The following is a 244,846-nucleotide window of genomic DNA, read 5'->3' as shown; positions in this document are numbered from 1 at the left end:
TGACATCCATTGGGATTTGACGGCGCCCATCCTGCCATTTTATTCCTAGAAACTGGATCTCTTGCGCAGGTCCCTGGACTTTACTTCGCTTAATGGCGAAACCAGCTTTCAGAAGGATCTGAACTATTTTCTCTCCCCTTTCTCAAAAACTTCCTCCGCTGTGTCACCCCATACAATGATGTCATCGATGTACTGCAGATGTTCTGGAGCTTCACCCTTTTCCAGTGCAGTCTGGATTAGTCTATGGCAAATGGTGGGACTGTGTTTCCACCCCTGGGGCAGTCGATTCCAGGTGTACTGGATGCCCCTCCAGGTGAAAGCAAACTGTGGCCTGCACTCTGCTGCCAAAGGGATGGAGAAGAATGCATTAGCGATGTCAATTGTAGCGTACCACTTGGCTGCCTTTGACTCCAGCTGATATTGAAGTTCTAGCATGTCTGGCACGGCAGCACTCAGCGGTGGTGTGACTTCATTCAGGCCACGGTAGTCTATTGTCAGTCTCCACTCTCCAGTAGATTTTCTCACTGGCCATATGGGACTATTAAAGGGTGAGCGAGTTTTGCTGATCACTCCTTGACTCTCCAGCTGACGGATCAGCTGATGAATGGGGAGAAGGGAGTCTCGGTTGGTACGATACTGTCGCCGGTGCACCGTTGTGGTCGCGATTGGCACCTGTTGTTCTTCAACCCTCAGCAACCCCACAACGGACGGATCCTCCGAGAGACCAGGCAAAATGGACAGCTGTTTAATTTCTTCCGTCTCCAAAGCAGCTATGCCAAAAGCCCACCGATACCCCTTTGGGTCCTTGAAATAGCCTCTCCTAAGATAGTCTATGCCAAGGATGCACGGAGCCTCGGGGCCAGTTACAATGGGGTGCTTCTGCCACTCCTGCCCAGTGAGGCTCACTTCAGCCTCCAATACACTCAGCTCTTGGGACCCCCCTGTCACTCCAGAAATGCAAATGGACTCTGATCCTTTGAACTCTGATGGCATTAAAGTACACTGTGCACCAGTGTCCACTAGAGCTTGATACTCTTGTGGATCTGACGTGCCAGGCCACCGAACCCACACCGTCCAATAAACACGGTTGTCCCTTTCCTCCACCTGGCTGGAGGCAGGGCCCCTCTAATCCTGGTCAGAGAATCTGCTGCTCACCTGCTGTAAAAATGACTTGGAGGTCCCCTCCAGAGGATCGGAATCAAGATCAAACTGTCTACCTGGTCTGGAGAGCTGGCTGCTGGAAACTGGAGTGGCATTTTTCCTAACAGAATCCCCTTTTGTGATTGTTTTACCTTGCAACTCACGCACTCACGCCTCTAGACTTGAGGTAGGTTTTCCATCCCACTTCCTCATGTCCTCTCCGTGGTCACGCAGGTAGAACCACAGGGTGCCCCGGGGTGTATAGCCTCTGTATTCCCTCTCCTGAGCAGAGAAACGCTTGCCCCTAATAGCTGAGACACTGGCCCGCACAGGTGGGGAGTAGGACATATTCCTGTCTAGTCGCTTGACCAGTTTCTCCACAGCTGAGACAAGGGAGGAAGAGAGACTTTCCTCATATTGGCGGAGTCTGACAGCCACCTCATCCACTGTTGGTGCCTCTTTACCCTTCCAGTCTACTACTGCCAGTGAGTTGACATATGAGGAGGGTGCGCTCCGCACAAACTTCCTCCACATGGATTGTGAGCACTGGAGTTCATCTGGGTCTGTGGGTACCTGCTCATCGTCTGTGTCACAGTAAACCAGCTCCTGCACAGCTAATTCCCTCAAGTACTGAATACCCCTTTCCATATTGGTCCACTTGCCAGGATAACATACAAAATCGTCACTGAAGGGGTATCTCTCCCTCACGCCTGACAGAAGTCTCCTCCAGAGGCTGAGGACTTGTTCCTTTTTCCCAATGGCCTTGTCAATGCCCCCATCCCTGGCCAGGGATCCCAGCTGCTTGGCTTCCTTGCCCTCTAACTCCAAGCTGCTGGCCCCGTTATCCCAGCACCGCAGCAGCCAGGTAGCAATGTGCTCGCCAGGGTGGCGGCTGAAATCTTTCCGCATGTCTCGCAGCTCGCCCAGGGACAGGGACCGGGTGATGATCTCTGTCTCCTGCGATGACCCTGGCTCATCGTCATCCCTCCCGGAGCGATCTGCTCTCTTTGCATCTTTCTTTAGTTTTACGGGGGCGACTGCTACTGGCACAGGAGGGTCATTGGGCTCAGTCACTGTGCCTGTGGCTGGAACTGGAGCTGGAGCAGCTGCTGTGCCCACTGGGGGAGTCGGGACCACGCCAGTGGCTGCAGCAGCCGTGGTGCCAGTCAGGGGGGCTGTGACTGCCTGCTGGGCTGGAGGGGCTGCAGGGCCGGCTGGGGGGGCAGCGCCAGCCACAGTGCCTGCCGCTTCGTTTCCCCCCCTTTCCCCTTTAGGGCACTGAATCAGGTTGAACAGGGCTCGGTAGGCATGGGCCAGACCCCAGCACATTGCAGTGATCTGTGTCTCTCTCGAGTTCCCAGGGTGGCAGCACACTTTTTTCAGATATTTTACCAGATTGTCCAGATTCTGTATTTGTTCAGCGGTGAGTTTAAAACACACCGCAGGTGCCCACTGCTCTAGACACCTGCCCATGCTGTCCCACACACCCAGCCACTCACAGCTATCCGGCCCCGGGGCAGATCTCTGCAGGATGTTCTTAACGAGTTGTTTAACCCTAAACAAAAGTTGAAACCCATTCAGGAGGCAGAACAAAAGGAGAGTGCTGCCCTGAGCATCCCACGGGTACTCGAAATTCTCAAAAGCCGTTAGGACTAGCCTGAAGGGGGGGGGAGGGGGGGGGGGGGCGAAAGAGTGGGGGAAGGTATCCCCTCTGTTTTTCCCCACAGATTGGGTTTGATTATTCACAAATCCTAAGACATAGGATCCGAGGTACGGAAATGACCGCAGTGCCGCATGCAAATACAAGCCTAATTTCATGCACATTGACGTTATCATGTCATAAGTCGACATCATACAGTATAGCAAAATCATCACCCTGATCCTTTTCCCCGAGGTAATGAACAGCACCACAGGGAAAACATAGTGCAAGTACGGATTCAAAAACCACAGCCATCTGATCACAGACAGAAACATTTTTACCGGCGACGATTTAACTAACACAGAAAAATGTGTATAACAAATTTAACAAAATCTAAGAAAGCAGTTTTAACACCCGCTGCTCAGCCCTGCCGTTATCCCTGCCCCACGCTTGGGCGCCAAATTAAATGTTTTGGTTTTGGCTGCCGCCAGCAACAAAAGCGCCACGCGGCCGCCCCTCCCCCCGCCGCGGTGCGGAGGAGAATGGAAAGAAAACAGGCAGAAAACTGGTGTGTCGGGATAAGGGCAGTTTAACAGAACAGCAAACAGAGGGAACAGTAACAACGATACAGATAAGGAGAAAACACGACAAAAACAGACCTGCTCTCTCGGACCGCACCGGCGCCGCACGCTCCCAAGCCGCGAGACAGTTCCCGCCGCGCCGCCCCCCCCCCACCGGAACCCAGCGTGACATCACAGGGTATGGAATACCGGGCTCTGTTTGGCCAGGTGGGGTCAGCCCCCACCCCCCAGCTGTGCCCCTTCCTGGAGTCCGGTGAAAATTAACCCTGTCCTGGCCGAACCCAGGACAGGGGGTTTGTTTCTGGAGGTCGGTAGGTGAACATGCTACCACTTGTAGCCATGGTCCATCAAGATGCATTTATGCTGTACCAACAGAAGCAACGCTTCCTCAGGATCTTATTTGTGGTGCAATAATGACAATATTGAACAGTCTATAGGTTTTCCCTTTTTACTCTCCATTTCAGTGATTTGTGTTTAAAAAAAAGCTAAGGTTAGACAACTGTAGATTGTTTTACTAATTGTCGACATTAGACATCGTTTACTGCACTCTCACAATTCACTTTCACTATAGCAGACTGCAGCTGCAATTCCTCCAGCACGGAAAGCGAAAGGCAAACCTGCCTGACTTTGGACTGCAAGCCAGAAGCAAAACAAGAGCCCTTTGCGGACTAGTCCCCAGGGTCATGGCAAGCCACTGCAGCAAGGTCAGCGACACCAAGCTGAGAGGTGTGGTTTACATGCTGGAGGGACAGACGGATGCCGTCCAGAGGGACATGGACAGGCTTCAGAGGTGGCCCCATGCGAACTTCATGAAGTTCAACAAGGCCAAGTGCAAGGTCCTGCACGTGGGCTGGGGCAATCCCAAGCACATCTATAGGCTGGGTGGAGAACGGATTGAGGGCAGCCCTGTCGAGAAGGACTTGCGGGTGCTGGTTGATGAGAAGCTCAACATGACCTGGCAGTGTGCACTCACAGCCCAGGCCAACCATATCCTGGGCTGCATCCCCAGCGGTGTGGGCACAGGGCGAGGGAGGGGATTCTGCCCAGACCTCCCTGGGAGTCCTGCGTCTGACTCTGGAGCCCTCAGCAAAAGAAGGACATGGAGCTGTTGGAGTGGGTCCAGAGGAAGCCCCAACAATGATGCGAGGGCTGGAACTCCTCTGCTGTGAGGAAAGGCTGGGAGAGCTGGGGCTGGTCAGCCTGGAGAAGAGAAGGCTGTGGGGAGACCTTAGAGCAGCTGCCAGTACTTAAAGAGGGCCTGCAAGAGAGCTGGAGAGAGACTTCTGACAAGGGCATGGAGTGATAGGACAAGGGATAATTGCTTTAGACTGAAAGATGGTAGATTTAGATTAGATATACAAAAGAAATTCTTCACTCTGAGGGTGGTGAGACCCTGGCACAGGCTGCCCAGAGAAGCTGCGGCTGCCCCCTGCCTGGCAGTGTTCAGGGCCAGGTTGGACAGGGGCTTTGAGCACCCTGGTCTAGTGGAAGGGGTCCCTGCCCGTGGCAGGGGGGTGGGAACTGGATGATCTATAAGGTCCCTTCCAACCCACTCTATGGTTCTAAGTGCAACCAACCTTCTTCAGCCTCATACACCAAACACCCACCTCTTAGTACAGCTGAGAGCCACAAGACATATAAAATATGAGAAAGCCTCCGACAGAGCTCAACAGGTGCAAGACAGCAACGGTTCCTAACAGTCCCCCTCTCCACTGCAGGACACAGCGTGGCTATAGATTTAGGCAAATCAGCAGCATTAAGTTCACAGTCCCATTTGGATGGCTGCCACCTCCTGGTATGGACTCAGGTTACCCAGGTCATAACATTACCCCAGCACAGAAGCTGCAGCTGAGCCCTTCAGAAGCCCTAAGGTGGCCTTTCAATTTTAATCCAAAGCATTCCTCTAGAACTGCCTACAACACACTGGCACAGCCAGACGTACAGGTGGGCATGCAGCAAGACCCTCTGGAGATCTCAAGAGGGCTGAAGCTAGGTGGGATTTGTGCAACTGACAGGCCTTTGCGAAGCCCTGTGGGGAAACTATGAGCTGGAAAGGTCCCTCTATATCTTTCCTTCACCTTTTTATTTGCTTTGCACTATTACCAAAAAAAAAAAAAAAAAAAAAGAAGAAAAGGCTGTTACTTGCCTATCTTTAAGACACCAATGCTACCTCCCTAACTTAGGAACACTTCACATCCTGCACAGTGAGAGCTAAAAACATGGTGAGTCTTGACCCAAATCTACACATTCTGCGGGCTGGGCTTTATAAGCAGGGTGAGAAGTTCTGGGTGTCCTGTAGGATCTATGAGGTTTCTGCCAGGGCTCAGCACATTCCCCCCAGGTGCCTTCCTGTGTGCCTGATCTCACCAAAAAAGCCCCCAAATCCTCCTGCAATACCTCTCAACTCCATCACATGTTTCTACTACACATGTGTTTTGTTGTTTTTATCTGTGGAAAAAATCAGAGGCATAAACAAGACTACTTTGTTCTTAGTTAGATGTCTAACTTCCCACCTTTAAGCACAGTGCTCCATTCCAGACAGACACCTCAGTTCAGGGCTTTCACTGCCACAGCTGTGCACACATCTTGAGCTGACAGGGAGCAGGGGAGAAGATCAGCTATCAATTAGAAGATTAGTTCCACAAAAGCAGGGCCAATCCAGGAAAAGAGGGCTGTGTTCTCATTTTCAGTCCTCACACAAACAGCAAAAAAAATTATTTAGCATAAGATAGAAGCATCTAGTTGAATTCCTACTTTAACTAGAAAATATTTAGGAAAACATAGGAGGAAACCAAAGCTCACACCTTGAATTAAAAGTTTAATTTCAGAAAAAGTATAATATTTTTCTTAAGCATGTTATTCATGTGTATTTCTCCTAGCTGGCCATTGTGTAGCATTGCATGCTCAGTGACAAATTGTTCTCGCCCATCTTTTGGGAGAGCCTTATCTTCAGTAGTGCAGCAGATTGTGACACCAAGAGGCTACAAGCTATAGTAAAAGCCTAGCAGGATATGAGTGGAAAGGTAAGAGTCTTACCTATCACTTTCCCCCACATAGTTGTCCTCTTGCTAATATTATCCAAACACTTAAGAACCCAAGAGACCATGAAAAGGTGGCTTAAGTATTTAAGAGAAGATTAGGAAGAGTCAGCTCTCCCATTCAATTTAAATAACCTATTGTCCACAGAACTCAGTGCAAGTCTCTTGGCTGGTGCGTGAGCATGCAGGAGTAACAAAAGGAAGGCAATCAAAATATTGCAGCATTATTAGAAATACCAGAGAGGAAGCCAAAACTACGGGAAAGTTATATTCAGCTCCTCACTACGAACACAAAAAGAAAATGTTTCAGACTAAAACATACCTTTGACGTTCCCATTAACTTCAAATTCTCTTAAGTCAAAGACGAGATAAGATTTTAGCAATAAAATTACTGCATGCCCTAAACAATCAGAGAGAGACCACAACAAGCACTGGAGAACCCACAACACCCTCAGCTACCTACCCCACTTGTTGCTCATCTACTTTAATTAACTAGCCCCAGCTTTCCCCCCCCACCTTTATGTAGCCAAAGATGGTGATTGATTGGAAAGCCATTTTCAAACAGGCCAACCACAGGGTGAAGAGGCATTGCAGGCACACATATAAATCTTCCATCCCTCCTCAAGCTCTTTCTTATCAGCTAGCAGTTCTTTCTGGGGAAGCAGGTAGTAAGTACTTTTTGTGCTGTTTATCAGAGATGAGTATAATAGTTTTAGCTTTTAAAATGCATGCTATTTTTTTAAGGGATTTAAAGAAGGAGCTTTAGTGCTGTATTCATGTTTGGAGGCAGCATGCTGTTTTCTCTATACAAGATTCCTTCTATTTTGTAGTAATATTGCTTCAACTTATAAAAACCCTAAATAGCTTAAGGGGGGGTGGGGAGGCTGTTTGTTTATAGTTTCATATCTTTAGTCCTAACTTTATGTAAGTTATCTAATGTACCTGGAGCAGGAGAAAAGGTAATGTACCTGTGCATCGTTATTGCATCTTTAAGATGGGCACACCAAGTTTTCTTACCAGTTATCTAGCCTGTAGCAAACTTTTCCCTAGCTATAGTAGTTCTGGAATCTCTTGTACTCATAGCACTGAATTTCTGTGCTAAAACTAATTCTGGCTTAGGGCTGGATTTTGCTTCACCAAGGAGAAATACATGAGAGTGCAAAAGTCAAGAGCAGCAAATCTGGCATTAAAGTAAAAGGATTTCTGCTAACTTGTGCTCTGTTGTTGGCTGTTCCCAGGTGGGCTGGCAAGCATCTAATTCCCTAACCTGTGTGTAGGAAAATCCCTGCAGTGTTTAAAATCTCAGGAGCAACTTTTGCCCCCTCTGTCTGCCCTAGTAATTAATCGGCTTTGATCTTCCTGCCTCCACCTGCAGATGAGATGCTGTTTTGCTGTCTAGAAAGCGTACGCGTGTTTCCAGGATTGCTGCAGCAGGTGGATGCTCGCTGTTGCTCTGTCAATGTTCCTAAGGTCTTCCCCCTGCGAACCCAAGCTGGGGGGAACAAGTCTCTCGGGGGGTTTAGAAAGGGCAATGAAGTGGGTTATCAGGTGCAAGAGCCTTCCTAAGCGTCTGCTTGTGGGTTACAGAGGCCAAGGTGAAGTCTGGGGGAGCGTCAGGCAGATATCCCAGCTCTGCGTGTGGAGAGACGCAGGGCACTGAGCCCCAGCTCTTCCTTTCCAATGGTTCCCCAGCAGATAGCAACAAAGCTCCCCTATTTGACGACCTGTAAGTATTACCATGTGGTAAGTGCTAGTTGAACAACTTCTAATGTTTCTTATTTCTTTGGGGTTGCAGTACTGCTGGGAGGCGGCTCCCCTGCTCCTGCAGCCAGCCCAAATGAGCAGGGTTTTCTGGAGAAAAGCAGCCTGCGTTTTGGCTCTGGTGAGCAAAATGGCCTCCAATGGGCAATCTGCCTCCTGCCCTGCCTGCGCAGCCTTTGCTTGGGCAACGTGGGGCATCGCTGCTCCTTGCCTTCTCTCAGTAGTGACAGTGATGAGTGGCACTCCGGGCCTTCCCCTGCTGAAAAACCCCTTCGTGGTTATTAAAATGAAATAAAAGCTCTCATGGCAAGGCGGGGGGGGCGGGGTGCCTGCTGAGCAGAGGGCAGGACGGCGGGGAGCGGCCGGGGCGAGGCTGCGGGGCCGGGCCGCGGAGCGAGGGGGCCGGGCCTACTTCGATTGCCGCCACGCTGCCGCAGCCCGCAGGGTAAGAGCCGGAACTCCTCCAGGCCGCGCGGAAGCCGCGGCCTCGCGTAGTCAGCGGGCGGCGCGGGGAGGCGCCTCGGCCGGGCGCGGCTCTACGCCAGGCCGGGGCGGAGGGAGGCGGCGGGGCGGGGTGCGGGCTGGACCCCGGCGGGCGGGGAGGGGAGAGGGGTTTCCCCGCGGCCCTGCGAGCCCGCAGCATGTGCCGGGGCTGGCGGCTGGGTAGGGCCGGTCCGAGAGGCAGCGGGTGTGCGGCGGCGGGGGGGGGCGGTTCGGGCCTTCCCCCGGCGCTGGGGTCTGGGAGGAGCCCAGAGCTTTTCAGCAGGCTGGAGTCGAGTCCAGGCCGATGGGGACTGGAAATAATTGTGAAAAGGCAGGTGGCTTCTTGTTTCCTTCTCGTGTTTTGAATGATAGCTTGTTTGGGGATTTGCAGCTGTGAGCTGTAATTAAACGGCCAAGCTCATAGTTGGTATGTAAAAATGAAGTAAAGCTAGTTTAGGGCACAGTGCTCTTCTGCATTTCCCTCCGTGTTCCCCTCCTCCTCAGCACCCGTAGTGAGAAACGACTAAAGCCCCAATACATCTGAGTAAAGGAAAGTGAAACTGAATATGCTGTTGAAAGGCGGTGGAACTGGGGAGAGGAGAGATGAAATGTGACCTCCATGAACTTGACCACATGCTTTTCCTCAGCGGGCTGCTGGGCATGAGAGGAGGTGGCTGTGGCCCGAGGTGCTGCGTGGAGTCAGGGGGAAGCATCAAGTGTTTAGGTTGGCCGTTCTTTGTCCTGTTTGCTTCCAAAGTTTTTCAACCCCTTCAATTTTAATCCGTTTTTTTTTTCATGCTAAGCTGTTTTATAACACTTAAGATCATTGTAGTTTGTGTCTGAGGGAATGGCATGGTTTGAGGGATGCTTAAGATGATATGCTGAGGGCTTCCCTCTCTCTTGTGACACTTTTGATTAAATTATTTTGCTTAAATGAACATCTTAGTTTTGAATAGATCGCTGTCTGGCTGATTTCTGGTTGGCAAACTGCACTTCTGCCTTGTGTGCTCTATACTGTGCATTGGAGCAGATTGGCAGCAGGCTCGCTGGCTCTGTGCAGAGTGTGCTTGTGGCAGTCTGCTTTATCCACTCGGAGCACAACACATCGCGCTGCTTTCTTCTTTAACATCAAGCACAAGTTAGCATTGACCACAGATGCAAGAAGTCTCCTCTTCTTATCTTATTCTTTTTTATGAAAAAACTTATTGTTGTTTTTTTCAGTAGGGAAAGCCAGGCATAAGGATTTGCAGTGGCCTGGCAGAGAGCTGTAACGTTGAGCCAAGAAAAGGGTTTTGCTTGCGGGCTGGTGTTAAACCTCACACCAGGGTCTCTGCGGGCAAAGGGCTGTTATTGGGGGGTGCCAGCGAGCGGGCTCCCAGCACTGTGCTGGGTTTGGCAAAAGAGGGGTGGAGGTTAGGTGTAGTGGGTTGGGAGGAGATGGGAGGAATGGCTGTGCTTCCACTGAAAGCTGCCTTTGCTTGTGGCTCCTCCCTCCCCGTATTGTGAGAGAGAGGGATAAATACTACTGTAATCAGATGGAAATATTTCTGGGCCGCTTAGTTGATGTGTATAGCTTGTGGTATGTTCTCTTTTGTGACTGAGAGATACTAATTTTTAAGTGTTTAGACCTGTCTAGTGAGCAGAGCATTTGGAGGTGAGTGAAGAGCCAAAGCAGCAGCCAGCTCTTCTTCACTTTCCGTGTAAATAGCATGAAGGGTGGTGGAACCTGCGAACCTCCCGATTTCAGGATAGCCCCCACTTATTTTCCTCATGGGTGGATGATTCCATGAAGCATTTCTCTCGCATTCTGGAATACAGAGGTTAGGCAGGAGAAACGTTTATTTTTTAAAAAAAAATTTGACTATTTATATATATATGTATGATTGGAGTGACGTTGTTTCTTCTCTGCTGTCCACCAGGTTGAGGGTCAATCCAAGAATGAACAAATGCAAGAAGCCTTATGTTGACCAGACTACAAACCTTGAAAAGTTCAGTCCTGAAATTCTTTCTGAAATTGAGAAGCTTTTTGCAAAAAAGTTTACTTACAGTAAGCCAGTGAATGATGAATGGCAGCTGCCAGATCCCAGTGATGCTTTTACATGCGATCACAAGGAATTCGACTCTCTCCTGGCTCTGAAGGACTCAATGAATGAAGTGAAGAATCAACTGAGTGATAAGAATCTGTATGAATGGCATCAGCACACCTCGTTTACCAATAAAGCGGGGAAAATAATTTCTCATGTGAAGAAATCTGTGAATGCTGAGCTGTGCACCCAGGCCTGGTGCAAGTTTCATGAGATCCTGTGCAGCTTTCCTCTTCTCCCTGAAGAAGCTCTTCAGTATGGAGAACTGAATTCTGTCCACCTCTGTGAAGCCCCAGGAGCTTTTATTGCCAGCCTCAATCACTATTTGAAATCCCACCATGTCCCTTGCGACTGGAACTGGGTAGCTAATACTCTGAACCCGTATCACGAAGCAAACGACACCCTTATGATGATCATGGATGACCGTCTTATAGCAAATACGTTGCCTTGGTGGTACTTTGGCCCAGACAACACCGGTGATGTGATGACGTTGAAACATCTAACAGGGCTTCAGAACTTTGTGAGTAACATGACCACAGTTCACCTGGTAACTGCTGATGGCAGCTTTGATTGCCAGGGCAACCCGGGTGAACAGGAGGCTCTCGTCTCACCCCTGCACTACTGTGAAACAATCACTGCGTTAATGATCCTGGGTGCTGGGGGATCCTTTGTTCTGAAGATGTTCACGCTGTTTGAACACTGTTCCACCAATCTGCTCTTTCTGCTTAACTGCTCTTTTGAGGAGGTCCATGTCTTTAAGCCAGCCACTAGCAAAGCTGGGAACTCGGAAGCCTATGTGATATGTCTTCGTTATATGGGCAGGGAAAGCATTCATCTGCTGCTTTCTAAGATGATACAGAACTTTGGAACAGAAATGGTCAACAAAGCGCTTTTCCCCCAACATGCACTACCGGAATCTTTTCTGAAAATACATGAAGAGTGTTGCGTGTTCTTCCACAAGTGCCAGGTAGAGACTATCTCGGAGAACATCCATCTTTTTGAGTACATGGAAGAAGCAGAGCAGACAAAACTGAACAAGTTAAGAGACTGTGCAGTAGAGTTCTTCATGCAAAGGCTTCATATGAAACCCATTGCCAGAAATAACTGGCTTGTCAAGAAATCTCAGACTGGTTGCAGCATGAATGCAAAATGGTTTGGGCAAAGAAACAAGTATTTTAGTACGTACAATGAAAGGAAGATGCTGGAAACCCTGACATGGAATGATAAAGTGGCAAAGGGCTATTTTAATCACTGGGCTGAAGAACACAGTTTAAGTAATGCTGGTAAAATGTGTGCCTTGGAAGGAATTTCTTCTAACCTTGAGTGCAGCTTGTGGTACATTTTGGAAGGAAAAAGACTACCAGTGGTAAAATGTTCTCCATTTTGTGATGGTCAAGTCTTGGAAAATCTTAATGAAGCTATGAACGAATTGACTGGGGGGAGACTGAAAAGCAGACCACTGCTGCAGACTTGTCCCTCGTGTGAAGTTCTGCCTGGGGAACTGATGCTGGCAGAAGTGTCTGATCTTTCCAGGTGTCATCAGGAAGTCCTAAATGAAAGATGTAGTGACCAATTCAAGTGCCTTGTGGTGGACTTTCCATCCCTCCGTGATACCCAAAGCCAGCCTGGTATGGAAATGAAGCTCCTGAATTCAGCCACGCTGCTGACTTTCAGCTTCTCTTTGCTGTATGATGGAGAACCAAAGTACCAGCAGCAGCTCTTGGAGTGTGTTCTGCATTCGTTGAATCAGCTTACAATAGGAGATGCGTTGATTTTGCCTCTTCTTTCTTGTTTTACACGCTTCACGGCTGGCCTGGTCTTCATACTGCACTGCTGTTTCAGACACATCATGTTTGCTTGTCCGACCTCCTGCGAACCACTGAGGAGTTGTGCTGCTTTGCTGTGCGTTGGTTACCGAGGCCTCCCAAATCCAGTCATTGAGTATCTGCAGCATCTCAACAAGCTGATGAGCTCTTTGCTAGACACGGACTCTCCACAGCAAGTTTTGCAGTTTGTGCCTATGGAGGTGCTCCTCCAGGGCAAGCTGTTGGAGTTCTTATGGGATTTAAACACAGCCATTGCAAAGAGACAACTCCACTTGATTGTGCAAGCTAAGCAGCAGCAAATGACTAGCAGTATTTCGCTTTAAAATAATTCGAGTTGAGCAAGTCGCTGCTGCTAGACCTTGTTTCACAGGCAGGCAGAAGGTGTTAAAAACATTGTTAATGTGAAGGTAATGTTACTGTAAAACCTTGGTGTGACATTGTTAGCATTGGGAGGATGTTTTGAGCTAGTGATCCCACTTGCACTGTATTGGCCTGTCATGCAGGGTCTTAATCTCAGGCATGGGGGACTTGGGAGGGACAGCGACTGAAGTGGAGGAGCTGTTTCTCCTCTGTCACAGCTCTCCCTGAGCAAATTTTGTTGCGTATCACCTGGGTCAGAGCTGTGGCCTTTGTGATGAGAGGTAGTGTGGTGCTTTATACCCGTTGCATCAGGCCAGGTCATGGGGGACCTCGTTGTGTGGCATTAGCCCTCTTTTGCAGAGCAAAATGTGGGAGTTTCGACGCACCTGCCTACTTGGCCAGGGTTTGTAGAAGCTGTGATGAGAGGTTTGGGCCGGAATGTTCAGCAGCATGCAAGCCTGATGTAAGGCTTAAGGGTTAAGACTCTTGTGAGCAGGCAGCTGTCTCAGAAAAGCTGGGTTAAAAATGACTTCTGGTAAGCAGCAGCAGCAGAAGTGTCCAGGGAAAGCTGCTCTTTGGTTTTAGTTCTGTTTCTGCCAAGAGCAGCAGGCTGTATGGTTTTTCACAGGTTATTGTGTGGCTTTGTCTCCTCATCAATGAATGGGCTGTTGCAGAGTTATTATGAAGTGGCTTATGGGTCCTCTTTAAAATAATTTGAGAGTCCTGAGTGAAAATGAAGACTTGTGTCTGTCTATAACAGCAACTATTAATGAGGAACTGCAAATGTTTTTCAGGCTAAAACATGATCAAGTGCAGCGTTGCGTACTGAGAAATGTTTTGGGTACCACTGGAAGAGCTTGAAGGAAGTATATAGTGACTTTCTTTGGGAGAGTATGATTGAGATTGCAATTGATTCCCTGTAAGGAGAAAAATGGTGGAATTGGTCACTGACTGTTCCTTTAAGGGAGTCAAATTTTATTTTCCACATCACTCCTTTGAGAGCTGAATTTTGGGGCCTAACTTGTGTGCATTAACAGTTTTAAGCTAGTAGTTTACATGGAAAAATCCGCTCAAAGGGAGAAATGATGTTTAAAGGAAAAATGGCTTTGCTGTTGATATGTGCAAGATCTTGTAAAAAAAAAGGTCGAAAGAATAGAGTTAGTAAGAAGGAAAATAGTCTCCTGATGAATTGCTGGTCACCTTCTGGAAGCACTTCTAATTAGATAATGTGGGAGCTTGAAGGATAATTGATTACTGGTAAGGATTAAAAGCACTGCTGAAAAAGTGTTTTGTCTGGAGGTGCTGCACATTTAATAGGCTTTCTTGCCACGTTGATCGGGGCAGAGTTGAATGCATTGAACAGTTCATTTTTTATTGAAGAATTTCATAGGTGGAAGAGTTGATGGTTCAGGTCTGACTAATTCATAACATTTTCTAAAAATCCTGCTTTTTACAGTTGCACACAAGTAGAAGCTGCCTAACAAAAGCTGCTGGGATTGGTCATTGTTCATTTTGATCTATTTAAACGAACTTGCTCTTTTTGCTGTGAGCTGAGTCATGCTTCCTCAGACTGGGAAGGAAAGGAACAGAGGCTGCAGACCGGGAGCTTTATGCACTAAGAGCTTCTCCTGTAAATCATTGTTGAATCTGTAAACTCAAGCGTGCAAGCAGGGCCGCAGATGAATTTCATTGAGGAGTAAAAAAGAAATACTGAAAAGCAGAATAAAGGACGGGGGGAAGCAATATTGTAGAAGAACAGATGATGAGACGGTATCAAAGATCATCTGTAAAAGCCTTCTTTACCAGAAACAGAAAGCAGGAGAAAGATACTGTCCACCGGAGACACCCCTCTGTCTCTGCCACTGTTTCAGGGTGATTAATGCTTTGGAAACTCCCATGGAGCTGAAGTATTTGAAAAGGCTTCTCTTAAAGTGGGGTAAATGCAGTATTTTGTGTGCACGGGTGTGCTTACAGGGTGATATCTGCCATGGAGGCACAAGTAGCCAGAAACATCTCATCTAGTCCTTACTTAAATAACTTGTTTTTTTTAACTAATGTTAGTCCAATATTTTTAAATTACTATTTTATAGGTAAAGTGAAATCCTGAGGTGACCGACAGGCTGTGAGAGAAAATGCATTTATTTTTTCAGACTTTCCTTGGTCTGTTCTGTATGTCTGACAAACTGCGCAGGCTTCCTGGACAGCCCTCCCAGCCCGTTGGTCCCTGTCTTGTCAGACAGTATTCCTTTTTTCCTAACTTTTTAGGAGAAAACATTTCAGATGACCACAAATCTTCGGGGGGAGTTGGGACTGTGTACTTGGAGATACACTAAGCTGAGCTAGTGGGGAAGCATGATCCATCTGTTTGGAAGAACCCCCAAAAAATGTCTGCAAGTCTTCCCGCGGAAGGTCAGGTCTCTAAACCGAAGGAAATCCAATGTGCTGTGGATTCCGATGCCTGATTTGCTCTGGAAGTTTGTTGTTGGCAGACATGGGGAGAGGACAGGAGAAATGCTTTGATGGAAGCTACTCCTGTTAAAAAGAAAGGATGTGTTTTGGAGAGTCTTTTTTTATTATTATTGTTGTCTTAATGGCAGGAGTTTCAAAGTGAGGAATGACACCTCCTTTAATTGTGAGAATCCTGCGTTGTCCCAGCTGCCTTGAGACCAACGATTTCTTGCAGAGAAGTGACACTTAATTTCTGTGGAGACTTTTGGAATATGTAAGAATGCATGGGCAGCATGTATTAACCTTTGTGGAGAGGGTCTGACAACTCCCACCTTCATCGAGGCTGTCAGGTTTTGGCTGATTTGATTTGATTTTGGGTGACACCGGGTGAAGTGTCACTGTATCCTGACTGCTTATAAGTTGGTTTTTTTATGTGTTTTGAAGATGAACTGGGTATTGATTTTCATAATTAGGAGCTTCAGGTTTCACACAGGGGAAGGTGGAGGGGATGGAGAGAGTAAGTTGGTTGTGATGTGATCGAGATTCCTGCAGACTTGAGGTAAATTTAATTTTGCGGCCCTGCTGTTGCAAGTTTCCAGTGAAGGACCAATATCTAGGCCCAGTGATTAGCTATGAGCTACATCATGTTTCTGAAACTTTCAAATCTTTTGTTTTAAACCAGCAGTAATGCTTTGAAGTCAGTTGCGTGAGGGTAGAATGAAATGGGTACTCCACTAGGAGAAAATGCTGGTGGGTTTTTTCTTAGGTTGTGCTCCGTTAAAGTTAAGAGACTTGCTTCTTCTTTTACTAATGTTGTATTGTATTTAGATTCCTTTGGATGTGCACAGATTGTATGTGTTCTTGGCACTGGCTTTCTGATTTCATTTTTACAAAACGTAATGAGATTTATAGTATGAAATCCAGTAGCCTATTAAAATAATACTAATTGATGTCTATTCATCTTAATTTATGCTGAATCTATCAAATTACTGGTTGTGAAAGTAGATGTAGCGGAATTGTATTCTATCAGAAAAACAATTTAGGACTTGACGGGAAGGGATTAATATTGCCTGTATGGAAAGTAGGAGAAAAGAAAAACACACTTTGATTTCTGGCCACGGGGCAGAATCGTGTCAAGTCCTTGATTCCCTGGAATCACGACTTCCCCAGTAAGCTGAAGCCTCAGAGCCTCCTGTTACCATCCCTAAAAACTGCCTTTTGACACCTTTAATTTATGGTTGATATTCAGTGTGTTAATTTTTAGGGGGGAAGCGGGGGAGATTCTGTGTAACTTGTGTTACGGTTTTGGGTGGTGTGAAATGCGTTTGTTGCTCAGTACTTGTCCCCATTTCCCACTTTGAAACCAGAGCCTCTGAATTTCAGCTTCTAGCCTTTGAATATCAGTCTTTTATTTTCAGCGCTTTAGCGAGTGAAGACTGATATTACAATTTCCTTGCCAAAGTCTGGTAGTGGTTTTTCTGTCTCATTCGTGCAACTATTTTCAGGAATGCTGTGCTGATATCTGTGGTTCCAGCTCTTTGTGCGCTTCAGCCGCTTGACAGCACGATCAAATGGAGCTGTTTGCGCCAGAAATGCGCTCGGCCTCTGGCTGTTCATTGCTCACTCTTTAGGCAATAATTTGGATTGCTGTTGAGCCCTCTCTTGTGACTCCTTATGGGTCCGGAGCTGATTTGAAGTCTTAAGAATGCAATAGCCTAAAAGAATTGGCCCGTGGCGGTAGACACGTAGAACAAGCAGAACTTTTAGGAGACATTTGGATGCAGGAAGCTTTTCCACCAGGCAGGAGAGGCTACTATAACATGCAGCTGATGGGGTTTGCTAGCCTTTCCTTGCTAAAAATTACCGAAAAAAGGCATTGAGGCATAACCACCTGTACAAGCAGTTCACCAGTTGTGTGCTGCCTTTCTTGTACGCAAGGGTCTGTTCATGTCTGCGTGTGTGGGAACCCCCGGGTTGTCCAGGTGTGAAGCTTTTGCTTTGTCACTAATCTGTTTGTGCTTTTGTTTTGAGGGATGTATCTATTTTTCTAAGCAGATGAAGGAGGTGTTGGTTTACATGGCTATTGCATGTTTTCATTTGGTCTGCAAATGAGTATTAAAAACCTTTTTTTTAAAAAAAAAAAGGAAAGGAGAATAAATGTTATTTGGAGAAAATAAAGTACTTTATTTTAGATTTTAAATGTTTACGTGTTTCTTTACCAAGCATGGAACAACACAATGAAGCGGAGTAGGAAGAAGCACGGGGAGGTTTAATGATTGATTCTTTTTGAGCCATGGTTCCCTTGTCTCACTGTTTGGATCCATCCTTAATGAGCGAAGGATAGAGGGGCGTTGGAGGAGCCAGCTCAGTGGGGGTGGTGGTTGGTTCTCTTTTTTTAACTTTACCTTTGCAATTTACAAGTTCAAAGAGAGACTTCGGTTGCGGACGTGGTCAAAGCAGTGTGTAGGATGCTTGCAAACAGTTCCCTTGCCCTTGACACTGAGTTTTGCAGTCTCTGTCCCTTGGTGTGGTTGCTGTAACTTGCTTTAACAGTGAGGGGTTTCTTATGCATCTTCATTTTCTACTGGCTCTGACAGGTGCTCTGGTAGGACAAGGCTGTTGTACTCCGTACTTTTGTCTGCAAAGTCTGTTATTAATCCTTATCCAATTTTCTTCTTCCGAAGCACTTGCCTGCACTGCATGGTATTATTAAGGAAAAGCTGTGTGCCTTATTCCGTGGGGTTGGCTCTGCTGTACTGACAAGGGTTCCAGCTGATTGTCTTCAGCTTGGCTGTCCGATTTGTCATGAGGCTTTTGGCGAAGTAATTTTGGTTTCAGTTATTAATGCTAATGTTTTTTTCATTGCCTTTCTGCTTTGGAAGCGAAGGAAAACTCAAGATCAAGGAGATGGGGAAGACCATTCTGTGTCCTAGAGGTACGAGATGGCGCAGGAAATGTATACTGTTCCGATAGCTTTATTTCCTTAGAGCAAGTAGGTATTTGCTGGGGAAGTCTTTAAACTAGAAGTTGTATGTATGCTGAAATGCAGGACAGCGTTGTCTCGCTTGATTTTGGTGGAGCTCTGGGCTGTAAGCGTTGTCTGTTGATGTCAAAATGTACTTCAGGGGACACAAGGAGTTTGGAAGTGAATGGTCTTTGAAATGGGGGGCTGGGTTGGAAGAGCCCTTTAGAAGAGGATTGTCAGGTTGATATTGGTGGAAATATTGTTTAATGTGGTTTTACTGAGATATAGGGAAATGTAAATGCTCAGAACTGTATTCTAAGTCATAAACAGTTCTGTGAAATATTTGCATTCCCAATATGACAGTATAAAAAAGTGCCTAAAACCATAGGAAATGGCAGCTCAGAAAGTAAAGAGATAATGTGGGTGTCATCATTTTGCTGCTACAGACCTTAAAAACTGCACATGGGACTTCTTCAGTCCTTAAAGTTGATTTTTACACTACATTATGTTGATTATAAATCTTATTTGAATTTTGATAGATTTTAATGTGCTGGCATGCCTGCCAGTTTTTCAGCTTAAATAGGTGGCCTTGAAATCTAAGCCAAATCACTGAGCACAAAGCAAATTGGCTCTCTCCCTGGCTGAACAGATATTTAGCAAATTCTTTTATTGTGTTATGTTGGGTCCTCAGTGTCCTCCAGCGAGACTGGGGAGGTGAAGTTTTACCTGTAATACAACTGAGGTTTGAACTCGTGCACTGCAGTTAGTGGCCCCTTCTATTAAAACAATATTTTTCCTACATAGGAAATGTGAAGATGTCTATTAAAGTCCACAGTACTTTACCAAATGAGGGTGACTGTTGCTTGTTAAAGAATTGATTTGTCTAAATTGGGGGATAGCAGGGAAATGTTGCTGTCACTTGGTGAATTGATTTGTCTAAATTGGGGGATAGCAAGAGAAGGAAATCAATATTCAAATCTTATTTGTTGCTGAAGCCAGAGATCATTATCTGCATAGCTGAGAGATGGGTGGATGAATGCTGCCTGATACAAACGAAAGCTCATGCGGAGGTGCCCGTAGGTCCGAAGCTGTCAGGTACCTGTGCCTCAACATGATCACCCAGTAGCCAATAGGTAATGAAACCTCGGTTAGACTAAGGAATGAAGGGACTGTGGTGGTGAGGTGCCTTAATTTAAGTCTTTAGAGAGTTAAGGTGATTAAATACTTGCTTTATAATCAGTTGACTGCCCCAAGTTGATGACGGAGCACAGCTTGACGCCATCAAGTTGAGATGTAATGAAATCTATCTTGGGGTTGCAATTAAACTCCGCTCCAAGGTGGCTACTGGATAGCTGCGTGTTCCCTCAAATAATGATGCTCTCTGACAGGCGAGCATTTGGTGGCGGAGCGTGGGTCTGCGCAGGGCTGCTGCTGGTGATGGCTGAAACCCGGGAGCTGTCTGAGCTCCCTCCTTCATTGCTGCAGTCATGCTGATGCAAGTTACTCAGCTGTGTAGCTGGAGTAAACCACGCTGCCAGCCATGTAGCAGCCTGTAGAGCCATGCAGGGAACGGATCAGCAGCACAGGACGTGTTTGGGATTAGCGTGCCTGGGATGGCCCTAGGATTCCTGGCTGGGAGAAATGGGGATGTTCAGCAGCAGAGGCTTGTTGTCATACCTGAAAAACACACAGCAGCCGTGTGTCTCTTGGAACTGGTGTTGAGTGTTGGCAAGAACTGGAAGGGACCCGAGACCAGCTGACATACTGGGAGAGGAGAACTAGTTCCAAAACTTAATTCTGCTCTGTGGGAGACCTTCTGCACTGGGGAGGCTAGTCCTCGGTTAGGGCGAGCTTGTACTTCGCGTGGAAGTAGGCTGGGTGTTTAATAACTGTCAGTGCTATGGCCTTAACTATAAATCACAAAGTAATTGATTTCAAGGTGTTAATGAAATTTAGATTTATAGAGAAGTACAATTATGCTTAAGATGCAGGGTTAATAGCACTGGCACCGAATAAAACCTAATTTGGCTTTGTTTCCATTATGAAACAGGGCAGTATAAGCCCATAAATTGTATTTATGTAAGTGGCTTGGCTCTTAATTGTGTGACTAGTTTTGTGAAAATTCTATACTTGGGTAGGTATTTCAGACTTAGAAACCTGTTCAAAGGTCTGGGTACTTGTCCAGCTTTCAGTTCCAGCATCTTCCACATGCAGTAAGTATCACTGCTCTGTGTGAGAAAACGGAGACCAGATTTGAATGGTACTTGATCAAAGTTCTGGGGAGAGGGCGGCTGAGTAGTGAGAGGGTTAGGCTTGAGTGGGAAATTCAGCCTGGCTGGTTTCTCAGTGGGTTGCAGAGGGGACAGGACAGCCATTGCCCGTTAGGCTGGATGCTGGGACAGAGGAGCTGGTGCAGAAGTTACAGGCTTGTTCCGAGTCCTGATGTGATCCTGATAAAAAGTGTGTTTAGCGTGTGTACCAGACCTCGGAACAGGTTTGGGTCTAAGCACGTGTGGTGGCTGGGGACGTACCTGCTGGAGTACCAGTAACTGGCTTCACTCGTCACATTGCGCTCCGCAGTCTTGAAGTGACCTGAACTGCTTCCTGAAGGAAATGGTGAGAGCAGCAGTCTCAGGAGCGTGAGTGGAAGTAATGAAGCAGTAATTAGCAATTAATAGAATGTGGTGAAACTTATAATTTTAGTAACTGCTGTGCTGGCCTAGAGGTCTGGGGCTGAAGTGAAAGTCCCTTGGAAATCTACAACTCTCACGCTTAATTAACATAATTTCCTTTAGACACCATCTGCTCTCAGAGCCAGCTTGTATATTTATTTTTTTCCCCCGAAGGTAGATGAGGTTGTAAGGACTCCACTCCTATGGCTTTTTGCAGCAGAGATTCAGTTGAAGCCAGGATTTGATTATGGGGACTGAGATGGCCTTCGTGGCCGATGTATTGTGTGGAGGGCAGAGTTCTGTTAAAATAGCCAGCAGGGTCTCAGAAAGGTGCTCGGATATAGGAGGAATTGGGGAAAAATGTGGGCAGAACCTCCTCTGTAATTTGCAGAGGGTTTAGTCTTGTTTCCAGAGGGAGAACAACTGGAGACTGCTGTCTGTATGCTCTTCTCTTCCCCTTCCTGCCTCAAGCCCCTCTGAGCCGCGTCTGGAAGATGTCAGGTGTTTTTAGGAGCTGTGACAGTGAGAGGCAAGGATTTCTGAGCAACTCTTCTCTGGATCACTCACGACTGGCAGACCCCAGGGTCAGAGGCCAGTAGCTCTCTTCTGAGGAGGAAGGACACCTGTAGCGGTGGTGAGGCACAGTGGGGAAGCCGCTTGCTCCTGAGATCTCTTGTGTCACTTGGCTTCATGTGCTGGTTTGTGCCTTGCTGCACACGAAAGTCAGCTCAGGTCAGAAGCCAAACCAGATCACTGCTCCTTGCTCTCCTAAAGGAGAGCCTCAAAAATGGTCAGATAATGAAAGCAAATAGCCAGGGAGCACCTGGCTTCCCTCAGCCCCCACCATGTTATTTGGTGATGGCAAGAGTGAAGAGGGAGTCAGGAGAGTCGTGTTAGGCTGAATTGTTTGTTTATTTACAGCTGTGGGAATGCCCTATGGACTTGAACAGAGCAAAACACTTTTCAAGCAGCAAAGGTGAGAAAAAGAGACATGGGAATTTTGGAAGACGCAAGTGCAATTGTAAACGTCAGTCGTTGCCACTGAAGGGTTGTATTAAGGATTCAGTTTTGTCTTGTGTAAATCAGGTTTAATTAATAGAGCAGATGCACCGACAATGCGTCCGGAAATGAACTGGGGGAGAAGAGAAGGGAGACAGCTGGTGCTGGTAGATGTAAATATTTGCTTTTTGGGAAGTGAAGCTCTGCAGAAACTTCAGAGATTCCATTTCAAATTCAGAAGCCTGTTTCTTTTGCCTGTGAAGATACATGGAGCAGAAAAAATTAGTGAAACCGTAACGCTTTGTTTGCTCTAGTGTGTGTGATGTAAGAAGCAGAAGTTGCTGGAACGGGGCCAACCCATGAAATCTTGGTTCTGACTGAAACATGAAGGCCTAGCCTCTCACGGTGTGGGATGCATTAATTGGAGAGGAGCTGTCTGTGCACCAGGAAGCTTTTCCCAGCCTCTGCAGCAGGATAAGCACGGACAAACCCCTACGCTTATTTTTTGGCTCCTCAACGAAGGGCCGGGTGCGGTGATGAGCCTCGCCGGCAAGTCTAGCGGAAGAGGTGCGTAGATCTGAAAGTGGCTGCTGAGGTGGTGTGGCGGATGTGGATGGGGACACTGATCTTCGTGTGAAGCTGAGGGTTGGAAAAAAGCAAGGCATGAACTGAGGATTTGCGTGTTTTGGTGGGGCCCCCCGCAGTTCTGCTGCTGTTTTTGAGGACTCTGCTTGAACTGTGGAAGAACAATCAAATCCTCCTTGCTTGCTTTCCGTATTGGACTTTTTCATGACAGCCCTGGCAATTCGTGTTATGATTAGGAGAGCTTTTTGTTCTGTTTTGTTTGTTTTTTTTTTTTGTTAGTGCCTGTGACTGCTAAGAAGAATTGGAAAACACAAACCTAAACCCACCAAATACAACAGTAAAAAAACCTGTAAAAAACAAAGCAAAACAAAAAACCCCACACTTTTAAAACAATCCATGACTGGAGAGCAATGCTGTCCAACCTGGACCTGGCAGTGCTGGAGAAGGAAGACAAGAAGGAGGAGTTGATCCATTTTCTTCTTGGTGAACCTGACAGTGGGGATGGGAAGGATTCCTCTAGGTAGGAAAAGTGGTCGCGTGGGGGATATTAATGCTGATTGCAGCTGAGGAGAAGGCAGATCATCTTGCTCAGCAGTTTTGTTTGGAATAGTGTGTCTGGATGCCTGGCACCCGACCTTGTGTGTGTATGTGATGCTCTTGGGTTTTGCACCTCGATACTGAGAGTGCTCCATAGCTGAGGGAACACCTCAACCTGGCAGCACAGCACGGAGCTGGGCTGGATCGGGGTGGAGGTGAAGCTGCTCTGGCCTTAGAGCTTATGGAAGGAAGCTTGCAGGTGTGAGTGGTGCTGCTGCTGAGGGCCTTGGGTTTTCCAGACCCTGGGGAGCAGATTCTTGCCCTGTCTGTACTGGTTTGTGTTGTGAAAGCTTGCGTGCAATAACACCTCACTATCTGTTGCTTCTGTTCCAGAGCTCTGCTGTCAGTTATTGAATACCCTATTCCAGGTTACTGTTGTCATTGTCTTTTCCTTCATCCTTAATTAGCCCAGGGGAGCAGCAGGTGTCTGAAGGTGATGATGAACATGTGATGGCTGGGAAGAGGCAGCAGGACCCCAGGCAGTGAGAGATTTGTTCGGGGTTCAGTCTGAGGTGAAGCACCCGCCACCCTTCAGAATGGCGATTTGTTTGAAGCTGGGTCAGACAGGGTCACCAGGACATCATGGAGCTCAATTTTGATTTATAAAGGGACTTTCCACTCTAAACTCCAGGCAAGTAAGCAGTTATTTCTTGGTATTTCAAAAGCAGTTAGAATCTCCTTTACTACTTTTGTTGTTACCAGGTGTTAAAGGGGCAACTGACAGGCCCAGTGGCCTGGCTTCTGTCTCCCTGTCTTCCATGTCACACATGCTACCCTTGTGCATTTAAGCTGTGTGTGTTGCTGAAGTGTCTGCACCCGTTCCTCTCTATCCCATTGTTTCTGAAGGGAAAAAATGAATTGTGGATGGTCATGCTTTCGGGATGGGATCGTCAACAGGTAATGGGATATGCCTGAAACGGTAGTTTTGAAGGTATGCGGAATTACTGCAGAACCAGAGTTCAGGGTTGGAAAGTCAAAATGTTTTGACAGCAGTGGAGAGAAGGATGCCAAGCTTTCAGCTGCGAGCCTGTATGAACTGGGTGTGCATATACTCAAAGGCATGGCTGCCTTGTCCCAGCCTGCAGAAGTTAGTGTGTAGGAAAGCCCTTGGTTAGTGGAATAATTCTCTGTTGTTGAGGATTTCTGGAAACAAGATGGAAGAGGTGTTATGCTTCTGTCGGACTTACTTATTCCCTCGCTACAGCCAGGGTCACTCTGACTATGTCCTGAGGGTGTTCCTTTCTAGTCTTGGCCTTTGATCTGAAGTTGGTCTGCTCAGTTTTTGTGCTCCTTAACGGTAAGGTAGTTCACGGCAAAAACTACATGTCTTCATCTGAGTTCACGCTGATAACATAATTCATGATTATTCTGGGGCAGGGATTGTCTCTTTTATGCTGTTACAGTGCTTGTTGCAGAGTCTGGTGTCTGGTCAGGGTGACCCCAGCTCTGGAGATGGGTGATACTCTGCTGCTTACCTGTCTGCGAGCCCAAGTGGGACATCCCATACCATAAACCTGGGATCGGTTTTAACCACACAGTCCTTGTTCAAGGAGTTATTGAGGCAGGACATTAAAAGCAAATGAATCTCGGGTGGCTCTGATGTTTCTGACCTGGGAAATCTGTTCCCAGCATGATCTGGCAGAGAGTTAAGTGTAGCCACTGATCTGTTGTGGTGAGCTGTCTGGAAAGTGGTTCTGTGGAGACACCCCCCTCCTTGCTAAGAAGAAATGGGAAATAGCTGCTTAGTTAAGAATTATTTCTTACTACTATGTGCTGCGGGTACTAGCTGGGGGACTAGATACCCCCTGTGTTAGGGTGGTACAGACCCCTGACTCTGGGCTGTCGCAGCACAGCCAGTCTCGGGGAAGGTGTAGGATCAGCCCTGGATCTGGGCTGCAACTTCTTTCCAAATGAAAATGAGCAAAACTGCATGCTTTTGGCTGAACTCGGTGCTCTAGGAGAACTAGTTAAGTGGCTATAGCAAGCTGAGGGAGAGGGCTCTCTAAAACAGGTGCGATCTGTGTTGGTTACTTAGGGATGCTCAGGCAGTAGGAGGGGAGGGCTGTGTCTGCCTGAATCAGGGGAGGGAGCACAGCCCGGGCAGTAAAGCAGGGGTTTGAGTGGATGATGATAGCTTCAAATGCTTGGAGCTGCAGAGTGTCTGGACGCATGGAGGTCTGGAGAAAGCAGAGAATGGGAACTGCTGGAGTCTGGGACTTGGAGGGCGATGGTAAAGGTGCCTTTGGGCTCAGTAGGCTGAGCGCAGGGGGCTATGGCAGGTGGGACAAGGCTGTGCCTGGGGAAGGGACTTGTCTAAATGCACAGCTACCTGACCTGTAGCCACCAGCTTCCAGGAGCACCATGACAGTAAAGCCTTGCTCTGTAGGAGAAGCAGGAAGCTTTGGAGGCGGTGCTGTGGCAACAGGAGTGCTGTAAAGCAGCAAGAGGGAGCAATATGTTGAATTATGCCATCAGACATCAGACTTCTGATGTGACAAAGGGAATCACTAGAGCACAGGGCAGAGGGCACAGATATCTGTGGCCTAGGTGGCTTGTCGGGGAAGCTGATGTTTGTCAAGGACTTGACTTGCCTGCTTCCCACTGAGCTTTGCGATGCAGATCTCAAAACTGACTCTGTTTAGCTGGAGCTCTGCTTCAGAGCTGCACTGCTAAACCTCCTGGAGAATGTACCCGCAGGGGGGACTGTAATTGCCATGTATTTTGACCATAATGATATGGGGGAAAGAACAGGGGCAGCTGTAAGGAATAAATGAGATGTTATGTCTGATGACTCTTGGGTCTTATTTTTCCTGGGTGTTAGGTCTGCTGTGGAAGGCAGGAGGAGGGAGCAGGAGCCTGGGTCTCCTCAGCTGTGCGGGTGCCCCCCCCCCCCCTTTTTGTTTTTAATCCTGGCTAAGCAATGGAGTGCTTGTTAGAAAGCAGGAATCCAGAAGGGAGACCTGGGGCAAGCTCTTTGCTAGCAGAGCTGTGCTGAGCTCTGTGCCCTTGCACCAAGAGGTGATTTGCTCCCTGCGGAAGGGAAGCCATTTGCTCAGTCTCCTCCCTGTCCTTTTTTCTTCAGGGAAGTGGGCAAACCCCGAAGAAGATGGGATCGCTGGTACAAAAGGTGAGTCATGGGGAGTTAGTTTCAAAACTCAGATTACCTGTATAAAACCAGAGCAGAAGGAAAAGGTTAGGGTGACTGAGCTTTGGTTTTAGCTTCTGCTGGGGCTCTGACAAGCCTATGAGCTGTTGTCTGTCCTGCCATACACGACTGTGAGCGGCACAGCCTGCTCTAACACCTGTCAAAGTGAGCATGTCGGATCGGGAGGGAGCCCCTCTTCCCCAGGTTCACTGGCTGGAAAAGAGCTTGGTGTCCCTTCCTCGCCCTGCCTGGGAGCTGTGGAAGTCGCCTTCAGGAAAGGAGTCATCTTGGTCTGCGTCTGGGCAGCAGAATGGGATGCTTACTGGGTGACACAGAGGCAGCTCTAGAGCGAAGCAAAATACTAAGTAATTTTTTTGATGAGTGTTAATTTTCATTCTGATTTCACGCCATCTGAACTGTGTTTTGTCGAATCCTGAGTGTCCTCCCCAACTGTCCATCACTGACTCGTGTTTTGATGGCTCTTGTCACAAATAGTATGGTAACAAGGTCTTGGTTATTTTCTCTTTCCTTTTTTTTCCCCCCTTTGAGAAGTCTCATTTGCTTTTTGCAGCTGTCCTGACTCTCTTCCCCCTATCCTTACTGGGAAGCAGTGTGGCAATTAGAGCTGGCCACCCCCGGGAGGAGGTGTGCTCTGCTAGCTTTGAGAGGGTGTGCAGCACATCTCCAAAGCTCTGCTGTTTTCCCTGTGCAATGGATTTTACTGTTATGCCTTTCCAAGTACATTAACTTCTGTACAGGTACAAAAATATCTAGCTCATGGATTGGTTTCACAAAGCCTTGGTTCTTTTAATCTCTTTTGGGTTTTCTTTGTCGTCTTTCTCCTCCAAGGATAGCTGTCAGCTGACCTGGCTGTCTCAGAGGTGATGTGAAGGCATCTACCACTTCAATGTTGAAGTGCCAAGCAAGAGCAGAAAAAATAACAGGGGCCTTGCTTTTTCTTGGAGAATTAGCTCCAAGAGAGCGTAGTTGTAGTGCCTGAGAGGGGCACCTCTTCCGAAGGGATGGTGTGCCTTTCAGATATGAGTGCTGCCAAGCCTTGTCCCCCGGGCAGACTCGGGTACTGCAGGCCCCATGGCTGCTGGGGGGCTTGGGCCGAGTGGAGCCAAGCAGGGGTTGATCTGTGAAGGAAGGAAGGTTTTGTGGTGTGACTCTCATCTTACTGAAGCTGCTTTTGTTACCGTTTCAGAAAAACAACCTAGGGCTGACTCAGACCTAGAGGCTTGCTGAAGGTACCAAAGAATGGGGAGTTTAGAAGCTGATACCGAATCTGATGGACAACCTCAATGCTGTGTCTTTAACTTGTAGGAGGTATTTTATTTTGGGTTTTGTGTAAGGTGGTATAAAGCAATTCCATGCAGCTGGAAGCTAGAGGCAGGGCTAGTTATTTCAGAGCTTTGAAGGTCTCCAGTGATAGCTGTCTCGCTGCTGCAGTGGTTTCATTTTGCTTTGGAAAAACTCAATAAAAATGTTCCTTTTGCTTCCTTTTCCCTGAGGTGAGAGAATTTCTGGAAGTCTTCTGCTTCCTGAGTTAAGGAATGTCTTCATCTCTTTTCCCTGAAATGAGCTGAGTGCAGCTCCCAGGAAGCCGGGGTTCGGAAGCCTGGGAGCACTGACCTGACAGGTCTGAGAGGACTGCTGACGGCAGGGCTGGACTGCAGAGGCGGCTGCAGGTACTGGAGGGAGGTGCTGATGTCTCGGTGGGCTGACCTTTTTTTTTCGAGGATGCTGTACTCTGCATACCAGCTGCTGATAAGCTGTTGGCAGGGCTGATGGCCCGTCAGCCTACGTTCTCAGAGATGAGCCCACCGGAAGTGCCTCGATAGGGGCTTCGCTGCAGAGAGCTTAGTCGTATCTTGACAGCGTTTGACATTTCCCAGACAATGCTTAAATCTGCCAATTGATACTGTTTAACGTTCTCTCTCAGAGCCTTCCAGTGGCGGTGCCTATAAACTTTAGTTTTCCCTTTAAAGAATTATTACCTAAAGCTGCTATAGTTTTGGCGCTTGCCAAGTGCCGCTGATGAATCTCTACGTTTGTTGCTGTCGGCTTTTACATGTTGCCGTTAATTAGGATGTGTGCTTTTCTGGCTAGGGGCTGATGGACAGCTCTCTAATGGCCAAATCCAGGAGAAAAATAGAAGGTTTACTGTATCACTTCTTGTACTTGAAGGAACAATCCTTTAGCTCAGGTTTCTCTCGCCTAAGAGGAGAGGCTGAGGGAGCTGGGCTTGTTCAGCCTGAAGAAGAGAAGGCTGCGGGGGGACCTAATAAATGCTTATAAGTATCTGAAGGGTGGGTGTCAGGAGGATGGGGCCAAGCTCTTTTCAGTGGTGCCCAGTGACAGGACAAGGGGCAATGGGCACAAACTGAAGCAGAGGAAGTTCCAGCTGAACACGAGGAAGAACTTCTTCCCTCTGAGGGTGACGGAGCACTGGAACAGGCTGCCCAGGGAGGTTGTGGAGTCTCCTTCTCTGGAGATATTCAAGACCCGCCTGGACAAGGTCCTGTGCACCTTGCTGTAGGTGACCCTGCTTCGGCAGGGGGGTTGGACTAGATGACCCACAGAGGTCCCTTCCAACCCCTACTATTCTGTGATTCTGTGAAATCTTGGTGCTCAGTGTGTGTTACAGCTCTGCTTTTCTGAGTCTGTGAACTGGGTTTGCTTATGGCTGAGACTGAGGAATGTGATGTGCTTTCTGACTTTCCCCCCTCATGGGACTTGGGTGCTTCAGGTACTCTTTTCTTTCCTTCCTTTTTCATCAGCCTGTTTGCCACATGCTCTGCCAGGTTGTTTGGGACTCTGGCCTCTCTGCTGTTTTCTGGCTGAAACCCTTTGGTTTCCATAAGCCACTGTCTGTCTGGATGTCCATCTCTGGGTGGTTTTGGGAGACCAGAACTTACTGTTCCTAGAACATAGGTAACCGTGACAGACACTGGGATGTGCCCTTTCTGCTTTACTGCTCAAAGCATCACCTTTAGTTTTTTTCAGGAAAGAGAAGAAGCACAGAGAGATGTAGCACAACGTATCAAAAAGAATCCAACTCTTCTTCCCTTCTTCCCCACTTTGTCACAAGAGCCAGTTCAGCATGAATTGCTGGCGTGCTGACCCTCTTCTCCTGGCATGAGTCTGGAAGCCTGTGTCTTCATGTGCTTCATACTGAGAAGCTCTTAGTTTTGAGAGTCTTTGTGGTTCTTCCATCGTAACGCTCGGCTTCTGTGGCAGGTCTGTAACCAGGGGCCTCTCTGCTTGCTGTTCCCTGGCAGCACCCCATGGACAGAGGAATGTGCTGGTGTTTATGCCGTGGCCTCAATGACTGGCCGCCTTGGTGCTGTTGGATTGCAAGAGAGCATGAAGAGGAGGTAGGTTTCTTACTAAATTTGCAGGACAAAAGATAAAGGCTGCTAAAAAAGGTTGCTTTTATTTCCGTGGGATTATTGGTCCATTGCACATCTTCAGGCACTTTTATGTGCTAGACAGATAACCTCAATGCCTTTCTGCTCTACCCTGGCTTCCCGCTTTGCTATGAAGCAGCTGGCATTTTGGTCTCGGGCAGTAGTTCAACAGATGGCTGCTTAAAAACAAATACCACTGAAAACAGGAGACTTTTTATTCTTTTCAAGCAGCCAGTGACTTTGAAGGTGTGTGCTGAGGTTAACTTCCAGAGCAAGGGCTGCAGGTTCATGACACACAGTATCTCTGGGAGGCTGTGCTGTAGTTGAGGACAAATGTGTGTGTCTGGTAACTTTAAGACAGGTAAAGGCTGCTGTGACCCCGAGAGGTGGGCAGTCTCCATGCTGAGAGACATTTGACACTGCTGGGTGCATCCCTGCGTAATCTGATTTAACCTTGAAATTGTCCCTTGAAATTGTTTTGTGCAGTGGGTTGGACGAGAGACCTCCTAAAGTCCCTTCTACCTAGATTTTTGCACAGCTCTGTGCCTGATCCCACTGATGACCTGTGCAGTCTGCTTTGAGGAGTGGAAGGAAGAGAAAAAAGTTTTATAAACCACATTGAAACGGAGCACTGTTCCTGTCTGCTGTGAGCTCTGCCGGGGAGCAGATGCTAGCTGCCTTTTCTCTCAGATGAATTTATTTTGCTGGAAAGACAACTGCTGCTGTTGTGAGGTTGCCAGATGGACCTGTATGTAGACTTGGGGCAAGTGGGAATGTCGTGGGGGGAATTTGAGAAGGCAGGGAGCCCATGTAGGCAGCAGCTCCTGCACTGCCAGGGGACCACACAGGGCTCTGGGGGGATGTTCTGGGGAGTTCCCTGTGTTGCTTCTCTCAGCTGTTTCAGGCTTACCTGGATTATGACCTTAATGAGAGAGGGTTTCTTGTGGGCACATATTCCCAGGAGAGGTTACACTTGATATCTGACCTTTGTTTTTGTTTCATGCCAGGTGTTTCTAGGCCTTGAAATTTTGCTGTGGGCTCAAATGGACAGTTAAGGAGGATGAGCATAGGATTAGTTCCCTGGGAGACAGGATGTGTGCAAGAGTTGCGCGCTCTCGTAGCTTTTGTGGGAGACAAACAGGCTTTGTGGGCCGAGAATAGCAGGACTAATGATGGGCGTATCTAGAGGGGTTATGTGCCTTCAGAGCTCTCTGTAAATGTCAGCCAGTTTGCTGCCCTGCAAACTCTGCTTGCTGGGAAGGAGAAATCCTGCCCTCCCAAATGAACGCTCCTCCCTGACTGCTTTGCTGCTCGCTTTGCCAGCGAGACAGAAAAAAGGGCAGCCCTTCTGTGCGGTGACTGTGAGTTGCACAGAAGTGCAGGCCAGCAAGCATGAAAGCATGGAGGGGCTGGTCTGACCTCGCTAGGGTCCCTTCTGGAGTCGTGGGCAGGGAGGGACCAGTGTGTCCAACGAGGCAGAAAAGCTTTCTGAGCAGTGGAGAGGAGTGAAGGAAGCCCAGGGACCCATGCTACTGTTACAGACCGAAATGAAGGGAGGTTTGTTGTTTTATCTGCTGCCTCTGCCTGGGGAGGGAGGGTTTGTGAACCAGCAGAGGGGGGAGCTGTGCGGTTGGCAGCTGGAGCCTTCCAGAGTCAGCCTGCGAAGCTGTCACTGCTTTTGCTCAGGGAGAAGTGTTATTCACGAGCTGGCTTCCTCTGACCAGTCTCATTGCTGGGCTAATTGCCCAGATCTGCTCCTTAAAGAGCTCCATCAGGTCCCCTTGCAGCCCAGCTATTCCTTGTGAAGGTTTGATGTAGCTAGCTTGGTTAGTCCCAGATGTATCTTTAATGAGCTATCATTTGTAAAAGGAGTTCTCGAAGCTGGTGAGACCAGAGAGTAGAAAAAAAAAAAAAATCTAGTTTCCAAGCAGGGTTGGAAACCTCTGCCTTGTAGTTGTAGGAAAATTAAACCGAAGCCATCTTTCTCTGCTCAACCCAGCGAAATGTGATGATCCTGACTAGGAGAAATTTGCATCCAGTTTCTAATTAAAAAGGTGGGAGCAGCAGCCAGGGAGGTTAAAAGAGGGTATCTGCCTTGAGGCTGTGCTAAGGAGGAACTGTAGATATTTGTTTCTCAGAAGTTCAGCTGACGGATGCCTCTAGAAGGTTTTTGGTGCTTGGGCATAATTTTACTTGCCCCGTTCTGTTTTTCCCTAGAGACGGAGGATGCTGAGGGCTGAAGACAGCAGCTGCATGCTCAGCATCTGACCCCACAGCACAAGGGGAGTGTGACACCTTGTGTTGTCTATGGCACAAGGCTCAGCTTGTAGGCAGCTGCTGGAGAAAGGCAGATGCGTGATAAACATATACCTTAATTTTCCTGTGCTGTGTCATCTGCATTGCAGTTCTGTCCACAAACCTGAGATGCTTTTTTTTTTCCCCCCCTGCCTTTCAGGACTTCTGCAAGTGCAGGTTTTAAAGATAAGTTGACCTGGCCAGTATGCTGTAAGGATATGGAGAAGATAAGATTTGTCAGTAATACTTTTTGTTCCTGCCAAGTTAGTCTGGTAAAAGATACCATTTCCTACTAAGAAAGCTTATTCTGTATGTTGTTAAGACCACTGGGCTGCTCAGATGTTGCAGAGCGAGAGGCTAATTACAGAGGGAGAGGCTAGGTGAGCCTCTCTGTAGTATTCACAGCCCTGTGCTGGATGCCAGTTGTTTGCTAGCCCTTGTGACTTGTCCTTTTCCTGCAGAAGTGTTGCTGAACTTGCCTCGCAGGTGGGAGAGCCGAGTCCCTGGGGGATCAAACACCTTGCCTGGTCCCTAGCAGAGCTGTAATTAGGTTAGTGCAAATTTGTGACCGTCACTGTCATCCTTGGTCCGTCTTATGTGCTGCCTCTGGCAGTGGGGGAGGAATTTTTTTTTTTGCTATTTACAGGAAATAGGAAAAGGGTTTGGGTTGATTAAGGAAATGGGGATGGCTTCTGCTCTGTGGCTCGATTGCTCTGGGAGTCCCCGTGCTGGTTTGTAAGGGAAGGTTGCAGGGCTGTCTCTGTGGAGGAGCCCAAGGGGCATGCTCCGGGGACAGGAATGAAGCAAGCGCCTTGAAAGGAGGGGTGGTGGATACAGATGTACCTCTTCTTGAGCTCTTGGTTATAGGACATCACCTGTATCTGCTGAGGCTTCCTAGAATGCTCGAATACTACAGGCTGTGAGATTCCTGCAGGGCTTGCTGGGGATCCCAGCTCGAATACTGGAACTTTGCTCCCAGGTTTGCTGGTGCCTGGAGGCAGAGGCGTGCTGGAAAGGCTCGGATGTCATGGCTGTTTCAGCCAGCACACAGCTCCATGCTGTTGGCAGGGACGGGAGGATTCCTGGACATGCACAATCCGCATGTGTTGTCTTTACTGATTGCAGATGAATTTCTTCCTGACAAAAGAAACTCTTATTTACCTGCTGTTTATTGCCCACCTGAAATCTTCCTCATTTCCCGCTGGCCTTGTCCTTCCAAGAGCAGCCAGTTGTGCTCCTGCCAGGGTGGGGAGAGGGATGGAGTCCGGATGGGGTCAGTGGCTGGCAGCTGACAGCTTTTTGTATTTCCATCTGTCCCCTCTCTTCCCTTTCAATGAGATCAGGTGCCAGAGTGTGCTGGGAAGACTTCTCGATGTGAGGGGAAGTCACAAGTGGGGTACCCGGGTCCTTGCTTTCATCTTTAGCAGAGAGAGGCTGCTCAGATCAACCCTGCATCCTCCTGAGCTGTTCCTGTGATGGACCGGGGAATGGGAAACCAAAACTCTGCAGTGAGGCTGACAGCTCTGCCCTGCAGCTCTGGGCCCTGCAGCTCGGAGATGCTTGTGCTGATGGTTGCAGAGATGCAAACCTGGCTGTTCCTGGACCCACTGAGGTGCCTGTCTTTTAATCTTTTATCCTCATTTTTTTTTTTTAGGTGGCCACTGTCTTGTCTTTTAAAATCCCAGCTGTTTTAAATGATATCAGTGGCTTGACACTTGCTTGTCTTGCCACCTCAAACTTCAAATGTAGCTTTGGGGGTCCGTGCCAGGCGCCTCCGGCAGCCCTGCTCCCAAAATGCGAACGTCTGCAGATAGCTCGCAGGCAGAAGGAGCTAGCCTGGAAAGCTGTTGCTCAGCCTCATCTGCCCATGGCACTGCTCGCACAGAGGCACAGACACTGGGGCTGCTTGCTTGTCTTGCCACCTCAAACTTCAAACGTAGCATAGGGGATCCATACCAGGCGCCTCCGGCAGCCCTGCTCAAAAATGTGAACGTCTGCAGATAGCTCACAGCCAGAAAGAGCTAGCCTGGAAAGCTGTTGCTCAGCCTCATCTGCCCATGGCACTGCTCGCACAGAGGCACAGAGACTGGGGCTGCTTGCTTGTCTTGCCTCATTCTTTCAGGCCTCTGGTGCTCCTGACACAGATCTGTCATCTTTTCTGACCAACCACTCTAACTTCATGAGTGGCTTCACTCCTGCTTTGTGTTTTGAAAGGTTTTTACCGCTGCTTTTGAGGCCATATGTTTGTCGTAAAGCTGGTCTTTCATGGGTGGGAAGGTTCCTCTCAAGGAGAATCTGCAGGAGGTGTTTGGAGCTGTTTCTGTTGTTGGTTCTTTGGTTTCATGGTGGCTCTTAGAATGTGTGAAGGATGGGGAGAGGTTCAAGGGAGCAACTGGAGGTGCTTGTTTAACAGTTGAGCTTGGACAATGTCTGTGGAAAATGAGAATATGCCCCTCTGCATCCCAACATGTGATGTGCTAGGAGTGAGCATGGAGACCTTGATTGCATAAAAGCTGTAGAGCCTGACAGTACCTCCACAGCAGAGAGAGCACAGGCTCCTTTAGGGATGCACTAGGTGCCCTGTTGAAGAATCAGAAAGCCCTGGCTCGGATTCTAGCTCAGGTCGGTCTCTCCATGGCTGTTCTTTAACAAAAACTCTTGCTCTTTTTGGTAAAAGACTTTCGGATACAAATACAGTCAAATATTTGACTAAGCAAAAGGCAACCCAGTAGTCCCTCTGAGCAAGCCAGCAGTTGCTTCAGGATTTTGCTTGGGTTCAAACTCTGCAGTTGTGGCTGTTGCAGGGTTGTATTGGACTTGTGAAGGTGACTTTGCGCTTTATTTTTTTTTTTTCGCTTGGTGTCTGCTTCAGTTTGTAACATCCTGGTACCCGCAGACTGCCCCAGCACCTCTGCCTACAGCCCGGTGTGCTGCAGGGAGCTGGACTGGCAGCAGCGAGGAGACCGGCTCATCCCTTCAGCGCCTCGCCAGCGATAAAGAACACGAGCTACTCCTTTCACAGCGCTGCTTCTGAACATGCTGTGGTGCTTCGTGGCTGCTGTGATTGTGCCAGGTGCTCTGCGGGCTCAGGCTGAAACGCATGTCATGGGCTGGGTTTGTCCTTCCCTGTGTCCTGCTTATGGCTGCATGTTTTCTAACCTTTCTCTCCCTCGCTTCAAATCACAGAACCAGATGCTGGTGTTTGAAAGTGCCCTGCAGGTGAGCTGCCAGGCCTGCTGTGGGGCTGTGGATGAGCGACTTGCTGCAAAGCTAGGAGCCAAGGAGACCAGTCCAACTCAAGTTGTGCCTGGAGAGCTTTAGATTGGATATTATGAAACATTTCTTCACTAAAATGGTTGTAAAGCGTTGGAACAGGCTTCCCAGGGAAGTGGCTGAGGCACCATCCCTGGATGTATTTAAAAGATGTGTGGATGTGGAACTTAGGACTGTGGGTTAGTGGTGGAATTGACAGTGTTAGCTTAGTGGTTGGACCCGATGACCTTGATGGTCTCCTCCAACCTGACTGATTCTATTCTATGATTCTATGACTGCAAGTGGAGCTGCCAAGGGATGCCAGAAACTGCAAATGCTGAGTGAGCTGTTTATGGACCAGGTTAACCACATGAGGATGTTTTTTCTTGGTCTGGAGAAGCTGGAGGGGAAGGCTGGCTGTGGCCTTTAGTGTGGTCCCTGGAGCTGACTGTGGGAGGATCTTGCCATGGGCGCTCAAGTATTGTGATGGTTTTAAATGTATGTGATGCCAAGTAGCAGAGGGCTGCTGTGTGGTCAGGCTCTGAAGGAGGTCCTGTATACTGGGGAGAGGAGAGTTGGGGCCTGGTAGTGCCCAGTCTGTAGTCCCCTATGGCACTGGGTGGGATGGAGGAGGCCCTGGCAGGATCCTGGCAGCTGAGAAGAGCAGCTGGGTGTGAGGGAGGAGAGACTGACCCCTGCTCTACCTCTGTGACTGTGAAAGACCACTAAGCCCTGGTCCTGCAGTGTGGCGGTACTGCAGCATGTTTCTGTCCTCAATATCATAGGGACTGAGAATTTTTTTAGCTGCTGGAGGAAACTTGAGGCCAAGACTAAGGATTAAGGTGGTGTCAGCCCCAGGAACAACTATGGAAGCATCCTGTAAGTGTGCAGGTGATCAGCACCCTTGACATCTCTCCCCTTTCTTGTTTAGGCTGGGATGCCATGGCGGTACCTTGCCAAGTCAGGCCCGAACCTCCATCCAAAAATCTACCCATCGTCCTGTGGCGTGGTCTCCTGGTGGTCACAGCCTCGGTTACTGCCTTGCTAACCTCCACGCCAGAGATTTCCCTCGAGCTGTGGTTAACTTCTTGAGGATTGTGGATTTTCTTCTGCGTTTACCCAAAGATAGCTGGCTGGATTGAATGGTTTCATAGTATTAAGGAAAAAGAAAACTTAGGAGGCATTGCAGTTGTTGGGGTTGAGGACTTTGTTTTAAAAAGCGGTGAGGAAAAACCAATTTACTCTTTTGAGATCTCATGGCTGCACGGCTTAAGTCAGGGTCTCCAAAATGTAGGCATTTGAAATATTGCCTTGATTTAGAAAAGGAGTAAAGCAGCGGTTCGGGGTTTGAAAGTGAGATGTAAACTAAGCAAAAAGTGAGGAAACAAAATTGATTCCCAACATGGGAATAAAAAGGGAGAAAGCAAACGCAGGGCTGTGCGTTGAGGTCTGCGCTACCAACAAAATCCATGTTCTCCCCTGCAGTCTGGGATTGCATTGCTTGGAGGGCGGCTGGGGAAGCATGGCTAAAAGGAGCCAACTTTATTTTTCTTCTCAGAAGAAGACAAATGTGAACTCTGCTTGGACTAAGGAGGATTGTGGGCTGCCTGTTTGGGGCTTTATGAGGCTGCAGTTAGGGAAGCGATCTCACTCCAGTTATTCGGTAGGAAATGTTTTGATGGCATCTAAAAAGACTGTGTGCAGTCAGTCCTTTCTTCGAGTGCTGGAGTTCTTCCTTCACGGGTGAAAATGGGGGTAGCGAATGCTCCCACCTGATTGTGCCAGCCCATCCCTCCCCTCCTTGGATTCTCCATGCAGCCCTGGTCTTTGCCTTTGCTGTGGCTTTTGTGTCCCCTGCCAGGCACCAAACGTGTCCGGTTATTCTGTGGGTTTGATCTGGCGAGCGCAGCGATGATGAGAGATGTTTCTGCTGAGCCTGTTTGACACGTCCCCAGGGGCTCTGGTTTTGGTGTTTGGAAGGCAGACAGTGCCTGTGCCATCAGGTCTCGTCTCGGAGCCTGCAGCAGGGCTTGTGGGGGATGCTGGCTGGGCAGCAAAGGAGAGGTTGTTAATGCGAGATGCCTGCCCTTTGCCCTTGGCTGTACACTGGTTTGTTTCTGCAGGAGGGTAAGAGCTGTGTGAACAGCATTTCCCAGGGGGCGGGGGGAAGGATTTTCAGCCCTGCAGAGCAGCTCCCTGTGTGGACGAAGAGTTATCTGTGCCTCTAAGGAGAGAAGGGCCGACAGGCTGGTTTGGTCAGACCCTGCTGGGATGGAGAAGGGTGGCTTGCCTGAAGCACCGAGGTGCCTGGCTTGCTTCTGTGTTGGGCTGTGTGTAAGTGCGATGCCCCCTCTGCTTTCTCGGGACCAGCTGCCATCTGTGCTGCTTGAGACGGGTCCTTCTTTGAGTCAGGAATGCAGGCAGCCAACTGAGAGCCAAGTGTGAGTTGGGAATGGTGGCTCCGAGCTGGACTTAATGGTGACAGTTGAAAGAAAACAGAGGTGAGCTGGTGGGGCAGAGAGTGTTGGCGAGGGAAGAGGGGCTAGCTGGTCCCTGTAGGAGCCGAGATGGGTTTGGACAACCCCAGGAATTAAGGAGACGGGGCAGCGATGCGAACCCTGTACCTCCTCTGAGCCCATGGTCCTGAGCATCTGTGGTGGTGTGCCTTTCAGCTTCTGGGCTCTCCTTTTGAAAGTGTGGGTCTCCTCTGAGGGAGGTGGCTGATGCTTCGTTTTGTGGCTAGCTTGCAAGCCTCCTTTGAACTGATAGGCCCTGTCCTGAGGAAAAAGCCTGAAGGAGACTTGGTCTTCCCTCCGCTTCCCTGTCTCAGCTACGCACGTGTACCTGGGCAGCAAGCTCTGAGAGAGACGTCGTCTGTCTTCCAACTTCTCCATCTCCAAGCATGGTAAAGCCCAGAGCTGGGTCAGAAAGCGGTGGCTGCAGTCTTCTGCATCAGGCAGGGTGTCTGAAGCGTGGATGTGGGATTGCAAAGTACGTACACCCATAATGATTTTGATTTTGGGACCGTTGCTGTTCAGAAATGGCAGCTTGGCAGGGCTGCCTGCAGTCTGTAGCAATCAAGAGCCATGGTTATGGTGAAGAAACTATGGGCCAAGCTGGCTGTGGCCTCCCTGTGCTCAGCAGCTGAGGGGGGTCTGGCTGCAGTGACGTCTCCCCTCTGCGCTTGCTGGGAATGTAGTGTATTCCTGTCCCTCAGAGTTCCCGTTAGCTGGAAAAAGTAATGACCTGCAGGGTTCGCCTTCCCTGCCATCAGAAATGAAGCAGCTTTGGCAGAAGGTGTGTGTTTTGCAAAACGCCAGAGCCTCCCCAAGGGCTTTGTGAGCAAAAGCAGAGAGAATCAAATAAAGCCGCGCTGTGCAGAGAGCAATGGTCCTCGCCTGCTCGATCACCCCAGCATCTGCAGCTCCCCTATCACAGGGCTGCATCAGCTATTCCCTGCCACCTGCCAGGGTTTTGTCTAGGTGTTCAAGGCCCTGGCAAAGGGAGGGTACCTCCCTCAGGGCTGGGAGCAGGTTGTGCGAGGGTTGCCCAGGCTCTCCCTGGAGTGACGGGCACTGCGGGGAGACTGAAGAGCCTGGCTGAGCCAGGGATGGAGCTGGGGCCCGCTGGGTGCTGTGCTTCGCTAGCCTGGGTGGCCGAAATGAGCTCCTGCAGACTGCCTTGGTGTCCCCTTACCAAGCGGTGGCCTCTTTGGTGCTCCAATTTGGAATTTCCGGAGTGAGAAACCGTGTTGCTGTGTGTGCTGCTGTGGTTGCCCTCCAGTTGATGGGCTTGGGTATGTCCAGCCCAGGGCCTGGCCGTAGCAGGTGGAGATATGAGATGAGGGAGTTGCGTATGGCAGTTGGGATGTGGGAAGAGGAGCCAAGGAGAAAAAGGCTTTGGAGTCAAGGCATGTACATCAAAAAATGTCAGGAGATGTTTCTCCGTGTCTGGTGTGTTTGAGCTCCCCTGTCCCAGGCTTCTCTTCTGCTGTGGACTCTGCTTTACCTTGGATCGAACCTGTCTAGGAAAAGAAGCCTGCCTAAACCTTGTGCAACATGTATGAGATCTTGCTGGGTCTTCATCTAGGTGAGAAAATATGAGTGAAATAACCAGGCTGTGGTATCCATATCACAATGTCTGCCTGGTGGAATGGGGGTGAATGAGCCGCCCTTGGCTGATCCGAGGCTGAGGAGGAAAGTCAGTGACTAGGAAGAACTGCTGGCCACGTCTGGCCCTGGCTGCCTGACCTCGGAGCCCTGTGTTTCCCTCCATCAGTGACATGCTCATCTCCATAGCAGCTTGGGGAACATAAGGGAAAAATGAATTGGCCCATAGGTAGCGTGTAACTCCAAGGTCAAAGCACGGTGGGAGGAGGGAGAGCTGAAGTCATTGCTCATGCTGATGGCACCAGAGGGTGATGGGCTGTGTACAAGGGGTGACTTTCTGTTGCATGCATTTGTATTTTCTTGCTCGGTCCTTGGAAATGGCCGAGAACCAGGTGTTGCACTCCGTACCTTTCCTGTGGCCCAGGGCGAGCCTTGCCTGAAGGCTTGCTGCTCCCTGGGAGCACAGGGCTGCTGGGTGAAGCATGGTAATGACTGTGGGTCTTCCCAGGTCTGGTTATTTAGACAGGAGCCTTTCTGTCTGAGGCAGTGTGGGGAGGGTGACTAGGCACCATGTTCTTCTAGATAATTATTTCACACTTTGCAGTCCTGTGGCGTTTGCCCAAGGCTCGGAGTTCGAGGTGTCCTGGAGTGATTCTTGGTGAAATACCAGTGATGCTCGCTATGAAGCAGGAATTAATCTCCAGATACCTGACCTGGAAATGCTGCTTTTTGTCATCTTATGCAGCTTCAGTTATCTGCTGTGGTGGAAACAACCTGTTCTGTTTTCGTAGTTGCGGAAGCATCTTTGGCCTGGAAATGAACATGAGGGATTGGAGCAAAACTCAGCAAGCACTGACCTCCCTTTAGCTGTGTGTCAGACCCTGCACAGGAGCACTGGGGAGAGGTGCTGGGGTGAAATGTGTCTCTCTGAGCAGACCGCAGGTGGATGGAGCTCAGAGCCCCTCAGTGAGGGGGTGAGGGGGAGCCTGGGTTCGGTAGAGAGTGTAGAGCTGTGTCTGTTGGGCTGTGCTTCTCAGGGTTGATTTATTACCGTGCTTCCCTGCGAATGACAAGGTGGGTTGTGCTGCTTTGTGCATCGGTGTCAGCCTGTGCCAAGAGCTCTGCCATGGGCAGGCTGGTTGGTGCGAGGTGCCAGCAAAACAGGTGAGCTGGTTGAACTGGGATCCAGGTCATGACAAAGCGTGCAGGAGAGAAAAGCAGATAGTCCCTTTTGAAGGCAGTGCTGGCACCTCTGTTGTGTGAGACTTGATTTTTAGGGTCTATGGACATGCAGGATGTTTCCAGGCGGTGCATGGCTCTCCCTGTGACCAGTCCTGCACGCCAGCTTGCTGTCATAGACCCGGGAAAAATCCTTTGGCTTCTGCTGTGTGTTTCTTTGACTGCTTCTGTTTCAGGATAAGGCACCTAGGGATGTGGCTGCGCTGAAGCTGGGGGTGTGTGTTGGAGGCAGTTTTACTGCGTGCTTGCTATGGTCATTGTATTCTTTCTCTGAGCTTCTGTTACTGCTTTGAGATAAGGCCCTGCTAGCTTGGTATCTCTGGTGTCTGCGCCCCGAGAAATGAGGGAAGCGCAGCTGGTCTCTGTTGTCCTGGGGCAGGAGTAGCTGGGTGGGAGCGCCCTGCTGAAGCTGTGAGAGCTTCAGAAGCGGTTTGGTAGGCCTGGGCTCCTGTGACGCTTTCTGGGTCTCTCCTCGGCTGTGCCGGAGCAGGGGGATGGCAGGCAGCCACTGCTCCTCTGTGGGGTCCGACTGGGTGCGGAGCATCCCCATGTCCCCTCTGTGGCTGGGTGCGGAGCATCCCTGTGTCTTCTCTGCCTCCACGGCCGCCATTGTGTCCCCAGGCTGCCTCCTCCCCGCTCCGCGTCCCTGCTGTTGCCATGGTGGTGTTTGGGCTGGCCCAGAGGCCCTGTTGCTTGGGGAACGAGGGCAACAGCCCGGCTGGCAGCGGGGATCCAGCATGTGAGTAGCCCCTGCGGTCTGGGGATGGTGGGGGATGCTGGTGACCACCCCTGTGCTGGGGTGATGGTGACTGCGTCCCCTCCCCGGGTGAAATATGGAGGGTGGCTTTTGGTGCGGGTGCACCGAGGCTGCTCAGCCTCAGGGTCCCGGGAGCTTGGGGGGGGAGGGGGGACGGCCCCTGCCCCACACAGCGGTTCTGGGGGCATCCATTGATGGAGGGGGGAGAGGCGACCTCCGTTCTGCCCAGCATCTGGCAGTAGGTTGTGCTCGCCCTCCTGTGGGATCCGTTCGCCTGCAAGGAAACTGCTTTTTTGGAGAGGCTTTTAGGGGTGGGGGTGCCCGTGGAGCAAAGCGGGGGCTCTTGTGCTGGCTGAGGCACACCCGGAGGCTGCAGCGGTCTCTGTATGTTGGGGACGGGGAGCTGGAGCCCCTTCTTCCTCCTCCCCCGGGGCTGGACAGGGAGCAAGCTTTGCGTCCTGAGAGAGGAAACTTCCTGAATTCCTTCCTTCCTCCCTCCCTCCCATGGGACGAAGATGTGCCTGCATCAGGCTGTGCGTTACATGTGGGGAGGACGGAGGCTGCCTGCCTGGCTACTGCTGGTCTTGCCCCCCTCCTCTGGCACGTGGGCCTATGGGTGTTTTGGCCTTAAATCTGTGCGTTGCACGGTGTGTCAGTGAGGGGTGAGATTATTCTTGCTCTGTCTATAAACCGCTGCGAAGGCTGATGATGAGAAATGCCACAGATGGCCTAGCATGAAGTGGCTGCAAAGCGAACTCGCACTCACTATGCTTTCCTTGCATATTAAATCCGGAGGTTGTTTTCTGAGAAGCGATTCCTGTGGACATCTAGGGAAAATACCAAGGCTGGACTGCCGCAGGAGGGTGCAGATTGCTTGTAACGTGCTGTCCAGCCTTGCCCCTTGACTGAGGGATGGGAAATAGCTTGATGAAGCCCAAGCCTGCTCCGTACGGCCTCAGGGTCACAGCCAGTGCTGCAGGATTACAGTGGTAATCCACTAATTAAGGAATATTTACTACTCTGGCAGCCGGTCATGTGTGGATGGTTGGGTGTGAGGCTGGAGCCAGCCCAGGTGAGGTGGAGGGGTGGTGGGATTCCTGCTGCTGTGTTTGGTTGGTTCTCTGTCTCCAGTCTGGCATCTTGGAATTCGATTAATGTTTATGTCCTTCCAGAGGTTGAAACTCCTTCATGAGAACTGGGCATGAGCACACGTAAGTGTTTCACTGAGAAGGCTTGGAGATTAAATGGGCTTGTTTTGGATCAAGGTTCGTAGGAGCATTTCCGATGCCTCGGCTGGTGCCCAAGCTCTCGGCGTCCTGGCTGGTGACGGCAGCTGGTTGGGATGTGAATGTCGCACAGCCGGTGCTCCGCGCCGCGAGCTGATGCTGCAGAAGCTAGGGATGGCTCAGAAAGGGAGAGAGGGTGTTTTTCAGGGATGCTGGCAGGGCCCCTCGGTCCAGCTTGGGTGTGAGGTTAACTGGGAGATGAACAAATCGCTGCGTGTCAGGTTCATGTGCTTTGAGCCCCTGGGGAGTACAGAACTGTTCATTCTGTCTTACCCTAGCCTGTAAAGGAAAGCTAAGTGGCACGTCCAAGCATTTGCTGCGGAGTAAGATACCGTGTGTGGAAACAATCCGATATCAGTAGGAGTCGTCCTAGGATTCCCATGAACTTGGGATGAGGTCTTGACATAGCTCCTAAAGAGTGGTCCTGCTTCACTGACCTGCTCCTCTGGACTCACCATGGCAGAGTCAGCTCCGACCTCACCCGTGGCTGCTTGCTCCTGGCCTGGGGATCCCCACGTCGTCCTTTGCCTGCTGCTTTTCCCCCTAGCTGCAGGGAGGCTCTGATGCGTTGCGGACCAAAGTGAGATGTGGTCCAGATGCCAGGAAAAGAGTGAACAGGGAGTTGCAAAGTTAGGATAGCAGAGATCAGATGCTGGGAGAGGCAGCTGGGAAAGGGATAATAGTACTGTAAATACCTAAGGCAGGAGCCACAGTTGTGAATTTTAGTATGTGGTGCTGGGGAATCTCCAGCAGACCCTTGGAAGGGAGCTTGGTCTGTCTTGCTGCCAGCTGAAGCTTATTAAAAGAAAGAACAGGAAGGTGTAACACTAGGCTCCTATGAATTATATCAGCTATGGTAGAGCTTTTGTAATAAATTGCAGGATGACAGTACCAAAGTGATAAAATACAGAGGGACTGGAATCTAAAGGTGACAGGTGAGGCTGCCTGGGTAGCAAGGCTTGATTTAGAAAGCACTCGGCCACTTAGCAGTGGGCTGGATGGCGAGAGCTTAGTCCTGGAAATTTGGCTTCTCCTTTCCTGGCTTCCTTGAGATGCTGTTGATACGGTAATTATAACTAAGCAGGTGATTTCTAGGCAAGAAATGTGATCTTGTTACTGAAGCCTGAACAGGGCAAGATGATTTAGCTGGAAAAAATGGTTCAATAGCATCCTGATTCTCACTTAACAGATCTCCTGTCTTCACTCTTCCAGCAAAGAGTAATAGAAAGGCAAATTAACCAATTACTCCAGAGAGAGATGGTTTATCTTTGTGGAAGGAAGAAGAAAGAGGACTTGTGTGTACCAAAACAAGATGTAGCCACCAGTCTGTGCTCCTGCAAGAAAAGCTGGGTGCAGTGTATTATAGTACAGAGCGTACTGAGGTATTTCCAGCCTTGAAGTCTGGAGCGAAATTGGTTGGTATCAGACCGGCTCGGAGGTTGGTGCCGCTGCTTCAGTACAAGTGATGTGGGGTCCTTCGCAATAAGAGCGTTGGCACAAGGTGTGGTGACAGCCACGGGATCTGTACAGACAGGAAGCTGTGCCTTCGTATGAAACTTGGTTTTTTTCATAACATGCATTAAGAAATGTGCTGTTTATTCTTAATTTCCTGTCCCTTTCAGCACGGTGTCATCAGGGAGCTGTTCAGTTTTATTTTACAGAGGGAAGCTGTTGGATGTATGCACAAAGGGATTTGGGTGCTTTAGGCCGTATCAGAGTGCTCACATCAACTTTTTCCTCAGCGTGGGTTTTGCCAGGCTCGTGGGCACTGAAGGGCCCCTCTGTGCCTGATTCTGTGCTGTGAGCCTGCTGGACTTTCCAGGTCCTGGCATTAGTGAGCTCGCATCAAGCCCTGCCTCATGCTTACAGATACTTTGTCTGTATGACCCTAGCCCGTATCCCGAGCCAGGTAGCATTCAGAGGTTAACATTGCTGCCCTAAAGAGGTGAAGGTGCTTCTCTTCACTGCCAATGTAGCTCATGGCCAAAACCACTCACAGGGGAGCAGGGTGATCCTGTGCAGACCCTGCTTTTCTGCCTAGCCTGAAGCAGAGTCTGTAGTAGCTGTGAGCCCACATGGTGAAACAAATCTTCTTCCTTCACTTTGAAGATGATCCTGATCTCTGTTTCTTCCTCCAGAGGCTGCTTGTGTTGCATGTTGAACAGTCATTAGCTAAAAGGCTTTGTAATCCGGGGAGCAGGGCTCCCCAGCCAAGGCTTTTCTTCCACTCTCAAGCATCTTAGCTGCTAGCCTGCACATCAGGCTTTTCTTCACTTGATTTCTCCATGCAGCTCTGTGAGGAGATGTGGAAGTGAGATTGTCTGGGCTGGTGAGCAGGGCTAAGGAATGGCTTTGGCCCCCTCCGTCCGCCTGGGAGGACGGGAAGGCTTGGGCTGGAAGAACAGATGGTGAGTTCCACAGCAGGAACAGAGCTGGGCGTGGGAGCAGGGGTGTTGAGGCTGAGGGCAGGTCGAGGTGCCGGTGTCAGGTTTGGCATTGGGGTGTGGAGGTGCTTTCAAGCCACGTTCTGGGCTCCCCAGTTCAAGAAAGATGAGGAGCTACTGGAGAGAGTCCAGCGGAGGGCTGCGAGGATGAGGAGGGGACTGGAGCATCTCTTCTACGAGGAAAGGCTGAGGGAGCTGGGCTTGTTCAGCCTGAGGAAGAGAAGGCTGCGAGGGGACCTTAGAAATGCTTATAAATATCTGCAGGGTGGGTGTCAGGAGGATGGGGCCAGACTCTTTTCAGTGGTGCCCAGTGACAGGACAAGGGGCAACAGGCACAAACTGAAGCAGAGGAAGTTCCGTCTGAACAGGAGGAAGAACTTCTTCCCTCTGAGGGTGACAGAGCCCTGGCCCAGGCTGCCCAGGGAGGCTGTGGAGTCTCCTTCTCTGGAGATATTCAAACCCCGCCTGGACGCGGTCCTGTGCAGCCTGCTCTGGGTGACCCTGCTTCGGCAGGGGGTTGGGCTAGATGACCCACAGAGGTCCCTTCCAACCCCGAACATTCCGTCATTGCAATCCTCCTTCACGTTTCTGGGGTGGGCAGAGGGGGGGGAAGGTGTGGATCTCCCCCCGCCAGCCAGAGGAGGTGGGCTGGGGTGTGCTTCCTTGTGGCTGTGGGTCTGTCCTGCCTGTGCAGGGAGACGTGGCCTGTTTCTTGGTTCTGCTCCTTTCCCCCTCGGCTGGGAGGTGGATGCCTGTGGGCTTGGGGGCTGGAGGATGGGGGGAGCTGTGAGACTGGGATGGGGGGTGTCGAGGTGGGAAGCTCTCTGAAAACAGGCATTGTGGGCATGATGAACAGGGTTAATTTCAAGTGAAATGAAATTACAGTTAGAAAATTGGAATGAATAATCCAGTTATTCTCCAGACCCAATAATAAAATGCTGAATTCCAGATTAATGTTCTATCATCCCCATCAGATTTCTCTCTTGAAAAATAGTTATTTCGAGCGTTAAATCCTAGCTCTTGCTGCAGCATGTCCGTTGGACAGTGCTGTGCTCCCGTGTTTCTGGCAAGAACAAAGGGGAAATGGCAGCCTTGTCGTTTCCGAACACTGTAAAGGGCCCAGCACAACAAACCTGCCCAATACTGTCGCTGTTTGGGGAGTAAAGGAATGACCTTATCGCCTGGAAGTGACTGGGTGAAGGGCATGGTCATCTTTGTATAGATGATGTCTTGCTGTATGCAACGAGTCTGCATAAAACTGGTGAAGTGGAACAGAAGGAAGCAGGAGGGAACAGGATCTGTGATTTCCTTTCATGTCAGGATGTAAAAAGCTTAGGGCAGAGCTCTGTTCGAGAGCACTGGTCTGTCAGGTCCCAGAAAACAAGCTGTTTCTGGTCCACTTAACCAGAAAGGGAGGGGAGAATTATTTCTAGTCCAAAGTAGTCCTTAGCTGTGCTTGGATTTTAGTGCTTAGCTGTTTATCTTGGATTTTTGTCGGTGGTTGAGACCCGCTCTGTGGAGTTGTCTTCTCTCCTTGCCCTCGCTTGCACACCCACTTTGTGCAGCGCAGATGGAGGGGCGGTCGGCAGGCTGGGGGCTAGAAGAAGAATGGCCCACCGACCCGTTAACCTGTGCTGCTTGCGGGATAAGGATGTGGGAAAAGAACTGTTGTTAGGATAAAGTCTTCAGTTGCCCTGTTTTCACATCTATTACCTTTATATTTGAGCTAGTTGCTCATGTTCCTTTAATGGTTTAATGCTTTTATTTCTGCGGTTACAGCCTCTGCCTGTAGGGAGCCTGGAGTCTGGGTGTTAATAAGTAAAAATTAGGGTCCTTATTCTCTGTGGAGGAATGCTCTTGGGCGCTGTGGTAATTTCATGCCTGGAAGGAGTCATGTTTGCTGGATGTTTTTTTGTAACTTAAAACAACCAAATTAGCCTTGAGAATCTATAGTTCTTAATCAGGGTATTGAACTCTGTGCTCCATTAGTTAGAAACCTCACCAGGCTCCTGGCGCCCAGGGTGGATGTTTGGTTTGCAGAGGAGGACAGTGGTCTGCCTTTGTCACTGCTCGGGGCAGCAGCGATCCCTGGGTTTCAGGCTGTTCGTAACACTCTGAGTGCTTCCTGGGGTCGGGCGCACTGTCGTGTCAGTTCGGCTGCTCTTGCAAAATGAAGTGACTAAGTGATGTTTGGCTTCCTTCTGTTCCCACCAAAAGACTGCTAGAGAATAATAAAGGGCAGTTTGGATATTAGTAGAGATTTGTTTAATAATTCCAGTAAATGGGGTTCCAAAAGTGCTGGAAGGGGGGAAGGTGAGAAATGCCAGCAGACCCCCGGTGTGTGTCTGGCTTGTGGGACTGCACCCACAGCAAAACGCTGTTTTGGCTCAGGGATTGTTTGTTCTAGGGTTTGACTTCTATGAATCTTAACTCTGTCACTTAAATATGGTCGTCTTCATGAAACGGGGTGGGAAGGCCTTATGTTCTCCACTTCTGAAGGATGCCAGAGCCTGGAGACACAGCTGTATCCTTGGAGTCTGCCGTGAATGGGATTATAGAATTTCAGAGTCACAGAATGGTAGGGGTTGGAAGGGACCTCTGTGGGTCATCTAGTCCAACCCTCCAGTCCCATTGTCGCTCCTTCTAGGTGAGCTGAGGCATGGCCACTGGCAAGCTCCGTCGCCCCAAAATGTCCAATGGGTTCCAGAGCAACGTGGTAGCACCTCGTAATCCAAAGCTAGTCAGAGAGGCAGAGGAGCCTGTAACTGTAAGTATCTGCTGTGGCTAGGTAGGAGCTGTGGTAAGGCTGGAAACTGCCCCCGTGTCCCTGCTGTGCCCGTCCCTCCAGTTGTCTAGCAGCATGGTGAAGCTGGGCACCACCTCCCCATCTCTTCACTGCCATGCTGCTGTTGGAGGTGGCCATCATGCTGCGGTGGGGGATGGACTGTTCTGCTTCGGGGAAAGTCCAGAGTCTCACCTGGATGGGCCAATGGAGCCAAGTTAAATGAATGTGCTGGGCATTGCTCTGGAATAGATGGAGCATGAGCGTGTGCTGCTTTCTATCCTTGTTGCTATCGTGGGCAGTAACATCTTCTGTAATGTAGGCCTAGTTGCAAGTGCTGCTCCGACCATACCTCTGGGCAGCTGGGCATGTGGTGGGTTGCTCCAAGTCTGCTTGAAGACTCAAGAGACGTGGCTGGTCCCACATAGACTAGGTTCCAAGCAGCTCTTTTATTGTGTCTCGTATCCTGCGTGGAGAGCAGATCCAGCCCCGCAAACAGCTATGGAGTCAGGGCAATTCCTCCTTCCCATCTACACACATCCCCTTTGCTGACCAGAGGTGACCCAACACTGAGGCTCTGTCAAGGAAATATCTCTGTGTACTTCTGTGGAGGGGTCTGTGAGGCCAGAACAGAGAGAAAACAAGTGCTAGTTAAAAAGAGAGAACTCCCAACTTGGACGCATTCCTCTCCACCTCGGTCTGGGCACAAGGCTGCTTTTCTGCTTTCCTTCGACTCACCCAGCAGTGATGTCTCCACATGTGTGTTGGCTGTGAGCATTGTGCAAGGATGGAGCTGGGGGAGTTCTGGTAACTCCTCCCCGCTCCCTTCAAAGGTCACTGGCTTAATCCAGCAAAACTAAAGAGGAAACAAATGCCTGAAGAGCAGAAATCCCCAAATGTGTCACATCAGATCATGAAGGAGAAGCTAATGGGACAGAGCCACTCGGTTAGAGCATGTGTATTCTGCTCTGTATTATTAATTTACTGGTGTTAAATATTTCAGCAGGTAGCTTATGGGACTTCCAGGACTACCCTAGTGGCGGGAATCACAAATTATTCATCAGTGGCACTTGAACAAGGAAAGCCTTGCTGAGCATAGGCAGTTCTGTAGCTCTTGCTGGTGTTTTGTGTTTCAGCTGACTCCCGTCGCCTTCCTGAAGGAGATGTCTCTGACCACCAAGCAGAGGCTGGCCAGCACTCGGGAGATGAGGCGGCCCCAGATTATCCAGCTGTTAGACATGAGTGAAACCTCACATCAAAAGGTAGCCTTTCCCTGCCCTTTTCCTTGCTGTTTGTGACATTTGGAGAGAGTGCGTGCTTGTGGCAGGCTTGCCTCCAGCGTGTCGAAATACCTTGCTGACGGGGTCCTGTTGTCCTTTCAAACTGCTGCTGGTGGCAGAGTTCCTTCTGCTGGGGGAAAAGAGATGCTGGAGACCTGATCTGTGCTAAGCCAAGATAAATAACCTCTGCTGAAGTTGGTGGGCTTTGCTGGAGTTGAGCTGCTGTCTCTAAAGCATGGTGCTGGACGAAGGCTGTGGTAGGACACAAGGGCATGAGCTTGCTGTTTTCCACCCTCCTGCTGGCAATAGCCACTGCTTTGGTGCTGTCACATGCTTGGGGGTTGTAGGACTCCTTCCATGGCAGCAGCATTGGCCTTTGCAGGCTGAGGGCCTGTGCTAATTACTCACAATTTAACAAAACCAGCTGCGTTAATGCTGTTGAGTGGAACAAGATGTGGGACCCTTACAGGGTGTGAGGTTTGGAGGCTGCAGGATCCTGCCAGATGGACAGGGGAATCGCCCTGTGCAGTGTAGTGGGTGTGCTTTATCTGGATCAATGTTTACTTAAATGTGTGTTTAAAGCTGCTTTTCAAACAGAACTGCTCAGTACAACACACAGCCCAAGCGGGTAGATTACTGACTTAGGCTGTTGAGCGGAAAATTGCCGGGGAAAGACCTGTAACAGATTGGTTAAGGGTTGCCCCAGACAGCATGGGAGGTTGGGAACGCAGCAGAGGAGCATGCAAATCGCTGGCTGTACGCTGCGGCTGCTGGCTTCGGCGTGGATGGGAGATCTGGAGGAGCAGGAGACCTGCTGACATCTTCCGAGCACGCACGCCGATGTTGGAAGACGGGAGGCAGAGCGGGGAGGAATTTTCTCAAAGTAATGCCTCTGTAAATATTTTCAGTTTGAATACATTTTCAGATGTGCTTCTGCAGTAGCATTAAATAAAACAGCAATTATAGAATAACGGTAAAGCATCAACTTAAAGCTAGTGGAAGAAGGAGATACCAAGTCCAGTCTTACCCAAGTTGCCCAGTAATGCTGAGAAAAACGCTGAACCTTATCACCATCCAGCGTTTATCTCATTTGTCTTTTTCTTAACTTCTGTGTTACTTTTTTTTTGGCCTTACCTCCTCTGGTACCCTTCTCTTCTTACTGGTTTCTAGGCTTTATATCAAAAAAAGATATTTGGGGCTGTGTGGGACTTGGTCTGTGTCTCAAAGTAAAATCATCCCAAAATTGTTTCTCATGGAGTCTCATGTAAACACTTGGGGTTTTCTTGCTCTGTGAGTGCTCGTGGCTGTCTCGGTAAGTGCTCTGGAGCTGTGTGACCACACTAGCACAAGGCTCTGCTGGAGGCAAGTGCTGCCTTGTGTTTTGGAGAAGGAAATCTGGAGAAACACCTACCAGAAGAGCTGCTTAGCTTGAGCCTGCTTAAGGTGGTCCAGAGCCTTCTGATCGGCCCTGAACGTGGGTGACTGAGCTACTCTTTCCCTAGAGTGAGCTGGGCAGATGTACTGACCGAGAGACTTTACTTCAGTGGGCATCAGTGTAGGATCCTTGTTCATGAATCTCTCCCCAGCAGCTGAGTCTCTCACTGCTGTCTGTCTTGTATCTCCAGTTCTCAGCGATTGACCTGGATAAGAGCTTGTTTCAGCCTTGCCCATCAGAGGTGGTGTTTCAGAGCTACGTCCCCTACGAGGTCTATGAGGTGCCACTGATTCTGAGGAACAAGGACAAGGTAAGCGCTGTGATGCGGAGGTTTACCACTGTACTGGAAGAGGAGAACAGTGTAATTCACGTGGTGTACAGCATAGCACGTTACCTGCTGCAGCACAGCGCACCCGGAATGGAATGTCTCGTCACCTTTATTTTGCAAAATCATAGAATCATAGAATGATAGAATGGTAAGGGTTGGAAGGGACCTTAAAGATCATCTGCTTCCATCCTCCTGCCATGAGCAGGGACCCCTTCCACCAGCCCAGGTTGCTCAGAGCTCTATCCAACCTGGCCTTGAACACTGCCAGGGAAGGTGCAGCCACAGCTTCTCTGGGCAATGTGGGCCAGGGCCTCACCACCCTCATGGGGAAGAATTTCTTCCTAATATCTAATCTAAATCTGCCCTCTTTTAGCTTAAAGCCGTTCCCCCTTGTCCTATCACTACACACCCTTGTGAAAAGCCCCTCTCCATCCTTCCTGATCCTTCCTGTAGGCCCCTTCCAGGTACTGGCAGCTGCTCTAAGGTCACCCCAGAGCCTTTTCTTCTCCAGGCTGAACAGCCCCAACTCCTTCAGCCTGTCCTCGTAGGAGAGGTACTCCAGCCCTCTGACCATCTTCGTGGCCCTCCTCTGCACCTGCTCCAACACATCCATGTCCTGCTTATGTTGGGGGCTCCAGAGCTGGACTCAGGACTCCAGGGGGGTCTCATGAGAGTGGAGTAAAGGGGCAGAATCCCCTCCCTCGCCATGCTTCTCTTGATGCAGCCCAGGATATGGTTGGCTTTCTGGGCTGCAAGCACACATTGCCAGCTCATGTTGTGAGCTTCTCATCCACCAGTACCCCCAAGTACTTCTCCTCAGGGCTGCAATGGTGTGGACTCTTCCCATGCTGGGGATTCTCCCCTGATTGTGGCCGTGCGTTGGCAGTATCTAACCCAAAGAATCTTTTGCAGTGAGTATCCTTCCCCTTGAAAGCCCTGGATTGATGGGAATGTTGAGGGCTGTGCTGTTAGCTACTCTCATGCTTCATCTCAAGAGCGTGCAGCCCGTTCCGGTGGCTGCTTGCTTATTCTTGGTTTCTGGCAGGACACCTCTGCCTCTTGTTGCCTGCTTTTTTTGTCTGTGCAGCTCGCGGTCAAAGCACAGGGCTTGGGTCTTCTCCACTTCGTGCTGGAATGAAGTTATAATTAGCAGTGTAAGCCCTCCAGGAAAGGTCTTTTGAACCAGCAGTGGAAACAGACTGATTTAGCAGAAGCAAAGGGAGGCTTTTAGGTGCCGGTTTAGGCTCAGATGAATTCAGTTCTGCTCAGGTTTCTCTAAAACATAGTGGCTCTCTGCTTTCCCTTTGGAGAGCCCCAGCACATCCAGAGTAATGTGTGCTTGAAGGTCTCCACCTTTACTTAAAAAATTTTGTGATTATTTTGAGACTTCCGAAGAAAGCTGAGAAGGGAAAAGTAGAAAAATGTCAGCAGTCTTGTTCCACTGTAAGGAGGAAAAGGGAGACCTTTCAAATTTCAGCAGGGGAAACGTTTGCTCGAATGAGGCATGTGCCAAGAGCAAGCTGGTGGGAAAAGGTGGGAGGGAGGAAAGGAGCCGGGTTTGATGTTCTCTCCCAGAGCCCTTTCTTGCATGCAAGGGTTTCCCTTGATACGTAACAGTACGTGTACTGGAAGTAGAGGAAGGTCAGGAAAAGAAAGGTGTAATTAAAGATACTCTTCTGTAATGAAGAGTAAGACGTATGCATGAGAGGAGGGCAGGGTGGGAAGGTGGAGGTGTGCATGAGAACAGGTGAATTAACCCCCTCTCCATATCTGCCTGTTGGGGGAACCAAACAGGTGGACAAAACGAAAAAGCTCATTGCAGATGGAGGAACAGAAAGAGAAGTCAAAGTACATCCCGAGATAACACGTTTTGACAGGGACACGGCTGGAAATGGAAGAACTTTGGTGCAGGCGTGGTCCCTCGGTTACTCCGGGAGGGTACTGCACCATTCCTGGTCTCGCATTTGGCTTGGGAATATTGGAAAGATGCTGCGTGGATGCCATGTCATTCATGTGGTCCACGCTGATTCTGGGCCTTCTTTTCTTTAGGTATCCTCTTTCCTGATTAAAATCTGCCTCAGTTTCTCTTCTCCTATGACTGTGCTTTGTTCCCACTATGTCTTTTGGCTTCAGCTACTCCGTTATCCATGTGGCACTTCAAAATGTTTGTCTCTGCCAAGTACCAGCCAACAGGCAAACAGTTCATTAGCTCTATTCATGCTTCCTCAAGTGGAAAAGAACATCTGCATCAAGATTTCTGCTAATCCCAGTAAAAAATAATGAACTTGTACAGCTGCACTTTGGGATTGGCATGCCCTACAAGGGAGAGGCTGTGTGTGAACTGTTGATTTTTTGTTTTTCCCCCAAAATGAATTGGCTTGGCAGTTAGTAAGACCTTAACTGTTGGACAGCGCTGGTGTAAAAGATCTGCTCGAAGGAAAATCCTTGGCATATTTAAGTACACAGAGACAGAGATGATAATCCCAGGGGAGGTTGTTGCATTCTAATTTTGTTGGCTTTTGTTGACATCCTGGAGAAAAGCAACATTGTGGTCCATCTCAAAGTTTTCTCACCAGTTTCCCAGGTTCCTCAGAATCATACGCACTTACAACTGCACGGTAGCCTGAGGTTGTCTGCTCAGTAAAAATCCAGCTGACAGCAAAGTATATTCCAAATGGAGGCTCTGGAATCATTCAGATACAGCAGTGCTTCGCTAGGTCCTCACTGCTCTTAGCTGTGTGGTGTCATATTGCTTTTCTGTCTTCATGCTGCTTCTCACCACCTTCAGAGATGTTCTGGGTGGCTTTTGCTGAAGGTCTCAGCCACGTGTGCTTGTGCACCAAGGGACCTGGTGACCAAAACGTTTGTCTGCAGTGTGACAGTGGCTTCTGGAACTTGCTGCTTCAGGGCATTGCCGGGAGGAAGGGCGTTTGGAGAGCTCCGGACTGCCTTGGCCATGGGTCATCAGGCTCGGGTGGGTGGTACAGAATGAACCTCCATTTTTCCCAAGTTTGTGTGTGTTGGTTGTTGATCAGTGAAGCTGCCTGGCAGTCCAGATCACCTGTTTTAGACTCTGAGATGAGATTTGGTGCTCAGGGGTCGATATCTGTGTGCTAGAGAATGCCTGTTTGCTGTCTCCATGCTTGTGGTATCCCAAAGGGCAAGAACTTGCAGTGAGGTGCCTGCAGGACTCTGGGCTGTGGGGAGGGATCCCCAGAAACCTGCCTTGCCTGCATGGGCAGCTGCCTGGCTACAGTCACCAGGCAGCAAGAGCCTCCGGAGAGCCGAGATTGGTTTTTAAGAACGAAACCACGCTGTGAGTCAGCGCTGGTCATGTATCTCAAGGCAGGAAATGCCTTTGAAGCCCATAATTGGTAGGCACAGCCTGGGGGGTCATCTGGCTTTCTGTTGTTTTGGCAAGTTGGCTGCTCTCATCTTCTGCCTCAGCCTTTCCTTGTGGGGTGTCGGTCTTCTCACTTGCTTCTTTACAGCCCCCTTTAAATTCTCTCAGCCATCCCCTTGCTTCTGGGGTTGTCTCTTTGTCTTCCTATGCTCTTCCTTTTGCTCTTCAGGTTTGCTTTTATTCCCAGTAAGGCCACAGTGTCTGCGGTCTCCTTCTCGTAGTGGGCTGCTTGCATGACTCTGTAGCACCACAGCTTGACTGCCACACTGCAACCCAGTATGTCAGAAGGGAATTTCTTCCTTGCCCCGGTATAACAAATACTGTTTTGCCTGCAGGCAATACATTCTTCTCCTAGAGGCATGACTGCATGGAGGTGTGCAGGCAGGTTCTTTGGGCTTGTGGAATATGGGGATGACTTGATTCAGGTATTGTATCTGCGTCCTGCTGGTGTCTTACATGCTTGGTGATTCCTTCACAGCATGCTTCTTGTCTTGAGCTCTTTTGCCTGGGCAGAAGAGATTCAAGTCTATCCTTGTGTATTACATGCATGTACCTCAAGAGCTAGAAGTGCTTTGGAAAGGTGTTTAAGGAAGGATGTCACCAGGGCATGGCTGGGTCTTGTCTTGTCATGTTTCCGTATGACTGGGAAAATCATAGTTTCATGTCTTGCCTGCAGGTTCCTCGGCTGGTGAAAGTCGTCTTGGAGAGCTCACCTTATTTCAAGTTGATCAGCCGCCATGATGTGTGCCATAAGGTAGCACCTGGCATGTCTTCAACTTTCCGCATTCTTTTCACCCCGGAGGAGAACAAGGTGAGACTGGAGGTCCCAAGAGGTTGGTGCCTTCAGGGGAAGTTGAACCTGCAGGGCTGGATTCAGAACAAGGCAGCTGGTGTAGGTTGTGCACAATGGTTCTGGTTTCAGTGAGGTTGCACTGGGTCTAGAACTGGGGGAAACTTTCCCCATAGTCGAGATGATGCTCTCCCAGGCTAGAAGCCGTTACATGTTTCAGACTGTTTTTATCCTTCGGTGCAGGAACATTTAATGGCTTCAAGGATGACAGTCTACTGTGGGGTGGCCTCTCAAGGTGTTGGTTTCTGGTATCTGTCCGTTGCTGCATAATTATGGGTTTGCTCTGCTAATTATAAACTGAAAGGTCTGTTCAGAAGAGACCTGTTATTTGGAGGACCTGAAGTGAACCTTATCAGAGTGAGGACCACCACCTTTGACAGCTGGAGTCACCTTAATGTAGATCATGTTGGACGCAGCATTGAGATGGCTGAACATCATGTCTAAAGTCGTCGTTTTTCTTTGCACACTGGCCCTGCTGTGAGCTCTGTTCCAGGCTGTGGTCAGGCAGTCTGCAGCTGGTCATGTCTTGGCATTGCGTGGTGCAGCAGGGACTGACGGGCTGTGCTTGCTTTCCCTGAGGAACCTGAGCATTCAAGAGGGAAGATGCATGTGGAACAGTAGGAAAAAGGCAGGGAGATGTATGAAGAAGTTTAGCCATCTCTCTCCTCAGTGGTGGGGGTTTAATTATCATGGGAAGTACTAGAGGAATTAATAGATCCGGAGAGCTTTTCTCTTTCCCATCTGGCAGCCACTTCCCTGCCTCACCCTGGCTGGGAACAAAGATGGTGCTTTTCATACCCTGTGTTTTCAAGCCTTGCAGCTGTACTGTCCCTGAGGGCACCTGCCTGCCTGCGATCCAGCTGTGAGCCTTGGGGAGAGGGAGGGCTGTGCCTGTAGCTGGGAGCCAGCCTGGCACAGATGCGCTGAGCTCCGATGTCCTTAACTCAGCAGGAGGTTGGTGTGCTGCAGGTGACTTTGGGACACGGGCCTGGAAGAACATGTGTGGGATGAAAGGACAGGTACAGTCTGCAGGCAGACATGTTACCCTGGAGCCTGGGGCTGGTTGGACTGGGGTGGCTGTGTTTTTGTGTGTGTTACTGTGGCTGCTCTGTCAGCCAGCACCTATTCCATGCCAGCCATGCAATGCTCTTGCTTAGAAGTTTGAACATCAGTGCCGTGGCAAGTCTGATCCTCAGTGCTGTGATCTGGAGGCTTTTTAATGCAGAAAGATTTGGTAGGTGGCATGGAAGGGAGGAAGTGTTGCAGGGAAGCAGAGGCAGGCAGGCTGACTGCTGCTGTCAGCATCCTGCTGCCTCCTGGCACTGTTCTTGGCATGGCTTTGCTGGAGAGGCAAGGTTCGGGAGTAGCTCTGAGCCAGCTGATGTTTCTGCACCGGGCCAGAGGTGTGAGGTCTCTTTGGGCACAGCTGTTTTCTCATCTTCCATTTGCTGCATAGGTTTAGTTGAACACTTTGTCCTATCCTTAAACAGCATGGATATGGAAATCTAAAGAGGAAATGCCCTGTGGTCCCTAGCTCCCCATGCTTGTGAAATAATCTGTTCCTTTGGAGGGACTGAGAAATTATTGAACATCATTAATATTTAGGGTAAAAATTATGTTGGCCTAGGGCAGTTCTCCAAACTACCCAAGTGACACAAGAGCTTGATCTCACTGAGGAAGGCTTTGCAAAGTGCACTGGTGCCTTTAAAATGTGATTTATTAGTATTAATTGGTGTTCGTTTTTGGGGTGGAAGAGTTAAATTGGTGCCCATGAAGGGCAAAGTGCTGCTCTTCAAGTTTAGAGGCAGCAGACCAACACACGACCATCACAAACAGAAGTAGGATGGGAACCCCAGCGAGCACTAGTGTCCGATACGTTGTCCCTTATCTTGCCTTTGAACTGGCGAGCTTATGGAGGAGGGACCTCTGCCAGCGAGAAGTCCTCTGTGCAGATGCGGTGATGGCTGGGCAGTTTCTGCTGAGCTGGTGATTGTGCTCCTTGCAGGGATCGTGCAGGGCATTGGGAGAGGGGTGCGTGCCGCTGTGGGAGGAGCACGGGGAGAGGGGTTAGACAGCAGAGTCAGACTTCTGTACAAGTTGAACTGTTTGTCTTGTACCTGGTGGAGCGTGAGTCAGCGAAGTACCGGAGCGCTGCAGCTCAGCTGGAAATGCATTGGTCGGGTGGTCAGCTGCTGCACAGCGCCTTGAAGCCCCCCCAGCGAAGGGGCAGGCTCTGCGAAATGGTGCTGTGAAGCCCTCTGCCTCGGGCGTGCGGCTGCTTGCCGTGCACAAGATGTGCCTTTTGGTTGTGGAAGGCTTGCGAGCGCTACCTTTGAACAACCTCTGCATCTCTGCTGCTCCGTGGTCCACAGGGATGGTGGGTGACCCCGTGAGCTGACCTGCGGGTCCAAACCCCGCTGTCAGGGTTGGAGAGCCCTCCTGATGGGGACTCGGTTTCTGTAATTCTCTGGCTTTGAATCTGCTCTTCCCTGGAGTAAGTCTGACTTCAGTGAAGTCGTTCCTGATTCATGGGAGTAAAATTGCGGCTAAGCCCTAAATAAAAGGACCATGTGAGTTGTTAGTGGCTGAAATGCCATGTGACGTGCCGCCCTCGCTTGAAAAATGAACGGTTTCCTATTGTCTCGCAGTCGTTTGGGACTGTGCCACATGATTGGACTGTCAGGGAGTAAATAAATAGCTGATGTGTCCCTTTGTTTATTGGCACTTGCGTTATAAGTATGAAATGCTAATTTTTCTGCTGGGCAACATTTCCAGTTAGTTACTCTTGCTGCTCCTGATTTACATGTCTGTTTCATGGCTCCGGTTGTACAGTGTGGGTGTTCTCGTGCCACCCCGTGTTCCTGGGTGTTCTTGCATTATGGTCTGACAATCTCTGCCTAATTGGAAACCATTGTGGAACTGACTGGCAAATAAACAACAGACAGAAATACTTATATTTGTGTGTCCTTCAGGCTTATTAATAGATTATCTTAAAGGAAGAAGAAATCAAGAAGCATATAAAAACATGGCACAGCTTATTCTGTTTTGTCCTCTTGCTCTGTAGCAGTACAATATTTTCAGGTAATACAAGTTCTGTCTGTAAGGCTTGCAAAATTCATTAATGATGCTCAGTGGAGACTGAATTAATGCTCATTGACTAATATGAGATATGACAGGACGAGGAGTTATTGCATTACTGAAATGAACTCCTCTAAAATTCAGTCCAGCCCTGCTAGATGTTTTGTAGCACACAGAAGCTGTCCCAAGTATACGTTTAAGATGACTCTTGGCAGGAGGAAAGAGGTGGAAGATCAAGGCAAATGGCAAATTTCAAATGGCCAATTTCAAAGCAGCCTGTGAGTTGGTAGCTGAGGGAGGCGGGAGACAGGAGTACCCCTTCTTGTGTGAAGCTATCTTTGTCCTCCAGCCTCCCTTCTCTCTTCTAATGGCCCTTGTTTTCCAGCCTTTATGGTGCCGTGGTTTCAGCAGGCATCTTTCCCTGCTTGACTTACTCTGCCACCTCATGCTGCAAGGATCTCTTCTTTGCAGTTGTCTGGTGTGGGGAATTCAGCGAGGTGTTTGGGATCAGTTGTGCAGCAAAACTGGCACCTGAGTGTGCTGGTGTACTGGGCAGTTAGGGCTGGTGTTGCTGTGCCAGTAATGAGCGTTAGCTGGCGTTTGCCAAGAGCCTGGAGTGATGTCTCTGATAGAAGCCGTTGCTTGAGTTGCGGTGGGTGCTGATTCAGAGGCCGGTGGTGATAGCTGGGAGCCTGGAGGTTGTAACTCGCTGCTTACCAAAGGGGAATGAGAGAGGTGGAACTGCCGTACAATCATCTGTGCTTTCCTTGCAATCGAGAGAGGAGTTGTATGAAGGATGAAGTCGTATTTTCATGAAAATCTGTAGCCTGAAGCTGTGTCTAAACACAGCAGTCTTTAAAGCATAGACGTAGTGCAACCCGTCTCTCACCCAGGCGCGTTCGTTTAGAAACCCGGTTTGAAACAGGCTGCAAAGGGCTTGCAGTTGGAAAGTAAAACAGGGTTTTAATCTGGTTTCAACTGTACCTGTAGACTGTGAGTAAGGGCATAGCAGAGCTGGTGACACAGGGCAGTACTACAGTGGAGAATTCAAGCCTTATCTTCTTCCAGGGGAGCAGGATTCAGCTTTCAAAAGCTGAAGGGACCATGGGCTCACAGCAGCCTGAGCAGGCAGCTGCTACCTAGCACCCTTCTTCCCTTGGGTTTCCCCCCATTTGGCCCGATGCTGCCTTCAGTGTGGTGCGAGGTCTCACTTTGGGGTCCCAGAGCATGGTTGAAGGGTTCAGCCAAGGCTTGTATGGGAGGTGACATCCCGGGGTGTCCCTGCAGCAGGGGCTTAGTGCCCGACATGCATCTCTGCTCGTGCGTAGACTGAAATGGCAGAGAGGCAGTGTTCTCCCTCAGGCAGCCATAGTTGTTTCCGTGAGGTCAAATCCTGTTGCTTTAGCCTTGCCTTCCCATACCGGGAGAAGTCCCTTTCCATGTGCGTTGCTGGGCGGGCAGTCCCCATGCCCCTCGCTGGTGACCAAGCGGGGCAGGCTGCTGGTGCTTGTTTGGGGGGGGAGGTGGTGTGATTTATTCCCTGGACTCTTATTCACACTGCTATTAATCCACTCCTCAGCAGTGATGATGGCTTGAAAATTATTTCCTTTTTCTTCCCTCAAATACCTCCAGTTGTTGAGGTTTCTCTTTTCTTTATCCCCCTGCTGATCTGAACTCCTCGCGTCCTCCTGTCTGCCTGGCATCTGGAAGGGAGAGATAAGTAAATATGGCGTGCGAAGACTTAATCAGGCACGCAGCTCTCCATTGGATTTACAATGCCTTTGTTATGGTAGCGCGGCCAAAATAACAAAAAAAAAAAAGTAAATAGCATTCTTCATTTGCGAATGCAGCTTCTGAGGATCTGAGGAGTCCAGGATGTGAAGTACCCAGATAATAGGTGCCTGCAGTTCAGACGGGCTGCCCATAGCTTTTATTTTAGAGGGCTGAGGCTGTGCGATTGAGTACAGAATTGCTAATTCAGAAAGACTTGCTGAAGATGAACCGCGCTCCTGAAATGTGATATTCAATTCTGTCAGTCGTTTGCTGCAGTTCAGTTGCTGTTATTTTGCCTTCCAAATATGAGAAGCTAAAGCCCTTCTGCAATTTCCAGCGTGAACACTTGAGGGGTCTTGGAGAAAAGATCCTTCTTGATTCTTTTTACATCTGGGAGGTGACAGCATCTGTTAGTGGAACTTCAAACCCCAGCCGAGCAGGTGGGTGATGGGCACTGGGTGTTTCGGCTGTGCTGAAGCAATGCCCATGTGTCTGTGCCTCGTCTGGGTGCCGTCAGTCCCTTTCGGGCGTGGGGAGGACGGGTGTGGGAGAGATGATCCCTAGCGTGGAGGAATCCACGTTGCTTCTGGTTAAGGGAACTTGCTGCTGTGTGCGATTCCTAAGTCAAATTGTCTGCTTGCTGCTTCAATAATCATAAAAATACCAAACGAGTTGAAAGCACTGAGGAAAAAAGATCATGAAGGCAAGTGAATGGTAAGAGGCAGAGCTTTGATCAGCTCGGCAATAGGAGAGCTGCTGGAGGTAGAGGCTCCTGGCCCTGCTGCAGCAGTTCCACCGCTGCTTTCAGCGGGGACAAAGCGATGCTTCCAGCAGAGCGATGCCACCCCGTGCATCTGGAGATAGATCTGCGCATCCCTACAGACACATGATTCTCGTGATTTGATTCACCTTTCTTCTGCTAAATGCCAGACAGCCGGGGCGGACTGTCTGGCCGTTTTTCTGAACAAGCTGGTGATTTGGAACAGCACAGCTTGGGTTTGCTCTGGTAGGGATGTCTGAGGGTCTCCTGTCTGCAGCTCCTCATCCCACCTGCCTCAGGCAGGCACACTAACAAGGCATCAAGTCACTTATGCTAGAGACCATACAAGAGACATGTGATTATAAATGCTTATAAATACCTGCAGGGTGGGTGTCAGGAGGACGGGGCCAGACTCACTCCGGTGGTGCCCAGCGACAGGACAAGGGGCAATGGGCACAAACTGAAGCAGAGGAAGTTCCGTCTGAACAGGAGGAAGAACTTCTTCCCTCTGAGGGTGATGGAGCCCTGGCCCAGGCTGCCCAGGGAGGTTGTGGAGTCTCCTTCTCTGGATATATTCAAGACCCGCCTGGAAGCGGTCCTGTGCAGCCTGCTGTAGGTGACCCTGCTTCAGCAGGAGGTTGGACTGGGTGATCCCCAGAGGTCCCTTCCAGCCCTGACCGTTCTGGGGTTCTGTGATTAAAGCATCAACTGTGTCAGAATATGCAGCAGAGAGAAAGCAAAGCTATTGCCTGCATCCCCTGAGGCTAGGATGAGATGTAAAGGGAAAGTGAGATTAGACGCAGGAATAACTCTCTTGAAGTCTAGGGTAGAGCTGGAATGGGCTGCTGAGGGGAGGGGTGGAGTGGTTAGTTGTTTTAAATGCTTGTCAAACATCTCCGGAGAATAGTTTGGGTATAGACTTGAGCCAGTTCCAGGGTGGCAAAGTGGTGTTAAGGGTGTGTGTCCCCAGCCTTGTCCTTGTAATCCTGTGGGAAGGGGTGGGAAACACACACATACCCTACATTCACCTGGCATTAAAACAATTGTCATGTCCAGCTTCTGAAGCATCTCACCGGGGACTGACTGTTGATCACGCATGTGGCAAAGTGCTTTGGAAAATGTCCCTGCACATCCCCTGCCAAGCTTCAACGATGTGGCTGCCTTGCTGGGATGGGAGTTAGTACTGTGGCACAACCGGGGTCTTAACAGTGCCTTTAGTAGGCATGGAGGTGTTGGGTGGATGGTTGGGCTTGATGATCTTAGAGAGCTTTTCCAACCTATGATTCTATGATTTAATAGTAAGCAGGGGTGATGGAAGCAGATTCTTGTTACTGCTGTAATTGCTTATGTGAAATTATTCTGTTTTGGTGCCTCAGAATCAATGTATGGGATAATTTTGCCTGGTTCTGCTGTGAAAAGCAGAAGAATCAATGGAATTGTTTTTTCTTTGCAAGCTAACAGCCCTGTCCAACTCATGCTGCTGGAATGAAAGGTCATTAACATATCAAGTACTACTACGTTACTGAATGCTTCTGTCAGTCATAGAAAACAGCAGTTTTTCTTCTGCCGTGGGGATGGTGCTAAATGCACTGTACTGAGCCTGTTTCTTTCCCTGCAGGATTATTTCCACCAGCTCACCTGCATCACCGAAAGGGAAAAGTTTATAGTGCCGATCCGAGCTATAGGTGCCCGAGCTATCCTGGACTTCCCCGACCAGCTGAACTTCTCCGTCTGTCCGGTCAAGTACAGCACCCAGAAAACTCTGCTGGTCCGCAACATTGGTAATCGGGAGGCCCGCTTCTGCATCAGCACTCAGAGGTAAAGCAGCCCAACATCTCGCTTGTGCGAAACGCTGTTGTGTGATCATGTAGGTGGTAAACAGTACCAAAAAGGAGCCGGAGCATCTGAGCTGCTGTGTTGCAGCCATAGCTGGAGGCGGGCAGGACATGGGGGATTTGCAGTTGCTTACAGTGTTTTAAGCATGGTGGAACCTTTGATAAAACTCCACAAGCTGCGGCAGAGCTTTATGCTGCATTGATGCGTCTCCAGCACAGCATCTAGCAAGACTGATTCTGTCAGACTGAAAGCAAAAAAAATCTCAGAAGGCAACTTGACTGCCCTTGGGCTGCGTAGAGTACTGCAGGGTGGATGACAGCTCCAGCAGCTCAGTTCGTGTAAACCGAATACGGTGTTGGGAAATGGCCAGCTATGATCTGGTGAAAGAGATGTTTAAGGATTTATCAGCAGCTGTGGCTCTATTACAGCTGCAATTGGAGATTGTAGATCAAAGCAATTGGTATTGAGGCCCTGACAGTAATGCTGTGTGGTCCAGGAACTTTGTTTTCCAGGAGGTTTGGTCTGGTCCCTAGAACCATTCTTTAGCAGAATGAGCTCTGAAGTGGAGATGAGCAGGCACTGGCTTCGACGCTGTACTGTGGCCCCAAACCGGAATGCTAGTGAGGGCACAGGCAAAAGGTGCAGCAAATATGTGGTGCATGAGTGGGGGGATTTTTTTCTTCTAGAGCTTTATCTCTTCCGAATTTCCCGGAGAGTGCTAGAATGTGTTAGTAGTTAGCTTGCAACATCCCGATTGTAAGTGCTGTCTGAAATGGTTATGGACTGCTACCGGCTGAATACCGCCGTTCCCCGGGGGGCCACAAGCGCATGGGATTCTGGTGCTCCCCGAAGCAATTGCCTGATGTGACTTGTGTTGTGGACAGCCTGTGCTTCTCCTTTTGGTCTCAGAAGATGCTCACTCATTTTCCAGTTTGCTGAACTGGAGAGGGTAATGCCTTTTCGACACCGCATCGGCAAGGAAACCGGTTCAGTTGGCAAGTGGTTGGTTGCGAGCTGCTTGGTCTCAGGGTAGGAGCTGAGGTCAGGAGTGCAGCAGAGACCTGCTGTCTGACTCAGTGCACCTGAGTTGCCTCGATTTCTTCCCCGGAAAAACAGGGCTCAAAAGATGACTTTTTACTGTTCTCCTGTGAAATGTGAGGGTCCAAGAGGAGCTCCCACCAAAGCCTGGCAAGGCTATTTAAGCAGGCTGCTGCTTTTCACTGCGGAAAACATGTAGGTGGGAATTTGTAAATCACTGCACAGTTTACCTCTGGGATTTCCAGATCGAGCTGTCACCGCTGAAATAAATACCTAGTAAATGTCTAGCGTCTTTTTGCAACTCGCTTAGCAGCTACATTGAATCTCATTTGATAGAGATTTGAAGTTTCTGAACTTCATCAATCAAATATTTGTTCTGATTTTCAATAAAGAAATGGGAAGCATTACAAAAGCTTTATTTCAAACTACAGAAAAAAATTAGAGTTCTGAATAAATGTATTGCGTGTGTACGGAGATCAAAAGCTGAGATGATTCCCTTTGTCAGCGGAGGGCATCTGTCATCTCTTCCATTTAATGATGAACTTTTGAAAGCCAGTTTGAAATTTCAAACAGGTGATTTAAATCTTTGAATATAAGCAGCATTTTATTCTAATAAAGTTGCCCCCACTGTCATTCAGGTTTCTTTTTAAATAGTCTGAAGCTTCTGTGTTTCTGTGCTCTCTTTTTTGCTTTATGTGTTCAACGAAATGTCCTAATGAATTCTTCACTGGAAACTTTCCTAAAGGTTGGGTTCCACTAATGCCTGTCTAGCTACCACCTGCCTGTACATCTATGCAAGGATGTACAGAAACAATGAGAAATTTGGGGAATGTGAAATGGAATTGGGCTGGTCTAGAAGATAAAATCATCGAATAGCTTTGTTCGGAAGGGACTTCTGGAGATCATCTGAGCAAACACCCTGCTCAAAGGAAGACAAGTGTCAAAATTTAATCAGGTTTGCATTTTCTGTCCCTGAACTGCATGATGTTCACAGCAGCCTGTTTCTCCAGCCTGTGGTGGTCCCTCTGAAGAGCAGCCCAGCCCTCCAGTGTGTCAACTGCTCCCCTCTGATTGTATTCTCCACTCAAAATCTGAGTGTTTCCTTCTGTTGACCAGGTGAGGATGACCCTTTCCATCCCAAGACATGAACAACCACATTCTCCCTATGCGCCGAGGCCCCGGTGTGCTGGGAGGGGTTATTGCAGCCAGGGCTGGGGACCATACTGTCAGACATGGCATCACTGTATCAACTCTTCCTGCCAAGTGTCTCTGGACCCTCTACCATATCTGGAACCTTCATGTTAACGACCGAGTCTCTTGCTGGCAGCGATCCATGGTTGGTTCCTTGCTGCTTGTGTTCTGAAAACCTGCTCAGATACCTTCTGCTGAGGTCCTTGGTGAGCACTGCAGCTCTAGCAACCCCAGCAGAAAAGAACTGGCCTCCAAGTTGTCTTGAGAATCTGACCAATACACTGCTCCACAGGCTAATAGATCATTAGCTGGCAATTGTCTTGAACAAATATACTTACAGAGGCTTTCACAAGAGAGGCTGTTTTCCTGCTCATGTTAGGGGATTAATTTCCCTGTTGTGAAGGCTATAACAAAGGCTGCATCGCTATTAACAACAGAGGTAGTGAAGATTTAATGTCACTAATTCTTTTGAATGACTTCTGTGATAATTCGATGATTAATTATTATAACAGAACACTTACAAGTATGCTTTGGAAATGAATGACTTATGGTCCCTGTCCTGGAGAGCTTAAAATGTAAATATGAAGTGCGGTAATCAGGAGTGATTGCGTAGGTGCTACGGGAAAGGAGTGCCAGCCTTGCCAGCTGAAATGCAGGACGGTTTCAGTCTGTTATTTAGTTGAGAATTTAAGCAGCTTAAGTTGAATGTGTGCTGAACTTTTGCTGGGTGAGGATGCGGTGTTGTGTTGAAGCCAGCCTTGGTATCACAGAATAGCTTTGTGTTACGTACAAGCACACATACGTGTGTGAGAGAGGGCGGAGGATTAGTGGAGTAGAAGGGAATGAGAGATCAGTCTGAGTTTATAGACCTATTTGCCCTCCTCTGTGTCTGTTATTCTCTACCTGCACAATTGAGTCTTCTCTCTTAGTTGCTGCAACTTTTGTTTTCTGGCCTGAGCAAATTCAGACTGGTGCCCATTTGCAAGCCAGCCGCGGGTGCTGCCACTTTCTAGTCCAGTGTGCTGCTCGTATCGCTTTTCTTTGCCTCCTTGGTCTGGATTCCCTTCCCTGCTTCCACCTTTGGTGCATTCTTCAGCCCATCTCCAGCGCTAACCTTTTTTCTCAGGCAGTACAAGAGCTCAGCTTTTACATCTGGTGACTTGGTGGTGACATTGCCTGCCTGTTACTCAGTTATCTGAGGACTTTTGATGTTTGCTGTTGCACATTTCACTCCAGGGAAGAGCTCGTAAGTAAATCCACAGGGCCAACTGAGCATCCTTCCCTGTTCAAAGATCTCCCTTGCTGTGGTATCTACCAGAAAACACAGCCACATTTTGACTGCTTTTTTCAAAAAGAAAAAAAAACCCCAGAGCCCTCCCCATTGTGCAACCTGGCACTGTACCTGTCTTCCCTCTGCGTGTCCATACCCAGCTCTTAACTGTGTAGCTTGGTAATAAAAAATAATAATAGTATAAATATAGAAAGTCGCTTCCTGTTGTTCTCATTGTTAAGATGGGATAATGAGTTTCTTCTTGGTGACATTCAGGGAGATAAATGTCATTCCAGTACATTTGAGTTGCAAATGGTGTCTGGAAGAGGATATCGGTGCGACGCTACCTTTTTCTGACATTAGACATCGTGCTGTGCCATGCTGCGGGGCTAGGGAGGAGCAGTTCGAGATCAGATCTGTTTAGGAATGTCCGCAATAAGCTCTGAAAGCTCAGGAGATTCTCCTGCAAGACAGAGTGCTTGGAGCCCCCTTGCATCCCTCCCTGTAGTGCCTGTAGACTACGTGGAGGCCTGGGATTCAAGAGCTACAGTAGGACACACAAAGAGCAGCCAGGGATATGAAAACAGAGCCTAGGTACAGGGAAAGGCAGAGCTGGGGGATGCTGAGTGCACGCAGGAGTTTTCAGCACGGGGATGGAGTCTTGGATGCTTTGACCTAACAGACTAGGTTTACTGGAATAGTTATACTGCTTGACTTTAGCTGCTATACCCCTACTACAAGTAATATATAGTGAGATTAAATGATCTTTGGGTTTTTCCTGCAGTAGGTCTTAGTGGACAGATGAGGCAATTCAATCGCCTGTGGATTTTACTGCCTGCCTTGGGGTTGGAGGTAGCTTTTAATGAAGCGGGCTTTCCCAAACGCCAGTGATTTTTGTCATACGAATTAAGGGACCAGCAGAAAGAAAATTTGGGTGTAGAAGGTCAGTGTGCCAGGGGACTTGAGGAAGGATATTCCTTGCACACTGCTATTACTGAAGATATGGTTGCAGGAGAGAAGGGGACGTGGTGGTTTGAGAGCCTGAGTCACAGAATTGCCAGCTTTGTTCGCTTGTCAGTTGTGTTGTTAAATTAGGGCAGGAGTATTTGGCCCGTGGTATCCTCATTGGATGTGACCTTTGCCCAGCTTTATAAAGAAGGGGAGCTGATCCCTGGTGCCAGTAAGCAAAAGGTAAATGACAAAATATGTCATTATGAAGTTGCTTATGAATTGGGTGTTGATCTCTTCGTAAAGAGCAATAACAGGCAAGATACCAGCGGGTACTGGTGTGAAGGCCTCTCTGAAACTGGTGTGGCTAGATGAGTTTATACAAGCTGGGGATTGCAAGGTACCATTGGGAGGTCTGGACCCGTGAACATTTAGATGTCATGTAACAGTGAACATCCAGATACACATAGCTAAAAAGCATATTGGAAGAAAACAAGCTGTTAAAAAACCCCTCCAAACCTTATCTTTTCTGTCTTTCAGGAGCAGTAGTGATTCTTTAGAAGGGCAGATCTAACAGGACTAGAATTATCTTAAAGAACAGCTCGCAATTAATGGATAAAAGACCGAAGTTTAACCTGCCAGCTTCATCTCTTGGCAGTGCTTTTCATTTGGCTGTTAGCATGTTAGGGATGTCTCCGTAACATCTTTCCTTATCTGTAGGCTGCAGGGAACAGCTTAGTGATGCTGACTGAGGTTCGGAGGAGTTAAGTTTAACTGTGAAGCTTGCACCTTTGGGCCTTGGAGAGCCAGGTCTACATGAGGGATAATGAGCTCTTGCTACAGCAGTAACAGAGGTGTCTTGCGGGTATGGTGTGGGGTGGGATGTAGGAGGTGCAGTGTCTGATTTGTGCTCGGTTTCTAAGTCCAGAGGACTGGGTCCTGAACCTGGTTGGATCCTCCTCTTCTGGTAATTGGAAAATACAAGATATCTTCTTTCTTGGGCATACCCTGAAGTCACCCCCCGGAGTGTTATTCCAGTCCCAGCCATCTGAGGGCAGGAGTACGTAGACATGGGGAAGGAGTAGGAAGATGGTGGTATGGGAGGTAGTGTTGAAGTGTTGCCAGGAGTCCCCTTCCTTAACTACCAGCTTTTCTGTTCTGGCAACATTTCTGGCAAAACCAAAAGGAAAATAATAATAATAAGAAAAAAAATTTTTAAAAAAATCTGTGCCTTTCCCATAGCTGGCCATGATCACACCCAAACACCAGCAGAGACCTCCAGCCATCCTGGCGTAACAGCAGTGCGGATGCAGGAGCGCATGGAACCGTCCAGTTCTGAGGCTGGCAGTGCCTTATCTTTCCTCCTCTCTCCCAGAGCTCTCCAGTCCAGCACATAAATATTGTTTGCGCAATGCCTCTCCATTCAGCAGCAATATTGTCCCTACTTGTAATGGGAACAGGTCAGGCCCTTAATTGCAGCAATATCTCCTTAATGAGCAGGACTCCAGCGATTTCATCAGCTGTCGCTACTTATGTGAACAAAGCTCAGCTTGTGCACGGCTCCAGTTGTTCTCATTATTTTTGTGTGTGCGTTGCATTCTCTAATGTTAAACTCTCCAGAACATGCGCTTAAGACGACAAACTGACCACCAGGAAAGCTCTAAAACCAGTAACTTTTTCTACGTGGGGCTGTACAGGAGCCACGAATCCCATCTGCCATCGCATGCAGAAGCACGTTTCATCTGACTGACCCCTAAGCGTGAAAGCACTGAGCTGTCAGCCAAACGCTGTTTACCTGGTGACAAATCGTAATTGCTCATATCAAAGCCAAAGTACACCAATGCATTTTTGTAATTATTTCCAACACATTGCGCAGACTTTGTCTGGTGGGCCAAGCAACCAGTTACTGAGCTTGGATTACGACTCAGAGTCCCAGATTGCGTTGCTTGTGAACACAGAGAAGACCTTCTGGCTAACTCTCCTTGATACGCTCCTGTGGGTAGTTAAGGCTTGGCGGTCTGAAGATGTCGCGCTGTACGGAAAGGTAGTGTCCCCCCCCTCTCCTAGTAGCCAATAGCATTTAACCCGTGAAGTAAGCAGACGGAAATGATGCTGTAAACCTAGGCTATATAACGCTGTGTTATTTATCAATAAACGCCATTTGCCGTCCACCACATTGGTGTCTGCGTGCTGATGACCCGAGCGGCCGAGGGGTGGGTCGCCGAGCTGTCCCTGAACCAGGTCGCCACGCCGATGAAGGCGACAAGTGGTGCCGAAACCCGGGGAAGACTCGCCTGGAATCGGGTGAACGGCGGCCGGAGCGGCAGGACCAGCCCGGCGGGGAGGACGCTCCGGGACTAGCAAGGAGGATGGAATCCCTTGTGAAGGACCGGATCATCGGACACCCCCATAACCCGCACACCCTGACGACAAAAGAAGACGACAAGTCGGCAAATGTCCTGTCCGAGCCTGAAACCTCCTCACGGACAGAATCCAGACAACGGCAGAATAGCGTCCGCAAAAGGGGGCTACGATGCCTTTGTGTGATCCTAATCTTGGAGCTTGTCACTATAGGACAGGCAGAATCAAGTTACCATCACCATCAGCCATATAGGTGGGTCCTACGGAACCTTGTAAATGGTCGAGTAGTAAGGGAAGTCATAACAGCAGGACCTCCTAGATTTGCTGCTCACCTGTGTGAATTAGCACCCATACAGCCCTGCCTAAACCAGCAGCCCTATTACTTATGTCCACAATCTAACCCAGGAAAGGGATATTGTAATTCTCCTAATCAATATTATTGCGCATATTGGGACTGTGTCACTATCGCTTCCGCTTGGACACCCCCAATCCCAGACAAATATTTAACGACAACATGGGGACCACTAGGTTGCAAACATCCACGACTTGATTGATCTGGAGGATCTGTAGGGTACAGTAATTGTGACGCTATAATCCTCCAAGTAATTCATCCAGAAGACTCAAGATGGGTAACAGGAAGAACTTGGGGAATTAGGTATTGGGAACCAGGACAAGATCGAGGTGGATTGATACATATAAGGAAGGAGGAAATAATAAAAAACCCTCCTCATGGAGTTGGCCCCAATCCAATTGTTAGTGGACCACAGATAACTGCTAGTCCCCTGGAGACCACCCAAAGTGATGTAATATCCTCCCTCGATGCGACGAGGGAACCTCCCTTATGGAAACTAATGCGAGCTACCTATGACACCTTGAATCAAACCAACCCAAAACTAACTGCACACTGTTGGTTGTGCTATGATGTGAAACCCCCTTTTTATGAGGCTATAGGGGTAAACACAACATATAGCCTAGACACCCGATCCGTACCACTTCAATGTTCTTGGGGAGAGAAGAAAAAGAGGATAACCATGCAATATGTTTCTGGATCTGGGACCTGTATAGGCAATGTGTGGGGACAAAAACGGAAGCTCTGTAGTTCTGTCTCGTCCACAGTGGGAAAAACCAAAGAAAAATGGGTTATTCCCTCTAAAGGAGCTCAATGGATCTGTTCCAAAACAGGCCTTACTCCATGCATATCTCTGGCAGTGTTTAATCCCATGGTTAACCACCCTGCTATCCACCTTGATAGGACCAATCGCGATGATTGTAATAGCACTAATTTTTGGACCCTGTATACTGAATGGAATCGTGTCGTTCGTCAAGAGTCAGCTACAGAAAGTTAACATTATGTTCATAGAACACCGTCAGCTGCTTTAGAAACGTACCTACCCAGTGTTATCCTAAAAGTTACCTCAACTTTTACCTGTTTACTGTGCCTTATACTTTTTCAGGTTTATAGCATATACTTTTTAAAACTATAAATATAATGTAAGATATAGAATAAATATAAAATAAGAATATCGATAGAATTTTTAAGACTTTAAGATTATATTTTAAGACTATATTATATATATTTCAGATTATATTTTAGCTAATTTACAAATGCATTTGTTCAAGGCGCCTTATATTTGTTATCGTAAGATCTTAATATTTATATTTTTAAGTTATAGTTAAGATTAATTAAGGTTAAGTCTAACATAATATTTAATTTTAAGTCTTAAGTTAAATACTAAGTTAAGTTAAGTATTACAACTTTATATTTCATATTAGCCTATTTAGTTAAGCATAAGGAGGGGGGAAATGTGGGTAGTTAAGGCTTGGCGGTCTGAAGATGTCGCGCTGTACGGAAAGGTAGTGTCCCCCCCCTCTCCTAAAATAGCCAATAGCATTTAACCCGTGAAGTAAGCAGACGGAAATGATGCTGTAAACCTAGGCTATATAACGCTGTGTTATTTATCAATAAACGCCATTTGCCGTCCACCACATTGGTGTCTGCGTGCTGATGACCCGAGCGGCCGAGGGGTGGGTCGCCGAGCCGTCCCTGAACCAGGTCGCCACGCCGACGAAGGCGACACGCTCCAGTTAATGGCGCTTCATTTATCTAAGGATTTAATCGTGCAGGCTCTAAATGGGATAGTCCTTTTGTGTCTTGTTCCCATGTCATGGTATCACTCTAATCTGTACTGGCACTTATTCAGTTTTTTCTGATTACTCCTTTTCTTGGAGTATCTTTCATTGATATGCTGATAAAATGTGCCCATCCTTAGACTAAACCAGGATATTCTATTTATACGCTCTGTATATACCCTGAATACATTCAAGGCCAGGTTGGATGGGGATCCTGAGTAACCTGAACTGTTTAAAGATATCCCTACTTGCTGCCGAGGCTTTGGGCTAGATGACCTCTGAAGGTCCCTCCCAACCCAAAGCATTCTATGATTCTGTATTTTCAAGGTAAAAAATGAACTCTGCAAATTAAACCGTAACAATTCTCTGGTCTTCAAGACAGACTTTTATTCTCCCTGTCTGATTTCTAGGCTGTAATCTCCCTGGAACAGGTATTGCCTTGACATTTGCGTCTCTGGAGGTGAGGTTTATAGGTGGCAGGAAAAAGTCAGTGTCAAGCTGTGCATGCCAATAGCTCTGACCATCTCTGTGCTCTTCAGAAACCGTTCTCTGGTTGTGTTGCTAGCAGACAGACTCTCAAGCCTCCCTGCAGAGAAAGGGGTGCAGCGTATGGGGGAGACGAGGTCATTTTATAGCATAGGATCTTCTGAGGGCTGGGTCTCTACAGAAGTGAGAGTCAGTAACTCTGTTTCTGGTCCTGTGTTGTGTTTTCCTTCTGCTAGCTGTGGTTTGTTTGCTCCTTGCATGCACAAGTGAGCTGCGGTGAACGGAACTGCAGAAGGGGTATAATCCCCACACCTCCCTCAGTAATCCTGATGTGCCTCTTTCTCTGTGTTGCAGCCCTTTTGCTGTCGATCCCTCCGCTGGGACGCTTGGGATTGGTGATGCCATGCAAGTAACGGTGCAGTTTCACCCACTGAAGACTGGGGATCATTCCAGATCCCTGATAGTTCACTATGACACAGGTAAGTGCTGGGCACTGTGTAGTGCACGCTCTGTGTCCTTCAAAACAGAGCCCTTTCTAAGCTGAAATAAAACTAAACTTGCTTTGCAAAATACTTCTAAACCCTTTTCTTTCAAAACCTCCGCATGTTTCAGCGCTTATAAGTGAGCACTCAGGGGCAAAGGCTGAGCCTGTCCTTGTCCTGTGTTTCTGTGTCTTGCCCATCCCTGGGGGACCCTGGTGTCAGCAAGGTGTTGTCTGCTCAGCACCCCACCCATGATCATCATCTGTCGTTGTTCCCCGTTGTCCCAGCCACCTTGGTTCCCTCTCCAGGTGTACCTTCCATGTCCCAGCCTTACCTCAAGTGAAAATGAATAATAGTTGGTGACTGGGGGATTGTTAAAGTAGATCCCTTCAGAGGGGATTGTGATTTTGGAATCCTGTTTTGCTGGGAGCTGCTGAGCGGAAGAAGGAGAAATATCGATTCTCTGTTTCAGTGTCTATATGCGTGTGTGAAGTTTGATTCCTGCAGAGTGTTATGTTTGAAGTGTAAGATGGGAAATGCATGTCTCTGTTGGTCTCTCCCCAGTGCCCACTGTCTCTTATGCACCTCTGTCCCCTGTGTGCTTCTCCACTGTCTTGCCACAGACCCTTTTTTATGTTTTTTCAGTGAGGGAGGAAAAAAGAAAAACATGTGATGTGGTAAAATGCTTCTGTCCGCCTTGGTTCAGCAGAGGTGTCTTGTGATGTTGGGTGAGACACCTTCTCTGTTGCATGAATGCATCTGGTGTGTGTTTTTCTTGCTGGAGAGGTTTGTTTTGTCCCTGTTCCAGAATGTTGGTCCTGCGAAGCAGTGTCCTAATCTGAGTGCTACCGTGATGCTTTAGCCCAGCAATGAACACTTCAGTTGTCTTGAGTTTGTAGAAGTTCTAAAAATGCTCTTATATCTTCTAAATGCTCTCTGTAGCTTGGACTTATCACAGCTCCATTGAATATTTGTCCGTTAATGACATAGTCACAGAGAGTGGTTTGTGCTCACTCCGAGAAGCTTGGGGGTTTAGATCACACTTCTTGAAAGAACTACTGAAATTTCAGGCAGAGAAGCACACAAAGTGCCTCACTTCTATGCATATAGAGAATCTACGGGATAAAACTCAGAGGGCTACATCTTTGGGGTAGATGAACAGTAATGCCAGAGAGTAGGGCTTGTAGGGTTTGTACTTTGTGACTGAAAAGATGGAGTGAATAATTAGGGCCAGGATCTTCGTGGCTTGCTTTGAAAACCTGAGTCTTGTTCTTACCGAAACAACTGGTTCCTCCCTCGTTAGTCTTTGCAAAAGCAACTTGAGTGGATAGACCATGGAGATCAAACTATCTGCTAGCTCCAAGATGGGTGACCTCCCCGGCATGCATGCAGCTACCTGGCCGACGAACCCTGGATTCCTTCCTGCCCATCAGTACAACGCTGCGGTTATTTTCAAATAAACAGCAGATTGAGGAGGAGAGCAAAGGGAATAATTAAGGGATTATCTCTCTAGCTTTGAAGCGTACAAATGAGTAGAAGGCTGCTGAGATTAATTGCTAAAGTGAAACCGAAACATTTAATCAGTCTTAAAAGCTGTGTGTTGCAGGTGTAACGCAGAGCACCAGACAATATTGCCCAGTGTCGAGTGGCAAGCCCGGGCTTAATTTGCCCTGCGCCAAGTCAGGCTCCCTGTGACTCGCATACTAAAAGCTGCTGCGCTTTCAGAGCCACCAACAGGCTGTTTGTTATGAAACAGAAGCGCTGAGAGCAAGCCAGCGTTTTAGGATGGTGGGAGACGTTTTCGTTGCTGTGCTGTGTCTGTATTGACTCGCTTGGCTCACAACTGGCCGTAGAAATCACGCTGCTCTTAGTGTGACTTGCGATCAGGTGCGTGTTGCGGTGGTCTAATTTTTGCAGAAGTTGGGTCAAATCTGTCCCTAGCATTGCTTAAGCAAACACAGAGCTCTTCAGTGTGAAGAAGTCCAAATGTTCCCTTTGCCTGTGATTTGGCTGGTTGAAGTTGTGCATCCTTCAGGCTGTCCTGGCTGGGAATGTAGGTACTGTCCCCTGCCTAGGCAGTACATATGTCGGTAAACCAGTTGCTACAAACTTTACATATGAGTGTGAAGAACATGTCTTTGCTGATAAAAACGTGGTGGTCTGCAATGGAAAAATGTCCAAACTCCTCCATTTTGCCCCATGCCTATGTGTCTGGGTGTGAAAAATCCCAGCCCATCCTGAAATGAAGGTGACTCGGGATGTTCTGGGCCACTCATCATCTGTGTTCATCACCTTGACATTGGATGATAGTATCAGAAAGGTTTTCTGAAGCCTGCAAGACAAACATGTCTGCTGGTGTGGAAAGGGTTTTGCGCTCAGGACCACATGAAGGTCTGGGTTGTGGCTTGGCCCTTCCCAGGTGTCTTTTAGCCCACCCTGTGTGGATATGGAAAAGTAAGTTTATGGAGTTAAGTCTAATTTCAACCAAGTCAGTATTCATAAAGCTTAGATATTCTTTTAGCTCTCAAGCAGTTCTCAAGTGAGATGCCCAAGCTGGTTGCCCTGAGTGCTGCCGTTTGTACATCAAACCCCATTTGCTGCAGTCCCAATGTTCATTGCAACCTGACGGTATAGCAGAAGCTTGATGTGGGAGGGTGTGCTTTGCTCAGGGACACAGGGCTGAGATGTGTGACAGCTTCCAGAGCTGTGCCAGAGGAGCAAACTCGTCCCACAGCACTCAGAAACGATAACATGTATGGCAGATCCTCTGTACGAGTAAGGGAGTCTACCAGAGACAGGAGATGCTGGAGAGATGCTGGGAATTGTGGAAGGAGAATCACTTCTCTGCGCAGAGCTCCCTAAATCCTGACTCACCTTAGAGTCCTGTCTCCAAGAAGTACCTATTATGGTATGATAGATGGTCTTCAAGGTGTATCACCTCTTTGCGCAGAGCTCCCTAAATCCTGACTCACCTTAGAGTCCTGTCTCCAAGAAGTACCTGTTATGGTATGATAGATGGTCTTCAAGGTGTATCACCTTGAAGATGTGCTCTGCTTCTATGTGGATGCCTGTAGTGCCCATGGGACCCTGTGGCGAGGTGCTACCACATCCTTCTAGTCCAGGAGAGCTGTTGGGCGATGCTGAAATTCCTCTGTACGGTTTTTCCCCATCGGGCGCCACATCCCTTGGGATCTCTGTGTCAGCACAGGAAACGTCAGTAATTAGCAAAGCCTCGCTGAGCTTTTGCTTGGCTGACAGACGCTATATATTGAGATGCTTTTATTGTTGTCAGTAAGAAGAGTGATTATGCAGATCATTTTCTTTCGGTGGCTGTGTGAGACTAACGCAGAAGCAAAAGCCTGGGGGCAGGATCTCGCCCTCTTTGAGGGGACAGATCAGAGCCAGTACTTGTATGTGAATTTTAGGAGACAGCATATCCAAGACGAGCCAGCCCTCAAGCAGAATGTCTGCTCCATTACTGTCCTGCCTCCCCTTGGTGCAGAGCCCCAGAAAGCAGCTTCCCCAGAAGAAGAGGTAATGTGGCTCGGGAAGAGTTCTCTGGAAGCCTCCAGGCTTGTGCTAATAGCCCACTAAGGATCCATCCAGACATTTGGCAGATTAATATTTTGTTTTCTGTCGACTTCCTATGCAACTTACGGGAGGGCTGACAGTTCCTGAGTGGGAGCTCTCCTAAAGCAAATCTTGGCTTGTTTGGTGTTACTTGTGGACCCAGACTCAAAGCATAGAATCATAGAATGATTTAGGTTGGAAGGGACCTTAGAGATCATGTGGTTCCAACCCCCCTGCCATGAGCAGGGACATCTTCCACTAGACCAGGTTGCTCAGAGCTCCATCCAATCTGGCCTTGAACACTTCCATGAGCATCCTTTGTAGCTTTGCATACCCAGGCCAAGGAAGGGAGAGCTCAGCCTCAGCTCCTTGATTAGTGACTTTAAGGACAGGTAGAAGATGTGGGTAACATCTTCCTCCTGCTCCGTAGTTGTCCATCAGTCTGAGTTTTCCTGCACGGGGTTAGTTACTATCCCCAAAGGAAGTAGGTGAAGTAATGTTTCCCCTCCTGAGAGCTAGGGTGCAAAACTTGCTCTCTGCCAAATTCAGGTTATTCCTGTACAGAAGAAGAAAGAACAGCTAAATGTTTCTCCAGTGCTGGGCACGATGTGGAGCTGAGTTTGCCCTGCCCTGGGTCAGGGAAGGGTCTGGCTGCCTCGTTCGCCTGCCTCTGAGCTTTGCTGGCTGGCCCTGAAAGTATGGGGTCCGCAGCATCGGTTCCTCCCTGCTGCTGCTTTTGCTGTAAGGCAAACCATCAGCCTCACATGACGTAGTATTAGGCTGCAGTGGGGAGGAGCGAGCCCTGGCCCGAGATGTCTCCCTGGCGAAGCTCTCCCATGGTCCTGGTCCTGTCCAGTTCTGCAAGCTGGCTGACAGCCGGGCCCTTCAGCTGGCTGCGCTGAGGGGAGTCGCTGCAGGGGGTTTTGATGCTGAGCTCCAGAGAGCTGCCACGATGGGCAGGTTGGGTTGACCAGCAGCTGCCACAATGGGCTCGCCTCTCCCGCTGCCAGCTCTATCGCTGTCTGGGGTGACCTGTGGTCTTCCCCCAAGCCAGCACGAGTGCTTGTAGGATAGCTACGATTTCGCTGGGGCAATGTAAGAAGGAAAAAATAATGAAGTCCTGGGTAGATCTCAAAGAACTGAATGGGAATCACTGTACTTAGTGTGGCAGCAATGCTCAGGGTTATGGGGGATAGCAGAGGTGAATCTAGGTCTTCTGCTCCACATAGGGTGCGCTGACCCACGGCCCTGCCATGGCTCTGCCCTTCTTCATCTGACCGTAGACAGCTCTTCTGTGCTGCAGCAGCCTCTGGAGCTGTGCGTGGTAACAGCCAGCTTGAGGAAACACTGCCATTTCCTCTCAAATGGGGAAAATGAGGCATGAGATCACAGGAAAAATTAAGGCATATTTAAAAAACGACTAATTAGCTGACATGAAGCTCTTTAGTCACCCGTGGGATGACAGCGGGTTTGACGTGATGTATGAGAGTCATTTGGTTTGGGTGAAGATGATGGGGAACCACAGGGCTGGGTGTGCTTGACTGGTGGGAGGCGAAGCAAAGCCCCTCTGTCTTGGCCATGGGTATAAACCGTAGTAGGGGCTGCTTCGCGCTGCAGATGGGCCAAGGGGAAATGTCAGCCGCATTAGTGACTGTTCAACTCCTGCATGGACCAGCGTGGGGCTGCCAGGTGGGAAAGTCAACATATTGAGATGCTGAATCCCTTGCTTTGGGTGAAATTGGTGCCTGGTTTAGCTGGATAGGCTTCGGTGAACGAGGCCACCCAGGTGAGGGCTTGGGGCGGTGCTGGCGATCGCTGTACAGGTGCAGGAAACTCATTCGATCCCAGCCCTGGTTGTTTATGGCTCTTTGAGGCTGAACAAGCAACTGCAGCATGGGTGCGCCAGCGCCTCTGAACATCTCGGCTACCCACAAGGAGAAGCATCTGAGAAAAGCGCTGCCTTGCTGTGGTATTCGTCTGTGGTTTTGTGGAGACTTTGGAGAACACCACCAGCTTTGCATAGCTCTGTTCTCTTTCCTTTAAGAGCCCTTTATCTGCCAAGGGTCTCATCATCTGTCTTGCAAGGCTGGTGTTGCAATCAATGGCTTCCAGGAACTTGTTTGAAAATGAAATGAAAATCCTATTGATTTCGTCTCTAGACCAAGCCTTTTCCTTGCTCGCTCTTCTTTGTAAATCCAGTGATGGACGTGGATAGGTGGCAGGGTTTAACTGAGGTTTAGCCCTTCTTGTGTTGCACTTTACGTTCCTGAGATCACTCGAGCAAGCTGCTGGGTGCTCTCAGTTTGGCTTGAGCCAGAATGGAGGAGGCTCAAGACTTGCCCGAGCAAGCTCCCTGCCTCGTTGGGTGTTTACCCGTGTCGTCCCTGGGTTGTGCAGGATGCCAGTGCGGGAGTACCACAACCATTTGCTGGTTTTCATCTTAGTCTCGTTCGAGTGCTACAGGGGCTCGGATATGACTGTGAGTAGATCGAAGTTACTATTGAGCTCAATTCATGGCAGCAGACCCTGAGCTTCCGGTTGCCACCTCTGCGTGCCATTGCTATGCACCTCTGTAGCTGTGTGTCTTCACGTGATTCTCTGTTCCTTCCACACCAGACAGGCCTACAGTAGCTTCTTACAAGTGCTAAGCGTTGGGGAAATTGTCTGCTTCGCAAGCAGCAGCCTCTTTTGACTCCTAAGCTTTGCTGTATTTCACGGACGTGGTGTTTTTAGTCTGTGTTTAGTGCTGGCAGATGGTTAGAAGCGTATTCTGTGACTTGATCTTGTTTCCCGTGTTACTGTAAGGTGCAAGGCAGACTCCGATGGTGTAGCTGTTACAAGAGGCTTCTCTAGCTTTTCCTGGGACTGCTGAGCATTGACAAACTTTGTAAAGGGATTTTCCTTCCTGCTTGTTGCAGGTGGTGAGTGCAGGTTGTTCTTTTCCTCCTTCGCTTGTGGAAATTCCCAGCGGTGTGACTGGTTTCTGTTGGACTTCTATGGTCTTGTCTGTCTGCTTCAGAGTGAGTGGAGGGAGGCATATATTGTGGGTAAAAAAAGGTCTAAAGAGGAGTTCATGCAATTGTGTTGACTTTGCATCTTAATAGCAGTGCTGCAACAGACTGTGGGTTGGTAACTAACACTTTACACAACGGATTGATTATAGGCTTTTATAGTTCAAATCAATTAGATTGATAGGTGAGTCTAGTTGGTCTCCAAAGTGTTCATTTATGTCAAAACAGCTGATAGGTAGCAACTGTTTCCTGTCTTTGTTCACCTTTTCTAGAACTGCTTGTAATAATGATTTATTTTTTATTACTCCTTGCAAACAGAGTATGGCCTTTGCCCCCTCCCCAGGGCCTTGTGTTTCAAGACAGATGGTCCGTCACTCTGAGGGCAGATGAAGGGGAATGAAGTTCGTGCTTCGTTTGTGCTTGAGGTTTTTTGTGCAGCTTCATAGGTCCACAACTACGTAACGCCCCTCCTGACGAACCCTGCTGAAGCAACCCGTGGAGCTGACTGCGTGAGCGCAGGCTGGGGGTGTGTGCTAGGAGGGTCATGTGGAAGTGAAAAATCTCCTTCGGGCTGTTTTGGTCATCCCCAGGTATGCCCAGAAACAGACTTCCACGTGACTCCGCCCGTCTCGTTTTATCACATAAAAGGTTTCCGGAGGAATGGGTTTTTCATCTCTGATTGCAGGTCATCCTGAGCTGCAGCTTGTCTGCCCTGTCATCAGTGGAAATCACTAATGCGTTCTGAAGTGTTGTTAACTCTGGATGCATTTCAGGGCAGAACTAACTATTCATTAACTGCTTCTCCTTGCGGATCAATCAGCGTCTGCTGAGAAAGAGAAGAACAGCTTGAAGGATGATTGATTTATTAAGTGGTATATTTGGCATGTCTCTGCCAGGCAGTCGAAAGGAAAGCTCCTGTGCTGTTTTCCCCTTGGGCCCAAAGTAGTGGATCAGCCGGTCGGGTACCCCAGCGTATCGTTGCTGTAGTAGCAATAATGACTAAAAATAGCCTGCAGCATCCTGGCTTTGCGGCAGCGCTGTCTTGCATCATTTGATGGTTTCATTGTCCTTTTCAGTACGTTCTGCGAGGCTCCTTCATGCTGGGCAGAACAAAGCCTCCATGCTGGCTCCCAGAGACTCCCATGCCGGAGTGTTTCCTCCTGTAATGAGGCAAACAGATCTTCCTAAGCGCGGTGCAGAGGAGGTGATGGGGGATACCTTGGGTGCTCTGTTGCAGATGGATGCTCAGCAAAAAGCTTATTTGATTGACAATGAGATGGCTTTGCCAACGACACCAAGCTGTGTGGTGTGGTTGACATGCTGGAGGGAAGGGGTGCAATTCAGAGGGACCTTGACAGGCTGGAGAAGTGGGCCTGCATGAAGTTCAACAAGGCCAAGTGCGAGGTCCTGCACGTGGGTCGGGGCAATCCCAAACACAAGTACAGGCTGGGCGGAGAGTGGCTTGAGAGCAGCCCTGAGGAGAAGGGCTTGGGGGTACTGGTGGATGAGAAGCTCAACATGAGCCGGCAATGTGCGCTTGCAGCCCAGAAAGCCAACCGTATCCTGGGCTGCATCAGGAGAAGCGTGGCCAGCAGGGCGAGGGAGGGGATTCTACTCCTTTACTCTGCTCTCGTGAGACCCCCCCGGAGTCTCGTGTCCAGCTCTGGAGCCCCCAACATAAGCAGTACATGGATGTGTTGGAGCGGGTGCAGAGGAGGGCCACAAAAATGATCAGAGGGCTGGAACACCTCTCCTACGAGGACAGGCTGAGGGAGTTGGGGCTGTTCAGCCTGGAGAGGAGAAGGCTCTGGGGTGACCTTAGAGCAGCCTTCCAGTACCTGAAGGGGCCCACAGGAAGGATGGAGAGGGGCTTTTCACAAGGGTGTGTAGTGATAGGACAAGGGGGAATGGCCGCAAACTAAAAGAGGGCAGATTTAGATTAGATGTTAGGAAGAAATTCTTCACAATGAGAGTGGTGAAACACTGGCCCACATTGCCTGGAGAAGCTGTGGCTGCCCCCTCCCTGGCAGTGTTCAAGGCCAGGTTGGACGGAGCTCTGAGCACCCTGGTCTGGTGGAAGATGTCCCTGCTCATGGCAGGGGGGTTGGAACCCGATGATCTTCAAGGTCCCTTCCAACCTAAACCATTCCATGATTTCATGACTTTTAACATGCAAGAGAGCCTGCAACCTGTCCCAGAGACTGCTGCTGGCTGGTCGCTGCTTTCCATCTCGCTTTTCCTCCCCATCTGTTGTGCTTACGGTTCCTTGGGGTGCCTTTGGTGTAGAGACCCTCTTCTTGCTGTGTGGACCCAGTAGGTGCCTTGCTGAGGGGACTTCTGGCCGTTAACAGCAATAACTGTGGCAACAGTACTGGTTAGGCTGCTCTGAGCTTTGCTGTAGCCGGGGAATGATTCTTTAGAAACACCCGTGTTGGCAGCAGCAGCGGTTATTTGGTGGTGAGGTTTAAAACAAGCTGCTCTTCATGTTGGAGTGAATAATGTGATGATTTACTAGTGTCTGAAGGTAGCTTGTGAACACTGCCTTGGAGAAACACTTCAAAATGACTGTTGCTGCTCTGCATTTTGCTCTAGCACTGGACATACCAGCGTGGGGGCTGACAGATGGCCTTTCCCCAGCTGGCGGAGAGCAGCGCACCTCGTAGGAGATGCCGTTAGCTTCCTGACAGCAAACACCTCTGAGCAACGCTCCTGACTCTGAGCTAGTGGTCGCTCTGCAGGAGACACAGCCAAAAGCATGTGGTGGGGAGGGCTGGATCCGGCTGGTGGTGACTTCTCTGGTGTTCCTGAGATGGGGTAGCCTAGTGAAGTGACTCCCTTCTCCGGCGGCAAAGTGGTGATAGCAGGTCTTTGCATGCTGTTTGAAAAAGAAGAGTAGATGGGCAGTGGGGTATGGTAGTAGCAGGAGCAAAAGAATTCCTTATGGCACATCGATGCAGAGGTGCAATAACACCCTTTTGAGTGAGGAGCTCTGCTTTCACGGCGTGCTTGTGTTATCAGTGAAAAAGCAGCAGGACCTGTCTCTCTTCAGCTGTGTTCGAAGCAGGGATGAGAGCAAGGCACTGGCTTCTGGCAAACTGGGCAAAGGAAATGAAACTTACTTTCCGTGCGACCTGAATAGTCCAAATTTGACTGTTGTGCGTTCCTAACAAGATTTAAAATCCAAATTCAGCCAAGAGGGAGTGATGGGTAAAGGCAGAATATGTCTCAGTGAAGATGTAGAGCAGCAGGGTGCTGTTTTGTTTCTATTCGGCCTAATCAATCTGGCTACCAGCTTCCTACTATTTAGAGGAGCAATCAATGAAGGAAAGCATTAGCTGGTGAATACTAGGAAAACATTCTTCATATAACCCAAAATTTGTTTTGAAATCTTGTTCAAGGGTTTGTTCATCTATTCATTGAGCTAGACTTTCCGGCTAAACAAAATTTGTCTTTCTGTTTAAGAGCAATTTGTACTGTCTGAAAACTATTCCCTCTTGCACCAGGCTGATCATGTAGCATTAGAAGAATTCAAAAAGATGCTTTAACTCTTCTGCAAATTCCCTCTTTTTCTTTTTCCTGCACAACAGGCACCACAGAGGATGACCCAATGTTAGATTTGGTGCTTCAAGGTAGTGAAAAGTTAGAATCTGCCAGCATGCCTGTGTCCATAGTCACAGAATCACAGAATGTTTGGGGTTGGAAGGGCCCTCTGTGGGTCACCCAGTCCAACCCCCTGCCAAAGCAGGGTCACCCAGAGCAGGCTGCACAGGACAGCGTCCGGGCAGGTCTTGAATATCTCCAGAGAAGGAGAATCCACAACCTCCCTGGGCAGCCTGGGCCAGGGCTCCGTCACCCTCAGAGTGAAAAAGTTCTTCCTCATCTTCAGCTGGAACTTCCTCTGCTGCAGTTTGTGCCCATTGCCCCTTGTCCTGTCACTGGGCACCACTGAAAAGAGTCTGGCCCCGTCCTCCTGACACCCACCCTGCAGATATTTGTAAGTGTATATTAGGTCCCGTCTCAGCCTTCTCTTGTCCAGGCTGAAGAAGCCCAGCTCCCTCAGCCTCTACTCATAGGAGAGATGCTCCAGTCCCCTCCTCATCCTCGCAGCCCTCCGCTGGACTCTCTCCAGTAGCTCCTCATCTTTCTTGAAGTGGGGAGCCCAGAACTGGACATCGTATTGCAGATAGGGCCTCACTAGGGCAGAGTAGAGGGGAAGGAGAACCTCCCTCAACCTGCTGCCCACACTCCTAATGCAACCCAGGATCCCATTGGCTTTCTTGGCAGCCAGGGCACACTGCTGGCTCATGTTCAACCTGTCATCCACCAGGACACCCAGGTCCCTCTCCACAGAGCTGCTCTCCAGCAGGTCCGCCCCAAGCCTGTACTGGTGCATGGGGATGTTCCTCCCCAGGTGTTACGTAGTCATGCAGATGGATGCTGGAATAAAGCAGTGGTGTTTCTGCTGCATGGAAGAGCATCGTTCAGGAGTGCCAAACCCAAAGCATCTGCTCTACGGCTGCATAAAAAGTCTAGCTTTTAATTTCGGGTTCAGGCATTGCTTCGCTTGGGTTGCAGAGCGCTGTGTCCTGCCATCGGTAGGAAATGTATCAAAGCATGTAGGAAAGAGAATTGACAGCCTGTAATAGGATCATGTTGTGTAAATAATGATAGGGCAGATGCATTTAGATTCAGTAAATGTGCTTTCATGGCAGCAAAGCATCCTGAACTACACACCATGGACATTACCCTGTCAAGTGAAATACCTAGTACTACATCACTGTTACAGTACAGAGGTCTTTTTTTTCAAACTTATATATTAAACAACCAAGAGTCTTAAATGAAATGTCACATCTAATTTGGCATCCGAGGCATGAAGCCTGCAGCTGCCCTTGGCCAACCATGGCAGCTCTGCTTTCCGTGTGGGTTCATCTGCCTGGCAGACAGCTCTGCGGCTTCCTCCTGGCTCGCTGGCATCTGTGCACACTCTACCCCGGACTGGGGGTTTGTACCTTCAGAACGATGCCAAATACTTCTCTTGGTGGTAGAAGGTGCTCTAGAAAACCCTTCAGCCTGCGAAAGAGTCCTTGGTACTTGCGGCCAAGAGCGTAAGGGTGGCTGTGTCCCCAGCTCTTCTCCGGGAGAACAGCAATAGGCGATGCTTAGCAAAGCGTGCAGAAACAGGCAGGGCATACGCTTTTTGTCCCCCGTGGGCTCTGGAGTTAGCATTTTCTTGTGCTGGAGGCTTTATTCTCATCTTTGTTTAATAGCTTCTGATGGTTTTATCTTCCAAGAATTTGTCCGTTTGCTCTCTGGATTTCCAGCTGTTAGCCTCTACAGCCTCCTAGGGCAGTATGTTCCGAAGGAAGGAATATTCGCTGGAAAAAGACAACTACTTGTGTGTTACTTCTAACTAATAGCATGGTTTCAAGCTTTCGGGTTCCTGCTTTGTGACAAATCATGACGAATTTTTCTTCATTTACCTTTCCCAGGCTGTTCATGCTTTCACAGACCTCTCCCTCGTGATTTCTACGTTGAGGAATCCTTTTCAGTCTTCATGTAGAAGCTGCTCCATACTTTTAATTGCTCTTTCTACCCTTCTCTGTTTAATTTCAAATATTTCAGCTTGTTTTCTGAGATCAGAACTATACCAAGTTTTTCAAGACCCATGTGGCTGTGGGTTTAGACAGTGAAATGATGATCATTTTCGTGGTGTTTGTTTCATAGTAGTTTGTCGTCTTGCTGGTTGTGGAGCGTTAGCTCGCGTTTCCATGAACCCGAGTTGTACTTGCTCAAAGCACTGTGCACGTCTCCTGTTTCTTGGGTCCTGGTTCCTCCTCTTGCCGGTGTACACTGAGGATTCAGCGGAGGGGAAAGGCAATGCTGATGAAGCACACCTGCCTCTGTAACTCTTCTGAACTTCAGCTATTTTTGTATGCTGAGCTGTCCGTTACGGAAAGCAGATTGTCCAGTCACTGGAAACATTGCTGGTTTTCTTGCAATGTAACTCATCTCTGGCCATAAATCCCTGCCACTCCAGACTCCCTTAAGAGCAGAGAAATCGAGGTTATACAGGCATGAAGGCTGAATTCTCCGTGTGTGGAGATGAATGAATGACTGTAGAAATCCACTATTTGAAGGGTGAGTCTTGCTTCATTCCCCAACCCCCCTCCAAAAGAGGGGGCTCTCTCCCCTCCCCAGAATGAAAGTGATTTTGCTGTGTTGTGTTTGGCTTAGGATTGAAGGAGTCCATCTAGCAAACTTGGTTGGGAAGAATGGCGGTTTGAAAGCTCTGGAAGTGAAGAAGCCTTTGGTGGGAGTCTGCTCTGGAGGGTGAGATGCTGGCAGGTACTCCAGTGTGACTCTGATCATCATCAGTTGAAGTGCTCAGCCAGGGGCTCTCTCCTCTTCAGCTCAGTCTGAGGTGGAAAGCAAAGATGCCCTTGCTTTGGTCATTGAATAGTTTGGGAATACTCGGTGTAGACTTGCTCACTCGGGCTTAGGCAGCAGGATCCAGGCTGAAGAAATGGGCTTGCAGGACTGTAATGGGCAGGTTGGTGTGGGATGTGCCTCACCGGTCTTATTTCGACGTACCTTCACAAACCCACAGCAAGCGAGGGCACTGCTGCTGCAGCACAGTTATGTTCTCTTCTCTGTCTCTTCCTGCTATGGGCTGTCACTTCACTAATTCCTCTGAACCCCCCTTTTCTGCCAGTTTGCCCCCAGGCATCTTTACTTGTCAGCAGCAAGGGATGGGGAGGGACCCAACACTGGTGGTGTGCCTGCAGGAGCCCCTGGACAACCCACGACTGAGGTGGGACTCCCCAGGGTGACCCGAATGATGTGGAATTCCCTGTGACCGGAGTGGGATGGCAACCCAAAGGCCACCTGGGCATGTCTGAAATACCTTACTGTGAAGACTGTCACCTTGAGGATAAATCTCTACAAACACACTCAGAAAGAAGGTGCTGAAGGTGGTGTCCAGGACATCCTCATGCTGTATGCGTGCAGCTGTTGGGATGTGATGAATGTACTGGTCCTCGGAACTGCTAAAACAGCTAAAAGCTGTACCTTGTTACAGCTTGCTCTGTTCCTTGTACTGCCATTAGCAACTGAGATGAGCAAAGGACTCCCCTTTGCTTTCTTCCAGGTGAAGATATTCACACAAGCCTTTATGGAGCAGCTGTAGATGTCAACATCAGACTAGAGGGGAACTCCTTAACAGTTGAGAAGACTTACCTCATGCTGTCAAACCACAGATCCATCGTCATCCGCAACCGGAGTGAAATCATCGCCCACTTCCAGTGGAAGGCTTTTGTTACTCAGGAAGAGGAGGATCAGCAGAAGCTGAGGTTGGTTTGAAAGATTTGTTTCAGTAAGATACGCTGCCCAAGGGTAAAACTAACGCATGGCCTCAGAGGGGTGTTGGTGCTTTGGAGTGGTTTAGGACAAGTGAACCAGCCACAGTGTCTGGGTATCTGTCCCTGGGCTTTCAGGGTGATGTAGCTTAGCATTTCCCATTCCAGTTCCACCCAGACTCCAGCTGAGGTTGATGTTCTGGGAAGGAAGGCTTGATTGCAATGACTGGATAGTAAATTGGTGTTTTGTGGGAGCACAAACCACTGAGGTCCAGAGATCTCCAGGCTACAGAAGGGTTCATGAGGCTGAGGAAAGTGTCAGGACGCATTACATGGGACTTCATGTAGCTGCAGGTAACACAACTATGATGATAGTCAGAGCAGTTTCTTCCACTCCAGTTTTGATAAGATGGCAGGCTCTTTTCCAGCGATGTGCAGGGGAGGGTGCTTTGTTGGCCCAGCGAGTTTGAGGCCAGCCTGCTGTAGGGTGGTGGATTGCCTTGCACCGTCCTGGTTTCCAGCACAGCGAGGTATCCCTGCCCTGCCTTGGAGGCTGGGGAGAGGTTGGAGGCGGAGGGTTCTGCAGGGAAGGTAGGGCAGTGCAGGACCTGGAATTGCCTTTGGGCTTCAGCCCACCAGAGGTGGTGAGAGATGGGGCAGGTCCTTTGAAGGGTGGCTTTGGTGAAGCTTTGAAATTCCCATTTCAGGCAGCAGAGAAGCGCTGACAGCCCCAGGGAGAGTGAACTGGAAATGGCGCTTAAAAGCTGGGGTGATTTAGGGAATCCTTGTGCGACTCTTCAGCCTTGGATAGGTATAGGAGTTAGTCCGAACCTATAGCTGATCAGGAAACTGCCTCAAACTGGAGCACTTTTTAAGGGCTTCTGAGCAAATAAAGTTCAACATAATTAGGTCAGAAATGCCTCGAAGGCCAAAACTAGTTTTCCACTGTTCTCTATTTTTAATTACACAGTGTGTGACTTCTGTGCAGGCTCAGTGTGTTCAAAGAAAAATCTCATTACCTTCTCTTCGTACTTCCCTGGACCATTCCTTTACCATCTCTTCCCATCTGCGTGTCTCAGACTGGACCCTGAGCAATCCTCTTTCCCCTCAGAAGCAACCAGGTTTCCCCACAGTTAACTTCAACCCCATTTTTTTCCAATTACATTTGATCTTGTACCAGTTTGTGTCCTGGACTCTGACCAGGACGTTTTATTCTTCCTTGCTTGCAATCTTAGGGATGGAGTCATAGCTCCAAGGCCACTGTCCTGCTGTCAGAGAAGCTTTTGAGATTTCAGAGCAGAAGAAATGGGCTTGCAGGACTGTAATGGGCAGGTTGGTGTGGGACGTGCCTCACCGGTCTTATTTCGACGTATCTTCACAAACCCACAGCAAGCGAGGGCACTGCTGCTGCAGCACAGTTAAGTTCTCTTCTCTGTCTCTTCCTGCTATGGGCTGTCACTTCACTAATTCTCCTTCTTCCTTACTTATGGAGGACCCTGCACTGGAGTGGGACCCAGAAAGACTTGGATGGTGAGAAGGTCTACCCAGGGGTTTGCTCGCTCTCCCTCCTGCAGGACTTTCTGGGATAGAGTGGTGGAATTGTCTGCTGAGGGTTGCTGGTCTTGGTGGCTGGAGGCTCTCCTCATACATGGCATTGTAGGTCAGCCATGGAGAAACATTTCCTGCCGCGCTCTATGGGGAGCTCGCCAAAGCGAGTATTTTTGGCGCTGGTGACAGCATTTGCCCGAGGCTCTGTCTGTGCACAGTTACTAACATCCATGACTATTTCCTCTCTAATTGTATTTGGATTTAGCTGGGTGATGATAGCTCTGCTGTTTATACTACATCGCCTTGCTTTGCTGCGTACGGAGCCTTCCACTTGCCCCCGTGAGCTGTCACCTGCTGTGGTTCTTCCTGGCCAGGGGCCTGGAGCATGAAGGGGAGACAGCAATGTGCCAGTTAGGAAGCCAGTGCTCCCTTCTCATCTCTTGGTTGTGATTTTTGAGGACTAGAATGATTTCTGCGACAGCTACTATGTAAGGGAGAGATGAACTATGTCAAAGCTCTGCAGAGGACCCCAAAAAGGAGAACGGTGGTGCAAGGCTAGATTTAAGGGTTTGGATTCGGAACTGCTGGTCCTGATGTCTTTATTGGCTGATGCTAGGTGAAGTCTGTTCCTTTCTCAGGGCCTCTTTCCATGTGTAGAAACACATTAATTGCACCGAGGTGGTGTGATGCCTGGATTCGTTAGTTTGCTGTTCAAGGGCTCGGGGATCCTCTAGTGAAAGGCAGCACAGGGAACGGAGGGCAGGTATCATTTGCTTATCCCTGCAGGTCCAAACAGGAAGAAGCGAGAGCGACGCTGGGAATCTGCAGCTGAAACCCAGCTGCTCCCCGTCCTTGGGAAGCACTGCAGTGGGTGCTCCTTGATCTTTGTGATCTGCCTGCCCACAGCAGCTCCGTGGTAGGAAAGGCTGGCTGAGGTTGGTTGGTGGCTTCTCCATCAGTCCTGGCAGTGGCTTAGAGCCACGTTGCTCTCTTGAGGACTGCCAGCTTTCAAAAACCCTCTTCTTAGCTTATAAAGCATGGAGTAAATCTACCTGCCATGCCAGCGAGCAACAAGGGATAACCTGATCCGTCTGGGACCCCATGGGTCGGGGTCAATCCCTTGCTGGGCTGCTGCTGTTCCTCCCCGTGCGCCTCGCTGCCCCTGCACTTATACGACAGTCTCTGCAAAGATGTCGCTTATTAAATTCTCCGTGTGGTTTGCCTCTCCCCTGGCTGCAGGCAGTGTTGCAGGCTGCAGAGGCAGGAGGAGGACGAGACAGCTTATTTTCTCAAGGAGTGCACGGTGGACCCCACTGTCCGAGAACGCCTTTCCCTTCTGTCCCGCGCCTTCCAGAACCAGAGAGCGAAGGTGCAAGGAGACTCCATGCTTTTCTCTGACGATATCTTCACCATTGAGCCAGTGGTAAGCCATAGCTGACAACCCCTCTTCCTCCTCCTCCTCAAATGAGGTCGCTTGGCAGATCCCCACATCAGCTGGCTTGATGCATAAAGAGAGAAAACAGGTTTCTAGTGAGGCTGGCAGAGCTTGTTGCAAAAAGCATTTCTGAACTGCGGGCTCCTGACAGGCAGCGAGAGCCTGCCTGAAGCTGAGCTCTGCTGCACGGGCTATGAATTAAGGGCTATGAATTAAGGGCTATAAATTAAGGGCACTGAAGTGTACTGACGGTGTTCAGAAGTATCGATTATTATGTGTAAGGGCACACCTTACGTAGACTGTTTGGGGATTAACAAAGGATATTAGAGCAGTGTCAGTTCACATATTGACCTGAAGAATGAAATGGTCCTCTGTGGAAAGGAGGCTAAGTTCAGCCCAAGTTTAATCACAGAAACACCAATTCCTTCAGATAACCTGAACTTACACCATGTCTGAATATCCTTTCCAGTGTCATCCGTGAGCCTGGACACAAGGTTGGCAGGTTTACGTGGGCTTTTTGAATTCTGTTGCCCATAGGTACTGAAAACGTTTTATTTTTTTTCTCTACACAAGCAAAACCCCACGTCCTTCAATCAGCCAAAGCCCTGATTGTGAGTACTTGTATGGTCTGAGATGAAGAATGCCTGCTGTCTGAGCAGTGCAAAATCCCTTCTCATCTTTGCAGCGAACCCTAGAATAAGCCCAACCTCTTTTTTTCTTGTTAAAATAGATGAACCTATTTTTTTTTCAAGGAGTGGGATCGTATTCTCTTGATTACTTCTATTGCCCATATAAGGCTGAGCGCCACTAACGTCAGCATAACTGCAGTTTCACACCAGTGTAGCTAACAGCAGCATGATGTGACCAAGAGACTGTGTCAGAGCAGTGAGAATATTGTAGAGAGTGGGAGCTGAGCATCTTGCAGAGCGTCGGAGCTGATTTTGGAGTGTCGCCCAGGGCTGCTGCTTCATTAGGGTCGGACTATGTCTCCACAACTAGCTTAACCCACTCTGAGCTCCCGAAGTGCATTGAGGTGAGGTCCAGTAGTCTGGCTGCCCATGGTATGGAGTTCTGCCACTTCTCATCGTGATGTATGGACATAAGGTGTCGCCTGGCCTCAAGGCTTGAGTGGTAACCTCTCCTAAATGGCTGTGTTAATGCTGCAGAGTTTGCTCTGGGACTGAATATAAGCAGGCTACTGCACGAGTGTCTCCCTTGCTGTCCTGTCCAGCATTACCAACCAATCACCAGTTCCATTATTTATGGAGTAATCAGTTTCATGTTCAGTTTTGCTCATGTCTGTCCTCCTCTTGACATATGGGTGGCTTCACATCAAAGGATAGTAAGTATTTACTCCTCTTTATCAAATGTAGAATCTAAAAATCCACTGCCACTGACTTCCTGCTGGAAGGGCCCCCCCAAAGCTGGGACCGTGCTGCCTCACCGACCTTCTGGGCAGATGTGGCTGCTCCCTTGCCGTCTGTCACCCGTGATGTCTGGGAGCACCCTATAGAACCCTTGTAAGGAGTGACTAGAGGAGGTAATTGCTTCTGGAAGTTAGGAAGCTGATGGGGGGACAGCAGCCTTGGGACCACTTTCTGGGCAGGGTGGCTTTGCAGGCTTTGTGCAGAACCTTTGCTGTGGAAGCGGACCGTTAGCTGCCGGTATTTCCAGGTGATGCTGTGTGTAGAAGCTGCAGCAGGTCGCTTCAGTCGGCGCAGAGTTAACTGGTTGATAAAAATAATAACAAAAAAGAGGAGGCAGTGATTTTGGAATTACCACGTGACCATGAACGCTTTGAGCAGCCGTCCAAGCCTGTGGGAAACAAGCTGTTATGCAACTCTGACTTTCCGAGCGCATCTCAAATGTGGTTTAATTCAGTTTTGCAAATACACACGATACGTCAGCAGAAGCAGCTGTGATAGAAGCCCAGGTGGCTACCGAAGGACAAAGTCCTTGCTTTTTGCTGCATCCTCCCCACCACAGCTTAGCTGTAAGTCACATTGCAGACACGTGGGAGCTGACTCCTTGGAAATGGAAACTAGAGGAAAGGGAGGACGGAGATTTGCTACTGTTGCACTGACCTTGACAAGTCATCCCTGTCCTGTCGTTGCCTGGTAGCGATGCCTCAGTGTCAGGTGTTAACTCTGAGCCGATGGAGGTGGTCCTCAAGGTGTTCAGGTTATGAAACTGCTGCCCTTGTTGATCCCGAGGCTGGACCAGGAGGTAACAGTGTTGTTTGTTGCTGCAGACCTTCACCTCAGCTGGGGAACCGAGCTGGTCCCCATCCAAATGAGAGGTTACCGCAGAGCGCTTCAGTTTTTGGCAGAAGGCACCATCTCCAGTGGGAGCTGTGGTCTGTCCCACAGCTTGCTGGGGGTTCAGCTATTTATGGAAAGAGACAGATGTGAGGTTTGGCGCTGCCTTTCTCCTAAGCGCCCTGAACTAGCAGGATGCACTTAGCTGTCGTCTGTTGCCAGCTCTGTATTTGTTGTTTTGTTTGCTTTGAGCAGTGATTTCCTTTCTGGGGATCACCTTTGCAAAACAAAACAGGCGGTTTGGCCAACAGCTGGTGGTGCCCAGCTTTTCAAGACTGGCTTTTTCTTATGCAGGCTGGTGGAGATCAAGCAGACTCTCATTATCTAGGGGCTGAGGGAGGAGAAATAGGATCTGCATGTATTTATGGTTGGGCTCTTGCGTAGAGGTCACTTCTGTAGCTGTGTGTCAGAGTGTGCCATCCCCTCCGGTGTCATGTTGGCTTGATGCTGTAGCAAAGCCAGCGTACAACCGCTGGAGTTTGTGCTGTATCGTCATGCATCCACCATCTGTGTTTAATGCAACCTGTCTGAGGCTGACGTTAAGCTAGAAGCGTTGCGATATCATGTTCGCAGCACTGCAGAAGTTTATTTCTGTCCTGGTGAGCATCCACCGTAGTTTTCCATGCTCTGACTGAACTACCACCCTGTAGAGAACGTGCTAGCCCAGGCAGACCGCTGGCCCCTGCGATGTCCTGAGGCTCATACGCATGTAGCAGTGGCCTTACGGGGTGGGCAGCGAAGCATATCCTTTTAACCAGCAGTTCTTTCCTCCCTGTGGGCTAGCAGGAATGTGAGGAACCTCTTCAACAGCCTATTTTAATTTCCCAGGAGAAATAATTCACAGTATTTTCTAGTTTTATGGTCCAACATACAACAGTAATGAAGGGAGAAATGACAAAAGTTTCCCAGAGTGGTTATGTCTTTAAAGAACTTGGTTTAGCCGTGGAACAGTAGAATAAAGTGTGACTGATTATTTCTTCTTGCCCTCCACCTTTGGAGTCAAGCGGTCTGGCTTATGGCTTCGCTGACAATAAAGGGAAGCTATCTGTGGAAGTACTGCCAAAAGTTTCTGTTCAAATACATAGACTTCTGCAGAATGGTGATTTCATATCAGGAGCCCAAGAGACTTGAGTCTATTAACTGCCAATGCGGGTTTTTGTGGGAGCGAGGATGTGAATGCAAGGCTCTGGTAATGATGCTGCATTAGGATTGTTCGAGAGCTGTACTGATGCATAGGAAAGGAGGAGTTTTGTTGCTAGTCCGTAGGCTTGTTTCCTCCGGTGCCTTGGAGGAGTCTCATCTGACTGTGCCTTGGGAGCCAGCAGCACCTTGGATGTGTGCAGATCTGTCCCTTGTCAGGCTCTTGTATCACTGAACGGCTTCCCAGGGCACGGCAAGGCATCCTTGTGGCAAGGGGGCTTGTGTGCTGCACGCTCATCTTTTTAGGTTATAAAAGAAGCAATGGCATCGGCCCAGAGCTGAAGGCTCCCTCCCGCACTGGTGAATGTACGATGTACAGAGAGATCCCAGCAACATTGCGGCAGTCGCTGTGGTCTCAGCGGTGTTGAGCCAATCATCCCCCCAGAACTCGGCTGCTCTGAGTAACGCCTGCAGGGACTCGTTTCCTCTCCCTCGCTGCTCGGAGATTTACACTTGTGGAGTTCTCCCAGCTTCTTGCTGAAGCTGTATATTTTTTTTTGGTGCGGTGGAAGTTCACCATTTTGATGCTCAGTTTAGGTTACCTTGGGCCAGGATCGAGTTCTAGAATCAGATAAATGCCCTGCTGGTACTGACCCAGCTCCGGTTCCCCTTCTGACAGCAATGCTGATGCAGGAATGGGATGAGGCCAGGACAACTACGGCTTTCTGTGTCACGAGGAATGTCTCCTATCCCATGTAGAGACCAGCAGGCAGCCTGAGCAGACTGCAAAGCTCAGACATTGCTCTCTTGCCTTCTATGTCCGCTTGTCCCGAAGGAGACGGAGCTTTGGACAGTGAGTCCCAGCTGTGGTAGCCAGCCCTCTGACAGGGCCTTGCCTCCATGTACGAGCTGGTTTCCAGATATCTTCTGCAAAGATGAAGGCAGGCACGGTTTTGTGCCCAGGAGGTGATGTGAGATGTCCTGCTGGGTGCAAACCCTGGCTCCCGGTGGGAGGCAGGGGATCGCTGCTGGCTCTGCCAGGGTCCAGCTGCCTGGTGCCTTTCAGATGTGTAGGGACTGCTGGGGACAGGGGTTTCATGGAGATAGGTCCCAGGGTGGAGGGAGAGAGGATGGTGAAGCAGGCTTGATTGCACAAGGCAGTTTTGTGCAAGAGGAATTGTCCCCTGAGAACAGGAGAAGTGTAGCTGCTGTTGTCCCGAACCCCAAACCAGGTTAATCCAAAGCTGCAAAGCCTGGAAGGGACTGTTCCATGGGGCAGCTCTTGGTTTCGGGCTGAGTGCCTGCAGAGACCCCAGGGCACGTACAGAGGCTGCTCTCTGGATGATGAGACAGCATGTAGCCGTGCGCTTCTTGGGCTAGTACACTGCTGGTGTGGTTTGAGGACTGTCAAAGGTTTTCACACTACTCTGGGGAGGAGGGGTATCCTCACTGCCTGCCTTGGACACAAAAATCGGGTGTCCTGGGTTGGTGGAGAACCTGGGATGTTCATTCAGCTTCTGCATTCAAGGGGAAGGTAGGCTTTGTAGCCCGAGGCTCGCTGTAGATGATTCAAGTTAGAGATATAAAGTTTGCACAGTGTGAATACTCCCACATCTCTCCTGAACACCTGAGGGCATTCAGGCCTTGAAGATTCAGCCCTTATCCCTTCTGTAGGCTGGGACCTCCTTGGAGAAACTGGGGCTAGTGGTGCTGCCCTGAGGGGAGCATTGGAAGCACCGCCTGGATGGACTCTGTGGTGCGTGAAACCCTCGCTATGCCTCCATTTCTGTAGGCTGTGAAATGGGGAAGCAGAATTACTGAACTGTTCTTTTTTTTTTATGAGGTTCTTTTCTGTGACCTTCTCCTTGCTGTAGTCACAATGTCTCCCTGTGCGTATTCGTCGCTGCGGTTGGGATCGTTGCTGTGCAAATGGCGTTAGGGGCTCAGGCACGGAGAGTGTCGGGTTGGCTGGCTGCTGGAGCTTGGTGGGGGAACGGGGAAAGTTTGCCATCCTAGTCCTGTTTGCCCAAAGCTCAGCTGGCAGCGACTGGAGTGGGACAGGCGATGTGGGTGCAGGTTGTAGCAAGACAGAGCTGTCAGGAGCATCAAGCTTGTTCTGTTTCTCAACCATCTCCCGCTGTTGTCCCTGCCTTCTGGCTGTGCACTGCCTTCTGAGGTCCCCTGCCCTGTCAAGTCTGTCCCTATCTCTGTCTCCGTGATATATTGCTGTTACCGTGCTCCGAAACAGTGGGGTAAGATCACCGTGTCGGTTATATTTCTGTCGCAGACGTGCTGGCCTTGGAGTTCATCGAATCCCAAAGTCAGCTAAACTCGCTCAGCTAGAAAGCTGTGCTGTTGTTGGCAGATACATATTCATCAGGCCAATGGTTCTTTTTAATTTTCTTCCTTCCCTGCTTAGCTTCATTTTTGCTTATGAATTGTCTTACGCTTGCTTCCATTAATGGGAGATGTATTGCCTCTGTCAGCCTCTGAGTAATAACCAAACTACCCGCAGTGTCCGCAGGGCCGATATATCTGATTGTGGCACATAAAATAGCCCGGTGAGTCCCATCAGCCTGCGATCCGGCAGAAGCGAGGACCAAAACAGTACTTTGTTAAATAGTTGACTTGAAAGGCCGATAGTGCTGCGTTGTGCTTGGAGAAGCTTGTTCTCTGGCCTTGGTGGAAGGAGGGATGCTCTCTGAGTTTCCCAGGAGCGATTTGGCTCTGAGACCTCCTGCTTGTTGGTGTGAACTCTGCTTGGGAGCAGCCAGTGTTGCACTAAAAATGGTACCACAGTATAAAATCTCGCTCTGCTTTTTCAGGTAGATCCCAGAGTCTGGCAAGCAGTAACACAGTCCCAGCAAGTCAGATGGTTGGTTTATGGTAGGCATGGTCTGTCTGGCAGCCAGCGCAAGCTCTAAGCTGTGTGGCCCCGGTAACCCAGCTGTGCCCAGCCCTCGTATGCCTGATGGCAGAGCTACAGTCAAATCCTGGCATCGGTTTTCACCCTCAGCCTCGCTGGTCCTGGCCTGGCTCATTTAAATTTTTTTCTCCCCGGTTTGCTGTCTGGCGTGTGAAGCTCTGCGGAGCAACTGGAGGCTTCCCCTTAGGGAGATCTCGGTGGCTGTGCTGAAATCGGGCTCGTTTCATTCCCACACGTTGCTGAATTTCCTTCTTTTACTACACCCCTGCGTTTTGGTTTGAAGGCTCAGGATGCACTCTCCTCCCCTGCTTTATGCCCCTCTATAAGATGCAGACCTCAACCATCATCTCTGCTCTCAGCATTTCGTTAATGCCCTTCCTCGACGCTTTGGTAGGGAGTGTTGAACCAGCAGCGTGCACTGGTTGCCAAGAAGGCCAATGGGATCCTGGGGTGCATTGAGTGTGGCCAGCAGGTCGAGGGAGGTTCTCCTTCCCTTCCACTCTGCCCCAGTGAGGCCCCATCTGCAGTACTGTGTCCAGTTCTGGGCTCCCCAGTTCAAGAAAGATGAGGAGCTACTGAGGAGAGGACTGGAGCATCTCTCCTATGAGGAGAGGCTGAGGGAGCTGGGCTTCTTCAGCCTGAAGAGGAGAAGGCTGAGAGGGGACCTTAGAAATGCCTATAAATATCTGCAGGGTGGGTGTCAGGAGGACGGGGCCAGACTCTTTTCAGTGGTGCCCAGCGACAGGACAAGGGGCAACGGGCACAAACTGAAGCAGAGGAAGTTCCAGCTGAACAGGAGGAAGAACTTCTTCCCTCTGAGGGTGACGGAGCCCTGGCCCAGGCTGCCCAGAGAGGTTGTGGAGTCTCCTTCTCTGGAGATATTCAAGACCCGCCTGGACACGGTCCTGTGCAGCCTGCTCTGGGTGACCCTGCTTCGGCAGGGGGTTTGGACTGGGTGGCCCCCAGAGGTCCCTGCCAACCCCTACCATGCTGGGATTCCGTGAGTGTCAGTGTCGCTGATGGTGCTGGTAAGCGTGGCAGGGCACTGTCCACTGTGCAGGAACCGAGTGAGGGCAGAGGACCGCAGCAGCTGGACAACCAGTGGCCTGCTGGGCAGCTCGGGTTATGCAGCCCTCTGTGAGGAGGAGCACGGAGCGATGCTGATCTGAGGTGTGTGCGCAGCTATGGCCGGTGGGCTCGCAGCACGCTCACGCAGCTGCCTAGTGCATCCCCCCCTCCCCAGGGACAGCCCGCCTGGGGGGTGGACCACAGAATTCAGGCTGTGAAACACACAGCGAGCAGCTGGGTGATGAGCACTGGTGAGTTATTAGACTCTAATTAGCTGAGCCAGGGAAATCAATCATCTGAGTGGTTTTTTTCTTGGTGGCTCGGCTTAGGCAAGCTCCAGGCGTTGTGGCAGAGCTGACATTGTTCGAGCACCCTGAGTGCTTTTATTCCTGCGAATCCAAGCTAACTCTGTGGGTGCTCAGTCCATGCAGCATTGCTGTGGGACCCAAAGGCTCTGGTATCTGGTACGTTGACTGTGGGTCGCTGGCTGATGTCCCCACTTTCCTTCCTCAAGCAAGCTTGTTGCCCTATAATAAGGCTTCAGCTTCATTCAGTTGCTTGCTGCATAGGAACACGAAGTACGTCTGATCTGGGAAATGTTCGCTCTGTGTTTTGAGAGGAATCCAAGTGGATTTATTCTTTCTGACTTGCCTTTTCTTAGCATTCTGGTGATGATGGTTTGTTGGTGTTTGAAACGGTTTTCCTCGCCTGTCCTTCCCTCCGTTCTGGTGACTCTGATCAGACTGTGCATTGGGGAATTATTTGTAGCTGAAGCCTAATAACTTGCCATGTCATAGCGAGAGCCTTTACAAGCCAGGGAAGCCTCTGAAAGTGTGCAACGAGGCTCCTGGGGACTGAGCACCAGCGTCAGGACTCGCTGGGAGAGAAGACCCTGTAGAAGCAGCATACGGTTGCAAACACACTGGTAGCGTGGCCCAGACTGAAATCCCTGAGCAAGAGCGTGATGAGGAAAAGAGCTTGTTGGCTGAGAGGGGTGTGGAACTGTAAGCAAATCCCATCTTTCCTTGTTTGAGCCTGTGTTCAGGGAAACGGATGCATCCGACTCTCAATGCTGTTCTGGGATCGTCCGTCAGCTGGAAGAGCCTGTGTGCTGGCTGGCTGCGCACAACGCGGGGCAGGAGCAGCCGTTGGAGGGAAGGAGCCTGTTCTGCGCTGATCCCTGGGGTGAAGGGCTCATTCTGCCAGGCGCTGGGTGACCCAGCTCACTGAGTACGTTATCAATGTACGTAGGGATATAGGTGAAGGGTAGGAGAGGCAGCACCATCGTAACTAAGAATGGAAAAATCCATTTGATTTACTGACTTTCTTTTGATCCTGAGTAAAAGCACTCCCGTAGCCATAGCGATACAGGGATGTAAGGGAGGGTCTGCAGGAGAGAGCTACCTCCCCTTAGGCTGGTTGGTACCTCTGAAGAAATCCCCCTTGGTTCACTGGAGTGTGAGCCAGTTGGGTTGCTTCATTATAGCCCTAATTTAACAAAATGTCTCTACCAGATGCTGGTGAAGGTAAGGGACTTGGAAAGCTTCTTTGCAGCTGCTTCCAAACTCTAATAAATTTTGTTGAAAAGTGTTGCTTGCTCCTTGCTTTTCACTGATGCTCTAATAAAGGCTACATGGCTGTGGTTGAAAAGAAGAAATCTTTGTGTCTGAAGATAAATGGTTTGCTGTCTCTGTTTTAGGAGGGAGATGTCTGGCCAAATTCTTCGGTTGAAATTAATGTGATCTTCAAACCCCGAGAGGCCAGAGTCTATCAACAAACAGTCTACTGCGACATCTCAGGTACAGCTCCTTTATCCTGCTCCCCGCAGCGCAGGCGAGGCACAAACTGACCCAGCCCGCTCGGTTCTTGGGTAATTCCTCAGGAGGGTCGGTGGTCAGCAGGGCAGTGCTGGCACGTGCCCACTGTCCCTGCGGTTTCCAGTGGGTCTCCAGGCCAGGGCTCGGCATGTGGGGCTCTAGATTGCTGATCCCAGAACAACCAAAGCAGTGAAAGGATAATTTTTTTGAGCTGTGGGTTTGCCAGCGTTTACTGTGCTGTGAGGTGTCTTTAAAGGCCAAACAGCTACACAGCAGAAGAGCTTTAGTGAATGAGCGCTGAGCCGCTATAGACCATTTACCTCCAAGATGAGTCTTTATTATGTGGGTGTGTCATCAGAGTCCTGAGGCAGTAGGAGCTCAGCTCCAGATGTGCTCGCGGACCCTGGGCCACCTCTTGCTGCCCAGATGCTGCCAGACCTTGGGTGGCTGGGCTCTGCGAAAGGACCATCTTGGCCAGCACCCACAGCTCTCCCTGCACGGTGGGAGTTGTCACCTTGTGGCTCCGAGTCCGTGGTGCCTCTGGGTAGCATTGTACAGGGCTTACTGCACTCAGCAGGGTGAACAGCCGCCCTGGGAATCAGAGGCCGAGCAGTCTGCTAGACAAGCTGTCTGCTCATCCTGTCCTACGGAAGTGCTGTCAGGTCTCTTTCTGGGAGCAGTTATCCTTGACCCACCTGAGTTACACCGTCTTTACCCTTACTGAGGTGATCGCTTTGCTGTGCTAGCACGGGGCAGGGGATGCTTGCAGCGAGCTGCGTGGTTTGGGTTACCTTCTCCTTGCTCTGCGTCTCTGCCTGGTGCTGCTGGAGGTGTTTTTCGAGAGTGGGAGATGGCTGTCAGGTGTCCATCCAGGGAACATGATGGTTTTCCTCCATCTAAGAGGAAAAGGCATGAGGCCTGTGGTCCTCCAGCAGCCGGGCTCCCATTCTGGAGGGTGCTGCAATCACCAACCCAGCTGCTTTCTTGCTTTCCTTACTGCTCCAAGCTGACGGATGCAGATGTCATGAAACAGATTTATATTTATACAGTAATAGCACAGGGTTTACTCGGCAAATGCCACCTACAGTAATTACACAGGGCTTGTGTTAACAAACTGTCTTCCTGCCCACCAGCTGCAGTTGTTAGGGCGGTGGAAGGGAAGGATTGATTTAACGAGTTGCTCCCAAGGGATTCCTCACTCAGTGCTGCACTCCTGGCTCTGGGCTTTTTGCTCTGGCGATGAGGGTGTTGGTCACTTTGCTGCAGAGATGTCCAGGATTTGTACCAGGAGAGCTTTTGCATTGCAGAGAAATAGAAAAACTACTTGCATGCAACCCTTGAGCTGGTCTGGGAGCTGTAGGAAACAGTGCTGGGCAAATGATCGGTGTTTAGAAAGAGGACCCTGCTCTTGAAAGACTACGATGGGCCCTCGGGAGAACTGAACTTTTCCACTGGCTCCTTGGAAGAGGACCTCAAGGTGGTCATTTAAATGACGCACTCATCCCTTATGAAACAGAGCTGATCCACGGCATCATCAGGGTGGAAACTGTCCCAGTGTCAAGGTCCCTGGGTGCAAAAGAGGTTGAAGACGACAGCAGCCATCTTGAACTAGGGAGTCAATTGACTTTGCTTCTTGGTTCCTCTGAGAAGCGTGGTTGCCTTCCTCATGTGTGTGTATGCCAGTCACAGATCCCTTCGGTGGATGATTTGGGGACGGTGCGTGCCCCTTGCTGGGAGTGCTCAGAAGCTTTGCCCCAGTGCAGCGCTGTGGGTTGTGCAGCTGGACCTCCCACCCCACTGGAGGGGGGCTTCGCTGGCCTCCGCTTCTGTTGCAGGCGCCTCCAGAAATGGCTTAGCGGATGCTTCTGGATCTGGCGATCCACACAGCTGATCAGCACTGGGCAACTTCCAGAGCTGGCAGTGAAGAAGTGGTTTGAAATGTGCTCTTGGCAAATATTTAAGCTCAAAATGAACTTAGTTATTCGTGCAAAGTAAGTCGTGGCTCTTGAATGGCAGAAGGAAGCACGCGGTGGGGTGCTCAGACACCTAAAATTCTTTTGTTGTTGTTGTTGTTTTTTCTGAATATGGAAGTGTATTGGGTTACATCTGATCTCTTCCAAAACCCATTTCTAAGCCACTTTTTCAGGGAGATGCAAAATCCCAAATGAGGATCACACATCAACAAAGGACTGTGCTGTTGGGCCACCTACACCCCTGTTTATTTGAAAGCAGGGCAGCAATGCCAAATTGTATGCCCTGCGTGACGTAACGAGGTGTTATTCCTCCTGAGATCTGAATTCTCACTCCACGGTACAAGGTGTGGATAGTAGCCTCTCCATGCCCTTGGTCTGTGTGGTGCAGGAGCATGTTTCTGGTGGGAGCATCACAGGGCTGCAGCCCACCTGAACCCAGGCCTTGGGCAAAGGCTGGATGCCCCTGAAAGCCCCAGCTCCTAGCTAAGAGGAGGACATGTTCTCTCCTATTTCCTCTCGCCTCTCCTGCATGTCACCTTTAGTTCAGTCTGCTGCTTGTCCTTTGGGCAAAGCCAGTTCTGAGGTTCACCTGGAAGGAGGAAGAACAAAATTTCTGGGATTTCCTAAAGTTCCAGGATCAAAGCAGAGTAGAAGAAAGGATGTTTTCCATGGACCTTGAGGAGAGGTTGAGGACTTACTGCAGAAGAGGAAGAACTGCCGCTGATTTTTCAATCCCGGTGGCCATGGGACATGTCTCAGCATGATCATGAGCAAAAGCTTGTAGCTTAAATCTTTGCCATTTCTAAGAGTTTTGATGGTGTAGAGCTAAAGTTTTTAATGATAATTAGGCTACACGTGATGCAAGATGGAGATACCTTCTGACGGTGAGTGCCCAATATTCCCTCTGTTATAATATCTGTGAAATGGAAATACACAGCCCTGCAATTAATGCTGGAGCCATGAAGCATAACCCTCATCACTGCATCAGCTGGGCTTTGGCTGGATCTTAACACCTAAAAACACTTAGAACACGTGGAATTCAACAAAAGCTCCCTAGCTCTTCCTTTCTGGATCAAACCTCCTCATCCTGTGGGTGCAACATCAACAAGTCAGTACTCATTGAAAAGGCTGTTCCAGGAGAGGTTGGTTTCGAGTTGTGATCTAGTCGTGGTGGTGTCACACCTGGGCTGCTCTTTCCAATACAAAGTCCATTTGGACGCTCTTGAATAACTGTAGATGACTTTAAAAAGCAACCTTCAATCCCTAATCTGTAAGAGCCAGTGAGCGTTGCACAAGAGGAGCTGGGAGGAAAGAGGAATATTGTTGCACAAAAGCTCCAGTGAAGGTTATATACAACTTTTGGGGCTCTCCAGCTTGTGCTGCTTGCTTTCTGGGCAGAGTAGAATGAGATGGCAGCAAGACCCGAGCCGAAATTGGATCAAGGATTGGGGTGCTTTGGGCTGCTCCGGTAGTTCAGAACAGCCTTCAGGCTGGCAGATCCTGCGCTCCATCGTTAGCAGCCTCATGGAAGAAATTTAGCACCTTAGAGTTTGGCTGTAAGCCTTGCTTCCCCTTTCTTGAGTTTGTACTACTCCACTCTTGTGCTGTCGTCTCAGTCGTGTCGGTATAGACAGCGTATTGTCATCTCCAGTTCTGTTTTGTGAGCTTTGCGCCTTCACTGAACTGATTTCAAAGCTCATTGAAGTGCACGGGAAGAAACTCAGAGATGGGGTTTTAAACTCGGCATCACTTTTTCAGGGTGCAAACTGATCGGTAAAATGGAAAGCAGCCCGGAGGGTTGGTTAAAAATTAGAAGCTGGCCGAAGGATGTATCTCCTGAGGGAAGAGAAGGGTCCTGTGTCTTCTGGAGCATCTCGAGCTGGTCCCTGCCAGCCTGGAGTCGGGGATTAGTACTGAGGCAGCCTGGAAAATCCAGGATAACAGTGGGAATTACTGTACTGAAATGGAAATCTCTCCCCAGGCCGTGATACCAGGCTGCCCCTGTGCATCAAAGCGGAAGGCATTGGGCCTCAGCTCCACTTCGGCTTTCACCAGCTGGACATTGGGACGGTGTTTGCGGGATTGGCCCACAGCTACGAGGTGAGTAGCAGGGGCTGGGGGGGGATCCCGATGGCTCCGGGGACAGCAGGCAGCCCCGGGGACCTGCGGGACATGCGGCAACGCGAGCAGCTGGGAGCAAGGGAATATTTGACGTAATAGTCAAATCTGGGGGAGGGTGTGTGACAGAATCTGGATGCTTTTGGGGTCTGAAAGCTGTGGATGTTGCTCCTGAAGCCCTAAACCCTGCCTTTTGGCAACCTCCTTTTGAGAATAGCTGGGAGGTTACATAAAAAATAATTACAAAATAATAACAAAAAACCCTGCTTGACAGAATCACAGAATCCCAGCATGGTAGGGGTTGGAAGGGACTTCTGTGGGTCATCTAGTCCAACCCCCCTGCCGAAGCAGGGTCACCCAGAGCAGGCTGCACAGGACCGTGTCCAGGTGGGTCTTGAATATCTCCAGAGGAGTAGACTCCACAGCCTCCCTGGGCAGCCTGGTCCAGTGCTCCGTCACCCTCAGAGGGAAGAAGTTCTTCCTCGTGTTCAGGCGGAACTTCCTCTGCTTCAGTTTGTGTCTGTTGCCCCTTGTCCTGTCTCTGGACACCACTGAAAAGAGTCTGGCCCTGTCCTCCTGACACCCACCCTGCAGATATTTGTAGGCATTTCTAAGGTCCCCTCTTGGGGGAATCGGCTGGACCACGGGCAGCCTTGATGGTCTTGATGGAGCAGAGCCATATCTATGAGCTAATTATTTTGTGCACGTGTGCTTGAAAAACGGGAGGAAAGGAACGAAGAAAAAGGATGGGAAAATCCAACTCTTCGATAAGCGTGAAGGTCGTGTGTACAGACACGTGATGACCAGTCAGAAGAACAAAGGAGCTACATGCCAAAAGACCCTCACCAATGAGACTCTGTGGGTGGGGGACAAGGGGATATAAAAATGTTATGATTAACCATTAAAGTGCTTCTGCTGCTGCTTCTGCTGGCTTTTGCTTGCTTTGTGACTGCTGTAACTTATTGTGGTGTGCTGCCACACCCTCTCAGCCTTCTCTTCTCCAGGCTGAACAAGCTCAGCACCCTCAGCCTCTCCTCGTAGGGGAGATGCTCCAGGCCCCTCCTCATCGTCGTAGCCCTCCACTGGACTCTCTCCAGTAGCTCCTCATCTTTCTTGAACTGGGGAGCCCAGAACTGGACACAGCACTGCAGATGGGACTCTCACCAGGGCAGAGTAACACTGGCTCGAAAAGAGAAGTATTCGGAGGCTTTTCTTTTGGTCCTAGATGCAATGCGCCTTTGTAGTCTGACTGTTAAGAAGCAGCTGGAATACATTTACCATCTTTGAACTCCGGTCCATTGCAAACAGTTCTCAGTTAAGCGCATCCTACCGATTCCTGGGAGCCAGAGGAACGCCATCCAGCCCCCCGGCCTGGAGCAGTCCCTAGCAAAGAAGCTGGGAGCGCTTCCGCTTGCTGACCAGTCTCTCGCCACACTTCAGATCTGGTGCATCCCTGGCTCTATAAGAGCAAAGCATTTCTGGAAATGAAGCAAAGGAATTCTCTATGTATTTGCCTCTCCACAATGGTGTCGAGTTTTCTGCAAAAAAAATAGGATAGAGCAGCTGGAAGAGGTAGAAAATGAGGCGATACGTCATGCCAGACACTTTCAAAATCTCGACTGTGGCAGGGAAGGACACGTTAAGGTGTTTTCTTACTGAAATATTGTGTTCTCTTTGCATTTTTAATGCTGATACTTTATTGATTCCATTTATATCAATTTCTTACTTTGATTACTTCAGAAAATGCAGATAAGCAGATGATGCTGGTAATGCTGTCCTAAGCAGCTAGACGGGAGGTAAACCTCAGCGCAGCGTAGGATCCCGAAGTGTAGTTTGTAACCAAAGTGCAAAACGCAGGAGAGGGGAGAGTAGTTTTCAAGTTACTATCGCGCAGTTTGAATAGGTGAGTATTCTCAGCAGCGGCTACAAAATTAAAGGAGGGACGTCTCTGTGCTTCCATCGCAGGTTTCCTGTCAGGTTTTGCAGGGCCAAAAATTAAGGCAAAGGAATCCAAAGCAGATAGGCAATTCTGTGGAAATGGCAGGATTTCACCCTGCAGCAACGAGAAACTTCACAGCTTTGCTTCGAGTAGGTCTGCTGGCAGCTGACAGTGTGCTGGGGCTCACAGACAGGCACTGGCGTTGCTCGACCAATGTAAGAGCTGAGTCTCGACAGATGCTGTGGGATTGCGTCGCCTGTTGAAGGCAGTAGATCGCTCGAGTGTTTGACAAAATGTAGCTTTGTTCTAAGTTTACATTTTTAGAGTAATAACAGTAAAATCTGAGGTGGTGGCTGTGAGTATTTATGAAAGATAATTTCTTTAGAATAGATGGAGCCCCTGTGCACCATACTCACCCATTCCTGACATTTCTGGTTGAGCAAAGATGAAGAAACTAGCAGATTAAAGAGAAAAATAGAATAAACCTTAAGTATATACCATAGCAGAGTTGGGGAGTGCTTCTGAAGTTGGTTGTAGTGCTGGCCTGAGGTGTCCTCTACTGTGTGCAGTGAACTTGTTGGCTGCAATGGAAGCTGACGGTGTTCTGCCCTCGACAGGATCCGGCTCATGCGGAGCAGAAGCAGTAGTTGAGGATTCACTGGTAATGCTGCAGACTCCCAGCTTTGCGCTTGGGGATGGGTCTGAATCAACTCAGTGATGCTGAGCAGGTCCTCTGCACTGCAAGTCCAAGGGGACTGCTCAGTGTCAGTGGAATAAACCCAGAGTGACTCTGTTTACGCGAAGTTATCACTGCTTTGCATGAAAAAAACCCAAAGGCAGAACTTGCCCTGTTGTATTTTCTTTGGCTTCTGCCAAGCAGCAGCACACAGCATCTTCTGCCTTTTACAGATGTTCATTGTTTAATTAGAAAACAAATCAGTCTTCTGTAAGAAAGGGAGATTCCTGACACGTTTCCATTTTCCTTTCTTGCTGCTGCAGGCAATTCTGTTTAACAAAGGAGCCATCGATGCTTGCTTCAACTTGGTCCCTCCAGCTACGGCTCTGGGCTCCTGCTTCACGTTTCTCCCCCAGGAGGGCAGCATTTTGCCAGACGGGCTCCATGTCATCCAGATCTCCTTCAGTTCCACCATTCTGGGGCAGTTCACAGAAGAATTCAGGTTCAGTGTGAATGGATCCCCTGAGCCGGTGACCTTGACCATCAGGTGAGGAGGGTTATAGGAGCTCGGTGGACACATCTGTGATCATCTCCCACCAGCCTCGTCTGGTGGTGGAGTGGAGCAAAAAAGCGTTGTCTGAGGCCTTAGCGTGAGGATGCTAGGATCAGACCTGAGACTAAGAGCCAGGGCTTTTTAACCTTGACTCCAGTTTGAAAACTGTGATTGCAGCAGCAAATGAAGAAGTTTGAAGAATCGTCTGTGAGGGGGGGATGACCATACCATACGTTCTCCATACCCAGTTTAACTCTGAAAGTCTTGGGTTCCTCTGAGAAATGTCTTTGCCTTCACGGTTGAGCCAGGGTGGCTCTGTGCCTTTCCAGGACACTGTCTGCACAGAGTTCAGCAGCAGCACGTTCCTTTTGTGACCCTTTGCCATCTCTGCATAAGGATCCTGGGGCTTTCAATGACACTGCCCATGCTGGATTGCTGTGTAGGAAGGGTGTGGAGATGCCCACAGTCTGGGTTACTTGGGAGCTGGAGTAACTCCTGCTTACAGGTAGCTCGTTGCCCCTTGGGCCGTGGCAGACAGTGTGATGGTATCAGCTCTGGGCAGCAGATGGTCTGAGGTGTTCCCCCTGAGCACACAACGAGGCCAACAGAGCTTTGGGGATGGTTGAGCGATGGGCCAGTCCTGGGGGATTCTACAGCCAGAAGCAGTGTTTTTTAAAATCCTCTGTTAATAAGCCAGACAAAATGGGTAGCAGCAGCCTCACCGTCATCTCTCACGCTAATGCGCTGGGACAAGCTGTCCTCCCGGCTCTTGTGCAGCGAGTGCTGCGGTACCTCCTTTCTGCAGCCAGAAAAGTGCTGATGCGGGAGATGGGGAGCTCTGCAGCAAGTACTGTCACAAGGACCTGGGTGTCATCCCATGGGCTGGTGCCATTGCAAAAGATAATCCTCACCAAGCAAAGGGGAGAGGGGGAAGAGGGGAAAAAAAAAAACCAACTGATGACAGGAGAGGCAAAGTTCACTTCTGGGGACCACAGCACCGTGTGAGCTTGTCCCAGCTGGTCTTAACCATGGGGTGGTGGGATAAGGTGATGCAGGCAGGAAGGCTGATGCTCTGGAGCTCGGGCTGGCTGGGCCTCCCGGGCTGCTGCTGTTGGGAGGCACTAGGACAAGGTAGTCAAGAAATGAAATGAATATGCAGTCGATTTTACCAGTGTGGTAAGGGAAATGGATAAAAAAGAACAACAAGGTTATTACTTTGTGAGAGAAGCATGGCGAGTAGGTCCGTTGACCTCAGTAGAGAAACAATTAGGCTGGCTTTGTGTTTGGAGGGAAAGCGCTGCTTTTTTTGGAAATCAAGAGGGAATATTTCACAATCAAATAATTTATTCTCCTCTGTTCCTCCCCCAAAGTGGTCACAGGATGTTATTGCATAAGCAGCTTTCTCCTTGAGCAAGGGCAGGTTGCGCTTGTAAAGATGCACTTTTCACAGGTCAAATACAGTTTGGGTTGGACGGTGCCCACTGCCTCTGCCCCGCAATGGCCTTCCTCCCGAGGAAGGAAAGAGCTGTCAGCGGTGTAGCTGTCTCTTGGTTTCCCCGCAACTGAACAGAGCGGTCCTGGTTTCTCCACTGATGCCCTGGCTCCCAGTGCCCAGCACATCCTTCGCTTCTCTGCCCTGTTCTCCCAGTACCGCCCTGGGCTCAGTGCAGATCTTGCATCTCGGTGAAAGAGGATTGCTGGTCGTTTTTTATTTATTTCTTCCCCATCCTTGTGCTCCTCATTTTTGTTTGGTGGCTCCTTTGTAGCCCGTCTGATGGTATCCCAGAATCCCCATCTGGTCCCGTACAGCTGTCCCTCAGTGGTGCTTCCCATTGCAGCCCGCTCCTCTGAGATGGCATCTGCCGCCTTGAGTTTTGCCTTGCTGTTGCTTCAAGGATGCCTTATCTCTCATTCTCCAGCCCCGCAACTCAAGCTGTTTGTTTTCAAACTCCTTTGTGACGTCCACCGACCAGGTCAAGCTGAGCCTCCTTCTTGGGGAGGCTTTGAGCACCAGATTTAGTCCCCCATGGAGAAAAACTCCCAGTTCTTTTGAATGGAGGTGAGCTGGCTGGTGGGACACTGGGCTGCGAAGGAAGGAACGGGGATGAGAGTTCAAGTGGTTCCTCTTCTGCCTTGTGTTATCCTTCCTGCTCTGCAAGGACCCTGATCTCCCTGCACAAGTGCATTATTTAATGCTTCTGGAAAACACAGTTGTTGCCAAACCCACTGCTTTTCCCCCGATTTGCTTGCAGGCTGCGGTGTTATCAGCTGTGGTGTGCAGAGCTCGTGGCTGGCTCCTTGCCTGAGCCTTCTGGGCAGCTGTTCAGGTTTAACTGGCTTGAGCCCAGCTCCAGTGCACCCCGCAGAAATGACAGTCACTGCCCCACTTGCCCAGCAAAGCTCACCTGTGGCAGTTTCCCAGTGCGATCCCCAGTCGGAGTTGGTTTGCAGATAGTTTTCCATCATCTCGCTTTGCTCTGTGCGAAGCAAGCTGGTGGGGCTTGGGAGGTGGGTCTGATGATGTGAGGTCCTTGGAGAGGGACCTTCAGCAGCAGCAGGGATTTGCTCCCTGACTTATTCTCAGGAACTGATTTGGCTCCAAGAATCGAGAACGAGCATTGAATTGAAACTCCCGGAAGACAGTTTTTCTGCGTGCTTTTTGACTGTGCAGTCAGAAGATGTCCAAACCAGAGGTGATTATTCTTTCCTTGGAATCCAACCTGACAAGGTCCTGAATGCGTGTTGCTTTGGTGTTTAGAAAGGGCTGCTGGAAATGGGACATCACGGATGACCAGAGGTCCCTCCTGCAGGATGCTGGGGTCTGTTCCCGTGCAGGACAGAGCCGGTGGCAGTCCTGTGAAGAATACTAGAAGGCACCATTCAGTGTGGTCTCTGATTTAACCAAGGGGCAGAGCTGGCGCTGATTGGCATCAGCCATGAAATAAATTAAAGAATGTTGTGTGGCTTCAAGTGCTGGTTTTGGTGGATGTTAGTGGGTTTTGGAGTCTGGAGCACAGCTCCTATACTGAAGGATGAGCAAGGAGGTGTGGTGGGTTCAGGACACCCGTGTTCAGTAGCTTAAGATGTATTGCTCTTGGATGTGTCAGCTGGTGCACTGGTGACAAGCTGATACTTTCCTCCAAGATTCACCTGTCCCCTGTGTAAAACTCTGGCTGCTCTTCTCAGTGGATGTTTGGGGCTCCCCTGGCTTCAGGCCACAAAATCCTGCATGCATAACAATCACATGGATCAAGATCCTCTGAGAAAGATGTTCATGTACTCCACAGAAACACCAGTTCCGGCAAGAAATACCAAAGCAGGGAATCTGCAGCTGGGAAAGTGAGTACAATGGGTCCGCTTTTGTGTGGAGACCTCAACATCATCACGTTACAGATGGGGAAACTGAGGCATGGAGCCAGCACTTGTTCAGGGTCCTTCATCGGGTCGGCAGCAACGTGGGGGGCATACCCTTGGCCCACTGCCCGACATGGTGCCCTAAGACACATCAGCACCTACCAGCTGCAGACTGCTTTGCTTTGGCTGTCTGCATGGACACCATGCTGAGCACAAAGGTGATGGGTTGGTTTGAAACCCGCCATGGTTCTGAGACCAGCTTTTGTCCATCGGAGCGGTGAGGAAAAGCTGAACGCTTTGCGCTTCTCTTTACCCGAGCCAATGCCTCCTCTGCCTGTCTCTGTCCTCACAGGGGCTGCGTCGTCGGACCCACCTTCCACTTCAATGTGCCTGCCCTCCGCTTCGGTGACGTCTCCTTCGGTGAGTGTGCCCCAGGCTTGGACCGCGAGGCGAGAGGTCTGTGTCTCGCCCGAAACAGAGCAATTGCGTTCCTCCGTAGCAGCCTTTGAGGTGTTAAAACCAGGGCTGCCGGCTGCTTAGCCACTATTGGGCCATCAGAAGATCAAATAGGACCAAAGGAATGGAAAGTCGGTATTTTCTGGTGTCCCTCGTTCTCTTCTACCCCAGCCTCCCAATTCTTGGCAGTAGAATGACTGAACGTCCTTGTCCCAGCAGGGCCCGGGGGTTTAAGCCACCTACTAGCCTGTAGCTTCTCTGGGGGAATGTTCCTCTTGATAGGCAAGGACACCATTTAACCGCTTGACCTTTAGTGTGAGGTGTTAATTAGTGCTGTGAGGGCACCTCGCTATCATCTACCAGGCAATATGTCCGAGCAATAGCTCTGCATCGGGCACTGAGGTCCTCAGAGACATGGGCTCCTGCTCCTTCCCCGCCGAAAGCCCAGCCCTGCTGACAGAGCCGGTGGTGAGCATCCAGAGCGTCTCCCTTGAGATGCAGAATCTGGCTCTCCGTCTGTCTCACAAAAGGCTTTTTGCAGAGATGATCTAAAGTTTCGATGTGGAATCAGTAGTGGATTTATTGAAGGGTCATCATCATTCTATGCCCGGGATGCCTCTGTGTCTTCATGCTGTTCGTGGACTTTGTAAGAGAACTCCTTGCCTTCCCTGAGCTGCTTCCTCCCCTCCCTCCGTCACTGCTCTGCTGCTGCTTCATTTCCTTCGGAATAAATAAAACAACGTGGAACGCGCTGGGCAGAAATAGGTTTATGTAATGGGAGATTCATCCTGCTTAATCCGATTTCATCAATAAGGCCCTTTCAGCTGAAGGCAGCTGTTTGTATTTTTGCTTCTTGGAGCTGTGCTGCTGACTGCTGTCTGTGTCTGGAGACTGCAGTCTCCTTTGGGATCAGGAAGTCCGTGTTTGTGCTTTTTTGTGCCCCTCCTGCCTCTCTGCCGGGGCCCTTGCTGGAGGTGGGCAGTGCTCGCTGTCGATGGGCACGGATGAACTCTCTGCTGTGCCCACAGCTGGTTTTCCTCCCGGTCTGTATGCGGATACCACTCAGTAAGCAGCCCATGGGAGATGTCTCCTTCCCGCAGAGCTGGCCAGCCAAGCCAGATGTCCGCTACAGCACAGGCTGTGGGCTGGTGTCCTGTCTCTGGAGAACGTCCCCACCCGGTTGTGTCACTGGGGCGTCACGGAAAGCGAGTGTTAAAGCTCAAGCGATGCAAGCCTTTGCGGGCAGTAATGAAAGCCAGCGTGCAGCACGGATGTGATGGCCCTGTTTGTGTTAGGTGAGGTGAGGCACGGCTCCTGCTGAGTTCTCAGCAAGCATCAGGCTTGCCTCAGGTGAAGCAGGCTGCAGATTGTCACGTGCTCAGTCTGGTGGCACCGAAACAGGAGGTGCCGTAAGAATCCTGCCTAGAGGATCTGCATCACAGTGCTCTGCATCGTGCTGGAATTCCTGATTCCCCCCATCCTTTCAGTTACTGTAGCTGCTCCTTGCTGACAATATGCTGCTTTCAATATTGAAAACAGTGAGAGTGCTCACAGGGTTAACAGGGAATTTTATGGGTTGAATTTTCAGAATAAATGGTCTGTTGGGGTGTGCACTTGTAAGTCAGAAGTAATTGGTGCTGGTTTTGGGGCAGAGGAGAGGGCTTCTCAGTTAGAGAGAGAGAAACTTCTGGTGTTCAGCATCGCTGAGAGTGGGTGTTGCCAAGGAAGCAATCCCTGTGATCAGCAGAAAAGGGAACTGAATTGACGATTAATTCCTTGCTTAGCTTCTCAGCTATAATTCAGATTGAAAAGAGCTAAACTCCAAGCACGGTTTTATCAGAACGGGATATTCACACAGGGAATCACAGGATAATCGGTGCATAAATCCACATTTGTGTTGTTGTCCTAGGCTTTCCTCGCACTTTGTCCTGTTGCCTCACGAACACCTCCCTGGTGCCCATGACTTTCAACCTGCGCATTCCCGGGGACGGCCAGGGTGAGCCCAGCGTTACCAGTTTTGATCAGGTGTCGGACAACACTCGCCCGTCCTGGAGAAAGGGACTTCAAAGTCACGTCAAGCCAACCGAATTCACCATAATGCCCTGCAAAGGGACCATCCGTTCCCAGGGACGCCTGGATATCCAGGTAGGGGAAGACTCCGACCCTAGTTACTTCAGCAGGTGGAGCTGAAGCTTCGCCGAGGTACGAGAGGGCTTTAGCATTGCTAGCTTTGGGCGTAACGCCAGTAAGATACGTGCACTGGTGTTAGGCTTTTGTCGGCTGGGTTACTCTGGGGCTTTTCTGAAGGAGCGCTGTTTTGTTTCCAAAATCGTGAGCTGAAGGTCTTGTACTGTGTAGTCAAGTCCAGAAGCCATTCATGTGTTTTTGAGAGCTGCTTAGAGTGGTTTCTTTGATTTGAAGTGGGCAGAGGAAGGATAAGGACAGAAGGTGACTGTTAAAAAGAAAGGTGTCATTGTATAAAGCAGTTCGCTTTTCTTCCCAGCCTTATTTCTCCTCTCCTGTTGAGCAGGAGGAGCTGTGTTCACTGCGGGAATCTCCAGTGGGGATGAAGAAGCTCTGGCAGCCATGAACTGTGCAGCAGCTGCTCAGCCACGTTTTGCCTCAGCTTCCTGTTGTAAAGCTGAACTTATTCTGTAGAAGTCAACAGATTCCCTCTGGGTTTATGCTATTGTAGTCAAGAATAAAAATTACCCCCTTGATTTTAATATAGTAGTGAGTACAGCGTTAGTCTGAGCCTTCATTTAGCTTACATAGGCCCTGATAACCGCCAGGCGTATTTAACGAAGCAGATATTGTCAGAAGACTTTTGTTACTCCCAGAGACTGTGCTCTTCACACGGAGCAGTGGAAGAACTGGAGCAAAATGCTCTCTTTCCTTCCTGTGGAAGGAGAACCGGAGGACACCACGTGTGGACGATGGCTTTTGGGAGCGATGAGGTGTTTGATGCTCTTCTCTTCCACCAGGTCACCCTGTGTTCCAACACTGTGAAGAGTTATGAGCTGGCGCTGGTGGTGGACGTGGAGGGTGTTGGCAAGGAGGTGTTGGCCCTGCCCCTCACAGCCAGGTATCAGTGCTTTCCATGCAGCTTGCCCTCTCTCCTCGTGCATCCAGCACTAGCACGCTGCCTTGCAACACGCTTCGCTGGCTCTGGCTCCAAATGGGAAGCGTTAATGAGCTGGTTCTGCCCAGCTAGAGATGAGAAAAGCAGTGCTTTGAGAGCAGTCCATGTTGAGAAGCACCTGTGCTCAAGGGACAGGCATAGCCCTGAGCCTTTTTCTAAAGGGGACAGTAATTATATCCATTACTGGCCTATTTTTTGGTGCTTGAGGTCTAACAAATTTTCAAAGGGCCATCTCTCCTTCTTTTCCTGCAAGTGGTGGACTTGGTCTAAGGGAAGATGTCCCTGCTCATGGGAGGGGGGTTGGAAGCAGGTGACCTTTAAGGTCACTTCCAACCCAAACCATTCTGTGATTCTATGATTTGTGCTGTGTTGCAGCCAAAATGGAAAATTGGTTTGGGACACAGCAAGCAGCCTGCTGAGAGCTGGTGTCTGGTTCAGGTAACAAAGGAACAAAAAGAAGTTAAAGGCGATTTACTACTGTGGGGGTATTAAATGTCTGTTGGACAGTGACAAATGTGTGGTATCTCTAATTCCCTTTCGGTCATCTCTCCATCTAGATGCGTAGTTCCTCCGCTGCAAGTCCTCAACCCCGTCGTGACGTTTGGACGGTGCTTTCTAAAGTTCCCGTATCAGCAGATGCTGACCCTTGTGAACGACAGCGATCTTCCAGGCTGCTACGGGGTTCTTCCACAGGTTTGGCATCGCATCCTCTCCTGCCCTCAGATGTTATCGAGGGTTTTGGATAAGACCGTGCTAGTTTGTATTCAAGTAGGTTCCTCTTCTCACCTGGAGGTTTGCTGAGAAGAGGAACCTACCTGAAGATGAAGTTTAGGGAGCAGTTTATACTGTGGTCTTTGGGGTGCTTTCACGCAGCAGAATTTATGGGGTCGTGGAAAGCTGCTGGAAGGAGACTGCCAGCACAGGAGTGGGTGTCTGTGGATGCAGCGGCTTTTGGACCCTGTGAGGATGCTAAGCCCATACAAGTCTTGCATCTTGTTTTGTCCCTTTCTGCTTTCTCCTAGGGATTTTTAAAAATGTATGAATTGCTGTTGTGGTAGATCTCAAGGAGTTTAAAGTTTTCTCAGAGGTGCCTCTGAAGCTGGGTTTGATTCTGTCCCTCGTAGGAGCACACAGAGGGTGCTGCCGTGTGGTACTCCAGCCCCGTGCCGTGTGGGATCATCCAGCCTCGCAGCTCAGTGCAGGTCCCGGTTACACTGGAAGCCCAGGTGACGGGAGAGCAGGACACCGTCGCTCATGTCACGGCGTTGGGGAGCGAAGGGTCCCAACTGGTGAGTCCTCGTGGGTGTGGGCCTTTGTGCCACTCTCCTTGGTGGGCTGCGGACAGACAGGGTTGGGAACTCCAGGGATCCTTCCTGAGAAAACGAGCTTGTAATAGATGAGCCATGTAGACAAGGAGGGGAGGGATTCATGGCATGAGCAACAGCTGACATCTAGAAGAGGAAGGGTGGTGTGGAAGAGTTTGGTATGGAAGGGTGGTACGGAAGAGTTCATGGGGCCAAACTCTTTTCAGTGGTGCCCAGTGACAGGACAAGGGGCAATGGGCACAAACTGAAGCAGAGGAAGTTCCAGCTGAACACGAGGAAGAACTTCTTCACTCTGAGGGTGATGGAGTACTGGCCCAGGCTGCCCAGGGAGGTTGTGGAGTCTCCTTCTCTGGAGATATTCAAGACCCGCCTGGACGCGGTGCTGTGCAGCCTGCTCTGGGTGACCCTGCTTTGGCAGGAGGGTTGGACTGGATGACCCACAGAGGTCCCTCCCAACCCCCACCATTCTGTGATTCTGTGATCTGCTTAGGCAGGTGATAATCTAAGAGTCTGACACAGTGCTTAATTATGGATGTGTGAGATGGGATAACGAGCCCAGTCTGGAACCCAGCACGATCCCTGGGTCTCGTACTCTGCTGTGTTATTTGCTGAGCAGCAGCTGCTGCTTCGTTTGGACTTTTGTTCTGGAGTACACAGGAACATCCCTCGATGCTGCTAAATCAAGCGCTGTGTGAGAAACCGTGCTGAAAGCCAGACCCATGGCGTCTGAGAAATACCCATCGCATCTCTTTGCCAAAAGCCCCAGCGAGAGAGACGTGAGTCTCCGCACTGCTTCCATCTGGAGCACAGGGACTTTATTTCTGCCAAGCTTGGAAATGGATGAGGCAAAGCTTTCCTGGGCTAAAACCTCCTAAACGGGGTTGTTTGCGTTCAGGCATACACAACAGCAGCAATGACAGCAGAATGTGGGCAGGAGAACATTGTATGTAGTGTCCTGGCTTCATCTAGCTGAAATCTAGAACAAATTTAGTTAGGTAAACTTGAATTTAAAATGATAACGACTTTTGAAGCAGCTGTTTTGAAGTGTCTTATCCTCTCTCTGAGCATGACAGAGAATGTCAGAGGGTTGCTGGGAACCTGAAGCTTTCTGTTATGGAAAGGAAGGCCGGCATTTTGAAAGTGGTCGAAAGGGGTTTAAACTTTCAATAGAACAAAAGGAAATGGTGCTGCTAAATCCCCCGGATGCCCGGGAACATCTCAGCCCAGGCCATTGTGGAAGTGCCTGGAAATCGGTCGTCAGGAGGGCCGGGCAGGGAAGTCTGGAGTTTGACAGAACAGTTGCTCAGAAACAGAAGGCAGCATTCCCTTAAAGCAGAGGGTTTCTCCCCACTAGAATAAACGAGCTGTGGCCCGAAGGGCTGGAGAATCCTAAGCTGTCCCTAAAGAAACGACCAGCACGAGACTGAGCAAGCCTGTGCGCCTGTGAAGTTGACCATCAGCATATGCAGTGTCTGCTCGGTCACTGCTAGCGCCCAGCCAGTGCGGTTAGAAACCTGGCTGGGTGTGTTGCCAGCACAGACGTGAGTTTCTGGCTGCAAGGCGAGATCCGTTGCATTTCGTATAGCCCTGCCCCATAGCTTGGGTGGTGTTTCAGTCCTTCCATGGTCCAGAGCTGTCTGGGCGAGCACAAAACAGCTAACCACCTTGCTAAACGTCATGCACTGGTGGCAGATCCTACCTGTATCATACAGTGCAAACCTGACCTCAGGGGAATCGCTGCAATGTGTTCCAATAAAGCAAAATATAGATTTGCTCGTCTCAGGTTATGCCGTCTGGTATTGATACCAAGTCTTTACACAGTTAGGTGAAAAATCATACGGATCCAGGTTGTGTAGGGTCCCTCTGTGGGTCTGTTGCCCAGTATTTCGTTTGCAGGTGGCTACATGCCGGCTTCAGTTTGGTGTGAGTCATCTCCTGCATTGGGAGCTAACAAAACACAGCCCTGGGGTTACTGGGAGCAAGGCAGGCTCGTGTGCCCCGGGCAGGGGATCAGCAGCTGACCGCTATGAGAATGAGGTGGTCACTCAAACCATGTCTGTCTGCCGGGGACAGATGCTCTTCACTCCTGAATGATGAGCTGTGACATTAAATACCCATCGGCAAAGCCCGCAGCACTGTTGGGGGTGTGTGTGGATGTGTGGCAGGATTACCAATGGCAAAGTTGCCATCTCCTTTTGCTCCCTTTCCCCACGTGTCACGTTGTCTGTAAAGCTGTTGAATGGAGTTTTTCTTGTCCCTTTTGAGAAGACTGTAGATGAAAGGGTTTTTACAAGTCCTTTCCTTGGTGAGGATCTGTCGTGCTAGCACACACTCTGATTGAAGCCAGCCAGCTTGGGCGTCCTCCAGATGTTGTTCTGCTCATCTCCAAAGGGTTCTGCCCTGCCTTTGCTGCTTCTGCCCCACTGTTGCCTGGAGGCAAAGCCAGCTGGTGAGGCACAACTCTTCCCTCCAGCTCCTCCTTCCCTGGAGTCTGGGGCAGCATCACCAGCCTGCAGCTTTCCGTGCCTCCCTTCTCCTGGCAGGGTAAAAGGTCCATCAGCGTGCATGGCTTCAGCTCCTTATTTCTGAGCTACCAGCCTTGGTACGTGATTTTCGGCTCGCTCTTGCACAGCATCCTGTCAAAAACGAGTATTTGTGGCTGCCGCTCCTTCTGCCTGGGTTGGACTGGTGATTCTGACAGCTGTCAATGCCGCTTCCTTCAGCCGGGCATCAGGAAAGGTTTGACATCATGGGGGCTGCTTTCTTTTGTGGTTAAATCATACTCCATGCCCCGCAGTGAATCATACAGCAGCCTGTCAGCGTTGGGAGTTCTGTGCATTCAGATCCTGTAAAAGGGTTGGGGTGTTTAGAAGTGGTGAAATCCAGCCAGGCTGGATAAATTCTCGTTGTTTGCAATGATGCAAGAAGGTGGTTGAGCAAAGGGATCTGCGTTCCCCCTCCAATAGTCCGTGCAGTACTGCAAGAACGGGACTTTTGGGTCTCACACTGTCAAAAGAAAAAAATCCCGCTTGGATGGTGTAACTGATAATTAAAGTCTGTTATTCATGTAGTACCAGGAACACACATAAGCACAAATCAGAGTCAACTAATGTATGTGATCTCAGCTCTGAAGAGCCGGCTTTGCCGCCAACTGGTGCTGCTTTTCTCAGGCGCAGCTCCGGGGATGCGCAGAGAGTTCCTCTCCAGGCATGGCTGTGCAGCAGCAGAAGTCGGGGCGGGTGGTCTGGGGCAAGACGGAGCAGGAACAGGAGCGGGAGCAGGCACGGGGGGGAGGAAGGAGAGCTCACGGTGGGGAGGAGGGGTGAAAAGGCAAGGGTGGGAAACTGGATTTGTTTATCCCCTGATAACAGGAGCTTGTGGCTTGCAGATGGGATCACTCTAGATCCCACGCTTGCTCCAGGCCTTCCGTTTTGGTCTTACAATACTAAAAACTTCGAACAGCTCTAATTATCCCCCAGTCTAGGAGTACCCTTAGAGCTGTCTAATCTTTTTAAACTTTCCCTGTTTTTTCTTTTTTGATCTTTCCTGCCTGCTTCCTGGAGCAGAAAATCCACTTAGTGAGCATTGGAGAAGGACCAGTTGTCTACGTGCGTCCGAGTAAGATAAATTTTGGCAGTATCCAAGTTCTACGAGATGCTTCCCGAACTCTCCACCTCTCCAATCAGAGTGTCATCCCTGCATCCTTCTGGGCAGAGATGGTAAGTGTCTGTGGGGCTATTTTCCAACAAAAATGACTGGTCTGTAGCAGCCTGTGGCTTGATTTGTATATGCAGCATTTCCATTTTTCTGTCTGAGAGAGAAAGCAGAATATTCCATCACAGCTCAGCAAAAGGAGCCTGGCCCTGGGGGCAGTTTTAGCTGGGGGACCTCTCAGTAAAACAGGTAATTTGCTTAGATGTTTGAGCAGAAGTGAGTCTGGATCAGTTTTACAAGTTCTCCCTTCATTTTGTGGAAGGTATTTAGCTCCGAGTTTCACACCTACTGGGGGCCAGACTGTCTGGGTCATTGCACAAAAATATACATGTGAGGGTCATGTACCTCCTTGAGTCTGTGGACTGTGCAGCGTTGCGGAGCATCTCTGGAGAACAGCTGCAGGAAAGGCTGTGTAATTCATGGAGGCTGCGTGGGGTGACAAGCTGCCATAGCAGGAGCAGAGCTTGGCTGCTTCCCTGGCAGGGGGAGCGGGGCTGATGCAGCCGGGAAGGGCTTGTGTTCCGAGGCTGGGTGGGATGTTCTCCCCGTGGAAGGGGAGATTGGGGCAGGAAAATGGGGTTTAGAGGAGGTTTGTGCTTCTCTGCTGGGTGGGTTGGGCTCCTGGGGCTGGTTAACCCAGGCTGAATTGCCCTCTTGCTGCTTTTCCAGCTGTTTGACTCCAGTTCCTGTGCCCAGGAGGATAAATGTAACCTCAAAATGGGTGATTCCCACTGCAGCTTGCTTTGACTCCACGATGCAAATCTCCTTTCCATCTCTGCAGAGAGCAAGCTGCCTCAAATGGGTGGTGCTGGTGTAGAAGTGATGCTTTTTGCATGCTTGTACCCAAGACTGACCCTTGGAGCTGCTTAGGTCCTGTTGTAATGCCTTCCCTCCCTCCCCTGGGTGGCTTGCAGGAGTAGATCTGCCTCTCCATTGCCTCAGTGCCCTCATTTCTGGGGTTGGGCAATAAATCCTATTCTGCTGCACTGCTCTCTCTGCAAATATTGTGCTAATCAATAAGTAGAACAATAATAGGAGGTGGTTCAGGGCTGGTTTCTTTCCCTGCAGTAAAGGTGGACTCAGGTGCTCCTTAGTCCCCCCTGCTGACTTTACGGGGTGGAGCTACCCCACAGGGAGCATCTCGGCTTCTCAGGATGAGCATCTTGAGATGCTCAAGGAGGCAGGTCCTGGAAACCTGCTCGGTCTGGAACCCAAGTCTTCTGTTCTCTAGGATGCCAAAGCTGCTGCTTTGATTTCCTGCTCGGAGATGGCTGCTGGACGGGGAGCTGTCATTTTCCTGTCTCCCATCTGATGGCTAATCTCGAAACCGTGGCTGTTTGCAGTTAGGCTGATAGATCATGGTCCCCATGTGGAAGAAAGAGCTATTGATTGAAGTTTTCACAGCAGCGTTGGATCAGCAATGTTACAGCACACTGACTGGCAGCTGGACAAACTGAGGGAGATTAAATTAAGGGGCAGCAACAGGGCAAGTAAAAGGCTGGTGTCATCTTCAAAACAGAAAAGGAAAATGCCTTAATGCAGATTGCCATGCCGCTGCCTGGGCGATATCCTTAACCAGCATGTGCAAATCGCTGCTCCTGTCAAGTCAAGCTTTCTTCTTGTTTGATGGGAGAAAAGAGCATTATCTGAGCAAGCAGAGATGGTTTCTGTGGATATCTTCACTTTGGGATAGCAATTTAAGGAATTACCTGTCATAGCCCGTGAGCAGAGGCTTTCCCGTACCCCTCTCTCTGTCAGATGAGTTGCAGGAGCAGCACTGAGCATCTCCGCTGCCGGAAGGGAATAAATAAAAAATCTCCAAAGCTGTGCGTTGAGATGGGGCTTTTGGGGTTTGAAAAGGAGCGTGGGTCTTCATGCCCTAGTTCTCTGTTGGCTTATCGCTGCTTGCCAGGGTATGTGCAGGTCTGTGACCCGTGGGACCAGTGTGTCGTACCGGGCTCATCCACTGATCCCTGTGTCTGTCCAATGTGCGTTTGCTTGTCAGAGTGCTTTCCCAGCTGCCAGACAGCCTGGCCTGCCAGAGCATCCTCTGGACCAGCCAGGGGAGGGCTGGCCTTTATTGTGGGTGGAAAAGACTGGAGGAGTAGGTCGATATGCAGGAGCTGTTGCAGCTCAGCTGGGGGCTGATGTGACCTGCTGAGGAAGGTGGTTGTTTCTCCTCCTCGCTGCTGTCATTGTCTTCTCCTGTTTCCCTAAGCATCTGATTTTTGCTGTATTGACAAGTGCAAAAGAGTTGTATTGATTAATGGAAGTGTTTGCTCTCCCCGCAGAAAGGCAGAGAGGAGAAAGCATCTTTCTCTGATCATTTCCTACTAGTTCTTTGTTGCGCTGTCTTCTCGGGGATCTTTTCGTTTGGCTGCTGCGGGTGACATCTCTTGGTGTCGTGCAAGGCAGCTGCACATCACACCAGTGTGACCAGGAAAGAAAAAAGCAGGCATAGGGGATAGTTTTTGTTAATCAGCGACAGCTTTCTTCTGCCTGCATAACCACCGTGCTGGGTCTGCTATGCGCTGCCGCGGGGAGGCAAGCGGTGGTTTCCCGGTGCCTTGTAATGAGGGGGGAGAGAGAAAACCTTTCTTGGGGTCCTGTCTCCTTTGGCGTGATCCTTCGTCTCCCTAATCCAGCGTCGTCTGCTTCTGATGGGGCTCACGGATCCCCTTCCACGCTCCCAGGGATGAGCTGCTGTCATTCAGCTGGAGTTGACATCACAGAAGAGACCAACTTTTGTTTACTTTACAAAAAAAAAAAACCACAAACCCAAACCTGTAGCTGTTTATCTTCTCACTGAGATCCACTGGAGAAAAGTCAGCTGATATCCAGGCAGCGTAATAAAGACTATTGGTCAAACTCGGTGTCAGCAAGAAGAGAACACGCATTTCCCATTCCCATGCTTGCCTCTCTCCTCATTAGTGCAGGATTTGTTTCATTTACTAATTTCATTGCTTATTATCTCAAGCTTTTGACGACGTTCCCTTTAGTAAAGAAACAGCCATATGGAGAGACAGCAAAACAGGGAGATAAACTTAAAACCAGCGCTGATAAAGGGATGCCGCTTTAGTGATTCTGTTTCTTGTTCTGGCTGACAGGTGATTTTGTGGTTATCCGAGCGAACTGCGCAGGCTGCAGGGAGGGAAGGCTTTGAAGAGCGTGTCCACATTGTTTGGAGCTCTATCTGATGGCTCTCACTGAAGTTGGAGCAGACTTGAATTGGCAAGAGAGTGGTTTTTAAATCTGCTGTAAATTACTTCATTTTTTTTCTCCCCCAAGCAACAGAATAATTAGCCAGCCCATTGGTGTTTGCTCATAGCGAGGCACAGGCAGACAGTGCCGTGCCCTTCAGATGGTACCTGCAATGCTAGTTAGAAATGAGTATTAAATTCACTTTCACTTATGGGCAGCACAGGCCCTGAATATGTGGTCTCTTCCAAGGTGAGCATGGCTTTTGAAGGTAAGATGTGTAGGCTTAACTCTTTCCAGAGCTGTCTCACCAGAGCCTCACGGTGCTCTGAAAGCTCCCCTTTAGACTTAAAGCATAGGTTTGGTTTTTAAAGGCTTGTGTTTTGCTGATACAGCAGTACCAGTTTGCTGATTTCCATCCAGGCTGGACCATGCCTGGAAACTCATGGTCATCAACAGGGATCAGGACCAGGAGCATCCAGTCTTGTGCCGGTGACCAGTTGTATGAAAACCTGAGGAAGGTGGAAGGCTGTGCCCATCCTGGTGTTGCACAGGCTTAGTCCAGGGCGTGTAGCTCTTAAAAATGAGAGCAGAGCTTTGGAGGAGACCTTTGGAAAGGTGCCTGAAACCTGGCCACAGGGGAGAGGGATTGTTTTTACCACATCAGGTATCTTGTATGAGTTCATGCCTATTTGAAATTGCTGTATTTCAGTCATCGAAGAAATTGTTGTTCTGCTTGTCTAGGGGAAACGAAACTGGTTGTCTTGTGCTGCACCCATTGGCCAACTGAATTAAAGAAGGGGGGAAGTCTGCAAGGCAGTTGTTCTCCTGCTAGCAAGAGTGACTCAGCAGAGTGCTTTTCCCAGGGGAAAAGCAGGAGGAATTTGGTTATTGAATGTTGTGCTTGGCAGCAGCCAGCCAGCCCATGTCCTGGCTGGAGAACCCTGATGTGCGGACTGGTGGCACTGGGCTCCCCAGCCCATGGGGAGGGCAGATGGCATCTGGAGGGGCAAGCTGTTGACAGGGGACACAAATGGAGACAAGCTTCATTAGCTCAGCAGCCTGCTGTTACCTGAGCCAAGTGTGACGAAGTTGGCTCCATTGTCGGTGGCAGTGAACACCACACTTCATTTTTTTTAGAGGCTCTGCCTTTTCATTCCGTAAAATGTCTCCTTGGTTGTGCTCTGGGGCAGAGGCTGAACCGAAGCGTTCCCCATGCTTTTGCAGAGGAGATAGTCGTGCTGAGGTGCCAGGAGGAGGTTGGTGGGAGCATCTAGCCAGCCTCACGCTCCCATCTCCACTGTCCGCTGGGCTCGGGGTGCTTCAGGGCTGTTTTCTGCCACTGGCGATTTGCCGGAGGTTAAAAAGTAGCTTTGAGATGCAGAATGTTGGGACTGCTAAAACACCTGGGACAAGGCTCTGCGCACAACTGGTGTGGGACGGTTTTATTTCCTCTTGAAGGAAATTCTTCCTTATTTCCCTCTTCAGGGGTTTTATTTCCTCTTCGTGCACAACCTCCACAGGGAGCGAAGGGCCCGCCTGACACGGTGTGAGTGCTCTGTCACTAGAGCTATGGCTTGGTAAGAAGTCCAGCTGCATTTTTAATAACAAGCTCTGTTTGCTTATGCAAGCCAGAGCGAGCAGATCCCTTGAATTAACTAGCTATAAGGAGCTTCAAGTGACCCAAGTGTGGTGGCTCCTCAGTCATCCCTCAGGGCAGCCATCCATCCATCCATCCATCCATCTCTCAGATGCACGCTGGTGTCTACTATAACCAAATTTTGGCAGCTCTTACTCACAGTGGAAGCCTGTCCTGGGAGAAGCTAATGATCTCAGCATTGAACTTCTTGATTGAAGTGATTGATCCCAACCTTGCCTAGCACTCAAGGACTCGGATGTCCAATAGTGCGAGCTCCTGCAGGGACAAAAATAGCGGCCGTCTTTGTCTATCTCGTGCGTGCAGCGATTGCATCATTTTTCAGAGCAGTCAGGGATAAGCAAGTAGCAGGGCTGTTGTCAGAATTTAGATCTTGGTCTCTAAAGCGATGGAGGTTTTTTAGCATGGCTCCAAGAGATTTCTCGTCTCTGGAACACAGCCTGCATGGGTGCAGGCAGAAGCTGACACAGAAACCAGAGTGGATCTGGCCCGGCAGAGCCTTTCATTCCTGGCAGGTCTCTTGCTCAGCGATGCGCTGTGCGGCCCCTTGGACCCCCACTGAATGCTGTCTGAGGGAAGGAGGGCGCGATGCAAGTCACGCTCCTCCCTGGTGGGCTGTTGGCCTGGCAGGGCATGGTGGGTCTGTGCTGGTTCGCCCTGGGAAGTTCAGAGTCTGGCTCCATCGAGACAGCCTATCGTTATTCCCTGGTAATAGTTTCTTGGGTACAATTTACTGCCCGGCTTGTTGCCAAGCTTTGATAAATGAGCTTTGTCAGATAGCAGACTGCAGATTCACCTCTGGAGCAGAGCTATCAGGTCTCCTTTTCAAGCGAGCTACCCCGTGCCAACGTGAATCAGAGGAAAAGCTGTACATTAATGTCAACGAACACCCAACACCCACTGGCTTGGCGTGAATGCATTGGCTGGGTAGCCCTTGGCTGATGGCAGCACAGTGGATGCCTCTGAGGCTGCACGGGGTGGAGGGACAGCAGAAGAGGGGTGGTGGGATCCTGTGTGCTCAGTGAGCTCAGTCTCCTCGTGTCTACCTGCCTGGGGTTGTGGGCGTCACTGGCCTTTGAGGGGACAGTGAGTTTGGGGCTGATTTTTTTTTTTGGATGGAGTTTCTATGGCTGTAGTCTCTCTGAGCAGGTGGAGCTCTGCTGACAGGCTTTGCTCTGTTTGCCATCTTCCAGTCTAGCTGGAGGCCCTGAGTTCAGCCTGGTTTTCCAGCACTGCTGCTCCTCTATAGCTGAGGAATACTGGGGGCACAGAAGACAAAAAGATACCAAGACAGACCTCAAAGGGAATATAAGAATATTCCCCAATGGAGTACCACGTCCCAAACCAGGAGGGTGGAGTGTAGGTTGCAGGTAATAATGAGTGTGGAATATGTAGGAGTGAAAAAAGCCTAGCCTGGTCCTCATGGAGAAGCAGAGCCCCAGCGTTTGCTCTGTGCCAACTACCTTCCTCCATCCCATTCGCATCTTGCTGCTTTTTTTAAGACTTTCTCTTGCAGCTTTAGAGGATGAATTAACTGGAGCTGAGTTTCTGAATTTTGTGAGCACCTAGAATAGTTTTTGCTGTCTCTGGCGTGCTCCATCCTGGGCTGCGGGGCTGCAGACCTGACCTGCTCTCCACGCAGGGCACAGCCAGCCTGAGGAGCTGTTGTAGCTGGGGCACCTACGCTTACTGCTGGGACCCTGAATGCTCAGCAAGCTATTGCTTCCCTGGCCTCCAGCTAGTCTTGCCCTTGTTAGAAGAGGTCACTTGGGGGGTTATTTAAAATGCTTCCTGTGGCTTCAAAGTGCTGCTTTGGTGTTCTGATGGTCTTCTCCCTTGGACTGGCTGGTGTCCTGTTAGTGCTGCCTGCCTGGCAGACAGAAGCTTGAGCTAACTTCACCTGGATCAAGCACGGGCTTGGGTCAGGCCTCCAAGCACACGGTTTCTTTCTATTAAAAAAAGGACAAAACCTCTTCTCTTAGAATACTGTCGAATTCTGGGTGAGTAGTGCCCATCGTCCCAAATGCAGCAGTGAACTGTGGGGTGCGGGTGCCACCAACACCGCGATGGACACTTCGAAGCCACACATCTACATCCCGGCGCATTTCACGCTAGCTAGGGAGCATTGCATTCACTTCTCCTCTCTAAGCTTGCTCCCTGTGGGTGTGGTTTTAGGCAGGTGGGGGGTCCAGCACCTTTATTGCCTCATCCGTAGGGGGAGGTCAGTGAGAAACCGGAGGAAGTGAGTGCTTGGGAAGCCCAGGCCATTCCCACAGGGCATGCGTCTTGCAGTTTTCTTCCTGCTTATTGCTTTACTGCCCTGCAATAAACCTTTATAGCTAAATTTTCCAAAGCGGAGGGCACTGGGGCACCTCGCTGCAGCTGATGAGCAGTGAGAACTGCGTGTTTCGGTCTTTCAGGGGCTGTTGAGCAGTGCTGCCTAACTCTTGGCAAAGAAGACTTTGGTGTTGGGGTTTTGATTAACCGGGTTTGCAGTATTATTCTTCAGGCTCTCAGCAGTGTTCCTCAGCCGTGTGGCTGCTGTGGTGGGGTTTGAGCAGTCCTGGCTTCCTCTGGCCTTGAGCCTTCATGCAAACCCGGCTGCCGTTGTCGGGAAGCCTGGGGAGATAGAGTAGCTTCCCGTGGCAAGCGCTCCAAAGGAGAGACTGGAGGGGGAATGGCCTTCTGCTGAGGAAGAGCAGCCCTTGGGTTGGGCAAAACTGGGTTAATGAAGTGAGTTTGTTAAAGGAGGGTAAAATACAGGTTGTATGAGCTCCGGCATAGTTGCTGCTTCCCGATGCCATACCTTAGATTTCGGGGAACTAAGCCTTTATGCTTTATACCGTCACATCTTTAGTCCTGCCTTTTCCTGCACCCCACAGGAGACCAGGGCCCCTGGCTCCCGTGCAAGTTAGTGTTTGGCTTCTCTTACAGGCTGGCAAACGCTCGCGCTGGAGGATTGAACCCAGCAGAGGTGTGATCCCCCCCGAGACCGAGGTGTCTGTGACTGTCATAGCCAACTTGGATGACACCGAGAAACTCAAGGACGAGCTGACTGTGTTCATAGAGAACAGCCATTCCTACATGGTCCCTGTCCAGGCTGTTGGCATCGGCACCACGATTGTTACCGACAGACCCTTTGCTCCGGAGCTCAACCTGGGAGCCCACTTCAGGTAGGGTATTTCTCAGCTGCCCCTTCTCCTCGCTGAACCTGCGGGAGGAGTTTTGCCGCAGTCCTTCAGGCTAGTTCTGCTTCAGTGCTCAGGGTCCTGGCTCTGTTTCACTGAAGCCACAGGGATAGCTGTAGAAACATTTTATGGCTGTCTGAAAGTTGTTAGATACCCTCAAAAGCCACCAAAATGGAAATCGGTTGCTACATTGTCACTGAATTGTCTTTTGCTATAATACATTTATTTCCTCACTTTATCAAATCAAGATTTGGAGGAAAACAGCAGGTCCCAGAAGCGTCCGGCTGGAAAGTGCTACATTACAAGTATAAACCAATTTCCCTTTGCAATAATGCTGCTTCCTTTTCCATTCACTAAGGAGCATCGTCTCCCAACAGTGGAAAACCTCAGCGGTAACTTGTTAGCAGCAACTCAACTAATTTAATGGTGCTGTTTTATTTCCCCTCTGCCTGGGAGTCCTGGAGGAGCAGCAGAATTTGTCTTTGCCCTGTGTCATCCATCCCTCAGTTCGCTCGTCTTCCCTGGCTCCCCTGCCGAGCTGCTCTTTATGAGATGTCGTCGCTCTTTCCTTGTTTCTCCTGCCTGCTTTTGTTGCTGTCTCCTCTCTCAAGGCCGCAGCAGCTTCCCGAGGCACGGATGAGTGAGGGTGGCTGCAGGACCGGCTCTGAAAGGGAGAGGAGGAGAAGTCTGCTGAGGTTGGGCGGGAGAAACGGAGGGTGTTAATGGAAAGAGCTTATCTTGAAGGAGGGGGTTCACTGATCCTAACGTGTGTGTCTCAAACCAGCCACGTCCTTACAACTGGGAGAACAAGAAGCCTTTTCAAGGGCTGTTTGCCTTGTGTTGGAGACCTCTTGAGGCAAGAATAGTCTTCTCAAGGTACCTGTTCCTTTTGCTGGCTGCAAAGAGGGTCCACAGCGCTCCAATACCTAAATTTTGGGGTAGAAAGAGCAGATTAATCCTACCTTAAGCCTTTAGGATAGGTTTGGGGGGTTTAAATCTGCACCCACAAGCCATCCACCTAGGCAGGGATGCTGAAGCAAGGTTGATGCTTGTCCCTCTGTGCAGCCACAAACTGGCTGCCCAACGCAGGGGCCAACGTCAGCATGGTTCGTATCATGGTCCTCGGCCCGCCTTGGCGTGCTAGCCGGCGAGGGCTCAGATAACGTCTCAGAGGAGTTGGGCTTTCTCAGGGACATAAATTCTGCCTCTGCCCAAAGCTTCTCCATGCTTTTCTCTGTTGCTGTCCACAACATCAACCATTTCAGACTGAACTCTGTACACATCATTCTTTAGCAGTCGGTTTCAAAGGCTAGTTTGTTCTACGCTGTCACTTCTGTGTTTGTGTTTAGCTGCTTATGGCAGACGTGTTTTGTAAGCCACATATTCTGTACTCTGCAGAAAGACAAGAACTGTTCCAGGAACAATTAATTTCCTGACCACACACAGATTTATAGAGGGTAAAATAATTACTCCAGAGTAGCCTGCAGTGAGTGTTTCTTTACATGAAGGAATCAATTTCCATTGAATATTCGTTTGGTTTTCTGTCTGGCTCTGGTTATTCATTTCCATCATTCCCTTCCATCAGTGGCTAGACCTGGTCTTGCTGCCATGTTCATATCAGGGAAGCTTCTGTTGAGCCTACGTTCTCGCAGTGCATCTGTCGCGCTAATGCACAAACCAGTGTCACTGTTCAGGCAAAGGGCGATGCGTTGGGGCGATGAGAGTTGGCAGCTCCCCGAGGGCTGGGTGCCAAGGGGAGTAATGTGGGTGCCAGGGCAGGGGCCGAACTGGTGAGGCAAGTGGTGCCCGGATGGCCGGCTGAGTCTGTGTACCCCGCAGCTCCCGAATGGCATCTTCAGAAGGAGCCAGCTGAGGCAGCAGCTCCCTAGGAGGGAGTGAAATGATAGTGAACCTGTTCCTCCGTCCACTGGCAGCCAGGACAGGCTAGCTCGACATCCGATGCAGCAAGGCCTGCAGGAAGCGCCTCGGGAAAACTCTCCGAGCATTAAGCACCAAAGGCTGGCGATGCTCTGTCCATGGCGACAGAGATGATGTTCCTCATGAAGCTTCTCTTTGCTGTATGTAAAACAGACCAGCTGCTGGATGGTGATAAACTTAGTGGCAACCAAGGTCTGGCTTCTGCTGAAGCTTTGAGCTAGGTCAAGCCTTTTCAGAGGTGGCTTTGTTGCTGAGTGTGCAGTCAGATGACGCCTTCGGGGTGCTGAAGCTGGGTGACCGCTGGGAAGTAACAGCTCCCATGACATTTTCCATCTCTGCTTCTCTTCTAGCCTGGATCCCTGCTGTTACCGCTTCAAGATAATGAACAAAGGACGACGCACCCATCAGCTCTGTTGGACAACGGAAGGTTTTGCCCCGTTTCGCCAGCGTGATCATCTCCCTGCCATCAGTAACACCAAGGGCAAAGATTCCTCCCAGAGCCCCAAACCTGCCTGCCCCGTGTTTAAGCTTCAGCCGACGAGGATGGAGCTGATGCCGGGCAAGACAATGGAGATGGTGCTGGAAGGCTCCTCCAGCACTCCCCAGGTGAGGTTCCCCACGAGGGCTGAGCCTTTCCCATCCGATCACTTGCACCGGGACTTCTTCTGCAGCCCCTTGACATTTGCCTGACAAAATGAGCAAGTGCTTTCAAGACACTGTTTGAATGCCACAAGTTACCATGGCAGCACCAGTTGCTCTCCTTGCTAGCCACCATCAGTTGCTAAGGCTTTTTCATGTTGCCATAGCTACCGTAAACCCAACTTGCTGCTACCAAAATATGGGCTGAAGGAAATATTGCTACTTCAGGGGCAAACAGCAGTTTACGAGGTGTCGTGCTGAGGCAGAAAGGAATGGCAGAGAACATAAGTTCCCCTCTACTCTTCCCTAGTGAGGCCCCATCTGGAGTACTGCGTCCAGTTCTGGGCTCCCCAGTTCAAAAAAGAGGAGGAGCTACTGGAGAGACTCCAGTGGAGGGCTACGAGGATGAGGAGGGGACTGGAGCATCTCTCCTACGAGGAGAGGCTGAAGGAGCTGGGCTTGTTCAGCCTGGAGAAGAGAAGGCTGCGAGGGGACCTTGAGTATCTGCAGGGTGGGTGTCAGGAGAACGGGGCCAGACTCTTTCCAGTGGTGCCCAGCGACAGGACAAGGGGCAACGGGCAGAGGAAGTTCCGTCTGAACATGAGGAAGAACTTCTTCCCTCTGAGGGTGACGGAGCCCTGGACTAGGCTGCCCAGGGAGGTTGTGGATTCTCCTTCTCTGGAGATATTCAAGACCCGCCTGGACGTGGTCCTGTGCAGCCTGCTCTGGGTGACCCTGCTTCGGCAGGGGGTTGAACTGGGTGACCCACAGAGGTCCCTTCCAACCCCTAACATTCTGTGATTCTGTGATAAGTTGTACTCAGACTAGGAGCACAGGCAGAAAGTAAATAAAAAAATGCCAAGTAATGTATCTGGGGGAGCAGTGAGTAAGACAAAACACTGTGAAGGGAGGGGGTGTCCAGGAGCAGAATCGTCTTTGCTCTATAGACAAACATGAGCAGGGGGCTCGTCAAGCACAGAGTCCAGGAGGAGAATAACAAACACAGTGTGCCAGCTTTAACAATCGGAGTGACGTTCTTCACGTGGGAAACGGTTCCCAGGGATCATTACAATTGACAGCTTGACTTTTGTCGATATTTCCATAACAGCGCTCCCCGGTCTCTCAGCCAGCCTCAATGGCCTGAGGGCAGCCAGGTCTTACAGCACCCTTGGTGGCAGCTCGGAGGGGGGGATTTCAGTAGGATCACTGAGTGTTCTCCTCCCTGGCCCCTTCTTTCCAGGGGAAATCCAACTCTGCGGAGAAGCTGCCAGCTAACCCTAGTGTGCATCCCCTGGATCCAGGACCACTGGGCACAGATATTTAAGCAAACGTGCAATAAATCTGTATTAAGCCCCTGCTGATATTAGTGCTTTGAAAGGTGTTTTAAAGGGTTGCCTCAGTGGTAGCTTGAGGAAGACTTGATTACTCACCTAGCTGACTGTGATGAGACTGTCCCTGTGCACTTTGGAGCCCAAAGGTTTTGCTGAAGAGGGGAGAAAATGCTCAGGGCACTGGTGAGGTTGTCTTGCCTGGAGAGATGAAAGGGCATCTGTGAGCACAGCTGTGGCTACCCAGCTCGTGGAGTCAAAGCTGAGAGCCTAGGATGGGCTGCCCACCTTCCGTGGGTCTTGAGAGCTTCATACTCTTTGGGTCGGTCAGAAGCCCAGCTCCCTGCGTTGCGCGTGTGGCACAGATGGCTTCGAAGGCTGTAGGCTGGGAGGGGGAGCTGGGTCGGGGTGTTGTGTCGGAGGGAAGTGTGAGCAATGAAGAGAGTAATTTGGGGAAGAGAAACCACAAGAAGTCAGGAAAAACTCTTGATCGTAAGAGCATCCAGCTTAAGCAGAGGGTTTTCGTGTGAAGTGCAAGACACCTCTTTCCTGGGGAAGTTTCTTTTAAAACCGGCTCTAGGAGGGCACAGTACCTCCTAGGATGAGTGACCCCCTCTTTACCTGAGGGCAGGCTTTTGCCCAGGGATCCTTTCCACTAAGCTTCCAAGGATGGTTTTGCTGGCATTGATCACCCGTTTCCCCTGGTATAGTTGGGTTTTTTTAATCAGTTCCTACAGCTTTCTGTAAGTATGAGGCTTATCAATGGGGCACATCAAAACATGAATCATTTGGGGCAGTAATTATTATAATTGTAGACAGCAGATGACTCACGAGTGCCTTTTTGTGGGTGATGGGGTGTAGCAGTACGGACATTTGAGTGCATGATAAACAGGGTGCAGAGTGATAAGGAAAGGGGGCTGTTGGGGAGACCAGTGACCATAAGTTCATGGCAGTAATACCTGCTGGTGGTTGATGGCCAAGATACCACGGCACAATTTTGACCCAGGTTATCAAAATCCTTTGTGTCCACAGTCAGGCGGCTGGCAAACGCAGCGTGTTTTCTGTACGCCCTGCTAGCACACACTGAGTGATGAGAGGTTCTTGCACGCAGGTGGTGACAGAGCGGCTGCTGTGCCACGCCGTCGTGGGGAGCAAGGCGAGGAAGACACAGATAATGCAAGTGGATGTCACCTGTGAGTTCGTCACTCCCCTGCTGCAAATGTCCTCCAGAGAAATCACCTTCCGGGTGGAGAAGGTAAGTCTCTGGAGTGCATCCTGGCATGGAAATGGCCTCAAGCTGCATCAGGGGAGTTTTAGATTGGAGATCAGGAAAAATTTCTTTACTGAAAGAGTTGTGAAGCCTTGGAACAGGCTGCCCCGGGCAGTGGGGGAGTCCCCATCCCTGGAGGGGTTCAAAAAATGTGCAGATGTGGCACTCTGGGACCTGGTTTAGCAGGCGTGGTGGGGTTGGGGTGATGGTTGGGCTTGATGATCTTGGAGGTCTTTTCCAATCTTAATGATTCTATGATTTAATAGTGTGGCTGAGGATTGAAAGCCCATGGAGTGTGTGTGCTTGTGTTGAAAGAAGGAAGTTAAATATCTTCTCCAAGTCCTCGGGGCTTTGGCTGTCGGTATAGGTGGGACCAAGATTTTGCCATTAACACCAAGATCATTATTTCACTCTTCTGGGGTTGGGGACAGTCTCACCAAGTCTATTCTGCCTTTCTTGATACGGAGGCAGAATTGAGCTGCTGAGCCGAGCCGTGGGCTCGGGGTGAGACCTGTGGGACCTACGAGACCAGCGTGGGCTTTGCACAGCCACCTTGTGTGCCAGGGCTGCAGGTGGGAGAGCAGGTCGTTGCGGCCGAGTGATGCAAAACCCCCTCCTCGCCTGTCCAGAGGTGCTTTGTAATATAAGTGAGGATGTTTTTAGAGATGGAGCTGTGTTTTAACTTCACCGAAGTAGAATTGGGATTACAGCTGCTCCACCAAGGGGGATCATGGCCACTTCTATAGAGACACTGGTTTCTGTACTTGGTATAAAGGGAGACTTTTGAGGATCCTCCAAGGCACAGTGAAATCTGAACATGGATCCTGGAGGGAAACCGAGCAAAACGGAGGTTGCTGTCAACTCCTCAGGCTGATGAGGGAAAACTGGTGTCTCTTGTCTCTCTTTGCGTTCTCTGCTGTTGGTGTGGATGCTAGCTCTCTGCATTTCCCCTAGCCTCACCTCCTTCAAAGGACCCGCCGGCGTCCTTCAGCTGCAGTGATGATAACACCAGCGCAAAGCTGGTGCCCCTTAATCTCTGGATCCCGACTTCTGCATCATCTTTCCCTCTCCCGTGAGGTGTCTGAAAAAGAGAAGAGATTTCATTATTTAGTTTCTGTGGTTTCAGGTCTCTGCTCCAGTTCCCAGGCATACAGAGAAGCCCAAAATCCTGTGAGCAGGCGGTTCAGATTTAATGAGAAGCTTTTCAGCTGTCCCTGATGTCTGCCTGTGGTCTGCTTGATGCTGCGCGCTCCAATTTATTGAGTGCTACAACACTGCAGCTGTTTGACATCAATACACCCAGCACCAGTTTCCCAAACACTGTCTAGTTTATATAAACCACGCAGGAGGCCCAGAGCAATGCATAAACAGGAAGAAATAGCTGAGGCTGAGCTTAACTTTGAGGCTCCAGGCACCTTGTCACTGTGGCGAAGGCAGCAGGAGACACGTTGCAACCAGGCTGTCGAGGTTTCTAGCTGGCTGTACGTGCACGTAAGCATTCAAAGTGAACCTTAGGATGCTGCGAGCTCTCCACTGCAGGCTAAATCCTGCTTGCTTTTCTCCTCGGACTGGCCTCCCTGCTTTTGTGAGGCTGCTAGAGCTGATAAGGTTGTAAGAAATTACTGCACGGGAGTTAAAAACGTCTTGTGCCGTGCTGCCCAAGAGTGGATACGAAGCTGGAGACAAATGGTCTGGGTTCGCTTTCTGGTTCTGATCTTGTTCAGGCAGCTGCCTGCTCTTGGGGTCCTGTTCCTTCATCTATACACCAGACAGTTTCCTTGTCCCCCAGGCAATGCTGTAGTTTCTAAACACAAAAAGCATCTGATGTATTTAGAGAAAAACCTTCTAGAAGGGTAGAAACTAATAAAAATGGTAAATAGAGATGTATGAGCTTTTGGGGTTGAATAGCTCAAAATGCATCAGAAGGGGAAGGAAGTCCATGGCTACTTCAGGTGGCTTTTTTTTCTTGTCTCCTGTTTCTGTAGCAACCTAGCGATGTCCTAACTCTTCAGTACAAGCCTCTTTCTTTAAAAAACATCTCCTCCCTGCCAGTCAGCGTTGTCCTGGCTTTGGAGCAACCCTTCTTAATTTGTGATGCAGACCAGCAGCCCCTCTCTGCAGATGTTCAGGTGAGCAGCTGGGGACCTTCCTCCTGGTGGGGTTTGAAGGAGGAGGAGTGTGGTGGTACAATTCTGTGGGGAGATCCTCTAGCAGAGAAGTTGATTCTTTAGAGTTGGCAGTAGACTGGCCTGAACTAAATCAGATTCGGAATGAGCTGCTGAAGGAAAGGCAATATTATCTGAATTGGGGATATGCATCCTGGCTCGAGGATGTGAGGAGAGGCGAGCAGGCAACTAGGTCTGGGCAAGCCATGTAGCAAAGATGTCTGCTGGAAGCCATCACAGCTCTTCAGCAGCCATCCTTGGACAACATAAAGAGCAGCTTGTCCTCTTCAAGCCCCGCTTTCAGGAAGGCGGAGGATGCTCTTCCAACCTCTGCCTGGCACCTGCCCTGTTCTTGGTGGAAGGTGTTGGACATGGACACTGCTAAATTTGTGGTGTTGTAGGCACGGCTGCCAGCTCCATGCTGGTGACTACCTCCTGGAAGGTAAGGCTGCAATGCTGTGTCGCTTGTGCTGTGAGGGTCAAGGAGTTCCTCTAGAGTCAGGGCAAAAGGTCCCGGCGTGCCAGAGTGCTGTTTTGGTGGAGTATTTAGCAAAAAGCTTTTGTGGGTCCAGAATTCTGTAGAACAATGTTTATTTCCCGCTGTATTGATGTGGAGCACAGATACATGAGCCTGAGATAGTCTGACAAGAGTGTTGTGGTGCTTGCATGCTGTAAAGAAAATGAAGGATGAACGAAGAGGCCTACGCTGGGGTCACACTTGGAACATTTACATGTTTCATACTGTTGGACCTTGGGACTTCATCACACTGGTGATTAATACTCTTCATCTGCTTGCAGCCCATGAAGCTGGAGGTAGGGGCGGAACTTCATCTCTCCATCAGATTTAATCCTGCTTCTGAAGAGGATTTGAGTAGCCGGGTAGCAGAGAAGGCTCTGAAGATACAGTTTCTTGAGCATCCCCATGAGGAGCAGGTCACCATTCGGGGAGAAGTCTACTTCCCGAATCTCCGTTTCCAGACCATGGCCCTGGACTTTGGCTGCGTCTTGAATGACACTGAAGATGTGCGCTACGTCGAGATGACCAACTGCAGCCCGCTTCCAGTCCGGTACCAGTGGTCGTTCCTGACAGGCAGCCAGATGAGGTATGTGCACCATTGTCCTCTCCTTGGAGCTCTTCTCCTTCCTTGTGTCCCGTTTGTGCTTTACAAAGACCAAGGCTGTTTGTCTAGGGTCTGACAAATTGCTTTCGGCTTTCCCTTGCGGAAATAACGCCTGCCAGCCGTGGTCGGGCTTGGACGCTCAGGGAATAGGTGATCTGCACCGGTTTGATGCTGGGGAGGAAACAAAGATCTCCAGCCAAGCTGGGGCTATAAGATACTACGAACGCATTTTACATAGCCCATAACCTGGAGTCCTGCTTTATTTCTGGAGCTACAAACCTGTGCGTAGGTACTGGGAGAAGCAGATAGATAACATGACCTCTTTTCCTTCCCTGCCAACCCTGTTTGTTGTCATTTTGTACTGAGAACCTACACAGGCACTGCCACCAGAGCAATGAGCTGCTGTCCCAGTCTCTTGCTGCTGCTTTGCTGTGGCCCCTGTACTGGTTCCCCTGGCAAGGGAAGCTGGTGTGCCTAGCTGCTTTCCCAGGCCTTCATGGCCTGAGGCAAGCACCACCTTGGTGAAGTGAGTCTTCATCACAGCACATCACGTTCACGAGCCAGCTATTTGGTGTTTTGCAGTGAAACAGCAGGTTCTGCTGCGGCTTTAGGTGTGGCTGTAGATGTTGGTGGGAGCACTTGTCTGAGCATCCCCAGGTAGCAGGGCCGTCCTGCGCTGGTCTGTGGTTTCCAAGCCCAAGAGCAATCTCGCAGTTGTGCTGGAGCACGTCTGTGAACACATTTCTAGCAGTTCATCCTGCTGTGGCCTCTCTGCATAGTACAGAAGTCCAGTCTGGGCAGTTTTAATTACAGTAGCAAATGGTTTTTCCATAATGCCCTAGGAAACCAAGCAAAGTTAACCATTGTGCATCAAAGTGCAGCTATTACCAATAATAGAGATCATCAATAAACAGTTTTGTTTAGGGAGTTGGGATCTGGCTCAGAGGAGATGACCTATTGGGAACTGGAAATTAGCTAAGGCTATGGGGAGAGCTTGGAGGAGAAGCCCTCTCGCAGCTGGGTCTTACCAGGTAACAAGAAGTCTTTAGCGTGGCCCTTCTCGATGCACGATGCCTTCGGGAACAGACCCTAAAATGCAGAAGAAAGCCTGCAAAAGCAGGTGGAGGGAGGTGGGCAGGGAAAGGGGAGCAGGGCTGTAAGCTCTGCTTGGAGGCCCCTGTCCACTCCTGGTAAATTAGATTAGGGTTTAATTACAAGCTAAAGGGAAAATCTAATTTTGATGATAGAACAATGCATATATTTTATAATAACAGAGAAACAAGCGCATTACAGCGAAGCCTGTGTGGAATTAATTTCCTCTGGGGCCACTTGTTGGCTGGTTGCCTGTTTCTCTTTACTCTTATTTTTTGAGAACCGATTTAGGGTTTTGGAAATGTTGAACACTGAATCAGTTTTCAGCTTTTAATTATGCTATCCACCTGAACTGGCTTTGCTTGGACCTGAGCCTTCAGGTGCTGGTTCCTCCGGCGGGTGCTGAGCCACCCAGCTCTGCTGAGTCCATTTCAGTCTAGGGTCCCAAGCACTTGGCACGATAGCAGCCTCTGCTCCAAAGGGTTTGGCGTAGCCCCTTTGCTGGCTCGTTAGCGCTTGTGGACGTTACGACAGCTCCCTTTTCTGCTCTGCATGTTAATTAAGCAGTACTGTACTCTCTCTGGGTCCCTCGGCAGACATCATGTGGTCCTCGGTGGCAGAGCTGGAAATGAAGACAGTCTCTAAGCTATTAACACCTCAAATTGCTCATTAAGAGCCCAGCAGAAGGGCAGCCTGTCAGATATTATTTCTGGTCCACATTAAGCACTGTTGGTATTCTAAATTGTCAGATCAAACTAACTCATTCTGACATCGAGGGAACCGAACATCAGGTCTGATGAAGGTGAGATCGATAGAATTTCACCATCCGTACATCTAACCTTGCTGGAGCCCATCAGCAGAGACTCCTAGCACCAGTCAGGCACACACATTTATTCTGGCCAGGAGAGAAAAATGTTGTTTCTTTGCCTGGACAAGACTCTGTGTGCTTAGGTCTTTTTTCTTATAGTTATTTGACCCATTTTTGGAGGCCTTATCTGGAGTACTGCGTCCAGTTCTGGGCTCCCCAGTTCAAGAAAGATGAGGAGCTACTGGAGAGAGTCCAGTGGAGGGCTACGAGGATGAGGAGGGGACTGGAGCATCTCTCCTATGAGGAAAGGCTGAGGGAGCTGGGCTTGTTCAGCCTGGACAAGAGAAGGCTGAGAGGGGGACCTTATAAATGCTTACAAATATCTGCAGGGTGGGTGTCAGGAGGATGGGGCCAGACTCTTTTCAGTGGTGCCCAGCGACAGGACAAGGGGCAGTGGGCACAAACTGCAGCAGAGAAAGTTCCAGCTGAAGATGAGGAAGAACTTCTTCACTCTGAGGGCGACAGACCACTGGCCCAGGCTGCCCAGGGAGGCTGTGGAGTCTCGTTCTCTGGAGAGATTCAAGACCTGTCTGGATGCAGTCCTGTGCAGCCTGCTCTGGGTGACCCTGCTTCGGCAGGGGGTTTGGACTGGGTGACCCACAGAGGTCCCTTCGAAACCCTACCATCCTGTGATTCTGATTTTTTGACTCCTTACTCTTTAGTCACTGCTGCTACTTTGACCAGAGCAATCGTACAACCACCACAGTCCAACTGTTGCTGTGTGGTTGGACCTGCCCAACTCACGCCAACCCATGCGTTGTCTCTGACGCTGCGAAGCCATAAACGTCTCGTGGTTACTCCTCTTCTAGACCTGTGTGGTTAGAGACAGGCGGAGAATAGGCTCTCCTCACCCCTGGGGCCTTTGGTAGCTCGAAGCTGAGTTGAGCCTTTGCACCAAGGTGTTTTCTGCGGCGTTGGAATGTATCTCCAGAATCGCATGGAGGGAGGTAGCAGATATGGAGCCAAATTCAGACACTTCCTCATGTTTCTTAGGTTAAGAGTTTCTTCTGCAAGGATTGGTTTGTCCCCCTTTCGAAGGGCAGTATCCAGTTCCTCAGCTTTGTTTAGGATTCCCACCAAAAGGAAAAAGTTAAATCCAAAGGATATACAGGGATTTTCTGAGACTTGTGCCAAAGGCTTCCCCCCAGACTTAGCTCTTCTCTAGAGTTTTCATCCTTCATGTCATGAGTTTTCATCCATGCCTTGTCATTTATGTTGAGCATCACTGTTCCTGCATCACCTCGTTATCCCCTTCACACGAGACGTGTTCCCTCCCTGGGACCGTGCTGACACACGCTGAGCAGTCGCGTGCCAGGATGGATGAGCAGGGAGCTCTGCACCTCCGTGGCACGTGTCAAACCCCCTCCATGTGTTGAGCTGATGTCTCTGAAGAGTGGGAACTTTGCCTACAAATCCAGCATAATGAATTGCTGGGAGATTCTTTGGGGAAAGGGTTTGTTGAGATAAACAGGCAGCAAGTGACTCTTTCTTTTCCATCCAGGGTTTTCTCGGCCAATTTGTTTTGAACAAACCAGGAGCCTTTCTCCTCCCAAGTGGGTCTTCCTGTAGCATTGGTAATTTCTCACGCCTCTGCCCTCTCCTTCCCTGTCCCCTGGCAGGCTGCACTGCTGGGACCCCACAAGCCAGATCCCAGCCTTGTTACAGACCAAAAAAACCCCAATTCTGTGTTATGTTTGACGGGTTTTTTGTTTTGTTGTTTTGATAACAAGGAAGGAATAGGAAATGCAGGCAGTGAAAAACAGCGCGAGGCAAAAATTTGACAGCAGTGCTCTGTCAGCCAGCGGAGGGGAGAGGCAGCAACGGCAGCAGCGAGAATGTACATCAGGAATGCAGAACATCCCCTGTGCCCCCAACGCTGGGGCGTCTGGGATGAATGATGGTAGAGCATACCCCCTCCTCACCCACGAGTGCTGTCGGCTCCTTGGGGCCGTGTGTTTTGGGCTTTGGTAGCCCTGTGTGTGTTGGTTTTCCTGCTTAAATCCCATGGGTAGCTTTGAAAAGGAGGGCTGGGTGGTGGTGGAAGTGTGCTGTGACCATGTCCTGCAGGTGCCTGTGGTTTGGGCACCCCCCAGTGCTGTCGGCTCCTTGGGACCGTGTGTTTTGGGCTTTGGTAGCCCCATTGGTGCTGTTTTTCCTGCTTAAATCCCATGGGTAGGTTTGAAAAGGAGGGCCGGGTGGTGATGTAAGCGTGCCCTGACCGCGTCCTGCAGCTGCCCGTGGTTTGACAGCAGCACAGAAGCGGTCCGCTCGGTGTGACAGAGAAGTGGCCTCTGGTTTCTCAGAGCTGGAGTCTCTGGGAGCAAGGGCTGGGTGCCGGGCAGGCTGCGCTGCTGGGCTGGCGGTCTGGCCGTCCTCGATGGCTTCTGGAGGAGCTCCATACTCATGGGCAGAGACACCGGGGAGCTGAAGCAAGGGGGGCTTGGGGAAACTTGCACCCAGTTCCCCCCAAGAACGGATGATAAGTAAATACAATGAGTGCTAAGGAGGGGCTTGGAGCCAGGAGTGAATGTTGTTACCAAGCCTATATTGGAGACATAAACCTGGATATTGTGTGTGGGTCGGTGATGCTTTATTTGGACGAAGGTTGAGGGGTGATGATTTCCCGTGCAGAATGCCTGTAAGCTTCTCTACCTTCACCTTCAGCACGGTGACCCTCACCGAGTGCGCTTCATCTCTGTGCCTCTTCCAGAATGACACTGCTTTGGCCCAGCTCACTCATTGGGAAATGCAGGTTTGAGACCACTTCTGCTGTCCCAGAGCGGCTGAGGGAGCTGGGGCTGTTCAGTCTGGAGAATAGGAGGCTGAGGGGGGGACCTTATCATTCTCTACAACTACGTGAAAGGAGGGTGTAGTGAGGGGGGGTTGGTCTCTTCTCCCAGGTAACTATTGATAGGACAAGAGGCAGTGGCCTCAAGTTGCATCAGGGGAGCTTTAGATTGGTTATTAGGAATAATTTTGTTAGTGAAAGAGTGGTCGGGCGTTGGCCCAGGCTGCCCAGGGAGGTGGTGGAGTCCCCATCCCTGGAGGGATTCAAAAGACGTGTGGATGTGGCACTTCAGGACATGGTTTAGTAGGAATGGTGGGATTGGGTGGATGGTTGGACTTGATGATCTTAGAGGTCTTTTCCAACCTATGATTCTATGGTCTCTCTGGCAGACGGGGTAGGGGAGCTGTCAGATGAAATCTGGGTGCCAATGATGAGTAAGGTGGCATAATTTTCCATATCTCATTTCTCTTAACTTCCTTAGCTGTTTCTTATCCATCACACTTTTCCTTCTTCCTGCAAGCTGTATGTCGAACAGCTTTCCTTAAGGGGAAATCTGACTGAACCCAGTGGCCTGGCTCTGCCCAGGAGTGCGGTTTCTAGCGTTGCTGTGCTCTTTCCTGGTGCATCCCTGTTTTCACAGCATAGCTGAGAAATCTCTAACTCCGAGGAGAAGGGGCTTAAGCCAAATTTGAGTTCCTCTGTCAAATATTTGTGTGGTTTTGAGTATAAATCTGCACTGGGGATTTTTGTGCTGATTCCTTCTAGTTGAAGGTGCTTCTTAGTGCAGCGGTGATGGAGAGCCCAGCATTCCTGCTGGTCCCATCTGCAGCCCTGAGCCAGCCACTGCCAAGACAGAGATTCACAGCAGAAACCCTTCTGGAGAAGGGGAGTTTGTCCTGTATGAGGCTGGACTCTCACAAGACAGTGCAACTGATGCTTGTCCTTCTGTACAGCCACTCTTTCCCCGTGCGAGGCTGATACCGGGATGGTGGATGGACAGCGTGAGCTTTGGGTGGCTTTCAGATCCCTTGCTGCTTGCTGGCTGCCTTCAGGCAGACAAAGAGAGCCCCAGTCAGGGAGATAATTTCTTAAGACATCATAACATGATTCTTTGGCAGGAAGGGTGGGATCTGCCAGGCACGTGCCAGCGCTCTATTTTCCTGTTGTATCGCAGAGGAGGCAGGAGATGGTCCCAGAGTGGGGCAGAAGCAATGCTTGCTGTTCCTCTTAAAGCTCAGCGGCCAAAGCTGGTATTTTGGTTCCCTGATGGTTTCTTTGCCAGTGATGCTTACAGGGCGCCTTGTGCAAGAGCTCTGCCTGCGCTGAGATCCCCGGTGTGCTGGGAGGGGAGCACTGCCGCAGCCACCAGCTCCAGGTGCTCTGGGGAGGAGCCGCTCTGTGCTGTGATAGATGCTGTTAAATGACCCTGTTAAAAAAATTATCCTCTTTCATCCAGCTGGCCCAACTGTTCATCCCTGAAAATAGCCACGGTGTGAAGAGCTGCTGGTACCACTGCCCTTGTAGCTGCGCGGGAGCATTGATTCCTAGAATCAGAGAATATCTCAAGTTGGGAGGGACCCATAAGGGTCATCGAGTCCAACTCCCTGCTCCTCGCAGGACTACCTAACACTAAATCATATGACAAAGATCATCGTCCAGACAACCCTTGAACTCTGGCAGATTGCCGTGCTGCTCACAGGAGCGGGTGGATTGTCTTTGCCAGCTCAGAAAACAAGTAGCAGTTGGGTTGAGAGAGTGCAGACCCTGGGTTCTGACAGCCTGGGTGAGGGCTTTGGGATACCGAGGGTGTATCACCGTAAATCTGTGTCCACTGACTCGGGAGAGGGAGGCAGCCAGGGGCAAAGAGAGGAGAAAAACCTGGCGCTCTATGGCACAGCAGCTTGGAGAGGGCTTCAGCTCGCAGCGAGATCTAACAGGGCTCTGCGAAGAGCAAGGCAGCCCGAAGAGAAGCCCACCCCAGAGTTAGTGGTGTGGGATGGTGCGAGGAGGGTTGATCCATTCCCCACCATCTACTTCGCATGGTAAAGGGAGGCAGGAGTCCCCGGGGCGGTCGGGCACCCCAAGGCTTCCTGAGCCAGCTGGAGAGCCGTGCGGTTTTGAGAGCACCTAACTCAATGCCACCTTTTTGGTCGCTCTGCCCGCGGGTGAGTCATCTTTCTCCTCCGCGAGAAACCTTTCCAACTATGAGCTTGCTTTGCTTGCTTCCTCTCCGGTGGAAACTGTCCCCTCTCCCTCTTGCCTCTGTCACCCCACGCTTGTCCCCAGCTGTCCCGGGCATCGCCAGTCCTGTCTGGTGGTCACTCGCCTAGTCCCAGGAGCTCCGTGGGGCCATCAGGCTGTGAGCGCAGTTCCCAGGAGCATGCCTGCCTTGCTTTTGGTGGAGCAGGGGCTAATTATGTTGTGCTGTGTGAGTGACCTTTAGTAGTAACTCAGCAGCGATGTTAACCAGCCGTTTACACTGTCCGTATAAATCAGGGTGAAAGCCACACACAGCCTCAGATCTGTGATTTCTGCTGGTGTGACAAGCCCTGCTCCTTCTGGACAGGGGATGGATGGTGACGCTGGCGTGCTCAGTGGGGCGGAGCTGATTTATTTTGGGGTGTGACCCTTAGGAAGTATATTACACTGGAGCTTTTTTTGGTTTGCTTTTTCTGCTGTGTTTGTTCTTGTTGCTGCTTTGCCTTCTCCCACCTTTCCCCGCGGTGGCTCGCTGCAGAGTCCCTTGGGAGAGCACGCTGGGCTGTGGCATCGCTGCCTGCCCAGGACGTGCTGGGCATCCCGCATCAGCGCGGTCCGGTGGAAACACCATCTGGGGTTCAGCAGAAGCAGTTGAGATGAGCAGGGATGTGTCCTTCAAGGTGAGGCCTTCAGGACACAATCCATTGTGTCATCTCCCTCCTGTTCCTTGCTCTGCTCTTGGTACCGTGGAGAGACAGTGATGCTGGCTGGTGGGCAGGAGAGCCCAAGTACATGTTGATCCTCGACCCCCAGGACACCTCAGCTCAGGCTTGAGCTGCTTTTTGGCTTCTCGTAGGGTGAAGCTGGCCCATCAAGCCCACCCAGTCTGCTCCCTGCCATCTCGGGCTGTGTTCTGGTCGTCCCTTTCACAAGCTTGTTGAGATCCAGCTTTGGTCTCCTGCAGCCTTTACCCTAAGGAGAAGACAAATTAAGAATATCTCTCTTCCCATGGCTGGGAACCTTCTGCTTGCCTGCCTGACGCAGGCAGGACCAGCCTGCCACTCTCAGCTGGTGATGCTCAATGAGGTCTTTGGCTCTCCACTGCTGCTTGATATTTTTAACCCTTACAGCCATACCTTTCATGGTTCGCCAAACTCTCGGGCTTGCCCCCCATGAAGACGTCTTAAAATGGTGAATGTCCAGATCCCTGCCACAAAGACGGCTGGAGCACATCTCTCCTCCTTTGCTGTCAGTTATGGGAGTCAATACAGTCGTCTGTTGGTCAGAATAACTCCAGTACTGTCAGTGGAGACTTCTTCCAAGATCATAACTTGTCAAGAGGGGAAGGTACTGTTGCCGAAGGATGATCTCCACAAAGACCCGCTGTGCCTGCAGTGCTGGTGGTGGCTGGCCCTAATCCGGCTTAGGTTGGACCAAGGTGGCCAAGGAGCTTCAGTGCCTGCGCCCTGCAAAACTTGACCAGCTATATCCTGTGAAAGTGTTCTGGGAGAGGCACGAGCCATGTCAGAAGGAGCTTGAGGGGCCTCAGACCCTCCTCTGACTCTTCTTGTTGAAAGCAATGGTACAGTTGAAGTCTGTGGGCTTCAGCAGGAGCCGGGGACTCTCAGTGCACCCCAAAATCAAATCCTGTGGCTCCTGCTCAAAGGTGCTGGATAGCTGTGGTTGGTGGTCCAGGGACGTGGGATACTTCCCTTCCTGTCACTGGCAGCATCCCTGCATCCGTCCTACACAATTTCTACTTTCAAACAAGAAATCAAAATTCTCCCTCATCTCTCCAAACTGACTTTTTTTGATTCAAATAAGTAAGTGGCTCTTAAAGCTGCATATTAACTGCAAGTAAATTAATAGTGGGTCACGGTGGCACATCCCCGGGACTGCTCGCTGCATTCAGATGAACGCTGGATCCAGCTGAATCATTTCGAGCGTGTGCAAGGCAAATTGGAGGTGTCGGATCTCGCGGCAGCAAGGTTGCTTCTCTTCTCTCTCTCTCTCCACTGCCTGGTCTGAATTTCAATGGGTGGTTCAGTAAATACACAAACCTATCTCGGTGGAGGAATTTATCCTAGCGAAGTAGTCGTCTGCGGGGCCGTTTGGACGAAGCGCAGTTTAGTAGTCACTATTGATGAGGGCAAGCCATCCCCACTGCCTTCCTCAGCTGCTGGCCAAGTGGCCCAGCTCAAGCCCAGTGTTCCCACTCTGTGCACTGGGAAGGTCTGCGGTTTACTCCTGTATTACATCATTTTGCTTTCAGTTGCAAACGCCCTTGAGCTGTCTGTGGCTTGCCCCAAAGTGCCTTTTTAATATGCATCTGATGGCCTGAAGGAGAAACAGAAGTGCATCGTGGGGATCTGTAAGCGTGTTTCGATGCCTCGTGGGTGCGTGGTCTCCAGCGTTTTGCCCTGTGATAACCTGCAAAGAGCTTGTGCTTTGCTGGGAGGCTTGTTTTCACCCGGTGCCATGGCTGTGCTCGGCGGGCGATCCTTGGGGTCCCAGGCAAGGATGCTCGGCGTGTGGGTACCGTGCACAAGGGAAGCAGTCCTGGCACTGTGAAAACTCTTGCACTTAATGCACAAGGGTGCTGGTTTCTGGCACACGTCCTGGGTGCTGGCGGGGGCTGCTGGGACCTCAGGCATTCCCGTTGCAGTTTGGGGGTGACAGCCCTCCTGTTGCCGGCTCTCACACAGCTGGAGCTGGTGGGGTCACATCATCCCGTGTGAATCTTCGCATGTCGTTCGCAGAAGCGGTGTGACTTCTAGCTCCTCTATTTTGGGAGGCGGGTGTGGGAAGCGGTGTGAAGCCGTGTCCCTGGCAGGCTCCGAAACCAGGAGGCGGGCTGAGATGTCTTTTTCTGGTGTCTCGAAGTTTGGGGGTGATGGGTGGCACAAGGTTGTCCTGGCCCTAGCAGGAAGGACTCCTCTCTCCCTGGTGGGAATCTGGGATGGGGCCGCTCAGCTCTTTGCTTTCCTCTCTGCATTCATAACCTTGGCCTGAAGGTGCTGCCCAGAAAGTCCCGATTGGCATCAGAGAAACAGCTGCCTGAAGCCTGGGCTGATGCTGAACATCTTCATGGCAGAGAGGAACCTGATGAAATTCAACAAGGGCAAGTGCAGGGTTCTGCACCTGGGGAGGAACAACCCCATGCACCAGTACAGGCTGGGGCTGACCTGCTGGAGAGCAGCTCTGCGGAGAGGGACTGGGAGTGCTGGGGGATGACAGGTTGACCATGAGCCAGCAACGTGCCCTGGTTGCCCAGAAGGCCAATGGTCTCCTGGGGTGCATCAAGAGGAGTGTGGGCAGCAGGTCAAGGGAGGTTCTCCTCCCTCTCTACTCTGCCCTGGGGAGGCCCCATCTGCAGTCCTGTGTCCAGTTCTGGGCTCCCCACTTCAAGAGAGATGAGGAGCTACTGGAGAGAGTCCAGCGGAGGGCTACGAGGATGAGGAGGGGACTGGAGCATCTCTTCTATGAGAAAAGGCTGAGGGAGCTGGGCTTGTTCAGCCTGGAGAAGAGAAGACTGAGAGGGGACCTTATAAATGCTTATAAATATCTGCAGGGTGGGTGTCAGGAGGACGGGGCCAGACTCTTTCCAGTGGTGCCCAGTGACAGGACAAGGGGCAACGGGCACAAACTGCAGCAGAGGAAGTTCCGCCTGAACAGGAGGAAGAACTTCTTCACTCTGAGGGTGACGGAGCCCTGGCCCAGGCTGCCCAGAGGGGCTGTGGAGTCTCCTTCTCTGGAGATATTCAAGACCAGCCTGGACAAGTTCCTGTGCAGCCTGCTGTAGGTGACCCTGCTTCAGCAGGGGGCTTGGACTGGGTGACCCACAGAGGGCCCTGCCAACCCCCACCATTCTGTGATTCTGTGTGATCTTGTTATCTTCCCCTTCCTTCTCCTTTTCTGAGATAATCCCCTTTCCTTCAACGCCAGGGAGGTTTCTTGTCCCAGGGGTCAGCTTTCTATTGACACCTTGGGTTCCTTGCTCCCTTTCTTTTCACGTTACGCTTGTTATTCATTTTGACTTCCCCCAGTGGAAGAATTCCCTTGCTGTGCTTTGTGCTTCTCCGCGGCAGGACTTGCTAATCACATCATCTCCCAGCACCGGGTCCCAGAGGGCTTCTACTTTAGAGTGAAAAATATTGTTATTGTCTAAACATCGCAGTCCCGTGAAGTTGCCTCAAACCATTCTATAAAACTAAAGGTAATTTAATAAATGCTTATGGATTTTCCATCTCTGGAGTTTATCTCTCCTCTGGAGTTGTTATTAATCCTCAGTATTTATCACAAGCGGCTCCAAGAGCCGCAGTTTCATTTTCTCGCTGGGATGGATTGCAGCTCGCAGTTTCAGGACAGCCAGCCCTCTGCACTGCCCCAGTGCGTGGACTGTGCGGAGCTGGAGGGCTTTGAGGTGCTCCTGGCCCTGGAGATTTGCACCCCTACACTGCGGGCATGGCCCCTGTCGCCAGGGTCAGGTCACCTTCAGCTGCCCGAGGCACCGTTGTTGCAGCCGAGATGAATTTATGGCATCCTTACGCAGGCACCCATGTTAGTGGCTGCCAGAGGTGTTGGGTGGTTTGGTCGCCCATCAGCACACCCCAACACATACAGAGGTGCCTCGGTGGAGAGGAGTGAAGGCTGCACAGATGAGACTGGAGACGGGCCATGCTCTGCAGGGGCAAGCGAATGCCTTTGTCCTTTCCAGTCCTGGTTTGTTCTTGCATGTGGGTGGTGCCGAGGTCTTGCTCGGGGTCCCCCGAGGAGTCCCAGCAGCAGGCAGAGGGAGGGCTGCAGAGGAGCTCTCCTGGGCCAAGCCTTGTTCTTGCATGTGGTGGTAGGAAGGACAAGTCAGGTGGGATCTCTTGGGGGCTATGAAGAGCAAAGCCTCGAATCCAGAAATGAAAACCAGATAATAAGCCACAAAGCGAAAGACAAATGTTCATTTGGGAGCGTGTCATTAAAGGCACTGAATTCCGAGCTGGGAATGAAGCATCCTGGTTGCTGTAAATGATTCTGCCCGGTTTGCCGGTGGGGACCGCTTGCCAACAGGCACGGTGACAGGCAGGCAGGGCTCGAGCGCGTCCCTCCGTGTGGCATTAGAAATATGAGCAGCGTTACTGGGAGCACTGGCTACGATTTAGAACAGGGAACGTAATCAGTCACCGGGAACATTTGCGAATGTTAAACCATATACTTTTTAGTGGCAGATGTCGGTCAAACTCCATAAACTCAGCTCTTTTCATGAAATGAGCTGTTGAACGGCTGTGCTGAATCATTTGCCAAATTGGTCCTCGAGCGGTTTGCATTTAGCGGCTGCTGGGGAGGCGATCACGCCGTTGGCAAGTGCGCATTGGCTCGAACCTGGTTTCAGCAGAGCTGCCGCCCTTTTAGCGTGAGGGGCTGCTGGAGCCGTTGCTTTGCGACCGGGGAATACCTGTGGCGCAGCAGGGAGCTGAATCTTCTCATTGACATTTGCAGTATATTGATTAAAAATGACTGAAACTTCCTTCCCCGGAGCGCTAATCACTGATGCTTTGGCGCTCGTCAGGGATCAATGGACCGTTTAATTGTAAGTCTCCACATGGAACTGTTGGGTGCATCTTTCCGTGTTGCCTTGTGTGTGCGAGGATGCCCCTAGATGGGCTCCGCGGGTCCCCCTGCGCGGTGCTGGGCTCTGCCGGGGTCAGGGCACGGCAGGCTGCGGGCTCCATCCCTGCTCTGCCTCGTGGCGCTTAGAGAAAGCGTCACCACTTGCTCGTGCCGACCTGCAGCTGCAGGGAATCGTTAGGGGAAATATTCAGGATAAATATCTAGTAGAGCTGCAAGATTTCTCACTTTGTGCCTCTGGATGGGGATAGCATCCAGAGTGCTCTCAGGAAGGCCCTGGTGGGTCTGAACTGGTTCATTGGGTCTGTCCCTTTGCACCTCAGTCTCACTGTTTTGCCCAGTTTGTGTGTCTCTTCCTTTCCCGCAGCACCTTCTGCCTTCCTGCAAGGCCCGCTCGCCTCTGTCCTCTTCCGTGTCTCCTTGCAGCCAGCTGCCTGCACCGCCGCTGTACCAGCATTGTCCCAGAGCAGCCCCAAGCGTTGACCTGCTCCATTCTGGTTTCAGAGCTGCTGGGTCAGACCATCGCTGAGCTCGCACCACCAGTGCCCTCCCAGGGACCACATCCTGCCAAGGAGCTGCTCATGCAGGCTTCTCTCCCCTCCCACTGCAGGTCCGTGATCAAAGTTCTGTTATTTTCCAGGTTCAGCCCTCCAGCACCTAAATTCTTCATCAAACCCCAACCGCCGAAGGAGGAGGGAGCCCAGTCAGAGCGCTCGGCATCTGCAGAGAGCAGCTCCAGTGACGGGGGTACGGAGGAGCCAGCCGAAGCCCCAGGAGCAGCGGGGGATCCTGCCCGAGAGCCAGCAGATGACTCCTTGGAGGCACAGGTAGATTTTTCTTCTGCACCTGCTGTTTGCATTGCCTCCCCCAGCTTGCCACGGAAAAGCCGTGCTGGTGCCGAGCACCGGTTTTGCTGCTGTGCTGTCATGTGCCCTGAGAGCAGGCTGGACACGGGGCTTCTGGGGAGGGAGAAGTAGGAGAGTTTTGCTTAGAGAAGCCCACTCAGGTCCTCCTGACTTATGGTGAGTGGGGGATTTTTTTCACTTGTTCTTTTACAATGTAAAATGAGGCTGTTATCTGCATCGTGATGCGAAGGCTTTTAGTTTCCTGTGTCGAGCCGTGCCAAGCACTGAGCTTCACATCCCACCTTCTCAGCCCCAGCTAGAGCCACCCATTTCCACGTCTCTGCCTTCACCGAGACCCCGTACTGCAGTGACAGCCACAGAGCTGTCTTGTATAAAACAAGACTTTGCCAAGCTGCGGTCTCTTCCTCCTCGCTTTTCTGTGGTGCCCAGCGATGGGACAAGGGGCAACACACACAAACTGAAGCAGAGGAAGTTCCATCTGAACACGAGGAAGAACTTCTTCCCTCTGAGGGTGACGGAGCACTGGCACAGGCTGCCCAGGGAGGTTGTGGAGTCTCCTTCTCTGGAGATATTCAAGACCCGCCTGGACAAGGTCCTGTGCAGCCTGCTCTGGGTGACCCTGCTTCAGCAGGGGGGTTGGACTAGATGATCCCCAGAGGTCCCTTCCAACCCCTACTATCCTGTGATTCTGTGAAAATGGCCTTTGGTCTGCTAGCCTCCCTGGTGAACCACGGTGCTTTGGAGCTTGACCTTGGTGCTAGTGGGAGCTGGCCCCTTGTTCTGTGTCGTGTGGGCCAGAGGCTGCTCCAGGGGCGATACAAAAAGGTGTAAGAGAGAGCATGAGAGGTTCTGAAAGTGCCAGCATTGGCATGAAGTTTAAGGAGAGGGGTTGCACCTGCTCACATCCAAATGTCAGCACTGGTAATGTTTTAACTCTACACCTTTTGTCTGAATCGGGAGAAATGATACCCTGTAGATGTAAAGAATAGCGTGGCTGAGTGTTTTTGGTTAGAAGCATGAAATCGTCTTAATTTCCTGCGTTGTTGCCATATATGTGCAAATAAACCAGGGAAATACAAGTGGCCATGGCTAAGCAGGATGCGAAATTGCTTCAAAGGATATGTCTGCATTGCAGTTTCATCTTCTGCGTGTGTCCATGCATCAAGGCAATATCCATATAACCTCCCTGGGGAGGTGGGAGACCATAGGCCTAGGAAAGATGTGGGCTAGCATCGTTGGGAATACGCACTTGGCAAAGCTTTGCTAGGTTTGAAAATGAGGAGACAACAGAAGGACCATGGAAAGGTGAGAGAACTCTTTCCTCGCCGGTGCCTTATCTCCTCGGGAGATGTAGCCTCTAGTTAGGTCTAAGGATGTCCTGTAAATGTTCTTGAAGATTCTGCTGAAGTCAAGGTCATGGCACAAAGCGCTTCTTCCCATTAGCAAGGAGCAGGTATTCTCGAAGGCTAAGAGCAATCCTAGAGCCCTTGTTCATAAACAGGGGTCGGAAGTCCAGCAACAAGATTCCTTGTGAAAGATGGCACCTCTGAGGTTAAACACAGCTCTCAGCTGCTGCAAGACAGAAAAACATCTCAGCTGCCTTCTCAGGAAGGTGTCATTCAACTAGAACACGGCGGCATAGATTCTCAGCTCTTTGGCACTGATGAGTGCACGAGATGGAACCTAAGCACCATCTGAAATGGGATAGTGGTGCCCAGCACTTTCTAACTCCTTATTTTCCTGTTTTTGTCCATCTCACAGCTATGTTGCTTTTTTTTGTCATGAAAAGCCTAACCTTGTCCAGGTGTGGGGTTCTTGGCGTGTTGCTTGAGCAGGGGTGAGCGAAGCTGAGCTGGCACGAGGGTGCAAAATGCCCTTGAGGTCTCTGCCAGGACTGAGTGCTGGGTGCACCCATCTTCCTCGTGCGAGCTTGCCTGTAGGAAGTGCAGATGAGGCATGTGTCTCACCTGAGTGGGGGGCTTGGACCCCCACTCAACTGATGGCATGGACATACCCCTGCCTGATTTGCGCCCAGGTCCTACCTCGGCTGCTCCTGGCTTGGTGAGGTGGTGAAGCCTGAGCAGAGCGGTCTCACCCAGCCCAGCCAGCTGCTGACTGCAGCCCATGGTATTTGTTTTCCAGCGGTTTCCATCCACTGCTGCAGAGCTGGGAGGTGCTGTGGAGACTCAGAGCTCAGTGAGGATCAAGGAGCTGAGGCACTACGTGGAGGCAGAACCCCTTGCCTTAGGAGTGGAGGAGGTAAGTGGGAATCTGTCTTGCTTCCAAGTTTCCAGTGTGGCAAGCAGTTACATAGCCCCAGTCCCACTGGTGTCCTCAGCGCTTCTCAGGGAGTGGCCTCGCATCCTTCCAAGCACCTCGCGCAGCACTGCCGGAGCAACTGGTCGTTGGAGAAGCTGCGTGGGACGTGTTGTAGGGTTGACCAAGGTCCATTACCTGTGCAGCAGCTGCGGAGGGCGTTATTCATCTTGTAACTAATCAAGTGGTTGTTAGGAATTTTCTACGGTAGCTTTTGCTGTAGCTTCTTGAGAAAGAGCAGTGTGCGAATCGGAGAGAGAGTGAAAGCACCAGGGGTCAGATGAGCTGGGCTGGAGTCCCCCCCCCAGCTCCAAGGGCTCTGGTCTCCGAATCTTGTGTTTTTCTAAAGGCAGTAAAATGTGCTTTTAAAGGCAGGTTCTGAGCAGAGAGAATTTCTTGCTGCCAGGAGAACTCCCAAATTACTTTAATGTAGTGTATTAATTAATGCATTAATTAGTGAGTATGGGAGAAGATTTTTCCCATGGTTCCTCCACTGGAAAGCATAACGTATGCAGGATGAGATTAGAATGATTGTGCTGGTGTTTGAGGAAGAGGTCCCTCCAGCCACATCTGCCCCTTGCTCCAAGCCATGGCTGCTCTCCTGCATCCATTTTGACATCTTGATCTCTCCTCCCCTCTCTGCAGGTTTTCGACATCCTGCCGCTGTACGGTGTGCTGCAGCCGGGTGAGAGCCAGCGGGTCGCCTTCACCTTCTTCGGCCACACCAACATTGTCGCCCACGTCACGGCACTGTGCAGGGTAGAGGGAGGCCCAACCTATGAGATCGCGCTGAGCGGGGAGGCTTCGCTCATCCACTACCTCCTAGACGTCAGGGAGATCGACTGCGGGCTCCAGGTAACACATGTGTCTCTTGGCAGAGGTCCTTGTCTTGAAACCAGCACCGATGGGTTGCTGCCCACCTAGGTCTGGGGCTCTCTCCTCTTCCCAGCTGCTTTGTTAGTTCTATGGCTTGGAATTACAAACTTCGAGTCAAACATCCTGCATCTAGGCTGGTTTTTAATGGCCATCTCCACTCCCTCTAAAGCGGGGAATTCATCTTCTGCAGGGTACCTAAGGCTGCCTCCTGGGGCAGGCAGGGTCCCAGCAGTGGTCTCCAGAGGGATGTGCCCTGGGACATCCATCTGCTGATCTGCACCTGACGCCTGAGGTCCGAGGAGATGCTCTCTTGTAATGCTTTTGATTAATCCACAAAATAAACCAGGGAGGAAGTCAGCTTGGGCTTCCAGTCACTGTAGCTGGAAAGAATGTCCCAGCGTAATCCCCACTTTATTTATTTTTGGTTAAAAACCCCACAGATGCTTCTAGCTGTTGGCACAGACGTGTGGCACCGTCTCTCTTTTGCTGTCCCTGCAAGCTCTGCAAATACTTGTATGCAGATGCCTTTTCTGCAATGTCTTGTTGCTACCTGCTCTGTTTCAGCCAGCTGTGAAGTGACATCCTGAAGCGCGGAGGGCTTGTATCCTCTTTGGTTTCTTTAGAACTGGTCTTTATGTGGTTGGTATTGCCCCTCTGCATGCTGCCAGAAGTATCTGTCCCTGTGTGGGGCTGAGAGGTACCCTGTGGGTTCCCAAACCAAGGGCCCGGAGCTCCTCTGCTTCTCTCCTGCGTTGTGTTCATTTGCCCTCATCCCAGCGAAAGCGGGAGGACATTCCTGGCCTCAGACTTGTGTCTTCAACTCCCCACTCCTCTGTCCTCCCTTCAGCTGTTTAATGAAGTCACTGAAGCAGAGGTCACCCTGCAGAACAGCGGCAAGGTGGGATTTGCCTACGTGGTGCTCGGCCCCAGCGCGGCCGCTGCTGAGGGCCCTCTGCCCGGCATGCCCCTGGTCGTGCCCAGCACGGTGAGTACAGAGGTAGCACAAGGGTTTAACCCTGACCATGTGTCCAGCTGCCCAGAAGAGTGTTATGGGGGAAAACCACAAGAAAACAGAAGAAAAAAACCATAAAAGCGGCTGAGGGAGACAGGGCTGTAAGCAATTGCTGCTGGGGGGCAGAGAAGGCAAAGCAAGTGCATGAAGCAGTTACACGATCGGACGGGATTCGCAACTTGTCCCTGCCCGTAGCAAACCCTGCCTGCCCCTTGCCAGCACTGACCAGGTGAGACTTGAGTACTGTTTTGCTTGGGCACGAAGCTCCTTTGCCAGGAGTTGTAACAGCCCCCGCAGCGGTCATTTGCCCCTCCAGCTTTGCAGCAGCACTGTGGGGCAGTGAGGGGGCCGGGGAGGAGCAGGGCTGGCACAGCAAGGAGAGGGGTTGGCAGCATCCCACCATCCCAGCTTCCCAGTCCTGCGTGGACACCTTCGAGCTGAAGCAGCCTTCCAATCTTTGTCGCTTTTCACAATGAGAAGGGGAAGCCAAATGGCTTTCAGGTTTCTTCATGCCCGCCTCCTCCAAAGGATGAGGCGCTGATGCCCTCTCCCTGTGAGCTTCTGAAGACGCAGCTCGGCTTGGACCCGCGCAGAGGTTGCTGCAACGGCGTCCTTGGCGCTGGCAGCTTGGCCGGCGTTTGCAGAGATGTGCGTTTGCAGGTCGCCGTGAGCCTGGGTGGGCTCATCCACCCTGGGTGTGACTGCACGGACCGGAGGTGTTTGGGTAGGGTCAGGCCCTTTGACACCAGCCTGGGAGCCACTGCTGTGCTGGGGCAGGAGCTGCTGGCTGTGCGGAGAGCGCGGGCACTCCACGCATCTTCTGTGGTGGCTGGTGACAGAGCTTTTATTTATTCCGGCTGGCTCTTACTAACAGAGGGTAAGCACCGTTAGTGAAAGAGCTTGCTCGTGCTGAGCAAAGGATGGTCTGTGCTGTGGGACCACACGTGTGATGAGGACATACCGCATCCTGGCGTAGGAGACTCGAGGTTTTGGATACAAGAAAGCTAGAAAGTGCTGTGGTCTGACGTTTTCTTATAGAGGAGAACCTGTCTGTTCTTCTCGGCATGTGTATCGTGTGAGCCATCCTTCCAGCCAACCCTCTCTGATGCGTTCCCTCCCTGTTCTGCCGTGCTCTGCAGGGTTACGTTGGACCTGGCAAGGAGCAAGTGCTGAAAGTCTGTTACCTGCCAGGAGTGCCTGGAGTCTTCTGCAGGACTTTCCGGATCCAAGTGGGTCATCTAGAGCCAGAAGAAATCTCCCTGAAAGGAGAGGGCAGCTTTCCCAGGATTTGCTTGGACCTGCCTAGGAACATCAAAGGTGAGCACTGCCAGTCTGCTTCCCAGGAACGTCTTCTGGTTTCTGCCCCATGCCATATGCCCACAGAGCAGCTCACACCCACCTCCACCAAGCCTAGAGGTTTCAGGGCTGTTGGACCAACACTCAGCCCTGTGGTTGCTTCCTGAGTCTCTAGCAGACGAGCCCATGTGGGCTTTGTACCAGGAACCATCCTGCAGAGCTTGCCAGCGTATCTGTGCGAGCCCTGGAAAGATGATGGCTAGACAGAAATGCTTGGGAAAGCCGTAATACAGGCTGGCAGGGATTTTGGCAGTGTTGGATTTGCATCACATTGCACAGGGTGAGAGATGCTCCTGTGTGTGGAGGAAGGTGGGTGGGAGTGAACATCAGGATTCAGAGAGGAAGAGCAGCATCCACTTCCCATACATTGCTGGAGGAGTGTGTTTCTGGGAGAGGGCATCACTGGGGGCATCGGGGCTTCCCAGCTTAAATGGGAATGGCACTGTGCCCACACTTCTGTTTGTGGATGTTTTCTTCCTTCAGGAAATGAAAAATATGAGAAGGTCCTCAAGGAGGTGAAAGAAAAGATGGAAGACAACAGCCAGAGAGATGAAGCAGTTGTTCTGGGGGAGGCTGCAGCCGCGGAGCCACCCACGGATGACTTGGGCACCATGGTGAGGACAGCCGCTGCCCCATTTGGCACGTGCCACCCTCCCCCTGCGTCCTTTGGTCCCCTTGCACCCTGCAGCAGGCTTCCCGGTGCCCTGCTGGCACTTGGGTCCTCCCTGTCCATGCCTGGCCATGGCCGTGCATCAGCTCAGCGCTGCCCAACTCTGGCAGTTGTCCCTCTCGTAGATGCGTGAGCTTCCTGACTGCACCGGGGAGAGATCCTGAAGACTGTGCTCAAGGGCTTGAACTTATGGTGCTGGCGATGGAGCTGCAGGTCATCGCTGGGGGATTTGCTGCTCACAGCCCCAGCCCTGCCAGGTTTGCAGAGCTGGCTGCGCCCTGGGACTGTGCTATCAGCGCTTGTCTCCAAGAGGCGCCAGCTGTGTTGTGGTTCCCTTCTCAAGAGAGCTTTGTCCAAGCTGCTTTGGCACTGGCTAGAGGCAGGCCAGTACTTGGAGCTCTGGGAGGTTCCTGGCTTGTCTATCTGTCTGACCAGCTTAGCTTTTATGATAGTGACTGGGCAGGTGAAGATGCAGGAGTTCATTTCACTTGAGATAAGGTCCTGCCTAAGAGAGCAGGAGGTGTCACAGGCGCTGAGCAGTGACACAGGGGGACCCCGTCACCCTTCTCAGCAAGAGCAGGATGGGATCCTCTTTCAGAGACAAACGTATGCCTTGGGAGGGACCTTTGCCAACCAGCCACTGTCTTTCCCTTCCTTCCCTCAGCTGGACACTCGGCTGCAGATGCAGATGGAGCAGATGCTGCTAGAGGAACATGCCCTGGAGCAGCAGAAAGCTCTGGCCTCCGGTCACCCAGAGGACACTGCCTTTGACCAGCATGCTCGTCGGAGGCTTCTCAAGTTAGTGGGGACTCCCATACCCTATCTCCAGGTGCCCCGAGGGTAACACCCAGCAGTGCTCCTGTGAGCTCCTCCTGTCTGTAGAGCTGGGAGTAACTGGGGGCTGCAGAAAGGGCGTGAGCCTGATAGTTTTGGCGTGCTCACTGTCGGCAGCGGTGTGTCCTCACTTCCACAGAGCCACCCTCAGCTTTGGAGGTGCTCAGCTCCCCACAGATGCTGGGTTCTGTTCTGAGGGGGGTCCAGCGCAGGCCATCAAGCCCTGCCAGAGAGCACAGGCACCGTCCCTGCTGACCGGCTCTGAAAGAGGCAACTCAAAGCTAGAGTCTTTGCCCTAACAAACAGAGCACACTAAGCAACAAGAGCAGGTTGGCAAACCCTTGACAAACCCAAAACCAGGTGGCTTGGGTGCTGGTGGAACTGGAGGGCTTACCTAGGTGACCTGGTCCTTCCCGTTGCTCCTTCATGATGAGGCACGGGTGTGGTAGGCTCCAGTTCAGGAAGCAGATGCTCTACAAAAGAGATGATTTATGTGCTTTCCCGAGTGGGATTGCTCTGGAAAAGGACCTTCCCATGAATCTTGTAGGTGCTGATTACTGCGTTTACTGGTGCTGCTTTGGGGACAGATCTGGTTGCAGAGCGGTGAAGATTTCCTGTACAGGCGTATCTTATGACAAGGTCCCGAAGCAATTTCAGGCTTGGGCTGTACGTCAGGCTTAGCAGTTTCATTGAGACCAGTGGAGGTCCAGTGGCCTTAGCTACCGTGGCTTTTCGTAGCAGAGGAGCTGTGACCAGTATCCATTTTAAACTAATTTTATTTGAAGGTCCCATTGTTAGCTGACAAAACCTAGGACCTATGCTCCCAGTGACTTACCAAAGTCTTATTACCAGGTGGTCAGGCCTTGGATTTCATGGGCTTGGGTTGAGTTTCTACAGCAGTGACTACAGAAATACCCACTTTATTTGCCTCTTCCATCCACGTGGAAATGTGCCCAGGCTGTGGTTAAAGGACTGTCCCTCCTCCTTTCAGAGCGGAGCTGCCTGAGTACGTCCTGGACTTTGGCTACGTCATTCTTGGTAGCATCCACACGCACATCGTGAAGGTCACCAACACTGGGCAGTTCCTTGTATCCTTCCACACCAATACACGGGTCCTGCGTGACACAGGTAACGGGTGCTGGAGAGACTTCACGTGGTCTTGAAGGACCCATCTCTGACAGACGAGCTTAAGCCATGAGACAAGGGGGTTTTTTTAAGTGCTTGTTCATATAGCTTTGTGCTCCTTGGGACCCTCTGCCTCGCACTTTAGACCCGGAGTTCTCCTGGTCAGCAGTACCCAGAGACCTGTCTTGCTTGTGACTGGCCTACCACCTCATTGCAGGGGCTAGAGGGTCTGATGACCTTGGTCACCTCCCAGCATCTTCTGCTCTTGGCTACTGTGAGCATCAGCTGAGTTTCGTTGTGCTCTCCTTGGGCTTGTGTTGCAAATGGACGGACCCGTTGTGGTTTGCAAGGGCTTTTTTCAAAGCTCATAATGTCATAGCACTTCTGTTCAGCCTTTGTTGAGAAAGCAGTCTGTGAGGTCCTCTGTTATATCAAAATAGGCTTCTGAAACAGGCCCTGAGGCGAGGGTGCAGTACCATCAAACAGTGACTCTCTGTGTCTGAAGGGCGGTCAGGTGTCTCCTGTAAGTTGTTTTCCAGGGAGCACCAGAACATGGGGGAACTTTAGTTGGAAATTCCCCTTTGGAGAGGTCTGTGAATCCTTCCCTGGGATGCCTGATGAAGGAATTGCTGGAGCTCCTTGACAGATAGATTTCCTTTTTACTATGTGGGTGTTGGATTCTGGCCGTCTAAACGCTTTCTCCTTGTGTGGTGATAAGGGAGAAGGAGCGGCAGGCTTCTCCGTAGATCCAAAGGGGTCCTTCACAGAGGTGCCAGCCGGGAGACACGTATGGCCTTAATGCTGATTCACGTTGACTGTGTATCTATCTCAGCTGCTTTATGTTCGTCTCCTCAAGGTTTCAGCGTGGAGCTGGACCGCGTGAAGCACCTGCCCTGCTGTGAGACCAAGACATTTGAAGTGCACTTCGACCCACAAAGTGCCAACCTGCCGCTGGGAGAGGTGGATGTGCTCCTGCCCATCAAGGTACCACATGCTTCCTCACCTCCCTGTGCCCGCACCACCTTCCAGGGCAGGCAGCAGATTGGGGACAGCAGCAGATGTCACTCAGGCTCTCAGCTGGATGCTCTGTCCTTCACTAGGTAGCCAGAGGCCCCACGTTTTGCGTCCGCCTCCGTGCCAATGTGGCTGTGCCGTCCCTCTGCCTCTCCAGGGACAGTCTGGAGTTTTCCACTGTCCAGTGTGGGCAGTGCCGGGAAGAAACCATCCAGCTCCACAATCAGCTCCAGATTCCTTGTAAATGGTTCATCACCGTGAATGAGCCTGTCAAGAAGGTAAAGCACAAGCAGTACGTGATGTGTAACTTCTTGGTTGGGTTTTCTTTGCCTCTCTTGCCTTTTCTGCTCCTGTGGCTGCCTGAGCACTTGGGCTGCAGCTCGTTTGAGGAAGCTTTAGAGGGCATAGAGCAAGGCTGGTTCACCTGGACCTGTTCACTAGCTGATGCTTCACTTCTCTGTCCCCTTCACCCGTTCCTCCTCTTCTGAGGACAGTGCCTCCCCGTCTGCCTGCCCTGCCTACGTGTGTTCTCTCCAGTTCTAGGCCAGTGGTGGCCCCAACTGGCCTGGGTGTGGGTGCTCTCAGCACTGTGGCCGTAGCTCAGAGCACCGCAGGAACCGAGGGTCTGTCCTCGCAGACCAAGGAGACCTCACACAGCTGGGTTTTGTGCTCAGGTGGACAAGCATTTGCCAGTGAGCGTGCGTCAGAAGCTGCTCCAGGAGTTGAAGACCAAGCCCTGTGTCTTTGAGGCGCTGCCCTCGGCTGGAGCGCTCGGTCCAGGGCAGCGATGCAACGTGCGAGTCAGGTTTTCACCCACGGAAGAGGTGAGATTGGCGGGTGTCACCCTCAAGAGGTCTGGTGGGACAGTGTGGTAATAAGAGCCCAGCGCAGGGAGGAGGAGATGAGGTCTGCCTCCACACAGAGCTCTCTGCAGACCCCGTACTCCCCGTGCCTCAGTTTCCCCTGCAGCATACCCTTCTGAGAAGGGCTTTGAAATCCTGTGGGGGACAAACCAGCCACCAGACACCCTCCTGGGCACAGCAGGATTGTCAGCTGCAGCGATGTGCTGCCAGCGGTCCCTGTGACTCTGGCCCAGCCTGCCTGGACGTTCCCATGCAGTTTGGGAGTCAGTTGAAATGATGGAGCATTCCCAAAGGCAGTTTGCACGTGGCCGCTGGAAACTGGCGGTGTGTAACAGTGTGGACACAAGTGCTTCCGTGCCTGGGAACAGTCCCAGGGATCTTCTAGTTGCTAGTGGAGATGTAACTATCTTGTCTCTGGCTTTGAGCAGTGCCCAACACTGAGCAGAGACGATGATCGTTGTTTCTAGCTAGCGAGAGGTCGTCTGCCTCTTTCACACAGCTGATGTTTGCCTGGTGCAGCAATGCCAGGACTCTGCCTGGGCAACATAACCCGTAGGACCTTTCTGATGAGCATTGCGCTCCCTCATGACTAGGTGAAAATGTTGCATAGACCATTCTAGATCCATCTGATACCCAAATATCCAGTTATGCTTCACACCAGGATTCATCCCAGTTACTCAGAGCCAGCATGCAGATGCTGTCGCCCCAGCTATAAGTAAATAGTGGGTTGCGAACGCCCCTGACCTTGGGGCAAGGCTTGAATTTGAGGCCCTGTCACCTGGGGCTTCATGGAGGAGCTTTCTGTGCTTCTCTCTTTTCAGAGGTCCTACAGAAGCAAGCTGAAGATTAACATTGGCCAGAGCAGCCAGCACCTCCAGCTGCAGGTCTCAGGGCATGGGCTGGAGCCACAGCTGGAATTCACCCCCCCAGTGCTTGAGCTGGGACCAGTGCTGCCGCACAGCTGTGGGGTGGAGGGGACAGTGATGGTGAAGAACCCATGCGAGTTTCCCATCGAGTTCTACTCGCTGGAGTTTGACCAGCAGTACCTTGCTGAGGAGGAGGTGAGAGGGAAAGTCTGGTCCCCATGCTCGTGCTCCTGTAGCTTTGCCACGCTCCAGCGTTCCCAGGCTCGGGCCAGGGACGTGGAGGCAGTCCCAAGGGTGAAGCTGGTGGTGTTCCAGGGTCAGCCAGCTCTGCTGGCAGGCCGAGGAGGGGCTTGGACAGTCCATGTTGTTGGGAGGAAGGAAGGAGAGAGAAGATGAGTTGGCTGGGGAGTCTGTTCATGTGGTGAAGGTCAAGAAACGCATCTTGTGTATGGTTTTTCCTCCTTGTGTGCACAGATGCTGCGGATGCTGAAGGACTACGATTGCCACAACACTTTGCTGCTGCCTCCACGCGCCCCGGGTGAGAAGCTACCCCCAGAGGTGCTGGAGTACTGTGAGGACCAGAAGAGGCTGCAGGATGAGCAGGCAAAGTCCAAGACTGGGGAACCAGCAGGCCAGGACAACGGTGAGGGTTTGGCATTGACTGTCCCAAGTGTGGACACAGCAGGAGTCCAGCCCACAGACCCTGAGCTCTCCATGACGTTGTTCTCCATTGTTGCGTTAATTTTGCAGAAAATAAACCTCCTTACGTTCCAACACTCCTCACTGGAGTGAGAGGCTAGGTGTGGCTAGGTTTAAATTCTGAGTGATATCCAACTTGCCACTACCAGTCCAGTCGCGTTTAATATGGATATTAAATTACCACGATTCTGGATACACTAATAGTGGTCTGCACCTTCAGTCCAGTCGTGCTCGTGAACTGGCACGGCCGTGTTTGGTCGTGTTCAGTGAGAAACTGTGACAACTGGCTACTTAAACAGTGCAGTTTTATTTGTGCAACAGGTATAGAGGTTTTTTGAATTGCCGGTGACAGTGACTGTCTGCAAGAAAACACGTGCAAATATAAAACGCGTGAAAAGGTTATAAATAATGCAGCCTGGCTATAGACATTGGGGAGTAACTATTCCCAAGGAAAGCGCTTAGTTTAAGTCTCACCCAAGGCATCCCAAGGGGGGGAGAAGCAAGGCTCAGCCCATCGGCCAATCCTGGCTGTTGGAGGCAGTCTGAGGTGGAGTTTCCCTTGACTTGCTCACAGTGTTATCTTCTTCTCCTCTGAAAATCTACGGTGTTATCTTCTTCTCCGAAAATCCCCTATTCCCCTGGCTATTTTTATATCCTTTCTACCTTTAAGGTGGAGTTTGAGTGACTGTAGTCATACATACCTTTTATCACGATTGGTGTAAAATTCTCTCGCTTCACGTTTAAAGGTATGGTTTACGAAAAATCGAGAGTGCAGACTCGAAGAGGGGTGGTCGCACCTTGGAGGCAGGTAGCCTTTGGGATGGAGGTGTGTTTTGGTATTAAAATGATATTAAAACAAGCAAAGTTCACGAGAGGATAGCACTTTGACAAGGTTTCGAAAACCTGTTGGCTCCAGGGGCCAGATGAGCTGCTTATCAGTTCTAGAGAACCATTTCTTCCCGCTTTATCATCACGGAGCGTGGCCACGGAGTCTCCACTCCGCTCCACCCTCTATGGTACGTTGCAGGGAGTTGCTGTGTTAGTGGATTCCTCGCATGCCTGCTGCAGCTGTGTCCCATCCTCAGAGCTCCTTTTGATTTCATACTTTTCCTCAATGGGTGAACAATGCTACGTTTTCATATAAACTTTAATTTTCAGATGTAAAACCTTAATGTTACTAATAATTCCACACCGTGAAAAGCTCATGCTTTTAGCAGCCGCCTGTTCCTCAGCTTGGTAGAGGAATTCCAGGGTGAAAGTGTGTGTCTTGTGGTCTCTACCAGCCCTGAGTGCAGCCAACGAAACCTCGTATCTGCCTGCCGTGGACTGGGGAAATAGTCAGGATGTCCCCTTGTGTACCTCAACCACAAAGAGTAGGACTGGATGAGTTCTTCAGCCAGTAGGACCAGGTCTACTATCACTAGCGATTTTATATTTGCTCCTTCCCAGCAACAGAAGCGCAAGCTCAAAATTGCCCTGAGGGCAGAGACAGCCTCAACAGGCTTCTCGGTGCCTTGGAGTCTCCCTCCTTGGGAAATTATCCGTCTTTTGCGTGTGGCCGTGCAAGGTGGCAAATGGCAAAGAGCAGGTTGTTTAGCCGTGTTCACCCTCTTCTTCCCTCCCTGTGTGCTTCCTCCTCAGCAAACTCTGAAGATGTCCAGTCTCTGTCAGATCAAGGAGGAAAGCATTCGGCTGGGATCGTTCACACCATCTCCTCCCATAGCTTAGTCGTTCCCTCCTCCATTTTTGATGAAAGCCAGTCCAACAAGGTGGACTCTAAATCCGAATGTGGCAAAGAGGAGGAGGAAGGTGTTGAGAAGAGACATGGGACAGGTAATAACCCTAAGCTCTTCACCTATTTTAGGTCCGTTGTGGTAAAGGGCCTCAGTGGAGGTCTTCGGTGTCACCTCCATCACTTCACTGCAGCCTGGTGCCGTCTTCACTTCTGTAGGCCCTGAATCTGCTCTTCTGTATGAAGCCTGTAGGATCCCGAGAAGAGTCTGGGGCAGGGACAAGTGAGAGGCCAGGGGGATTTCCCCAGATTTGCCAGAGGAGCACCTTTGCCCTCAGGAGCTGCTGGGATCGGGATGATGCCGTTCCCTTTCCCAGGCAGGGCAGGACGCTCTCTTTCCTCCATGGCACTGCAAGCGGAGATGGCTTTTGGTGCCCTCCTCAGGGCAGAGCTGTGAGCTCTTTGCAAATGCTGTTACGGTGAATTGGGAGCCCAGGCAGATCTCCTGGTGTAATACTCCTAAAGCGTCCAGCTGTTGGATAATCGCTTGGCGCCCAAATGGAGCCTCTCCCATGAGACTGGGTAAAATGCCTGGTTCTGCCCGTCCCCCCCTTACTCAGCAGGACCTGGGAGCAAACTCATGAGGACCATGGACGTCCTGGTGGACGACAGGTTAACCATGAGCCAGCAGTGTGCCCTGGCTGCCAAGAAAGCCAATGGGATCCTGGGGTGCATCAAGAAGAGTGTGGCCAGCAGGACGAGGGAGGTTCTCCTTCCCCTGTACACTGCCCTGGTGAGGCCTCATCTGGAGTACTGTGTCCAGTTCTGGGCTCCCCAGTTCAAGAAAGATGAAGAGCTACTGGAGAGAGTCCAGCGTAGGGCTACGAGGATGGTGAGGGGACTGGAGCATCTCCCCTACGAGGAGAGGTTGAGGGAACTGGGCTTGTTCAGCCTGAAGAAGAGAAGGCTGCGAGGGGACCTTATAAATGCCTACAAATATCTGAAGGGTGGGTGTCAGGAGGATGGGGCCAAGCTCTTTTCAGTGGTGCCCAGTGACAGGACAAGGGGCAATGGGCACAAACTGAGGCACAGGAAATTCCGTCTGAACAGGAGGAAGAACTTCTTCCCTCTGAGGGTGACGGAGCCCTGGCACAGGCTGCCCAGGGAGGCTGTGGAGTCTCCTTCTCTGGAGATATTCAAGACCCACCTGGACAAGGTCCTGTGCAGCCTGCTGTAGGTGACCCTGCTTCGGCAGGGGGGTTGGACTAGATGACCCACAGAGGTCCCTTCCAACCCCTACTATTCTGTGATTCTGTGATTCTGTGACCATGGTGACAGTTCATGGAAGGAGATTTGGCCCAGTCCTTCTAGGTATTGCTGGATGTTCATTCTTTCCTCTTTCTGCCACCCCGTTTACTATACTCGGAACAGGCGCCTTCACCGGCATCTACGGCAGACCCTGATCTGCACAAGCCTGAAGGAAGGGCATGGAGAGACCTCGGGTGTGACGTCGTTTCGGCAGTCTCCTCTCCCAGGATCTGAGGGGAATAGGGAGGAGGATCGGGATCACAGGTAGGCAAGAGGCTGACTTTTTCTACCTGGTTCTGCACAGCAGAGCATCGGCAAAGCACCGCCGGCAGCAAGGAGGCCGCGGAGGAACTGGACGACAGCCCTGTCTATAGAGCCATCGCCCGCCACCTCGGCATCGGTATCTCTGCAGAAGCGCGCGCAGCCCGAAACTGTAGAGGGATCATTGTCATCGTCCATGGGGCACCTCTGACAGGTACGTTAGCTGCAGCCCTTGGCGGCAAGAAGGGGAGGAAGCAGGAGAGACACATCCTGGTGGACCATGGTGCTTGGCTGACCAGTTGAGGTGAAGCCACAGCTTTGCTGGTACGTGAAACGGGCCCAGGCCTTCACTTAGCTGGTACAAGTAGTGTGGCTCATCTTGTGTCCGTACGGCTAAGTTTCATTCCCTCTAAACAGGGTGGCCATGTCCCTGTTTCTTCGTGGGACCACATTGCTTAGTGTCCATGCTGCCTTGTGGCAGCAGTCCCTAGCCTGTAGTGACCCCCACACCATGCCCAGATGTTGCCAAAGAGAGTGCCAACCAGCACAGGCTAGCAGACAGTCCGAGTGGTGGTGGGACAGGGCTCGAAACCCTGGCCCAGGGTTGAGGTCACCACAAGGGACAAAGCCCTCGAGCTGAACATGAGATGGAGATGATCCACCTGGCTCTACAGGACAATGCTTCCAACCAGGTGCAAGCTGCCTCCCTCTGGGTCTTCCCTAACAGGGCGCTTGACTTTCTAACTGTCCTTGAAACTTTGAAATCCCGTTTGGGGGCTTTTCAGACCCTGTCCCTAAAAATGCCTCATAAGCAAGTGTCACCGAGCGGTTTTCCTCTCTCTCAAGGAAAGACATCAACAGCCATCGCCCTGTCCAAATACTACGGCGCTGCCTGCTTGTCCATCGATGCCGTGGTGACAGAAGCCATCTCGGACAGGAGCAGCTTGGCAGGGCTCCGCGCCCGGGAGCTGTGCATCAGGGCTGCCATTGAGGAGAGCCACAAGGAGATGGAGGATGCCAGTAAGGAGAAACGCTGGACCCTGAGCAGCTCTTCGGAAAGCCACCATGATCATCTGCTTCTGCTTGCTGCAGAGAAGCCCTTGGGTCTTTTGGGGAACATGGGTGCAGCGTGTAGAGATGCAAAGCCATTTCATAAAGCATCTGTGGTTATTAAAAAAAAAGAAGCAGCTCTATTTTAAGGGCTCAGATAGAGGTACTGCCCCTGGGCTTCTCGGCACATGTTCCTTTTCCTAGGAGTGGTGAAACACACCTGTATTTTTCTGAGGGATTTTTATATTTCCTCAAAGCTGAATCCAGCTTTGCTCCTCATGGCCATCAGGCAGAACTGCTGCCCGTTTTAACAAGCAGAAAGCCCTCTGAAGTGGCTCATTAAGCACAAGGCGACCAACTTTGAGTTTGGCTTCACAAAGATGAGAGGAAGGGAAGAATAACCTCCCGGGGGAGTTTCGGATAAGAGAGACTCCGCAGATGAGCTCGTTTCTCCAGAGATTTTCCTAGACACGCTGTCAGGTCACGCAGCTCGTGCATGTTGCACTGTTCTCCACGTGAGACTGGAGACTTTTAGGAAACTTTATCGGGCAGTTGGTGCCCTGAGCTCTGCGGGGCGAGACCAGACCCTGGCGCTGGTGGGGAAAGCTTTGCATCACCCAGCTTGGAAGCTGGTTGGGTTGGGAGCTGGTGGAAGGGAGAAGGGTCTGGGTGCTGGGTGAGGTTGTCCCACGTGGAGTGTTTAGCTCCAGTGGAGATGGGTGATGTAGCCCGGGCACGGTTGCGTGCTACAGTCACCATGTGAGACTGCAGGATGGGTGGAAGGTACGGAAACGATGGTGGTGCAGGACAAACCCTGGTCTTGAGCCGCTGTGCAGGCAGTGTCAGCTGGGTACACGTTTGCTGGGAAGGACACAGGGCTCTGCATTAAAAACTCTCTGGCTTTAAAACCCAATATGTAATGGTATGCTTTATCGTGCTACTAAGAGCAGTGAGGAAGGAGCTGCTTCTGGAAGGCAGCGCTTCTAGTGCCCGGCAGGCTGGGGGACACGTGCTGCGTCCCTGCCCGGGCGCAGGGCTGTGCACGGCGGGACGGAAGGTGCCTGCTTGCTCCTCGAAGCACAGGGCTGTCCCCGGCCCCGCTGAGCCATCTCTCTCCTCCACAGGGCAAAAAGCAGATGTCTCCCTCGGCCTGCAGCTCAGCACCGAGGCCAAGCAGAGCCCAGCCGTGAGCCGGTCCAGCTCTGGGGACAAAGTCAGCCTGCAGTCTGTCAGTTCTCAAGGCTGGGCGAGCGCCGCGGCAGGAAAGAGGAAGGAAGATGGCCACGCATCCCAGTCCCAGAAACAGCATCTAACGGATCTGACAGGCTCCCAGGTGAAGCCTGATCTGCACTGCTTAACGCACGGGACCTTTCCGTTGCCTTTAAGAATCATAGAATAATAGAATGGTTTGGGTGGCAAGGGACCTTTAGAGGCCACTCAGTCCAGCCCCCCTGTAGTGAGCAGGGACATCTTCAACCAGACCAGGTTGCTCAGAGCTCCATCCAACCTGACCTCGAATGTTTCCAGGGATGGGACATCGACCACCTCTCTGGGCAACCTGTGCCAGAGTTTCACCACCCTCACTGCAAAAAATTCCTTCATTATGTCTTGTCTGAATCTCCCTTTTTTGGTTTAAAACCATTACCTCTCATCACTACAGGCCTTATTAAAAGTGAAGAGACTGCTTCACCCAGAGCCTGGCGCAGGGCTATACAGTGCGGAGAGCCAGCTGGGCCGCATGGGGTGGGAAGAAAACTCTGTGCCCCAGCGAAAACAAACTCTACTGGGTCTTACAGGTTGTTAGGAAAGTGCAGTCCTGGCTAACGTGGCTGCAGGCTGCTGCGTCGGGAGCTTACAAGCTCGGGTATGCTGGCCAAGGGATGTGCCCTCCGGGGTTGTCCCCTGGAGCTGCTGAACAGTAGTTTTTTTCTAGCCTCCCGCTAGTGAGAGCCCCCAGCTTCAAGCCTAGAGATGTCCCGAGGTTTCTAAAGTGGTTTCTTTTTCTTGTCATGTTCAACATTGCAGGGCTCATCCAGTACTTATCTCCTCTCTCCTGTTCCCTGCATTCCTGCGCAGCAAAAGCTGAGCATCGGTGGCAGCACAGCAGGAGAGCTGAGCTTCGTGAGCTGTGTGCTGCCTGAGGACTTGCTGGTGTCCATCCTCACTGAAAGGCTGCAGGTATGTGGGGTTGGGGGCAAGCGATATGGCTCTGCTACAGAGACAGGCAGTGAGGTACAATTCATAGGATCATAGACTCGTAGAATGGGTTGGGTTGGAAGGGACCTTAAAGGCCATCCAGTCCAAACCCCTGCAGAGAGCAGGGACATCTTCAACCAGACCAGGTTGCTCAGAGCCCCATCCATCCTGGACTTGAATGTTTCCTGGGATGGGGCATCTCCCACCTCTCTGGGCAACCTGTGCCAGGATTTCACCACCCTTATTGTAAAAAATTTCTTCTTTATATCTAGTCTGAATCTGCCCTCTTTCAATTTAAAGCCATTCCCCCTTGCCCTATCACAACAGGCCTTGCTAAAAAACCTGTCCCCATCTTATAAGCCCCCTTTAAGTACTGAAAGGCTGCTCTAAGGTCTCCCCACAGCATTCTCTTCCCCAGGCTGACCAGCCCCAGCTCTCCCAGCCTTTCCTCCCAGCAGAGGGGTTCCAGCCCCTCGGATCATTGCTGGGGGCCTCCTCTGGCCCCGCTCCAACAGCTCCAGCTCTGTCCTGTGCTGAGGGCTCCAGAGCTGGATGCAGGACTCCCATGGGGGGTCTCAGCAGAGCAGAGGGGAAGAATCCCCTCCCTCGCTGCTGGGGATGCAGCCCAGGGCACGGCTGGCTTTCTGGGCTGCGAGTGTGCATTGCTGGGTGATGTCAAGTTTTTCATCCCCCAGTACCCTGGTCCTCCTCGGCAGGGCTGCTCTCCATCCCTTCATCTCCCAGCCTGTACTGATAGTGGGGGTTGCCCCGACCCAGGTGCAGGGACCTTGCGCTTGACCTTGTTGAACCTCATGAGGTTCATGCAGGCCCACTTCTTGAGCTTGTCCAGGTCCCTCTGGATGACATCCTGTCCCTCAGGCGTGTTGACCGCCCTGTTCAACTTGGTGATCTGCAAACTTGCTGAGGATGCACTCAATCTTGCTGTCTGCATCATTGATGAAGATATTAAACAGTACTGGTCCCAGCATGGACCTCTGAGGGACATCACTTGTCACCGATCTCCATCTGGAAGTCGAGCCGTTGATGACTGCCTTCTGGCAGTCTGTCTGACCTTCCAACCAATTCCTTATCCACCAAACAGTCCACCCATCAAATCTGTATCTCCCTAATTTAGACAGAAGGGTGTTGTGGGGGACCATGTCAAATGCTTACAGAAGTCCAGAGAGGTCACATCCGATGCTTTTGCTTTGTCCACTGGTGTCGTCACTCCATCATAGAAAGCCACTAAGTTGGTCAGGCAGGACTTGCCCTTGGGGAAGCCATGCTGGCTGTCTTGAATCACCTCCCTGTCCTCCATGTGCCTTAGCAACTTGGCAACTGGTTTAGTGATGAGCTGAGAGCCCAGTGCCTGTGGTAGCTGACTTCCTTTGCAACTTTATTCACAGCTGAGCAACTGCTACAAGGGAGTGGTGTTTGATGGCCTGGAGACCCTCTTTGCACGTGACACGGCATCTGCTCTCCTCTGCCTGCTCAAAGCTGTCAGAAATCGGCCACATATCTATTTTGTGAACCTGTTCCAGGATTATGCTTCTTTGAAAGCCAGAGAGACAGCCGCAAAAGAGCAGGAAGGTGAGACGCTTCATCTCCATGCCTCTCGAATCTTCTCTCTCAAGCCCCCAGCCTTAACTGTGTGTATCTGGGTTACCAGCAGAGCTTGTAAGAAATGTTTTTATTAACCCTTCCATCCTCTGCCTCAGTGTAGCCAGCACTCGCAGAATCACAGCTCACAGGTGCTTAAAATACGGCAGAGCTGAGTCTGTAAGGCTTAGTCTCTAATGCTAAAGCTTGGGCACAAGTGGAAGTTGTCATGGCTCCATAACTAACCACCGGCCAGCTGTCCACAAAGCTGGTGTACATGAGCTAGGCAGGGCACAGGAACTCGCTGACTGCCGAGAGTTTGGGGGATTACCTGAATTTTGGAGCAGGAATATGGGCTCCCCAGTATCTTCTGGCAGGATGGCAGACTGGGTTGGGGCAGAGTTGTGAGTCCTCGCAGCTCGCTCAGAACAGCAACCTCTGCTTGCAGTCGCTAATGGTTTCTCCTCTGGTCTGTGCTGAAGGACGGGAGCGGGAAGAAGCTGCCAGAAGGGAGAAAGCACGTCTCTGGGAGATGGATGAGGATGAGTACGATGCCCTCACTGAGGAGCAGAAAGCTCAGTTTAATAACAACGTACGAGAAGTCCAGCGTGAGAGCAGGAAGAGGTCTGTAAGCCTTCCATGGGTAAATCCCCAGGACAATGTCCCTGAAGGGTTTCCCTGCTCTGGAGACCTTGGGTGAGCTCAGAGGGGTTACAGAGCAAAGGCCAAAAGTGTCCGGTACAAGCGGCACAAGGATAGGCAGTGCCAGCTCCCAGATTCCCAGCAGAGGAAGGACCTTTGTCCAGTGAGATGAGAACATCTCTCCGTTTCAGCTTAGACGCTGGCTGGGGGGAGCTGGGCTCTGTGCTTGGCCATGCCACTGTGCTTAGAAGTGTCTCTTAAGTTAATTACGTTGCTTCTCATCTTCTTCATCCCCCTTCTTTACCAAACCAGAGGGGCTGTGGCATGGGTTGGTGTGCAGCGTAGCTGTGCTGGCTTGTTGAAGTCCTGCCATATGTGAAGTCCTTGCGTCTCCCAGGGTTTTCCTTGCTGAGTGACACCAGCCGTAAAAGCTGTTCTCTCTTAGGCTCGCCTTCAGCTGCAGCAGCATTTGAACTTGGGAGAAGCTCTGATCCAGCAAAGCAGCCCTGTTCAGGATGATACGTATGATGAGCGTAAACCTGTGTTAATCCCTGCCTGAAAGCAGGTGGGACCTGCTTAAAGCGAGCGTGTGCTTCGGCACTGCTTTCAGGCCCAGCTGGAGTTTGTTTCCCTGCGAGGAGCTCACTAGGACTGCTTCACATGGTGATTTCCAGGACAGGCAGCACAAGATTTCCATGGTCGCAGCTGGGTTCCAGCAGGAAACCTGCTGGTTCAGAGCTTGTTTTGCAGTAGGGAAGTTACTGCGGCCTTTGCTTTCTTATTGATGTGGTGATTCTCACTAAGGAGCAGGTTTAGCCCTGGGAGAAGAAGGGCTGGATAAGCCAAGCAGGTATTGGTGCAGGGATGAGTAGCTGTTAGTGATTTGTGAGCTGGTTTAAACTGGGAAGTTAAGAGAGGACTTCAGGCGTCAGTGTGGAGAGATGGTGGATCAGTCTTTGGCAGTGTGCTGGAGGTGTCCAGGTGGACCTTATTGGAGAAGCTGCACAAATGATCCTTATGACAACAAGACTTAGACTGGGCTGGTCGTGGATGTCCCCTGCCACCTTTCCTCTCTTTGGATGTTCCCAACCTCCCCAGGTTGAGGGAAGTCCATGGAGATGGTCCAATGGTTCTGCCTGGCCTCGAGGTCAATGAATAAAGTGCAGGACCAGCTGGGACTGCAGCAAGCCCAGATTTCTGGCTGTGACTCTCACGGATGTTTTCTGTTTGGCTTGCTGAAGGGAGATGGAGCAGCTGGCTCGAGAGCTTGAGGAAAAGCATCGGCAAGAGCTAGAGCGCTTGAAGGAGGAGGAAGAGCTGAAGAAGTCGTCTAAACGGGGAAAGAGAGGGCTTGGAAAAGACAAAAATAATGCTTTGGGGAAGAAAAGCGAGCCTGGAGGCAGGCAGGTGGGTGGTTGTGTTTATAGAGATGAGTAAAAGCCCTGAGGACCTTCCCACTGAGCTGTACCAGTCCCTGAGAAACCAGCAGCCACATGCAGTGCTGGGGATGAGTACCTGGCCATGAGGAACACGTGGGGCTGTGCTGGGAAGTAACAGCTGCTGTTGGATCACGCTGCTGCTTTACCAGGGCTGTTTTTGCCCTGGGTTTGCAGAAGAGCTGCTCTTCTAGAATCATGTTGCCTTTGAGTCGTGGCTTCACATAACTCCGTACATTCACTGTGAAGCCCTAGATGGTTGTAGAGTAGCGTTTCTCCCTACTCTGCTTGGGACTTACACCTCTGAGCCATGATCCATCTGGGATGTAGTGGCTTTTCCTGCGTGTCTGGCAGGAGATACCACCGGGCCTTAGGTATTCATGAGCAACTGGACTTCCCAAAGAGTTGAGCAGCCACAGGGATGCTCAGCACGCCAGAAATGAGCCTGGAGGACTGCACAGGAGTAAGGTGTCCTAAGTTCCCTGTTTGGGTTGGGAAGCTGTTCTGATTCTCAGGTGGTTTGCAGGACTCCTCATCAGCCTGGCCCTGGAGACTTTGCTTTCAGTTGAACTACACTGAGTACCAGCTCTGTGTACTGGGATTTGTAGAGCACCTAGCACAGGTCTTGGAGAGGCTTGGGGTGCTCTCGCCTCCAGTGCTGTAGGACAGTGAAAGGTGTTTTGAAATGCTCACTGCTTTTCCCCCCACTCCTCCTGCCTAGAATACGAACACATCCACCAGCAACACCAACGCGTCCACCAGCAACCGGTCGGATGTCACCGAAGGGGCAGACAAGAGGAGATCTCTAAATGAGCACCCAGACTCCCTTGCAGGTGATAAGGAAGATACGAAAATGCAGAGCAAGGTTCCCCCAATGGATGCCTGCTCGGTGATGGTTGTGCAACCCGCAGACCCAGAACAGGGCGAAACCAGAACTGAGGCCCTGAGTGACAGTGAGAAGAACTTAGCCCTGAGGTTTAAGATCTACGAGGCATCGCAGAAGGATGTCACGCATGTTTTGTCGTCCTGGGACAGGGTTCAGGGTGTCCTGCTGTCCCCTCTGAACCAAGAGGAGGTGCAGCACCAAGCAGAAGACCAGCGCCAGCATTTATCCAGCCACAGGAGCCGGAAGGACAGAGAGAAGGAGCGTCAGGAGAGGCTGGAGAAAGAGCGACTGGAGAAACTGAAGGCTCTTGAGGACTCCAGGTTATCTCAGCCAGAAGGGGAAGGTGCAGAAGGGTCAGCTAGAGGCCAGGATGTCGGGGTGCCCTGCTTGGACATCCAGGTGCTGAGCTCAGAAGATGTGACTGGGAAGATCCTGGAGAACAGCAAGCTGCCAGCAGCAGAGCAGGTAAAGCCCTGCGAGGCCCAGATGCTGAGCCTGCCGTGGTCTGGGCCCTGCTGTGTTGTGTCCCACCAGGTGACAATGGCACAGAGCCTTGTCCAGGCCCCTGATGATGTTCCACAACGGCTCTGCAGCAACCACATGGCTGGGGAGGTTCTTAGCATCCTTTGAATGGGTGGGGAGAGGGAATGCTCTCTGTACAAGCATCCTGTTTGTTCAGAGAATTTCCTGGTCTGGAAATCATTAAAAATGATTCCAGGCCAGGGCAGCAGATAGTCATTGTTTCCTTCAGCTGAGTCACGCAAGGGAGAGATTTCTTTCTAGGTCCCACTTGTAGGTCCTGGCACTGCTCTGGAGCCTGCCCACCCCGCTGGGTGTAAAAAACCACCGCACTCCATATAAAGAAAAAAACCATTGCCAGAAGCTCAATGCCCTTGAGGAAGCGTGAGGGTGAAGGGTAACGGGACTATAGAGTTTTCTCTTACGGTTGTAGATCCTGGACGACCTGGGAGTGGGTCCCTCGGGGCCTCCCATTCCCCCTATGGCTTTTTACTCTGTGATCCGCTACCCAGAGAAGCGGGTGGCCCCTGCAGCAGGAGAAGCCCTCAAGCACTTCATCTTCGTTGTGCCAGAAGGTGCCACTGCAGAAGATGAAAAGGATACCAAAAGTCTTGTGGATGCCGCCGCTGCGCCCGCGGTGAAGGTGCCAGGGCAGGGGCCAGGCTGGGTGGGGGGCAGGTGGAATGGGGGAGGATCACTGTGGGAGGGCAGTGAAGACGGGGCCCCGTGTCTGCAGGCATCCCTTCTGTCTGTCCGGAAGAGACAGCTCTGCTTGAGCTATGGGGCAGTTGTGTAAGATGAGGGGAAAAAAAAAATCACTGAAAAACCTTAACTTCTCTTCAGGAGAGGGCCCTGGGCAGGGAGAGGTGTCGTAGCCAAAACAAAGTCCGATAAGTCCGCGTCCATGGGCAAGACGTGGTTGGTTGTTTATTCCCTCTCCTGTTTGTTACCAAACTCGCAGCTTGCTTTCCAGGACGGGGGTGTCTCAGGGCAGGTCTCACCTCTCTGCCTTTTCTCTCTCCCTTCGACATGAAGCTGTCGGAGGAGCAGGTCACCCCCACCAGAGCCCGGTCGAGGAAGGAGAAAGCTGTGGGCAGCCGGGAGGCTGCAAGGGAGAAGCGGAGCTCTGCTCGGGGCAGGAGAGGTCACCAGGGGCCAAGCACAGGAGCACCCACACGTGCCCCTGAGGTGCTCCAAAGAAGCAAGGACATGACCCCGTCCCCAGGGAGATCCATCAGGTGAGCTGCGAGGGAGGAGGTGATCCCTCTGCTTCATGGCCAATGTGCTAAGCGAGGTCCATCGTACCCAGCTCTGCAGGGACCATTTGCATGTGCCTCCATGGGATGGCAAGTCCATGACCCTGCTCCTTGTCTCATTTGCTTGTTAGCAGTGTCTGAAGCCTCCTCTTTTAATTGCTAGGCTGAGCAGCTGCCGGTGGGTAGTACCTGCCCATGGCGAGGTGGAACTGAAGGTCCACTTCAGCTCCATGGTGCCGGGACAGTTTGATCAGACGCTGCATTTTGAGATCCTGGGGACAAACCGACTGTACCAGCTGCACTGCAAGGGCACCTGCCTGTATCCCACCATCAGCCAGGACCCACGGTAAGGCTGGCCCGTGGGAGCCCTCCCGCGCTGCTCCCCTCAGAACTCAGAGCCCAGGCTGCCCCTTGTGCCCTGTGACCTTCTGGCTTGGGCAGAGCATGCTGCCTGAGCAGCCCAGCATCTCTTGGAGCTGGGAACCAATACTGGTACCTCAGCCACCGATAAGGGTTAGGGCTTTCTGACCAGGTTTTCTACATTGAGCAGCTCACAGTTCCTCGCTCTTTATTTTCTCTCCCCAGGTTGGTGTTTCCTCACCGGAGGAAGAGCAAGGCAGATGATGACATCATCTTCAAGCAGTATGTCATGGACACGGGCGTATTCCACTTTGGACCGCTGCTGTGCGGGAAGTCAAGAGACTGGTACGTGCTCCCCGCCCAGAGTGAGCAGCCTGATGTGCTGCCTGCTCGGAGTGAGATGCTGGGGTGGGATCTCCAGGGCCTTGTGTTTTCATGGACATGCTTGGAGACATCCTGCCCTAGTGGCCCAATTCAGGGGAGGCCCAGGCAGAGACCTGGGAGATGCACGGGGCTGAAGGGCCACGGATGTGTGAACTTGGGCAGGTAACAATCAGAGTCTTGCAGGAGCTGGGGAGAACCCTGTGGGTGCCTTGGTGGCCAGAGCCATGTGCTGAAGGTGACTTGGGCCAACTTGTGTCCCCCCTCCACATCTCAGCTTCACCACCCGTGAAGAGAACTTTATGGTGCTTTTTTTCAAGTGCTTTGAGCTCTGCAGGTAGACTGAATGAACAATTATTCTGCTGGTGGTTTTCTAAACCACTCATTAATCTGTAATATTAGTAAGACTTTATGATCTGACCTACCAGTGGGGCAGGGGGGAATCTGCGGAGGAATAAAAATGGGAATTACATTTCCCTGATCCTGACTGCTCGATAAAGCCTGCCTAAAAAAGTTGTCATTGTAGCTGCTGATGTATTTCTATTTTTAACGTTGCTCTTTTTTTTTTTTTTAACATTAAAAATGAAGTTCTTGTCTTCATGGGAGCTCTGGAGAGCTAGTGGTATTTTGACAACTTGAGGAAATTAAATCAAAACAATTTAAAAACTGAAAGAGGATCCTTAGCTGGGCTGATGAATGGTCTTGGGTTGCTGTTTGCTTTTTTAACCCTTTAACACCAAAATCTGTTCCATACCTGAAAGAAGGGACATGTGCTAAATTTGGTGTTCCTTTGGGGAATTCATCCTTTATGTTTCCTTCCTGAGACGTTGAGCTAACCCGTGAAATACAAGGCAGTCTCCTGGCTTTTTTGGAAAAGAGAAGTTAAACTATTTTTAAAACCTCTTTTCAAAAGCATTTCTTTATACCCTGCAGAGAAGAAAACCCAACAAAGAAGGGGGAAGAAGCCACGTGCCTGGCGTACTTTCATTTTGCCAGGCACCTTTGAATTTCTATTTTGTAAAACACTATATAAGCGGCCTGTGCCTCGTCATGCCTCTGGGATGGAGGCACCAGGTGCAGGGGCAGACATCAAAGTAAAGCAAGGACAAACACACCTACCACGCAAGGTGCCCCTCAGTGATCCTTTTTCTTAGCCTGCTTGTTCGACTGTGGTCTTTCGGTGCAGCCTCCCGTGCCTGGGACACGGTGCTTTCCGCCATGTGTGATGAAGACAGTCGTCCTGGGCTGTCCTCTGCAGCCTTTTCCCCTTTTGTGGACAGGTATAAGGCGCTGGACCATCCCAGCAACTGCGAGAAGATAACCATCCTCAACGTCACCCCCCTGGAAGCAGAGGTGCAGTTCTTCTTTGAGCACGATCTCAAAGCAGAGACGTTCCTTTTAGACCCTCCTAGCATGAGGCTGAAGCCCAACGAGAAGCAGGTAGGAGACGGGCAGGTAGTGCAGGCACCAGCAGAAGCTCCCAGGAGCCATTTCTCCTGCTTTCTCAAGGCTCTTCTGCATTTCTCTTTGCGGGGACCGGGCTAGGAGCTGAGCATCTGGGCGTACCCCACTTCAGCTGGCCTCGTAGAAGACAACCTCATCTGCTGCGTTAAGGAGAACCCGGAGCCGGTGGTCTTCCGCCTGTGCTGCCAGGGGGTGCAGGTGGAGCTGGGGGTCAGCCCCAAGCAGCTGCATTTCGACAAGCTGCTTCTGCACAGGTCAGTCACCCCACGGCCGCTCGACTGGGGACGAGAGCTGTCAGCGAGCTCCTCTCCAGCTTCTCTGGCTGTGTGGCTGCTCGGACTGGAGACTGGGCTACCATCCCTCTTTCTCCCAGTAGTTCCCAGTCTCTTGCCCACTGTTCCTTGCTGGCTTGGATGTCCCGTGACAGCCACGAGCTCTGTAGCCCCCCAGAAATGCATCCTGATGCATTTGTAGCCTATCTGCTGGTTCAGAGAGCAGCCTAGTTGCTGCTCCTCATCTGCCTTCTGTTGGATATGCTTTTAGCACCCAGCTCTCCCCCAGGACCTCACTTCTGAGACTTGTGACGCAGAGAAAACATTGAAGGGTGGTTGCAGGTGCATGGATAGGGCTGCTCCAAGCTGCATTTGGTTGCAAGGCTAGCGTGAGCATCAAGCAGCTGGCGCTGAGTGTCTGCCTTTCTCTACAGGAGAGACAGCAAGACCCTGGTCCTGCGAAACCGCACCCCGCTGCCCGTGGCCTGGCGGCTTAGTGGGCTGGAAAACCTCGGTGAGGACTTCTCCGTGTCGTTGCGGGAGGGCATCGTTGGTCCCCGTGCGGAGTTTGGCGTGTATCTGTATTTCAAGGCCACTAAGGCTCTCAGCATTAAGAAGACAATCCGACTGGAGGTGAGAGACATTGTGCCCTCCCTGGCAGAGCCGGGCAGAGGGATCAGCCCTGCGCTCTTAGGGATGGACACCGTGCTTGGAGGGCACCCTGCCAAGGGGGTGAAAGGGTGAGCCTTCACGAGACTCCTTTCTTCCTGCGTTGCTGGGGGGCCAGGCCCTGAGCAGCAAGGGACTCTCGCTGAAGGATGGTGTGTTGGAAACCAGGTGACTACTAGGGTGCTCTTGTGGGGTGGGTATGCTATGGAGTCAGGAAGAGATGTAACCAAAGGACACAAGGGTGCCGCGACCCTGACTTCTGCTGCCTCAGACTGGGTTCCCCAGAACACGCGGTGCATCCCTGAGCGTCCACGTCCCCCCAGGTAACCAGGCGCTCCCTCTGCAGCCTGGGTTACGAGGCAGCGTCCACCTCATTGCTCTGCGTGGTAGAACACTCGTTCGGTTGTCCAGACATCGGTGTGCTCCCTGCACCCATCCTGGAGTCCATCTGGGGCTCTTAACATAGAGCAATAAACTCTCACCCTGTAATTTTTGTTCTGCATGATTTAGAGGCTGCATTCCAGTGAGGATGTTGGGTGACTGAAGAGGAGAGAGTTGGTTGTCAATGCCACCTGCTCTGGGACACCTCACGCTTCTTGGGGCTGTTTTTACATGGCTGTGCCTCCCAGGGTGCTTTAGCAGCAGCGTTCCCTGCCATAGGAGTGCAGAGTTGGGCTGGCAGGGTTTTGTGCTGCAGCAGAACCCCGCTGGGTCAGCCCGCGAGGTGAACAGGTTCAGAAAGCCTCAGCGTCCGCAGATGCTTGTCAAGCAGGGGAGGCCACAGTGGAAGCAGCCAGCAGAGACAATGACTCGTATGTTGTCTACCAAAGGAATTTAGGAGAATGATCTAAGCAGTGTTTGTTTCTTGCTGCCTCAGGTTTCAGACGCGGAAAATGTCCTGGGGATTGTTCAGATCGAAAATATCCAAGTCCTTGCGGAGGCCTATGACGTTGCTCTCAACATCAGCATTTTGAAAGGTCAGTGGATGTCCCCAGAACAGAGTTGCCCAGGTGCATTGCTTTGCCTTCGCAGATGGGCAACCAAAGCACTTGGGATGGGGTGAGATAGCATGTAAGCGTGACACGGACACGGAAAGCATGCGTCTTACAAGCTGCGTGGGGTAAAGCGCTGTCAGGACCCAGCTAGCCTTGAGTCTCTCACCTCTGAACTTCGAAGTGTGAGACTTCATGTACCGATCGATTTGGGGGCTTTGAAACCACAGTGACGTGAACAAGGAGCTGGCAACACCTGAAGGTTCGGCACGGCACAAAAAGTTGTTGGATCTGTGCTTGGAAGCAAGGAGATGGAAACTGAGCTCCTTAGCTGCTGAACCCTGTAGATATACTCCAAGTAAGAAGAGAAGGGGTAGCAAAGTAGCTAGAGAAAACTTCCAAGGATGGAAGCTTCCTGAGGAGGGTTTTGTGCCACCTGAGAACTCCAAATATGTATCTTGTCACTTGATGTAGTCTGCAGCAGCTCACAGATATTCACCATTTCTTACCTTGCTTTGCGGGTTTTCTGCAGGTGCAGATGGCAGAGTGGATTTCGGAATCCTTAAGGTCCTGGATGATGCGAAGCAAGTGCTGACTCTGAAGAACAAGGGGAAGTACGAGATTGCATACAGGTGGGTCCTGCTGCCTGGTCTGTGAATGCACGGCGCCACCATCTGCCCAGGCCTGCATTCTTCTTGTGTCCATGGCTAGAACCTGGCTACCTCGTGGTTCAGGTAAGTACAAACCCCGGGCTCTCTAGTCTCAAGTATTTTAGTAGAGAATCCAGCCACACACCAGCGGTTCTTCACAGCTCAGCAGGAACCAGGAGAGACCCTGAAATCTGAGCCACTGGCTGCTGAGATTCATTGTCTTCCTTTGAGGGTCAGCTAATTTCCTTTTATGAGACTCCTTCAAAGGAGGGAATGAAAAGATTCGGTGTCGAGGTTAGCTTGCGACACTTGTGTTGGTCTGCACTCTGTGTCAACATCTGGGATTCCCCAAACAGAGCTGGACTCTTGTTTTTTTTTTTATGGTCCCATGCAAAGTCCTGGCTGTGCTGATGACATCTGTACTTCTAACGGCAGAGGTCTTTGTCCCTTCACTTTCTCCCCAGTTTCAAGCTGGAAACCGCAGATACCAACATCCGCGACTTGGCATCCCACTTCACTCTGCAGCCGCAGAAGGGTGTGCTGCCTGTCTCCGAGCGCACTGTGCAGGTCCAGCTGCTCTTCCACCCCAAGATGGAAATGGATATTGAGGACAAACCCATCTTGCAGTGCCAGGTGAGCTGCCTGGACCAGGTGGTGTTAGCACACCGTGTCTTGGTGTGAGCAGGACTTGTGTCTTCTGGAAGGAGGTCTTTAGCTGGGGAATCCACTCTCACATGTATATAACAAATTTTTTCAGAAACCATTTGTGGTGCTCCCTAAGTGGAGCTGTGAATCTGGTGCCGGAGGAGGTGTTTGAGGGGTGAGCTGACAGGGACCCGGGATGGGGGCCAGGGGACAGAGATAGAGGCTGGCCTCTCTGCTGAATTTACCAGCTCCTCCTCCGGTTGCAGGTGATTGAGCCCAGCATTTGTGAAGGAGGCGAGACCATTGCCGTCATCCCGGTGAGGGTGTCAGCAAAATCTGTGTTCAGCAAGTACAGCATTTACCCTGCCTCGCTTATCAACTTTGGTGCCATGGTGAACGGCACCAGGAAAACCTGCACTTTCACGCTAGAAAACAAAGGAGTCCTTGACTTTAAATTCCTCATCTACCGAGCAGACCAGGATGCAACCGTATTGCCAAGGAAAAGGTGAGAGAAGACCTTCACCCCCCCTTCCTGCCTGAGTAGGCACCAGCATGGCTGGTGTGTGATGGACAGCCAGGACACCTGGGTTCTTGTCCGTGTGCATCACTGGCTTGTGAGTGGGGAGCAGAAAAATGCCTCGGTGTCCCCGTGTGTGGGACAAAGCTGGTGATGTAGCTGATCTGTCCATAAGCAACAGCAATAGGTGCTGCAGGCAGCTGTCCAGGCGCCATCGGGAGCAGGAAGGCTTGCTTCCACGGGGAGGAAGGCCAGCCCTGGCCGCGGAGAAAGGCAGGGAGAGCTCAGTGTGATGGATGTCTTCTGCTTTCTCCTCTTAGTGCACATCAGACGAAATCCACTCACTCTCACGAGAGCGAAAGCTTCAGCAGAAGGACACCCTCAGTCAAGCAAAGCAAGCCCTCGCTGCAAAAGGACGTGAACCCCTTCATGCAGGTGGGTGGCTGCTGCTCCCCGAAATGTGCTGCTGCGGGTGGTGTGCGAGGACGCTGCCGTGCCCGGGCTGGGGGCTTATTGCCCTGGGATGGGACATGGTCTGCATGATGGAGGTCCATCGTCTCCCAGCCACGAGCAGAGGCGGGAGTTGCTTAGTCCCATGCTCTTGCTTTATGCTTTAGCACAAGAGGAAATGGCCTCAAGTTGCGTCAGGGGAGGTTTAGATTAGATATTAGGAAAAATTTCTTTACTGCAAGAGTGGTCAGGCGTGGGCACAGGCTGCCCAGGGAGGTGGCTGAGTCCACATCCCTGGAAGGGTTTAAAAAATGAGTAGATGTGGCACTTCAGCATATGGTTTAGTAGGAATGGTGGTATTGGGTGGATGGTTGGACTCGATGATCTTAGAGGTTTTTTCCAACCTATGATTCTATGTTTCTGGTTGGGGTCAAGAGAGGGGAGCAGGTCCTACGTTTGGTAGCTGCTAGCCCAAACAGATCTGTGAATACCACAGATGCAGAACGTCGCTGTTAGAACTCCCAGTCCATAGACACCAAATGACCTTGCTTTTTTCTTCTCCTCAGTCCCTTCTCTTCTCTCCCATCATTTCTCGCAGTTTTCTCTGCTCTCCTATTTTACCCCTGGAGGCTGAAGGATCCCAGCTACCACCTTCACCTTTTGTACCCAAACTCCGTTCTCTATGCCACTCAGGGCAGGCCTGCAGCTCCTCCTGGCTTGTTCATCTCATGCTGGGGCTGCCTTTGGGCCATAGAGTCATCCCTCACTGGGGATGCTCAAGATAAAGCTGTTAGACATCAGCCTCTCCTGGGACTCTTTCTGCAGGCTCGCTTCACTTCAGGCATGTTCACGGTGTACCCTGGCTTTGGTTCCATCCCTCCTGGGGGCCAGCAGATGATCACAGTGGATTGCTGCGCAGAGCCGTTGGGGACGTGCAAGGAGCACCTGTCCATCGATATCAGCAACAGAGATCCCAGCGACAATCCCCTTGGCATCCCCTACACCCTGTTTGCTGAGTCCTGCCTCCCAGGTACGCCCCGTCCACAGGTTCCCTTGGCCAGACCTGCTGCTGTTCAGCACCCAGACTTACCGCTGGGAGAGACAGACATCTGGACCCTAATGTCGCATCTTAAAATCCTCAGAGGTTCCAGTCCTTTTCAAGGCTACCAATGGGGAGAGGCTGGGAGGGAGGCATGGAGGAGTGAAAGGAATGCGATTCCCTTTAAGGCTGAGGGCGACTGAGCTCCATCCTCACAGCCAGCTCCCCCACCTGGGTTGGGTTTAGCAGTGACCTGGGCAGATGGAGCTTATTGAGCCTTCTGAGAGGCCAATGGAGTCCAGATGAACTCAGTAGGAAGGCTTCTCCATCCTCAGCCCTTCCTCTTGTCTGTTCGCAGCGTTTGTGGTGGACGACATCGAGTCAATCTTTGAGGAACATCGAATCTGCAGCAACATCAACCTCTGCCACATCCTACAGACTGTGCAAGACAAGGGCGTGTTCATCTCAGATGAGAAGAAGTTTATCTTCACCAATGTTCTGGTTGGGCACCGGGCCACAGCTCGCTTCAAGATCCGCAATGTGAACAAAGTCCCCTGTGATGTGGTCCTCTCCATCAAACCCATCCCTGGTAAGGTAAGAACAAGAGGCCACGGTGAGCGTTGCTCTTCAAAGACTTTGCGGTAGCTTGTCTTGTTCTCCAGACTCGTTGCTTCCTCTTGCCCAGACTAGTCCAGGTCAGTGCAGGTCAAACTTCAGGGGAGAGCAGCGATGCTGGGGTGACAGTTGGGTTGAATTCAGCGTGTTTCAAGCAAGGTTTTGGCTCACCCCTCTGGGTCTTTGGTGGGAGACCTAAACCCTTCTGAACATCTCTTGGAAGTGCACGTGGAGGGGCTTTTCTATGGGACTGACATGCCAGGGCTCAAAGCAGACCATTTCTTCAAGCTCCCTGGTCTTTTCCTTCTCTTTGAAGGCTAATTCTATATTATTTGCAAGGTTTTCCATGTGGTCCCCACCTCCACGTATGTTGGGTGGCTGCCCGGTGCTCAAAGCAAGCTTTATGGCAGCTCCTTGTGCAACGTCAGTGCCAGTTTGGAGTCACCCTCTGAGATGGAAGGAGCCTGTTGAGGGAAGCAGGAAGGAAGGTGCTGTCTGGAGCTGTTCCCCACGACGCACATAGGAGTAAGACTGCATCACGTTGAAGGGTGTTTTCTCCTAATACCGCTCTGTGGGTTCTTCCAAGTTTAACAGCCATGTTAGTGACGTTTTTGAGGTGGATCCTGTTCAGATGTGTGTGCCCAGCTGCTGTCACGCCTTTGCTACAGTGACCTTCACTCCGCAGAAGATGCAGAACTACCAGTGCACTTTTGAGGCTTCCCTTGATGTCCAAGCAAGGTAACTCACCTTGGGAAATCTTGTAGGGGGGAACTTTCTGATAGATGCTTCTCCTCTGAGAGGATATAGACCCTTTGTTCACCCTAACTCTTTTAGTAGCCTTAAGCAGAGTACGTAGCATTAGATAATTAAGGAAGAAGTAACTACTAGACATAGCAGAGCAGAAAAATTGATAGTGGTAGTTTAGCCTGTAGGAGTAATGGTGAGGACGGTGTACTATTGGGTAGCCAACTGGAATTTACTGAGGCAGAAAAAAATGATGTGCAACAGCTCACCTGGGGCTTTCCAAGGACAGAGGATTAGATGAGACAGTTTCTGTGCCAGCAAGTCAGCATGCATCGTTTCCTCCTTGTTCATGTTAAAATTAGATGATCCTAAGTGATTACCTGGGGTATGTTAAAGTACTTTATGTTAAAGTATTTTATATTGAGGAACAACTGGACCCCTTACAGAAGAGGAGCCCAGTTCCTCTGTCCTGGGACCTGTTTGCAGCAGGGCTCTGACCTGCTCTTCCCCAACTCTTGAGCTGCTTAACTGGGACAAGACTAAGTCAGCTTTCTGCCCTAATAAGAAATTCCTGGTTTAGTGTCCTTGGAAATAATCTGTACTGATGGTGTGATTTATTTACTTTTCCCTTCTTGCTAATATACCTTTTTCACGCTTGTGCTTTTCGCATATGTCTTGTATCACTGCAGCCAGTGAATTTGCCATGTCTCATTACTGACCTGCTGTACTACATGCTTTAATTAAGTGAAATGATTTTTAACTGTTATTCTGGAAGGCTCTGGCTTTTGGGAGCAGATTCCTCTTGTGAATGGCCCTGGTCTGTCTGGGAGGAGAGGGGTGAGGAGCTGGGTGGTGGGGTTACAGGAGCACCAGCCAGGGAAGACACAGCGGGCAGCCCTCGCTTCGTTGCTTGCCAAGCGGGAAATGGGTTCGTGCCAGCCGTAACGATTTCTCCTCTGCCTCTCCTGCAGCCCTGCGGCGATGAAAGCGCAAAGCCTGACCTTCGAGATCAGCGGAGATGGGAATCTGCCTCGGGTGACGGTCCTGCGCCCGGTCCTTCGCAATAAGAGAGGGAACCCTCTGCTGCTCTTCAAGAGGCTGTTGCTGGGCGATTCGGAAAAGCTGCCTCTGGTCCTTCGTAACAGTGGCACCATACCTGCCCAGGTGAGGACCTGTGTGGGGAATGTTCTGGTCTGGGAACAAGTGCTCATCCCATGGAGGAAAGGTCCCAGAAAACCTGGTAGACCTTGAAACAGGTCTCAAATTCTTTTTAAGCAAATGACTGACTTTTGCTTTCCAGAAAGGTTGTTTCTCTTGGAAATGGGGTTTTCTGACCAGTCTATCCTTTTCAGTTAAACACAACACAACAAAGTTGGTGGGCTGTTCTTCCCCCTGCCCTTCTTCTCATATTTCAGCTCTCAGGGGCGTGTGTGATGTCCTAGTTACATTAGATTGTGTTTGATCTCGTTTTACTACATGATAATTGAACTCAGTTGTAGTTTAATTACCTTCTGCTTGTTACTTTAATACTTTCTGTCCTGTTTGGTTATGTTTTAATTATATCCCAATACCTCTGAACACTTTTTTCTTTTTCTCTGCCTGATTTTACTTAAACTTTGTGCCAAGAGCCGTGTTTGAAATGGGGCAGTGTTCCGGGTTCCCCGCGCTGGCCCAGCAGCAGGATGGTGTCCATCTGAGTGCCCTCCTGTACCCACACCGGCACGGTCATGCTCTGTATTCCTTTTCTCAGTTGGCGATAGACGTGTTGGATGAAGGGGGAGTTTTCTGCTTGAAAGCCCGGCCCACCACACACTGCATCTACCAAGCTGCAGGAACATGGGAGGACTCTCCTGGAGAAGGTAAATTCGTTAACCATGAAGTGTGGTCATGCACACAGGGGCAATGTGTGCCTTGCTCTTGGCTTGGCCAAGCAGCAGCCAGGTGTTAGACACAATTTATTCCCTGGGGCTCTCGGTACCCCTAGTTTTTCATGTGGACTCTGACGGATTTCTTTCTAGCAAGTCACAGAAAGTTTTCCCGTTCTTTTGGGCGTGGTGGGTTGGGTTGCAGGGATCTATCACCACTTCAGTGGACCGTCTGAGGTCTTGGCTGCATGTGGGAAGTTAGCAGGCTGAACAGAGGCAGCCCTTGAGCCCACAGCCAGCCAACAAAAGCCAAAACCGCTCTTTGACTCAGCTTTACGTACAGCAGGAGCTGGGTGGATGCAGTTCGAGTGAGAACTAGGTGTTGAGGTTAAGACACTTAAGCAGTGATATGCAGGGTGGTGGTGTAGTCTTGTGAAGGTAGGAGGAGAGTCTGAAACCACTGGTGGGACAACCTGTACTTAGAGGCAGCTGGGATTCAACCTCTTATTCCTCTTACACCCCGTGGAAATATTTCCTCTGTACGGCTCTGTTGTCTCTGATTTCCATTGCTGTGCAGAGAAGAAGCCACACACTGCTTCCCTGGTCCTGCACCACGGGGAATTAGCAGAGTTCGACGTGCTTTTCAAACCCACCCTGGCCAAACGTGTGGAAGGGAAGATCCGCCTGTCAGTGGTGGACAACCTGTATGAAGAGACCAACATTCAGCTGGTGGGTGAAGGCTACGAGGATGACTTCACGCTAGATAACATCCACGGACTAGCAGCAGACAGCAAGGAAGAAAACACTGAGGGAAATCTGGAGGAAGATGTGATTGAGGGTAAGACAGGCTGTCAAGATGGAGCGAGGAATAGGGAAATACGCATTTCTACTCACCTTGTGCTGGTGCAGGTGTGGTCCAGCCTTAGCGGACAGATCCTGCTGCCTTTTGGAGCTTACAGAGCAGCCACACTTGAGAGCACAAGGGAAGATTCTCTGTCAAGGGAGAAGCTTGCAGGCTAGCAGAGAAGGGTCAGAGATACCAGCGTTCGGCTGAGTATCTCTAGCAGGAGGTCTACCAGCCGCTGGTACATGATGGGAGATGAAGACCATGTGTGATAATTTGTCCTCTGTATGACCAGGCCTGTGCCGTCACCCACCGGAGCCAGTGGTCTGTGAGTGTGCCTGCCGAGTGCGCGGAGGCAGTGCGTGCTGTACTGCTTGTCTCTGCACAGACACAGCCACGCGTTTAGGGACACGTCAGGGCATTTCCCTGAAAGCGGTGGGACTGGGAGCTGCATCTCCCAGAGGGAAGGAAGGCTTGGAGCAAGGGAGAGTTGAGTCGGGCATATGCTTGTCTGTGCGTGTGAGGGGGGCAGATGGACCTTACCGCACGCTGAGATCTCTTGCACTCATTCTTAACAGCTGCCAGAGTGGACCACATCCAGTTTGGGGACTGTCACATCGGGATGCCCTACGCCGTGACCTTCACCATCACCAACCGCAGCAGGGCAGAGGCGATGCGCTTTGAGTGGCTGGCAGCCCCCCCGTTTCACTTCTCCCCCCAGGTGAGCTGGGACAGCTCTGCCTTTCCCCACTGCTTGAGCCCTGCCTGGCGTGTTCCCAGGAGCTGGCAGGGAGTCACCACGTACCGGTGAGAGCCCGTTTGGGTGCCATGTAGGAGATGCAATCCCTGGCTTTGCTGGGGCAGGACTGTCAACCCCACAGAAAAGGCTCCATGGTATGGGAGCTTGCTTTGTTTGTCCTTTCCTCTATTAAAACTCAGATGAATACGCAGCAAGATGCAGATTCCTGGCACAGCTGCTCACCACATCAATCCCTATGTTGTCAGTCCTGCCTTTGTCAGTGATTCCAGTTTGGTCTTGGCTCTCTGGTTCTCCCTAGGTGGGACATCTCCATGCTGGCTGTGCTAAGCACATCACAGTGACCTTGAAATCGGATGTCCCGGTCACCTTCAAAATGCACCCTGTGAAGTGCAGGGTGGCTGGGATCGCCTTCCAGCTGCCGCCGGAGGAGGTTACCGACTGGGACGACTGCCTGTGCACCGTCAAGTGGGTGGAGGATGCCACGAGGGGCCCAGCAGCCGCAGCCGTGTGGCCTGTGAAGAAGAAGGTAAGAAGCGCAATAGCAAAAGCTAACCGAGCTTACACAAAAAGAATTGCCGATGGCAGCAGACCTGCTGGTTCAGCAGCTCCTGCTTCCTCCTGCTGTTTAATCCATCCGTGACGTTAACCAGCAGTGCGTTTTAGGGGAGAGGTAGGTGCACGGTGAGCTGGTACGCTCACACGAGATGGGGAAATCGTTTTGACAAGAGAAGTTTAGCCAGATGCAAACTATCGATCTCTGCCAAAAGCTGACCTGTTGCAGCCCGGGTTGAACAGGAGGTCGTATTTTACGATAGCACATTTGATGGTGTTAAAATCTCTTCATCTGATTCAGTGCCTTTTCACGAACAAGGAGTTAAATCCACTGCACTCTGTCTCTTGTTTTGGAGAGCAACACTAGCGCTCTTCTGCGTATGCTGGCCAGCCCACCAGCGCATCGTGGGTGAGCTCTGAGCTCTGTCTGCACTGATACAGAGATTTTGGTTGTGGTGTCTCTACCATCTGTCTATCTGTATGGCAGTTGGGCAGGAGTCAGAAGAAAGATTGTCTCCAGAAACTCTTGCTTTTACTATTACAATTGCCAAACACACTTACCTTGGGTGATGGTTCTTCCCTAGTTTCTGGGTGATTGTAAGGGCCGTAAACCAAACTTCTTCCCCATCAGAGCATCAGCAGCTGGAGACTTTCCTAGCGAGTTCATTCCCATCCCAAAATGCCCGTCCCCAGCCCTCTCCAGCATGGTTGTTGCCCCACACATGACATCTGGAAAGCCCTTTCTCGTAAGACAAGAAGGAAAAGGTGCTTTCTAGGTTTGTTCATTCTTGGGGTTCTCAATCTACAGAGCTCCAGCAGGGGAACATCTCCTAATGTGGAGGCCTGCTGGGTTTATAAGGGGCCAGGAAAAGGGTCAGACACCCTACAGGGTTGAAACATGGGGACTGGTACTTGGTCATAGTCCCCACGGGTGTATTCACAGTGGTGGTGGTGATTGCTTTGATCAGTAGGTAGAAACAAATACTATAGTGGAAGGGCCAAGTTTAGTCATCTTTCCAGGGAATTAAATGGGAATGGTCCTTCCTAGCCCCTGTACGTGGCTGATTTTGGAGGTCGAAAGGCTCCCTGCTCAGTTTGACTTTATGGGCTCTGCTGAGTGATTCTTCCCTCTCCTGTTTGGAGGTGATTGGGACCGACCCAGCACCAGCTCACACTGTCCTGGAGAAGAGCAGCCGTGAGGTAGAGCTTCGCCTTAGTGCTGTTGTTGACTATGCTGACTTCAAGCTGGATACGGACGTGATTCAGTTCAAGGAGACCTTGCTCTTCCAGACGAGGATGTTCACGTGAGTGCTGGAGGCCAGGCTGGGACCTGCGAGTGGGAGCTGCCTTGCCCAGGGCTGACCCAGTGTCTGCTTCCCCAGAGCTGTGCTGAGCTCTGAGGTGGCCTCTGCTTTTCCTGCTCCTTGTGGTGCTGTGCCAGCAGAGGTTACACTGACACGCTCATTGCTCAGCCACTTAATAAACCTCCTCTAATCTCCAACAGGCTGATCAGCCTTGGAGGGGGATGCTGCTGCCCGCTGGGTCTGAGGTTCCAGCTTACACACATCCTGGGGGCCTGGAGATCTCCCACATCTGGACACGAGTCCCTTCAAAGGCTTTACCTTCTGTCTCACTGGCTTGTCATCCCTTTAAGCAAATCATTAATTGTTTCCTCTTTTCCAAGTCCTGGCGGGGTGCTGGGGCCCACATATCTGCACACAAAGCCAAGCTGGAGACGGTGGCTGCCGTCCTGCCAAGTCATGCCAGGAGAGGTTCATTTCTGTCATGCCTTTTAGCTGAGAACAGCCACGGTTTTGCTTTCATTTCATGTTGCCTGTCCTCATCTGCTCGAGGGCGAGTTTGCAGGCAAAATAATGGCAAACCAAGACCAGAATAAGACCCTTGAATTAAGTCTCCTGGACACCATGGCTGCCCTTTCCTCTTTAACTTCCAAACGTTGAAATCGTTGCTGCCCAGGGCAGCAATCTAGACGTGGCGGAGTTGCCTGTGGAGGAAGATGCTACTCAGCATAAAGAAAGGGGTACCAGGAGCCCACTGTACAGTGTTACTTCTCTACTCACTTTGTATTTATTGGACATTTTCTTTTTATTTCCCTTTCTTGCTTTTCAGTTTCCAGCTATCCAATACAGGGAACGTGGCCCTGGAATTCGCCTGGATGGCGGCTGTGAAGGATGAAAGGGCGGCGAGCCGCAGCGGGGAGTTGCTCACGCCCAGTCTGGATGGTAAGGTGCTGGCTCTGGGTGGCAGGCAGCTGGGGGTGCTTGGGGTGTTTCAGTCAGTAGCTGAGGGCTCGGGGAGAAGACCATGCCACTTCCCCCAAAACAGGAATTGCTGTTTCATCCCTGTCCAGTCCTCCACTTTCATCAGCATCTTCCCAGTTGCAGCTGGAGGCTTTCTCCTTGTCCCCTCGCTGCCTTTCAGACCCTCCTACACTTGCTCTGACACATGTGCTCTGTGCAGGAGCTGAGCCTGGCTCAGGAGAGCCCCATGGTGGGTCAGGACTGGGAGGGGGGCACATCAGGGCATCTTTTTGGAAAGTGTCTGAGACAGAAAATTGGTGCTGTAACAACGAGTTACCTGAGCTGCAGTCACCGTCCGTGCAATTCCCCAGTCCAGGGCAGGTCCAAAGTCGCTGTCTAAAATTAACCCTCCTGCCTCGTGCAGCGGGGTGTTCGCTGCAGGCAGAGACCCTGCTGGCGGCAGCCGGTGGAGCCCGGCGGTGGGGCCGTGGCTTGTTAACCTGCAGTAGTGCGGTTGTGTCAGAGTGCGCGGTCTCCTTGGGAGCAGCGTGGTTCTGCGGGGAAGCGGGGCTGTGTGTCCAGGAGGTCTTGTCAGGAACAGGCATGAGGAGAGCTGTCAACCCTTGCATTTCCTAGCATGGGCAGCTTGCCTGATGGTCAAGACAAGAGACCTCAGCTGAACTCCTTGATGCTCCGAATGAGCTTAGCTCCCTGCTGTGCGGGTCCTGGTGTTGGCTCTTCCCCGGCACAGGGCACCCTCATGCTGAAGCTGGTCTGCTGTGCCATTAGCTGTCTGGTCGTCGGTTATGAAAGCCTGACAAAGAGGAAGGGAGGAGAGGGTGTGAAGGATAGAGCAGCGCTGTTCTCCAAAGCCTGCTTTCCACCGTGCACAAGCAGAATGCAGTTCTGTAGGCAACACAGGAGTGCGAACTTCACACTGTGCTGAGTGCCAAGTGCTGAGGCTGGCTGCACTGGAGTGTGAAGCAGTGCCCAGGAGTTGTCCCAGATGTTGTCGCAGTCACCTCTGCTGTTAATACCTGGGTGTGGTTTGGGAAGGAACGCTGGACAGAAACAGTTCTGCAGGAGAAGTGTGCATCTAAGCTACCCAGTCATGGAGATGAGGGGGCTGAAGAGCACGGAGTGAAGTGTCTGGCTTCAGTCCTGGGCCTGCTTAATTTGCTAACGGACGTAGCCTTCCGGACCATCATCTGAGCATCTTGTACAGTGATGTTCCATGGTGTGGTTTGACTTGAGCAGTTCTTGGGTCTCCGCTGGGCCTTTTCACTGTATTTGCTATCCCCCATGCTCAGTTCTCCCTCCTGTCCTCTCTTTCATGCCTGTCCCCGGGACTTTCTGGGATTACGATTATCAAGCGGTAACTCGGAAGCAACATGCAACCTGACCGCTCTCCCTGTTCCTCATCAGGAGGAGTGCTGCTGAAAGCACTTGGCCAGGGGTGCTCCAAGCGCATCCCAGCTCCTTTCTGTCCACCTGCCGCAGGAGGCAGAGGTGCTGGGAGCAGAGGATTTCCTTCTTTAAAGAAGTCCTGCTAACCTCTTCCTTACCACAGGGGATGTCCTCTCCTCCGCTTTTGGTGCCTCTGCGAAGCTCCAACCCAGCCGTTGTTTGAGCCAGGTGGGCCGCGCTCTGGAGCAGGTCTCTTCCTCCCTAAGCTCATCTCTGAACACCGTCAGTGCCACCCCAGCATTCTCTGTCGAGCCCCGCAGCGGCACCATCTCTGCTGGGCAGGAGCAGCTCTTCCAGATGAAGTTCTCTCCGGTCTACTTGGGGGACTTTGAGGGCCGTATGCTTTGCAGGTAGGAAATGTCCAGGCACTTCTCAGCTCATGCTACTGATGGATAATCGTGGTATTGTCTCTGGTTGGGGTGGGTGGGAGTGGGGACCTGGGGACAGCCAGCCCCAGAGAGGCAGCAGAAGAAACAACGAACGTACAGGAGCAAAGAAAGATAATCATCCAGCTTTGGCAGAAGAGGTAGGGAGACACTGGGAAACAACATTGTATGAAATATGAAGCTCCTGAAGGGCTGCAAAATGTAGAATGAGAGATCGAGAAAAGCTGTTAAGGAGCCAGCCAGTCCCTAGCTATACTTTCTTAATGGACAAGTACAGCCTCCTTATCTACATAGAAACCTGTGTGCTGTGGTTGACCTCTAGACACCCAAATGTTGGTGTTTCTGCCGTTTCACCTCTGCTGTCTCCATCGTGGGGAGCGCGATTCTGTTTGATTTGCTGGTCAGTGCCTGCATGAAGAGAGGATGCGTCACTGTGCTGTACAAGGAGATAGACAAGCAGTTGGCTGGCTGAAAATGTTAGTCTGGCTAATACCAGTCCTTTACTTCCTAGTATTCCTAACCTGAAGCCAAATCAGAAGGGCCCGGAGGTGGTGGTGGAAGGGAGAAGCTTGATGCCAAACTGCCATTTTGAACTGGAAGACTCTGACTACATCACTGCACAAAGGCGCAACCCAGAGTTGCAGGGACCAAAGGGGACAACGTTTGATCTCAACACAAGAGTGATTGAGTTTGCAGCCATTGGAGTGTGTGGCAGGAACAGCAGGTAGGTGTGGGCATGGCTTCTCCTGTTCATGGGTCTGCTGGTCACCCCTCTTAACCAGAGACCTCTCCAGCTACTCCTGAAAGCCCCAAGGTGCATCTGTATCTTGTCTGGGATCTGCTGACACTTGGCCACCGATCTGGTTTGGGTCTAGAGTCACTGAAGACCAACCGGCCAATTTTTTGTTCTCTTTGTCCTTGTCTTCAATAAGGTATGGGTCAGTCTGGGAGGACCACGTATCCTCGGCCTGTGCAATGTGACCAGTACGACCTTTGTCCCATTGAAGAGCACCCTTGGGACATTCTTGCTTCTTTGAGATATTAGTCAGACAGGGTCAGTGAAGGCTGCAACCACAACAGAGAGTACCATCTACCAAAGGACTCGTAATGGACCTGATTTTACCATTATCACTTGATCTTACCATTTTAACATGCAAGAGTTTGGCTAATTTCTTTGCTAATTTCTTTGTTGCTAGCTGTTAACCTTTAGCCACCTGAGACAGGGCCCCTAGAAAGCAGGTGAAATGTTTGTGCTCCCAGCGTTGTTCCCCTGTACGAAGTAACTCCAAGTAACTCCTTCCACATGGAGCCCAGGACTGGCAGTGCCTGATGTCTGCTGCAGGACGGTGTTGTTAACACCCTGACGCTGCCTTAGTGGTCATTTTTGCTTTTTGTGCCCAGGACATTCATGGTTATGAACCCAACCGATTCCGCATATTCCTTCCAGTGGACTTGCCAAGACCCTGAAGCCCCACCAGAACAAGTGGCTTTCTTCTGCCTCACAGAGAGAGGTCAGATCCAGCCAGGGAAGAAAGCAGAGGTGAGTGCAGATAATTAAGAAGGCAGATCCAGTACACACGTATGACAGTTTAACACTGGCTATGTCTACACTTACTGGGTGTCCCACCTCGCTGTGAGCTTGCCAAGACCATGACGAAACCTTTGACTGCAGTGTAAAGGAACTGGCAGAGGAAGGCGTTCTCACCCTGTACCCCACATCTACCCTGCTTTTGGGCTGTAAGTGGCCCAGCGGCCTTACCTCTGAGCTCACAGCAATGTAAGGTGGAGGTTTCTGGGGCTTCTTGGTGGTACAGACTGCACTCCCACTCCCCTTACCCTGCCAAGGGCAGCAGCTCCCCTTCATTTGCCTCTTTCTCCCGCAGATGAAGTTTGAATTCATCCCCCAGCACTTGGACATCACAGAATCCTTCTGGGTCTTTACAATCCCGGAGCAGAGCGTTTCAGTGCCGTTCCTGTTGGTGGGCAGCACCACCGAGCCACTAGTGACTCTGGACAGGTCCTACCTGAACTTCCACTTGCTGTTAATCGGTGAGCACCGTGGGCATACCTCACGCACTCAGATGTGGACCGCTCTAGGTGTCCGGCAGTCCCATTATTCCAGCTGGCTCCCACGAGAAAGCTGGGAATAGGGCATGAGGGGGAGGAAGGAGAAGGGAGGAAGGCATGTGTCGGGGACGTGGCACGTGGTTTGAGGCTGTTTCTAAGAGGGCATTTGGGGGCAATGCAGGGGAGCCCAGGGAGTCAGAAGTACCTTTCTACATTGGCATCCTGAGCGTGCCACGCTGCAGGCAGTGCTCCTCGCTGCAGATTGCCTGCTGGGCTCAGCTGGCAGGCAGAAGCGTGGTGGGCAGTGGCGGTCCAGTGGCCAGAGTAACGAAAGGCTCTCAGCGGCTGCTTTGTCCTCTCCCCAGGGCATGAGGTACACCAGACTATCTATATGATCAACAGTGAGAAGGAAGCCTTCAGCTTTGCTTTCAGAGAAAGCTCTCTCTTCTCAGAGGGATGCAACGCCTCCATGAAAATAGAGCCCCTGGAAGGCTCCATCACTCCTCTTTCAAGGTGAGAGGGCTCACAGGCCAGATTCCCTCTCCTGTGTGCCAAACGTTGCACTGCCACATTGCCTCCGAGGCTTCCCCCCCCGTAGTCACCAGGTGACTCTCAGCAGCACCATACATCTGCCTGGTTTTGTTCCTTCCCAATGGGGACACCACGAAACTGCGGGTTTCTCCATAAAGTGGCTGTGTCGTGGTTCCAGTGTGCAAGGTCTGCTCTCCTCGCTGTGTTCTTTTGGTGACAGAGCCCACCGAGAGCAATAAGCACCCAAGCAGCGCTGCGGGCAGCGTTTAAGCTCCTCTTGGGGGCCAGCAATAGGCTGCCACAACTAGCTGTGTTTTGCAGGGTCACCCGTCAGAAAATGGGTGCTCTTTTCTTGTGAGCTGCAGCCATGACTTACGATCAGACACGATCGTGAGTTCAAGCAGTGTAACAGGTCCCCAGCTTCTCTGCTCATCCACCATGGGTGTCCTTGCGCCCACTCATAGCCTGCCTGGGCGTAAGGAGAAAGTGTTACCTCCAGGCAGCTTTGCTGGGGCTTAAAAGATGCTGAATTTTGGCTTGCCACAGGGTGCAAGAGAAGAGAGCATCCTGCATCAGTTACTGTGGCTCACCTGAGAAGTGGTAATTCCGTAAATCTCTATACTTTGGTTGTGTCTGCTCACATACCCAGAAATTGCCCACAAAACTTACAAAGAGGCAGTTTGGTGGCACCCGTGTCGTACTGCTGTCGTGGGAGCCGGATGATTCTGGAGAGCAGCTCTGCGGAGAGGGACCTGGGTTTGCTGGTGGATGACAAGCAGACCATGAGCCAGCAGTGTGCCCTGGTTGCCAAGAAGGCCAGTGGGATCCTGGGGGGCATTAAGAGGAGTGTGGGCAGCAGGTCGAGGGAGGTTCTCCTTCCCCTCTACACTGCCCTGGTGAGGCCTCATCTGGAGTACTGTGTCCAATTCTGGGCTCCCCAGTTCAAGAAAGATGAGGAGCTACTGGAGAGAGTCCAGTGGAGGGCTACGAGGATGATGAGGGGACTGGGGTATCTCTCCTATGAGGAAAGGCTGAGGGAGCTGGGCTCGTTCAGCCTGGAGAAGAGAGGGCTGAGAGGAGAACTTATAAATGCCTATAAATATCTGCAGGGTGGGTGTCAGGAGGACGGGGCCAGATTCTTTTCAGTGGTGCCCAGCGACAGGACAAGGGGCAGCGGGCACAAACTGAAGCAGAGGAAGTTCCGCCTGAACAGGAGGAAGAACTTCTTCCCTCTGAGGGTGACGGAGCCCTGGCCCAGGCTGCCCAGGGAGGCTGTGGAGTCTCCTTCTCTGGAGATATTCAAGATCCGTCTGGACACGGTCCTGTGCAGCCTGCTCTGGGTGACCCTGCTTCGGCAGGGGGTTGGACTGGGTGACCCACAGAGGTCCCTTCCAACCTCTACCATACTGTGATTCTGTGATTCCTCTTTGCAAAGAGAGTATTTCCCTCGTTGTATAGATTGGAGAGATTGGGGGTCCCTGTGAGCGCCCTCCTCTGCGTTTGAGGCAGACCCAGCACTGTCCTGTAGCACATGGGCAGGGCAGTAAGGTCAGCGCTGGCTCAGGGTTTGCTGCTTTGCCTTTCATGGCATGGGATTGCCGTACCCGAAACAGCTCTCACTAGGGCTTGCTCCATGGTGGAAGGCCTCGTCAGGGCAGAGTGCTGCTCCTGGGTTCTCCCAGGCTGGGGTCTTGCCACAGCCATTGCACAGCTGCTCTCCACAGAGCCAGCATTGTGGGGCCAAGAAAGCAAAGAGGCAACGAATGGAGCAAAAAGGGCCACTTTTCCCAGGTTTCCGGTTACGGTGGCCTTCACACCAATGCTAGAAGGAGAGCTGGTCTTCAACCTCAAGTGCGATGTCAAGAGGAAGACCCAACCCCTCTCCTTGAATATCAAGGCCACTGGCTACAGCACAAACGTGTGTGTCAGGTGTGAGGACAGCGATGGCCGTGTCATGGAGCTCAGCACACAGAAGATCAACGTCATTGATTTCAAGGAGGTGAGCGGTTCTGTAAATAATTTGCCCCATGAAGCCCTGCAAGATTGGGCTTTAACGGGGAGCTTTGCAGGTACATTTGAACAACAGAGAATGTTTTTCTTCATTTATGGGTCTCTAGAAGGCGAGGTAGATTGATCTTTCACACAGGTCATTAGCTGAATGTGAAAGATGCAGGAGCACACTAAGAAGGAGCACTTGCTGGGCCGGTTGACACTTGGCGTGTACTCCAACCCATAGTCCTCGTCACCTTCTCCCTGCAGGTACAGCTAAACGACAATGTCAAGCGCATCTTCAGCATCCTCAATAACAGCAAGTTCAGTGTCACCTTCTCATGTGACCTGAGCGGCCCCGCAGCCTCTAAGCAGGTCCTCACCATCACCCCTCGGGCGGGCACCGTGCGGGCGGAGGGGAAAGCAGAGACCCAGCTGGCTTTTCACCCGCAGAAGATGTGCTCTTTAAAGGACATAGAGCTGACACTGCAGGTGAGGCACCAGCGTTTAATATGGGGCATTTGCCTTCCCTACCCAGCAGCTTGGCAGCGGGAGCCCAGGGCTAGGGGTGAGCTCCATCACTGAAGAGCCTGAATGAGGCAAAGAGGCTCCTGCTGACAAAATAAAGAGCCTGAAAGCTTCTGAATGGAATATTTTAATAATTGCTTATCCAGAACTGCTTTGGGAAGCACTTTTGTGGCAGGACATAGCCCCCAGGCCTTCTCTGCCCCTAGTTTGGGGGAGTCCCAGCTGTGCGTGCTGTCTCTCCTTGCCAGGTCTCTGCGGAGTTGGGTCCCACAGCTCAGAAGGGTCCTGCCAGCGTGTGGCTGCACTGCTCTACAGACGGCTGTGCAGAGCAGGGCTGTGACTTTCCAAAAGCCCTCTCCCTCTCAGACCAAGGCTTCCACCTTTTATTTCCATGCTGGGGTGCTTTGGTGCTTGCTTTTCCTTATTGTCGCTGCAGCCAGCTGTACCCCATCCTCTTCCTCAGCTGCCTCGGGAGTTTGCGGTTGTAATTTGCATCTCTTCAGCTGGCTAATGCTGTCTTTCACCCCACCAGATCAGCAAGGGTCCCACGTTTACCTGCGTGTTCCTGGCCACTGTGGTAGTGCCCATGGTCCACTTCTCTACCACCAGACTCAACTTTGGAGCCTGCTTCATCTACCGCGCTGGCATGCCACCTGCCCGGCAGACCCTCATCATCACAAACAAGGCAGACAAAGATGTGAGGTAGGCCTTCTCCACATGCTCCTTCGGCACTTGCTTAGCACGTGCCTGCTCCGTGCCCTCCTGACCCCGGTGGGTGAAATCCTGCGGATGCAGGGAGAGGAGCCAGGGGAGCTTCAGGTAGCCCCGACATTGTCATCTGAGCACTCACAGCCTGGTGACGCCTCTGCACCTCTTCGCTGTGCTTTCTGCCAGTTTGAACTGCTTGTTCGCCAGCACCGTGCACCTGGAGGTGGACTTCCCAGGCCACGTCCTAGCCCCAGGAGGGACAGTGGAGGTGCCCATCACCTTCTATCCCCGAGAGGCTGCATCTTACCGTGAGCTCATCCCTTTTGAAATCAACGGACTCTGCCAGCAGACTGTTGAGGTCCGAGGACGGGGCATGGAAGTGAAGGTGAGATGAAATCCAGATCCTAAAACCCAGGTGGGAGGCAGCCAGTGTGGCTTTCTCTCTTGTTTTCCTCATCTCTTCCCCAGCACCATGTGTTGTTCTTTTCTTTCACTTTTTACTAATCCCTCCTGTCTCAGGTTGATGTTGTGGAACCACAAGGAAAGGTGGTGAAGCTGGGAGCCCTCTCCATCGGACAAACGGTGAAGAAGATTGTCATCATAGCAAACAACAGTGCTGCCCCTCTCACTTTTAAGCTCAGTCTCATGTCCACTGTGCCAGAGCTGCAAGAAGCTGGGGTAAGGCCCCTTGGTTCATTGGAGAGCGGTTTGGTGTGCCTGCAGGTAGCTATCAGCTGCTCTGGGCAGGAGCGAGTAGCTCATGACAATTGTGTGCTGTCCTGGCTGCCTGGATGCTGTCCTGTCCTCCCTGCGGGGACTCCTCTGCCAGCAGACACTGACAGTGCGAATGCCTCGTCTGAGCGAGGTGTCAGGACTCCCCTCGTAGCCAGAAGTGAGAAGAAGGTACAATTCCTCTAACCCGTTTTAGACACATGCATTAGGATGTGGCCGTGTATTTTACATCTGGAAAGGCAAGGGAGATAAATTAATCTTTAAGAGTTACGGCTTGGAGCTGGCATGAAATTACTTTAGAAGACATAGTTCAGCTTGCTGTGGCCAGATGGACACGTCACAGGAGAAGGCCTTTGGTACCTAGGAATGCATACGAGGGAGTGAGTGGGATTGGGGCAATGTTGGTGGGGGCAGAGCAGGAATTGGAAGACTCTGCTCTGACTCTAGCGATGGAGGATTCACAGTTCGGTTGCCAGATGAAGTAGTCTCCACTCATTTCTTTGGGCAGGTTCTCTGCTTGAACCCAACCAACGAACTAAATCTGAAGCCCAAGGGAGACACCTGTAAAGTGGAGGTGACCTTCTCCCCAAAACGCCGCATTCAGCCGTTCACTGAAGAAGTGATGTTGGAGTGCAATGGCCTGGTGCACTCCCTCTTCATGGTGCGGGGCTCCTGCCAGGGCATCTGTGTGATCTTGGACCAAGAACACCTCAGCTTTGGAGCGGTGATGCGGCAGAGCTACACATCCCAGCGCATCGTCATGCAGAACATGGGCGACATAGGAGTCAAGTAATGCAAATCCCTGTCCTCTCTAAGGGCTGGGAGCGCGGGTGAGGGTTGGATGGAGTTGTAGCTTGCCCACATAGTTCCCCTCTGCTTTTTCATCCCACCAGAGAGCTGTGCAGTCAGGCCCTGGACGTTAGCAAGGGATACACCCAAAGGATTGTTTACGGATGGGCAAGTCCTGCCCAGCCAGAAGCCTTATTGCCAGGTGGCCCAGCATCGTGTCTGAGGTCCTGTGGAACAGCCCACAAGAGGATTAGGAAGAGCACACTGCGTTTGCAGCCTCCCAGTTGCTAATCCATCCTTTCTGTCCTTGTACTTTCCATGGGAAGGTTTAAGTGGGACATTGAGAGCTTCAAGCCAGATTTCTCCATCAGCCCTATGGAAGGTTACATCTCCCCAGGAATGGATATCTCCTTCGTTGTGACCTTCCACCCCTCTAAGCTGAGCCGTGCTATCCAGTATGAAGGCCTGCAGTGCTTCATCCAGGGCAGTGAGGCGCTCCGGCTTACCCTGGCAGGGTGCTGCATGGAGACCCCCGTGACCAAAGAGGTAACCGGAGCGGATACGGGATGGGTTTCCCCCTTACCCCACCATTTGCACCGTATCTCTCCCGCAGGGCTCTTCCGAGAGCCTCCCTGCAGAGCCACCCAGTATGGCACCCGCAGCCACACTCCTCCTCCCCGGCGGGGCAGGGCAGGGCGTTCGGCACTGGGAGTGGGCAAGGCGTCTGCATCTAGCTCCTGGGGCACAGGGATGCAGCGTGCAGGACCCCGGGCCCTCACAGGCTTTGCAGGAGGGTGCAGCTGGAAGGTGTTGGCTCGTGCTCCTGAGACAGAGCCCGGAGCTACTCTTCAGCCTGCCCACGGAGGGGCTGTGTGGCTGCAGGTCTCGTCCTTGCACAAGAGAGATTTCCTTCCAGGACTTGCCATTTTCTTTCTTACCTCCTTGGGAGGTGGCAGCCCCCTTCACCTGGTGTGCAAAAGACTTGTTCCTCTCCCTCCTCTAAGAACAACTCTATTTGTTCCAAAAGCCATGGTTCAAATGGAAATTTCGCGTATGGCAAGGAAAAGCTGCGCCTTGTGCTCCAGGGCCTGGCGTGGAGCTAGTCCCAGTCCGCAAGAGTGGGAAGGGTGCCTGGGTAGGACCAAGCAGCCTCTGTGCTCCTCTGTTGCAGACGCTGATTTTTACCTGTGATGTGCGCGAGAAGCACAGCCAGACCATCCTCCTGTCCAACCCAAGCAACGAAGCCTGGACTGTGCAGCCTGTCATTGAGGGGGAGCACTGGAAAGGGCCTGAATTTTTCCATCTAGAGGCTAATCAACAAAACAAGCCCTACAAGATCACTTACAAACCCCTTACCATGAGCTCTGAGAACAAGAAGCATCAGGTATGTGAGCTGCACCAGTATGCCGACCCGGATAGCATGATCCTCATAGCTCACCCTGCTTTGAGTAGGAGCTTGGACAAGATGACCCTCAGGGGTCCCCTGCGAACTGAAATTATCCTGTGATCCTATGTGGGAAGCTGTGTTTCTTGGTGACTAGAGGCCAGGTGTAAGGGAAGTTCAGGTGGGAAGTCTGGGCTGACTGCTAAACATGTTGGAGCAGCTAACCGAAAAAGCCAGGCTGTCGGCAGGTCCAGGAAGTGCACTTTGTTCCATGCAGCTCCTGGCCCCCACTTGCGCAGCCCAGGGGGGCTCTGAGACCCTATTGCTCAGCCCTGTGGGCTGCTGGGCACCCCCCCAGCCCCAGGCACGACCGCTTCTGGCAGCAGTGCCCCGCTGGGGTCCTTTTGCAGCACGCGGGGAGCAGGAGGGTCGAAACTGCACGCCTTGCCGTGAGCAGTCAGGTGGGACACGACAGGGACCTCTCTCTCGACATCACCTTTGGTAGCGTGGGGGCTTTGGAAAGAGCCCTTCCTGCGGGTCGCGGACGGGGCGTGACTGGCCCCTCGGTTTTCATAGGCACTATTTCCGAGACACATCAGGGATAAGCTCTTAAGCTGAGGGGTCAATTCCGAAAGGCTCTGGGGTGCTGGAGGTTGGTGTCAGACACCTGCCCCTTCTCCTGCTCCAGCTAACCTTAGACTAAGCTGGAATTTAGGCCAGGGCAAGGGTGGTGGCTAGAGACTTCTGGGCTCCGTCTCCAGGGTGCTCAGCAGATCTGTGCCCTGCAGGGTGGCAAATGCTCAATATGTCTTTAATGTATGGCCCTGCATGAAGAGTCCTGCAGCTTCAGCTGCTCTGGAGGCAGAGGACACGCACGGGGCGGGTGGCTGTGACCCACTGACACTCGCAAGTGGACATTATTGCTCTCTACAACTACCTGAAAGGAGGGTGTAGTGAGGCAGGGGTTGGTCTCTTCTCCCAACTAGCTAGCGATAGGACAAGAGGCAATGGCCTCAAGTTGTGTCAGGGGAGTTTTAGATTGGAGATGAGGAAGAATTTCTTTACTGAAGGAATGGTCAGGCACTGGACCAGGCTGCCCAGGGCAGTGGTGGAGTCCCCATCCCTGGAGGGGTTCAGAAAACGTGTGGATGTGGCACCTGGGGACACGGTTTAGCAGGCATGGTGGGGTTGGGTGGATGGTTGGACTTGATGATCTTAGAGGTGTTTTCCAACCTCAATGATTCTATGATTCTATGGAAGGAGTACTGGATATGAACTGTTCATGGCTCGCCCTGGCTGGTGGGGTCTTGCTGTGCTACCTTACAGGCTGCTCTCTTGGCAGCAACGTCGGGGCGGTCTTGCTTAGCGGGGCCTACCACCCCCTTACCACGGCTGTCCCCGCACGAGCACGGGGCTGGCAGCTGATGTGCCTGCGAAGGTGTGTTCGGGTGGGCAGACCAGCTCTGCCCCAGGGCTGGTGTTCCCTTGCTTTGCCCAGATGTGCTGCCTCTGTGTGCTGCGGCTGTGCCAGACCGAGCAGGTACGACATTGCCATCTCCATCTGTGCAGGACGCGGGGCTGCAGCCGCAACTCTGCCAGATGGACTTGCTCAGAGCTGCTCCAGTGATGGCCTGAGATGTGGGACTGTGTGGGTGTGCTTGAAAGCGAGCAGTTGGTGTTATAAGTAAGCAGGAGAGCTCACTTACCCTCTTTTTTATTTCTAGGGCTCTATCTTCTTCCCATTGCCAGATGGGACAGGCTTGTACTACCTCCTGCAAGGGACTGCTGAGGCCCCAAAGTGTTCAGGGACCATTTTCCGGCAGGTCCCATGTAGGACTTCCTACACTGAGCTCATCCCTGTCTCCAACTGGCTGAACAGACCACAGAGGTGAGTCTGGCCCTGGAAGTCTCGTCTCATCAGCAATCCCTGCAGCAGCGCAAGGAAGGGCTTCCCACTGCCTGGAAGCTCCTTCCTGTGAGCTTTTCACCCTCCTTGGTCGTTTCTGGGGCCATGCTACCCACGTTCTGCACGTGCAGACCCATCCTGGAGGGCTTTCCTCCAAGGTGGGTGGGAGCTGGCTGCCTCTGCCTGAGGCACTGAGGAGGAGAGGGGCTGTGTTGTACCCCCACACCACGAGTATCCTGTGGGAGTCCGGCCCGTTGACCTTCTCTGCATCCTTCTCACTCACAGGTTCCTGGTGATAGTGGACATACTCAAACCAGAAAACCTGGAAAAGAGTTCTGTGCTACAGGGGCTGGAATACATTGACGTGCCAGGCTCTGCCAAGAAGGACTACAAGCTCACCTTCCTCTCCTACAAGGAAGGAGTCTTCAACACAATGGTAAGTGTGGACACCGGGCTGTGGGGCCCTTTGAGGAGCTGTTGGCTCGCTGAGAAGCTACATGCCTGTTGTTACACCTCCGCATGCCCACTGGTGGGAACATCAGTGTCCTCAGTGGGTGCTGAGCAGCGGGCACCTCTCCGCACCCCCCCCTGACGTGTCAGTCTCTCTGTGAGGGTCCCGCTGGGAGCTGCTAAGCATGGGTGGATCAGGACATTGGTGAGCTGCGAGCAATGGGCAAGCAGAAGACTGCGAAGTGGAAATACCCTGTGCTTTCCCCAGCCTTGCGCTCTTCCGAGGTGGCAGCTTACAGCCGTTCTGGGACATCGGACACTGAGCCTGGGGGGCTCTTTGGGCTGGCTTAGCACAGCTGGTATATTTTTATGTGCAGAATGACCAGCGTTTCCCTTTTCCTTCAATTCAGGTGACTTTCCTTAATGAGGTGACCGAGGAGTACTTGTACTACATGGTGACTTTCAAGGCCACTGCTTCGGGACCCCTCAGCACCATTGAAATGACCACCGCTGTTCGGCAGAGAGTGTCCTCCACCGTCAAGGTGGACAACCCTCTGCCTGCCCCGGTGACGTTTGCCATAGATTGCAAAGTGCCCGATGTCAGCGTTCCCCCGCATTTCACTGTTCCTGCACAGTCGGAGGTAGGAGCGAAGGTCGTCCAGCACGCTCTCCTCTCCCTCTCCGCAGCCTTTCTGGGCGTGGGTGCTCTCGAAGGGTGCTGCCTGACGCGAGCCATCTGGGGCTTCTTTCCAAGGGTGATCACTCCCCCCTGCTAATAATCTGGAGGGGAAGCAGTGAGAATATGCCCAGGGCAGTCTGCCGTGCTGCTCCTTGGATATGCCCATGGCAGGTCCCTGTGCCACATGCTTCTCGTTTCTCATGGGTGTTTTTGGCTCAGGGTGGATGCAGGACATGCCTCGCCCGACTGGCCGGGGGGTTTGCAGCCTGGATTGATAGGAGGTGGTGGAGTATAGGGGCATTTTAGGGTGGGATCGTGCTGGAGGGCTCTTGGCTGTTGGGGGATGGTTCCCCAGGTGTAGCAGGGCTCTGCCCCAGAGGGAGGGAGCTGGAGTGAGGGAGGGTGCTGGGCTGCCTTTCCAGCACGCCACAAGCACACCAGGGACTGATTTCCCCTGTCCCACACCCTGCCTCCCCCCCTCTGCCTGACCTAGTAGCTTTTCCCTTCATTCCTCCCAGGCCAACCTTGTCTTTGAGTACCAGCCGCTGAAAGTGGGTGAGAGCGTCGGGCGCCTGGTGCTCCAGAGCAGCGACTTGGGCTCTTGCTACTACAACCTGCACCTGAAAGCCACCGTTAGCAAGCCGGAGAAGCCCCTCTACTTCTGCACCACGCTGGGCTCTAGTCAGACCATCACCACCAAAATCGTGAATTATGCCCGGCAGAAGACCGAGTACCTTCTCCAGGTGAGCCCAGCCTGCCCTGGGCTCTTTGCTGGGAGCCAGCTGGTCTGGGTGGCCTCAGCTCCCTCGGTTGAGGGATCCTGCCCCTCGAGCTTGGCCTGGCACAGCCAGTGTGGCCGCATGAGCCTGGGGCTCTTCCCACCAGCGCTGGGCTTGTCCCCAGCCGGGACGTCTGCGCTTGCAGATGGTCCCTGCTGCCCTCGTTGGAGCTGCTTTTGCAGGGTCCACGGTGCCTGGACGTCCACCTTAGAGCTCTGGAGGGTCTGGCAGCGGGATCTCGTGGGGTCTGGGTACGTGGTTGTACCTGCTGGGCGCATCTGGGCAGTCCCCATGGCCGTTCACCGGGGGTATGGTGTGGGTGGGACGGGTGCAGCACCAGGCGAGGGAAGGGGACCCCAGCCAGCGCGATGGCAGGGGCCTGTTGGTGTGACACCCCCTCCCTACCGCCCCGCGGTCCCTTCTCTCCCCTGCGCAGACCGACTGCACTGACTTCCAGACAGAGAAGAGCATTGCCACGGCCCCCGCCAGCCCGGGGGGCTCGGAAGTGAGCCTGGACGTGACCTACGAGCCCTGCCAGCTGGGCGAAGCCAGGGCCGTGCTGCGGCTCTCCTCCCTGCTCGGGGGGGAGTACAGCATCCCCCTCTTCGGCCGAGCCCTCCCGCCCGAGCCCCAGGGCCCCTTCACCATCAAGGCCGGCGGCACCGCCTCCATCCCCTTCAAAAACGTCTTCCTCCAGCCCACGGCTTTCCAGTGCACGGCGGAGCACCCGGCCTTCACCGTCAGGGCCCCCGAGACCTTGCGTGCCAAGAAGACGGCCTCCATCGCCGTCTCCTTTGCAGGCGGCCCGGCCCCCGTCACCAGCAAGATGGTGGTCTCCTACCCCGGGGGGGCGGGCGTCTCCTGGGTCTACTACCTCCGCGGCCTCCCCCCTCACAAGTGACCCGTTCCCCTCCCCGCGGGAGTTTGTTAATTAACGGAGCGTTAATTAAAGGTAAAGGAGGAGCTGCTGTCTGGTGGGGAAGGGCGCCCCTGGCGGCGGGGCGGGGTCGGCGTCACGTGGGCGGGCGTCACGTGGGCGGCGGTGGCGGCGGGAGCGGGCTCGGCAGGGTCATGAAGGCGGAGCGGGAGCTGGCGCCGGGCGCGGTGCGGGCGCTGACCGACAAGCTCTGAGAGAAGAGGAAGGTGGCGGCCCTCGAGATCGAGAAGTGAGCGGCGGGGGCTGCCGGGAACCGGGGGGGGGGCGCGGGGGGCTGCCCCGGGGCCGAGGGCGGGCAGGCTGGCCCGGCCCTGAGAGGTCGGGGGGGGGGGGGCGAGGGGTCACCCCGCGCCGGTGGCACAGTGACCCTGCCCGGGGACAGAGCCCGGGGCGGGGGGCAGCTCCGCGCCCTGCCTCCCGCCACGGTGCCGCCGGTCGCTGGAGTTGGGCTGCGAGCCCGGGAGCCGGGTCCCCGGTGAACCCCATGCAGATGGCTGGGTCCCCCGTGAGCCCCGTGGAGATGGCCGGGTCCCAGGTGAGCCCCCTGCAGAGACCCAGGTCCCCAGAGGATCCCATGCAGGTGGCCGGGTCCCCATGAACCCCGTGGAGATGGCTGGATCCCCGGTGAGCCCCCTTCAGAGACCCAGGTCCCCAGTGAACCCCATGCAGGTGGCTGGGTCCCCGGTGAGCCCTGCACCAGCAGCAGAGCTTCAGAATCGGACCGGGAACGCAGCACCCGCTCCTCGGCGCTGCTCGCGGAGGTGCTGGCACTTTGTCCGTGGGATGCGAGGGGTCCCCAGGGCAGCAGGCCGGCGCTGGGGTGGCCATGCCCGTCATCCATGCCTGTTGTCCGCACCCATCTCCGGTCAGCCATGGTTCGTCACCTCGCGGTGCCGTCCCAGGTCTCTGCCCTGCTCCGTCCCAGCTGCCGAGGTGCAAAGCGTCTGCTGTTGCCCTGGGGTGTTGCCCGGGCTCCATCCGGAATCGCTGCTGCTCTGACATCTCAGGCCGAGTGCTCCAGGTGCCCACAACCATGGCCGTGCCCTCTCTAGCATTCCCCACACACGTTCCCTGTGTCTCTTCTCACTCTCACTGTGTTGGGCTGGGTGCTCTCTGCTCCTCCAGTCCATGGCTTTGCTGGGGAAGGACTATGTCCTCCCTGGGTGCTACCAGAGGGCTCAGCTCCTGGAGCAGACCCGAAGCATCCCCTCGGGACAGCCCAGCGTGGGGCTGGGAGCGGCGGTCCAAGCCGGAGGGCGAGTTCCGGGTGGGAGACGCGGCTGTGGTGAGCCTTTGAGGGGAGCAGCTGGTAACGCAGGGACGGAGCTGCTCTGCCCAGGCTTTGGCAAGGGGCGCGGGGTGGGAACCACGCGCCTCGGATGTGGAGGGTGCACCTGGGTGGCAGAGAAAAACTGCTCTTGGGGTGGGGTGGGTGTTCGCTGGGGTACAAAGGCCATGCATCCAGGCCCTTCTTCGGTTCCAATGTGTTGATCTTTTGCTCGTTTTTACTCTTATTCATGGGAGTGGTTTCCTAAGGGTGGGTTGGGGTGGGCGCGCTGTGCTGTCCTCGCAGCTCTGGCCACGGGGATGCTTCAGTAGCTGCCCCTTCGCTGCTGTGCAGGGGGATGCTCTGCTCCAGCTGATTCTGACCCAGGATGACGGTTTCATGCTTGGCTTGTGCCAACCAAAGTCTGATTTGGGCTTAGCCAGTTCAACTGCTGGAGCTGGAAACTCAGTTTGGGGGAGGGTTTGAGGAGGAAGGCAAGGGCCAGCCCTCTCTGCAGATGCATGGATTTAGAGCGGCTCAAACCCATTGCAGAATGGTACCAACAGCCTCTCAGCTCCGGTACCTCCTCGTCCTCTGGCCTCTAACTTGGGAGTGGCTCCTGCTGCCTGTAGACTCTCTGATGCTGTGTGTTGCTTTTAGCCTCATTAGTTAAATCTGGAGCCCTTTCAACTCTTGAAGCAAGTCTGTTAAGTTATTCCTGTTTAGACAAAGCTCTGTTCATTAAATCTAGGCAATGAAAGGATCGCCCCGGTAGTCCCCGCTGCTCAAGCTTGGTGCGTTCCTCCTGCCGGAGCCTGCTGCTGGGGTGGGACTGGGAGCCGGAGCCACTTCCCCTAAACCAGCCGTTTGTGAGAGCAGGTCGGGCTGTAGCTGCTGGAGAACTTGGCTTCAGGGGGGGGGTGGGCTGTGTGATATCCCCAGGGAGAAAGGAGGCAGCTGCTCTGCTCAGAGCAGGGTGAGAACAGAGCTGCTGTCAATCGTTTCGAGGGGAAAAAGTTCATAAACATCTTCCATAATGATTTTCCTGGATTATAGAGTGGGTGATTGCCCAGTGGTGCCTGTCTCGGAGAGGGCAGCATGAGATTCGATATAGGGCCAAAAAATCCCCCAAATGGAGTTAGGCAGTGGAGGCTTCTACATGTTCATTGAAGATTAAAGTAAAGATCCTTATATAGGCTGAGATTTTGACATGCGTGGTCCCAGGTTACAGATAGAAGTCGAAGAAAAAAGGAAAAACAGCATTGCATTGGCCGGGAATCGAACCCGGGCCTCCCGCGTGGCAGGCGAGAATTCTACCACTGAACCACCAATGCCAGATGTGTGGGGCTCCCTGCACAGCTGCCTGCAGAGCTGGCTCTGCCACAGGGAGAGCAGGGCCTGGAGGGTGGTTGGGCGACCCGGGGCCTTGGGAGTGATCGCGTGGGCTGGAGTGCGGTTACGGGCCTCTTCGTTAAAGCGTGGCCGGGTAACAAGGGGTTGTGGGGGAGGAGCAGGTCTGGTGTGCGGAAGCTTTGCTGGCTTTTTGGTTAAGCCTTGCACTGGTTAGTAGTGTATTTAAATAAATCATAGAATCATGAAGGTTAGAAAACACCTCTAAGATCATCAAGTCCGACCATCACCTCAACCCCACCACATCCCGAAGTGCCACATCCACACATCTTTTGAACTGCTCCAGGGTCGGGGACTCCCCCACTGCCCTGGGCAGCCTGTGCCGACGCCCGACCACTCTTTCAGTAAAGAAATTTTTCCTGATATCCAATCTAAACCTCCCCTGACACAGCTTGAGGCCATTTTCTCTCATCCTATCGTGATGAAGCAGCGTAACAGCTGAACTGGGTGGCTGCAAGGTGTCTGGTGGGCAGCAGTTCCCCATCGAGGCACCAGCCGAGTGGTTCTCTGTGCCTCGCCGGGGGCGAACGACTCTCATAACCCGGCCCATTGGAGAGGGTGCTCGAAGGCACGGTGACATCTCTGCCAGGATGCAGCCGTGGCGAGGTGGCCCTTCAGAGCCCATCCAGGGCTGGGAGTTCGTGACTGGTGTAGGAGGCTGCAGGCTGGCAGTGAGCCGCTGTTGGACGTGAGCGGGGAGGAGGGGAGAGCTCTGGTTTCACTTCAGCATTCCCTGTTTTGGTACCACTTTCTCTGGTGTTTGTTGTGACTGAAAGTCCCTGTTTCGGGCAGCTGTAGGGAGCTGAGCTCCTGAGCATTCGTGTCGGGCAGACCCTAAAGCCCCCTGTGTGCTTTCCTCTTCTCTCCCCAGAAGTTTGTGGCTCAGAACAACACGTCTCAAATCAAGCATGTGATCCAGATCCTGTTGCAGGAGTTCGTGTTCTCCTAGCACCCCCACAGCTGGAAAGGTGGGCTCATTGGCCTGGCTGCCTGCTCCATCGCCCTGCGCAAGGTACGTAGGTGCCGGGGGGGTTTTTTGGCTCGTGCAGGTTGCGATGCGGGAACGGCAGCTCCTCCTGGGTCAGCGTGATGGGAAGACTCAGGCTGGCGGCCCCGCAGCTCCCCGGCTCCCTCCCTGCATTGCAGCGTACGGCTGGGTTGCGTTTGAGTTTCTCCAACACGCGCAGCCACATCCTTTGGGCACAGGAGCACGTTCTGGCCCGGGTCTCATCTTGGCAGCTCCCTAGGCATGGTTTAAGTCCGTCTGTCCGCCCTCCGTTTCCAGCAGCTGGACTGGATTCAGCAGGTCGAGCACTGGTTTGTGTTAACGGAGCTGCGAAGAGTCTCTGCCCTTTCATCTCCCACCCCCAGCTCAACCGGCTCCAGCAGGGCCTGCGGGAAGTGGTGTTAAGGTATGGGCCAAACGGTGGCGGAGTCATCGTCAAAACAAGCGAGTAGCGATGGAGCTGCAGGTCATTGCTGGGGGATTTGTTGCTCACAGCCCCAGCCCTGCCAGGTTTGCAAAGCTGGCTGCGCCCTGGGACTGTGCTATCAGCGCTTGTCTCCAAGAGGCACCAGCTGTGTTGGTTCTTCAGCCAGTAGGACCAGGTCTACTGTCACTAGCTATTTTATATTTGCTCCTTCCTAGCAAGAAAAGCGCAAGCTCAAAATTGCCCTGAGGGCAGAGACAGCCTCAACAGGCTTCTCGGTGCCTTGGAGTCTCCCTCCTTGGGAAATTATCCGTCTTTTGCGTGTGGCCGTGCAAGGTGGCAAATGGCAAAGAGCAGGTTGTTTGGCTGTGTTCACCCTCTTCTTCCCTCCCTGTGTGCTTCCTCCTCAGCAAACTCTGAAGATGTCCAGTCTCTGTCAGATCAAGGAGGAAAGCATTCGGCTGGGATCGTTCACACCATCTCCTCCCATAGCTTAGTCGTTCCCTCCTCCATTTTTGATGAAAGCCAGTCCAACAAGGTGGACTCTAAATCCGAATGTGGCGAAGAGGAGGAGGAAGGTGTTGAGAAGAGACATGGGACAGGTAATAACCCTAAGCTCTTCACCTATTTTAGGTCCGTTGTGGTAAAGGGCCTCAGTGGAGGTCTTCGGTGTCACCTCCATCACTTCACTGCAGCCTGGTGCCGTCTTCACTTCTGTAGGCCCTGAATCTGCTCTTCTGTATGAAGCCTGTAGGATCCCGAGAAGAGTCTGGGGCAGGGACAAGTGAGAGGCCAGGGGGATTTCCCCAGATTTGCCAGAGGAGCACCTTTGCCCTCAGGAGCTGCTGGGATCGGGATGATGCCGTTCCCTTTCCCAGGCAGGGCAGGACGCTCTCTTTCCTCCATGGCACTGCAAGCGGAGATGGCTTTTGGTGCCCTCCTCAGGGCAGAGCTGTGAACTCTTTGCAAATGCTGTTACGGTGAATTGGGAGCCCAGGCAGATCTCCTGGTGTAATACTCCTAAAGCATCCAGCTGTTGGATAATCGCTTGGCACCCAAATGGAGCCTCTCCCTTGAGACTGGCTAAAATGCCCGGTTCTGCCCATCCCCCCGTTACTCAGCAGGACCTGGGAGCAAACTCCTGAGGACCATGGTGACAGTTCATGGAAGGAGATTTGGCCCAGTCCTTCTAGGTATTGCTGGATGTTCATTCTTTCCTCTTTTTCTGGTTAAGGATTGGACCAGTGCACGGAGATCTTCTGTAGGGACACCGTGCAGGAGTCGTCGAGGTACCCCCAAGTCCAGGGCTTTACGCCACAACTCATTTGTAGAGCAGAATGGATCCACTACAGTAGTTTCTAGATTAAAGAGTAGGAGTTCACAAGGGGATTAGCAAGGTTATAGAAGACAAATTTCTGAGTTTATCAGAGAACCTCCTGGAAAAGCTAAAAATCATAACCAGCACATAGAAGGAGAAATTTCTGGTAAAGCTGAAGGCAGGAAAAGGAGAAAAAAATTTTAATACTCCTGTTTTAATTACAAAATATTTTGGAAACATCAATTACCTGTTCTCCTCGCTAATCTGCTAAATGTCGTAAATTATGTTCTCCTGTCTCACAGATAGGAAGTTGCTACAAACAGCTCGTGTGTCTCGTTGGATTATATGGCACCAGCAAAGAGGTGGGAGTACCGGAGTTCATAATGACTGGTTTTATGAAGGACACCTCCCGCCCTTCCCTCTTTCACCAGGAAGCTGTAAGAAACCTGTCTTAGCAACTGTGTGCTGTACAGCTCACTGATGAAGAACTGCTTTTACACCTGTGATGAACATTAGCTCTGTTCCCTGACACAAGAAATACATATCACTATATATATTGCAAATACATGGAGAGAAAAAGGAGAAACTGAAACTGGGTTAGAGAATTATTCTTCTGTTACCAGAGCGCTGGCTCAGGCGCTGGTATGGAAAGCTCACGCTGGCATCGCTTCCCTGCCTGGCGGGGACGGACAGCCAGCAGTGCACAGGCTGCTGCGGGGGAGCCCGCGGGCCTGAGGAACGGAGCAGACTGGAGAGAACGCAGCCGCGGGGGTGCTCGCGCGGCAGAAACTGCGGCTTTGCGCTAAGGCAGGCTCACCTGACATTGCGGAGCGGTAACAAACAGCAGGCGCCTGCCTGCTGCGCTGCGGTCCCCCGCCCGCCACCGGGCCATGCGGAGGCAGTCGCGCGGTGGGCAGTTAGGCGCGAGCAGCGAGGCGTTCAAAGTGGGGTGGGGGCGCGTGCGGGGCTGTCGGAGCCACGTGGAGCCCCCGCCTTCCAGAAGGTTCCCGGCCTCTGGCCTGAGCGGGCTTCCCGGCCGGGAGCTGGTCCGCCAGCCCGGGGCTGCCCCAGGTACGTGGCTGGGGGTGCCATGAGGCGTCCAGTAGCTCCGGCGGCCGAAGGGGCTTTCTGCCATGAGGGGCAGGCGGCCTGGCGGGGGGAGCGCTGGGGGCGGTCGGAAAGGGAAAACTCCTGTTTTTCTGTCTGCTTACTGGTCACCCGAGTGCACGCTGTAATAAATGTATACATATAAAATTTGTTCTCAAACCGGCAGATGGAGAAAGAGGAAGAGCCCCCTCCCTTTCCTTTGGTGTTAGCTTTACTACTGTTGTGCAACGATTGCAAAAACCACTTCATAAACGTTGTTAAATCATAGAACCTTGGGGCGGGGAAGTTTTGGACTTGTTTGCTCGGCGGGGTGCCGCAGCTTCCCTGCTTCGTGCTGGGCTGGCATGGCTGGGGGGGGGGAGGCTGGTCCGCGGTGCGGAGGAGGACTGCGACCTTCGTCCTCGTGACCACTGGAGGGAGCAGGACGACCCCTAGCAACAAGTACGCACAGCCGCGGAAAGATACCAGGTTGGGCTACGTAGACCGTCTGGAACCTTCTCTATGAATATGTATTAGGAACAGGGAGAACCCATGGCAAAGTCTAGAACTTTCTCTATGAGTATGTATTAGGGACCGGGAGAACCTATGGCAAAGTCTAGAACTTTCTGTATGAATATGTATTAGCAGATGAATATGTATTAGCAGACCATATATAAACTGGGGAAGGGGACTGGGCGGTGCGCGCCGTTGGTAGAGCAGGCGACTCCCCGGCTGCCCAGCACTGTTTCTGCCTGCTTATTTGCTTGCTTAAATAAATTTGGCTCTAGTAAATACAACTGGCTCTTAGCCTTTATAACACGTACTAGTAGGACTAGTGCTTCGGCTGATGTTTATAATGATCAGTTCTTAGCTACATGCACAAATCCCTAAATTGCTAGAGGTTTTTGTCATGTTTTCTCACAAATGTAAGTAAGTTAATCACAGAATTATGCGAGAAAGAAATTCTCTGGCATAAAGCTGTCCTAATTGAGAAGTCTTCACTGGGGATGATGAGAGCAGCAGCATTTAGTTTTGGGCTTAGATCAGTGATGTGTGTATTCACTAGTCATAGACGTGATTTTGGAAAGTATGGTTTGTTAATCTGTTGTCTATAGAAATGAATTTGCAATTGTCTTTGAGTCTTTCTTAACTTTTGCTAATGTAACCTGAGTTTGAATGGAGCCCTCTCCACAGATTTTCTGTGACCATTAAGCATCTTTTGTGAAATGCTTATGAAACATTCAAATGAATTTAGTGTCAGTTTGGTGCATAAACTCTTTTGATTGTCCTTGGATATGGCAGTTTCCGAGTAGCTTCTGTGCGCTGGCCTGTTACATTTCTGGAAAAGAAGAAGGTATTTGAAGAAGTGACTTCAGTGCAGTATAGTGCTGGTGCACAAGCCCAGAGCTTAGGTGAAGATCCACAAATCCCTTTGGACAGACAGTTCCTCGCCTCCCTCATCCTTTCCCTTACCAGTAGTTTTGTTTCTTCCTATAACATTTAAGCTAGAGGGCTGTTCCAAAGCCAGCTGCCATTAGTGAAAGCCCATTAAACATAGCAGTAAGGGCTCTACACCTGCAGTTCATGTATAACTTAATGCAAAGTCTCTGCAAAACACTTTAGAGGTAAGGTTGATTGGCTGAGAAAAATGCAACCATCTCTGAACAGTCTGACCATTTCTTTTCAACCTTTTCAGACAGTTTTATATCTTCGGGAATTTCCAGTTGTGACTTGTTTGTTCGTAATACTTATTTTTGTGAACTCCTAAGGACTGATTATGAGGTTAATAGTGCTTGATATGCCTGAGGAAGTTGCTACAAAAGTACTTTTTGGGCCTTTTTTTCTATACTGGTCTGATTCTCAGTCTTGTTCTGTAGTCTGATCAAAATATTACAGCCTGGACTTGGTTGCAAATGACCATATCAGACAGTGGTCTATGGTTATTTACTTTCCAATGATTAGCTCCCCTGCACTGGGTTTCTGAGCAGGAGCCAATGGTATCCGTTCACCACTTCATGCTTGCTTTTCCGAAAGACCTAAGCAAACAGGAGTCTAGATGGCTATTTACATAACACGAGTGGGCTATTATTATATGTGTAACTCACTGGAGAGATTTTATTTTCTGATCTAAAAAAGGAAATTGTGTGGTTGGGCTCAGTGCGGTGTTGGGCTGTTACATATTGAGCTGTTGTGGTGACAAGTGGCTGGCTGGAAGCCGTTAAGCAGATCCAAGTATAAACTTCTGTGTTGACTTTTTTTCAAAATGGTTTATTATTACATAAACTTTTGATGTGTGGCTGGTATGGTTAAAAGTAATTCTGATAAATACTGCTAATAGAATTGTTCAATGAAATCGACTCATGATATTGCTAATTTTTGCCACCTGGCATGAACCTGTAATCTACGTCAACTACATTCGCAAAGCTGAAGAGTGTATTTATTATCTGTTGTTTTCTTGCTTATTCATTTGGTAAATAATAGCTTTTCATTCCTGAATTATGTTTCTATTTTTGTAAACAGCATTAACATGGAAAACTGGGGTTCTGACATGCAACAAATATTTCCAGTAAGACATCCGTAAATACGTTGGTGTGTTGATTCATTTACTGATTAATTATTTGGTAAATGTTAGGATTTCTATTTCAAGCTGAGGTTTGTAGTTCCTTAACCACTAGAAGGCACTCTGGTATAAACTTTAACAGCTTACAAAACCTGTGTCTGAGGAAGGACAAAACGTAAACAAACACGACTGGCTTTAAGCAATTTCCTTCTAAAGATAGCATAGCTATCACTCTTATGTGAGATGATAACATTCAAATTACTGTTTGTCCAGCTCCACCAGAATGTATATTTAAATGCACATATGCTGCAAGCATGTGTATGTGCATAGTAATCAGTGTGTTGATTATTATTGCTGTTTCATCATGTAGCACTTGGAAACCAGGAGGAGGTTGACTTGTCTCGCATTCTGTGGTTTGTGCACATGTATACTAAATACATGGCTGACACATGCTAGCAGGTGGAACTTTTCACTGCTAAACTCTGCTTTCAGTGCTGAATCTCTGTTGGCTTCTGTGACAGTGATGTTACTCCACCACTGTGTATTTGTGTGAAAGTACACTTATGCAGTGTTAAGATTCACAGCTGAAATAAACATAGAAGTCTAGAAACATGAATATGGTGCTATAGTAACACTAAATTGTTTTATATGCCAAGTGATTGCACCTGGAAATTTCTTCTGTTTTGTGATGTTTCCAGTTTAGTAAGTAGTCTGGAAAACAATAGGTTTGAAGTTAAAACATGATTAAAAAGAACTCAAATAACTTGTTCTTTTTTTCTTCATGTGTAGTTGACTAATTTTCTATTTCTATACATTGCAGTGTTGTATATTGGGTTAAAAAAAAAAATCAAAACAGAGCTATGTTTCGTCCCACCTGTAGCGGGTGGGGGTGTGTGTGTGTGTGACTAAGGTTCTGTAAATCCCCTCGGGCTAAATTAAGGTGAAAAGGTCACCAAACGATCAATTAAAAGACATTAACTCTTTCAGACTCTCACAGACATGAACTCTTTTGGTCTCTCACACTCTAGAATTCAATATTGGATCCCTTGGACTCTCAACATTTTTGAAGGGTGCTCTGTGAATAGTGCATTTGGTACTTGCCAGTATTTATGGAAAAGATATGCAGGACCATATATCCTGATCAGAAAAGGCAGTCATATTGGAGGAAATCCCCTGACTAGTGAAAGTCGATATGTGTCAGCATTAAACTTGATTATCAATATAGATAAGTGTTAAATGTCGAAATGTGAAACTTGAGAAATGTTTTTCTTGTTTAAATATTACATGATTTTGAATAAGAATGTACTTGTTCTCCTTTCTTGTTTTAGTTAAAAGTTTGCATTTTGGCAAAGAAAGTACATACTTAGGAAAATGTAAAAAATTTATTAGGTTATAGCAACAAATCGGGAGATGTTGAACTTGATCTATGTGTGACTTTCTTCTTTTTTCTTATACTTGATGTTTTATGAAGATTATTTTTTTTCCTTCCTGAGTCTGCCTGAAGCAAGATAATCTTGTATACTAGAAGTCTGAAAGAAATGGCTCAAACTCTGTCTGGGAGGACAGAGGGAAAAATCTCTTCCAAGAGACTACTTATTCTCATATTACTTATTCTTACTACTTCTAATAAGCATCTGAATCCTGATTAGTTGTTGGGGCTGGAACATCAGTCCCTCTGAGGCTCTCCACCACTAGTACCATGTCAAGAAACAAACGTAACTGCTGTCAATTTCAATAAAATAATTTGCATATTAGGACTTCTAAAAAATGTTAATCCTATGCTAATTTTTTTACTTCATGCAGTTTAGTTCCAGAGCAAGTTAATGTCTCAGCTTTGGAGGAATATGTTATATCTCATTGCTTTTGGACATAAATTTTTACCAGTTGTAGGAAAACAGATTTGCAAAGATATGCCATAAGTCACTCTCTCTGTAACTGAAGCTAGAAAGGCAGATCTCTCCGTTTGGACCTGTATTAATTATACATAATACTAATTCATGTAACCTGGTTCCAAATACATTATCTACAACCAATTCTGATGCTGTCACTTCCATTTAATTTTTAGGGAACACTTACTGAGATGGGATAAAGTTGAAATTAACACTTTTGTGGAAGTGCAGGACTGTTTAGCATGTGCTGACATTTAAAATCAAAACTTCACAGGGTATTTTTTCAAAAATATGAAGTGCAATGTATAGCTGATGTAAAATCCAAGGAATAAGATAGTATAGTATATGACAAGACCTAACACCCCCCCCCCCCCCCCCCCTTTTTATGCCACCTTGAAGAACCAAGGTGATTAAAGCTTGGAAAGCTCCTCACTAGCTTTTATTTATGTTCAAGGATTCAAGGCTTGATCCTGCAGGATGCTGAACACTTGTTGCAGTCTGGCACTTGGGCATTTGATTGTTCTCAAGCATAAGAACAGTGAAGGCATGCACAAGTTACCTTTGCCAAGTCAGCTTGCTGGAATGGAGGGCCTAGTCTTTGCAAGTTTGAACTTTGTTAAAGCAGTTACCTGATTATGTTAAGAACAAGGGAATTCTCCCCGGGTTGGGGTAAAAAAAACCCCAAACACCCCCTCAAACCTGAACAACTTTACTTCCTTTTTCCAAGGGAACGCTCAATGTAAGTGGGTAAAAAAACCCAACAACCTTCACAAAGCAAGGGTAACCTAACTTTGTAGAATAGAACTGATCTTTCCACAGTATAGATGCACAAGGAAGGTTCCTCACATCTTTATGCTTGAACACAAGAAAGAAGCTAATGAGGCAATTGGTCCCCATCCAGAGCACTGCAGAGAAGAAGGTTCAATCTGCCTGCTGACCAGTGAGTGTCTGAAGGCTGGCACATGGGAGGAATCTGTTCATGTAACAAAAATGCTTGTGCCTGTTTACATCAACTAGAAAGTTTGTGAGAATCCCCTTCCTTTTTTTTTTTTTTTTTTTTGTTCACAGATGAAAGTTTTTATACAGAAGAATATGCTTGAAACTGCAGAAGGGATAAATTTAATTTCCTTTACTGAGCTAATCCTGAAGCATAAATATCCCAGGAAAAATGTGGGTTAAGCAGTAGCGGTACCAATAATGTGTGTTTTGATGAGACAGTTTGGCTGTAAGATTAGTTGTCTACTGAATTAGAGGCCAGTGGGAAGTACTGGTGTAATTTAAACTGCATGTCATGAAAACAGAAGCAGAAGGCTTCCTATTGCGTCTTAGTTCTGTGCATCCCAGTTTATAATTGATGTTAGTGTCCTGCATAGAACCATCTCCAGTTAAGTAGTCATTTGCATAAGCAGCTTATAAAAGTCCTGTGGTGTGTCCATGGGAAAGACTGTATTTGCTTTAGTTTTCTGGGAAAAAAGTCTCCCTGGAAGTGTAATAAATCAGGAGAATAAAAAAGTCAAGACAGACGTAGTGTGTCTTAGAGAAGGAGGGAAGCTCATAGTAAAGTCTGGCGAATAGTCTAACTAGCAATAATGTAGAGCTTCATTAGGTTTTTAAATGATACAGAGTGCTCTGGCATATTGCTGTAGTGATGAATAAATATCAGGAGGGGTGCTGTTAGTCTGGAGTGCTACATGGCTGAAGTCATATGGGGGAAAAAAAGATCAGAATTAAGGCAGAATGTCATGCAACTACTAATTATTGTTCACTTTCATGTACAGCCTCTGAAAGACTGTACTTACTGAAGTAAAAGTTGAACAATTTTATTTGGCTTTTGTAGTCTTAATTGCTGTTAAGCTAAATGGATATATTTTGTTTTGCAAGCCAGTTGGCCTGTTGGACAACATGGGAGGGTGCGTGTGTGTGCACGTGCACTTGTAGGAGTGCAACAGACGCCTGCTCTCAGTGGGCTAAACATGGAATGGGTTCCTGTGTCACACCCTTACAGAACAGCTGGTCAGGAACTGTGACAAAATAAACCCGGCAAACCTAATAAGAAATGTGGGCTGATGAGAATCAAAACTTTTCAGTAGCATGTAGTGATTTCTTTGATGTAACTTGCGTGTGAAAGTGGCTTTAGAATAGAATTTCTTGTTTACAAATAACCCCACTATTCCAAACAAACAGAAAGGCAGAGGAATTGTTACCTTCTGCTGCCAGTGGCAAATGACAGTGACATCCCCCAGATTAAAGGGAAACAGTTTTGGGCCCATACATTGCATTTTCTATTTTTCATTTTTTTCCCCCATCTTTCCTTTGTGTATGCCACATAAACAGCTAATTCTGTTACTTTAGGAACATGGTATTCTTTTTTTGTTTAGTATTTTTTTCCCCACAAATTTAAGCAAACAAAATATTGTTTTCTTTTAACTGTTTTAATTCCTGAACTACCTCTTTCTATAGAGAGCTTTGTCAACCATTCGAAATAATGCATGATTTTGAGACTGAATCATTCTGAGCCATACTTGTTTCTGATCAATAACTTGAAATGGCAAAGAATCTTTCTACTGCCTCCCAAATGTATTGTATTTATGTGCTCTACCAACTAAGAAACCTAAAGCAAATTAAGAAAAATCAATTCTCTTGATATAAACTGTGATAAATCTAGAATGTTACTTGCTAGCTAGAGAACTTTAATGTTGAATGGAGATCTCCATTAACTGGTTAGAAAATGGAGTGGTAGCTTGATAGTCAGGTTATGTTCTTATTAATCAACATGATGAATGAACAGTGTACAAATGGTGTCTGTCTGCTGTCTCATAAATGTGCAGCGTTCCATGCCATTCACTTCCTTGGGGAGCCACAGGGAGTATGTTACTCTTGTATTTGTCAGTATCGGGAAAGAGCTTTTATCACATTCGCTGCAGGTAATGCCAGCCAAAATCTACCTATTTTAAGTCAAGGTGCTTTCAAGTAAGTGCTTGAAACTGCACCATGTCATAGTTCAATCAGTGGGTGTTTGTGAACCTCCACGTGTTTCTAAACTCTCAGAGGGTCCAGCCAGACTCTGATCTCTTTAAGCACTGTTGTAGAAACAGATATTTGTTAAGACTTTCTGGGCAGTAAAACCTGCAGTTCCGTTAAGCCTCAAAGCCAAACCATAGAATCTACTTGCATTTGCCAGTTATTCAAGCATGCCATTCTGCTGCTCTGGACAGTTTATACTCCACCTCTTGAGAGGTGCACAATAGCAGGTACCTAGAAATCCATGTAACAAATTTCTTAAAATCTGTACTGTAAGTGCAGCTGGCATTAGTGATAATGCCTGGGTTTTCAACTTTCAGAAAATTGGATCCTCTTTTATAAGTACATGAATATTTTTTAAAATTGTGCCTGAATTCCTTCATCTCTGGCCTGTAGTTACAGGGATGATGAAGACTGGATTTAAGTGGAAAGTTCATAGTCTGTAAATTTAGTAGCGTTTTGACTTTGAGGAACAGATCTGCTCCCTGCTGTAACTGTATGAAGTAATTAATATAAGGAATATCATTGTCATAATAGTTTGCATAAGTATCCTTTGCATCTTGCTTTATCTAATTTTGTGTGGAAAGTTCCAGCCAGAGGTTCTGGTACAACACTTCAGCTTATCCTGGGTACAAAATTAATCTAAATCCTGGCTCTTAACTATGGTTTTGCTCTGATATCTTTAGGTAAACCTCATCTTTCTCATTTCCTGTAAGTACCATACAACAAGGGGTTTTATTTTTGCTGTTGTTTGTAACTGTTTTTCAGACACCAGAAAAAAATTTGAAAAATCAAACTTGTTGGAATTATAATCTTAGGAAGGAATATAAGAATCCTTCAATTTTGAAGACAAAATTTGAGCTGCTGTGATTAAGGTTAAAGACACAATCTTTGTCCAAATCAGTGTGGTATTTTTTAATTGTGTAATAGATGTTGCTATATTGTGAGTCACTGGAGATAGGAATGCACGCATGCTTCTATTCATTATTTCTCTGAACTAATGATCATATACTTTTTTTCTACTTTTCATTATTTTAGGCCAGAGATTTTTTTTCCGAAATGTTTTATCTTTACAGGGATTTTGCATGTTCTTCAGCATAACACAGTGATGACAGATATATTTTTTTATATATCTAGTAATTCTTATTCAGACCTACTGACGAAGTTAAATATAACTGTTGGCGCTTGACAAGTGTGTCTGAGTTAGAATTTTTCACTCAAAAGGAAGGATATACATGTGTGTGTGCATGCATATATCGTAAATGAAAATTTTAATATAAGCCTATACACACACACACACACACTGTCACAGTATCTGTGTGAATATATGAAATTGCTTTTTGCTTCAAGGCTTAGGAGTATGATAAGACTAATGACTTCTAGTAAAATGTCCTCTTCACTAAAATATACTGTGTAGTGGTATTGCTATAGCTCTCTGGACCTTTCGGACAATCTGAAATGTGAATGCATAGTAAAAAAAGTGATACTTGGTTCTGTCACAGTAAAGCAGTTAGTCTATGCCCACCTGGGCACTGTTCTCTGTATGCTTGAAATAATGGATTTTTCCTCTATGTGCTTAGTATGTAGAGTTGCATTGCTCTTTCTCTTGAATCAGTTAATTTTTATGTACGTGTTTTTATTTAGAAATATATTTAATGTACTCATACTACAGTAAACATTAGAATTCCTTAAGGAGACATTTTAAACTATTAGCATATTGGTAATCACAAAGACTTTTCTTTGATTAAGTGGTAGCTATAATAAGTACTTAGGAACTGGTAGCACACGTTAGACTACAGAGAAAAGACACATGAAATGTCAGCTTGCACATGTAAAGCTGCCAGTATAGCTCACTCTTGATCTGCAGCATATTGCCATGGTTTTTAGTTTTTGGCCTTTTCTACTACTGATTATGCCAGACTTCATGCTGACTAAACAATCATGGTCACTAAGGGCAAGCATGTCTAAGTGACCATGTTCAGATAATACCAGAATTATTAGCGTTTTTAAGCTACATCGAAGACCTGCTTTCCTAAGAAAGAAAGAATCTGTTTATCTCAAATCTGTTGACTACATGTGTGACAATAGCTAGCTAGGTACCTGTGAGCCCTGTTTCTTCCTCTTCTTCTGTCATGGCTCTTATTTTTTAACTTAATGATTTTTTTATTTTTAAAAGCTGTCTGTGTAGCAGTATCACCACATTCTCCTCTTCTTTGTCCATACTTTTTTTTCCTGCTAAGAGGTCAAACCTTGTAGAAGAAAAATTGCCACGTGAAGCATCCCATTGACCTCTACACCAAACTGAACTCCCCCGTACAGTTAATCTGTTATACTGATGGACAGTAGAAGGTACCCATCATCTCTTGTGTTTCCTGACAGAGACAATAAATCGTATTACTGAGATAATGAACCATTTAATGACTTGTGTGTTGATATATCAGATCGTGCTGGAGAGGCCGATTTAAAAATACAAAGCCGTAAGTCTAAGTGTTGCTGTGCATGGCCAGTCAAGGCTGCTTGGCTCCCTTGCCATCAATTGCTATGTTAAGCAAGGTGTCATTAGGGTTTGCAAGCAGTGAGGTGCTTATATGCAACACTTTTTCATTCTGCTGTGGCATTTATTCAAAATAAGAATTCATTCTTTTTCAGGTCTAAAAATAATTTAAAGTAATGAAGTCAGCATTTCTGTCTTTCATAGTGATGGAGTTTCATTGCGAGCTAAAGAAATGTATTAATAGTGGGCACAGGGGTAGATGGTACAAGGTAATAATTGATCTGGTAAACTGGCACTATGTTGAGCTGGCTCCTCAGTGCACGACCAGTAATGTTTTGTGCCCTGGCTTCTGTACTTCAATAAGAAATACATACATTTTAGCTAGTAAAAACAATAGCAATGCTTAATAAAAGTAAGAAATGATTGCAGGAAATTCTTCAATGAGGTGAGCTTTTTCATGATTTTTCTCTTTGCAGAGGTATGCATTTATTTCTTTGTTTTAAAAATAGCTTTGAACTGATCTCTGGCAAAAGCTGAGAGAAATGTAGCCTGGAATAATGCTTTTGCTTATTAACTGTTGCAATGTGACATAAACTGCCTTAACCCCTTTCCATAGAACATGTACCAGTTTCTTAAATCTTTCCAGGTAGTCCACATGTTTCTTTAAGCATAGCACCTAAATGCTATGCTCAAGTTCTCCAGCTCAGACTTCATTAATCTGCATAGAATTGAAAGGCTCTCCTGTCTCCTCTTCACATGCTGTAGTATGATACTTGCCTTTCATGGAGCAACATTACTCTGTTAACCTACGTTCAGCTTGTGGTCTTGCTGCTTAGATGTGCTGCTTAACCACTTTCTCTCCTTTCTGTATTAGTGGCTTTTGGCTTTTCCTGTCTTTACATTGTTCCTTGAGCTTAACAATATTTATATCCTACGGAGACCACTTTGAACATTTCATACTCTCATTCTGAGTTCTAAAACTGTTACACAGTGTGACCGTAGTTCCTAGCTTTGTATCAGGTGCATCTTTGGTAAGAGTAGTCCTTATTCCATCAGGCAGATGATTCACAAAATTACTTGGTGACCTTGATGAAACGTTCCTGGTGTGTTCTTGACAGGTAATAGTTAATAACTGTTTTCTGAGTGGAAATTTTCAACTGTTTTCTGTCTTACTCTGCAATAGCTTTATCTTCATCTGATTTCCAAGCTTGCTTAGGATATCACATGAAACGCTATCAAAAAACCTCCAACAGACAAGTTATAGGAAACCTGGTATTTACCCAATATCTAGAAGCTCTTGTGCCCTGTCACAGAGGAAAATTAAGTTTGTTTGACTCGGTTTAGTTTTGAAAAAAATCAGTGTTGCCTGCTATATAATTGCTTTTTGTCTTCAGGAGTTTGTCGATTGTGGTGGGTTTTTGTTTGTTTTGTTGTTGTTATTGGTGATTTTTTTGTTTTGTTTTTGTTTTTTTTTTTTAGTTTTTATAGAGCTGAAATTAAGCTGTTTAATGACTTCCCCAAGTTCTGTTTTGGAAGATCAGCTCCTCATTTCCCTTGTTTTCAGTTTTGTGGCACTTCCTATGTCTTCCATGGATTCTCAGAGCTTACAACAACTAGACTTCTTGGCAACTGAAGTATTTTAGGATGACATCCATTGGGCCTAACCAATTTAAAAATATGAAATCTGATTATATACTCTAACCTTGTCTTTTCTTGCCTGACTTTTTTCTCTGAAGAAGGCTACCATGAAATAAATGCTAAGACTGAGTTCCTGGAAACATGGATCAGGTTCTGTTCAGACTTAGAATTTCTATATCACAGCTGCTTCACTCTGAAAAACATTTGCCAAAACAGCTTAACTCTTGGCCTCCCTGTCAAACACTCTAGCGCTTCTGAATGAACTTTTTTCCTTGCCCAGGGAAGTAATTCCATGTATTTGCTTTTGTCCTTGCACTGTTTGCCTGTTGATGAGGAGTCAGTGTATCATGGGATTCAAAGCCCCTCTACTGTCCTGAGGCATTTTCCTGAGTTTTGTCAGCTGGCAGGCCATATCTTTCCCAGACTGTTGTCTGAGTCTCTCACTGACTTGAAAAAATGATGCTTAGGAAGTGATATTAGTCATGACCAGACCCCTTTATCTAAAAAGCAGGGCTCCAAAGTGAGGTGCAGTTGTTTGCTATCAGGCTATACTACTTATGCTCTTCATGTGGCATACTGTAGCTTAAGTACTACTTTTTTTTTTGAGGTCGGAGTGGCCCTGTATCTGGCTCGCCTGCCACTTGAAATTATTTTTTTTTCTTTCAGTTTAAATTGAGTGACTTTTTTTTTTTATGAGCAAAAAGAACTTGAATAGTCATCACTATAGTCCAGTTAGTTTACTGACATACCTTCAGTATTTCTCAGAAGGTATTTCTATACTACAGATCACAGTAAATTTGGGGAAGAAAGAGTAAGCTCAGAGGGCATAAACATAGAATATGTTTTGATATTCTCTAGTCTTTTGCTAAATATTAGCTTTAGTGATTTGAAAAATCACTTTTCATGCAGAAACAAGTGTATACATTTCCATTTCAACAATTCTGTGCATTTGAACTAACTTCAAAATATACCAGAAAATGATGCGAGTTCCATAATTCAAAGAATTCTAAAAGTTGAGGGTGCTCTTTCATAAGTGAAAACCTGCTGTTAGCTGACAAGAAGTTAAACACCAATGTGATATGTTTGCAAGGAAAGCTTTAATTGAAAAAATATGCAGTAAAAATTAATTGTATGGACATTTTTCACTGATTTGTTTTCACTTGAATAGAAATTTACAGAATTGCTGACTGAATTTTTGTCAAATAATCCTTCTAGCATGTTTCATGAATTGTTGTCTATTTTTCATCTTTATGAAACACAGTTTGTCCTGAAATATATGATAAACTTGGTTCATGTGGGATCATACTGTAAAAGTGATCATAAGCCTGGTAGTTCAGAAACTGATGAAAGAAATTCAGTCTTATATGCAACATAAAAAAAAGACAAAGAAAAAACTTGAAGTTTCTGATTTCCATAATGGACACCTTCATTCTGTGAAGATCAAGTAAAAGTAGTAGGGTAGATGCCAGGAATTAACTGCAGGATATATGGTCTGAAGTATGCATGTAGCTGGATTAAATGATCATGAATCAGGCCTGGAAATCTATTCTTCTTCTGCCGTGCAGTGTGTAATTATTGGTACCATTGGTGTACATAGTATTTGCAGCTGCATGTATTTTTAAGACTTATTTACATGCATATTAGTAGTTTTCTTCCTCTCTCCCAAGCTGTTCTGTTCTTTTTAGTGCTACTTTTTAATGTCTTTTTTTCCATGCAAAGTGCTAAAATAGCCACTAGAGTTAGATAAAACAGCAAGAAGAACCAGATAGAAGCCTGTTGTTAAATAAATGGAAATGACAGAGTAAAAGAGCAATTCTTTTCCCATCCTGACTTGGTGGCCTCTAGAGATCAGTATAAGTGAACGTTTCAGATGCAGCTAAACACACAGACCCATGTTTAAGTGATATAACAAAATGAGTAGGCAGCAGATGAAAATTACTCTGTTTCCAAAAAAATAACTAATAGATGTTTTAGAGTGTCAGTGATGACAGGTATTATGTGGCAGGTAAAACTTCTTCAGAAAAGGGGCTTTCAAATAAATTTTCCAAGTGGGACATGTTTACTTGCATTAATCTCAGGGTGTGGATATGTTGATTATCAGTGATAATTTCGTCCACTCTACTGACGTGATTGTCCCATTCTAGTCTGTTCTGCAAATGATGAAGTCTGGTTAGTTATTCACCAAATGCAGTCAGGGTAAGACAAAATACTGCCAGATCTGCACAGTGAAATTCCTCAGCCTAATTTTGATCTTTGGTACTCAAGCTAGTCCTGTAGTGTGTAGTCTTACACTTTGTTTTATAACTAATGGTTTATTTTTTTAAGCTCAGGAAGTGTGGGCTAGGTGAGTGAATGGTGTGGTGGATTGAGAACTGGCTGAATGGCAGAACTCAGAGGGTTGTCATCAGTGGCGCTGAGTCTAGTTGGAGGCCTGGAACTAGTGGGGTTCCCCAGGGGTCAGTACTCGGCCCGATCCTGTTCAACGTATTCATCAATGACCTGGATGAAGAGGTAGAGTGTACCCTCAGAAAGTTTGCTAGTGACACAAAACTGAAAGGAGTGGCTGATACACTGAAAGGCTGTGCTGCCATTCAGCGAGACCTGGACAGGCTGGAAAGTTGGGCAGAGAGGAACCTGATGAGGTTCAACAAGGGCAAGTGCAGGGTCCTGCACCTGGGCAGAAACAACCCCATGCACCAGTACAGGCTTGGGGCGAACCTCCTGCAGAGCAGCTCTTTGGAGAGGGACCTGGGTGTCCTGGTGGATGACAGGTTGACCATGAGCCAGCAGTGTGCCCTGGCTGCCAAGAAGGCCAATGGGATCCTAGGATGCATTAAGAGGAGTGTGGCCAGCAGGTCGAGGGAGGTTCTCCTTCCCCTCTACTCTGCCCTAGTGAGGCCCCATCTGGAGTACCGTGTCCTGTTCTGGGCTCCCCAGTTCAAGAAAGATGAGGAGCTACTGGGGAGAGTCCAGCGGAGGGCTACGAGGATGAGGAGGGGACTGGAGCATCTCTCCTACGAGGAAAGGCTGAGGGAGCTGGGCTTGTTTAGCCTGAGGAAGAGAAGGCTGAGGGGAGACCTTATAAATGCCTACAAATATCTGCAGGGTGGGTGTCAGGAGGATGGGGCCAGACTCTTTTCAGTGATGCCCAGCGACAGGACAAGGGGCAATGGGCACAAACTGAAGCAGAGGAAGTTCCAGCTGAACAGGAGGAAGAACTTCTTCCCTCTGAGGGTGACGGAGCCCTGGAACAAGCTGCCCAGGGAGGTTGTGGATTCTCCTTCTCTGGAGATATTCAAAACCCACCTGGATGAGGTCCTGTGCAGCCTGCTGTAGGTGACCCTGGTTTGGCAGGGGAATTGGACCAGACGATCCCCAGAGGCCCCTTCCAACCCCTACAATTCTGTGATTGATTCTGTGATTCATTTTCTTTGTGCTACTTCATTGTTGCAGTTTTATTTCCCTGTCTGGTTCTTCAGTGAAGAGTTCTGGTTAGAGGATGGGCACAGCTAATCTCTGAACTCATCAACCTTTATTCATATACTATGTAGCTCTAAATTTAATAGTCTCTAGCAAGAGTTTCTCCAAGTAAAAGCTGAAAAATAATTTGACAAAATTAACAAGTGATAGTGATTCAGAGTAAGCCAAAACTGATAAGGTCTATCCGCATGAAGTTACTGCTTCATAAACATTTGTGGCTGTTCAGCTGACTCCTCATTTTTCACCAGCATTTCTTGGATTTTGAGGAAGTAATCTAAGATGTGTTAGTTCAAAGTGAATCTCCAGTGTTTTTTTGTTATGTTTGTCAACATTTCAGTTCATTGTGCTGTATAATTTTCAGCAGATTAGCATTGTCTGAAAAGTCCATGCTATGAAATTTCATTTAACTTCTACTGACAAAGTTTGTGGGTTTTGATTTTTTTTTTTTTCTCGGTACATATGTGTGCGCTGTATTTGTGCTATTTAGCAGAGCAGGTGAGTTGTTTGAACTATCAGAACCTCAGTGATGTGCTTTTTTTGCACGAAGGAAAGGAATTTTGTAGACACTGGACCCAAGAGACTAGACTAGAGTGTAGACATAGTAGATTGCCTTTGGCTATACATTAAAAAAAAGAGGGAGGAACAGTGGAAGGAAAATTCACTTAAATTAGTAGTGCCGTACTGGCTTCTAGTTACACGGGTCTCAGAATTATAACTGTAATGCTGGCTGAAATTGAAGGGATCTTAAACTGAAAGGATGAGTAGCAGTGAAGTAATGAGTGACATATTCCAGAACGAGAATAGAAATTGTTACTCATTTTTCCTAAGGTCCAGGAAGCCCCTGAACTTTCAGTCAAATATGCAAAAGAAAACAACATGTATGACAGTGCTCAGAATTACTATTTACTGCATAGTATATGCAAGTTGCAGCATGTTTTATGTTTATCTGATAAAAGCTGTGAATATTTCATTTCATTAGAGGGGTGGTATGTCCCTTTTCTCCAAAATGCTGTTTCTTTTCAACTGATCTTGATTGAAAGAACATAATGGTGAGAATACAAATGGACTCAACTCCAGCATTTGCATGCACAGTAACACACAGGCATAAGCATATGCATGGTTTCATGTTCCTTGCTCACTGTAAATAACATACAAAGAACATAATCAATCAGATATGGTTGCTGATTACTGTTCAGTCTGTTTGGCAAAATCACACTGCACTAGATTTCCTGTCTGAGGTCAGATTAAAGGTATTAATAACAAGCACAACCTGATTGCAGAGGATTTGTAGCAAGCAGCTTTGAAATCAAATGGTATCAAGGGTACTGCCTATGACAAACTGTAGATGTGCTGTGAATCCTAACATGCAGTTCAGACAAAAACTGTTGAAATTCGAAAGTGAGTACACTCCTAAAATAGAGACAAGCTTGCAGCATCCAAGAAGTTTAAGAGGTAATGCACAAAAATACTGTTTTTCAGATTGAAAGGTTTGCTATATTACAAACAGCAAAGGTTTTCGGATGCAGTGCTTTGCGAGGTTTCACTAATAAAATAGCTCAATTTAATCTTAATCATAGGACTGCCAGCCTTTATAATAATACAATGTTAAAGTGTTCTTAAAATGTGCTCAATAGTTTAAGGAGAATAGCTCCTATATGAGCAGTGTTGACGCTGGTATGTTAAAGTTCTAAGGAATATTCATATTGTCTTGATCTATAAAACTCAAACTTTCAAAGCCACAAGTGATAAATGTGACTCAGTTGCCTCTCTTACATTCTATAAATACATCTGATTCTGTAGCAGGTTAAACATTTTGAGGATTAGATGGTTATGCAGAATCACTGGTATGGGTTAAAATGTTTTTGGAAACATGTCAGTTGTTTGAAATAAATGTGATACATGGTTTGTCAGAAAGCATGACAACAGGTTTTGATTTGAGCACAGTAATGTAAGATGGCTGCTGCTTTGAGACATGTTTTATTTCAACATGGTGCCTCAGAACTTCAAATATTTGTGGGGGGATTAGATCAAGTTTAGTATTTCAATCTTAAATCAAAGTCTTAGCCCTTTTAACCTTATTCTGTTCACACTGCTTTCATAAATTAAACTCAAACTTCAGAAGTACCCATGAAGATGCTTGTTGTAACTGCCATAAATACAAGGAAGACACCCTATTATTTAATTGAACCTTGTTCTGTCCTGTGTGTGTTTAACTATTTTCATATCCTGAAAATGTATTGCTTCTGTCAGTATTGGGACATATGCTGTGTATATCTACTGGGGGTTTTATGGCTTTCTTTTTTTCTTTTTTTCTCTCCTCCTACCTCAGTTCATCTTGGGATGATAAAGCATGTAATTCACTAAATCAGCATGATTGTTTGAGAAGAGCATGTTTAAAAAGGCCTGTGAAACTAAAGAGTGAACAAAAGCTCAGTTCAGTGGGATGATGATGAAGAATTATTTCTTTGTGCCAAATTTTAGAAATAGATGCCATCATTCACAGAATCACAGAATGTTAAGGGTTGGAAGGGACCTCTGTGGGTCATCTAGTCCAACCCCCCTGCTGCAGCAGGGTCACCTACAGCAGGCTGCACAGGACCTCATCCAGGTGGGTTTTGAATATCTCCAGAGAAGGAGAATCCACAACCTCCCTGGGCAGCTTGTTCCAGGGCTCCGTCACCCTCAGAGGGAAGAAGTTCTTCCTCCTGTTCAGCTGGAACTTCCTCTGCTTCAGTTTGTGCCCATTGCCCCTTGTCCTGTCACTGGGCATCACTGAAAAGAGTCTGGCCCCGTCCTCCTGACACCCACCCTGCAGATATTTGTAGGCATTTATAAGGTCTCCCCTCAGCCTTCTCTTCCTCAGGCTAAACAAGCCCAGCTCCCTCAGCCTTTCCTCGTAGGAGAGATGCTCCAGTCCCCTCCTCATCCTCGTAGTCCTCCGCTGTACTCTCTCCAGTAGCTCCTCATCTTTCTTGAACTGGGGAGCCCAGAACGGGACACGGTACTCCAGATGGGGCCTCACTAGGGCAGAGTAGAGGGGAAGGAGAACCTCCCTCGACCTGCTGGCCACACTCCTCTTAATGCATCCTAGGATCCCATTGGCCTTCTTGGCAGCCAGGGCACACTGCTGGCTCATGGTCAACCTGTCATCCATTAGGACACCCAGGTCTCTCTCCATAGAGCTGCTCTGCAGGAGGTTCGCCCCAAGCCTGTACTGGTGCATGGGGTTGTTTCTGCCCAGGTGCAGGACTCTGCACTTGCCCTTGTTGAACTTGAATATTCTAATAAAGTTTTATTTCTTCTGATCTTTAGTTTTCTATGGTGTTTAAAATATGTAGAGCTCTCACTAAAGCCAATGGGATTTATGCATATAGAGTAAATATTCATTATTTAAGTGACATACCATGCGTCAGATAATTTTGCCTCATTGAGGTTATAAATTTGGAAGGGAGCCTTCACAAAAAAAACCCCAAATAACTGAAAACAACACATCAGAAAATCCCCTCTAAGTGTTACTTGTTCACAGATACCGTAATTAGCTTGTTGAAAGCTCAGACATCAAGGACACAGATTTCCGCTTAGAAATCCTTACATGAATTCAGCCCTCATGTAACGCACGGGTGATGAAAAGATATTGGGTCACACATAAGGCCAGAGCTTGGCCCATTGTGAATTAGATGGAAATCAGTTGTCAGTGATTGTAGAAAGTACCCTGGTTATGGATCATTGAACTGACTTTAATTAATTTAGGAGACTGACAGGTTCCGGATAAAAGAGCTGCCTCGCTCAGCCAGCAGCAGAATGTAAAATGCAATTCTGTAGCTGATAATTGGAAGTCTAGAAGACGGCTTTAGGCATTTAAGCAATACCTGTTGGTATTTTTGTTCATTTATTTTGTCTTTTGATCTGCACAAATTTCAGATAGTTTTCAGTTTCAAATATTTCTGGGATTGAAGGCTGTGCAATTATAGCTAGGAAGACGTGAAATGGGTTACTCTACCCTTGACTTGGTTCCAAGCAGGAAGGCCAGTATTAAATTATATTTTCTAATTTAATAGAAAGTTAAGTGAAAGAATAGCCCAAATGTACTTTGCTGTTTTATAAATTGGTGCCTGTGCAGAAAATAAGACAGTGGAGTGGGTCTTTCCATGGGATCTGGGGCAGCTGTGGGATGCCTAGCTACTCTGCATCTGGCCATAAGGATAGTCAGAACTTTTTGAGTGTTTCTGGAAATTTGCATAAGTAATATTGGTTTGTTGACATCAGTAGACTGCAGGTTCCCTCAGGAGTTATTGAAATCTGTTATGCTTGAGCCAAAACTCATGTATAAGATTTAGAAAAAAATTTAATAACTACACCCTGTTTCAACAAAATGGCAAACATCACATTGATTTTTAAGTGTGATCAGAACTCTGATGCTTAGTATACTCAGCATCATCTTCCAGTTTTAAGTGTTTTGGAAGTTAGGGCAATTGCTTCTTTTCTTATACAGCCAGTTGTCCTGAAGTTCCAGGGGTTTGTGTTTTCTGTATAAAAAAAAAAAAAAAAAAATTCAGTTCCTTCCATTTCTACCTTCACCTGTAGAGGTGCATTCTATCAAGTGGGTTGCATCCATTCTCCTTCCCTCTAACGGTCAGTCCTCTAAATTACAATGAGTCCCAAGCTAGCATTTTGCAAAATGAAAATTATGCATTTCCAGTGTTGTTACTTAAAGCAAATAGTGACAGCTCTCCTGATGGTGTCTAAAGATGGCAGCTGCAGCGGAAAAAAGTGAGAAGCAGGAACCTCACAGCACCATTAAACCTCTTAAATGACAAACCTGTAAATTCTGTAAGAAAAATGTTTCTCGCAGTGTGTGTTACAACTTAAAGTTTCAAACTGCAGTTCTTGCAGAAATTGGTTTCTGCTCTGGATAATCTCAGGGAAGATGCTAGTTGTTCTGATCAGTTCTGTGTTCGCTATGAAGGGAAAAACCTTTCTGTTTGGAAAACAATGCTTTTGCTGGAAAGCTGAATATTAAAATACAATTCCACATCCTTTTCTGAAATTTTGTAAGTACTTCAAAAAAAAAAATTGGCAACATGAAAATATATTTTCATATAATCTTTCTAGTTTTGCTGCAATCTAGATACAGCATTATTGTGTTCACAGGAAAAGATTGGTCAATACCAACCAAATACAGTAGTATAAAAAGTGCCAATTTAATAAAAATTGAAATCTTTAGCAGGGGTATCTGTTATGACAAAAAAATTCATGAAATAAACATTTTCCTTTGAAGTTGTAAAGATTTGTGAGAGAAGTTGCCTCACTGGAATGTTAGGAAATGCTTTAATTTTAAAATTGAAATTTCCAAATTGTTCCTAACAAATCATGAAATACAGACTTCTTTTTGAGTTAAAAGTGATCAGCTAGTATAAGAAGACCAAACTGCTTTATGTTTTACTTTTTAATGCAGAGATGTTAACCTTGGACTTTCAGTCTTTCATGTCCTTTGGATATCTGAACCATTAAATACAGACTGCTTCTCCTTATCTCTCAAGTGGTGTATAGCAACACTTTTGACTTGAATAAACATGTAAATATTCATTGGATGAGTTCTTGGTTCTCACCCCCCCCCCCCCTTTTAAATTGTAATGAATCATTTTTGTACCAGCACTCACTAAGTTTACTCACTGGATGATGATTATTGGTAGCTTAAACATGGAACAGGCATCTGAAAAACAGAGGACTTCCATGATATTCCTTTGGGTTAACTGTTAACCTGTTAACTGTTGAACTATTGGTGGTTGACAAAGTGCAGATCAGCAATAGATGTCAGATTTGAAGTATAATCCTGATTCAGCAGAGCTCTAAGAAACCTGGAAAACTTTTTTTTTTTTTAAAAAAAGGCATTGCAAGGTCTAGTCTGTGTTGCCTGTGTCACTTGTAAGAGAGAAATTCTACCTGCTGTGAAGTTTCAGAAGCAATTGCTTTGGTTTGGTTCCTGCCTGATTGTAGCAGTGCAGGCTTGGGCTGGGAAGGAATGGCTGTATTCCATCAAATGATACTTAGACGTGTCAGGCCTGAAAGCAAATTAGCAAATGTTGAAGTGGTGGTGAATAAAATCACAATCTTAATGTATTTGGCCTTGTGAACAAGAAAGATATGAAGTATTGTTTGCAATGTGTAATATTGGTTATGTGCACAATTTAGAAGTACTTACAAATCTTTTTAAAGAATGAAATAAGTATTTTAAAACCAATGAAAAATAGAAAACATAATTTTTTAAAAAAAGCATCAAACTGGATTTTTGGTGGAAAATGGACACTATTCAGTTTACCATGCTTATTTTTAAACAAAGCTTTCTTAATTGTTTATCTACTTTTAAACACTTAGTTGATGGTTGTATGGGAATAGAACTTCCATTTCTTTCAGTTCTTTAAGTGACTGTTGCTTGAAAATACCCAACAAGAATGTAGCTTAAGGTGAAACTTATAACTCTTTTAACCTTTCCAGATGTCAAAGGATTTTTAAATCTTCGGAAACATTAACTTCACCAGTGGATAAATGGGCTAGGTACTCCTTTCTTGTTGAGGGAAAAGAACATCACTGTAATGGACAGACAAATAGTGGAAAATGTGCTTAATCCCCATTTCAGTACGTTTAATTGCTGTTGTTGCCTCAGCACAAATACTGGTACTAAATCAAATGCACGTGGAAATATCATGCTATTCAGCAGTCTAGTGTGACATGGTAATTAAGCTATATTTTTGGTAAATGTGAATTAGTGATGGTTGTATGCTTCATTTTATACTAGTAAGCAAATAACTGCCTTCTTTATAATTGGTCTGCTTCTGCCCTTGGAAATATTTGAGCCTCAAGGACTGAAAACTAACGACAAAAAGAGGGATGAATACCCAGGGAGCTAAGGGTAACATAGCAATCTGATATAAAAATTTAATGAGCTTTCTTTTGACACTGTAATTTGTCTTAGCAAATTTTTCTAGTAAGCAAGGCCAGAAGCTGTATGTAAATGAGCTTTTCTTGTGACTTGTGCTTGCCAGACTGCTGCAGCTGCAGGGAGTGTTAGGGTGATGAAATGATATTGCACATAATGGGGTTAATGAAGATTACAAGTTACTTCCTTCAGGGAAGTGTACTCTGTTCATTTTTTTGTTTTGTTTTAAGCAAGCTTGTACTGAAAGTCAGAAGTTCAAGCCTGTGTTTAAAATATTGTAAAATCTAAGTGGGGTTTGAGGCAACATATCACAGCTTGCAGGTGGCTAATTAGCTATTGTGATCTTTTGTGATTTGTTGTACTTCTTTGCATGTGTAGTTTTCACTTCAGAACATAACACCTTATGAGCAGGCCTGCAGTTTCGTTTATAAATGTTTCTTGTAACTCACAACTAATCAAAATGATTGATGAAGAAACTATTTGGCTTGTCCCTAGGCCTATGCGTACCTTTACAATACTATATTTAGAAAAGACAATACAAAAAATCCGTGAGCTGTTATTTATGTATGTGGAAAAAAAATCTTAAAATACTGTCATTTGAGTCTTTAGATTAATGAGTAGCTGTAGAAGAACCTGTGGAGTGCTTATTTACTTAGGAAAGGAGTAAACAGACTTGAGAAAAGCCTGGTTTTGTCTAAATGTGAGTTGCCAGGAGATAGTACACTTCAGGTACTTCCTATTAGCAAAGACTTAAAAAGCTAAGTTGTTAGCTCATGAAAATTAAATATTCTAGGTGCCTCTCTGTCGTGCAATAAAATTAGATTTTGAGAAGAACCAAAGGCAGAAATCTTCAGTGCTTTATAGAAATTGTGAAGGAAAAATAGGAGGCAGTAGTTTTTTGTCATCCTGGGAGAATTGTGCTCTGGATTTTCAGTCATCCAAGTGCTCGAGTCCAGGTTGTTTTTCATTTTATTTAATGTGTCAGGGAAGGGGAAGAGTTGCTTGTTTATTTTGCAGAAAAACATGTCCCAGCCTGTTGTAATCAAGTCCTGTGCTTCACTGGCTTCAGAGATACACTAAAGAACTGTTCCTGTTTTCCTTTTCACTTGTATTAAATCACTGGTTTTAAACTATCCCGAGTCCTACCTTTTGCTGTTTTATTTAGTTGTTGGGCAAAAAGATTTTTCTAATGCCAATAACTCATATTTTAGTTCCTATATTAGGAGATTTTAAAGATACTTTTTCTAGATTTCGGTGAGTTTTTCAGCGTTTACATTTTTCTTACCAAATAAATTTTGAGTCAAGTTTGGTAAGTGATTAAAATCCCTTGATAAAACTTCCTGTGATAAAAACCTTCTATGTATGTGTAGATTTGTAACTTTTGGTGAGGTAGTTTAAGTTTTCTTATCTTTCACACTGCTGCAGTCAGGGTGAGGAGAGAGGTTCAATGCAGTGGTTTGCACAAGTCAGAGCCTATTTTAAACCATTTTTGGGAGTCTGACTTATCAGTGGTTTAAACTGCTTCAGATAAAGTAGGTGATATACTGCACTCAAACAAATGTCATCAATAAAGTCTGCATAACATATAAACATTCAGCAGGTGCTCTGCTTTTCATGATTACATAGGGCCCCTTTCTGAGCAAAGTAACTGGCCTAAAATACCTACATTCAAAGTATTTTCACTAGAAATGTTTTTGGAGCTATTTGACTTCCATTATAAATGCACACACGGTACCAAATCTTACAAAAGTTGGCTTACTGAACCAATTTGCTACTGTCATGTTACATTTCATCTCTTTAATCTTGTATTTACCTAATGCTGAGGTAAAGAGGAGAAGCAGAGGTACTTGAAGTGTATGTCTTGAAAAGTTCTACTGTAAGTCAGAATTGAAAAGTTAATACAGATGTTGTATAGTGCTATTTAATTATTCATTGGGGTCCAAAAATATATAAAGAGAATATCGATTACTTTGCTGTTAGGAGATATACTGTCAAAATATAATTAATGTATCTGTCGAGTAAAATAAGATGTCATAGTGTAAAATTTGTTAATCCACAAGGGGTAAGATAATAAAAAATACATCACTTACCGTTCAGAAATACATAGCGTGTCCATAAATCTAAATTTATATTTTAGTTTAAAACTATTCAGGGAGTTAGTATTTTCCTCTTGTATGATATCTGTCCAGGCCTACAAAACTGTGATCAAACGTGTTGAATGTGGAGTGTTGTGTCTTGATTATAAGAAACAAAGCACGTGATAAGAGTAAGAAAGTAGATTTGTCAAACACATTCCTTTTGCAAGTAACATTTTGCAAAAGAGATTTTGCATTTTTGTAACTGCCTGTATGTCTCAAAATTCTTCACACTAGAGAAAAAAGTGAATGACTCCTGACGTGATTTGTAATGTTTTCAATGGTTATTGCAATGTTTTATTACTGAGTACCATAGTTGTAAGTGTAGCCCTGACAAGTGTGTGCACCAGATAAGTTACCTTAGGCAACCAGAGTTTAGCTGATTATCAGACCAATGGAATATAACTTGTATAAACATGCAGGTGCTTAAATACGGAGTCCCATATTTGCATTAATACAGACTCTCAAAGAGCGGTGTAGCTTTTGATTAGAAATAATTCCACTGTAACTTTTTAACACTGTAAATTTTTAACTTTTTATTTAGCTCTTCAGCTCCAAAATGCTTTTGGAAAAACCTTGCCCTATATCTTCTGCTGGCTGGATTTTCCTGGGAAAACACTGGCCCTACATCACTGATGCTTTCTCAAGAATCCATTTAATTTGGTTAACATTAAAATCTCCTAGTGGTTTTCCTTTCCAGTTAGGAAGTTTACAAGAATTTACAGGATCAACATAATTAATATAGCTTATTCAAAGCATTGTTTTGAATGTTATAAAGTATCTAGAAATGTTTAATCAGTAAGTATCCATATGACCTATTATTAACTTGTGCTTATGTAGGGCCATTTTTGCTAGTGGGTTCTAAAAAGAGTTTGGCAAACAAGCACAGCTCTAATTTTCAGTTTGGAAACTGAGGTGAAAAAATAAACCACCCCAAAAAATTAGTTTAATGTAAACTCAGGATAAATTAATTTCTGTTCATTTTGCATTTTCTTTTGCAAGTAGTGATGGTCAGAATTTTAATAACTTCAACTTCCATGAAATTCTTTTTTCCCCAAAAAATATTTTGGCTTTGTTAGTTTTAGTATTTTCTTTAAGGAGGGCATTGGATATTTTCACTTAGACTTTCAGAGGTTTGGTGCAGCTTTCTACCCCAGTTCTTGTGGTGCTCTAATTAGCTATGATAATTCTGGTTCAGATCCCATTTCTGCTCTAAATCAAAGCAGAGATGATGTTGACCATCCTGTCTTCTGCAAGTTCTCCTTTAGCCATTTACTTCTCGTGTATGCTGTGTTGATTTTTTTACATTTCTTCTTTCTAATTTACGTGCTACTGCTCTATTTTAGCATATTTGAGTTAACAGGAATGAGGCTAGAAGCAACATGTTACAGTCATTTTCTTTCCCCGTGTTTTCCATTCTGTCCAGTGAAGATATGGGGCAGGATTATGACGGTCTGTCAGCATCATAGAAGAAGCTCTGTAGCTGCCTTACCGTTTAAGCTGTACTGTGAACCACGACAGGAAAACCTGCCCCTGAAGCCAACTGTTCAAGCAGGATTTTGTTTAAACTGAGCCCATTCCCTGATCTAGGTCACAGCAGAGCCCCACGGATAATTGTTAGCACAGCTTAATGAGGCAGCAGAGGGCCCCCTCATGCAGGTGAACAGGTGGGGTGTGATCTTCAGGAACACCTCCACTGACATCCCTGTGTGAAACTGAGCACTAAAGAAGAGGGAATCTCTACCAGGTTTCTGGGTTTATTTAATCGTTGCTGAACCAAAAGCATTTGGTGTATTCAAGCTTCACAAATACTTTCTGTGATGTTAGAGAATGTGTGATGAATATGGATTTTACTAGCTATGTCCAGTTTGAATGCAATTCCAGTTGTAATTTGGTATAATTCAATGGTTATGTCATTGACTTAAGTGAAATTGAACTGAATGAAAAGTAATATGTCCTGAATATACACACAAAATTCATCTGCAACTGAAAGATGTTAAGCATTTTAGGATTCTGTATTTCCAAGTACAGGCACACAAGTGAAAGTTTAAGCTCCCGTATTTGCTGTAGTTCATTTTCTTCACTGCAAAAATGGAAAGAATTTTGCTCCTGCATTTAGTAGTCTACCTCCTATGTTTTCAGTATTTTTATGCTGAGGTGGAAAGAAGCAAGACTATTTTGTGAAAATGTCTGCATCTCCTCTTGATAAATAAACATATTTGGAGCCAGTTATTTAAGTGGTAATGTTGGTGACCTTGTCTGTTCCAGGTTAAAGAAGGAAGGTTAGAACAACACTTGGAATAATTATCTTTTCTTTAAATTAACAAACTAATTTTTGTGTCTGGTAAGCACTTTAACAGCATGGGTTTCTTTTTATTAAGCAACAATTCCAGCAGATGCTCCAAAGAGTAGACTTCTACCGACTGTGTAGAACAGCTTTGAGGCTTTTGTACATTTGGGGTTTTTTATGCTTCATGTACTGCAGTATTTGAAAAGGTGGTGCCTACAGGAGTAAGGTTATTTTTTAATGTTATTTATAGATGTGTTTATTGGGTGGGAAAGATTGTACTGAAATGTCTACTTAAAGCAAATCAAACATGACTGCATATGTGTGCCAATTGCTGCTTGTTTTTCATTTTCTTAAATTACTAATCCCATAGTGCTGTGCTCATGTAGATTGTTTAGGGGAACAGATGACATATGTTGTAGTACTTAGCAAGCTGAAGTAGAGCCAGGATAAAGACAGGTGTTTGTTTAGTTTTAGTTGAAGCACAGTCTATGAAATGACTTACAACAGTGATAAAGTATAGACAAACACGGCATGCTTTGTAGTCAGTGGCCTAAGAACTAAAGCAGTTAGCAATGCTCAAATGACACAGAAGAATTATTTGACTCAACATTTGTTGTTCAAGATAAAGAATACTTCCAATCACTCCTGACAAAGGCTAGCAAAATGGTTTACTTCTAAAACAAAGACATGTTGTGAGGCACTCTTAGTGCATAATCTTGCAAGCTATGTCACAAAAGAGAGGAGAAAACTTGAAGTATATAAACTATGACTTTCAGCTGTTGCCCAGGCTGTGTTTATGGAAGCGTACGTTCACCTTTGGACAAAGTCCTGAGATCAAGTCTCAGATGCAATCAAGAGGCAGAAATAGTAAGATGTGAATAATCAGTGAATTCCAAGAACAAAGCAAATTACTTCAGGAGCGCAAAGGTATTTTCCTCCTATTCTTAAACTGTCAACAAATAGCTCATTTTCTTACTGTGGCACTCTGCTGAGGTCTTGCTAGTAAAACAAATTTATCCAATCTACTTTGCAGTGCGTTTATGCTGGGCTTCACCATAGTCTTTTTTGTGGTCACTCAAGGTAAGCGTATTCACAGTACTACTACAGCGTTATAACTGACCTTGAAAAGTTGCAGAAAAAGACTAACAGGAACCTCGTGAAGTTCAACAAAGGGAAGTGCAAAGTCCTGTGTTTGAGGCGGGGCAACAGCATTTTTTGGTATAGCTGGAAAGCAGCTCTGCCAAAAAACGCCTGGAAGTCCTGGTGGACAAGAAAATTGAACATGAGGCAGCAATGCACCCTTGCAGCAAAAAAAGGCCAGCAGCAGCTTGGGCTGCATTTGAAAGAGCGCTGTCAGCACGCTGGGGGAGGTGATAATTTCCATGGCTGAGCAAGGTTTTATTCTTAAGAATCCTTAGTTTTATTCTGTCTTCTGTTACAGCATATTTCATTTGCAAATCTGTGCTTTTCTGCTGGCTTGATCCACATTTTGTCTGTCCTGCCCTCTCAGCCTATATTTTTAATTGCATTCTTCCCTTGCTGATTTGCTTTTATGCTTTATTTCATAATTTACCTTGTTTTTCATTGTCATAACTTAAATTTAGCTATTGTCAGTAAAAACATTCTGACCCTTTCTTTCAACTGAATTGTCCAATGGGTTGTTACTTTCATTTCTGTTAGAGCAAGAAAGAGAAGTTGAGTATTTCTAACACAGTTCAATTTATTTACAAAGACTGTACATGAGCAGGTTCCTTGGAGAACAGCACAGGAATCAAATGTGATTAACACCAAGTCCTCAAGGAAAAAATGGGCCTATTTATTGGGTGATAACAGTGCTTGTTCAAGATGCTGCTTTTTCTTTTTTGCGACTTTGTCTGCCTTACCAGACTTCTCTTATGCAGAAAGGCACGCTTCTACAAATATTATCCAGTGAAACCCCACTATTGGCTGTGCACATATTTTTGTGTGGTAATCGACGACTGTGTTGATAGCGTAGTGTTACTGTTCCATTAAAAAAAAAAAAAAGTATAAATTATAATTTCTAGAAGTTGGAATAATTTTAGGGAATAGTCTATGATGCTTTCATTAAATATCTAGCCATTCACAAAGCCATGCTTGGTATCTTTCTGTGAGTGTGAGGGGAAGAAATTTCTAGCTTGTACATACAACTTTTTCACAACATCAGTTGACTATTATTACCCCAGTATAGGAAGAATAGATAAGAAATATAGTTTACTGGGACCATTACCTCTTAGTATATTTGTACAAAGATTATATATTTTGTATTATGAAATAGAAGATTTAGGCCTATGAAATCATTCTGCTTTATCAAATTGAAGTTTATTGCTGTCTTCTAGTTTGACAGAATGAGATAATCTGTTTTACTACATGTACCTGTAATCCTTTGATTGAAACAAATCTTTATGCCAAACCTATACTACTTTTTTAAAGTCGTGTGAAGATGATTTTGGTTAGAATATGTTTGTGTTTTGAGCTGTTGGCATTTCTATTATTTTCTTATTGCATTGAAGGCTGTTCTGGGATAATTGTTACCAGGATTGTTTGAGAGGGAGGTCCAAATGGGGGACCTAAGGTGTTTTTGAAGACATACGGAATAATAACAAATACAAACCCCATGCTTTTTAATGAATCTAGCTGCATTATTCATATGAGTGAATTTGGAAGGGCTTCTGCATTAGTACTTAATTTCTGTGTTGTGATGAACATGCAGGAAACTTCATCATCACTTGTATAAAAATCAGAGAATATTACCTTATCAGAGAATCAAAGAATGTTACCTTACAGCATTACCTTATCTTCCACAAGGGTTATGCTAGTGCATTTAACATTGCATTTGCCAAAGAATAATATCACACATAAACCTATTAATTACTGTGAGGACCAGCTTTGTAATTTGAGGTAAGTTTGTTGTGCTTCTGAAGCCTCTTCCTAACAGTAACATACAGTTCCACTTTTGTGTGGAAAAGTTTAATATTTTTTTATAAAGGAGAAGCTGATGAATGTGGATGTGGTGTTGTGCACTGTTTATAGTTACATAGAAAGTCTACTGCAGAAGGAGTTAGAAATTTTAATCGCAGCTCTGTGCCTTGGTAACTGTACTATCCTTTCTCTAACTTTGCTGCGGGGGAAATTTACTTAACTACCTCTAGTATGTCTGTCTTGGACTCCATTTCTTGATATAATTTTAAAGAGTTGTACATGATTTAATGTACTTCCCTTTGCACTTATGCAATGTGTACTATCATAGAATTGATGCCATCAGTAAATACTAAGTTTTCATTTAGATAGTCTGTTTCTGCACTTTACAAAAGCGAGACAGGTAATTTGTAGATGAGCCAAGAGAATCTGATTAGGTGGTTCAGATTATATATACCTTGTGGGGCTGTTTTCTGTTCTGGAACAGTGTGACTGGCACGAGTTGTATGTCAGAATAAATGCTGCACTGTAAGACACCCCCACAATTCCCCCATGCCTTTCCTAAAGAACTGAAGTTACAGTCTATATGGGCTTTATTCAGTTTTCATTCCTACCAGATGATATTAGAAACTATAAAGATTTAATGTTAACTGTTTTGGCTTCCATAGAAGTTTTCTTTTTAGACTGTACACTGTATAATGTTAAGGAAGAAATCCATAGATTCTTCTTTGATACATGAGAGGAAGAGACTGTAAATATTGTGTTATATAGTTTAATTTTAAATGACATGATAAATGTAGTGCGTGTCTTTAATTTTGTTTCTAATTCACTTAACCATATTTACAAAAAACCACTTGTCTTTTAGGTTACCATTCAAAAATTACAGTATTCTGTAGAGCACATCTAGGAAATGACCTTGCTTCACTTGAAATGCTCTAAAATTAACTTTTCGTAGACTGTAAGCAACACTCCAGGGACAGGTTCTTTAATGTGCTGGATATTGCTTTCAAACTACTCTTAATTGCCTAAATTAATAATGGCTTTTTTTTTCCTTTGGTTCTTGTAAGGGACAAATGAATTTGAATCACTCTCTAAAGAATTGAATCACTGGCCATCTTTTTCTGATTACTTTTTGGATTCATTACAAAATTTAAGAAAGAAAAGAATAGCAAGGTCACCTTCAACACATTTTTTTGTTTGTGAGAAAAGCTAAGGAAAGCGACGCTGCCTCCTCTTACCAGTTTTTAGAACAGACTGCAAAAACTGGGACTTACGTCAGCTCTAGATGGCATATGTATATTTAAAGGCACTGTAATAGCTTCTGAATTGTATAATGGAAGATATTTGTATTCATCTTAAAATATTGATACTAGTACTGTTGTGTAAACAAAGGCAAATACAAACAGATTTCTGACCTAATCTGAAAACCAGAGTAAAGGATAAGCCTGATTTGTGAGTCTTATTTGTATTTTTTAAGAATGTAAAATCTTCCCTCGTTTTTTTTTTTTTCTAGCTGTAAGCTGTATTCATTAATGTGAAAATCTGCATTATGGGATGTGGATGAGTTTTCTGTATTCCATCTGGCAGCTCAAAAGAGACAGAAAATTAGTCAGGAACTTTATTAATCACTTGGGGATCAGCTGAGTATGTAATTAGCCCAGAACAGCTTTTTAGAATGTTGCATATAAGGTATGGTAAATCAATTCCAGCCCAATAAATTGAGCTTGTTTGCAAGCTTGAACTTAAAAGTAGTACACTCTGCATGCTGATCTACCAGCAATTTGATAGAAAGCTCTTTACTGCTGGGTTCAGTGTCTTGGGTCCTTAGTGGTAGCACTCAAAAAGGGAAATGGAAAGATTGAGAAACTGCAGTTTAGATAGCCTGAAGTGCTAGTGACAGACTTTAAGGAAAGCAAAGTGTATGGGCATTCAGGTTTGTGCTTGTGACTTGGGCTGTCATGGTACTGGGATGTGCCTTTTCAGGCTGTACCTGCTAACAATTGAAAAAATATGAAAATATCTCATGTCCTGTGTTAATTCTGACTACTGGAGTATTAACATAGTGAAACAAATGGAGCAGGTGGAAGAAAATACCTATGGTAATTTAATGTAATGGTATCTTTAAGCATTTTTTTTCCCTCTACTGTATTATAGCTGCTATTTTAATATGAAAATTAAACATCATTCTTAAACCAGATGCATCCTTTAATTATGAATTCAAGGAAAATTAACTAACAGGGCAGGAAGACGGAGTAGAATTTGGTGGCTTGTTTCAGTTCTTACCATTTCCTGAGTAAAGAAGCTTAAAATGGGTGTAAGTTCTTTTTAATATAAATGTATACTATAATGTAAAGGTGACAGCTGCAGTCTGAATTTTTTGTTTAGAGGTGAATTCAGCTTCATTTTACGTGGAGTTTCCCTGAAAGAATGCAAGACTTGACATTTTAGTGCTAATTGTATCTTGTTTATTTCTTTTGAAAGCCTGGCTGGCAGTTTCAGTAGTTCCAAAGCAGTGTCTTTTCATGGGACAGGGATGCAGTGGTTTGTTCTGTACACTCAGATTTTGCTCTTAGAGGCCATTTGCTAGCTCTACTTTCAACTGAACCACAGCAGGAACACTACAAGCAATTATAGCAAATACCTGCTGTGGAATGCTCAAGGTAGTCCAGCTTTGCAGCTAAGAGAAGCTTACATTATGCATAGGCTTACTGAATTTATTAATCAGCAAAAGTAACATTACAAGATTGTTGTGTATAAAGTACAGAGATACTTTTTAATTGCTTAAATTTTAACATGATTTATTTCAGGCTATCTTGAAATGCCTAGATAACTGGAAGTGAAAATTCTCTCCTAGCATGGCAGATTGTGTATCACATATTCCCAAACTCCCTCTCTTAACGTTTTGTATTTCTACAAGTAGAAGACAAATCTTAAAGATGGTACAAATGTGTAGATTTGGCTGGCTCTTCAGTGAGTTCTCAGTAGCATGTATGGTTTTGCATGCTTTTAATCTGCATGTATATGATGATGCATTTACAAAGGTGTATGCTTAGCACTAACATTGTAGTGTGCATTGTAATATGCTAATATCTGCATACATACAGGTGAAACTCCTTACTCCTTACTCTCATGGCCTCAAGTTGCATCAGGGGAGGTTTAGAATGGACATTAGGAAAAATTTCTTTACTGAAAGAGTGGTCAGACATTGGAACAGGCTGCCCAGGGAGGTGGTTGAGTCCCCATCCCTGGAGGTGTTCAAAAAACGTGTAGATGTGGCACTTCTGGATATGGTTTAGTAGGCGTGGCGATGTTGGCTTGATGGTTGGACTTGATGATTTTAGGTGTCTTTCCAAACCTTAATGGTTCCATGATTCAAGTAAAGCTGTCATCACCTGCACATACAGTTACAGTTTATCAGTGATTCGTAGCAGTTATGAGTACATCTAACTTATATGTATCCAGAATTGTGTGTGCAGTCCTGGATACATGCAAGCAAAAATCGGGCTCTTTCTATGCAAGCGATGAGCTGATGAAAAAAAAAGGTGTATTAAACATAGAAGAACAATTCTAGGGAATAACAACTGATTTTTCTTGTGTGACTGTCATAAAGAACTGAGGAGATTAACAAATATTGCTTGTTGCAATACCTGGCATGGCAGAGTAGGTCAAAGATAATTTTAGTTCTGTGCCTCTTGTTCTTCCTATTATTGGGTCTCATTGGGTTATAGTTCAAGTGACTGGCTGCAGTTGGAAAATGTAGAGCCTAAAGTGGCACTTTGTTTCTGCGATCATTACCAAAACCAGAATTCATTTTAATAAGAGGGGAGAAATTTCCCAGAGCAAGACTTTTTATATGCTTTAGAAGATTAATCTCACTTGCAATAGAAAATATTTGTTATCTTAAAGTAAGAAACATGCTGCCACAGCTGGCACTCTTCATAATCCCTTAGTTTGCTTAATTGCTTAGTGTTGCTTTTATAATTAAGACCCATTAACTTGTCACATATTGATGGTGGGGATGGACCCTAAAAAAGGCTAATAGTCTCCCATAGTTCTGAATGTTCATAGGAATGCATTAATCTTCTATTTTTACTGCAAAAGCAGTGGAGAGAAGTAGAAAACTGATTCTTATGAAGTGCTGGAGCCTAACTAGTAGAACATGTGTGGTTCTATATTGTCCAGTAGGGAGCTGATAGTTAAGATAGCTTTATGCCTTTTGATGGCACTTGTTAATATTTTATGTAGGACAATGATTTTCTGATATGCATGTGTGGGGTTTTTTTTCATACCACCATCTTTTTGGTTGTAGGTTGTTTTTTTTTTTTTTTTGCTCAGGACGTTGTCCTGTGGTGTGTGTTTGGTCTTGGACATATTGTTATAAATCGAGTAGAATTGGCTTTTATTATGATCTTGTAAGACACAAAACCAAAACACTGTATTAGAAGGAAATATTGGACTTGCTGGAAAAGGACCCTTCTGGGTCTATTGAGCACATAGCAGAGCTTAGCAAATGGCATCCATAGAATAGTTGCTGCTTGTGGAAGGTACACAATAATCATAAGACATTTTTGTGGTTCATTAGCAGTTAGAAACTATTTTTGAAGTGATGTGTGCAATAAAGAATAACTTCTCAGAAGCCTATCAAAGAAAAAAAGAGATCTGATTAAAACAGTATCAGAGAAAGCATTGGAATGTGCTGTTATGACTTGGAATCTCATTACACTGTAACGAGTTAAAGGCAGGGCAAATATTATGCTTCAGCACGTTATAAGGGTGTCTGACATTTTCAACCATAAATAATTAGTTCATGGTGACAATATCTTAGTTATTTCCTTCTCTTGCAGCACAGTATGTTGAAGCAGAGCAATCTGTTGGATGCAGATAAGCATTTACTGCAAGTCATTATAAGGTGATAGGGAATTGTTCAGAGACCTCCACTAAAGCTGAAGTTGAATAACCTCAGGAGCAAAAGCTACGTACTAATGGTCCAATTACACTCACAACAACTTATATGTAATTATTATTTAATAATTTATAAAGAAGAATGATTATATGATGATGTGTTTCACTGCTGGATTACAGATTTGAAGTAAAGTATAAAGTGAGGAGTATGTTCTTTTTGCTAGGGTAGTCTCAAACAGGAATGGCAAATGGAGTTATCTTCTCAGTTTGGAAGTGTGTTTATTTAGGTTTATTAAAGTTAGTGATGAATGCACTAAATATTACTAATAGTTTTATTCCTGTTGCTACAAGAGAGGAAATTATCTTTCTTCCTTGAAATGCTGATAAGATTATTGTGGAGGTACTGGACTGTTTGCTAGTTAAACACCAGTGTAGTTGTATTTCTTATTTTAAAACTGAAGTGGAGTAAAATAGTTGTGGTCATAGAGCAAATTGGGGAACAGATCTGTTCTGCATGTTTTGAACTGGAGTGCAGAGTTGTTAACTCCTATAACCTGTTTTCTTCTGGGTTTACTAACAGGGAATTTGGAATATTTTTGCAAGTGGGCTAAAGATGAGCAGTGAGAGCATATTTTGAATTTTACATAGATATCTTGGTTTCGATTTTTCTTTTTAATAAAAACATTAACAAATCTCTGCATAGGCAAAATACAAACATTCACTGAACCCTACACAATATTAAGTCTCTTCTTTTACACAATAATCTAGTGCTGAAAAAGGATCATTAGGATTTTGCACCTCACTAAGTACTGTATATTACACTCCTCAAAAATAAATCAAACAGTTTCAACAGAATTTCAGAGTCACTTGCTGGCAGAAAACTTAGAAGCAATTAATCTCTGAGGTCACAGAAGATTACCATATAAGCCTGAAGGTGAGCGCGCTAAAGTTGTCTGTCCTCCTTTGAAAGTAAAGGGACCGGGATGTTTTCTACAAAAGACCATCTCCTTGGTGCCAATCTTTTCACTAGCTGTCTGTTCTGATTTCTGTACTGAGTCTGCTTGTTGGTCGAAAGTCAGAATGAGACAAGGCCAAGAAAGAGTCTTAATCAGACAGCATGGTATTTAAGGGAGGTGCTCATTCCTAGAAGGAATAGTTTATATGGGAACGAATATTTTTCTCTCTCTGCCAAATCTGTTGT

General features: G+C 49.3%; 2 protein-coding genes, 1 long non-coding RNA gene and 1 other non-coding gene across 7 annotated transcripts; 3 read left to right on the top strand and 1 right to left on the bottom strand.

Moving 5' to 3' along the window:
• The first annotated feature begins 8,568 nt into the window (after nt 1–8,568).
• CMTR2 (cap methyltransferase 2) lies at nt 8,569–29,685 on the top strand. 3 transcript variants are annotated; one of them, XR_012765388.1, is made up of 3 exons: nt 8,899–8,973; nt 10,562–12,959; nt 29,567–29,685. XR_012765388.1 is itself a non-coding variant. In XM_075434195.1 (2 exons), exon 2 carries the CDS (start codon nt 10,581–10,583, stop codon nt 12,873–12,875), a length of 2,295 nt encoding a protein of 764 aa, XP_075290310.1. In that variant the 5' UTR covers nt 8,569–8,604; nt 10,562–10,580; the 3' UTR covers nt 12,876–17,525. The 3 variants fall into 3 exon arrangements, 1 of the variants encoding a protein (XP_075290310.1); XR_012765389.1 differs by lacking the exon at nt 29,567–29,685 and adding an exon at nt 26,261–26,305; XM_075434195.1 differs by lacking the exons at nt 8,899–8,973; nt 29,567–29,685 and adding an exon at nt 8,569–8,604 and having other exon boundaries at nt 10,562–17,525.
• An 18,124-nt stretch (nt 29,686–47,809) lies between these two features.
• LOC104328627 (hydrocephalus-inducing protein homolog) lies at nt 47,810–202,870 on the top strand. 2 transcript variants are annotated; one of them, XM_075434192.1, is made up of 84 exons: nt 47,810–47,885; nt 49,037–49,162; nt 50,806–50,925; nt 55,023–55,157; nt 62,426–62,625; nt 72,422–72,546; nt 86,278–86,479; nt 89,273–89,456; nt 98,620–98,719; nt 102,692–102,810; nt 105,767–105,990; nt 109,703–109,770; nt 111,716–111,951; nt 112,791–112,891; nt 113,506–113,641; nt 114,073–114,237; nt 117,840–117,992; nt 125,777–126,015; nt 128,319–128,574; nt 131,047–131,190; nt 133,191–133,334; nt 134,169–134,473; nt 147,698–147,884; nt 150,066–150,182; nt 150,885–151,094; nt 151,963–152,100; nt 153,267–153,444; nt 153,967–154,097; nt 154,818–154,951; nt 155,979–156,115; nt 156,969–157,096; nt 157,213–157,404; nt 157,801–157,950; nt 158,811–159,050; nt 159,330–159,498; nt 161,196–161,387; nt 162,899–163,069; nt 163,702–163,875; nt 165,030–165,238; nt 165,931–166,083; nt 167,508–167,691; nt 168,183–168,324; nt 169,584–169,749; nt 170,500–171,129; nt 171,617–171,826; nt 172,219–172,421; nt 172,603–172,785; nt 173,025–173,144; nt 174,461–174,620; nt 174,726–174,898; nt 175,351–175,549; nt 176,463–176,562; nt 177,110–177,209; nt 177,692–177,860; nt 178,139–178,377; nt 178,710–178,824; nt 179,665–179,869; nt 180,237–180,472; nt 181,080–181,231; nt 182,209–182,401; nt 182,988–183,096; nt 183,680–183,940; nt 184,525–184,667; nt 185,005–185,232; nt 186,402–186,562; nt 187,389–187,501; nt 189,090–189,336; nt 189,884–190,096; nt 190,774–190,912; nt 191,256–191,421; nt 191,805–191,952; nt 193,762–193,969; nt 194,230–194,451; nt 195,020–195,189; nt 195,382–195,580; nt 195,715–195,873; nt 196,436–196,716; nt 197,043–197,262; nt 197,888–198,100; nt 199,825–199,988; nt 200,292–200,442; nt 200,867–201,097; nt 201,654–201,878; nt 202,351–202,870. In XM_075434192.1, the coding sequence occupies exons 2-84, from the start codon at nt 49,064–49,066 to the stop codon at nt 202,813–202,815; spliced, it is 15,180 nt and encodes a 5,059-aa protein (XP_075290307.1). In that variant the 5' UTR covers nt 47,810–47,885; nt 49,037–49,063; the 3' UTR covers nt 202,816–202,870. The 2 variants fall into 2 exon arrangements, with proteins under 2 accessions (XP_075290307.1, XP_075290309.1); XM_075434194.1 differs by lacking the exons at nt 47,810–47,885; nt 49,037–49,162; nt 50,806–50,925; ... (6 more) ...; nt 102,692–102,810; nt 109,703–109,770 and having other exon boundaries at nt 105,923–105,990.
• A 79-nt stretch (nt 202,871–202,949) lies between these two features.
• LOC142362905 (uncharacterized) lies at nt 202,950–213,830 on the top strand. The gene is made up of 4 exons (XR_012765374.1): nt 202,950–203,080; nt 206,400–206,540; nt 207,369–207,560; nt 208,579–213,830. It is a non-coding gene; the product is annotated as an uncharacterized LOC142362905 (long non-coding RNA).
• TRNAG-GCC (transfer RNA glycine (anticodon GCC)) lies at nt 205,382–205,452 on the bottom strand. Its single transcript has one exon. It is a non-coding gene; the product is annotated as a tRNA-Gly (tRNA).
• Nucleotides 213,831–244,846: the final 31,016 nt, after the last annotated feature.

This window comes from Opisthocomus hoazin, chromosome 12, assembly GCF_030867145.1.
Source record: "Opisthocomus hoazin isolate bOpiHoa1 chromosome 12, bOpiHoa1.hap1, whole genome shotgun sequence".
NCBI lineage: Eukaryota > Metazoa > Chordata > Aves > Opisthocomiformes > Opisthocomidae > Opisthocomus > Opisthocomus hoazin.
The sequence above is the reverse complement of the archived record's forward strand: the minus strand, read 5'-3'. Positions and strand labels throughout refer to the sequence as shown.

Bases quoted from the DNA above. Each gene is read 5' to 3' on its own strand.
- LOC104328627 (XM_075434192.1), top strand. From the start codon at position 49,064: ATGTCTCTGACCACCAAGCAGAGGCTGGCCAGCACTCGGGAGATGAGG. The intron at 157,405-157,800 runs GTAAAGCACAAG...TTTTGTGCTCAG, and splicing joins TGAATGAGCCTGTCAAGAAG to GTGGACAAGCATTTGCCAGT. The intron at 163,070-163,701 runs GTACGTTAGCTG...CTCTCTCTCAAG, and splicing joins CCATGGGGCACCTCTGACAG to GAAAGACATCAACAGCCATC.
- CMTR2 (XM_075434195.1), top strand. From the start codon at position 10,581: ATGAACAAATGCAAGAAGCCTTATGTTGACCAGACTACAAACCTTGAA.